Source organism: Microtus pennsylvanicus, chromosome 4 (assembly GCF_037038515.1).
Source record: "Microtus pennsylvanicus isolate mMicPen1 chromosome 4, mMicPen1.hap1, whole genome shotgun sequence".
Classification (NCBI taxonomy): Eukaryota; Metazoa; Chordata; class Mammalia; order Rodentia; family Cricetidae; genus Microtus; species Microtus pennsylvanicus.
In genome coordinates, this window is record NC_134582.1 from 130,273,119 (window position 1) to 130,554,182 (window position 281,064).

Below are 281,064 nucleotides of genomic sequence, written 5' to 3' on the forward strand. Positions count from 1 at the left end.
AAGAAAGTGCCTTGGCTTTTTGATAGGGCAGGATTTAGATAGGTGGAGTAGACTGAACAGAATGCTGGGAAGAAGGGAAGTTAGTTAATTGCCATGCCTCTCCTCTCTGGGGCAGATGCGATGAAGCTCCAGCCCAAGATGGACATACGCTAGAATCTTCCTGGTAAGATGGGTTAGTCAAGATTTGAGAGTTAGCCAGTAAAAGGCTAGAGCTAATGGGCCAAGCAGTGTTTAAATGAATACAATTTGTGTGTTGTTATTTTGGGGCATAAGCTAGCCAGGCGGCCAGGAGCCAGTTGGCAGGAATGCAGCCTGCAGCTCCTTCAACATACCCCAGACTTAATAAATCTAGTTACCATAAATGCAACTGTCATTTCTATCAATATTATGTATGAAGAAGAGCTGTAGTGTGGTAAGATTTCTTTTTTGTTGTTGTTTTAAATTTACTTCTATATCTGCCTTCTCTAACACATTCATTTCATTCTTCCTTCTGCATTTTGTTCAGAGTCCTACTGAAAAGAACAGATTCTCTCAGTTGTATTTGTCTGCTTAGTGGATGTTGACTGAGTTTTCTGTTCTGCCCAGTTCCCACAATTATTAAGCCCTAAAGAAATCACACAGAGGTCTACATTAACTCTAAACTGATTGGCCCATTAGCTCAGGCTTCGTATTAACTCTTATAACTTATATTAGCCCATTATTCTTGTCTGTGTTAGCCACATGGTTCAGTACCTTTTTCAGCGAGGCAGTCACATCTTGCTTCTTCTGTGGCTGGGCCAGGATTGCTGAATAAGCTTTCCTATTCCCACAATTCTCCTGTTCTCATTGACCAGCCTCTACTTTCTGTCTGGTTGTCCCACCTATACTTCCTGCCTGGCTACTGGCCAATCAGCATTTATTTAAAATATAATTGACAAAATACTCATCATTGTCCCACACCAGGTGGAGTTATCATGCTCACTTTGGAATGATTCTTACCCTGAAAATAGAACTTTTGATATATAATTCTATTTTTAAAATTTGAAGATGTTGGCTGCGGCACCCGGGAACAGCCCGTCTACACTTCCTGATCAACCTACAGGGCTACACTGCCCGGTACCTCCTCTCTCTTCCTATCCCATCCAGCTTACATCCAGATCCCCCCACCCTCTGTTTCTCTCCCCCCTCCCTTCCCTGGTGGCAGAGAGCCTCCCTGCTCTGCCTGCTTGGGCGCTGGGTCCTAACCCCAAGCGTAGGGTAAAGGGGAGCTCGGGGGCTTCTTTGTCCCCATAGCCCGCCTGCAGCAAGCAGGGTGGGCCCTTTGTCTGCGAGCGAACCAAGCAGCACGGAGTTTCGATCAGGGCACCTAGTGAGACATCATTGTGGTGAGTGAGTGCTGCGGCACCCGGGAACAGCCCGCCTACACTTCCTGATCAACCTACAGGGCTACACTGCCCGGTACCTCCTCTCTCTTCCTATCCCATCCAGCTTACATCCAGATCCCCCTACCCCCTGTCTCCCTCCATCCCTCCCTTCTTGGGGCAGAGTGCCTCCCTGTTCAGCCTGCCTGGGCGCTGGGACTGAACCCGAAGGTGAGTGCAAAGGGGAAGGTGGTAGCTCCTTTGTCTCCATAACCTGCCTGCAGCAAGCAGGGTGGGCCTTTGTTTGCAAGCTAACCAAGCAGCAAGGAGATCGGAACTGGACTCCAGGAGAAACATCACGGGGGTGTGACATCACTTGGAAGGTACATCAGTTGGCAAGAAGACCTGATCCTGTAAAAGAAGATCCATAGGAGAATATTGGGAGGAAGAGATGGGGAGACGCCAATGCAAGAATTCACCCAACAATCTGAAAAACAACACGAAACCACCAGAAGCCAGCGACCTCACAACAGGAGGACATGAACACCTTAATCATGAAGAAGGAGAAAAAACTGACTTCATGACAGTGATTGACACCCTTAAACAGCATATAAAAAACGCCCTTATAGAAATGGATGAGAAGTATAACAGAAAGTTCGAGGAATTGAGTAAATCAGTGAATGATACCCTAGGAAAGCAAGGAAAAACAATCAAGCAGATAATGGAAACAGTTCATGATTTGAAAAATGAAATGGAGGCAAAGAAGAAAACACAAACAGAGGGCCGGCTGGACATGGAAAATCTAGGTAAACGAATAGAGACTACAGAAACAAGCATAACCAGCAGAATACAAGAGATAGAAGAAAGAATCTCAGAGTCTGAGGATAACATAGAGAAAATAAACACACTGATCAAAGAAAACAGCAAGTCCAACAAACTCTCATCACAAAACATTCAGGAAATATGGGACACAATAAAAAGACCAAACCTAAGAATAATTGGAGTAGAAGAAGGAGAAGAAGTGCAGCTCAACGGTCCAGAAAATATACTTAACAAAATTATAGAAGAAAACTTTCCCAACCTGAAGAAGGATGTACCTATGAAGGTTCAAGAGGCATACAGAACCCCAAATAGGCTGGATCAAAAAAAAAATCCCCTCGCCATATAATAATCAAAACACAAAATATACAGAATAAAGAAAGAATATTAAGAGCCGCAAAGGAAAAAGGCCAACTTACTTATAAAGGTAAACCTATCAGACTTACACCTGACTTCTCTATGGAAACCATGAAAGCCAGAAGGTCCTGGATAGATGTACTGCAAAAACTAAGAGACCATGGATGCAAGCCCAGACTACTATATCCAGCCAAGCTTTCGTTCACCATAAATGGAGAAAACAAAATTTTCCAGGATAAAAACAAATTTAAGCAATACGTAGCCACAAATCCAGCCTTACAGAAAATAATAGAAGGAAAATCACTAACCAAGGAGTCCAACAAAGACCACAATAACTCAGACATCTAGAGACCCTTCACCAGCGCAACTCAAAGAAGGGAAACACACAAACCCTACTACTTAAAAAGTGACCGGAGTTAACAACCACTGGTCATTAATATCACTTAATGTCAATGGACTCAACTCACCTATAAAAAGGCACAGGCTAAGAGACTGGATACGAAAACAGGATCCAACATTCTGCTGTCTACAAGAAACACACCTCAACCACAAAGACAGGCACCTACTCAGAGTAAAGGGCTGGGAAAAGGCTTATCAAGCAAATGGACCTAAGAAACAAGCAGGTGTGGCCATACTAATTTCTAACAAAGTTGACTTCAAACTTAAATCAATCAAAAGAGATGGAGAGGGACATTTTATACTCATAACAGGAAAAATTCATCAGGAAGAAATCTCAATCCTGAATATCTATGCCCCTAATATAAAAGCACCCACGTATGTAAAAGAAACATTGCTAAAATTCAAGGCAGCCATCAAACCGCACACACTAATAGTAGGAGACTTCAACACTCCTCTTTCACCAATGGACAGGTCAATCAGACAGAAACCTAACAGAGAAATTAGAGAATTAATGGAGGTAATGAAGCAAATGGACTTAACAGACATCTATAGAATATTCCACCCAAATAGGAAAGAATATACCTTTTTCTCTGCAGCTCATGGAACCTTCTCGAAAATTGACCACATACTTGGTAACAAAGCTAACTTACACAGCTACAAAAAAATATTACTAACCACCTGTGTCTTATCAGACCACCATGGATTAAAGTTAGAATTCAACAACAATGCTACCCCCAGAAAGCCTACAAACTCATGGAAACTGAACAGTCAACTACTGAACCATACCTGGATTAAGGAGGAAATAAAGAAAGAAATTAAAGTCTTCCTTGAATTCAATGAAAATAAAGAAACAACATACTCGAACTTATGGGACACTATGAAAGCAGTCCTGAGAGGAAAGTTCATAGCACTAAGTGCCCACTTAAAGAAAACAGAGAAAGCACATATTGGAGACTTAACAGCCCACCTGAAAGCTCTAGAAAAAAAAGAAGCAGACTCACCTAGGAGGAGTAGAAGACTGGAAATAATCAAACTGAGGGCTGAAATCAACAAAATAGAAACACAAAAAACAATCCAAAGAATCAATGAATCAAGAAGCTGGTTCCTGGAAAAAATCAACAAGATTGACAAACCCCTATCCAAACTAATCAAACGGCAGAGAGAAAATTTGCAAATTAATAAGATCAGAAATGAAAAGGGGGACATAACCACAAACACAGAGGAAATTCAGAGAGTCATTAGATCTTACTACAAAAGCTTGTATGCCACTAAACTGGAAAATGTAAAAGAAATGGACACTTTCTTAGATAAATACGATTTACCAAAATTAAATCAGGACCAGGTGAACAAGCTAAACAGACCTGTCAGTCGCGAAGAACTAGAAGCTGTTATCAAAAACCTCCCTACCAAAAAAAGCCCAGGGCCAGATGGTTTCAATGCGGAATTCTACCAGAACTTCCAAGAAGACCTAATACCTATACTCCTCAATGTATTCCACAATATAGAAACAGAAGGGTCATTACCAAATTCCTTTTACGAAGCTACAGTTACTCTGATACCAAAACCACACAAAGACTCAACCAGGAAAGAGAATTACAGGCCGATCTCACTCATGAATATCGACGCAAAAATCCTCAACAAAATACTGGCAAAACGAATCCAAGAACACATCCGAAAAATTATCCATTATGATCAAGTAGGCTTCATTCCTGAGATGCAGGGCTGGTTCAACATACGAAAATCTATCAATGTAATCCATCATATAAATAAACTGAAAGAAAAAAACCATATGATCATTTCATTAGATGCTGAAAAAGCATTTGACAAAATTCAACATCCATTTATGTTAAAAGTCTTGGAGAGATTAGGGATACAAGGGTCATACCTAAATATAATAAAAGCTATATACAGCAAGCCGACAGCTAACATCAAATTAAATGGAGAGAAACTCAAAGCCATCCCGCTTAACTCAGGAACACGACAAGGCTGCCCACTTTCGCCATACCTCTTCAATATAGTGCTGGAAGTTCTAGCAATAGCAATAAGACAGCATAATGGGATCAAGGGGATTCAAATTGGAAATGAAGAAGTTAAACTTTCGTTATTCGCAGATGATATGATAGTGTACATAAGCGACCCCCAAAATTCCACCAAAGAACTTTTACAGCTGATAAACAGCTTTAGTAATGTGGCAGGATACAAGATCAACTCCAAAAAATCAGTCGCCCTCCTATACTCAAAGGATATGGAAGCAGAGAGGGAAATCAGAGAAGCTTCTCCATTCACGATAGCCACAAACAGCATAAAATATCTTGGGGTAAATCTAACCAAGGAAGTGAAAGATCTATTTGACAAGAACTTTAAGGCATTGAAGAAAGAAATTGAAGAGGATACCAAAAAATGGATGGACATCCCTTGCTCTTGGATTGGGAGGATCAACATAGTAAAAATGGCAATTCTACCAAAGGCAATTTATAGATTCAATGCAATCCCCATCAAGATCCCATCAAAATTCTTCACAGATCTGGAGAGGACAATAATCAACTTTATATGGAAAAACAAAAAACCCAGGATAGCCAAAACAATCCTATACAATAAAGGATCTTCTGGAGGCATTACCATCCCTGACTTCAAACTCTATTACCGAGCTACAGTAATGAAAACAGGGTGGTACTGGCATAAAAACAGAGAAGTCGACCAATGGAATCGTATAGAAGACCCGGACTTTATCCCACAAACCTATGAACACCTCATTTTCGATAAAGGAGCTAAAAGTTTACATTGGAAGAAAGAAAGCATCTTCAACAAATGGTGCTGGCACAACTGGATGTCAACCTGTAGAAGAATGAAAATAGACCCATATCTATCACCGTGCACAAAACTCAAGTCCAAATGGATTAAAGACCTCAATATCAGCCCGAAAACACTGAATCTGATAGAAGAGAAAGTGGGAAATACCCTACAACAGATGGGCACAGGTGATCGCTTCTTAGGTATAACCCCAGAAGCACAGACATTAAGGGCAACATTGAATATATGGGACCTACTAAAACTGAGAAGCTTCTGTAAAGCAAAGGACACTGTCACTAAGACACAAAGGCAACCTACTGACTGGGAGAAGATCTTCACCAACCCCGCAACAGACAAAGGTCTGATCTCCAAAATATATAGAGAACTCAAGAAACTAGACTTTAAAATGCTAATTAACCCAATTAAAAAATGGGGCGCTGAACTGAACAGAGAATTCTCAACAGAAGAAGTTCAAATGGCCAAAAGACACTTAAGGTCATGCTCAACCTCCTTAGCGATCAGGGAAATGCAAATCAAAACAACTTTGAGATATCATCTTACACCTGTCAGATTGGCTAAAGTCAAAAACACCAAGGATAGCCTTTGCTGGAGAGGCTGTGGAGAAAGGGGTACCCTCATCCATTGCTGGTGGGAATGCAATCTTGTGCAACCACTGTGGAAGTCAGTGTTTCGGTTTCTCAGGAAATTCGGGATCAACCTACCCCTGGACCCAACAATACCACTCTTGGGAATTTACCCAAGAGATGCTCTATCACATGTCAAAAGCATTTGTTCAACTATGTTCATAGCAGTATTATTTGTAATAGCCAGAACCTGGAAACAACCTAGATGCCCTTCAATGGAAGAATGGATGAAGAAAGTATGGAATATATACACACTAGAGTACTACGCTGCGGTAAAAAACAATGACTTCTCGAATTTTGCATGCAAATGGATGGAAATAGAAAACACTATCCTGAGTGAGGTATCCCAGACCCAAAAAGAAGAACATGGGATGTACTCACTCATAATTGGTTTCTAGCCATAAATAGGGTTCACGGAGTCTACAATAGGCGAATCTAAAGAAGCTAAGTAAGAAGGTGAACCCAAGGAAAAACATATAGTTATCCTCTTGGATAAGGGAAGTAGACAAAATTGCCGGGGAGAAAAGTGGGATCTTGGGGGTGGGGTGGGATGGGGGTTAGGGGAGATGGGGAGAGAAAAGGTAGAAGGGAAGGAGGGGGGACTTGGGGAAACAGGAGGATCGGGATAAAGGAAGGTTGGATAGGGGAGCACGGAACCACAATTCTTAGTTAAGGGACCCACTTTAGGGTGGGCAGGAGACTTGACCCTAGAGGGGCTCCCAGGTGCCCAAGCTGAGGTCCCCAGTTAGTTCCCTGGGCAGCTGAGGATAGGGAACCTGAAATGACCCTACCCTAGAGCAATACTGACGAATATCTTGCATATCATCCTAGAACTTGCATCTGGCGATGGATGGAGATAGAGACAGAGACCCACACTGGAGCACTGGACTGAGCTCCCAAGGTCCCAATGAGGAGCAGAAGGAGTGAGAACATGAGCAAAGATGTCGGGACCACGAGGAGTGCACCCACCCACTGAGACAGTGGAGATGATCTACTGGGAGCTCACCAAGGCCAGCTGGACTGTTACCAAAAAAAGCATGGGATAAAACTGGACTCTCGGAACATGGCGAACAATGAGGGCTGATGAGACGCCAAGGACAATGGCACGCGGTTTTGATCCTACGCAATGTGCTGGCTTGGTGGGAGCCTAGCCAGTCTGGATGTTCACCTTCCTAGATATGGACGGAGGGGGGGAGGACCTAGGACTTACCACAGGGCAGGGAACCCTGACAGCTCTTTGGACTGGAAAGGGAGGGGGAGAGGAGTGGGGGGAAGGGGAGAAGAGTGGGAGGAGGGGGAGGGAAATGGGAGGCTGGGAGGAGGCGGGAATTTGTTTTTTTTTCTTTTCTTTATTCTCCTTTTATCAATAAAAAAAATTTAAAAAAAAATTTGAAGATGTTACTTTTTCCCACAGACTGTCATTGGCCAATGTTTCATAGATCTTTTCATGTCTCCCCATGATCCACCCGGATTCTGTGAAAAATCTACCAAGCTTCCTGGGCTTTTTCATCTACTGGAACTCCTGTTACACCCCAGCTGGTTTGCCAATCTGCTGCAGTCCCTCAGTATAGTGCAGTTACTGGTCTTCTTTTCCCTTGCTGGTGAGATGACCCCTCTAACTGGTGATGCCATAGGTTAAATGAGCTTGTTTTTTTAAAAAGATTTATTTATTTATACAGTATCCTGCCTGTAGGTCATAAGAGAGCCCCAGATCTCATTATAGGTGGTTGTGAGCCACCATGTGGTTTCTGGGAATTAACTCAGGACCTCTGGAAGAGCAGTCAGTGCTCTTAACCACTGAGCCATTTCTCCAGCTCCAATGAGCTTGTTTTTCAGGCAGCAATAGAGTTCCCAGATCATCCTACTATAATTAAGGCACATAGAAAAATTGGGACAGCGTGGAGAGATATGAGAGCAGCCTCAGCAAGAACTCCATCTTTAGCTTGTGAAGTTGAAGAACATTTTAATAAATGCTTCTCAATGCGTTTTATGTTGTTGGTTATTCAGAATTCCAGGAATGGTTGTTTGGGAACAGTTTCATCCTTGCTTGTGGGGGCAAGATTTGTTGACCTTATTTTTTCATGTTGGAAGCCAGAAGCCTCTCTCTGGCTTCACTTTATATGTTCCCTGTGTTCTGCCCCAGTAATCTTATCATTTGTTAGATAAAAGGCTTTAGTTTCTCCTGTATGACCTTTGTTGTTAATTTTACATAACACTTGACATGAATGATAGATGCCCAGAAGTTGGTAAAACATTATTTGTGGGTACTTCTAGAGGGGTATTTTCTGGAAAAGATCAGCATTTGAGTTAGTGTACAGAACAAAAAGCCCCTCCCTCACCAGTTTTCATGGGCATAATTTACCTGATCCACTGAGGTTTCAACAGAAGAAAAAGGCAGAGAAAAGGTCCATTCTTACATTCTCTGTCTTTCATACACAAATAGATACATATAATGATACTTATCCCGGTGATAGGACTTTTGGTAGATAACTCTATTTTTGTAATTCTTACTTCTGCCTGTCACTGTCCGATATTTCATACATGTGTGTGTGTACATACACACACAGGCATGGATCCCCCCCAACATGTATGCATGTATATTTGTATGTATGTATGTCTCCCCCTCTCTCTCCTTTCCCTCATCCCTCCCTCCTTATTTAAATTAGGCTATTCATCTTGTTTGGCTTTGGAGTCAGATCTTGAGTTTCCAGACCTTACGACTCACCACAAGCCCACCCTGCTTGTTTTCAGACTAGGATTATGTCAACTGCAGTTCTCATTCTTAGATTTTCAGACACAGACCATATTGCTTGATTCTCCTAGTTCTCGAGCTTTCCGTTCCACTAAGAGTTCTCATCTCTCATATTCCTGACAAATCAATATGCGGATTAAAACTTCTCTTATATACAGAAATTTCCTTCTTATTCTTGGGGAATGGGATGACTGTTTTTGACGATCAACTTGACTACATCTGGAATGAACTAAAAACCCAAATGACTGGGCATACCCATAATGAACATGTTATTCTTAATTAAATCATTTGAAGTTGGAAGACCCACTTCTAATCTGAACTTTGAGGTTGAGTAGATAAAGCTTTAATTCAGGTGTCTTCAGGTTGGAAGGTCTGTCACATCTTCTGCTGGTAGCTTATATACAGGACATAGAAGAAGGAAGCTCTTGGTCTTTGCCTGCTTGCTCTCATTCTCATTAGCAAGTCCATCTCTCCATTGGCATTAGACGTCTTTGGGATTCCAGCATAGACTGAGGACCATCTGAGACATCCAGCCTTGTGGATTATACAAGTGCTGAATATTTTGGACCTTCTGTTCATAAGCAGTCATTATTGGATCAGCTGGGTCTCAGCTTAAAAGTCACTCTGATGAAACCCATACATCCTATTATCTATCTATCTATCTATCTATCTATCTATCTATCTATCTATCTATCTATCATCTATCTATCATCTATCTATCTATGATATACACATGTAAGCACACATACACATAAAATGAGAGAATAGAGAGACAAAGAGATAGAGAAAAAGATTCATTCTGTAAGTTCTGTTACTCTAGAGTACTTAGACTAATATGGGATGTGTTCTAAGACTCTGAGTGACCGTCTGAAACCAGTACTGAATTTTATAATACTATTTACTCCTATATATAATTACCATAATAACGTTTAATTTGTAATTTAGATACAGCAAGAAATTAGAAAAAAACTAATAAAACAGGATAGTTCTAACCATAAAAGCTCAATAAAATTATGTGAATACAGTCTCTTCCAGAAGAGTTAACAAATATGTGCTATTGTTTGCCTGTTGTTTTTGCCTTCTTATCATTCAAACTTCTCTACTCAGACTGTCTTTTCATTTTGCTTTATTTTCCTCCTAGTAATCATTATTACATTATAAATTACATTTAATTATGCTTTACTTCAAACTTCAAAGGAAGGGGTTTTGCCATGTGTTCCATCATGTCCTCAGGATAATTCAGCACGTATCACATCTTTGCAAGCATCTGCTGAGAGAATGAGTTGAAAATGAAATTGAACTTTGTCTCTTCTCTACGCATGCCTCAAATTCATTTTTCCTTTCCCTGCTGTAAAAATGTTTGCTTAGAGAGTGCACCCATAAAACTTAAAATATTTCTGGGGAATACAAGTGCCTTTCTAAGCAATGGGAGCCTTGTGCTCAAGCAGGAAGCAAGAGTGGAAGACTTGAACTACAAGACAGAGAACTCACACTAGATTAATGGGTTGTGATATAACTTGGGAGAGCATCAATCCACTAAGCATCTCTACATATAATATTCATTACAGAAGTGTTCCTCTCTAGGCTTACTGATTGCTTCTACTTTCCTTTCCCATCCCCCAACTCCTATATGTAAATGAGAATGCATTTTACCAATCCAGGTTGCAATGGAAGTTTATCATAAAGATAAACTAAATGATGTGGATATCTTAATAGGAGGATTAAAGAATATTCATGGGGAGAAAGGAGAAGTCAAAATCCCACAGTAAAGATGACCAGCACTTAGATGAAGGTCAGGGATTTACCTTTTATTGAACAAAGGAGGCAAAAACAGATAGGGCACCTAGGAAAAGCTGTGTAATAAGAGTGAACAGATGTGGGGCTGGAGAGATGGCTCAGAGGTTAAGAACAGTGGCTGCTCTTCCAGAGGTCTTGTGAAGGCATAAGTCACAAACAAACCCACAGCAGTTTGGAATTATGATTAATAAGGTAGTATTTATTTAAAGGGGAAAAAACTTACAGATCACCGTCCCAGACAACAGCCCTCTGCACAATCAGGAAGGAGCAGAAAGTAAGAGAGTGCTAGGAGGGAAGATGCCGCTTTTTTAAAGAGAGAGACCACACCCCAATGGGCTGGTATCTCAGCGGCTATTGGCTGGATGAGTGGAAGGACCTCCCGCAACAGTCTTGAGTTCAATTCCCAGCAACCACATAATAGCTCACAACCATCAGTAATGAGATCTAGTTCCCTCTTCTGGCATGTGGGCCTAAATGCTGGCAGAATACAGTATACATAATAAATCTTTAAAACAAAGAGTTAAGGACAGTTCTTGGCTGATCCACAGGGCCAAGAACTGCCATGCTCCTGGTGGAAAAGGTTGAGGCTGGGAGCATATGGAGACTACACAGGCATTTGCTGGGCTCTCTATGGAGCGTGAGGAGGAACCATGGCAGGGAGAAGGAGCTGATTGATGGTAGAATGAGCAGCTGGAGCAGAGGCAGTGGCATTATAAATATCAGTGAGGTGTCTGAATGAGCTGTCCCTCTTGGCTTGCCATAACTGGTTAAAGGTAGAAGAGACAGCACTCTCACTTATGTGTGAAAATAGGAAGTTACAGCCCTCAATAGATCTTTTTATAAGAAGGCTTAGGAGTGCAATGGATAGAGACTACTTGGGGCTGCCAAAGTCCCCATCCCGGAGCTTTTTGGGCATGGGGGGGGGGACTGGTTTGGGGAAGGGTAGTCATGGGATGGTGCCAGTCATGAATCTTTCTTCCATGAAGCTTGTCCTGCCTTTTAGGAAGCAGGAGATTGAAGGGCCGCATTTGTTTCAAGAGTCAGTGATGCTGCTAACAGCCAGCCAGACCTCGGTGTGGGAGCTGAGCGGCTTCAGTTTTACAGAGCAAGCCACATTTCACCTCATTTCATCTTCTCTCCAGTATGTGGTCTCCAGGTTCAACCCACAATTATTTTCTTCTTTGAAAGCTAGAATGTGGTCTTCCAACCAAATATTCAAGCATTGCCTTTTGAGTTACCAGGGCAAAGATTCTTCTCTACATCTGTCCCCTGCAAAGAGTATTTTAGGAAAATGAATCACACATGGCATTCTGCTCAGATGACGCCGGCGGGCTCTGATGGCAGGTCTCCAGGGAGATTCGGGTTAGATAGTTAGTCACCATGTCCTATGGACTGGGCCTTTGAAATGTCTCTCTCATCTTTCTTTGGAATGTTTCTGTTCTCTTTCCTGTTCCATGTTGCTTTGGCTGCCACTTTTTAATCTCTTTTCTGGTTCCTGATGCCGGGCTTTCAGCACTTTGTAGCTGGTCAGCCCGACTTCCTGCTTAGAAACTTGAAGTAGCTCCTATTTTCTTATTATGGGATGGACATAGCCCTGCCTGATATTAAAGCCTTTTCTCATCTGATCCCAAATGACTTATCCAAGAATGATTAGACCTTATCCAAGCCTCGAATCCTCTGTTCTGGTGGGGTCAGAGTCCTCCTAACTACTGCCCAAACTTGGCTCCTAAAGCCTTGTTTGCTGCCTAGTTTACTTTTTTTTATGAACAAAAGAATATCCCTGCCTAGTCCCATCCTTTTCTGCCTTCAGGACTCAGTCTTCCAGGGCCAATATTTCTGTTTTCATTCTTCCATAGATTTCTCTGGGGCTTCCTCCTCTACCAGAAACCCATGACTTTCACCCAGACTAGTATTTTTACTAATTGTTTTCAAAGTTTTAGGTCAATGAGAAGGCTCAGCAGACTTGGCAACTTGAATTCAATCCCTGGATTCCACAAGGTGGCAGAAGAGAACCAACCTCTGAGAGTTGTTCAATGAAGGAACACACACACACACAACACACACACACACACACACACACACACACACACACACACACACACACTTTTAATGATGTTAATTCTAGTACATCTTTGATGCAGTTAAAGTGTCTTCAACAATCCTAACCCACAGTAATTCTTAATAAATAATGCTGGATTAATTCTGCATTTTTTAGCATTGAGGGTAATTAGAATCAGTTCTTCAAAGTGTACCACAGTTACTGTAAGATAATTCAGAAAAACTGTGTGTGTGTGTGTGTGTGTGTGTGTGTAGGCCAGAGTTTAACATTCTGTGTCTTCCTCAATTGGTTTTCAATCAATTAATCAATCATCTATCTATCTATCTATCTATCTATCTATCTATCTATCTATCTATCTATCTATCTAATGTATCCATTCTCTCTCTCTCTCTTTCTTTTGTTGTGGTTTCCCATGAAAGCCCAGATCAAAGAATGCTGACTTTTAATTTCCCTCTTAGACTGCAAGAGTTAAACAATTTCTTATACCTACCGTAGGATGTTCTCCCAGTGTTCCAGAGTAATTTCAGGGGTTTTCCTTGTGGACATTCTTCCACAGGGTGTATACTGTTCCTGGGTTAAGAACATCACATTTTGAATTCCATTTCATCTTTCTCTTGGTTTTCCTTAAGGTCTGTTTGTTTTCTCCATGTTTTCCAATAATGTACTTTGTCCATTATCAAAGATGATAAGCTAGGCAACTCCAATGTTTTCCACAGAGGAGTTTGCCTTTAGTTCATCACCAGCCTGGCTTCTCAAGAACATACACATATTCTTTTAATGATTGTTCCAGGGTGAAAGCAGCCTCAAAGACATGGCTAGACCACTTTACCTCAAGATTATAAAGATTACATTGCTGAAAGTGACATTCTGGGAGGAGGAGCTCCTAAAGGGGACCAGTGACCCCAGAATCGCCTCTGGGTCTCTGACATGAGCTTTGGGTTTAACTAGAGAAGAACTTGGGACAAGAAAGTGTATGGATAGCTGTGTTCATAGTCAATGTATGCTTTTGTTGGTTGTTATTCCAGCTCTAGCCTTGAAGGTAATCCAAGTCCTAACTGTTTAAGAGAACCACTTTTTGACAGGAGACGATCACTTCCGCTTTAGGATACAGTCTCACTACCATGGATGCTTTCTATTTCCAATATGCAAGATGACTACTTTCATGCCTTTAGTCTTGAGAAGGGCTGAGTGAGGTTGGGTAGATAGACGGTCCTTGAGTGACTACCATGCCTGTGCCGAGTGAGGCCGAACTCCGACTCACAGTAAAGACGGCAGACACACACAAGGCAGGGATGCATGCCAGCTCTCATTTTGAGCATGGTTACTTCACAAGCCCCAGTGAGGAGTTAGTGTGTTGTGTAAAAGCAGCAGCTAAAGCCTGTGGTGACGTCTTCTCATCATTTTAGTTTTATGTGAAGTGAAATACAAGTGCTTAGGTTATTGTGGCAATAGCTTCACTCTAACCTGAATGTATGTCACTGGGCCTCTTGGGTTTACTGTCTTCTTCAGGTTAGAGAATTTAATTTGATTGATTTCCCAGGGATGCAGGAGGCTTCATAAAAGGATCACCTGCAAAGTTGTCATTCCTTCCTGAGGTTGTCTCTGGAGAGATCAATGAATACGTTGAAATGTTTGAGGGTGTTGCTTTCAGAAGACATATCTACAGTGCAGAGTAAGAGATGTGCCCAAACCCTCAAATGCGGTGGGGGTACGTCTCATTTCTTCTTCTGCCATCCAGGGATTACTGTAGTCTTCAAAGTCTAGTCTGCTCCATCTTCATTTCGGTCACCAGCTCTATCTAGAACTGTTATATCTTCCATACTGACCCCTTGATGTCTTCCATTTGGGGACATTTGCAATGGAACTTAAATTTAGAAAGCATGTTTTGCATCTATACCAAGAAGGATAGAATTCCTAACTTCTTAGCAGGACTATTTGGAAGTCAAGATTAAACTTGGTGAACAAGTGTTGAAGTCTTAATCTCAGCATGCTGAGGAAAACCCAGAGCTTGCCTGAATGCTGCCTGCGTCATGTGGATAGTCACAGAGGCTTACTGTTTAGGGATGGGGATCAGCTGTCTCTCAACATGGCCACCTCTTAGCTGGAGCAGGAAGCTGGGGAATATGTGTGATTTTAGCCCTCCCGGGTGACTGGAGAAACTGAAGAGAGTTCAGCAGGCTAAGGGGATCATTCCCTCTCTCTATGCAGGCAGCTGGAGACCAGTCGCTTTACACTCTAGGCTTCTCCATCCATCCAAGCCTCTGTCTGGTTGTATGGTTGTTTGTTTTGGAAAGGTCACAATAAATAACTGGAGAGAGGATATTAGAGAGAGCCTTCTTGGGAAAGGCCAAAATTCTTTGGGGACATAAAGCCTCCTGCATGCAGTCACTAATAAGAGGAAATCGCTATAGATAATATTTGCTTTTTCTACATTCCCCAGGGATAGTAAAATAGAAACAGGAACAAGCAGCAGAAAAAAAGCTGTTATTTGTTTGGCTAGGAAAGCCTTCTATTTCAGTCATTTTAGCTAAACCAGGGAATAAGGCCCTGGACTCTGAGCTGACACAGTGCCCTGATTGTCACTGTTCAGATCTGCTGGGGAGCTTGGGAGTTAATAAGAGGAAGAGTGAGGTTTACTCTCACGCTGTCAGAACTGGGCCAATGCTTGGTGGGGTGTGACATTAGGCTTCTGGTTCTTCCTGTTGACTACAACCTGAAGGTTTTTGGTATAGAGTTTATCTTTGCTGCTTTAGGTCCAGATTGGGAGGAAGAGCAAAAACCAAACGGCACAGAACAGGCAGATCCTGTTTGCACACATTCAGGTACTGTCTTAACCATGCTGAACATCTCTCTGCAAGGGTCTTGGCTCAGTCACAAAAACCTCCACAAGAACCCATGAATCAAAGCCAAAGCTTATGTCACCAGGAAGATAATGCATTCTTGGTACCAGACCTGAGTTCACTGTGTGTATAGCTCAGGGGACAAAAGGAGGTGCCTGCCACATCCGGGGCAATGACCATTCCCAGGACTCCTACCCTTTGTCCAGAGGTGGAAATGTCCCCCAAGGAATTCCTGAATTAGCAAAGGTCATCAAAGAAAGGAATCTCTTTCTAGGGGGAGTTGTTTATTTTTCTTCCTGATTACAAAGCATCATGGTATCTTTTCTGAAATTTTGACTTTGAGATCCTGAATTTTCATTTATGGGGTCACCTTCATGTACCTTACTAGGGAATGGATCCTCCACAGACCAGCAGGGGGGCATTTGGATTTCACACATCCTTAACAAGGAAGAGCTAGAGAGGAGAGTCAGCGATCATCTGACCTACTCAGCCTTTCAAAGGGGCTATTGAGGTGGACAAAGACGAACAAATCTCCATGAAGAGGGACAGAAGCCTGGACGAGACTTGAAAACAGAGGACTTCAGCAAGAAAACGTCCCCTAGCCATTGGGAAGGAGGGTCACACTGAGATGAAAGGGATTAATTCCACTTTAAGTCTCACAGGAAGCTTTCTCTTTCATAGAGGACAGACATGAAGAATGAAGCTAATGATCTATAGCCAAGTGGGTGCTTGGGCGGGGGTGTGGCATAAGATGCACACATGGCTGAGGGAAGGGGAGAAACTGGGACACGTGAACACAGATTTAGACAAGGACTCTCTATCTCTCAATGTGTGTGTGTACTGTAAAACAACAGCGACAAGAAGAAAGCACAGGCCAGGTGTCCAGGCCAGTGGAGATGTCCAGGGAGTCTCCGGCATCTTCTCAGCCAAAGCTGTGTTTCACAGAGCTGCCACCAGGCGAGGAGAGTCTGAGTCCTTGAAAAAGTAGATGCTGAGATGAGATTGATTGACGGGTGAATGTTGGTGTAGAGGGACACCTCGGTGGGAGACAATGGTCTGGGGACAAGGGCAGGATGAGAATCATATTACCATAAGCTGACCAAGAGAGGGCCACAGGGAGAGAGGGTGAGTGAGATGACCATGCCTTCAAGGAAGCTTCAGCAAGGTCACTGAGGAGAACCTGGGTCCCACAGCTCAGAGAGGCATCAGGTCTCCTGAATGGGCCCTGGATGCTTAGTCATTGACTGAGCAGTCAGTGGTGACAGAGACAGACAGGCTTTACCGGACTGAGTGTGAGGGACTTTCATTTCCTCCTGCAGCTCATAATTTTCCTTTTTTTTTTCATTATGTCTCAAGTTCAGCTCATACAGGGTAAGTTTGATGTTGATGTGATTAACAATAGATTTCAGGACACACAACCTCATGGGTTGTCATAATTTGCTCTATCCTGAGCTCTAATGACTATAGGATATGTATAATGAGCCATGGTTAAATTACTGCCTGAACCGAACTATCAGCGATCTGGTCTAAATCCTTTAACTCGAGAGAATATGGTGGAGAGATAGCTCAGTGCTTACGGGCATATAGTGCTCCTGCAGAGGACCTGAGTTCACTCCTCAGCACCCACACTGAGTGGCTCTCACCCACCTCTAACTCCAATTCCGGGTGGCTCCAAACACTTCTGATCCACACACGCACACATGCAATAGAAAAACTATAATGTATCTGGAGAACAAAGACTGAGCTGGTTGTCCATAGGAAGATGAGCAAAACTCAAGTTCAGATGTTTTATTCTCAATACAAATAAAAAATAAATAAACCAGAGAAACCAAAGAATGAGGGAGATGGAAAAGGAGAAGAAAGAAAAGGCGAGAGAAGACAGAATGGCCACTGGAGGCTTTGTTGTAGGGTACTTGAAAAGTCTGGAGAATAGACTGTTCTGCATACAGTCTGCCCCATTTGACCATTCAGGTGCCATATCCCATCGATGCAGGAAATGCAGGCCAACTGCCTCCTCTTGCATTCACAGGTGGCTGTGGCAATGCGAGGCCTGTTAGAGAAAGGGAAGGAGCTGGCTATCTTTTCCCTGATGGAGGCTATTTAGTCTGGCTCAAGAATGAGAGTGGCCAACTTGGAGCCATGACTAGAAGTGGCCAAAGTTCCTAAAGCTTCATGTGTGGCATTCTGGTCATAGCAACAGAAGCTAGGGCTGAGGACGCAACAACTGGGCAAAGAATGCAGAGCGAGACGACTGTGGAGATTTCAAATGGTGTCTTTTTCTAAATCTTGTCCCCTTCCTTGCTCGGTGACACTGAGAGGTAACTTAACTGTGGAACATTAGTGGTAGAGACGGAAAGGCTAGTGGCTTCTACTGGCAAATCAGTAAATGTTGAAAAGGAACCAGATCTGAGTAAACCTTGTCCAGCTTCTTGTGTTCTTCACAAAGGTAAATAGAAATGTCACTTGGGATGGCCTCCTCAGGGACGTGGAAGCCGAGGGATCACTTCTGTCACACTGCAGCTAATTTGAGGATACAGAGAAACAAGGGCTCCTTGTGTACCCTGTTATTTTCTGGGGGGAGTTAATTAAGTGACCCTATAGGAGGGAGCACCTCTGAAAGTCGCCAGGGGCCAGCGCTCAGCAGGGGTCTTTTGGTTGACTTGAAAAGCACCAGATATTAAACTGTGGTCTTTGTTGGTATATTTCATGGCTACGTGGAAGTGTCAAAACCTCTTCAAAAGAATAACTTAAATAATTGTAAATAGAATCTAAGACAGAAGAAAATGGTAGACTTTGGAGGATATTTCCAATCACTGAGAGACAAAAGAAGGGAGCTGTCCATATAGTTATTAGCTTTTTTCCCCCCAAAATTTATCTCATAGACTATCAGGAGTTCCAAAATCTTGATTATCGTTAACCCTTTATCTTAAATGTCGGCGTATTTCTGGGAGAAGCCTGAAAAGCCATCAGAGTTAAAGATTAAGACCATTCTTTGTGGATGAAGAGTTAGAGATGCTGCCTGGACCTCTCACTAGGGAATTATGTCTTTAAATTGTGCTTGCGGATGAGGGAACTACTTGGTTAAGCTCCAGTTTGGCTGGTTGTTCATGTGGTGCATGGGCTTTTTAAATTATCTGTACCTCACTAGTTTCTGGTCCAGCCATAGGAACTCCACAAGAAGACACTGTTTCCTTGAGAGGATTAGGATCAATGAGTGAGGGTAGAAGTCACTACAATTTCAATGGCACAGTTGTGTTTCTACCCAAGTTGGGTCAAATAGTTTCACCCCACATTGCTTCAAGTATTGCTTAAGACTAAAATTAGAATAAGGTCATTTCCAGAAAGAAAGATCAGATCTGAGAAAATCAAGATATTCTTAGTTATTTAAGTCTGTTTACCACTTTATTTTCTTTCTTTTTGCATTTTGGTATGTGTGTGTGTGTGAGTGTGTGTGTGTATGCACAGGGGTGTGGAAGCATGTGCATGTGTGTGTGTGAGTGTGTGTGTGTATGCACAAGGGTGTGGAAGCATGTGCATGTGTGTGTGAGTGTGTGTATGCACAGGTGTGTGGAAGCATGTGCATGTGTGTGTATGCACAGGTGTGTGGAAGCATGTTCGTGTAAGTGTGTGTGTGTGTGTATGCACAGGTGTGTGGAAGTATGTGCATGTGTGTGTGTGAGTGTGTGTGTGTATGCACAGGTGTGGGGAAGCACGTGCATGTGTGTGTGTATGCACAGGGGTGTGGAAGCATGTGCATGTGTGTGTGAGTGTGTGTGTGTATGCACAGGTATGGGGAAGCATGTGCATGTGTGTGTGTATGCATAGGGGTGAGGAAGCATGTGCATGTGTGTGTGAGTGTGTGTGTGTATGCACAGGGGTGTGGAAGCATGTGCATGTGTGTGTGAGTGTGTATGCACAGGTGTGGGGAAGCATGTGCATGTGTGTGTGAGTGTGTGTGTGTATGCACAGGGGTGTGGAAGCATGTGCATGTGTGTGTGAGTGTGTGTATGCACAGGGGTGTGGAAGCATGTGCATGTGTGTGTGTATGCACAGGTGTGGAAGCATGTGCATGTGTGTGTGTATGCATAGGGGTGAGGAAGCATGTGCATGTGTGTGTGTATGCACAGGGGTGTGGAAGCATGTGCATGTGCACGTGAGTGTGTGTATGCACAGGTGTGGGGAAGCCTGTGCATGTGTGTGTGAGTGTGTGTATGCACAGGGGTGAGGAAGCATGTGCATGTGTGTGTGAGTGTGTGTATGCACAGGGGTGAGGAAGCATGTGCATGTGCGTGTGAGTGTGTGTATGCACAGGGGTGAGGAAGCATGTGCATGTGTGTGTGTATGCACAGGTGTGGGGAAGCATGTGCATGTTGTGTGTATGCACAGGGGTGAGGAAGCATGTGCATGTGTGTGTGTATGCATAGGGGTGAGGAAGCATGTGCATGTGTGTGTGCATGCACGTGTGTAGAGGCCGAAGATGGCTGCTGAGTTTTCTGCTGGATTGTTCTCGTTTTTTTTCCCCCCAAGACAGAGTATTTTACTGAACCTGAAGGTTGGCAAAGCTGGCTAGCAACCATTGTGCTCCAGGAATCCTCCAGTCTTTGCACTCCCTCCGCACCAATCCTGAGGTTACAGGCACATATTACATGATTCCATAACCGGCTTATACATGTGTGCTAGGAATCTAAGCTCAGGTCCTTGTGCTTATAGGGTAGGCACTTAAGTAACCGAGCTTTCTTCCTGGCCTAAACTGCTGTGTCTTGAAGTTAAGTGAATGAAATGGAAATTCAGATTATAGCACAAAGCATGAGAAGATATAGCATTAGGTATGTGTTTCAGTCACTTAAAAATTTATGTACATATTATCTACGTTAAAAAAAAACAACAAAGAAAAATGTCGACACTCTGGGGTCCCTGATGATGGGTCCATATATAATCATTGTTCTATGCTGTATGCTCGAGAATTTTCACAAAACTTTGACAAGAGTGACACAGCATATGTTTCCAATCCTGGGGACCAGTCTGACCCTAAAGGATTGGCTTGGACAGGCTTGCTGCCTGCCATATCACACGTGGATGCAGAGCATCTGAGAGCAATCTTTGCTTCAAGGGAGCATGCTTCCAGTCCGCTGGCAGTGCGCTCTGGGCTGTCACAATCTTCTCTGTCAGGACATTCTTTATTTTGTCTGTCTCCTTGATAGCTGGACTATTTCAGGCTCTTGGATATTTTGGCCTCTTCTGATTCCTGAACTTAAGTGGTAGCTTGGAGAAGTTAGTAGATTTTCACATTTTTGGTGGGGGGGTTAAATTACAATTGGCATTCTGGAATGACTGGTAGATTTCTCTCCAGTGTGGTCTGATAGTTATCTAGAGACTCTGAAAGGAAACAGAATGCAGGGCAGCGATGCTGAGCCAGACAGCCGTGCCCCACCCCCACACTTTGTCCATTACCCTGCCCTGGTATCGGCTTCCTAAGTGAGGGTTTTCCTTCCCTGGTGGCCTTATCTGAAGTAGCACCCCATTATTCTCTCCCTGTTTCCTCAAGTTAGTTTTTTCCCTTCTTCCAAAAGCATCAATCATTGCCGGATATATTGCACACATTTTTATAGATTCATTGCCCATTTCTTCCCTTAGATTCTTCTCTCAGAGGGTGGAAGGAGGCGTATCGATGGCAACAGTTCTCCAATTTTATTTTGGTTTTGGTGGGTACATTGATATATTGCCCATTCTGGTTTTGAACTCTTGATTTGAACTTCACATAGTGTGGAGACAGAGGGGTTATTTCTTTAACAAAGCATCCAGGGTTCAAGTGATCCTCCTGCCTAAGCCTTCCGAGTAATTGGGATTGTAGGCACATGCCAACTACTTGGCATGATTCTCTAACTTTATCACAGTGTTGAAATCTCCAATGGGGGTAATTAAAGACAGACTCTGTAGAGCTCAGTCTAGCCTCAAACGCATAAGCCTCCTGCCTCATCTTCCCAAGTGCTGAAATTACAGGCATATGTTATCATATTCTGCTTGTGGATGTTTCTTCTTTTAATCCTGTTGCCTTCATAGAAGGCTCATCCTTCAGTTAGAGCATTTCCTTCTTGTTAGTGGTACCCAAAGTAAACGCCGCTGTGAGAGACACTCCTCCTAGACTTGGAGACTTCTAGGTATCAGAACGAGCACCAGGAAGCCATTTTTCCATTGTGTGTGATTTCTAGAAACAGAATGTTAGCAAAGGGCCTCGGATTCTTTCCCTCAGGCCATGGTTGATTGTTTCCTACTGATATAAACATAACAGGCTGTCTGCCATGGAGAGAATGGGTTATTGAACTGAATGCCAAAGGAGAAGAACAGAACAATCTTAGGTATTATTAGTAATGTGTTATATTTTTGTAAAGCCATAGTTTCCAAATGACACAGATGATCTCATTTTTCTCGGAATTATTCTGGAGTGGACAGTTGGGTGTTTAAGAACACTGGGTAAGTTCAACAATTTGTGTTTCCAGATGTATAGCAAAATATTGGTCCAGACTGAGTGTACATACTCCCCATGGCTAAGATGACTTCTAGTCTGAACACGTGTCTATGATTATACCTGCACACATATGCACACACGAGTACATGCATATAGAAGCACTGAACAGACAAGCCTATGTACTGAAATTTATCTGAAAGAAGCCACGTCGTCCTGGTGTACTCACATGACTGGGGGAGTTAGGGTCTGGGATGTTTTCAAGGCTCTGTTTTGGTGTCAGATTGAGGGGAGATAAAGCAACCATTAATTTAACAGTGCATCTGGAATCTTTAAAGCCAGAAACAGCTAGACAATTTATCAATCTTAATTTGCTTGCAGTGCAGTTAGACAGAGAGGATCTCTGGGAAGCACTGACAGGGGCCAGATGCTCTCCACTCGGCTGCTATCACACACACACCAGCAGCGGCTGTACAGCTCCCACCCCCGACTTCCTCAGCCCCCCTCATGCCTGAGCTCTTGACCTTGGGCCTGGTGTTAGTGCCTGCACAGGGAGGAGGCACTAAAGCACACTTACTCAGCCTTCTCCAGGCAACCTTCCTTGCAACAGAAAATTAGCCTCTTGTATGCCATTGTCACTGAGGGCCAAGGTAAAACTTTTAAGTAAACGTTGGGGCATCCAACGTTTGGGTTAAGAAGCAGTTCGCTAGCCCTTTTAGTATTTGGGATATACTCAGATCTCCAAATTGGTCAGCCATATTTGTGATCAGTAGAAGGGTGATTAAAGACAGGAATTGAATCTTACATGTCTTGTTTTCCTACAGCTTCTTATAGATTGCCATATATAGTGATGTTCAGTTAATGTGAATGACTAAATGAAACCACCGGGCTTGTACCAACTAAGCTACTTTGATGTCATTCCTGTTTTCCTTGAAAAGGAGGTTAATAGCTTCATAGAATTCATAACACAGACACACAGATGCACACAGACACACCCAGAAACACAGAAATACAGAGATACACACACAAACACAGGCACAGACAAACACGCACACACCACACAGAGCCATACATTTTCTGTTCAAGCTGCTTATTTCCTATTCCATGCCCCTTCCGAGTTAAGAGTCTGGGCATGCAGGAGGAGTTAAGACAGACAATATTTTTGACTCAGCACACTTTATCATGTGGTCCAGATGAAGTCGAGAAAGACATTTGTACACAGTCGTAAATGCTGCAGAGGCAGGGAGGAGAATCACTGGGCTTTGTGAAAGTGGATAGCTCAAGTTTTATTCTAGCCTGGGGCTTAGGGAGGAAGAAGCAACATTTGTTTTGATTTCTAATGAGAAGAAGGGGGTCAGCTTGGGGAGGCACCCCCTCCAATGTCCAGACTTTATAGAGCGTCTGAGTCAGGAGGGGTGGTTGTTGCTGAGGACACTCATATGGCACACACACACACACACACACACACACACACACACACAGATAGACACACACACACACATACACACATACACACACACACAGATAGACACACACACACACACACACACACAGATAGACACACACACACACACACACACAGATAGACAGACAGACACACACAGATAGACACACACACACACATACACACATACACACACACACAGATAGACAGACACACACACACACACACATACACACACACACAGATAGACAGACAGACACACACACACACAGATAGACAGACACACACACACACACACAGATAGACAGACAGACAGACACACACACACAGATAGACAGACACACACACATACACACACACACACACAGATAGACACACACACACAGATAGACACACACACACACATACACACACACACACACACAGATAGACAGACACACACACACACAGATAGACAGACACACACACACACAGATAGACAGACAGAGAAAGAGAGAGACAAAGTCATATTTAGAATTTTTTCCCTTTATTTTATTTAATTATTTTCAGTGGAGACCAGAGGCATGGCAGAAGTGAGGTTGTTTGTGCTATGTGTGGCCTGAGGCTCATGACATTTGGACTCTTGTTTTGAACTAAATCATTTTACTTTAAAGGCCTCAGTAAATGACTAAAATCTCCCAGTGAGAGGTAAAACAAAGATAATTACTTATTAGGAATTTTAAATGAAGTCAATGGTTTCTTCAATGGCCTTTGCAGAAATGCGCCCTCAGGCTGTCGAATTTCGAAGAGAAGAGGTGAAGTGAAGACAAAGGCAGAAGGACTAGAACTGAGGCTAAGGTCTCAAGGTTTTCAAAGTGTCTTGTGGGGAACACTATTCTGATTTGGTATCACTCGGTCTTACAGGCCCATTTCCAGGGAGTTGCTAGAACAGCACATTTACAAATAGTGCAAGTTCACAGACAACAGGCCGTTTGGAGCCACCATGCCAATGCACGCACTGACTCTCCAGGGGATCCAGCACTAAACATTTCCTAAACATATTTGGTGATGGAAACCCCCTTTTGACAGGACAATTTTGGGAATTGGTGCACTGAGAAACTGAGGATTAGTTCGTGGTTGTGTTGAAAGTAAGGACTCTTTCAACAGGGGCATCATTGTGTCTTTACAATGATGGAAGCATGTGGCGGAGTATGTTGGATTGAGTAATTTTTATCAAGGACCTACTTATGTTTTGCATAAATATATGCTTGCCTCTGACCTACAGTAGCATTAAGAAAATTTTAGTTGTGTAAACAATCATTCTCCAATTAAAATATTTTTCTAGTTAAAATATTATTGGGGCTGGAGAGATGGATCAGTGATAAAGAACACTGGGGACTCTTTTAGAGGTTCCAGTACCTAGATACTGGCTCTGAATTGTCTGTTACTCCAGTTCCAGGGGATCCAATGCCCTCATCTAACCTCCTCAGGCACCAGATGCTCACACGGTGCACATGTAGGTGAAACACCTATATACATTAAATAATGGCTATTGTTGTTAGTGTGTGTGTGTACTTGCCACTGTGTGCATGTGACAGTAAGAGAATGTTTGTGGAATTGATTTTCCCCTTCTACACTTCCACGAGTCTAGGGGATTGAGTTCGGGTCATCAAGTTTATAGTATCTTTTCCACCAAGTTATCTTGCTGGCCTTCTTTCTAACTTTTACTCTAGATTGAAGTTCTTTGTTGCAGTCTCTAAAATGAAATAGACCCACAGAATGCCTGAGCTCTTGTGCAATTGCTTCCAATGATACGTGCAAGCTCTGACTATAAAAGTGCGAGGCCATTCATCTCGCCCATTTGACCCCTTTATCTCGCCTAGTTTATCAGTCCATCTTGGAAACACTTTCACCAAGTGACCTGACTATTTATATATACTTGGAAAACATTCCACTGAAAATTACCCTCACAGCGTTCTGTGCAGTATAAAAAAGGAAGTGGTAATCCGACCCGGTTGTTTCATCACCGTGTTTTCTTTAAGATAGCTTCCCGAAGTGTTATTGGCCAGTTAAGGATTAAGAAAATCTCCTGCGGGCATTCCAAAACTTCCTCCCAATTCTCTTAGGTTCTTTTAGGGCAAGAAACACGACTTTTCTATTTTTAAAGCTGAAAAGACAAAAGTCTACAAAAAGGAGAGGTTAGAGATGTGTATTTTCTGCATTGCTACTATTTAGATGTCTATCATGCCCAAGCAATCCTGTTGGGTATTGAGAAATCTGAAAGGACACATGGCATTTCCTATAAGGAGACTGACGTGGGAGAAAGAGGAACTATCTGCCTGATTGATCTCAGACAGATAAAGGCAAATTCCAGGTAACAACATCTGAGACTTTCTGATGAAGACTTCAGGAGTCCTGGCATTTGTTGGGCATCTGAGAATGAACGGAACTTTATTCTGAAGTCCATGAAGTTGGCCATGAAGGTTCATGGAGGAGGAAACATAAAATCAAAGAATGTTCCCTGGAACTGGGCACGAGGCAATTTTGGTGGCTATTGGCATGCCCTTACCTCTTGCTGCCAATTAGAAATCAGGAGGCATTGGAACACCTCTGTTTCTGCCCCTCTTTGTGTGACAGGTCACTCAGGCCTATGCATCTCAACTCTCAAGTGTCTTTTAATTCCACCACTGATTGCTTCCCAGGTCCCTTTTCCCGTCTTGTCCTGCTGTCGCCATGGCCTGTTATCCCCTTTGCTGCTCGGGTGGTCTGTGATGTGCTCTCCATACTGTGCCAAGGAAGCCATCCTGACTGCAAACCTAGCAAAGTGGAAGGAAGCCTTCCGTGGTGGCCCCTGGCCATTGGGATAGAATCCATAGGTCCCCCCTCCCCCGCCTATGCCCTGGTTCCATTTGCGATATTGTTCTTACAAGTCACATGAGCAGCTGTGCTGACTCATGTGATCCAACTTCAGCTGCCTCACCCAAGAAGTGGGCATTGGCAGCTGCCATCATTAACATGCCTGCCGCTGTTACTTCTCTAGGTTTCTTTCTGCCCTGCTCTCTTGAGATTCTTGGTCCAGCTCTTGTTTGTAATTGAATAGTGTTATCTGCCGGCCTTACATCCATTTGTATATTCTTTTCCGTTCCTCCTTCCATCTCTACAGCTAGGCACACTGACAGCAGAATTTGCCAGAATTCCCTGTTCTGTTTGGTCTCCAGGGATTAATGGCAGAGCCCATGATGCTGCCGGTTTTCTCAGCTCCAGACTGGTTATGTCCCTAGCAGAAATTCCCAGAAGTGGAATTGCTGCTCAGACAGAAGCTCACTGCCGTTTTGCCCTCTAGACATAGGCTCTCGTGTTCCATTCCCACAAATGGTGGACAAAGAACCTTCTTTTCCTCCACCTTTCTATGCCTGGGCAGATCACTCCTTTTAGGTTGCCAATCAGATAGGTGAATATGATATATCATTGTTGTTTAATTTGAGTTTCTATGATATAACAGGGTTTTACAATGTCTGCCATTCCTCTTGTGAATTGCCTCTTTGTCTTTTGGCCGTTCTCCAGTGGGAGTTTCTGTTTCCTTTGCTTATTTACAACATGCCCTTCTCTACAGGCCTTCAGAAAGACCTGCTGCAAATACTTTCTCCGCCGTGTTTAGTAACCTTCAAACTTACTAGGTATGGCCTATGTCCTTTCCTTTGCCATAGGGGTTTAAAATTTTTATGGTATTGCGTCTATCAACCTTTCCTTTCCGTCACAGAATCTGAGTAAGTTTTCATACTTAGGGTGTGTGTGTGTGTGTGTGTGTGTGTGTGTGTGTGCGCACGGGCAAATCTGTGGAGGCCAGAGGAGAGCATCAGCTCTCCCAGAGCTGAAGTTACAGGTGGTTGTGAGCTGCCTGCATTGGTTTCTGGGAACTGAACCCCTTTATCATCAAGTGCAGCAAGGGCTTTTAACTGCTGAGCTGTCTCTCCAGCCCCCGCTTTGCATACTCAAGCAGATATCATAGCACAAAGCGTGGTACCTATCTGTCATCTCAGTGCCCAGAGGTTGACACAGGGGAGAATGGGTTCATGGCTAGCCAGGGCTACAAAGTGAGACACTGTCTCCAAAATCCGAACAAACAGCCCTGCACACAACACACACGCTCACACACACACACGCTCACACACACACACACACGCTCACACACACACTCACACACACACACGCTCACACACACACACACACACGCTCACACACACACACACTGAAGGAAAAGAAGGAAAAAAGGAAGGAAGGTGGGTAAGAGTGAGACTCTTCATTTATCTTTCATGGTGGAATTAGTTTTTTAAATTCTCAATAATCTTTCAATATTTTCATGAGATTATCATTGTTTTCTTATATTTAAGCCTCTTTCAGAGTTGATTTGGCTTACAAGATATGAAATAAGGCTCCATCTTCATATTGTCTTAAATGAATGTTCCACTGTTTGAATGGTGTCTGGTAGCCTTATTTCCTCCATGAAATGTCAATTAAAAATACTTACTCTATACAGTGAATCTGTGTGTGTGCCTGTGAGTGTCTGCCTGTGTGTGTGAGTGCATGTAGCTTTATCTTTTGTGCATGAGACACCAATTTAAAATATCTGCATTATACAACAAATCCAGGTATGTGTGTGTGTGTGTGTGTGTGTGTGTGTGTGTGTGTGTGTGTTCTTGTGATCTTTACTGCTTTCCCCTGGTCTATTTTTCCAGACTTCCCCACTATTTTAGTTAATGTGGAAGGACAGTACCTTTTGAAAACCTTCAATTTCATTTCTTATAATTTTCCTATAGCCCTGCCCTTATATTATAAACTGATGATAGGATTTATAGACCTCTGAGGTCCCATGAGAGACTTCTGAATCTGGAGTGTGTGGATGACTTGAGCAGACCTGAGTGTCTCTTGTGTTGGGGTGTTCCTTTAGAAACCCCCAATACGAAGAATGGCTTAAGATCTGAGGATACTTCAGAGCTCCTGGGTCATGGGACCTGCAGGATTGGGAGTATCTATGTGTGCTTGGACCAGTTTGGAATTGGGTTTGGAGATTAGGCACGCATCTTCTAAAGACTGACCAAGGATAGAGATGACGGTACAACAGGAAAAGAATGATGAAAAGATAAACAGAATCGGTTAATTTTGTTGTCATTTGAGTTGTACCATGTCCCCTACAGAGGGAAAGTTTCCACATTCATAAAATGTTGATACCTAAGCTGTTTTAGTTCTTTTAAACGAGAATGTGGGGAATGACGGATAGCAAAGAGAAACGCTAGCGACAGGAACACTGTGTGAACTATTCTTGTACAGAACAAGTTGCTACTTACTCATACTGTGACATTCTTCTAATATTTCTTGGGCAAGAGGAGAAGGATTTTACCCCAGGACCTTATATGGGCCCCATTCCTACCCTTTCTGGGACGAGGGCACGTGAGTCCACCCTGCCTTCGCTCACCCATTCATGTTTCTAACCGCCGAGACCGTCCAGTTATCTTAACTCAGTCCAGCTTCGTGAAATACCATCTGCCAGGCCAGATGAGGCAAAAGCAGCAAATGAGGTTTGGATTAAGGCTCTGAGGAAGCCCTGCTACAGAACTGATCTGTGAAGAGAGGCTGGTGTATGGTTACACAGGTCAAATTCCAGCCGGGGAAGACTTGGGTTAAATCTTCCAAGGCCCATGCTTTCCTGGTGATCAATGGATTTCCTCTAAGCAGGTTATTCCCGTGGGGCACAGTCATCTTTTGTTATTGCACATTTTTGTGGTGACCAGATTTAACCTATAAATAGAACTCACATGACCATTTCCCTCTGGGAACTAGGAACAAATCAACCCTGGACTGGCCTTCATAGGTGATGTCTCAGATTCGCCTTCATCGGCAAAGACACATTTTTGAATGTGTGTGTGTGTGTGTGTGTGTGTGTGTGTGTGTGTGTGTGTGTGTGTGTGGCAGGGCGTGGGGTGTTCACCAGAAACTGTGCACTCATGGAATTTTCCTAAAATGCTGTCACAGTGTCAGGATGTCTCCAGGCAGCTGGTTTCTGCTATGAGTTTACAAAAACGAACCCCAGATTTTCCCTGTAGAGATATAAACAAAATTACTTGCAAGTAGAGGCACAGCCAGGGCAAGTAATGAGGAGTACTTCATTAGCTCCCAATTGTGTCGGGTTACTTTTTGGGGCTTGCATTCTTGAATTCACTCAGTCCTCAGGGAAGGGAAAACATGGCTCTCACAGGTTATCTCTTGTTGTATGTGAGCATGGCTGGCTTGACCATGGTTAGTCTGAATCAGGCCCGTCTTTCCATAGCAGAATGTGGTTGAGTCTGCAAGGAACGAATCATGCGTACCTTCCTTGTTTCGCTTTGCTCTTTTGACTAGCAGATTGTTCTAATTATGCATCCCAGGGAGAGAGGATACTCTCTTAGTTGTGAACTCACTGACTACTCAGATGTCGGACTGAGTACTGAACTCCAGCAACACAGAAACAAACCTGGAGTCCCTTCCTTAACCAGTGGGTGATGGGAAAGGTGGAAAAATAAATGCAGGATGAGAATCTGGGCGGTTATGAGAACACAGAGAAGAGACAAGCAATAGCGTAGGGGGCAGGGGGGGAGGAGAGGGAGAGAGAAGGGGAAGGAGGGAGGGAAGGGGAGAGAGAGGGAGGGAGGGAGAAAGAGAGAGGAGAGAAAGAGAAGGGGAGGGAGGGAGAAAAGGCGAGAGAGAGAGAGAGTGAGGTAGATAGAGAGAGAGAGAGGGAGGAAGGAAGGGAGAGAGAGAGAGAGAGAGAGAGCGCGCGCCTAAGGGACTGCTTCAGATGTTTTTCCTCAGGAGCTGAGCCCCTTGTCTTTGAGAGCAAATTGCTCACTGGTCTAGTGCTCTCCCAGTAGCCTGGGCTGGCTGCCAGTGAGCCCCCAGTGCTGCAGTTGGAAGCTTGTGCTAGCATGGCTGTCTTGTTTTCATGGGTTCTGGGGATCAAACACAGGTCCTGATGCTTTTTCCTCAGTCTCATAATTTTGCTTTTTGTTTTTTTAAATGTTTGTGGCTGTAGTTCAGGTATAAGTGCGAGCCTAGAGATATCCCTCCCTCCTTTTTAGTCTTTGGAAACCTCTGTTCCACACTCTATAACTCTGATGTCTGTTTTATATTATTGGGACCATATACTATCTATCCTCACACATATGCGTTTGTTCACTTACCTTCATGTCTTCAGGCTTCTGTGGTGCCTGGACTATTCTATGCAAGACTGGAATATCTTTCCTTATGACTGAGAGATAATCCATTGTCTCCGTAGGGCATTTTCTGCTTGTTTCTAGTCCTGTTAATGGGCATTTGGTTGTTTCTATCCCCTTCAGCATTGGCAGGGATCTGTGAGAGTCCTCTGTTTTTCATTCTTGCAGGGTACATACCTGGAAGTAGGATTCCTCTGCATATCCTTCAACTATCCCTGTTGATTCCGGGGACTTTAGTTAATAAAGGAACAGAAATGCAATGAATGAAAAAAGTGTACAGAATTTTAGAAAGCATGCATACATGATACATATGTTAGACTTCATCAGCTGTCTCGTTCTCAATCTATGTGCTCTGAGGGAATATATTAAATAAAGTCTATAGTTACTGGTACTTGTGCTTTCATGGGGGGGAATTAATTAATTAAGGCTGAAGGGCTTAGTTGAAAGATAAATATTATGGTCATGTATTGTAGCACAACATTATCTTGCAGGATAAATAGAAATGTTGCTTCTGAAGAGGGAGGACAGGCTAGGAAGGAGGGAGGAGACAGTCTCCTGTCAGCACCTCATTAAGAGGATTTTTCCAAGGTCACGTCTTTCAGGGGCATGCGAGCCTTGTCAGAGGGCAAAGACAACATGTGGTTTGAGCTACAGAGGCATTGAAAGAATTTTAGTGATTGTATACAAAACCCTTTGACCTGTGTCCTAAGACATGTCCCAAGCCTCAAATGCCTTTAAAAAAAACCTCATCATGGCCAGATGAAGGGTTCATGCTTTTCTCCTCACCTCCCCTAAGCGGAGACATCATGGCATAGATGTGGTCAGGATAACACGGCTAAGAGATTAAACTGTAATCAGAAACTCTACTGTGATGATATAGTCATGACAGACAGGTCATAATTAGGGTGGGAATTTTATCACTTAATCGTGGTCTTACCTCTCCATCTCTGATTTAGGTGGCTTCCGGAAACTGTTCCCTTCCGCCCCTCTAATTTATTCCTACTAATTCAACCATCCTGATGCTAAAGCTAACGTTACTAGAATGTGAATGATTGCCCTGCTGCCCTGGCAGGGTGTGGGGAGTAGGGGAAGGAACAGGTGTTGTGTGTGAGGAGTCCGGGCCACCTCCTTTTATGCCATGCTTGCGTGTTTCAGGCGGAACTCGAGGTAGGAAGTTCTGCCATGCTTTTCCACATGCGTAGTGAAGCCGTCTCTTTCCCACAGTGTCCCAACCACACAGAGACAGTGTAAACACAGTGCTAAGGGAAAGAGCTAGGGGGTGTTTATGCACAATCAATACTTTTTTTAAAAATTTCTTTATTGATTGATTTTGTTTATTGTGAATGTGTGTGTGCGTGTATGTATGTGTGTGTCTGTACAGACACGTGCATGTTGTATCACATGTGGAGAGGTCAGGACACAGCTCTGAGGAGTAGGTTCTCTCATATCACACGGTAGGACCTAGGGATGGGATTCACATGGTTGTTGGGACTATTGAGTCCTGGCCTTCAGCTGGATGTTGGGATTAACGAGTTCTGGCCTTCAGCTGCTCTACCCTCCTAGAACCTTCTAGTTAAAGTTACTAGAAGCTGTGCCTAGCTTAGAGGATGGAATTTTCACCTGTTGGCCATTGACTGCAGTGTATTTAAGTCTACATGGTGCTAATAAAGAGGGACTTTGGTATCAGTGTTGGAGGGTCTGCGTGTCGGTCTGTCTCTGCGTCTGTGTTCTCAATCTCCAGCCCCTTGCCCGAAGCTCGCAAACTGGGGTCTAGGGCACAGGTACCTCTAACTTTCTGAGCCATCTTGCTGGCCCCACAATCAATATTTTTTCTAACCAATTGGAGAATAATAAAACTGCTATGGAAATAGATTGATGATTATTTGTTAGTGGTTCACCACCAAGACTGCAGGTTTTGTGAGGGAAAGGAACATCTTGCTAACCGCTCTATATTCAGTGTCTAGACGGTGCTTGCTGTGTTGTCCTCGGCAGCCACTGAATGGATGAGTGAATGAGTTATTGTGCCAGAACTTGGCAAAAGCAGCAACAACAAAACTCTCTATGGAATGAGGAAATTCTAAACATAATATCAGGCCTTCTTGGAGACAAAATTGTAGATGATGATTATATTTTCACTTTGGGTAGGTAATGTAGTAGGTCTCTCAAAGTTACCCAAGATGGGATCCAAGGAACCTGTGATGGTGTCTTACTGCATATGGAAGAATTATGGTTGCAGATGGACCAAGACTCTGAGTTACTAATCTTAATTACGGTAAGGAGGGTATCCTGTTGGCTCCAATGTGATCATGGAAGCCCTTCAAAGTGAGAGACAGAAGACAGCACGAAATGAGAGGAGTCTCCTCTGTTGGCTTTGAGGGTGGGGTAAAGGCGGTGAGCTAAGGGAATGGAACAGACTCTGTGTACCAGAAAGGGAAGGAAGCAGATTCTTTCAGAACACAGTGCTGTTAACACCTTCACTTTAATTAAGTACGGCAGATTTCAGACTTCTCATCTGTAGGAGGGGAAGACAAATTAGTGTTGTTTTAAGACAATCACTTTTTAGTAATTAATTATAGCAGTAATAAAAATTTTCTATGTACTAGACATTTGTTCTCTCTTCTCTCTCTCTCTCTCTCTCTCTCTCTCTCTCTCTCTCTCTCTCTCTCTCTCTCTCTGTATGTGTGTGAGAGATATGTGCACACCTATGAACATGTGGAGACCCAAGGAGGGCACTGAGTGTCTGCCCTATTACTCCCTCACCCTCTGCTTTATTCCCTAGAACCCGAGTCTCAGCTGACTTTGGCTAGGCTGGCCAGTCCGCAAGCTCTGTCAATTCTCCTGTGTCCTCAGGGCTGGAGAAACAAGCTCGTGTCCACCTGTTGGCTTTTTCATGAATCCTGGTGATCCACACTCGGGTCCCCATGCTTTCCCAGGAAATGCTCTGATGCACAGAGTAACTCCCCGCCCTGTGTGTTGGTTTCTTACCTATCTCCTGCTGGCAGTGATGGTTAATTTTGGTTGTCAATTGGAGGATTAGTTAAACATGTCTCTTGTTGGGTCTGTGAAGGAGTTTCCAGAGACCATTAGCAAGGAATGGCTCTGTCCTAACCAGTGGATTAATCCCTTGATGGATTCATAAATAGTGACATTATTGGGAGCTGGTAAAAGGTAGAAGGGGAATTCTTGTTGGAGTAAGTTCACTGGGGACTGCATTTTGCCCTGGACTTTTTGTATTCTTTTCTTTGTTTCCTGTCCATCAAGAAGCAAACAGGTTCTGCTGCAGGCTCCTGCCACCGTGATATTCTCCCCAAATTCATGATGCTAAGGGATCATAGATTAAATCTTCTGAAACTATCAGCCAAAATAAAGCTTTCCATCCTTAAATCCCCCTTTTATAGACTCTTGTTGTATGTTCAGGCAGGACTGGAATAGCTGGGCTTAAGGCGTCTGTCTGATTCAGTTGGGGCTCTAAGTATGCGCCATTGTGTCCAACCAAAGTGCTAATTATTACCAGGAGGTTGGTTTTTCAATTGTAACAATTAAAAAAATGATTTGTCATCATTAAATAATTTCGTTTGGTTTTCTCCATATTTTACCAATTTGTTTCTTAAAAGCCCCTCAGCTTGTTGTCTTTTTTTTTTTAACATGTCAGGAGGCATATGTCGTCACTGGGTTATTCAGTGTCAAAGAATCAAAGAGCAAGTGTTCTTTCTCCCCCTCTCTCTCTGTCTTTCTCCATAGATAACCCTATTTAAACTCAGTAGGTCACAAAACAAAACTGAAAACAAACCAAAATTAAAGACATTTAAGTGGGAGGGGACTTTGGGGGGGGGTTGGTAGATATATATGTGAATAAGATATACATGTATGAAATCATCAAAGAATTATAGAAAAGAAATCTGCTCATCTAAATTTAAAAAGAACAAGAAAAGGCTTATTTTCTGTGTGTAAAGGTTTTTTGTATGAACTTCTTATACTCAAAACTTTCTTTTCAAGGTCAGTTGTCTCCCTTGATCACTTCGTAGTGAGTGAAGGGGGTTAGGTGTACACTGTGGTGGACCAGAAAGCCCAAAGGAGCCCTTTCACTCAGACAAGAGCCAGTTACTGCAGGAGAATTTGAGCCTATTGCTGATCTAGTGGTTCAAAGAGGCCAGAATTTTAAAATATTGATGTACAGATCCAAAGTTTTACATGTGGAGTTCAAATATATATCAACTTACTTCTGAACCAAGAGACAAACTTTTTCCCATTTGTAATATTAGGTATTGAACCCAGGGTCTTGTGCATGCCAGGTAAGTACTTATCATTGAGCTATAGTTCCTGTTTTTTTATTTTAAAATTCAATTTTATTGCAATTCAACTTCTTGTATCCTGGGATTATAGGCTTGTGCCTTCATGTTTAGACCCAGAAAGCATCTTTGATAATGAGTTTAGTTGGGTTCCCTTAAGCATGCGTTTCATTTTAGGCTGTTTGGGACATATTATTAACATGGAGATGTTCAATTTGGGCAGAAGGATTAAGTCCATAAAAACACTAATGAGGAAAGACGCACACCCACAGTGCAAGTACGTAAAAAGACAAAGATAAACACACAAACAGTGTTGCTCTCCCGGAATGGTGAGACAAGGCTAGAAATCACAAGACACACTGGCTGAATAATCTGGGGGTTGTCATGATGGTTCTGAAAGAGAGAGACAACAGAGCTGAAAGTGAAAAATTCATGCTCATGACATCTACAAGATGAGCAAGAAAAGACAAGGGACTGATAAATAGAAAACTGTGAACTGTTTGGTGAAGACAATAACATAGAGCAGCTTCCTCCTGGTAGGATATTAGTTTCAGAGTTCAAGTGGTTTGCAGAAAATATTTAAAGATGAAGCACCCTCTTTACACTGCTCAGGTAATGTTTGCGACACACTGCGGTGATGTCCATGGACCAAAGTCTGTTTAGATGTCTAAGGGGTGAAATTAGAAAGCAAGCTGCTCAGGAATTTGCTGTGACATTTGTAGATGTCACAAATGAAAAGGGGTGTGGCCTTCAACTGACCTTCCATATAGATGCTGTGGCTTCTTTTGTTTTAAAAATTCAAACAATATTATTAGATTCTAGCTTATATCTTGTCATATACAATGCCCTTTTTACACTGACCCACATTCCTGCTTTTGTTAACTTTTAATTTAGCACACAAAGTAATATGTTTAGCTATGGTGTTTTAGCTAGTGTGCATCCTTATGTTTTGTTCTATCTGTTCCTCTCCCCCTCTCTCCTCCATTCTCCCCGCTCCCTCTGACTGGTTCCTTCCTTGGCCCAAATACCTTTGCCTTCTGCTCTCATGTCAAATCGATTCTATTACTCTCTCTTCTGTCCCTCACTTAGGATCCCCTTTCTAGATCCATGACTTACTCCCCCACCCCCGGCACATACTTAGAATGCATGGTCCACATATGAAAGAAAACAGATAACTTTTGTCTTTCTGAATCTGGGTTATTTCACTTAACATAATGATTTACAGTTGTATCTATTTTTGTGCACGTCATGATTTCATTTTTCTTTATAGCTGAATAAAACTCCATACGTATCTGTACTGTATTTTCTTTATTCAGTCATCTGTTGGTGGAAAGCTAGACTGGTTCTATTTCCTGGCTATTGTGAACAGGGCAGCATCATCATGAGTATGAAAGTGATGATATACCATGTGAACTTTCAGACATCTGCCCGAGCAGTGTAGCTGGATCACACAGCACTGCTTTTTAGTTTTTGAGAAAATTCTGTTCTGATTTCCACTGTGGCTTGCACACATTTTCATCCCCACCAGCATTGGGTAAGAGTTTCTCTTTCTTTACTTCCTCCTCAATATTTGTTGACACTTGGTTTTATTGATGATAGCTGATCTGACTGGGTTGAGATGGAATCCAAATGTAGTTTAACTTTTAAGGATACAGGAACACTTTTCAGACATCATTTGACCATTTAAATGTCTTTGTTGTGTGTGTGGGGGGGGGTCTGTTTATTCAGTTAATTGTCCTACTTAGTTGATGTTTTTGTTGTTGTTTAATTTTTGTAGTTCTTCATAGAACTTAGATGTTAGTTCCTTGTATGATGTGTCGACTACAAAAATTTTTCCGAATGGTAGCAGTGGTGTGTGTATGTGTGTGTGTGTGTGGGTGTGTGTGTGCGTGTGCGTGACTTCATCTTAGTGGTTATTTCCTTTGCTGTGCAGAAACTTTTTCACTCACGTAATCCCATTTTGGGGAATATTTCCTGTGTTTTTGGAGTCCTTTCTAGAAAGCCTTTGCCTACGTTTCTGTCTTGAAGTGATTTACCAAGTTTCCTCTAGCAGTTTCAGATCTTAAAGTTTTGGTCTTTGATCAACTCTGAATTAATTGTCATTCAGGCTAAGAAATATGGATCTAGTTTCATTCTTCTACATGTAGAAATGCAGTTTGTTAAAGAGGCCATCTTTTCTCCACTCTATGTATGGGCAAGTTCCGTGTCTTTGCTCTATCACGCTCGATTCTTCCATGCTGGTTTGTCACTATGGCTTTGAGGAACAGTTTTAAGTCAGATGTTGTACCCTAAGCACTGCTCTTTCTGCTAAAGATTGCTTTGACTACCCAAGGTTTTAGTGCTTTCATGTGAATTTTAGAATTGTTTTACCTAGTTTTGTGAAAATGTCATTGGAAGTTTGATAGAAATTGTACTGAATATGTAGGTTGCTTTTGGAAATATGGCCATGGTTACAATACTAACTCTGCCAGTCTGTGAACACAGGTTGGCTTTCCATCTCCCAGTGTTTTTTTCAGTGCCCTAAAGTTTTTATTGTAAAGATATTTCACATCCATTATTCAGGTTATTTTTAGATATTTTATTTTGGAAGCTACTGTGAATGGGATTCTCTCCCCTGGTTGTTTCCTTGGTGTGTTTGCGACTGCTATATAGAAGAACAAATGATTTTTGTATTTTGATTTTGACCCTCATATTTTGTTTAAAGTACTTATCATTCTAAAATTTTCTGGGAGAATCTTTAGGGTCTAATAAGCATGCAATATAACATTATTTCACTGGCAAAATGAATGATTTCATTTCTTCCTTTCATATTTGAATTTATTTTTTCTTGTCTTGTTACTGTTGCTAAACCTTCAAGAATTTTGTTGAATAAGAATAGAGAGAATGGGTACTCTTGTCTCATTCCAGATTTTAGAAGTGTTCTAAGTTTTTCCCCTGTAGTAATAAGAGCTGCGGGGCTGCGTCCCTGGCACCCTGGCCACCTACGTGGCTATCTTATGCCCGAAATAACAACACACAAACTGTATTCATTTAAACAATGCTTGGCCCATTCTCTTCTAGGCTAATTCTCACATATTAATTTAGCCCATTTCTAATCATCTGTGTGTAGCACCCCAAGGTGCGCTTACCGGGAAGATTCTAGCCTACTACGTCCATCCTGGGTCGGAGCTTCATTGCATGCATCTTCCTGGGAGCGGGGAGCATGGTGTCTCTCTGAGGCGTCTGCCCCTGAGAGGAGAGCTGTCGAGTCTGAGCTCACTTCCTCTTCCTCCCAGCATTCTGTTCTGTTTTTTCCACCCACCTGTGTTCTAACCTATGAGGGCCAGCCAAGCAGTTTCTTTATTTTTTTAACCAATGAAATCAACAGATTGATATATGACACTCCCACATCATTCCCCATTTGATATAACATTATATATATATATATATATATATATATATATATATATATATCATATATAGCCTTTGTTATGTTGAAATATATTCCTTCTATTTTTAGTTTACTCAGGCTTTTGTCATGAAAGAATATTGAACTTACTCAAACCCCCTTCTGCATCTATCCAGATGTGCTGTAATCTCTGTCCTTAAGTGTGTTTGTGTTGTGTCTTACAGTTATTGATTCGTATATAGGAAAAATTTGCATGCCTGGAATAAACCAACTTGTCCGTGCTGTGTGATAATTTCGGTGTGTTTTTGAATCCAGGTTGCTAGAATTATATTGACAATTTTGTGCCTATGCCCACCAAGGACATTGGCCCGGTTCACTCTTTTTGGTTGTCCATATGCAGCTTTGGTTTCAGGGTAATTCTTGTTTCACAGGATGAGTTTGGTGCTGCTCATTCCCCTCCCATTTATTTTAGGACAGTTTTTAGAATATTAGTGTTAAAGAAGAACTGACTCTTCTTTAGAATTCTTCTTCAGTAGAATTTGGCAGTGAATCCTTTAAATCTTAGCCTTGTCTTTGTGGGGAGACTTTATTACTTCTTCAGTTTTGTGGGTTGTTATGGAACTGTTTAAGTTGTTTATATTCTTGATTTAATGTTGGCAGGCTATATATGTCTAAGAATTTACCCATTTCTTCTAGGCTTTCCAGCCTTTCTTGATATCATGTTTTCAAAGTATTCCCCAATGTTTCTCTGTATTACATTATATACTAACCTCTCCCTTTTTTCATGTCTAATTTTATTAATTTCAGTTTTCTTTCTTTTTTAGATAGTTCATCTATAGACTTATCAATTTTCTTTATTTTTTCCAAAGAATAAACTCTTTGATTGCTCATATGTAATGTACATTTAGTTTCCACCTCGCTACTTTATTCCCTGACTTTTATTGGTTCTTTTTGTTTACCAGTTTGGGGTTTAGATGGTTCTTCCTATCCTAAGAACAAGAAGTGCATTATTAGGCTATTTGTTTGAGATCTTTTGGTTTTTATTTATTTATTATTTTAAATGTAAGCATTCATTAGCCAGGAACTTTTTTTTTTTAGAATTATCATAGCTGTGTTCTTAAAATTCTGGTAAATTGTACTTTAATTTTCATCTGACTCTAGGAATTTAGATTTTCCTCCATGATTTCTTCAATGACTCACTTGTCATTCAAGACTTTATTGTTCAGTGTTTGTGTATTTGTTAATTTTCTTGTTATTGATTCTTTGTTTTATTATACTGGGATCTGGTAAAATATAAGAAATTATTTTGATTTTTTACTATTTGGCAATACTTGATTTGTGACCTAGAGTGTTATTTATTTTATAAAAGATCTATAGTCTGCTAAGAAGAACGTATATTTGGTATCTGTTAGATGGAATATATTTTTACATTTATTAAATCCATTTTATCTATGTGTCCTGAGGTTTCTTTGTTAATTTTTCATTTTGATAGCCTATTAAAATTATTTATTATCATTATATTAAGACCTAACTAACCTTTCATGTCTATTATTGTTTTTATGAAATTGGAAGCCCCAATAATATTTGGTATATATATTTATATATATATCCTTGATGAATTGTTCCCTTTATTGCTATGTAGTGGCCTTATTTATCTCTTTTGACTAAGTTTGGTTTGAAGTTGATTTATTGATTTGGCTTGTTTGGGGCTCCCATTTGCTGAATAGTTTCTCTCCCATCCTTTTGTTCTTTAGATTGCAAAAGTCTTCAGCAGTGAGGTCTGCTGTTTCTTTGAGACAAAGGGTATTTAGTACATAGTCAGTCTGGGTTTCTTTATTCACCAGAAAATTGAGTTGAGTTCATTTGCATTTAAAGTTACTCTTGGAAGGTATTTACTCATTCCTATAATTTTATTGGTCCTGTTCCTGATTGGGTTATTATTTTTCATTTCTCCCTTATTAGTATTAGAGGTTTACTAGTTGACTGTTGACTGTGATAGATTTTTTCTATCTCTTTCTTGTTCACCAATTCCCTTAATGCAATTTATTCTTGCTTAAGCTCTCATTATTGAGACCTTCTTCTTCTTCTTCTTCTTCTTCTTCTTCTTCTTCTTCTTCTTCTTCTTCTTCTTCTTCTTCTTCATCATCTTCTTCTTCTTCTTCTTCCTTCTTCTTCTTCTTCTTCTTCTTCTTCTTCTTCTTCTTCTTCTTCTTCTTCTTCTTCTTCTTCTTCTTCTTCTTTCTCCTCCTCCTTTCTCTCCTCCTCTTTGTATAAATATTTTTTGAGCAACTTCTGAGATGTTTGCTTGGTGGTTATGAATTGTATTAATTTGTTCTTATCTGGACTATCACTCTTTTTTAATTTTAAATGACAGCTTTGCTGAATATAGTGATCTTGTTGGTAGTTATTTGTTTTTAGGACTAAACTACATCATGTTTTTATTGTTTAAAGGTTATGGATGAGAGAACTGATATTTCTACCTTTGTGGGTTGGCATTTCTCCTTATAGCTTCAAATATTGTTTCTTTGCTTTGCATTTTTTTGAATTTCAAGTATGATATGTAATGAAGATGCTTTTCTCTCATGGTGTCTATTTGGAGCTTTAAATGCTTCTTATATTTGGATGTTTATTTTTCTAGATTTGGGAAAATTCCTTCTGCGATTTCATTGAAAATATTTTCTATTCTTTTTATGTTTTTCTCATCTCCTCTTCTTGTCTATGGATTTTTAGTTTTGGTCTCTTGACTGGATCTCAGAATTCTTATATGCTGTAGTCATATTAGTTTTTTTCCTAAAAATGTTTGATTGTAATATTTTATTTACTTTGTTCTCTATCCCTGATATTCTTTCTTCTGCTTAACAGTTTGTGATGCTTCCCACTGTGCTTTGTATTTGATCAATTTCCAACATTGTATTTTTCTTTAAAAAAATCTTAATTACCTTGTTCAAGTTTATCCATACAATTGACTATTCTGTTCATATTTCTGATTTTCTCATCCATTATGCTGACATTTTCTTCTGTGCTGCTGACATTCCTATCTAGGTTCTGGGTTGAACTAATCTGCTTTCCCGCCCCCACATTATTTACTTTTATTTTTTTACAAAAGAAAACAAACATTTTTTTTCATTTTACATACCAATGCCAGATCCCACTTCCTCCCTTCCTCCCATTCCCTCCACCTCCCCCCTTTACCCCCAAATTACTCCTCAAAGAGGGCAAGGCACATTGCTCTGCGGAAGGACCAAGGTCCACCCCACTATATCCAGGCTGAGCAAGGTGTCCCTCCTAAGAAAACAGATTTCAAAAAGCCAGTGCAAGCAGCAGGGACAAATCCTGGTGCCACTGCCAGTGGCCCCGCTGTCTGCCCCAGCCATGCAGCTGTCACTCGCTTGGCTGTGGATAGTAGCTGTAAAGCAAAAGATAACGAGCCTATAGCCCATGCATGACCCTAGAGAAGCTAAGTAACATGGTAAACCCTAAGAGTAGCATATATAAATCCCCCTGGGAAGGGGAAACAGACAATATGGCCTCAGAAAATTGGAAGCATGAGGGTGGGGGGAGAAGGCAGGACTGAAAGGGAGGAAGAGGTAAGAAGGGAAGGAGGGGGAGGGAGGGAGAACCTGAGGGAACAGGATATGGAGGAAAGACAGAGATGGAGAGTAAAGAAAGAGATATTTTGATTGGGGGAGCCATTATGGAGCTAGCAAGAAACCTGGCACTAGAGAAAGTCTTAGGAATTCACAAGGATGACCCCAGCTAAGACCCTAAGCAATAGTGAAAAGTGTGCCCTAACTGGCTTTGCCCTGAAGTCAGATTGATGACTATCTTAAATGTCACCATAGAACCTTCATCCAGCTTCTCCATCCTGATGGAGACAGGGTCAGAACCCCACAGCAGAGCACTGGGTTGAGCTCCCAAAGTCCAGTTGAGGAGTGGGAGAAGTGAGAATACGAGCAAAGAGGTCAAGACCATGATGGGGACAACCACTGAAACAGTTTACCTGAACTAATGGGAGCTCACCGACTCCAGCCGGACAGGGAAGGAAACAGCACAGGACTAACCTACTTGTTTTCTCCTCTTTTGGGCATTGTCTGTCTTTGCTAGTAAACTCTCAGAATGTGCATCTGGCATCTTTGGGTTCGGTAGCTGAGGAACTGTATGTTTTGAGAGGACTGATGTTGCTTTGCTTCCTCATGCATCATAAACAAATACAGAATGCTATGGAAGTGACTCTTGAGACAGCACATTTGACTGTGTCTGTGCGGTGTATCTATGCGCATCCCACAAAACATGGATCAAAAATATTAGACAAGATTGCATTTGTTTTAACAACCGTTCCATCATTCTCTACACAATATAATGTAATGACTCTTTGGGGTACATAGCGGGTCCTTTCACTATTTTGGGTATTGTAAGTCATCAAGAGATGACTCAGTGTATACGAGAGTCTATGCACAAGTTATTTGCAAATTCTGTGCTTCTTCGTATAGGAAATTTGAATCTGTAGATTTCAGTTTTAGGGATCCCGGAACAAACTCCTTCCTCAAGGACTTTCTGGAAAAGTGCACTGCTCAGCCTGTGGGAGGACTGTCTGCCCTGCCTTCCAAATTCAAAGGGCGTACTCAGACTCCATTTACTCCATTTAGAGGAAATGCCCCAGGCAATGCTGCCTTTGAATTTACTCAGGAACTCACTGGCGAACTGCTTCTTGGAACACAACTTATTTGTAAATAAAAGAGCTTTTCAAAAATACTCTCTCTCATCAAACTTACAGAAGGGTTTTTAAACATTTTCCTAATTTTTCTTCTTTGAACAACGTAGGGCAGCGCTATTTAATGTAGTTCCCATTTTAACACAGATGAGCCATTGTTTTCTACTCAAGTGGAAACTTTTCTAGGTTAACATGATCTTAAATGCCAGAATCATCCTTCCCTAACCAAAATGGTGCAGGTCGGCAGGCAAGAGACATTAGAGCAAGGGGGGCTCATTCTCTGATGACTTCAGCAGGTGTTTGGGGATGTCACTAGCCGCGTTTCTCAGGCCCAGCTAGTCTCGAGTCAACAGTGACTTTGATGAAGGGCGCAAAGCAGGAGCAGGTGTTAAGACTTTAGGTTTACAAAGCATCACAAAGAAGTGCTCTAGAGGACTTGGGAGATGCCTCCGTGGGTAAAGTGTTTGCTGGACAGGTACGAGGATCTGAGTCTGAGTCCTCAGAACTCATGCAGAAGTCGTGTGTGGAGGTGGACACACCAGCGATTCCAGTGTTCTTACAGTGAGATGGGAGGCAGGGGCAGGAGAAGCTCCAGAAACTTGGACCAGCTCATCTGGTGTATGTAGTGGTCAACAACAGATCCTTTGTCAAATAAGTTGGAAGATGAGGGACTACACCCAAATCACACTCTGATCTTCACAAACATCTTATGGTATGTGTGGTGTCTGCATTACACACAAGGATATGTGTGTACATGCACACACGTGCATACATGTTCACACACAACCGCACAGGACTTGACGTGTGTGACGCTTATCAAAAGCTCTAATTGTACCAAATTAATCACTAAACAAGATTTAAAGTCTCCCTAAGCCCTCCCAGTTTTATTTCATGACTTCTTCCTGGTCAGTGTATCCAGGGCAAAAGCAGGCTAACAGCATAAATAAACAACAGATTTTTACTCTATAAAAACACGCACTTTTTCCTTGCAGAAGCACACATATTTTCAAGCTAAAGCAAGATGGCTGCATAAGAGAGGCAGATGCATTGTTCGTTGCCAGCCACAAGGCTTAACTCTCCCCAGATGGAAACCTTCACCCCTTCTCCCTCCTCATAATTTTTGTCTGGAATGAAACTACTAAAGGAGACTGTTTTTCTCATGTGAACTTAAAAGTGAGACACAGATTTGCAACTTCAGTGGTAAGTACCCGGCTGACAGGGCTTCATCTCAAACCCCTTGTATATGCGCTGAAGGCAATGGCATGAAAAAGTACAATTCTTAACAGAGATAGGTCAATGGTAAGAACTTTTAAAATTTAATCAAAAGAAAACCTTGATTCTAACCTAACAAGGACAGTCCTCTGTGTAATGATTCACAGGCGGTTCATATTAAGAATGAAAGAGAGAAAGAAAAGTAGACACCCTAGTTTAACGACAGGACAAGACAATAATAGACTTCATTCTGGTGGCAATGGCTGGCTGCCTTCCAAAATAGAAGCCAAACAGCACATATATTATTGACTGTGAGAATCCCCATATCCCTGTAGATTAACGCATATGAAAAATGTTTAATACATATACCATAAAATATGTATGTTATTTATGGAAACGTGTGGAAGTTTGTTGTATTTAAATCATAGGGTAAATAACATGAAATTTTTTTTATTGTCTCAAAAGAAGCCCTTTTCTAGTATAGGGAGAATTTTGTGATTGTAAGACGACCCTGTGTATGAATGTGTGGAAGTGAGTATTGTGTCTTTAGTGCTTCTAGGTTTCCACAAACCCTTTCTGCCGCTGAGTGCTCCCTCATAACCACCTTAATGGAATGCCTGTCCCTCTAGATCAGTGATTCTCAGCCTCCTAATGCTGTGACCCTTTAATACAGCTCCTCATGTAGTGATGACCCCAACCATAAAATTATTTCATGGCTATTTCATAGTTGTAATTATGCTACTGCTATGAATTGTAATGTAAATATCTGATATGTAATCCTGAAAGGGTCATGCTTCACAGGCTGAAAACTGGTGCTCTAAGAAACATATAGAGGAGCCTTTTATTTATGCTGGGCATTTACCCTGCAGAGAGGTCACCTATATAATGGATAAGAGTGGGGTCTGAAATTGTATTCTTGATCAAGATGATATGTATATGCACATGTGTGTGCATATACATTTTGGGGTGTCTGTGGGTTGACAGAAGTTATCTGCTCTATTCTGGTTTTGGAGAGAGGTAGTTCTACTCCTGGGGTCTCTGATCCTCCTGATATTATACCCTGGCATGTTTATCATGTGTGGACGTCAGAGGTTAGGGAGATCTAGTCTTGCCACCCTTATGTGTTTTTGGCATCTTGCCTCCCCATTGCTCATATCCCACTGCCAGAGCATGTCACAGAGAAAAACAAGAGTCGAAGAAAGTTAGCCTTTTGATGAGGGGGAGCAGCAAAAGACACCATTATAGAGAACAAGTAACTGGTGCCATTAAGAGCCGGGGCTTCACAGCGAAATGCTGTCACGAGAAACTAATAATAATAACATAATAAAATAAAGTATTTCTCCTTAACATTAAAAAAAAAAGAGTCTGCCACTGAAAAGTACATTAAACTTGCCCCAAACAGGCTCACTGAAAGGCATTGCTATACAGAAGAGAAGTTACAAATGTCACAATGACTTTCCCATTTTTCATGGTGGAATCTCCAGAAAACGAAGCTCTTTAGCGATGTTTCCCTTCTCTATTGCTTTCTTTCCTGTAGGGAACTTAATCTTGTGAAATTCCTTACTGTTGCTTTGAAGGAAGCTGCCTTACCACTTAGCAGATTGTGCTGTAGGGTTGTCTGTTTCTAGAACATTTCTCACTGTCTAACAGCAAGGAGGATGCACTTGGGATGCTTTATGATATATTTAACTCATTTTGTGACGCTCCATGGAGTTTCTCCCTCAGAGTGACTATTAGTTTCCTTTTTTGTTGTCACAAACACCCGACAAGAGCAACTTAAAGGAGAAAGGGCATACTCTGGCTCACAGTTTGAGAGGATACAGTCCGCATGACCGAGTGCACAAGACTGCAGATGCAGTAGGCAGCTGATTATAACACACCCACAATCAGGAAGCAGAGGATGAATGAACATGAAGTGGGGTTGAGGCTATAGGACTTCAGAACCCACCCTAGTGATCTGCTTCCTCCCTCAAGGCTCCATCTCCTACAAGTTAAAGACCTTCCCAAAAGACTGCTGCCAGCTAAGGACCAAGCTCCTCTAGACACACTTTCCTTCCTTCTCTTTCTTAAACACATGTGTGCACATAACCACACACACTTCACATCTATAGTCCTCCAGCTCCCAAAGAGAAGCATAAATTCATAAAGACAGTGTAGCCCAAATGCATCAAGAGAAAGATACACATTTCTCACTGTGAAGTGGTGTTATTCCCAAGATTTTTTTATATTAGATTGCCAGAGAATAAAACATCATGACCTTTTCTTGACCCAAAGGATGCCTTTTCTGTTTCTCAGTTATATATGGTAAGTTAGAAATTCATTCTTTCTATTATTCATATAATATCTTAGTATATAATATTTAAACATCACATTGCCCTGAATTGCTTTTGAACAAATATTGATATTAACACAAACAGAAGAGCCTCCTAGGCTGAGGGTTAAGTTGGAATTCTATGGGTCATGGATAATCCTTCTTTACTTTTAGCTTGCAAAAGATGAAAATGAAATATCACAATCATCTCTCAGGCAATGGGATCATTAGACAACAATGCTTTGTAGATATGACAGCACATTTATGTGAATTCATCATTTTAAAAAATGAAATAGAAAATGTTTAGACATGTTTTCCTTGATGTATTTAATTATCATATCATTTAGGCTTTTAACAAGTAGATTTTTGATATCAGGAATATTGATGAACTATATAGTTCTCAAACCACCAAATCCCCGAGGAGTTTGTGGTCAGCTCCAGTTCTGACCAATGACTGGGAACATGAGAATTTCTATTTCCAGATATTTTGAAAATCAGGATAGCATCTGCTAAACTTTTTAGGTGTCAAAAGACATTGACAATGTTTAATGGTGTGTACGATTCTAAGTAGAAGGTTTCAGCTTTATATTTTCTATCTAGCAACCCTGCACACACTTTAGCCATTACGCTGTGCTCTTAGTGGGTGTTTTAGTTGGAGTTTTTATTGCAGTGGTAAAACACCATGACCCTAACAACTTGGAGAGGAAAGGGTTTTATTTCTGTTTACTACACTTAGGTCACACGCCATTAATGCTGAAAGTCGGGGCAGGAACTCATTCATATAGGGCAGGAACCTGGAGATAGGAGCTCATGCAGAGGCCACGGAGGAGTAAGGCTCTCTTTATTGCTTCTCTTAGCTTGCTCAGCCTGCGTTTTTATAGCACCCAGGACCACCAGCCTCGGGGTGGTGCCACCCATAGTGTCTTGGGCCTCTCATATCAAATCAATAATCAATCAAAAGCTTAGCCACAGGACAGTCTGGTAGGGACATTTTCTCAGTTGAGGTTCCTCTTCCAAAGCGACTTTAACTTGTGTCAAGGTGAATGAAAACTATCCAGGACAGTGGAAGGACTTAAGGGATTTTTTTTTTTTGAGAGCCTTCCAGCTCCATTGTTCTGAGACTTCTTTCTTTTCAACACAGAATGAGGTAGGAATGCTCAGCGTTTGTTGCCAATAGCACGGCACAGCTCCAGACTCTGGAACCTGGTAGATGTAGACTTGAAGTCCTGTTCTGCCATGTATTATGGTACAAGCTGACAAATTCTACCCCTAGACCTCTATTCATCTGTAAATAAGGATAGATGTAGTATTGACAAATATACGCTACTTCACAGACTTGGGCCAGGCCCTCTGAGACCTCTAGTTCACATAAGCTGAGCCTGGAGTTCAGTCTCTGTCTGTGAAGAGTTCGATTTAGCAAGATTCCTATTAAATCTGTTTAGAAAGATTCCCTGTTCTCCATGTCTGACCGAACCCCTTATGCCTCACCAGCCCTTTGTCCCCAGTTTGCTCAGAATAGCATGATTGGTCGGCTGCTGCCTACACTACTCTTAAGTGACAAGCCCCTCTCTTGCCTTGCTGTGTGTGAAGTTGAGCCCAGCACTTCTCTTCCCTACAGACAAACCCCACCCCAATGCTTGCTACCCACAGTGCAGTGCTCTTGAATACTCTGCCTTGTCTTTTAAACAAGGTCAGTAAGTTTTTTCTCATAGTATCTGCTGTACACGGTTGTGGTGACGACCGGAGCTGGAATGTAGGGAAAGCAGACAGTGAGGAATCTGGTACAGGGAGAGTGTGTGAGGCTTTGCCACATTTATTGTGGTCATTGCTGCTTTTGGTTCTGTTCTCAATTCCTTGGTACTTTGCCCTTCTCTTTCTTTAGATGCTTTTGGTCAATATTTTCCCCAAGGCAACGCCTACTCTAGTTTGAACACTCAGTTCCTTGACTCTCCTTCATGTGATGTATGAAAACTTCTCATCTTCACCCTGTTTCCTTCTCAGTGAGAACTAGCAAAAGGATGGAAATATTCGCAAATCCACTGCCAAGGCATATTTCCTGGATTAATGGAAACTAAAGAGTAATACATAGCAATTGTCTTTAAAGTCTTCCACTTTTCCTTAGTTTGCTTTTACTTTGTCAAGAGGAGGAGTGAGCTGATGTACTCCCCACAAAGCCATTTACAAAGGGGTGTGTTAAAGTCTTAGTATCCAGAATTTCAGAATGTGATTTCATTTGGAAAGAGTGCTTTGCTGAGGCAAACAAATCTAAGTGAGAACAGCAGGAGGGACCAATGGAACTGGTGTCCTTATGGACGGGGAACACTGTCACCACATACAGAAGGAGGATGCTGTGGGGATTGCACTGAGTGTATCAGGTTGAGAAGTCGTGTTGGTCAGTAGATCTACAAGGCCAGGAGTCCCCGAACGGGGCAGAGGCTGGGAGAATAGCATGGAAACAGGTGCTTCCCGGGCACGATGGAGCATGGCGGATACCTATTTTTTAGACTTTCAGACAATACATTTATGCTGTTTTAAGTGACCCAACTCAAAAACGCTTTGGCAGATCAGAACATAGGCTAGATACTGTGGTTTCAAATAAAAAGATAGAGTAATAAAAGTTTAGATCTGTATGTACCTTATAGTATACCAAGTGAATGGATGTTAAAAGCTCAGAGTTCACAACCAGGAAGGTACACTGTAATCATCTTTTATGAAAAGCCCACCTCACAGCTGGCTAGCATGGATGTTTCTGCAATGCAGTGACCATCAAAATAAGCAACATCACAGATGTTAAGTGCATTCTTACTGTGTTGTGTCTTGGCACAAAAAAATCTGAGACTTTTCATTGTCTAGAGGCCATGGTTATCAGGCTACATTTCCATATAGATTTTGACCAACAATCATAAACAACAGAGAACCTGCTCATAAACAACCTGAAGGCAGTGAGTCAGGCAGATGGGACTTTGGGGGTGGGATGGGGAGAGTTTAAAATGGCAGGTGAGTCCTACTTTATGCGCACACTCAATGCTAAATCCCAGTGAATGAAGCATCAGTGGGGAAGTTAGGGTTTTACTCAGATTCCAGATGAGTTTAAAGTCTGATGTTTTGATGCTTTAAATGTCTTGTGTAAAAGAAACCAACATTTAAAAAATAATTAGAGTCTTATAAGAGAAAAATCTTTTGTATTTGGGGAAAAACAAGAATATCAGATGCACTGGGGACACTGTCTGCATATTGGTGGCTAGAAGGTAAAGGTGTTTATGTCTTGGCTCTTCCTGATGGCACCAGAGGGATCTTTCTATGGAGTTCTTCTGTGGGGAAGGGTAAAAATCTTAGGAAGTAAGTGGGAAATGCACAAGGGACTTGAACCTTGTTGGTAAATTCTGCAAGGGTTTTATCTTATCCAATAGAGGAACCCAAAAGTTGGATCAGTATTTATAGAGTATTAGCATGGTCAGGTTATCCTCATATAGAATGGCTGGATGATGTAGAAGGGTCTTTTTCTATCTGTTGTTTCATTGGTTGGTTAATAAAGAAAACTGCTTGGCCTGATAGGTCAGAACATAGGTCGGTGGAGTAGACAGAACACAATGCTGGAAAGAAGGGAAGTGAGGGCAGACTCGATGGAGCCAGCTGCCAGGTCAGACATGCTGAATCTTTCTCGGTAAGCCACCACCTCATGATGCTACACAGATTATTAGAAATGGGTTAAGCAAGATATGAGAGTTAGCCAAGAAGAGGATAGATATAATGGGCCAGACAGTGTTTAAAAGAATACAGTTTGTGTGTTGTTATTTCAGGGCATAAGCTAGCCAGGCGGCTGGGAGCTGGGTGGCAGGACGTGGCCCTCAGTTCCTCTCTACAGCTAGAGGTGTTCAAGATATCAAAGGACTGGTTAGTAGACCAATCCTCACCTCCTACATGTAACCATACAGAAATTTCTACAAACACAAACCAGTAAGAGTCTTTGTCCTCACTAATAATACATACAGGCTTTGACCACTGGGGTTAGCCTAGGGCATAGCCATCTGTATGTACCTGATGAGTCCATCCCGCATACACAGGTTATGTTAGCCTAGTGATTCTTTCTTGACCTTCAGCACCAAGAATATTGAAACTTAGCATTGCTTGATTGTTGTAATAGGAGCGGCAGGGCTGCATCCCCAGCACCCTGACTGCCTGCTAGCTTATGCCCCAAAATAATTACACGGACACTGTATTTTTTTAAACACTGCTTGGCTCATTAGCTCTAGCCCTTACTGGCTAATTCTGATATCCCGATCAACCCATCTCTAATAAACTGTGTAGCACCGGTCTTACCGGGAAAGATTCAGCATGTCTGACCTGGCGGCTTGCTTCATTGCGTGCCTCTGCCTCAGAGAGCAGAGCTATTGCGTCTGCCTGGGAGAGGGGAGCATGGCGTCTCTGAGCTCACTTCCTCTTCCTCCCAGCATTCTGTTCTGTTTACTCCACCCACCTATGTTCTAACCAATAAAATGGGCCAAGGCAGTTTCTTTATTTTTTAACCAATGACCTTCCTCCATCACTTGATTTCCTCTCAGTGGCCATATACCATTTGTTATGTTTAGGTTTGAAAGTGCGATGTACAATCCAAAGCAGAAGGCTCATCCTTGTGTTCCAAGCTACAGGGACAGTAAACTGATGTGTGTTCTTCTCACTAGGATTCATGAATGCCATTAAGATGACAGGGTAGTCTGATGAGGGTATTAACAAATATCTTATGGGGTATTAACAAAATTGATGTGTGTTGAGTGAATGATGAAATATTAGAACTTAAACTCAAATGTGTTCATTACATTTATTTAATTTTAAAATGAACTTCAGATTAAGATAAAGTAAAACTTAGAATTAATCATGAAACTGTTAAATACCGATGACAGAATTATGAATGAAAATGTATGTTCAGGTCAGTGCAAATTTATTCACTTTTCTTAAGAGCAATATCTTGGTTATGGAGAGCTACAAAGATCTCCATTGCCTCTCAGTGAGCAATCTCCAGTCTTACAAAGTTCATTTAGTGAGAAAAAATTGCAGAGAGAACCTCTGCACACACATTCTGTTCTCAATGCTGTCTTAATGTCTGAAACTGTGAATAGCTATTTACAGGCAGAGAGACATGGTAGTGAGTGACAGCTCGTTGAGTAGAGCTTCAGAACCTGTCATGGGAAGCTAGTCATCCTTCTCAGACATACCTGATGGGGGCGTTCGCTACGTCCTACACTATGGTGACGGCACACATGACAAGAAACAGCATGAAAGAGGAAACAGTCTGGTTCATTGTTGTGAGGGGACAGTCTACTAGGGTGGATGGGTGAGGTGTGGTGAGCAGGTGGCTGGGAATCTTCATACTGCAAAGAACAAAGAAGCAGAGAGTAGACTGGGAGTGGGGTGGCTACTGGCTTTTAACTCTCAATGTCTATCCCACCTATGTCAGTGACCCGATTCCTCAGCTTGAGGGTTTTCCCCTAAATAGTGTCTCCAGATGGAGCTCAAGTGTTCAAATGCATAAGCTTTTGGAAGACAGTTCACATTCACACCACCTTGAGATGATTAGGGATTAAATCCATATATAGCCATAAAATATATTTCTGTTTCACATATACCTTGTACATATAACCTGGAGATAACTTTTTTTCAAAATATTGCTCATGTACTTCTTCATTTTTTAAATTGTGTATATGTCTATGTGTGTATGGGTACTCGAGGAGGTCAAAAGAGGGATTATGGTCTCCAGAACTGGAGATACAGGTGGTTGTGTGTCCCCTGCTCTGGTGTGGGTGCTAGGAACTGGACGTTAGTTCTCTCTCTGCCAAAGCAATTAAGCCCTTGTTTTAGCCAGGATTTCTATTGCTATGACAAAGCACCATGACCAAACAGCAAGCTGGAGAGGAAAGGCTCGGCTTATACTTCCATATTGTTGTTCATCATCAAAGAAAGTCAGAAAAGGAAACTAAGCAGGACAGGTACCTGGAGGCAGGAGCTGATGCAGTGGCCGTGAATGGGTGCTGCTTACTGGCTTGCTCCCCGTGGCTTGCTCAGCCTGATTTCTTATAGAACCCAGGATTACCATCCCAGGGATGGCTCTACCCACAATGGGCTGAGTCCTCCCCATCAATACTACAGCTGGATCTTAGGGTGGTCTTTGCTCAGTTGTGGTTTCCTCCCTTCAGATAACTCTAGCTTGTGTAAAGCTGACATTGAACTAGGCAGCGCAGCATCCTCATCCATTAATTCATCTCTCCAGTGTCAGTGCATGTGTTTTCATTGGGACCGATTGCATCAGATCCAATACGGCCCATGTTGACATTCAAAAGTTTCAGATTTCTGAAGCCAGAATTTTTAAATTGGAAGTAATCAATTAACTTCTAATAATATTGTACAGACATTATAAATAGAAATGTGGACTGCTCTGGTATTTAATATTTGAAGTGGTTTATAAAAGTACATGTCCACCATGAATATTTAGTAGGCAAATGTATATCTACTTGTGCCTCAGTTTCTGGAGCCTCCACTATATACTAGGCCTTATGGCTAGGTGTAGGAAGCACATAGTTGAAAAGATGTGGTGATTGTTCTCCCTGAAAGGCAATCAGGTTGCGATCTAATCATAAGCACAGGTGGGAAGTGAGTCAGATGGAGGATGGGGGCACAGAAGAACCTTGAAGTTGGCTAAAGATGGAAGGAAGAGCTTTATAAAAGAGCTGGATGTGCAAATTAAAAAAACAACAGACAGCTCAGTTGCACGAGTGTGGAACTATTAGGAATTATGCAAACATTTGATCCTCCTTTCCGATGTCATCCATGACTATACATGTACCCACCCATGTATGTCTTAAGGGCTCAATTACTCAGAGTCGAACAGCCAACATCCCAAGCCAAGTGTAGAGCAGTTTTACTACAGAAAGGTAACTTCTTCCAATGTTCCATGTTCTTATAAAAAAGGAATCAAGGCAGAAAGGAATAAAGACCTCTTTGTTGCTGGTCCATTATAAATGGAAAAGCTTCATGTAGTACATGAAATAAGCCATACACATGCTCTTGTGTCTTTAATTTTTAATTTTATTGGTGACAATGCAAACAGGTACATGAACATCTCCACTGTCTCTACACACGTATTTAAATAAGACAAGAGTTCTAAGATTTGGATTTCAGTGATGACTAGAACATTATTACTTTACTGTATAAAATTCTCCAAGTTTACAAAATCTGCTCATTTCCCCATGTCTTAGATATAAAAGAAAACAGCTGCAAGAACTAGAAAAAAGAGCTTAATGAAGAGAAACACCGATAAGCTCCTGGTGAAGCCCAGCACACGAGTTATGAAGGACTCAGCAATGTTGTGAGCATTGTTGTATACTAGTGTTCTCTGTGAGGTTGGCATGTTTCAGAACATCCCACCGGAGGCTTCCCCTGACCTCAGTTTTCTGTGTGCAAGTGGATGACAACCCGCTGTGTACTTCTACAGTGGAGACAATGGGAAGCCATGTTTTCCCTTTGATATCCCCATATCTTTTCCTGTGTTGGTCCCATCTTCCCCCTGACATGTCTAGTTTCTCCCATTAGGCTGTATAAACTGTCTCCCCCAAATCCGATGTTTAGCTCTAAGAGTTCTCTGAGTTCCTTCATTGGTCCCACATCAGGAATGACAAAAGTTAAGTCATTATGTAGTGTAGAGAGAGCTGTTTGTCATCCCTCAAATTATATCATATATATGGCTGTCTGCCTATGAAACTGGTTCTACCAAAAAGACGAACAGTGACGACAACTGCAGAGGCTGGTATGGAACTCTCAAAACTCGTTGAGGTAAGTGCAATGCTGCCCGTACACTAATCACACAGACTGGGAGCTAGATGTGGGCTCCTGACAGACAGGAACCAGCTACCGGGACAGATTTAATTGACAAGCAGGGGATGATGAACAGCAATGATATTTGTCTCTGTGTCTTCCACTTGCTTTCCAAGGAACTTTGGCAATTGAAGCCAAGTGGCTCCTTGCCAGGTAAAGATACCACATAAAATTTACTGTCTGTGAGTTTGGCTCATCTTTCAAACAAAGTGTCATTGCTGAAATTGAGACACAGATTTTCAAGACTGCTCTGTATAGGTTAGGATTTTGGTCAGCTTGTTGTATCAGACTTCGTATTCAGGATATTAATTTAAAAAAAACTAATGCCAGTGTAAACATTCCTCAGATACATAGGTCTTTTATATATTGCACATAAAATTTTGTTCAGCATTTCTCCCTAGCAATTTTTCATTAGTATATAAAGGATATAAAATTGTGCAGATCATCATATGCATTTGGCTGGTCAATAGTACTTCAAAATGGTGACATTACAAATGATTATGGACTGTTTACAAGAGATTTAAGCAACATTTTCTGGATGACTAAAGATGATGGTAAAATAGCTTAAGTATAGAAGATTATTTTCAAAGATTATATTCTAGGAAAGATTAGTAGTAAGGAGTGGGTAATGAAGCTTTAAAAATATTGTTAGGTCCTTAGAAGTGAGTTTCCGTTTGCCTCACACCTGTATAACTACATATATCTCCATCTGATTTATACTCAACACATTTTCTCTTTTTTATAAGCATGAGATATTACAACAAAAGCAGGTGTGTAGATCCCAAGCTAAATAATGGTGTGTAAACTATTAAAATAAGATTCACCCATATTGCTAAATTGCTTTTTAAATGGACCCTACAACTTGTGCCCGTACTTTCAAACACCATCAGGGTAGTGAGTACCTTGAAATGAATTCTTTAAAGAAATCAGTGGAAATAGTTTCTTACATGTACAAAAAGAACTATAAATACAAAATTTTGTGTTGAATTATGCAGATGTGAGTTCCTCTAGAACACAAAGAAAGGTAACTCCAGGTAGCAGGCAGCAAGATATTAGCAAAACTGACCCCTAATACCAATGTGTGTGTAACACCGTCTAACACACTAAGAAGCCCAATTAAACATGTTATCTTCACGGAGTAGTTGTCTCAAGAAGAAATAAGTGGAATGATGTTGAAATCTAGCCAACTAAATCTTAATTTCAATATCCTCTAGATGGCCTGATTCTCTACCTAGAGAAATGGAAAATAAATAAATACATTTTTTTTTGTTCTCACTTCACTAAATGATCTCTGTTGTTCCACAAGTACTTTCACAGTCCTGACAACACATTGCTTGTCTCCCTGAGCCATCGCATCCTTAGAAAGGCTGCTCTTCTGTAGGGAGGTGTCAGAGAGTCCATTGGGTTACAGTAGTGTTTAACCTTAGTTCATCTTATCTCTGTAGGAATCAGTTTTGAAAGTCACATTGGGCTGATCTGACAGCCGTCTGAGTACCCACAGCCATTCCAAACTCTCAGCCAGATGTGAAATGGTGAAAGCAACAGGAATTGTCACAACTGCTGGTTGTTTCTACAGTGTTGGGGGTTTCTTTTCCCACAGGGTTCTCTGTGTTCCGTGCCCATGTGTGGAGCAGACAAGGTGATCCTTAGGCACCTTCCGTTCCCTAGGTCACTGGCACGTATGGAAGGCTCTGATCATTTTGCAGTCATGTCCCTTCTTTCTTTGAACAGGACCAGTGTTTGAATTTTAGGGCTTCGTGTTTCCGAGTCATGCCTCCGGTGTCTTGTCGCTGGTCAGTTGTTCCCTGTCTGTCATTTCATCCTGAGGCGGTCTTGCTCTATCAAAGAAGCCACACTAGGAGAAAGAAAAATCAAGTCATCTGGAGAGTGTGTGAAATACCTTATTTAAGGAATTTGCATTCTAGACATTTTATTAGAAACCTGGGATATGTGAACTATCTGTCTAATTGTCCAAATTAAGAGGGAAAATCGGAGTGTTGGTTACTGGTGGAGAAAATTCACTGCCCGGACAAGGTTGGCAGTGCATCTGTTGCCTTCCTCCCGCCACACAGGAAGTAGTGGCAGGATGTCTACATTTTACAGATGCCACTCACAGACCTTAGCTATAGCCCATCCTGTCACTAGTGCACTAAGGATCCTTCTGTCTTTCTGCATGCTTCCCTCATGGTGCCCCACAGTTGACCTGACACATGTCGTTCCCTGTGGTGTTCTGTAGCGTACTTAGGACACATCATAGGGAGACATTGTTGCCTGTTCTTCTGGACTTGGTGGGACATAAGGTGTTTAGAGGAAGGTCCAATTTGTGATTTATGTCAATAACAGCACCAGGCAGGATCGGACATTCTTGTGACTTTCTACAGATTTACCAGTACTCTGGTAAAGATGGCTCCAGAACCATCTTTCTATTGAATTTCAAATTAATATTTAACCCCAGAGGATGCTTATTTTCCCAGAACCCTAGAATTATTATTTATTGTTTCTCATGTGGGAAGCACAGAAAGAGTTTCTTTGCAAGACTAGTAGGGTACTCTCTCATTTGGCATGTAGAGTGATATCCAGTTACCATAAAGAGCAGAACAATGCTGAAGTTATCTCTACATGTGGGACAGTGACTAGATGGGCTCAGGACAGTACAGACAGCTGTTAATGATTAGAAAAGCTATTCTTCAACTCAAAGTTCTCTAAGTTCTGTAAAGCAGACTGCTGCCTATTGTTTCAAAATTTATAATTGCCATTTTCTCAGAGGGCCACACAATAGTGGTTGACCGAGACGTGTAATGTCACTATGACACCGCTTTTTATTTAGAGCGAGAGACTTCTTGTAGCTTGGCAGATGGACAAGACACTTGGCTGTAGATCTGATGCTCTTATGGACTTTCAGAACAAGCCTCAGTAGGACATCCCTAACGATTCGTTAAGATTTTCTACTAGAGACAAACTAGTTGGTAAGATGGAAAACTCACTCCACATACCTTATGCACGGCCTATTTGGCCTAATAGTTGAAATGGAAACAAATGAGAATCAATCTATATTAGCTGCAGAGTTGCATTGCTTTTAAAGAGAAATTCACAGGACTGATGATAGGTTCATGTCAACAAAACACACAACTTCTTGGTTATTGAAAAGAAAAAGGAGTCTTGATAATGATGAAATTACTCTGAGCCCATTGAAAAGAAGACCACGGGTCTTAAGACAATTATTCAATATATTTATTTATAAGAAATCTCAAGATAAGGTCTGGGAATGTCTCTCAGAAGAGAAAGCCTGTGCAAAACCCCAGGCTCTATTCCTATCCCTCAAATAAAATCACCTCCCCCAAAAACTTCAGAGTGGAAGCAGTTTACCCCTCATCTTTCACAATATTATCTTCACACACATTAAATTCCAAAACAAAATAGACACAATCTTCTTCTGTCCTTAAGATTATCAAAATCAGCAATTTACAACTTTATCGTTATATTTAATACTTTCCAACAATATCCTTTCACCCCCTCAATGGCTTCTGAACCCCAAAGGAAAAGCAAAGGAAGCTCGCTTACCTTCCATAAAGCTAGAGTTAAGATGGCCAGAACCAGCAAGCCAAGAAGGATTGCTAGTATTATGACCCACAGTGGAATTGAGAAGGACACATTCGGAGTGGCCCAGATGACTGACGTCTTAATCTGAAAAGAAAGCAAAGCAACTATCTGATGAGACAAGCAAGAACTGCCAGTTTGCTACTGAAGATCATTGCGAAGTGATGCTCATAACAGCTGAAGGAATTTGAGGCGATATTAGGAGGTCATAGTGACTGAACGCGGGCTCTCTAAAACAGACACACACCCATGCCTAGGAGGCTACATGAAAATCTAATAACATATACTTGTTGGGTGGTGACCTTTAATCATGGAACCCTAGACTGAAATCCAGGTAAATGTGGACCTCTACGCAAACAAAGGGCTACGAGCGTTGACTTCATCTTCATGTAAGTCAGCTAATCTCACCGAAAGGTGAATTTGTGAACAATCATGAAATATTAGATATTCAAGAGTTCATGTCACTAGTTAATGTCAGTACTGGATCTCTTCCTCTGTAGACTTTGTGATCTGGTACTAAATGACAGCTGAGAACTTGAGGCTAGCCACCATGCATCCATCCTTCTTTCTCTCCTTCCTTCCTTCCTTCCTTCCTTCCTTCCTTCCTTCCTTCCTTCCTTCCTTCCTTCCTTCCTTCCTTCCTTCCTTTCTTTCGGCAGTTGTCTCCATAGAACCTTGTGAATTCATTGACTAGAACTTCGGTTGTCAGGATTGGCAGCATGCACTCTTACCCAGTGAGCTATCTTGCAAGCCCTTAGCTTGCATTTTTATGGAATTACTTAATGTAAAAATAGTCAGAATGAGAGTGAAGCCACTAATGTAAGTTCTAACAAACAGGAATAGAGAAAGGCAGTATGAAGGAGGGATTTTATGAATAACTGCTTGGTGGTAATCAGTAACAAAGATTCTGCTGGTGGGGGAGAGGAGGCTAGAGAGATTGTTCAATAGCTAAGAGCACTTTCTGCTCTTGCAGAGGATAGGAGTTTGACTCCCAGCATTTGAAACTGCCCATAAATCCAGCTCCAGGAGATGTGACTTTCTCTTTTGACCACTGCAGTCACCTGCACACAAATGTTCACATACCCATACACATAAATAAAAAGAAAATCTTAAAAAGAAGATTCTGTTGAGATCAAAAAACCACTTCAACGCACACACACACACACACACACACACACACACACACACACGCCATACCATACAATACCCACACACTACAGTTCTGTAAAGTTATCTGCCCATCAACTATCTGATAAATTTAAAATAACATTAGTTACTCTCATTAATCCCTAGACTCATGATTACTGTTTCAAAATATCTTCATCCTTCTCATTTTTGCATAGGGTCTAGCAAGAGGGAAGACAAGGACCTACAACTAATATACTCCTTGTGTATTAACTTGTATGCCTACACACATACACACACATTTACAAACTATTTTCCTTCCCTCAGCTTCTCCAATTACCTTCAGTTTGCTATAGCAAATGTATCCCCATTGCAGTGCTGTTCTACTCCCTACTAAACATCATTATTTGTAGGAGACACTCTGATGGTTGTTTAGATCGATGCTGTACTGTGTAAAGTGGTGTGGTATTATTCTCTTGGGTTTGGGCTGCCTTCAAGCCCAAGTCCAATTTTCATGGACAGAGCTGGAGACGATAGGAACCCATGTCATTCCCCCCTGTTGGAAAGATTCCTGGAGGAAAATGAGGCCAACACGGTCAGAAGAAGGAACTCTCTTGCTCCAGAGCTGGGAGTCTGGGCAAGGAAGCTACAGACCCCTATGTAAAGTGGAGAAGACTAATCCATGCCACTGAGAACTTTGCTCATAGAAAATAAAAATACAGAATATCTTGGAACTGACTATTATCTACCATGCTTGATATAGGTGTCTGGCTCTACAGTAATAGACATTGCTTCCTTTAAATTGGTCTATATGCTCTTCATTTTAAATACATTCATTGAACGTATTTAACATAGAAACTACCTGAGAACTCTAGACCACAATCCTAAAGGGAATTGTGAGGGAGACTCATGGCTAATTGGTAGCTGTGAACTGGTATGGCAGGAAATAACTGGGCATTTTCATCACTGGAACCTAATATTGGGCCCTAACCAGACCCATGCATGTATGTATGTATGTTTGTATGTATGTATTGTGAGTTTGTTCTGCCTTCTCAACTAGCTATGACCCCTGCCAATGTTCTGCTCAGTTCTTCCTGGTTCTATTGTTCCTCCCATCTTAATCCATGCCCCAATCTAGCAGACAAATAAATGGATTGTGTGTCCTTCACCAGGTGACCTCCCCACCTGGTCATTGTAAGCTTTAATGGACTGTGTCAAAAGTCAGTCTGTCTGTTGAAAGAAGCATGAAAGACCCCCACAAAGATCAAAGAAAGATACCTGAAGGACTTTCTCTCTTACAACAGTAGTGAGAAAGTACAATTCAAGCATGGGATGGACACGTGTTCTCAGCAGGGGCGTCTAAACCAGGGAGCAACTCTCGTGGTTCTTGGCTTATATTTGTTTCCAGAGATTCTGGCACTGCCTTAGGCAGTGCGTGGGAGATGATCACCATGTGGTAATCCAAAACTCTGAAATCCTCTTTTGGTTCCAGAATTCTGAATTTCTCATTATCAAAACTGTGGCCAGCCTGCTTCCAGGAAGAGTAGGTTTATTTTAAAGCTATCACTTCCTCCCATCCCTCCGAGTCCCCTAAAGTGTATATTTCTTGCTTAGCCCCATTCAGTTCACGAAGGGGAAGGGATGGAAGGCCTCGAGGGACTCTGAGGGCTTCCCTCTGCCTCTGATACGATGGCACAGTCTAAGGTTGGTGCAGCTGAGGACCCCTGTCCACCCTGGTGTCTTCCTAAGATGACCTGGTATTTATGCTTCACAGTTAGAAGCCGTGACAACAGTGTCAGTGGACAGGCAGGCAATGCAGAGTTAACAGAGAGTGACCGCAAAGAGCCGAACACCATGCCCCACTGGGAGAGTTCTATGCCTTGGAATGAAGGGAACCTGGTAACATTCCGACCTGTGACTCCACCATAATGGTGGACCACTAGCAAAGCACAGCTCTTCCTGAGACTCACTGCTCTGCGGAGATAAATGAGAGACTTAAATTGTATGCGGCTTAAAAGGAAACAGCTTAACTGGTCACTTTGGTAGGACCTATGTTTGTTTATATTCATGGTGGTGGGGAAGTGGAAGATAATTTTGGAGATATTTGAGTAAAAATAAAGTACTGACAAACACCAAAACTTGGTCATTTCCAGTGCTTATACATTTTGACAAGCCCTCAGGAAGCTTAGCTTGGAGTATCCACAGGCTCAAAACTGATGAGAAAGTGCACCACAGATGAGGTTTCTTATGACTGCGATTTATGCTGAGAAATGTGTGTTTATATCAAATAATATAAAACACCCATATTCTCTGACCCTCTGTAGGACTCATCGGCTGTGACCTTGGTCTTTCTCAATGCTGCCCAATAGAAATATTAGACATCTGTGAATTCAAAATTTGTATCAGTCACATTTAAAAAATGAGAATAGGAGACATTAACAACACGCTGTTAAAACCCAAATATCAAGTACTACCTGTTAATACAAATTTAATATCATTTAAACGTGCTATTAATATTTTAACAAGTAAATTATTTCTTACATTCTTTTTGATTGTTTCCAAAGTTCAGTTGCTCTGAACACAGGCCGCATGCAGCAGCCGCAAAGGTTTCAAGCTCTAGAGTGAGATGCAGCCTTGCAACACTAACTGTGCTTAATGGAAAGACATTTGTATGACACCAGATCTTCCCGTTCCCGTTTTAGAGAACGAAGATGCAATCAAGTTATGAGCGTGTTCCGCAGCCCCACATTTATGGAACTCGGGCTCTACACGCCTGGCATTGTCCATGTGACACAATGGTGTGGTCAGCTGATCCATCCAAACCCTCACTGCAGGATTATTCTGGCTCACAGCAGAGTACACAGCACACAGTGCGCAAGAGCTTACTTTAGTCTTGCTCTGGAAAGAAGCCCTTGTGCCTGATGACCAGAGTGCAATCCCTGGATTCCACAAGGTGGCAGGAGAGAACCAGCTCCTGGGTTGTCCTCTGACCTCCATTAGGTTCCATTAGGTTCATGCCTGCATGCATGACTGTGTGTGTGTGTTTGCGTGTGCACTCGTACATTCTCTCTCTCTCTCTCTCTCTCTCTCTCTCTCTCTCTCTCTCTGTCTTCCCCCTCAAAAAACTGAACGATTTATTTCTAGACACCAGGCTTCTGATACAACGGTTAATATTGAGTAACTAGAGAACTTAAGATATAGTGGGGAATCCAGTTGCCAGCCCACAAATCAACTATCTGCTTTTATGTATTTTTGCTTATCAGGAACTTGAAGCTATTTAAAGAAATAGTACAAAAACTTAGCAACTCACTTATTATCTTTATCTGTGGCTTTAGGAAGTGAAATCTATAAATTATAAGCAGTTGGATTTTCTCAAAGGGATCCTGAGAAGGGACCGTTTAATCTTACCTCCATCAAATCATAAATCTTGCTGTTCTTTATTATGGTTGAAAGACTATAAATAAACTTCAATATGTCTACATTCCATCATTGATATTTATGGTATATTTTTGGGTATTTTGATGAGAAAACACCAAGGTGGAAGGAAACAGTTTGCAACTGTAATTAACATTAACATGTATGCTTACATATCACAACATCTTATGCAAACACACTGCAATGGGGGCAGGCGAATGTTTCAATAAATGTACAAAGACGCTTTACCTACAACGCCATTTAGAGCAAAATAGAAATAGGGGAAGAGCTGAGCACACAGTTAACAGCCCTCGGCATCATTCCACCCATCAGATGTCTGTACTCCAAAAATACCATCTCATTCAAGAATTCTGTTCATAAATGTTGAAGTTTTGTGAAAAAAAATCTGAAAATGAAGTGTATTTGCAACTTCCAGGAGAGATTTTTTTACATAAGTATTTTCACAAAATAGTTTATAATAATAATCATTTTTACATTTATACTAGACAACAATCCTTTCTCATAGGTGTAAATTGTGGAAGTGGGTGTTTGTTGAATAACATGGAAATGCCTATGTCTCAATAGTCCGTCAAAAAAAAAAAAAGGATTCATGTAATTGAATAATCTCTTTCTTTTTTCCCCTGTGCTGTGATGACTTAAGATGCATTGGTGTGCCTCTAAGCCCCTGCCTCACCTCTGAGAGGAGTTCGTGTGTTACCAATTCAGATGCTGCATGAATGGCAGGCGGGGACTATTTCCTACACAAGCAGAGCTTACTTATAAGATACGGCTGACTTATGACCACGTTGAAAAGGAAGTACAAACCAACCAACCATCCCACACAAGAGTCTAGGAAAACAATCATATATCAACTTCTCACTACAAAGTCTTCCCAGTGTCCCGATGGACATTGGCTGCTTCTCAAGTGACTGATTAAACTACCGTACAGCAGTTCTCTCTGGTGGGGCTCTTTCTGAGAGGAAGAATAGAGAGACCTTTAGAACTTTCTCAACAAGATGTCTGCCCCCTCCAGCCAGAGTTCTCTCTAAGCCACAGGGAGACCAGACCGGTTCCCTACACTGAACAGCTAACTATGTATTGGCAAGGTCTTCCCCTGTGAGTCAGATACTGGGAGACTTGAAAGCAGTTCCCTTGCTAAATGTTTATCCAATAACCTGTACCTAAACGATGCGGTAAATCTTCGTCATCAGATAACGGATCTTTCTTTCGTTTTTAATATGGTAACGGATGGTGCCGTGGGAGGAAGCATGCATTTGATCATTTCATGCATCTTTTGAGATGAGTTGAGAACAGCAGGCTGTCACCTGTAGCCAGCCCTGAAGGATGCGATCCTGTTGATGGAATCGACTGGAACATGTGTTTTTGTTATGAAACACGTGCTCCAAGAAAACAAAAGGGGTCTGGATTTATCTCCCTGAGAGCTGCAAGTCTTTGAACCTCCTTGGATGAACACTCTGTATTAAAAGCCCTAAGCCTCTGTATGCTGGGTTGAACATAAATCCAGGCTGTAGCAGACAACTTGTGAGAGAAAGAGAAGTGACCTAAATGAAGAAAGATGTGGCCACGCTGACTTTAAAACCCGTTGCTCAAATCTTTATTGTCATTTCCAGTGCGGGTTTACCAGACTTAGAGACGAGAAGACATTTGGGGATGATATTAACATTTATTGAGACTGGAGACTTAATTATCTCTGAAATTATCACTGAAAGTTTGATTATGTAATTTTATTAATTATCTTAACAGTTTCATATGATAGCTATGGTTACAAATTAGATTGAAGGGCTTCAAAGCCTTTGCTTTTTCTCTTAGTGCTCTGTGGCGTTAAATCTCTCAGCCTTGGCTCCCCCTGAGGAGCCTCCTGTAAGGGCTGTAAATCAATCGCAGGGCCCTGCCCCAGCCTATTTAGTCCAGATGCATGGAGAGAGCGCTCGGGATGTACACGTTTCTGCATGCATTTAAAGTTGCATGAGTAAATATTCTAACTGTATACTCAAAGTTGAGACTGGAAGAATAATCAGTAGATAATCTGTTTCATTTATTTTTGTAGTGTGTGTCTATGTGTGTGTTTGTGAGCAGATGCATGTGCATGTGTGTGGAGACAACTTTGGGTGTTACTCCACCTTTGCTTTTATTTTTCTTTTGCGACAGGGTTTCTCACGGGCCTAGAACTGGTAAGGTAAGTGAGACAGGCTGTCCAGGGAGCCTGAGGCCTGGTGAGGCTGTCTCTACCGCCTCAGTGCTGGGAGAACAGGTGTGCACCGTCAAGCCCACCGCCTTTTATTTTATTTTGTACTCGGTGTATGGGCGTTTTGCCTGCATATATGACTGGTGCCCACAGAGGCCAGAAGAGAACATGGAGTTCCCTGGAATGGGAGTTACAAATGGATGGTGTGAGCTACCATGTGGTGAGACTCGGTCCCCTGGAAAAGCAACTAGCACTCTTAACCACTGAGACATCTCTCCAGTCGCCTTCTCCTTTTAAAGGGTGCGGCTCCAGATCCTGGCCTCATGCTCGCAAGGCAAGCAATTTACTGACTGAACTATTTCTTCAACCCCTAATTTCTATAGTCAAAGGTTAATTAGGCTGCAAAGATGAACCATTACAGTGAAATGGAAGACCAGGGCTGGAAATGGATGGATGACAAAGGATTCAACTACGTAGATTCTAAAGGCGTGCTTCCCAAACCTGCCCGTGTGGATGTCCTGGTAATTTTGATTCAATACACGCTTAGAGTGAAGCTTGCGTCTATATTTCTAACCAGCTCTCAGAAGATGTCTGGGATCCTGGTTTACAAGTCACATTTTGAATAACAAAGGCCTAGGGATTCAGAGTTCAAACTGGAGACTGGAAATACCCACTGATAACTAAGTAATGAGGCTTGAAACTTTAATATAAGTTTGTTTCAAGACAGGATCTCACTACATCTCCCTGGTTGTCCTGGTAACATTAGGCAAACCAGGCTGAACTTGGACTCACAGAGATCTACCTGCCTCTTCCTCCTGAGTGCTGGGATTAAAGGTGTGTGCACCATGCCTGGCTTTAATATTGCTATTAGGAGAACTGAGTTTTTCAGGGTTAGATGGTCTTTGTAAGGAACCATAAAGGCGAAGTTTTATTACCCATACTACTGGTGCTCTCAATGATGTTCTTCCCATCTTTGCATGGGTTTGCCACATTCCTGAAGATGTCAAAAACTGTTCTGTGGCTTCTATGATGTTTAATAGTCTCGATTTTAGAAAGCAATATTTGGTCAACTGAAGCTCATATTTCCCCCACCTCTCATCTCAGAATTGCTCTTGGCACAAAAAGGACAGAGAGCTCTAAAAGTTTGCACTGGTCTGGGGAAGTTTCCTCTCTCCCTACCAGACTCCCCATGCCGTTATCAAAATCAAAAACTCAGTATGATTTTGCTATGAGCACTATTTCCATTGGAATGTGTTTCTCTGAAACAGAACAACTGACTTAGAAAGTGCTGTAGAGTGTGAGTCTTTTACCTGTAGTTTTTAATGTAGAAATAAATGTATGTGAAAAATTAATAACTGGATCAAAGGCACTGGGGAATTTCTAGAATGAAAGAAAAAATGGTGGTATAAGGAGGAGAACAATATTCACTAATTCATGTAAATGTTTTAACCAAGCCCAAGCTGAACAGTGCTCTAGAAGTAACTTTATCATTTGTGTCTCTTAAAGAGATACTCACTGCTATACTCCCGGTGGGGAGTGTCGCTGGCTGGTCTTTATAGGGCATCTTCCTCACTGCAAAGGACACCAGGGATGCAAGAGCATAGGGATCGTTCTTTCTCTGAAAGGAAAAGCATTTATTTAAATGTATGTCCTTGAAAACTCTTTAAAATACTATTACATAATCAGTTGTTTTCAGAGTTTCTATGTCCAGTACAATTTTTTCTTCTTTTTTCTGTCCTTCTTTTATGTCATCCATCCATCCATCCATCCATCCATGCATCTCTCCATCCAACTATGATGCATTTATCCATCCTTCCAAATGTGTCTGTAAATTTATCTTTCCTCTAAATATCCATCCCATCCACTCAAATATTCAAACATTCGACTAACCTGTTTTTAGTTATATATATTTAATAACCATTTTAAACTTCTATTTTACATACATGTACATGCACACAGATACACACACACACACACACACACACACACACACACACACATATATATATATATATACACATATATTTGATTTTTTTTAAAGATAGAATCTCACTATGTAGCCTGCCTCTGCCTCCTGAGTGCTTGGGATTTAAGGCGTGTGCCACCATGTCCAGTTAAGATATATTTTGTTAGTATAATATTTGTGCCTACGTTTAAGAGGAACCCTGCTCTAAGGAAATTCTGGTTCTAAAAAAGAGTAAGTACAAGGATTTTCTGGAGTTACTGCTGGTGAAGGTCACAGGGACCCACGGGGATTACAGGTGCTTGTTCCCCGAAAGAGGAAAGTCCTGGTGACAGCTTGTAGAGAAATGTTTCCCATCTCGTGTCACACAGAAGATCCCAAGTAGGGATGCTCAGTCTCCGTGCTACCGAGGCTGTGGGCGTGTCTGGAGTTGCCCTGTGCACTTGAAGGTGTTTACCACAGCCTCCGCCTTCTCCCTGTTAGGTGTTCCAGTTGTGGGGATTGGAATGCTCCTGGGGGCTAAGGAAACTCTGAAATCCTGAGGTCAGTTGTTAAATCACAGCGTAATAGATAAATAAACAGGACACAGGGTGGGAGGGAGATACATTGGGAAGGATTCTGGGGGGGGGGTTAGAGGGAGAAGTACGGAGTCAATATGATCAAGATACATTATGTACATGTACAAAAATTTCAACACAAGTAAAGTATTAAAAATTAAATTATATAAATTAACTTACGTTTATAAAAATTTAACAGTTAAAAGTCAATTCTGTTTAACTATATTTTAAATTGCCAATGTTACTAATATTACATGTGTCTACTTCATTCCTAAAGGAAAACATCATACAGTAATGTCTGCTTGGGCATCTCTTCCCAGCACCTGTATTTTCTAACATGGCGCTGGCATGCTAAAACAACGGTAGGACCATTTTTATCATGGAAAGTGGCAAGTGTTATATCACAGAGCCCTTTGACTCCTCCCAGACATCAATATTCAGTACATCAAACAGTTACCAGCACATCCCCACCTATAACACAGTTTTGGGCCTCTTGGAACCAATTCTACTATTTGGATTGTAGAAATTTTGCTCAAATCTTTTTACAGGTTAAATTTTTCCTATGAATGAATTTTTCTGCCCTAGTAAACCCTACTTTTTATACACAATAGGCACAGACCATGTAAGGAAACTTTTATGTATTTAAAATAACTGTATCTTTTTGCTTTCTTTCTAATTGTCTAATTTCTAATAGAATACTTCCATTCATTTGAAACAAATTATGTTCAAGGTGTCATTCTTTGATGGTCTATTCTTGGCTGTCTTTTCTATTTTAGCTAAAAGTTGTATTTTTTAATTTAAGAGTTAAAACTTCATAAAATGTGGAGATATTTGCTAGCACTTGATGGTTTTCATCTAAGTTCCTCACACAGGAAGCACTCACTCCAGTAATGAGATACCATGATTTTACACTCTCTAGCCAAAGCTCACCTGGATCTCTTGCTGTAGCCTAGGCTAGCCTCAAACTGAGGGTAATCCCCCTAATTCAGCCTCAGGCATGTCTATGGGTAAGAATTGTAAACCCATACTCCATAGTGTCCAGGCCTCTAAACTTGCTTCAGTTAGGGTTTCTATTGCCACAATAAGACACCAAGGACAAAAACAACCCAGAAAATAAAGGATTTATTTCATCTTATAGGTCACACTCCATCTTGCAGAGAAGTCAGGGCAGAACTTTAAAGTTGGAACCCAGAAGCAGGAACTGAAGAAAAGCCATGGAGGAACACTGCTTACCGACTGACACCCCATCACTTGCTCAGCTTGCTTTCTCACATAACTCAGGACCTCCTGCGTGGGGAGGAAGCACCCACAGTAACCTGGTCCCACGCACATTATCATAAATCAAGGAAATGCTCCACAGACTTACCTATGGGCAGTGTCATGGAGGCATTTTCTCAATTGAGAGTCCTTTTCCTAGATAATTCCAGCAGTTTTCAGACTGACTAAAACCTAACCAGGACAGCATCAATGAAGAAGCTTTCAGAGCTGGGGATGGAGGTGCATGCCTGTGATCTCAGTCTGGGCCATTGAAGAGTTTGAAGCTAGTCTATCAGTCAAGGCTGCAAGGACTTGTCTTAAAACGAAACGGTACAGAATTTGGAGAGGCATAGCAAAGGAGCTCTAACTTCTGTGAAAGACCCTTGCCTAGCATGCTTAAAGCTCTGGGTTCAATCCCTGCACTGCAAAAACCCAACCAAAGAAACAAAGCCAAAAAAACCAAACCAAACCAAAACGAAACTAAAAAAACAAACAAAAAAACCTCAGATAGCAGTTTTCACTGGTTATGTTTGTTCATACCTATAATTAAAGGTAAGAGGATGAGGCAGGAGGATTGCTGTGATTAGAAGTCATCCTGGACTACATAGTAAGTGTGATTTTAAAAAAAGTCTCAAAAAAGCCAAAATGTTTTCATTAATCTTCAAGTTCAATAAAAACTTGGTAGAAAATTAAATTATAGTACTAGAAGCCATATCTTCAGTAAACAAGTTTAGCAAGAGTTGCATCTCTGCATGGATCGTAGACAGAGAGGTTTTCTTTTACTGCTTGTAGATTTAGGAACAGGAGCTTTTTGATGCATTAAAGATGTGGTTTAATAGTGTCTTCCAGACAAAATGGGACTGCTGCATATATGAATTCACAGAGGCTAGTGCACAAGACCAGCTCAGGTTCAAGTTAGATGGGATCCCAGCACTGAGGGGGAAAGTGGACACAGGGTCGGTCTCAGTAGATGGGATCCCAGCACTGAGGGGGAAAGTGGACACAGGGTCCCACTCCAGCCGAGAAGCAATCTGCTATTGACACCTGCCAGCAAATGGAAAATCAGTTCTCTCCAATGGAGTCTCACTGGGTAGATAGTCTGCATCTCCTCCTTTTGTTAATCCCACTCTTTGTCAAAGCTGGACCCCTCAGATTGTTCATTTATTTCCATTCGTTACTCCTGTCTCACTGGTCCACAAACCACTGGAATTTTCTGGGTCTTTGAGAATGCCTGAGATCTATGTCAGCAGTTCCAAATCTGTCTTCAATGAAACTGTATTTGAAATGTAGTATTATATTATTATATCATAGCAAATATATTTATATTTTAAGTTTTATATTGTGGTTCATAATTTTCTATTTTCCTGTTTTATAGTCATGATCCACAGAATGATATCTGGACCACATGTACAGTGGCGACTCTCCAAGTTATATTGCCTCATAGTACCACTGCTGCCTTAATCTCACTGAGTCTGCTTTATGATGTGTGCTCAGTAACAATGCTGCTCATGAACCTCTTAGAGGTATTAGCCATTAACAAACGTTCAGTAATAACATCACCGCTCTGTCTTCCCCAACTTGATGACACAAACTGGAAGGCATACCCTACAGAAATGTAGTGAACCACAAACTAACCACCGCATGAAATGATGTACAAGTTATCTGATGGCCTTTGAGATCTTCATAGGACGACTTTGTTGGCCTCTCACAATGATAGGGTGAGGTTTCCCAGTGACTGATTACACTTGGCGCTGTTCTAGGTTTCCCAGTGATTGATTACACTTGGCGCTGTTCTAGGTTTCCCAGTGACTGATTACACTTGGCGCTGTTCTAGGTTTCCCAGTGATTGATTACACCGGGCAGTGTTCTAGGTTTCCCAGTGACTGATTACACTTGGCGCTGTTCTAGGTTTCCCAGTGACTGATTACACTTGGCGCTGTTCTAGGTTTCCCAGTGATTGATTACACCGGGCAGTGTTCTAGTACCCTCCCTGCTGCTGTGATACAACACTGACTGAAAGTAATTTCTGGGAGGAAAGGGTTGAGTTACACTTCTAGGGCACAGTCAATCACTGTGGACAATGTGAAGTCAGATAGGAACTCAGACAGGAGGTGTGATTGTAGGACTGCAAATCCAGTACGCCGAGTCAGAGGCAGCAGATCAGAGGTTCAAGGTTCTTCTCTGCTATACAGGGAGTTTGAGATCTGCCTTACTATCCGAGGTACTGTCTCCAACAAAAAACGACAAGAGACAAATCTCTTCTGCACATACTGCTGCACTACAGAGTGTCGGCTGAAAAACTTCACATAACTTCAGACTGCTGTTACTCCTTAGAAGTACACTGCTTCTTTTCCACACCACATCATTTAAGCTGTTGTTAGCAGTTCATTGGCTGGCTCTAGCATACAGTGTGTGTGTGCGTGCATGCATGAGTTTGTGTATGGTGTGTGTGTGTGTGTGTGTGTGTGTGTAAGACAAAGATCCACTTTGCTTGTTTTTTCTTAGGGTCTGTCTACTTTGGTTTTTGAGTCAGGGTCTCCTGGGACCTGGGATTCAGCAGTTAGGCTAGGATGGCTGGCCAGTGTGCCTCAGAGATACACTTGAATACGAGGGGTGGGGTTATCTGAGCAAACCACCATGTCCTGTTTTTCACTTGGGTTTTGGGGGATGGGAATTAGGTCCTTGTACTGATGTGTCAGGCACTGTACTGGCTGAGCTGTCTTCCCAGTCAGTTGGTATATACTTTTTCACTATGGTTTCCTTATGGTGCTAATCAAAGTTACGGGGTTGGCAAACTACTGGGAAAGGAGGCTTCTGGGCTTGATAAATACCAATATTGAGAGCTTTCTCTCTCCTATCTTTGAACTGCTTAAACCTCTCAAAACTGATAATAATGGTGGTGAAGATGATGGTTTTATTTGAGAAAGGATGTTTTTGGGTAGCTCAAGTTGACCTTGAACTCACCCTCTTCCTGTCCCCATTGCCTGATGTTGGAATTGCAGATGTTGGCCTCCATGTTCTGCCCAGTAATTATTTTTAAGCCCACACTAATTTTATCTTTAAATACTCACTAGCTGCCAGAATCCATGTTTCTGAGCTTTCTGAGCAACTATTGTTGAAACTCTCAATAGTGAAGAAGGTTTCACTGCAAGCAACAATCAGGGAAGAAGGTGCCACTTGGTATCAAGCTAAGTAGAACCTTTTTCTGACCAGTTTGCAAGTCTACCACGGAAGAGAAAAAAGCATAATACATTAAGTCCCACCTGCCTGCTAACTTTAAATCCTGGGTAGGGGAATCAAAAAGTAGTAGTTTATTGTGGATTATGTGATGAAACTACTTTTAAAGCAAATGTGTAAACATAAGTATATATATATACACATACATACATACAAAGGTATATGCATATATTTGAATATATTTATATAAATGAGTTACTGTCTACATGTATACCTCTAACTCCATGTTTATGTGGGGGACAGGGAGTTTCTAATACTGCATTCCTTCTTGGCATCAGGCCTCCAAGAGGGTACTACGTAGAAACCGTAGGAAATAAAGGCATTGTGGCTGCAGGTGTGGGCACACTTAGGGTACACAGGCAGTGATTGTTCTACCCGTGGAGTTCCCTCCTTTTTGTGGAAGGAATCGGAGTGTTGATGTATGTTCTAGTCTGACTCCTCTGGTAACTATGTTTAAACAGTTCCTCAGTCACTAGTGATGTCCTTTAGACACACTGACTCTTTTTCTTTAAGATTAACTTTCAGTTTATGTGTATGAGTCTTTGCCTACACATACTCACACACGAATGCTTGCAAGCATGCATGCACACACGTATGCACAAATGCATGAATAGGCATGCCTGGTGCCTGCAGAGGCCAGAGGAGGTCATTGGATCCCCTGGACTGGAATTATAGACCATAGTGAGCTCTGGGGACTGAATCCAGATTCTCTGCAAGAGCCGCCAGTGCTCCTAATCACTGAGCCATCTCTCCAGCTTCTATACTGGATCTTCTTAATAGGAGAAGGAAGATCTGATGTCTCTATGGAGATGGAATCCCAGGTACCAAGCAGAAGAAGGCAGTTTAACCCCATCGCTCCCTGACTCAATTGCAGTGCTGCAATGACAGGTACTGCTTCATGGAACAGGTCCTTCTCTCTTGTTTCAGAAGGATGGGATGCTTAGAGCGACAGGAAGAATACACAGTCTTTCCTTTAGACTGCGTGGGCTTGGGAGTTTCCTAAAACACTTCTCTTCCATCTCTCAGATAAACACTAATAACCCACAGGCAGAGTAACCCACACAGACCTATGCTATGCAGCGGCAGAGTCATCTTCTGGTTTTTCAGTTGACAGTTTCACTGTACAGTTAGAGAAGCTGCGACTCCAAGGACAATCGTGTTATTATCTATTAAAGGTGGAATCTGATTTGAAAAAGCCAATTATAATTTTCAAATTTATGCCATTGGAAAGTATTAAAAATGGCCTAATTTTTGTTGTGGCTCAGTCTTTGGAGAAATTAGTATTTATATATGCATGTCAGAAAAGCAATTAAATGATAAAAGTCTACCGTGGCAATTCATCACGAAGAGACAATCACATTTTTTGAATTATATATGGAAAATAAAATTATTATTGAACTTATCTTTTGAAATTCTGTCATGGTTCTTTCTTATCTAATGTTCTTATTTTCTGAAAAAACTTTTCAAGAAACCATCTGACATTTTAATGCAAAATTTTGTTTTTGAAATTTTCCTCACAAGGCAAGGAAATGAATACACTGAGTTAATTATAAGAAGACCTCTGTGTGGCATTATCTGAAATAAACTGTACTTGTGTAGAAAGTTCTGTAAAGTCCTTTGGTGTGCATGCTGGCTTTTTTTTGTATTTCAAGTATAAAATGGAAAGAAATTTGCCTATATATCCTCAAGGAGAGAGAAAACACGTGACAGGATTTGACCAGCGCTATCTGTCTCAAACAAGATATGACTGATGTCATGTGGGGCCCCAGGAGTCTATTCTGGCTGAGGAAATGAAAAGGAACCAAATGCTTGGCAGTTCTGATGCAATCTTTATTACCACTGCTGCTCTGCTAAGCAGGACAACTGAAGAATTTCCTTCTGTTAGTCATAGGTGTGGTGGTGCATGCCTGTAATACCAGCTCTCAGGAGCACAGGGGGAAGGACTATGAGCTGGTAATCCCAGCTCTGAGGAGGAGAGGCAGGGGGATTGTGAATTGGTATTCTCAGCTCTCAGGAGGCAGAAGCAGAAGGATTATGAGTTGCTAATCCTATCTCTCAGTAACAGAGGCAAGAGGATTGTGAGTTGGTAATCCCAGCTCTCAGTAACAGAGGCAAAAGGATTGTGAGTTGGTAATCCCAGCTCTCAGTAACAGAGGCAAGGGGATTGTGAGTTGGTAATCCTAGCTCTCAGTAACAGAGGCAGGGGGATTGTGAGTTGGTAATCCCAGAACTCAGGAGCAGAGGTAGGTGGATTGTGAGTTAGAGGCCAGCCTGGGCTGTGAGCTATTATCTCAAATCAACCAATGTCTTCCTTCCTGGATTTTGAAATAACTTGCTATGCAATATATAGATCAATTAATACAGTAGTAAGGCTATATATTCTATATTCTCTCTATATATATTCTATATATTCTAGAAAATCTCCGTATGTGGTTACCATAGACTAACTTATACTATCAGGGTTACAGGCCAGCAGTCTGTGCCACGCGGCCATGACATGATATCTCAAGTGGGCGAGCATCATGTGGTACTCTCTGGTTCAGCACTCTAACCTAGCAATGCATGCAGGACTCAAACTCCCAGACTCCTCCTCTTACCAGCTATGTGACCCTGGAAAGGCCACTTAACCTTCATGTCTCTGTTTGCTCCCTTGTAAAATGTAGTTGATAATAACCGTATGTATCCCACAGGTTTGCTTTAAAGATTAAGTAATTCACACACGAGCATTTGTCCCGGTGCCTCACGGCCTGGTCATCATTCAGCAGAAAGCTGGCTCTTTGCAGACAGGCAGAACTCTCTGGAAGGTTTGGCTGTCTGTTCCTTAATGTTTAGAGAGAGCCATTTTGACATAGTCTGTTCTGAGTCAACCCAAGTGTCAGCACAATACAAAAGGGGGCCATTAATAAAGCACACAGAATTATTGCTGACTTTAGCTAAGTAGAATAAACATCATAAATAACTTATTAGGAGAGGTTCCATATGAGCTGCCCATACATCACTGAGATTTTCAGGAAAGAAAGGAGACTTTCGTCCAGTCCTTTCATCTCACACAGGAGGTAACTCAGAGCCATCAAAGTTCAGTTTGAACACAGCCAGTTCAGAAAAGAATTGAGCTCAAGGCCTCCTGACCCCAAAGTCTTTGAGATAGTGAGGACATATTGTAGATTAATTCAGGGACATCAATCTTAGAACTTGTTTTTAATGTGTGGATTTTGTTTCTTACAGAGCATTTGGCTCATAGACAGTTTTCAGACATGAATCTGTCTATGAAATTCATAAACATGCGTCCCCACACGTTCTCATACATGCTTTGGCCAATGTTTATCAGGAATGCAAAAGAAATCTACATTGGCTTGCCTCTAATCACAACTTTTGCCCAAGGTTAGTAATGATATATCTGAGAATTGATGGAAAAAATGCAGAGTGAACTGAAAGAAAGAAAAAAATCAAAATAAATGTCTTAAATTGTAATTAATAAGTTCTTCTGAACACTAAGTCTAACGAAGTATTTTAGAGAGTGTATTAACTAGATTACTACACAGTAGCAAAATGTTGCTCAGAGGGAAGTAACTCGGCTGATGGTAGTGGACTGAGAATCCTCTCAGCACACCCATGGCTACATGGAATCTCATAACATGATTTTACTTAGAGTAGAGATTTTCATGAGCTTAAGGTCAAGTCTGAGATGACATTATACTAATTTGGGTGGGCTGTAAATCTAAGGACAGTGTCCTTAAAGAGTCAGAGAAGATGGCTGAGGAGATGGTTCAGTTGGCATAATGCCTACCTTGTGAGCATGAGGACCTGGGCTCAGGAAAAGGTAGGTGTGCTTGTGGATGTCTATAATCTTGGCACTGCGGGGTGGGTTGGGGGCAGAAGCAGGCAGATTTTCTGCTGTCTGAGCCTGCTGGTGAGTGCTGGGTTCAACAGGAGACTATCTCAAAAGGTAACAAAAAAAAGACATAATGAAAGACCCTGCCTTCTATCTCTGGTCTACATACGTGTGTGCATACATGTACATGTATACATGCAGACCCTTATACACACTACTGTATCATTCACAAAAAGACAGAAAGAAAACACAAAACATGAATATAGCAACCGAGGTTAGAGTGATGTTCACAAACTCATGGAGGCCAAGAATAAGGGGAAGGCAGAGAATAACTTCTCTTCCTGCACCCTCAGAAGGACATACATCTCCACCTCATTGGCTTAGGGCTTCTGATGGTGTGTGTTTGTGTTGTTGTTGGTGGTGTTGGTGGTGTATGTGTGGTGGTGGTGTGTGTGTGTGTGTGTGTGTGAGTTGCTAGGGATTGAACCTTGTCCTCATATATATTAGGCAAGTCTTCTATCACTAAGCTATATACCTTTAGGCTTTGATTTTTTTGAGATAGGATTTTAAAGAACATTTTTTTTAAACACACAGGGTCTTTGTGATTTGGTTCAGGCAATTCTCCAACTCAGCATTGGCCTCAAAATACCATCTCTTTTCCTTAGCCCTTGTAGTGTTGGGTAGCATTGAAGAACACTGGCTTAAAACTGGACAACTGAAAACCCAAAGTGATTTTGTCTCTCTGAACTATAGTTGGCACATTTATAATGTACTGTTTATAATGGTGGGGTCTTTCAAAGCTGTTAGGGTTAAATAAGGTGCTTGGCAAGTGGTAAAATAAAACAAAACATAACAAAAAAAACCTATTTTCTTCCTCTTGTTTGTTTGTTTCAAAAGAAAACTTGGAGATTTGTGGGATTGTCAAAGTAGTTTCATTTTCTTTTTTCTTTTCTTTTTTTTCTTTGGTTTTTTGAGACAGGGTTTCTCTGTGTAACAGCCCTTACTTTCCTGGGACTCGTTCTTTAGACCAGGCTGGCCTCAAACTCTGCCTGCCTCTGTCTCCCGAGTGCTGGGATTACAGGCGTGTGCCACCACCGCCTGGTTATCAAAATATTTTCAGTAATAGAGAAGATGAGGATCTAGAGACACAAAGTCCATATTAATAGATAGACAACAGTTGATTTTTATTGTCACACGAGGCAGATGAATCTGTCTAGTTTGGGAGGTAGAATATGAGCAAAATTAGACTGACTTACAGCTTCCCCAAATAAAGGTCAGATCACAGCAGTATCATTTAATTGATGATCATTTCTCAGCGTGAGGAGACTTAAATCTTCAATGTATTTAAGGTCAGGCTGGGGAGCCGGGTGGATAAAGTGCTTGCTGGCAAGTATGAGAGTCCACATTCATCCCATACATAAAAGCCAGGCAGCTGCGGTGGCCATCTCTAACTCCAGCACTTGAGAGGCAGGGACAGGGGATCCCCATAGTAAGCTGGGTAGCTAGACTTAGCTGGAATTTGAGAGGTCTAGGTTCAGCAACAGATCCTGCTTCAAGAAATAAAGAGGAACTCAAATGGGGAAGACACTGGACCTCAGCTTGCATGTGCACACACAGATACACACGCATACACACACAGGCACACACGCATGCACTTACACACACATGCACACCTTTCTCTCTTCCCACTGCAAAACTCAATGAACTTCCCCGCTGCACAGATAGATAAAGCATCAGGCGATCTTCAGATTCAAAAGATCCAACCTCGGCTGATTGCCTGACTATAGCCTGTGCTGTCCTGATTCTGTGTGAGAACTTTTAGAACAATCTATTGCCTTCTTTGTTGGTTCTGTTTGTTCAGATTTTGGGTTGGCTGGATCTCCACACTGATTCTACGCTGTTCCCCACCTGACCCTTTAGCAGACTTTCACCAGACTCTCAGGGACTTGGGGTAGTTCAACTGTTCTTATCTTCTGGGGGAGGTGACCAGGAAGTGAAATGGGAAGATTGTTCTAGAAAATTTTTCTCAGACAACATCAGCACAGCACAGGCAGTAGCCAGGCAAGCATCTCAAGAGACTTTGAACCTTTGGAATCTGAAGATCACCTGCTGCTTTATCTATCTGTGCAGTGGAGGAGTTCATGGAGTTTTGAGATGGGGAGACAGTAATGTGTGTACATCCCCCCCTCTGTGTGTGTGTGTGTGCATGTGTATCTGTGTGTGGTTGAGGTCCAATGTCTTCCTCAGTTGATCTTGGCTCACCTCTCCTACAGAAATTTCCTTTGAAATATTTAAATATTTGAAACTTAAAAATGAAAACCTTTACATTTAAAACTTTAAAAAATTCAATGTTTATGGCTAGAGTCCACTAATGAGTGAGTACATTCTATATTTGTCTTTTTGGGTCTGGGCTATCTCACTCAGAATAGTGTTTTTTATTTCCATACATTTGCATGCAAATTTCAAGATGTCATTTTTTTTAACCACTAAGTAGTACTCTAATGTGTATATGTTCCATACTTTCTTTCTTTATTCTTCCACTGAGGAGAATCAAGATGAATATGGTATGTACTTACTCATTAGTGGACTCTAAGCCATAAACAAAGGACAATGAGCCTATTGTTTGTGATTCTAGAGAAGCTAAATAATAAGGTGAACCCAAAGAAAAACATATATAAATCCTCCTGGAAATTGGAAACAGACAACATATCCAGGAAAAAGTTGGGAGCATGGGGGTAAAGATGAAGGTAGGGTATGGGGAGGGGAAGGGGGGAGAGAGAAGGGAGAAGAGGAGGATTGGGGAGAGCTTGGGGGAGTTGGATGCTTGAGATGGAGGAAAAGTGGATATGGGAGCAGGGAAGAAGATATCTTAATTAAGAGAGCCATTTTAGGGTTGGAAAGAGACTTGGTTCTAGAGGGGATTCCAGGTGTCCACGGGGATGTTCCCAGCTAGGTCCTTGGGCAGTAGAGAAAAGGGTGCCTGAACTGGCCTTGTCATGTAGTCAGACTCATGACTATCTTCATAGAACCTTTGTCCAGTGACGGATGGAGATAGAGACAAAGACCCACATTGGAGCACTGGACTGAGCTCCTAAGGTCCGTATGAAGAGCAGAAGGAGGGAGAAGATGAGCAAGGAAGTCAGGACTGCGAGGGGTTGGTTGGTCCACCCACTGAGACAATGTGCCTGATCTAATGGGAGCTCACCAAAGCCAGCTGGGCTGGAACTGAATGAGGATGTGATAAAACCAGACTCTCTGAATGTGGCTGACAATGGGGGCTGGCTGAGGAGCCAATAATAATGGCTCTCGGATTTGTTTCTACTGCATGTACTGGCCTTTTGGGATCCTAGTCTGTTTGGATGCACACCTTCCTAGGCCTGGATGGACGGGAGAGGGCCTTGGACTTCCCACAGGGGAGGGTAACCTGACTTCTCTTAGGACTAGAGGGGGAGGGAGGAAGGGAAGTGGGAGAACAGGAGGGAAATGGGAGGAAGTGGAACTTTTGAATGGTATTATTTATAAAGCAATAAAAATTTTAAAAAATCAAAACAGAAAATGAAAAACCAGGGCTGGAGAGATGCCTCAGTCAATAACCTACTTCCTGTATAAGCATGAGGAACTGAGTCTGGATCCCCAGGACCCTTGTAAAAAACCATATATAACAGTGCATGTCTGCCTCGCTGATGTTCACAGAGGTGAAGGAGTGTGGGGTTGAGGTGACAGCCAGCTTAGGTGTATTGGCGAGCTCCAGGTTCAGTGACAGACTGACTCAGAAACGAAGGTGGAGGAGGATGGAAGAAGACACTCAACTTTGACCTCTGGCCACTAGCATGTGGCCAATACACAATAATAACACACACACATGCACATGTGCAAATGAAAAATTCTTGCAGAGGGGTTAATGCTGATCTCTGAGAAAGAGGTTCTAGGTGAGCGACATGGTTACCTGGAGGAACGTGTGGGCCCACAGTCTCGACCTGACTTTCAGGACTGCACTCTCTCCTCCTCCCAGTCGTCCCACTGCACAAGAGATTTGCAAGCACTCAATGTTTGTACAGTTCTGCAAAATGCAAAGACAGAGACGGACTATCAGTGCCTTGAATGGCAGCGAAGAATCAACACTGATGCGGCTTTCTTTCCTCAGAAGACGCTGGCTTGCCTGCAAATCTAATGTATTCCATTTAATTTAGAGATAGGACAAATTTATTAAAGCAACTGAGACAAAGAACAGTTAGCAATGATGCGAAGTTGTTTCCTGGTCAGAGAAAGGTAAAAGTGGATCATAAAATCCCATTAGAAACAAGCTTCTCTCTAAGGGCTCCATTGCCTTGTGACAACAAGTGAGTTTTGTTTCATTTTCTCGGAACTCGGGAAGATGTTTCTTAGAGATGAAAGATAAACTGGGAAAACCTGGAAGCCTTTGTAGAGAAAGCCTTTGAGTCCCTGTCACCTCAAAGATTCAAAGTTAATGACTCATTGATAAGCAATTGCTTCACAACATTCTCTCCTCTGTCCAAACCACTTCCTGATCGCTGAGCAGGCGCTTGTACAACTCCTATGCATTACACGGTTGTTAAACCAGCTATTTTCCCATCTTATACGGGATCCCCCTTTAAATACGAGATACACAATGTGGAAAAAGGTTCCGGATGAGGACATTCTACCTATCAAATGTATCTTCATTGGATCCCGGTTTCCAGAGGCTCATTTGTTTGAACACTTGCTATCCAGCAGGTGGCGCTGTCTGGGGAGGCTGTGGAGTCTAGCAGGAAGGACCTGGTTGGGAGGAGGTCACTCACTGATGGTGTACTTTTAAGCTTATACCTGCTTCTGGTTCTAACCTGCACTGTCTACTAACTGACTGGTTATGTATATGGTCTTGCTTCTATGCACCCCCAAGGCCCAGACAGAACTTCTCCTGGTACTATGCCTTTCCTAGGACAAGCAGAAACCTCTCAGAAACTGTGCTCAAATAAACCTTCCCCCTTTCACTTGCTTTGTAAGGTGCTTTGATCACAGTGATGGCAAAGATGACTAATAACCGAGTGTGGGAATACATGGATACCGCAATGTTTTTCACGTGCCCTTGCAGACTGATACTTCCTTAATTGGACTGGAGATAAGATCAAAGAAGTAGCCCTGAAAGAGTGGAGGCTATTGCAGAGGAGAGCAGGAGGTTGGATATGGAATCTGCAGGTACTGAGTGGGAAGAAGAGTGGTCCATAAAAATCCTCAGGAGGGGTCAGCGAGGATAGGAAGACAGCCGGAAGAGTACATATAGCGAGAGGCAAGGAAAGGGCTATAGTTGTTTCACCAGCTGGTCAATAGCATCAAATGCAGAAATGAAAAGAAGAAAGACACGGGTGTTGTAAGTTGAGTCTGTAAAGAGAACAGAGAAAAGTTTGGAGAGGGAGGTAAATCCTGGCCGAAGCAAGGGGCGACTGAGATGAGGGAGGCGAGGATGGCTGCAGGTGGGAGAAGAATTAAGTTTCCGTGTTGGAGATGCACATTTTAAAAAATGCAAACTGGAAACTGTGATGCCAGCACAGGACGTTGGCATGCTACACTTACAAATTCCTAATCAGGAATGGGATTCCGTACTTGGTTTTAACCAAACAAAAACTGTAGGAGGTCTTCTTTAGCTTTTGATTTTAGAGTAAACTTTGCATAATCATCCTCCCCTCGGAGTCGTCTTGATTCAAGGACATGGGTGGCTGTTGCATGGCTTGTAGCGTTTGAGCCAATAAGAGAAAAAGAGAAGGTAATGGGAGTTTGAAATCAGATGCAGAGACCAATGACTGTCTTGGCAACCATTTGCAAGTAAAAGGCTCCTATGATATTTAGAGGTTGAAATTTATGTTAAAATATTTAATGAGAAATAGTAGAAGAAATTGGACCTACAGCACAAGTGCATAAAATTTCAAGAGAATGCCATTTACCTAGCTCCCCTGCTCTTCTGCTCAAGATTCATGTGCAAAGTAGCATGTATAAGAGGAATCTGAATCCTGTTTTTGCAAATGTGTAGTTCTGCAGAAGTTGGGATATTGGTTTTTCAATAGGTTCTTCTCATTTTTACAGTACACAATAGGATTCTATAGATGTCAACTTTTATTGACAACATACAGTTTTATTTTTCTAAAATAAATTTATTCTAAAAAGGATAGCATGAATCACCTACTCTAATATTTTGAAGCCATTGTACAATCTTACAAATGTATAGGCCCTTGACTCATAATCTGCTGATTATTGTAGCTTTATCTCTTCTTAAGAATGATATTGGAGATAAATTCCCTTGTATTTTTCATTTCCATGTTTTAATTTTCCTGTTAAGAAGAAACAAGTGGATGGATATTAGGAATTAAGACACAATTGTGTGTGTTCCTATGTGTGCTGCTGTGTGTGTATAAGCACACATACACATGTGTACATATTCTTGTGCAGGCCAGAGGTCACCTCAGATATTATTCCTCAGGCACTGCCCACCTTCTATGCTGAGACAGTGTCTTTCACTGTCCTGAAACTTGCCAAAGATGCTATAGTGACCAGTGAGCCCTGGGCACCCAGCCTGTCTGTCTGCTCAGTACTGGGATCAAATGCACATCACCACACTCAACTATTTTACGTAGGTTCTATGGAACAAACAAACAGGTACTTACGTTTGCTAGGAATCCATTTTCAGAATGAGCCGTCTCCCCAGCCCTAAGATACAGTTACAAAAGCCTCTTTCGTCATTTTAGGAGCCCAGGCCAGTTGTGCAATCATTGCCTCTGGACTTATCACCTCAAATTGGAACTCTATTTCCTTAAGCCTTTGCCTCATTAATACACAACCGTAATTAGTACCTGTGTCACCCAATCATCCTGTTATGAAGCTCTTGACTACTACTATGAATATGTTCTGGAATATTAGTGCTGTCATTGGGAATGACATTGTTCTACTTTATTGGACTGAAATAAGTAGTTAGGATTATCAGGCTTTTATATATATTTTCTTCTGCCTTAAAAATTATAGTCAACTCATGTAGTGGCATTTCATTCGTATCTTAATAAATAAAGCTTGCCTGAAGATCAGAAAAGTAAAACAGCCAGACTGGCCAGTCTTATAGACCAGGCATCAATGACACACACCTTTAATTCCAGTAGCCACAATGACACACACTACCATTATGTGTGCCCCAGCACGTGGGGCCAAGGGACCGTATGATGAAATAAATCACTGACTGTGAGCTAAAATGAAACCTCCACTAAGTCGCTGTCTTGTATTTGTCACGGCAGAGAGAAAAGCCACATTTGCCATTGCTTCCCTTTCAACTACGCAAATGCTAAACTCAGAGGTTCAGGACCTTGGACATCCTTGCTCCTTGAATTATGTCACTTTTATGACTGTCTGGGACAGTGGGGCTCACTGAAATATTGCCAGAATGGGCATTGTATTTTGAATTCAGTGAGGGTGGTAGCTGGTGAATTTGATCAGCGCTAAGTAAGCTATCTTTTAATATGTGCAGTGGATTTTTTTTTGTAGTTGGATAGAGAGTTAAGAGGTCTAGGGCCATAGAGGAGGAACAGGAGTTAGTGGACTGGCATTCTAGGGCATTTGAGATATAACTCCAAAAGCTAGCGCCATTAGTTCAGTGAATTCATCCCTGAGTCATTTGTTCACAGGGTCACTAAGCCCATAAGCCAGGGAAGCAGTGCAGGGAACACGGTGCATATTCTCATCTGAGGGATTTTTGATAGGGTAAGCTGGTAAGGAAGCAGGCCTGAGAGTCGGAGCACCATAGTGCCCAGAGGAGTCTCAGAGCTGCTCTGCGTTTCTGGGAGAGGGCCAACAGCCTGGGCTTGGGAGTTTTCCAGCTCCCCACCTAGCCAGGGCAATGACCGCTGCTCCCGTGGGAACAGCTGTAGAGCTGCCCTCGGCTCAGAGTTCTAGCTTTCTCATCCTTCAACCATCCTTTACTTGGTCCTGAAGCTTCCTGATGAAGGCTCCTCTCTTTTCTGTTTGTGATTTTGGATTGGTAACTTGAGGCTGTACCTTCGGTTTAGATAATGAGTATCAGGAAGGGCTTCTTCAGTGCAAGTATGGAGCAAGAAGCATCTTTCCGGGCAGCCTTTGCTCTATGTGAGGCACAGTGTTCTCAGCCTGTTCCCACCCCCAGTCCCTGGGGATGCTTGGAAAGAGGATGGGGCGTCTGGCGGTCTCTGACTTCTGATAGAATTTGAGGCTGTACCTATAACTGAGTCCTTATGGCTGTAGTCTATGAAATGCTGATGGATTGAAAGTTGACCCTTGCTTTGTGCCTTTGCTACATGGTCAGAAAAGGGTGAACATGTGAGGAGAGACAGAGGAGATAAGATCCTGATCAGCATTGGGATGAGTAAGGGCCTTGCATAAGAATACCAATTCATGCTGATGGTTCTGCAAAGTCCCGCCAAGATCAGACTAGATCCTCCAGAGGCCCTCAGTGCCAAGACCCCCATATTTCAGCCCAGAAAACCTGAACACATTAGTTTTTCTATAAGGTTTTATTTTATGCTAACGAATACACAGTAATACAATGGAACAGAGTTCCTAATAAATACGCTGCTGTTTTTTTTCTCCACACCCTTTTGCTGTCCGTGCTTTCCTAAAGCTGATGTGTACTCACTGCGCATGCTAATGATTGCCCTGTGACTTTTTGTACATGCAGACATCACACTTAGCTCTCAGCTGTCTATCAGCTACCCTCTCTTACTCTCCTCCCCATCCCCTCCCTTATTTCATCACCCTTTTCCAGGAGTCTCTCTATTACTTTAATTCCCAGACTTTTGATTGGCCCTCATGTAGCCTAGGCTGGCCTTGGGCTTGCTGTGTAGACAAATCTGCCTCTACCTCCCAAGTGCTGGGTCATAGCCATGTATCATCCAAGTCCCTGGATGTGTTTGCTGCCTTGCTAAGATGATCATCGGATTTCTGATGATCTTTTATTTTTATATTCTGCATTCCAGATATTGAAAAGCTATGTGATTCTTATTTTCTGTATGACTTATTTTACTTAATGTGATGTCCTTTAGCTCCATTAATTTTCCCGCAGATGGCTCCGCTCGTTTTCCTTCTTCCTCGAGGTGTTTCAGCGCTCCATTGCCCATGTCTGTCGCATTTCTTCCATCTGTTCATGCGTTGACAGCACCTAGGCTAAATCGTGCTCCTTGGTTCTTGTACGTTCTGCCTCTGTACACATGGAGGTGTGCACGAATCTCAAGCCGACTTGGTTTCCCTGAGCACACGGTGCTTACCTCTTTCAGACAAGCCACGCCCCGTAAGATTCAAGGAGAGGTGTGACACCGTAGGGACTTACTGGGTGGAAGGGGCTCTCAGCGCTCATCTCAACTGTGCCGCTCAGGGCCTCTGAGTGGGCTAATAACTGAAACTTGATGTTTGTAAATTGATTTTCAAAAGTTAATCTCCAAAGAGTGGGATTCAGTACGCCATTGTCTTATATGGATATTACGGTTCCTGCCCTTCTTCCTGTCCTATTCTTTCTGTTCTCGGAATAGATTCACAGTCACACTTAATGTTCACCTCTGTTTCTCTGAAGTGGTCGTTGTGGTGGATTTAGAAGAATATAAAGGTCATATTGCAAATACTCCTTTTTTTTTTTTTTTTTTTTTTTTTTTGCTTTTTCGAGACAGGGTTTCTCTGTGGCTTTGGAGCCTGTCCTGGAACTAGTTCTATAGACCAGGCTAGTCTCGAACTCACAGAGATCCACCTGCCTCTGCCTCCCGAGTGCTGGGATTAAAGGCGTGCGCCACCATCGCCCGGCCTGCAAATACTCCTTAATCTTTACAAAAGAATCACTTTCATTTTTCACAATACAAGCTGCCCAAAGGTGTCGGGCGTGTCTGAGCATTGAAGAAAACTGAAAACAGGAGTTAAAGTTAAAACCACCTGTGTCTGCGAATTCTGTATAATTCAATATTTTCGCTCAGTCCTGTGCACAGGGCGACTCACCAGTATTTTTGCAGGGCTCTGTCTGTGGAGCTGGACCACTGGCACATCCCTCTTCCTGACAAGATGAGGAATTGTAGCGTTTCTCAAGAAGGCGCTGAGCTCAGGGGTGTCCTCTGGGGAGGCAGCCGGCTGCAGAGAGAAAGCAGGCATCAACACACATAGCTGCATTCACAGATTCTACCATTTTCCTTCACCTCAAAGCCCGGGCAATCGGATTCACAAAGACTGTGCTTTACACAATCAACACCAAAATGACTCATGATGACCAGGAACAAGACTGTCCTCTCTTTGGTTACAGGAATCCATGAAGCGCTGGAGAACACATTTTTGAGAAATTTATCTTGCAAGGATAAATTTGAAGAAGAAATAATTTCCCAGAAGGGCAGAAACCAAGAAGTTGACTGACGCTCCAGTTACCCTCACTGTTTTCCTCTCGTGAGGGAGGGGCCTGGCTAAACGGAGGCAAGTTCTGTGTGGAAAGATAAACCCTCAGGCGTCTACAAAGGGTTGGAGATAGCCTGATGTGGTCCACAGCCTGCTGTCTTTATGGCTGCGACCCTGTTCATGAGAAGCGCCCCTGAGAGGAGACCGGTGTCCTAGGGACAATGGCTTTCCCAATGCACGCACTGCTGTATGACAGCCTGCTTTCCAGTCTTAGTTTTTGTTCTAGAACAGGTGATTTTTATCTCAGTGTTCCTGCTGAGCACAACTTCTGGCTGAAAACACACTTTGGGATTTCAAATTGTGTGTGAACCCCCCACAATATCCTAGTGACGTCATTTGCTTGCAGATCTGCTTAACTTGTGGCTCACAGGGCAAAAGCATCAGAGGAAAACTATGAATGAGGTGCAATACAAAGTAGTGAACAAACTACTTTGTGTTAATAAATTAATAATCTAATCATAAACATGAGATTGTTCATTATTACTATTTTGATTGCTCAGTTCTCAAGTATAAACTTTGTGGAAACTCAGTGCTGTGTTGCGGTGACAAAGTTCAGACTACCTGTGACCAACTGAGTGCAGAAACCTGCCTCCCACTTCCACCCTGAGGCTTGAGCCTTCCTTTGCTTGATTTGTCTACACATAATGGGAGCAGCATGATTACACTTGTGTCCGGGGTGAAGAAAGAAATCCTGGCATCGCAGATGTGAAATGTACCACAGAAGGCAAAACAATCGTGATCAGTGTTTCTAAAGGCCTGAAAGAATCTACCAGATGGACAAAGGGATGGAACCCAGACACTTCGGGGTGACAAGGGTCATGCCATGCTGGATCTTGCTCTTGTTGGCTTCCCCAGATCCATCACGCCAAGAGGCCTTTGACTCCCACTCCACGGCAGCCTCTCTGGTTTTTCTTCCTGAGTTATCACAAGCTCTGGGCTTCCATTTCATGTGGCGCTTGATCTCTGTGGTCTGTGAGTAACTATCAGGCCCATCCACACTTGCCACCGACTGGTCTCGGTGAGGAAATATAAAGTAAGATACAGAGAGTCACATGGCCTTTCCCAGGAAACACCAGAAAACAAGCAGAGAAAAGAGATCTAACAAGGAAAACTTGGGGAGGTTGGGGTGTGGAGGAAGCCCATTAGGAATCAAAGGCAAATTTTCAAAAACAAAGGACTCTCGGTGTCACCCAGATCTTGCAGAGGAGGGAAACCTGGTGAGGGACCTAAGTATTGACTGGATATGTCCCTTGTGGACTTGTGCTCCTTTCCTGAGTGGGAGATTCTGTGGGTGAAAATTGAATCATGATCACTTAAGAGGGTTTGGATAAGTAACGATTGTTTAGAAGAGCATCAAATGAAGTCCCATGGTCATTCTCATGTTAAAGCAGTCTCTTTCCATGTCAAAGTCGGTATAGACCATTTCAGGTAGCCAGGGCTGTATTGTGAAGTCCTGCCCCCTACCCACCCCCCCCACACCCAAATGAAGCGACCAAGTAATCAAACAAAAACTAGTTTTTAGTGGGTTAGAGTTGGGATGAACCTTTCCTAAGTGGGTAGGCAAAGCCCACTCTTGAAAAGGATGCAGGTTAAATTATTTTGTTTACTTTTTATTTTAATGCAGAAGGAAATTCTGAGGCTTGTAAGGTTCAAGGGAGGGATAGTAGAGGAGAAGAAATTGAAGAATGGAAATGGGGACATTTGATGTAGAAAAATTAAGCCTGGAGCAGCAGAAGGAAATGGCTTTTCTCCGAAAGCGTTGGAGAGAGAAGTTGAAGATGAGAAAGAATATTAGATGTTGCATATTGTGGGCTGGATTTTGTGATGTGGAAATTGATCATTTGAAGACACGCTTGTCTTCAGGACAATAGCAATGTGATGGGAACTGGAGAGACAGAACAAAGAGTGCAGCAGAGGCTTGGAGTGATTAATATAGAGACTGGAGAGGACAGGACTTCCTTGTGACAAGGACGACCCCGTGGGTACTCCCAACCACTGGGATATAATGGGACCACCAGCTATGTAGGGCCCTGGTCTCCCTTATTCCTGTGGTGCATTTGCGGGGACAGTTTATGATCAACTAACTAAGCTTCCTGTGTGTTTCTGTGCTAATCCTGCCCCGCCTGGTGGTTAGCTGCAGGGCATTCACTCCATTGTTAATATGGTAATTTCCCACCTGCCTGGGCGGAGATCCTTGTGCTGCAGTCAGGTAGATAAGGACTCCCCCAATGCTGAATAAAGTGGCATTCGGCTGATCTCCTTTCGAATGACCCTGGTCTCTCTGTGTCTTCTTTTCAATCTCCAGGCCCTTGCCTGACTCGCATTCGGTACAGTGGTGCGCGAACTGTACCGAGGGTGTAACACCAAATCGGGTGTTACACAGCTAAAAGTAAAGAAGCTGACTATAAAAGGACGTCTCACTGGGACTTCCAGGGCAGTCACTTAGGAACTCTGGAAGTTTCTAAAAGAATGTCTAGGTAAATCATTTTGCATTCTCAGCATGACCGGAAAGAAAGTTTGGCCAAAGGTAGCTTTAAGAGTGGGCTGGGCTGAACTGGGCTGAATGCTTCAGGGAAAGCATGCATATTAAGAGAAGACGGTTCAATGGAGAGAGACGGTGGGAACATTATAGGAATAGAATGGATGAAGAATAAGATGCTGAGTGTGACGGAGGTAAGGTATCTAGAGGACAATGGCCAAAGTCCTAGGATTGTGAGCTGCTGGATGGAGTGGGGTGAGAATTCAGAGAAGTGTCAGCTCCAGGGATGCTGGGATTTCCCAGGACAATGACAGAGCCTGGTCTTGCCAAGAGGATAAACAAAGGAGTTGTTCACAAATGCTCAGAAATGGCGTATCTGGTAGAAAAGTGTTTACAGCCCAAGATTTAAAAAACTGAGCTTAGACAGACAGTTAAGAATTGTGTAAATCCCTAGATCCTCATATGTTTTCTATTACATTTCTGTATGTGTCTGCTGCCATGGACTTCAGATTTACTATGTGCAACTTCTCTTTCTTTTCTTATCCTTTGAGACAGGGTCTCATTATGAAGTATAGGCTAACTTTAAACTTGTTATCTCCTGCCTCGGCCTCTAGAAGTAAACTAATGTACAGAGTGGAAGTACTGGAAAAATTGGGTCATGTTTAGTGTGTGTGTGTGTGTGTGTGTGAGTCATATATGGGTGTGTGAACATACACACATTGCTAGAGCACTGTTTTGGCTATTGTTTCTCAAGTGGTATCCACTTTGGGGTTTCCTGGGTTTTTCTGTTTGCTTTGAGACCCAGTCTCTTATTGGCCTGGAACTTTCCCAGCAGGCTATGCTGGCAGTCCAGAAAACCCTGGGGATTTGCCTGGCTCTGGCTCTGAGTGATTTCTTTACATAGGTTCTTGGGGTTAAACTCATGTCTTTATGTTTGCACGGTGAGTATTTTGTCAACTGTGCCATTTCCCTAGTCACTAGTTGTGATTTTCTAGTCTCAAATTATAACTTATAATTATTATCAGTATTAATAAAACAGTGGTCCCAGACCAAGAACTCTTTGTGTGGTTTCATCAGATGCGGCTTATGTGGAAATAAAGAACATATGTGCTGGGCTCCATTATAATTTGTCAATATTAATACACGGTCTCTGGACAAGCATAGGTCCTCCAACTAGCCAGAAAACAGGGCCCCTGCAAGACAGGTGTCAACAGAACATGGTAACTGGTCAGAAGATAGAAAAAGTGTCTCCGTTGAGTGAGCACCGTAGTCAACGGGTCTTCAAACAGCTTACAAACCGAGTTCCTCAAATGGCATTCCAGAAATTATTTCACAAAACAAAACATAACAAAGGGGGAAAAGTTATCCAAGAAATGTAAACAACAATTCCCATCCATTTTCTTGATGGATGGTGGAGTCCCTTTCCCAGCTGGCCATGGTCGCACAGACCGAACGTTTCCTCCACTGGAGATGAGTGGAGGTAAGAGAGGCTGGACTCAGAGTCCCGGGGTGAGGCAGACAGACATGCTGTCAAGAGCAAATTGGTTCAGTGCTATGAGAAGCTGTAAATAAACACTCAAGTGGCTCCCCAAGAACAAACAACTTCCTTCTGCAACAAGGAAATAATTGTTAGTAAATACGTTTCTTTCTGCAGCTGCTACTCAGAATTTGACCTCAACAAGACTTTTTCATTTTCATAATTTCCACCCAAACTCCTCACTCTGGTGTAGCTTAAATTTATGGATTAAAGGAACAATATGTAACCAGAATGTGCAGTACAGTTGGGAAAGATGGTCTTTGAAGAAAGAAGTTGGGTGAAATGAAATTAGTGGCCCTGAGAATCCATAGTTAAGCCTTGTATCTCATCTTTTTCTTGTTTGTAGTGTCTTTGGAGCCCAGGTATTCCCAGTACACACGAAAGAACAGACTATACTCAGGGACTATAATTAAATCTAAGTGGAGGCAAGCCTAGAGGGCCAATGTACCCTGCAATTAAGACATACATGTTAAGGGTTTGTGGGCAGAGGGAAAACCCCGCTTTTTCCTTCCCGAATTATGCAGTCTAAATACAAGAATTAGTGTACCCCATTGATGGTGCTGAAGCTTCCTTAGCTTTTGGATGTGGTGTTTTTCCATTGTATAATATCTATGGGGTTGCACAGATCGATGTGATATGTGCATGTAGGTGGAAGTTGGTGGACTTCCTTAGCTGTCGTTCTTCAGGGTGAAGAAGATCAACAGCAAACACAGATGGTAACTACAGCATCGTAACTGGAAAAGAAAACCAGAGCCAGGTGGGCTGTCTTGCTCAGACCTTCTAAAACCATGGAGGGCTAGGATATTTTCTCAAAGGAGGAGGGGGAGCGTGTAGTTGACACCTGACCATGATAGGGGTAAATAACAGGCATCGTGAGTGCTTCAGCTATGATATAAACTGTGGCTGCGAACATTCCAGCCTTTTAAAACGATTTCAAATGGCATGAAAAGAAATTGGTATGTAATGACAAAGGCAGGTGAACTATTCTTCTTCTCCATGTCTTCATTTGAAAGGTGTATTTTAGGTGAGGGCCTCGGGGTGACTGAGCTAGGGCTGTTGTTTAGGAGCTGACAGGCATCCCCTGGTTTTGAATTGATGAGAAACAGTGGACAGAGGCAGCTAATGACAAGAAAGTACTCTTAGGGATAAGACAAACTATGCAAATTTGCCAAGCCACTGTCTGCTGGCCACTTGAGTCTAGAAAACTATTTGCAGGGCTATAATTTTTGACAGATGAACGGGTTCTGGGTTTTTGCCATTTCTGTTTGTATGATCTGGTTGCAATTTGGACTTCCTGTGAGATCAGCCTTGCTGAAACAAGGAGAGATTCAGAGGCGACCTCCTTACATCTCCAAGGACAATGCATACAACATGGGACTCTCGTGCTTCTTGGTCTCTGTACCTGAGGATCCTCCTTTTGTTGAAGTTATCCCTGGAGGGTGTTCTGGGTTCTACTGTAGATCGGCTCTGAGCTTCTTCACCTTTCTCGCTACTCACAGTCTCTGATTTTTCAGCCTTCTCCCTCACCAGCTCACATTGAAAAACTCAAAGTCCTTTAGTCTTCATGAAACTCGTGGTTCCTTGGTTGGGTTTACTGTTTCAACCTCATCTTATCTAAAGATCATAGCATGTTTGAAAGGCTATTCAAACCCCTGGATAAAGTCCACCAAAATAACAAAATTGGTAGTTTGGAAAAAAAAATCATTTTACCATCTTTAGTATAGCTGAGAAACACTTTATTCAACTCTAAAATCTTATTCCAAGAAGGATCTGGAACAAATTAGATTTAATGGATCGGTCTGAATGCTGCAGACAGTTGAATGTTTCAGAATGTTTTAGATGGTGGAGGGAGGAGAAACTGCTACATTAAATCCTTTCCTTCTGACCTAGACCATGAAGTGTGTAGGCAGAACTTCATGGATGTTCCTGGGATTTAAAAGACAGGTAACCAAACCCCAAGAGGTTGAGAGCATCGCTACGTAACACAGCCCCAACCTTTGGATTGGGAGGCCAATGTGCAAGTAGAACGAATGAGTCTAACCCACTTTGACTGCTCTCTGCTGACCTCAGCCGGGCATTGGCTTCCTTGAGTGACAAACAGGGGCTGTGTTGCTCTCTCTTTTTCTCTCCACATTTCTACTTTTCTTCAGACTCTGATGTTTCACAGGCCAAGCTGAATGAATCTCCATGAAGCTTAGGGTGATGTGGGAAAATTAAAAATAAAGAATTCCCCATTGTCTAGTGGCATCTATGTATGGCCACCCTTGTCCCATCCCATCTTGGATGCTGATGCTCTGTGGTTGAGCAGCAAGGGAGGTGAATCTGGGTGAGATCGTTTGGCCATTGCTGCCTAAAGCCACCATCGGTTAGAATCATTATGCCGGCGGCTTTATAAAGGCACTCGGTGTTCCCTCCTCAGACTTGGGAGGAGCATCGGAGTAACTTGATAGAATAACTAGTTCCTACTGTGCAAACTGAGCCCTGTTAAGGTCAGACTTACTGGACCTTGGTGTGCATGTGAGAAGACTTTCGGGCTTTTGTTGAAGTTGGAACACATCTTTGTTTGCACACAGGTCAAATTTCAGAGGGTTTGGGGAGATAGTTGGCAATAAGAAAGCATTTCTCTTGAAAAATCATGTTTTAAATGGTAACTCAGTTCTGAAGCCAGTCCACAAAAAAAAAAAGTCCCAGGGAAAAAACGCTACTTAATCTTCAATATGGTTTTTATGTCGTAAAACTGGATATTTGTAATAAAAATAGTAATATCCAGGACAATGGCCATATGAGTGATTATAAAAAATAGAAAAAAATTATTTGTTTACTCTGTGATAGTGAGTATTTGGGTAGAGAAATGGGCAAGTGTACCTATGTTTGGTAGACTCTAAGGAGATATCAACATCATTTCAAAGGCTTTAGAGTTGGTGGCTCTGGTTTCCTGAAGTGGGTGGCCTAGAAAATGCTTCTCCGGAAATCTGGATGGTTTCTTTTCCATGAGTATGTGAGAGGAGCAGGCATGGTGGGGCTCCCTATAATTCAAGAAGTCATTAGCCTGAGTCTGGAGATTGGAGAGTTTGAGGCCAACTTGGGCTGCACAGTGAGAACTTGTGTCAAAAGAGAACAGAAGAACAAAGCAAAGCAAAGTCGGTTAGGAGGTTGCACTGAGACAGCAAAGTCAGAAATTCTTTCTGTCAGAAGCGAGCATAGCCAAGAATTTACATGGGAGAACACGCTGACTAGGTCGTGTATCTGAGCCCAGAAAGGGGGTGGGGTGGGGTATTGACTAAGTCGTCTGAATGGTGGCACAAGATGGACTGTTCAGGAATACAGATGTTTCGAGAGACAGCGCCTGGCACCTTCCTTACTGAAGCACGACGGAGTAGGCTGCAGTTAATGCAGGGATTCTCAGCTCGTCAAAGTGTTCATAAGAAATGACCATTGAGTGCCCAGTCCCAAATGCGAATCTGTTTCATCAACTGACCCACTTCCGGTCACTTCCTGGCCCACTCCTAGCACCTCCAGGTTTCAGAGCTCCTGGAAGATTGCAGAAGAGGGGTGGGAAGGATGCAGGAGCTGCAGGATGGGAAGGGTGATGTGAAATGATGTCCCCTAGGTGTGACAAGGCACGTGTGCCCTCGTGGGCTCAGTGCAGCGATGGCTGCCATCATGGATGGGGGAGGGGATCATGAGGCTCCACCCTTAGAAGATGACGGATCGGCAGCTGATGGTTTTGGTTGGGCTGCCATTTCTCTCTGGATGTGTGGTTACCGGGAGACTGCCCCTGCTTGGATGGGACCCATGCTCATGCGCATAAGGGCAGCACCAATAGATTCAGCAGGTTTCTTTTCAGAAGGATGTGTGAAGGTACAACGGACAGAGGATCAGTGCATCGTTCTACACTCGTTAGAGAAGCTGCTTTGGCATGAGATGGTGTTGAGTACAGAGACCCACAACAGGACAATGTGCAGAGAGTGAGAGAATTTGGAGCAGTCAGCCCAAACAGGGATATATTTATCAAATCTCTTCCCGCAAGGCGACAGAAGAGCTGGCTGAAAGATTATGAAGGTCAGAGGTGGTGGATGGCTCCAAAGAAGCAATGTGATCTACACACAGTAGGGCTGATGAGAACTCACAGCCTGTGACAGTGTGTACACCACCTGCCCAAACTCAAGCCAGAAAAAAACCAGCATGAGAAGGGAAAATGGACACAAAGTTTCACCCCTAACCAAGGAACAGTTTGCATTCGATACCTGCTGCTGGGAGAATCAGTCCACTAGAGAAAACTGATTTTCTCTAATGAACACTGGGCATATCACCCACACTCCAGAGCAGGCCACATGCTCAGGAATAGCTGGCCAACATAAAACAGACCTTGTGGTATTACAGACATGTGCCCCTTGGCCTGGTGCTGTATGTAATACCAGCACTGGGGAGGCAGAGACTGGTCAGCTCCAGGTTTAGTGAACACCCGGGATATTAGAGGAAGACACCAGTGCTCTCTTTCTCTCCTTCTCTCTCTCTCTCTCTCTCTCTCTCTCTCTCTCTCTCTCTCTCTCTCTCTCTGTCTCTCTCTCTCTCTCTCTCTCTCTGTCTGTCTCTCTGTCTCTCTCTCTGTCTCTGTCTCCCTCTCTCTCTCTCTCTCCCCCCACACACACACTTTACACAAACATACATAAAAACAATACAGAAGAGTTATCAATTAGCCTTGCTATAACTATTTTAAGATTTTTAAACCTGTATGTTGAAAAAAAAATGTTGTCATCTGTTTTTCAGTAATTTCTACTCATACTTAATCCAGGACAAGTTGTTTATCTGTGCTGTCAGGGAAGGAATACTTGCTGAATAAGTTAATAGCAGTGCCACTAATTTGTTTAGTATCTTAGAGAAAACCAGTATTCAGGTACTCTAAATTATGAGTGCTACTGGCCTACAACTATCATTTTAATGTCTACTTAGTAATAAGAGGGTTTTTTTTGAAATTTCTCTGGGAACATATTAAATGTTGTTAAAGTATATTAAGGAGGCTGGGAAAATGGCTCAGGGGTTAAGAACCCTGGTTGCTCTTCCAAAACCAGTTGGGTTCTGTCCCCAACACCCATCTGGCAGCTCCCAATCATCCCCAGCTCCGATTCCAATGGACCCAATGTCCTCTTCCGACCCCCCCCCAAGCACCCAGCATGCATGTGATACACATATGTATATGCAGACAAAATACTCATATGCATAAAGCAAATCTTTATGTTAAGAACAACATTTCTACACCTTAGGAACTTGTACATTCCTCTAATTAAGCTGTGTTACGGGGCTGTTACTTCATATTGTCATAAAATCTTATATTTAGTTTTCACAGATTGAAAGCTTCTTTTTTTTTTTTAAAGAAGCATAGTTAAGTTGCATTAAAAGAATTTCCTAGCCTTGGGCAGCTTTTTAATGTAAAGCTATTAGCACGCTAAGGAATAAGTAGGGAGCAGAGAGTGCCAGGTGCTTAGTATACACCGCCACTCAGTTTGCACGAATCTGTCAACATTTAAAGCAAGTTATCTGCTAGTGCTGTCCCTGTCACTGAGAGTGATTGTTAAATTGCCACAGACGAAGAAGAAACCTTACAGTCAGCATAGTGCACATTAAACAAGTTACATAATATATACAAACATATATAAACACTGTCAGACGTAAGCCAAACATTGCACTCTGAGAGTTAGGAGCCTTCTGCTGGAGCATGTGATTCAAGACCGTGTGTGAGATATATTAAATACGGGGCGCACTGTGAGGAGATCTGAGTCACCTAAATAGTATACACTCACATTTGAAGACGGTATGTTTTAAAAAGCTGGTGTCCCTGAGGACAGAGATCATCGCAATAAAGGGAAAAGAAAGAGGAAATGAAACAAGAATTCCAGGAAGTATTTGAACTAATTTCATGTCCCACAACGGCTTTATTTACCACTGCTCCATAAAGAGGGTGGCTCACCAACCATTGGGTCCTTTACTGCAGAACCTCCTGTTTTCTTTCCTCTTGCCCCTACATACAGAACATGTGGGGGTGAAAAAGGAAGCCATTCAGAGTGTCAGTGACCCCCGGCCTATGGCTGGGCCCTGTGGATGGCTAAGACTGTGGTTCAGGAAGTCTGTCCCTTCATCAGAGACACTGGGCCCTTGTAGCTACTAGGAGAAGGTTCTCAAGAGAGGCTGTCTTCTGAGGACAACATCCGATTCTCAAAAGTTTTGTTTTTGTTTTATTGCAAATGTGACATTTTCAAGGGCTTGGGTTACTTCATTCCTTTACTTCCCAGAAGGAACCTGAGCCAGATTTGGACCTTAGTCTAGATGGGTTTGCCTTTGGGACAGTGGGGCACTTTGGTAATGAATGAGTGGCCAGCAGAGCAGCTGCCTGGACAGGGGGCAGAAACAAGCAGAGAGGGAGAATCTCAGGCCCAGCCCAGAACCTATTCTCGATGGACTCTCAGGCTCCTTCCAGAACTGGCTTTTGAATAAAGCTCTGGGCCCTGCTTTGACCCAGCCTCCTTACAGACCCTCAGGTCAGGCCCTATTAGCTTTTTCTAGACCCCCAGGTTTTACTTTGACCCTGCCTTCTAACACACCTCTAAGAACACTTTCTGCTTCTGCTTCTAATAGACTTCTCAGGCCCTGCCCTAACTCTGCATTCCAATAGGCCAAGGTCCTTCCTTGGCCCTGTAAGTGCCGTAGACACTATTCCTGCACTGGCCATACTTTTTCCTAGACCCCCAGAAGGTTTTCAAGTCTGCACTGAACTGCTTTGTGCTTCTCTATAAGCTTTCACTACCATGGGAGCCCTGAACATTCCAATCTAGGGGTTCTCAGCACATGGAGACAGCTTTTGGCAAATTCTCACATGTTACCACTTGCTGTTGACAACAGCTGCGAGAAGCCATCTTGGCAAAGATCCTCATGTCTTTGGGCAACATCCCAGAAAAGACTTTTAAAAATAGTATTTTATACTAACTCTCCCAAATGTGACATACCTAATTACAATTTCGGTTTGGTTGTGCTATTGATGAAACGGTCTATAAAAGGTGATCACTGAAAAAGGTTCAATAGTTGACAGGTTGCTAGGAGCAATATGTGTTTGCTCAGGTTGAGACTTTACACAAGGTTATGCTCAGCGATCACAGAAGCAAGCTAAGTTGAGCCACTGCTTAGACCACGCTCCTACCTTTATATCCTGTGGGTTGATTTCAGGATTTGTTTGACATCGCAGAGGCCCCAGAGTTTGAAGATGAAAAATGTAGAGGAGAAACTCATCTCGTGCCGAGAATGGCCAGCCCACTTCCAGGATGGTGTCACTGATGGTGCTGGGTCCGATATTGTGCAGCTGCAAGAAGGTGACACATTAGGAGATCTGGTCCAACTTTGTCTCTCACGGGTCTGTTTGGAAAAGCGTGTGTCGTTGGTGTTGACTATGGCGGTAGAACACAGAGTGCCCCCAGGCAGGGGGAGCTCTGAAATCACAGTACGTAGAAATTCAGGGAAGAGCATGAAGCAATTCTTATCAGAAAGGCTTGGGACCAGAAGTATTTTAAGCTTCAGAATACTCAGGGATGGGACCCAGTTGCAATCACAAAATTCCGTGATATTTCAGACACACCTTATTATGCGTAGCTTGAAGACAACTTTTTAGATCTTTTTTACTTATTTAAGTGTATTTGGGCGTGCACAGCCGCCTGTGCACACATGTGCCAGTGGAGGCCTGAGGTTGGCATCAGCTGTCTTCCTGAATTGCTTCACACCTATGTATTCAGATAGTGTCTCTTACTTGGACTCAGAGCTCACTGCTACAGGGCTGGACATAGCTGTTCAGCTCGCTCCAGGGATCTCCTGTCTTTGCTTCCTAAACCCTTGGATGACAAGCAGGCTGCCACACCCACATGGCAAGGGTCTTACCCATTGAGCCAACTGCCCAGCCCATTGTCTTTTTAATGTGCTTGCGCTTTGGCTACGGTCTGTCCCATGAGGCCAGGTATGGTATTTTCTTCTTGGAGCCTGGTATCAAAACAATTGGACTTTGTAGTACATTCCGATGTTTTTCAGATTAGAGAGGCCCCATCTGTACTCTGTGTGTGCAATCACTGCTATGCTTACCTTGAATTTATGTGAATTTAACGGTAGCACTAGAAATGCAATTTTAATTATAGGCTTCCAAAATGTAGTCATCCTTTCTTTACATTTGGAATTGGCCTCCTCCTGCCTGACTACTGGCTTGTCAATTGCAACCATATGGGATGCACTCTCTTTCACCCTCTGGAAAAAGGGCCATCCATCAAGCACCAAGGCCTGTCTGTGCGCCTTACAATTCTCTGCCAGTGAGTGTTTCAAAACTGATGTTGCTGTCATTAGCCATTCCCAGAGAAAGGAAGGCCACATCTCATGAAGACGAACATTTTAAACATGTGACTTCTGCTCAGAAGACACAGATGCCATCCCCTGCAAACACTTAGCACATTGGAAGGAATTATGAGTTTACACATTCTCTTTAAAATGAGTAGAGATCTTTGTGTCCCCCCCCCCGTTCTGACAATTACCATCAGAATCTATGAAGCAGTGTAGTTTCAGTTTTTATTTGATGGCCTGTGTAATTCACATCACTAAAGGAGCATGGCATCCACTGACACAGCATGTTATGAGACCTGAGATTAGTGTGTAAGAAATACTTGGTGACTGGGAGGAGGGATGGGGCATGATGTTTATGCTAATCCCAGAAGCAGAATTGCACATAAATGATTGAATCTGAGCATTTTTTCCAAGCTTTGAAGTTTTACCATTCTTAAGAGGAAATTGACTCCCACAGTTTCATAATGATTCAACAGCTTGCTATTGTCCCAGTGAAATTCTTGACCCGAGTGATGTTGGAAAAGGTGTCGGAGTCCATCCTCGACAGGGTTTGCACGGTCCAGGGTAGGGGGGTGTGGGGTAGAAATATTAGATAGGAAGAACAGAGATATGAAAGAAAAGGAACAAAGACATAGAATAGAATCTGGAGGGCAATCCAGTGAATACTGAATTTGCCTTCATTTATTTTCCATATGCTTATATACCCCAATCCAAAAGGGGGAAAGGCAAAATGACTACTTTAACATGATTCAACGAACAAGCAGAGCAATTACTTGCTTCAATATGTGAAACATCAAGTCACTATATTCTGAGTTAAGCATTTTGTTGTTAAGGCAGAACACGCAGTGACTACACCTTAGACCAAGCAACTGGTAGGCAGCCACTCCTTGGGTCAAACCATCTGTCCGTGAAAGAGCAGTAACAGGCTTGAATTCTCTGCCCTTTGGTCAGGGTGGAAGAGATTCATTTCTGTGGGCCAACTCAATATCCAAAACACCAAGTAAGCACACCCCAGATTAAGATATTTTTTGTTGCCACACCTTAAATTAGACCTCTTGTCAATAACCTTGAAAGAGCCAGAATAGGCTTAAATTCTCTGCTCTTCAGTCAAGGTAGAGAGGACCCTGTGGGCCCCTACAGACAGGCTGCCTTTTTGTTATCAGAAGAACCTAAGTTCAGGCCAGGGCTTCTGAAGGTGTAGATGAAGGAAGTTTATGCCAATACTGTTCTCCCCAAGGAGGAAAAGCTCAAGTTTGGGAGGGAGGGGGTCTTCATAGCTCTCTGTAATGGTTAATGTCAATTGTCACTTGACAGAAGCTAGAATCACCTGAGATACAGGGATTATCTTGATTTTGCATTGTTGTGGGAAGGGTTCTTATTCACTGAGTAGGTGGGACTTCCCCCCTGGTCTGTATAAATGGAGGAGGTGGCCAGAGCTTGCATTTCTCTCTGACTCCTGAGTGCAGATGCAGTGAGACTAGCCAGCCTCCTGCGCCTGCCACTGTGTCCTCCCTGCTCGCTGCCATGTCTTTGCTGCCATGACGAACTGCATTCCTCTCGGACTGTAAGCTAAAAGAAATCTTCTTCCCTTAAGTCACGGTTCTCAGTGTATTTTATCACAGCTAGGAAAAAGTACCTAAGGCACTCTTGTCACGAGATGAAAGCTATCTTCGGAAATAAAATGACTCCCACTGGCATTATGCTGTACCCATAGATCAATGCCTTGCTCATCCATCATCAGAGGAGCTTCCTCCTGCAGCAGATGGGAACAAATGCAGAAACCCACATCTGCACAATACGCAGAGAGTGAGAGACCTTGGAACACTCAATCCTAAATGGGATGTTTCTCTCCATCACACTCCCTCCCAAGACTAGGAGATACTGCAGAAGAAGAGGTAAAAAGATGACAAGAGCCAGAAATGGTGGAGGACCAAGAAAACAAGGGCTTCCAAACACAGCAGGATTGATCCACATATGAACTCACAGAGACTGGCAGCAAATAGTTCGTACATGGATCTTTGCCAGGTAGGATCCCAGCACTGAGAGAGGAAGTAGACACACGCTCCCATCCCAAACCCTGAAGCTAGATACTCCAATTGATAATCACAAATGAGAAATGAGTTTTTTCCAGTGGAGTCTCACTGGGTATGCACTCAGCAGTAGATGGGAAACACATAATGAATGCAATGGCATTTTGAAGTTCTTCGTCTCATAACGCTTTGTCAGGGCTTTTTTCCCCCCTTACAGGTCCTGTGTGTGTGTGTGTGTGTGTGTGTGTGTGTGTGTGTGTTTGTGTGTGTGTGTGTATGTTCTGGTTTTGTGTTTTTATGGGCTTTCTATGTGCAGATGCACATGTGTGTCTCTGCCTATATATGCTTCTGGAGTTTTTTCTTTGGATCTTATTTGTTCTGATTGTTTTATTGTATTATTATTTTTAAATGCCTGTTTGCATCCTAATGAGAAAGAGCAAGAAAGGGTATGGATCTGAGTGTGTGTGGAGACAAAGAGGAGCTAGGAGGAGTTGGAGGGAGGGAAACCATAATCAAAATATATTGTATTAAAACCTGCTTTCAATTTTTAAAAAAGAGAGTTGTGTTCAGAACAATTGGTTCAGAGGCACGGAGGAACAGAGGATGAATGGAGAAAGGATCTCAATTAGAGAGTCAATTGGAATTGTATTTTTCTGAAATTCCATGCTGGGTTCCCTGAAAACGAATTACTGCATGGCTGATAGCATTAACTTCAAAGAAAAACCTAAATAACTGCTAAATTAAGCTTCTGTCATACATTTATTGTTTATATTAAATTTAAATGTTTTAGGTAACATGTCAACAAGTGATCTCACTATTAACAGTTTAAGACTTTGTGTGGGAAAAGAACATCGGGCTCTTTTTGCAGGATGCTGTTTCCTCTGAAGACAGTTGACTAACCCATGGAGTATTTGGATCTCAGAATAAATCATTCACTTTCAACTTCAGTTATACAAATAAAAAAGTAAAAATCATTTTATCATGTTCTTGCCTCATAAATTATATCTATATTTTGGTCCAATAATGACTAATTAATGGAGTATTCTAATAGTACTTTATAGTTAATGACATTTAGTTTATATATAGGTAAGCTTAAGGACATCTGAAAGCATGAAAGAAATACAATCAAAGAAAATAGGCTTTTTTTTGATGCATAGGTTCTCCAAATATTAAGTGGAGAACAAATAAAAGTATTTTTAAAAGATCACTTAATAAGATAAAATGTTTCTTGCCCGGTAATAGATCTGACCACTGAGGACTGAGTGTCCATGTCTCTGGGTACTCAGCTGGGTGGCCATCAGCAGCCACTATAGCCATACTAGTGTATGGGTAGTTATTCAGCAGGGCACTCATGGACAGTCAATATAGCTATACCAGTCTATGGGTAGTTATTCAGCAGGGCACTCATGGACAGTCAATATAGCTATACCAGTCTATGGGTAGTTATTCAGCAGGGCACCATAGCCATAACAGCACAAGTTATAAAGTTTGGACCTTGAACTGGGACCTGAGGCTCTATGAATTTCTTATTAGTAAGGAGTACATGAATAAAACATCAAAAAATTAATACAGGAAATAACTTTCTTGGATTGAAGAGATGGCTCAGGAGTTAAGAGCGCTGGCTACTCTTCCAGTGGACCTGAGTTTAGTTTCTAGTGCCCACATGAGGTAGTTTACAACCACCTACGATTCCAGTTCCAGAGGATCAGATGCCACCTTCTAGCCTCCACAGGCACACATGCAGTGCATATATGTGTACACACACACACACACACACACACACACACACACACACACACACACGTAGGCAGAACCCACAATGCATAAACTTGATAAAATAATAATTAAAAAAGAAATAGATACCTCATAAATATGTTCCACCAAAGGACCGACTTCCTCCTCCTTGTGGGGCTCCTTTTCCGGTTCCCAGTTGTGGATGGGCAGAACAATCTGCGGAGGGTGGGACACTCTGGAATGTGCAATATTAGGTTGATTACTGATGAGCGCCTGCTAAGGATGTCTTCCTTGCATATTACTATATAGTTACACTGGTTCCAGAGGAAGCAAACTGCTCTCCAGTTACCTGGGACTATATCTGACACATGGCTAGACACTGTTAGTAAGGCGTGCCAAAATGACCGAGGGAATAGTGGAGACACAGAAGCACTGTGCGTTCTCATGCCCTGGCCTATAGTCCAGCCACATTTTACAGTCTTGTACATCTTAGACTAGGGAGCAGGGCAGAGCACATTATTGAGTGGACATGAACAATTCAACACATATATGGACATTTATAAAGCCTTCTATCCACTCTTTGTAAGTATGTGTATGTGTCTCCTGGCATAGAGGTTATGTAATCCCTGCTTTAACCCAGAGTAAGAAAGAGGATGTGTGTGTGTGTGTGTGTGTGTGTGTGTGTGTGTAAATATATCTAGGCTCCTGTGAAATGTATTCAATATCTAGATAAAAAAAATATACAGTTTCTGGTTAAAAATGTCTGCATAGACCAGTGGACACTCTGTATATATTCCTTCTTTGTAGAGTCTTTTGGTTCCTGTTCCTGAAGAGGGCAGAGCCAGACTCAGGACCAGGTAGAATCAAGTGTGATCACAGCCTAGAGTTGTCTTACAGACAGTTTGTAGGACAAGCGAGGCAGAACTAAGGATTGCCATCATCTACGTGCAAAATTAACTTAGCATTTCCAGTGTATACTTAGACAAACTTGATGAGTGAAATTTAGCTGTGGCATCCTGTGTACCTGCGTGTGTGCGGTGTGCGTGTGTGGGTACACATGTGCTTATAAGTACTCCCCTCTTCTGAAGTAGGTGGAGGCCAGAACTTGATGCTAAGATGTCTGCATCAATTGCTTCTGCACCTTATATTTGAGACAGGACAGCTCACTGAACTTTGCACTCACTGTTTTGGCTTTGCTGGCTGGCCCAGCAGCAAGCCCAAGGAGTCCCTCAATCTCTGCAGTTCTGTGTTGGGGTTGTGGGGTTTGCACAGCCACACACAGCCTTTTCCATGGGTTCTGAGGGTCCAAACTCAGATCCTCATTCTTACACAGCAAGGGCTTTTCCTTGAGCCACTCCCTGCCCCTGAAGTAGAATGTTAAAAGATACCACTTTCTAGAACTTTATTGAGAAAAGGTCTCTTTGAAAGAATATTCATTTTTTAGCTAAAGTTAATTTCAACAGAACAAATCCTTGCGTGGGTCTCAAATGCTGCTTTGGAAACATTCAGTAATTACTGCAACCTCTAGTAACCCCAGCATTTTTTTCTCTTCTAGGCTGTTCTATGTATTAAGTGTTTATTCCTCTTTCCTGTTGAATAATATTCTATGGTATGGTTTGTTTACCATTGACTCACTGGGAACCATCTGGGTTGTTTACAGTTTGAGGCTCTTACAAATAAATTTCTATAAACATTTATACAGAAATTTCTGTGTAAGCTTAAGTTTTCATTTTCTGAGAATATTTTTTTCTGGGATAAATAAAAATAGTTTTTCTATTGTTGAAGTTTGTTTGCTGTTGGGAACTTAAAAACTGAGGATTTGGTTATATGAAGTAAATTCTTTTAAAAATATAGTAGGACCTGTCTCCTATTTCTATTAATTCCAAATAGCAAAGAGCATCATTTATTGTCTTGAACAAGGTTGACTACCTGCTATGGATAGAATCCAACATAGGCTTTGGTTATTCATGGGTTTTTCTCTTATTAATTTTTTCTCTTATTATTTATGTATTCATTCATTCATTTTCTTGTGTGTGAGCATGTGTGTGTGTGTGTATGTATGTGTGTGTGTGTGTGTGTGTGTATTTTCCATGGCTCGTGTGTGTGTGTATTTGCCATTGCATGTATGTGTGTGTATTAGACATGGTGTGTACGTGCACATGCATGTGGGCATTTGCCATGGCTGTGTGTGTGCATGTGTGTTTGTGTATTTTCCATTACGTATGTGTGTGCGTGCATGCACGTGTGTATTTGCCATGGTGTGTGCATGTGTGTGTGGGTTTTTTTGTGTGTGTATGTGTGTGTATTTGCCATGATATTCCTGTGGAGGTCAGAGGATGTCTTGTATGATTCAGAACTTCTACCATTTTGGTTTTGATCCTGGGGAAAATGATTGGGTCCTTAGGCTGGGTAGCGAGTGCATTACCTGCTGCACCCTCTCGTGGGTGCTGCTGCTTCCTCTCTCGATACAGCCTACCCCACTGGATTAGTTTGAAAAGGCTGTGTATTCTGGGTAAATCTTCATGAACCTAATCTACATAGTGTTGCCACTGAAGGCTAAGCTTACTTAGTGCAGATCGGTGTTAAATCAACCCTTTGTCATGTGAATTGTTTGCCAACTGGCTCAAAGACCGGTTGATGCCATGTAGTAATGAGTCAAATGAAACAGTTCTAAGTACTTTTACCCCCTCCAAAAAAACCCTCTACTTAAGTTTATTTTTAAACTATTAAAACAACAACAAATAAAAATGGGCTTAACATAGAGCATGATAAAGCAGCTCAGAATAAACTCCAGTGACCGAAAGAAAATGAGGATTCCTGAAGGCTGACCGCAAAAGATCTTCCACATAGCAACTACTTGTTCCTTGAAGAATTAAATATTGGAACCAATGTTTTAAAAGCATAATCAGAGGACAGAGTTTTGTTATGCGATATGGCCAAAATGAACATTTACACTGTCAGAGAATAAACTCTGGTCAATTGTTGGACATTAACGCAACAACTAAAGCAGCTGCATCCACCCGAGAAACCCGGTTTTAATTAGCTGTTTGGATTATTGCCAATAAGGAATAGAAATTTCTTTTTTCACTGTACCCGATGGCAGAAATACGTGAGGAAACATTAATTCCCTAAGACGAATGTGTGAGAATGGAGTTACAGCCTTTCAATGCCTTGGAATTACTTATACATTATATGAAAAAAATTCCCCATTATATGAAAAAATTTTAATTTATTTACAAAACTTTAAACTTAGAATTACAAAGCAGTTAATATATGTGGTGTCATCATCATTATTGTTTTTATTATTATTGGTTTTGTAAGACAAAGTTTCTCTGTATAGCCCTGGTGCTCCTGGAACTTGCTCTATAGGTCAGGTTGGCCTCAAACTCAGATATCCATCTGCTCTGCCTCTCAAGTGCTGTGATTAAAGTATACACTACTATACCCAGCTTGGTTTCTATCATTTTGGGGTTGTAAAACTAAAATGAACTGCAGAGTATTGGGTGGCACAGATTTGCAATCCCAGATATCCACAGGCCTGTAATTCTAGCTACTCAAGAGTGGGCCAGCAGGACCAAAAGCTCCAAGGCTGCAGAGCAAGTTCAAGGCCCACTTTGAAAACTTGTGACTTCTGCCTTGAAAGAAAAAGTAGAAGGAAGCTCAAGGAGGTAGCTGTGTGGCTGGGCATTACTTAGCATACCCAAGGTCCGAGGTGCAGTGAACAACACACCCAACCCAAATAATAAACAATAAAAAAAAACTCTGAGATAACAGAGGAGGAAGCAAGGGTTCGTGAACACTAGTGACAATTCTGAAACCACAGGAGACAGCAGAAATGAATGCTATATTTTCTTCTCTGAGCTTTTAAAACAGTGGCTTTCTTTGAGAAAGAGAGAAGGGAATTAAATTAAAACTCAACAAAAATAAAACAATACTAACTCCTAACTCCATATCACTGTACTTCAAGTAAATCACTGCCCTTGAGTCAGATGAATAGGAAAAATTATAGAGCAAGTAAGAAAATAGATCTCTAAGGAAACCCACCATAGCAGCAATTTAGAATGTTGCTAAAGTCATTCTTTTGCCAAGCTTGTATGTGCATCTATGTGTATGTGTGTGTGTGCATGTGGGTATGAGTATGTATGTGTGTTTGTGCATGTGTGTGAGTGGTGTATGCTCGTGTATGTGTGCCTATGTATGTCCATGTATGTGGATGCCAGTGGTACTAGCAGGTGTCTTCATCTATCACTTTCCAGAACAGTTTTTGATATGGGTCTCTGACTGAATCTGGAACTTACTGACTGGAAAGGACTAACTACCCAGCATGCCCCACTGAGCCTCTTCTTTCTTCTCCTGCAGTGCTAAGATTGCAGCGATGCATGCCATACTTGGCTCCTTAGAGTAGGGACTGGGGATTGGGTCTTAGGTTGTCATACTTGCTTGCACTGCAAATGCTTTATTGACTGTGCCATCTCACTGGCCCTCGATTAAGTCACTCTTAAAGAAAAATATATAGTGCTAATATTTTTACAAGTAAAAAAAAAACCTCCAAAGATAGAATTTCGAGATGGAATTGGGGGCAGACACACACACACACACACACACACACACACACAGAGAGAGAGAGAGAGAGAGAGAGAGAGAGAGAGAGAGAGAGAGAGAGAGAGGAGAGAGAGACGGGGGTTGGGGAGGAGAGAGCAATATCAAATCCAGTAGAAAAAAACAATACAGAAAAGCACAAAATAGACGAGAAGGAGCAGAAGCAGAAAGAGATGTGTGGCCAGGTGCTGGAAGAATAGCCATCCTTCTCCTTGTTCCCCAGAACAAGGCAGTGATGGAAGAAGATAGGTCTAGCCCTGAGAGGCACAGTATCAAGAAGTCCGAGACTGTTTAAGTCTGAGTCAAGAGAGGGGAAAGAGAGCTACTTAGGCCCTTCTGAAATCAGTACTTTCTGCCCTGGGGGAGCAGAGAATTCCCAATGGGAGTTAAAAACCAAGAAACCCAGACTGTAAACCTCAGCTGGAGGTGGGCAAGAGAAGACAAGGGGCTGGGAGAGAGGATGACACTCAGGCACACATTCCAGAAGGAACACTCAGCCTTCTGAAGGGTGGGGTGTGTGCTCGTACTGAGCCTAAAGAGATGCTCAGAAGTTAGGAACACTTGGATGTAGGAATGCTTCCAGTACATTCAATGAATCTGGTATCCCTTGACACTCAAGAAAGAAAATGATACTATAAGAAAATGACAGATCAATACTTCTCATGAGCATAATAAAACATAAAAGTTACTAGCATAATTCTAGCCAATTCAAGTCTGGAGTATCTTCTCCAGAAACAAGCTTAGTTTAAACTTTCAAAACAAAAATTAAGCAGCTCACAATTTTCATGGACCCGTGGAGAGGGAGACAGAACCATTTAATCATCTTCATAGGCACAGGCAAAGCATTGGACAGAACTGAATAGGTATTCATTCCAGCGGTTCTCAAGCAAAAATGAACAAAACGTGAAAGGGAATGGCCAGAACGTGGTAAACAGCATCTATGGAAACCATAATGTTAGCATCCGGCTAAACATGAAAGACTGAACCACTGTAAGAACGAGAATAAAGCAAGGATGTCTCCTCGCACCACGTCTGTCCCATCATGAACAAGTGAGCCTAGTCTTTGCTGTAAGAGGAGAAAAACAAAAGAAGGACAGTCAACAAGTCCAAGAAGAGGTCTGGCCTTGGTCCTCATTTTCAGCACGATAATTTCTAAGATACAATATGGCTGCCAGAAGTGACAAGGTCTGAGACTTTGGACACACTAGATATTCCAGCAAGAGAAGTTGCTGTGATAGTGTCTAATCCAGAAACTTCAGCAGTGTAATTTATACGGGAGACTTGGTCGTATCATCTCAGTCAGCTTGGAGATGGATCACTTGGGTGGGTGGGCAATCCATCAATAACGCCTCTTTACAAGGACTAAGGAAACTTTGCCCCTGAGGCATAGGGCACGGCAGGCGGCACTCCCTGCATGCTGTTAAACACCAGTGTGGGGAAGTAGTAGGTCATACCCTCCAGACAAGGACAAAGAGAAGCCAGAGTTTGTCACTTGTCCAGGTCCTTCTTTATATCCTTCTTCCTTTGGTGAGCTCAATCTGATTTTCCCCCAGTTGTAACCTGTTTCTGTGAGCTTGATAGATTAGGACGGGATCTGTGAGCTGCTGTGTTAGACATGACAATGCTTGTGCTAACTTGCTCTCCATTGCTGTGATAGAACTTTCTGACCAAAGACAACTTTGGGAAGAAAGGGGTCTATTTCGGCCTATAGTTTCAGGTATTAGTCTATCACTGAGGGAAGTCAGGGACAGGAACACAATGAGAAACTGAAGTGGAAACCAGGAGGAGGGGGGCTGTTCCCGGCTGACTCACAGGGCTCACCATGGAGGAGGGCTGTTACTGGCTAGCTCACAGGGTTCTGCTCAGTCAGATTTCTTACACAGCCCAGACCACCTGCCTAGGGATGGATTGACATCCAAGAGGTCTAGGGAGGCTGGGCCCTCCCACATCAGTCATCAATCAGCCACTCACAGACATGGTCACAAGCTAATCTGATTGCGGCATTTCTTCAGTAGAGGATTCCTTTCCCCAGGTGACAGGTTGTGACAAGTTGACAATAAAAAACAAAACAAAACAAAACTAGGATCCGGTTCTTTTGGGGGATCCACAACTTTATAGCTGGCTAAATTTATGCATATACAGTTTGAAAAGTAAGAAGGAAAACAATTTTTGTTCACAGACAACATACATATGCAATAAAAAAATTCTAGGAAATCAACAAAATCCACTGCAACTTACATGCTTGTCAAAACATGAGGACATGTTCCCCCATTTCAAAACTTCCCATCCCTGTTATATGGCACAGCAAAATATCTAGGGCTAGACCCTTACATTTGAGCAAATGATTTGTTTTAAAAGTGTCACAGTAGAAAGATCTTCCTTGCTCTTGGATTGGGAGGATCAACATAGTAAAAATGGCAATTCTACCAAAAGCAATCTATAGATTCAATGCAATCCCCATCAAAATCCCATCAAAATTCTTCACAGATCTGGAGAAGACAATAACCAACTTTATATGGAAAAACAAAAAACCCAGGATAGCCAAAACAATCTTATACAACAAAGGAGCGTCTGGAGGCATTACCATCCCTGACTACAAACTCTATTACAGAGCTGCAGTATTGAAAACAGCTTGGTATTGGCATAAAAACAGAGAAGTCGACCAATGGAATCGTATAGAAGACCCTGACATTAACCCACAAACCTATGAACACCTGATTTTCGATAAAGGAGCTAAAACTATACAATGGAAAAAAGAGAGCATCTTCAACAAATTGTGCTGGCAAAACTGGATGTCAACCTGTAGAAGAATGAAAATAGATCCATATCTATCACCATGCACAAAACTCAAGTCCAAATGGATTAAAGACCTCAATATCAATCTGAACACACTGAACCTGATAGAAGAGAAAGTGGGAAGTACTCTACAACACATGGGCACAGGAGACCACTTCTTACGTATAATCCCAGCAGCACAGACATTAAGGACCTCATTGAATAAATGGGACCTCCTGAGACTGAGAAGCTTCTGTAAAGCAAAGGACACTGTCGCTAAGACACAAAGGCAACCCACTAACTGGGAGAAGATCTTCACCAACCCCGCAACTGACAAAGGTCTGATCTACAAAATATATAAAGAACTCAAGAAACTAGACCGTAAAAGGCTAATCAACCCAATTATAAAATGGGGCATTGAGCTGAACAAAGAATTCTCAACAGAAGAACTTCAAATGGCCAAAAGACACTTAAGGTCATGCTCAACTTCCTTAGCGATCAGGGAAATGCAAATCAAGACAACTTTAAGATACCATCTTACACCTGCCAGAATGGCTAAAATCAAAAACACCAATGATAACCTTTGTTGGAGAGGTTGTGGAGAAAGGGGTACACTCATCCATTGCTGGTGGGAATGCAAACTTGTGCAACCACTGTGGAAAGCAGTATGGCGGTTTCTCAGGAAATTCGGGATCAACTTACCCCTGGACCCAGCAATACCACTCTTGGGAATATACCCAAGAGAGGCCTTATCATACAACAAAAGTATATGCTCTACGATGTTCATAGCAGCATTGTTTGTGATAGCCAGAACCTGGAAACAACCTAGATGCCCTTCAAAGGAAGAATGGATGAAGAAAGTATGGAATTTATACATATTAGAGTACTACTCAGCAATAAAAAACAAGGACTTCTTGAATTTTGCATGCAAATGGATTGAAATAGAAAACACTATCCTGAGTGAGGTAAGCCAGACCCAAAAAGAGGAACATGGGATGTACTCACTCGTATTTGGTTTCTAGCCATAAACCAAGGACATTGAGCTTATAATTAGTGATCCTAGAGAAGCTAAATAAGGAGAACCCAAAGAAAAACATATAGGCATCCTCCTGAATATTAACCTTCAGCAAGCGATGAAAGGAGACAGAGACCCAAATTGGAGCACAGGACTGAAATCCCAAGGTCCAAATCAGGAGCAGAAGGAGAGAGAGCATGAGCAAGGAACTCAGGACCGCGAGGGATGCACCCACACACTGAGACAATGGGGATGTTCTACTGGGAACTCACCAAGACCAGCTGGCCTGGGTCTGGAAAAGCCTGGGATAAAACCGGACTCTCTGAACATAGCGGACAATGAGGACTACTGACAACTCAAGAACAATGGCAATGGGTTTCTGATCCTACTGCACGCACTGGCTTTGTGGGAACCTAAGCAGTTTGGATGCTCAACTTACTAGACCTGGATGGTGGTGGGGGTTCCTTGGACTTCCCATAGGACAGGGAACCCTGATGGCTTTTCGGGCTGGGGGGGGGGACTTAATTGGGGGAGGGGGAGGGAAATGGGAGGCGGTGGCGGGGAAGAGACAGAAATCTTTAATAAATAAATAAATTTAAAAAAGAAAAAAAAAGTGTCACAGTAATGAAAGGGGTGAAATGGTGGGCTCTCCAGCAAACAGGCCAAGAAGAAACAGATACTCAGGAGTGAAACACACCTCGGGCCTTACCTCACACTAGTCACAAAAGTTGCCCAGAAGGGAATTGTAAACCTAAACAGAAAGCTAAACATTGGAGAAGAGAAAGGACAAAGCTTGCTGTGAGCCCAGAGGGACAGTTATTACCCAGAGAGGACCCAACGGCACAAACCATGAAAAAACCTGTTGATAGATTTTCATTCTTTAAACAATGTTGTTAGGAAAATATAGAGTCAAATACATCACATGGGGATAAATTATTTTAAGGCCAGATACATGGCAAGTGATTTCCTACCCAGGACATGTAAGTGGTTCTTAACAAATCATTAACAAGACAAACAATTTCATAGTGAATGAATGGATGAAAGATCGAAGCAGATACTTCACGGAAAAAGGAGAGATTAGTGGCAAACAACCCTGGAAGAAATATACAGTACCATTAGTCCTTAAGCAAAGGGACTCTAAAATGCACACTTACTATACTAGAATGTATGTGTGTATGCGTGTGCATGTGTGTGCATGCATGCGTGCATGTGTGCGTGTGCGTGTGTGTGTGTGTGTGTGTGTGTATGAGTGTATTTTCTCACATGCTGGCATGGATGGGAGACTTGAGACTCTCTTGCATTACTAATGGGAATTCACAAAAGGCATGGCTCAGCCTTCAGCCCTTCCGCAAGGCAATTGGGCAAGCTCTTATAAACATGTATTTACCATATAACTCAGTAGTAGCTCCATTTGGGAAAACAAATATCCCAACAAAAACTTGTATGTGAATAGCCATAGCAGCTACATCTCAGTCAACCAACAGGCTCAGAGATTAAGGCTGGGCCACCCTGAAAGTGAACTTTCACCCAGTTCTTCCGGGAGTGAGGTTTGGTAAAAGTCATTTACAAGTGATTTGATGTCAGTCAGTAAAGTGAGTAGCACACTCTAGCTGGCCTTGAAATCCCACTTCTTAGCATATTTCTTCCATATTGTACCAGAAGATGCGCATGGAAAGTTCTAAAAATTAGGGGTGTGGGAGCTCCAAACGTTCATAGAATGAATGTGTGATGGTGGAATTTTACAACATAACACTCTTGTATCAATAAGCTGATGACTTACAAGCATAGGTGCTAAAATGGGCAAATCTCACAAGCATTTATGTGAATCAAAAAAAAACCCAACAAAACAACGCACAGTAGTGAGTATTAACAAGGTCATAGAATAAGCTTCAAAAGACTCTCTCATAGGGGGGATACAGTCGCTGTTACTGGGAGTGAGCTCCGGAGACAGATTGACTGTGGTTATAGTTTAGCTTCCAGTGTTTTCTAGTAGTGTTCACAACCCCCTGACTTATACATGGAGGGAATCAGCATAGTGAAATGGCTCTGCATGCAGAGATCCTGGAGGAGTGAGCACCAGCCAGGACCTGTGGAACGGAAGGCAAGCAGGATCCTGGAGCCCAAGGAGAATGTGGTTTAAAATACCAGTTAATGCTTTTAGCTGCTATTGGTCTGAAAAAAGCAGAATTACAGTAACAAAATCAATGAAAGCCGCTGCTACAACCCAATTTCCTTCTTCGCCAAGCAAGGTTTCCTAGCTGGGAGTCATTCAAAGACTTCCCTTGAGCTTCTCCCTCCTCACTCCTCTTCTCAAAGAATAGGACGGATGGACAGACCAGGATACAGAACGTGGAGTCATTGATGCTCGCATATATGCTAGCAGTTTTCCAAACTCACAATGAGATGGGCGAGGTTAAATGACCACCACGTTAAACAATTCTAGTGAAAGTGAGGATTTTCCTCCGGACAATCATACATCTATCTATCCAATTAGTTTCTCGTTAGTGGTATTCCTAGTTTGGTTACTAAAGTCTTGGTCTGGGCAATTTAAGTGACCTCTTGCTTTGATATCATTAGACGTAATTGTTTTACAAGGTTCATTTTGCTTGCTGATGGTCGAATGCTGAGCAGGAAGGATGAAAACCAGTAACTGAACTGAACATGAATGTCGTTTTGTCTAGCCCTTCATTGTAAGTCTTTACACACAAAAATTAAACGTAATGATGCACCACACTTACCCTCTTATTTCTACTTGAGCGACAGCGGTGATGTTGATTCGCAGACTCACAAAATTGCTGTCTGGATTGTCCTTGTTGGAGCTGAAACAGCGAAGACATGATTTCAGTGTACTTTCTCACAGTCACGAGAAACCTTCTGTACATCACAAGAGCAAACCACATTTCCAATTTCAGCACTTGGGAAAACCACAGCATTTATTCTACAAAATTATAACCACTTGTCCAGGGAGACGCTAAGGGCTTTGGGGATCTATAGAAAGCAATCAGCAGTCCCTAGGGTGACGCCTCATTTGAAAGCACAGTGGCGATGGGAGAAGCAAGTACCTTTTAGTTAGAATAAACCGAAGGGGCACTGAATGGCATTTGTTTTCCTGCTTCTACCTCAGACAAATTCTTTTGCTTCCCTACACATCATGCTCAGTGCCATTCAGATAGGAAATGACAGCTCAGTCAACTCTAGATTTTCCATGCTAATAAATGGAGACCTGGCATAAATAACTCAGAACATCTCATAACTGGGAAAACTTTTGGGCTTGGCTCTACAGTGCGTCACACCATATGCTGTTTTGTCGGCAATTTTTATCTTCCTTATGCTGTATTTCTTAAGTTAATGTTAATATTTAAATAAGTGTTTTATTATATTTATAAGTTAATACTACTATATAAAATAAGTGATTACAGTCATTTTACCCTCATGAGCTGTCCATGGCAAGGAACAAGAGGGATTAGAAGCCCGGCTACGGCATTGAGAGGCATGAGAAAACTGGGCATTGCATAAGCAAGTGGTTCAGAGGACATGGTGCTTGTGAAATGCTTCAAGAGTCTTGAGACAGTATGAGTTTCATAACTTCTCTTTGAATATGGCGGAATAATTTAAGTTTGCTGCTTTTCCCTCAAGCAAATAGGATTAATTATCAATTATGAAACTGAACTTTGCTTAAAAGGAAAATTAACTAGAACTCCCAAGAGGCTAAAGCAGCGCCTGGTCCTTGGATATAGCTGCCACCCACACTTCATGCCCCCTCTGTGCCTTCACTGAAGTCAGAGATGGAGCTATCACTTTGGGTGGTGGTTATAGCCAGGTTGGTAAGAAGGGAGAGCCTGCCCTGTGGTTCTCATGAGTGCTGCTTGGCTTCAGTGGGCAAGCTCTCTGTGTGAAGATGGCCACAGGGTAGATTTGCATGAGTGTTCTGATGCTCTCCCAGCCATGGCTTGGGAAAGGAATCGATAAAATCCTGCTTCCAACTAGAGAAAACAGGGTTGTTTCCAAAGTGCCTTTGAAAAGACCTTGTTGGTTCTATTTACTGAGGAGACAGCTTAAACTGCCAACACTGGTAAAGATGCAACTGGCAGATGTCAGGCTCATTCCCTGAAGGGAACATCCCCCTGCTAAGCTTGTGATGGAATCTACAGGAATTCCCCCCCCCCCCCAATTAAAGTTCCATCTCCAACCACTAATTTCGCTATTACCACATCTGGGGGGAAGGCTTCTTTATCCCTTTAAGAAGAAAGCATTCAAAAATTCAACTACTGGAAATTGTCTTTGAACTTGAATTTAAGATGAGTTGCAGAGGATGTTTTGATTTTTTAATCACATTTATTTATCTATGCACTTATATATGTGTATGTGAGTATATGTGTGTGCCACAGCACGAGACTGGAGGTTGGGGAAGAACTGTAGGAGTCAGTTCTCTCCTTTAAAACCAAGTAGGTCCTGGGGAATTGAACTTGGTCATCAGGCTTAACAATAAGTATCTTCATCTGGTGAGCCATCCTCCCTGACCGTCTCCTTTGAAATTCAGCGAGAGCAGAGGCTGACATAGCTCAGTCCTCGATTGTGTAGTGAGCATAGCTCTTTCACAGTATGCCAGTGTGGGTCACTTTGCACTGTGGCAATGCTGGCAAGGTTCCCGGCAAGGAAGGATCTGACTTGCTATATAACTCATACGCTTCCTTGACATCTTTCCTGGAAGGAAACTTCCCCCACTAATACCATAGCTACATGCCAACAAGCAACCCATCATCATAAGACCCTGAGTTATTTATACCATCCCCTTAGTTCCACAGAAGGAATGATGAATTTCCCTTCTGTAACTATAACCCATGTCACATAAAAAAGACATTGTTTTTCTCCTTATTAATACAATGCCATTTCCTATTGACTTCTGTTTTCCAATATTCCTTCTTTATACTCTGGCCTTTGGAATGCCAGTGAAGACATTATACGTCACTTAACCATGACTGAGAAAGCAACTTCCAGGATGCTCATGAAGGTGTATATGGAACTGTGTCCTGCACTTCAGGGTGGAGAGATCATTTTATGCAATTATTTGGTAACAGGAAATACTTTAAGTGAATTAGTGTATGAAACCAGCCTACTTTCTGACTTTAACTTGTGTAAAGGGGCATTCATTGTGGAGCACGGTAATCAATACATGGAAGAGTGCAGACTGTGTAGCATTTGACCTAATTTAGTTTTTGTTTGAACACATTTAACTTGAATGCAAAGCCACCTCTGTGAATCCTTACATCTTTGCAGTTAGCTAGCAAAGCATACAGATCAACACCTTCAAATACGTTAGTATTTGTTATGAAGGTGTCCTCAAACTCTTTTATTTCCCAAATAAATTGAAAATTTTGTCCCTGATCCACAACACAGTTTTTTTCTGAATTTTTATAATTTTCAAAATAATATTACAATTGTCTTGAGCAGAAGTGGAATATGATCATGACTTGATTTTAGAAGAAGGCACATACATGCTAACCATGTTGTTCTTTCTGATTCCGCCATATCTAACCCTTCATCAATGGATTCCGTTTTTATAAGAGGAGCGTCTTTCCACACATGACAAAAGGCCTCATACTTGTAGCGCAAGGCTTTAGACCTATGAAGGATCAATGACGTCAACAATGATGGGGAGACACAGAAACCTCAAGTGCTTTTGTCTAAGGTGACATCAGTGCCCACACTTTAAAATTTAAAACTTGGTAATATGCACTCACAAGATTTTAAAAATGAAAAATCTGGGGACCCAAGATTCACCAGAAAAAAACACTTAATTCAAGAAAGTGAGAAGCTAATTAAACTAATTACAATCAAGAAGCTAATTAAGGTGAGAAAGGAGCCTCTGAGCCAGCTAGAAGGCTTCCTTTCCCTGGAAAGCTGCATCAAAGCTTTGGGTGGGGGCAGGGAGAGGGGGTGGGTAACTCATTTAGATTTAAACAGTTAATTCTTATCCTAAGATTTTTCTCAAACCTTTAGTTGATGTAGGTATTAAGGAAGTATTCCACCATACAGAATAATTATCATAAAACTTATCATACTCTAATATCTGTCTTATAAGATATTAAGGTAAATTACATAGTGTTTGATAACCAACTAATAAACACCAACTTTACAGCCTTTTGCATGGTTTCAGCAAGGATTCCACATGGTAGGCAGAATATAAATAATAATTGGAAGTGCCCATGAGCCATCTATATTAGTGTTTTATTTTTTTAAGATTTTTAAATGCTTGACTGCAAAAGAAATCCATTTGGTAGGGTATCTTGTTAGATCTATATTTCTCAATAAGGAATCATTCATGTACAAGACTATTGTACTGCATTATATATTAGTTATATCATATTATATCTATTTCATTCCATTTTCTTTTCTTTTAATATGAGTCTAGAACCATTTAATTGATTCCATTACAATGCACTGAAGTTTGTATCTGAGAAAACCCAGTATGCATGCTTCATTTCTCTGGAAGTCTTCCTGCTCACGACATATTTCTAGTCATAAAGGAGCTAACAGAATAGAAAATGAAAGGGCAAGGCCATGGCCAGATCTCTAGGACAGGTGGGCAGCTGTTTGCATGACTACTAGTTACTAGTGAAGGACCTGGACCTCACACAGGATTAGGTCATGTTGACCTGCCACAGAATGCCACTCACACCATCCAGAGTCTGAGTCCTTCCTGAACATTTGGGAGATGACAAGATTTCACTTAGAAGATGTATTTTCTTCTCCCAGATTGCCCCCAGGAATGAGCTGACTGCCTGCTGAGTGCAGAGTGAGGTTAGGTTTAGTACTTTCCTCTCTGTAGTGTAGCCCAGAACAGTCCAGAACAGTCCAGTACAAGAGTGCTGTGTCCAGAAGGAGGAAACATGAAGGTGAATCAACAGACGCAGGGAGCTATTCAAGACACAATCTGACTATTTTGCATTCTGGCCTTAATCTCTTTCAAAATGCAAAACAACAACAACAACAACAAAAAGGTGAAATAATTGAGAACAATAAAGAAGAACGGGGTGGTGAGAGTCTAGATTCTTATTCTAGGAGAATTTTTAATGTGCAGGTACTTGGCAGCAGGGTGCATATTAACCACGCATCTCTTCATTCATGGGTGCTGTCAACAAAGTAAGCATTTAAAAGTCTAACCTTCTGACTTGGAGATCGAAGTTAATGCTCGTATTTGTTTTCTCAAGACGAGGAACAGCAAATCGGAGGCCCAGAGAAAGCTAAAAGCAAAACACAACACACATGGGACACAAAGGTGTTTGTAGGAGGACCTTATACACAGCGTGACAGTCCCACCTTAGCCATTCCGCCACTCCACTCCAACACCACCACAGCCTTCCATCCCCCACTCTGGATGACTGGGAGGTAAGAGGAAATCTGCTAGGAAACCAGAGGGCCTAGGAGACTCAGTTCAATACACACTTTGGCTCTCTCTACTTGGCCTTGTTGCCTGTCTTCTGCTACCGCTCTGATGTAGAACTTCTAACAACACAATATAGAAGATTTAGAGAACTGCGGTGCTTCTGTTTAATGGATGCAGTGTAGCTGTAGGGATCACAGCTGTGATGCCAATGCAATAATGCATGTGACAATTCTAATATAGTGATGCTCAACCAAGAATGATGGTTACAGAGTTCTGTGTGCCGTGTATGTTAGCTATGGTCTGGGAAGTCCACACAAGCAAAATTATTATATGTTTAAGAAGACTGGGAGTGTACTATAAGGAATATTGCAGGAGAGCATGTTGTAGTCAGGTTGTATTGTAAGGAATATTCCAGGAGAACATGTTGCAGTCAGGTTGGGGTTATGGTTGTGAGGATTCCTTTGTCCTTCTTCATTTTCCAAATTGTGAAAAGTGCTCCTGAAAATAGGTTTGCAAGTGGAGAACAGGGAGCCCATGGGGAATCGGGATGAGGAAGTGAAAATGGAAGCTATTGTATATAAGGAACACCCTCTGTAAACCATGGTGCTACATGGTTGCCCAAGCAAAGTTCTATGCCCTGTTTGCCTTATCTCAGGGACACTTATGTTGACGTATTCCAATCCAATAGCTGTCAGAGGATTAGAGCAACAAAGGCAGAGCTGGGATTTCAATCCCTGTAAGGCAGATTCCAGAAACAGCCCTTACAGCTATTGCATTGTGCAAATGAAACCAGCAACAGAAAACAATGTTATTTAATCAGCAGCAATGACCTGTGATAATTTGTCATAACTCCTCCACCCATGGTCCTTACCTTAATGCTGTATGCATTAGCATCATTTTGTGCATATATGTTTGTGTGTGTATTCTCATGTATGTGCATGTGTATATGGAAGCCAGAGAATGACAGAGACCTCTCTTTCTATAGCTCCCTACCTCATCACCTCATTTCTATTACTGTTTTAGTTTGACAGATCTCTCACTGAACCTGGGGCCCCAGAGATCTTTTTGTGTTACCTCCTAGAACTTGGTTTTAGGTTGTTCCGAAGCACCTGGCTGGGGAGAGTATACGAATCTTGATTATAAAACGTGTGCAATGCTTTAATGGCCCAGTGAGGAACTGCTTTACAATTTCAAATGTGTCTGTTTTTGTTGGACCTCTGCATATGCTCTTCTCTCTTCTTCAGGAGATTTTTATCTTTACTTTGTCTTGCATTTTCTACTTTAAGAGCTTCTGAAAACTTAGGCTTTGTAACTCAGGGTAAGAGAGGTAATGAATTGGATGTTGAATGGCCTAAGACAGGTAAGCGTTCCTTTCTTATCCTCTGTCTCCATTATTATTCTTTTCTTACACAGCCTATGATGTTGCTAATATCAGTGCCCTGTTTCATAGGAATACAGTGTTTCCATATTATCTTATCAGGTGTTTGCTAAGTAGCAGACTTATGGTGGTACACCAAGAAGGATGTGATAAAAAAAATGTTGAAAGAATGGGAGTGGGAGTGTATCCTTGTGCACACATGCAGTCATTGTGTTGAAGGCTGCCTAAAGTTAGTCCTCATACAGAACAGTCCATATAGTGCTATGGGATTCCCTTCTGTATGCCGTGAATACCACTGGTTAATACAGAACTGTCTTGGCCTGTGATAGGGCAAAAGAGTAGAGATAGGCAGGGAAAACTAAACTGAATGCTGGGAGAAAGGAGGCAGAGTCAGGGAGAAGCCATGGAGCACTGCCGGAGACAAATGTGCTGAAACTTTGTTGGTAAGCCATGACCTCATGGTGGTGCACAGATGAAGGAAAATGGGTTAAATTAAGATGTAAGAGTTATCCAATAAGAAACTAGAGCTAATGGGCCAAGCAGTGATTTAAGTAATATAGTTTCTGTGTGATTATTTTGGGGCTGAGCAGCTGGGAACCAACAAGCAGCCCCTCTCCCTACAACAATACAATATAGAGTGAAGACAGACAAGACCTGTCAATTTCCTATAGGTAAGCATCCAGCAGAGGCTGGAAAGATGATGACTCAGCAAGTAAGAGACCTTGCTGCTCATTCTTCTCTGGCCCCTGTGAACCATCCTACACATGTGGCATATACCCATACATATAAATAAAATAAAATTTAAAATAGTCATAGATCAAAATGTGTGTCACTTTTTTCCTTTGGAGAAATTTGCAAATTATGAACCTTATTAGCACATAAAAACTATTTTATAGCATCATGGCATCTTCTTGTTTACATGTACATGTTTTTTACATGTAAACAACTTTTCTCTTTAAAAATCAGAAGTCAGCGCCTTTAATCCCAGCACTCGGGAGGCAGAGGTAGGCGGATCTCTGTGAGTTCTAGACCAGCCTGGTCTACAGGAGCTAGTTCCAGGACAGGCTCCAAAGCCACAGAGAAACCCTGTCTTGAAAAAGCAAAAAAAAAAAAAAAAAAAAAATCAGAAGTCAGAATTGTAATTACTGAGTGAACAGATTTAAATTAATAGTAAAAGTCATTTGAAAATTTTTCTTTTAAATTTTGAGCCTGGGATAAATATTCCTGGGCATTTATTTATTGAATGGTTTTAAATAGTAGGACTGATTTTTCACCTGCAATTTGCTCCACTCCGTGGCCAGAGAGTGCTTTTTAACGTGCAGTCTGAAGAGTGAAGGAATCAACATGTTTTATACCAAACCAGAATGCAATAAAATCCGGTGTGTTTGAGGTCATTAGAGGGCAAGATAAGAAACCTATTAGCTTTCTTCTACAGGGACTTGGAGATAAATGAATCCAAACAATTTACTTCCCTGCCTTCTCCAGATTATTTGCTGGTAAAACGGATTGATAGCCTCTCACATAAACACTCCCATGGTGCAGACCACACTGCCATTTCCCTCCCTTTTCCACTATGGCACTGGTGGCCGCGTTGAGTTCAGTTTTTTACTCACAGTCATTGGTGCTTTGAGATCATCTGCCGTCTAGATTTAACAGTCTTGGTACTGAACGAGAATGAGTGACCCTATCTGAATGCTGATGTCGATACCCTCATGTCAAACTAGGTTCTTCTTGTCTTTCAGGTAAATACATATTGCATCAAGTGGTGGGATTTATTTCCTTGCAAACTAACAAAACCGAGGTTAGTTTCTAACTGAAAGGACTATCATGGGGAAATGTCTTATTCTGTCTTTCATATCTTCTTTTCAACATCCATCTGTTGTTCATTAGTTTCCATTTAAGTACTTTGCACAGTGTTGTAGGCCAGATAGAACCTGGGCTTTGTGGTTAGGCCTGGTTGGAATCCTGGTTCTGCCTTTCATCACCAGTGTGACTTCAGGCGATGCGTTTGTCTTTTCCAGGCCACAGTGTCCTTGTCTATTAAACAGGCGAGACACAGTGGGATAACACTGACACAGTTATTCTCTCGTGATGGTCTAGGGACACAGAGGGCATTCGGTACATGAGACCTAACAGGAACCTGTTAAGGGATTTCACTGGCGTTGAAATGTTTAAGTTAATGAATGAATTAATTTTTTTATACAAGAAGTAAGTTTACATGATTTCAGCTAGCCACATTTTTTAAATACCCAAGATCAGTGTACTAAAATAGTGTAAAGGAGTAAAATTATGATTGATTGTACACGCTCCTGGAGTACACATTGGGAAGAGGTATTATTTCCGAAAAGGTTGCTGATGCTCAGTTCAGGTTGTGAAACACTGGGATAAAAGATCTATTTGCCAGAAGACACATCAGCACCTTTGAAAGGCAATCGGGACTCTCCCCAGGGATACATAGGATAGGCAACAGGACCCTGAAGTCCCCTTGAAAGGATGGCCAAGCGGCATGGGTGTCTCTAGCCCACCAGGGAGGTATCCCCATGCAAAACGATGCTATCATAAACTTTCACCAAGGACATTCCGCTGATGACAGAAACACCTAAGTAAGGATTAAATAGAGGATTATGTACATTCTCTTTATTGTGATTTAGTTGTGTGACCTTTTCAGAGTCTCAGAATTTGTTCCATGGCTTCAAAATTGCTGCTGTTATATTTATTATGAGGCATTGCTGTTGAGCAGTTAAGCTGAGTTGAGCAAGTTATCCCGAGTCAGTGCCTACTCTTCTCTGTCAAGATCACTACTCAGCTTATTTTCCTTTCGCCGCTATGATCTTTGTATTATTTTTCAAATATATTTTATTTAAAATTGATTGATGTGTGTGTGTGTGTGTGTGTGTGTGTGTGTGTGTGTGTGAGAGAGAGAGAGAGAGAGAGAGAGAGAGAGAGAGAGAGAGAGAGGTGTGTTCAGGTGTTCATAGAGGCCAGAAGAGGATGTTGGGCCCTCTGGAACTACAGTTCTATTGTGGGGGTGCTGGAAACAGAACTCTAATGCCCTGGAAAACAAAGCACTCTTACTGTCGAGCAGCCTCTCTACCCCTATTTTTCAAACATAGACCTAACAAAACTCATTTACAAACCAGGTATGACTATTTCTAACATGAAAATACTATAATATTCACATGGGAGGCACATTGGAAAAGAGTTCTCTTTGCTTTGCTAATGTAGTTTAAAAATTATCTCCTCTCCCCCTTTAGACAAGGCTGGCCTTGAACCCACTGTAGCTTGGGGATGGGCTTGAATTTCTGGTCCTCTTTCTGCCAGCTCTTGAGTGCTGGCATTAAAGGCATGTGACTACACTCCTGGTTGGCTTACACAGTACCGGGGCTCGAACCCAGGACTTTGTGCGTGCTACGCAGGCATTCTACCAAGTAAGCTACATTCTTAGCCCTCTTAAGTAGCTTATTTTAAAGCTTTTTAACTTAATATTGTAGTTTAAAGATAAAATCTATATTAGAATTAAAAGAAAATAATCAAAGGCAAAAATCTGAGGTGCACGTGTGCTCACGGACTTTTTGTGACTACAAGATGTAATATATAAAGTCTACAGGAAAAGTGTGTGAAAGCATAGATCTGTCTGTGACTTTGACCCACCATTGTCACTTCATGTAGGTTAACACACTAAATCCCTGTCTGCTGGTAATTTCCTGGGCAATCCGTTTTAGCTGCTGTTTGCTGGGTGCTAATTGGGGGACTTTCCCACTAGTCCTCTGTAAAATTCAATCAGTCAGAGATCAGGAAGGACTGCTGGTGTTCTCTTACGTTTGTGCCAGCCACCATTGGGTTCCCAAGGTCACACACCACCATCCTGGTCACATTTTCCATCTTGTATTCACAGCTCAGCGGCCTCAGTCCCTACAACAGGAAAAGAGCACCGTTACGGAGTTCAGGGGCAGAATGAGTTACATCCTGTTGCATGCGATGTGGGAGGCCCAGAGCTCCCCTTGATTTCAAACACCTGTGTGGGTCACGCTGCACCAAGTTAATCCAATCTGATACCATCGACTCAAGAGCAAAATCCAGAGGAAAAAGAACAAGTTAAACTTTAGGAGAAGTTGTGTAAGCACGTGCTTTGCTGAGGAATCAGAGGCTCGGACAGTACTTATGTGGAAATTTTGTACTTTCACTGTCTTAATGTTAAACTCAGAACAGTAAGATCGAAAAGCGATCAAACATGAACAAAGAGATTTATTCCTGACGTTCCTATCACAAAAGCGAAACTATGAGGATGCACACACAGTTGCTGTGTCTCTATGGCCATTTGCAGAGGAATTGTCTTGAGCCCAGCTTCTGACACATCACAGAGGAACCCTTTGTTAGATCTTGTGTGTCAGATCCTTCAAATATTTAAGATGTAATTTTTAAAAATTGACTTTTTAGGTGAGCATACAAAGGAATGAGTATTTTCTTTCTTTTTTTAAAAAAGTATTTGTTTTCTTAGAGAGAGAGAGAGAGAGAGTAAGCACACAGAAGTTTGAGTGACTTTGAAGGCCAGAAGAGGGTGTTGGATCCCTGGGTTTGGAGTTACAGGCATGACACTGTTGTATTCTCTCTCAGCCCTCACGGAGGCATTTTCATACCTATGTGCTATATACACATTGCTTTCGATAGCCCCCACCTGTACTGTACCCCACATTCTCTGGTGAATGTTCACAGTTTGTGTTTAACTGGTTCTTCCTCTCTATGCCCCTCTCTCTACACCCAATCCTGATCAGAACTTCTGAATACTCCAGCTTGAGGAGGTTCCCATTTTTGCCTGAATAAGTCTCAGTTTTCCTGAAGAGAACAGGGTGCAGAGACCCTTCTTCGCAGCCTCTGCCCCTCCCAAGCCCACCCATGTCTTCATGGCTGGGCGGAAATCCACCCTTCACTTTCCACCCCAACTCCCTATCCATCTTTCCAAACCTGACGGTGTAGCTGACAATGTCTTACATTTCTCCATCATTTCATCCTAAGTCATTCTCTGCCATCAAATTGTGGCCTGCCCCCTTCATCCCCAAAGATAATTAATATATGAATGGCTGTCACAGTGGAGCACCGTTTGGGGAACATCCGGGAAGTCAGTAGATGAAGGTTTCTACTATGACAATCCCTTACTCATCTAGTACTGCTACTAGGATATTATATAAGGAAACAATACGAGGTATGTCAAGGAAAAGCTTTAGAAATGTTTCTCCATTCCTTTCTTGGGACACCCCCCCCTCCCCAACCCTCAGCCAAACCAAGAAAAACCAAACCAAAAATCTTCTAGTCTCTACACGAGGAACTCTACAGTCAACACATTGAGGCTGTAAGCATTAGCATGGCCGGACTTCTGGAAGCTGTCCCTGTCTCAGTGTCTGGAGCGGGGTTTGCACAAAGCATCTGAGCAGGGTAGAAGCAGTTCACACATTGTCCCCTAAAGAGGCAACTACAAGGAGGTGCCTAGTCTGGCACCACCCAGGTAAACATGCAGAGTCTGATGAGCGAGAAAGAGCCGAGTGGCTGCTACTCGGCGGAACTCGCTTTCACGCAAGGTTACAAATACCGTGCAGAGGGCATGGTAACTATCTCGCACAACTTTCCAGAGCCGGCAATCTCTTTACTCAAAGGGAGGTTTATTGGGTATTCATCTTTACAACTCGCAACCTAGAGTAACAATACCGAGATGTTTCATGCTGAGATTATTAATCATGGAAGCAAAACAAAATTAAAAAGCTTTCGAAAGAATCCATGTTTCCCCTGGCTATAACTCAGGGATTTAGTTTTTATAGTTAAAATGCTTGACTTGTTTGAAGGTGGAAGATCACATGTACTTTTAAAAATTTTATTTTTAAATTAAAAGTATTTATTTTATTTTATGTGTTATGAGTATCTTGCCTATATGTATGCATGTGTCCTGCATGCCTGACGCCCAAAGAGGCCAGAAGCAGGCACTGGATCCCCTAGAACTGGAGATATGGATTCAAGTTAACATGTGGGTGTTAGGAACCAAACCCAGTTCCTTAGCAATAAGTGCTCTTCACTACCCAGCCATATACCCTTCCCTCAGGCTTCCTACAAACAGTTCTTTGCCATCAGTTGAAACATTTCCCTCCCCCTCATGTCCCCTTCGCCCTCTTTCTTTTTCTTTTCTCTTTTTTTTGTAGTCTTAATTTTCTCTCTCTCTGATGAAAAAAGAAACCATTTTTTTCCTAGACATTGCTGGATTGTTTTTCTCACTGGTTCCAGGAACATTTTTGTTCTAATCCATTTCTGGCTCATAGAGCATTCTTTGCTCCCTTATTCAGTCACTGAAAATATTTATCTTGGGGCTGCTACTTTACCAGGTAAACAAGACCCCTCGCCCTAATTGAATCTCTAATCATGACAACAGTTCTATCAGGTGAATTATAATAAGCAATGGAGATACAATTACAGAAGAATTCACTGTTTTTTTCTTCGTTTGTTTGTTTTTTTAGTTAGAAAGCAAATAGAATTTAAGGAAGGTATGCATATGTGTTTAAACAATCAGAGAAGACATCCTGGAGGAGGTAGCATCTAACTAGGCTAATGAGGAAAGGGCTTATTGATAGTTCAAAACAGGAGAGATTTGACTGGTTTTGCAATACAATAGCCAAGTAACTTGAGAACACTGCACAAGTCTGCTTATGTACAAACTCTAGAACAAATTTGATTCTTCTCTATAAAGTCAGCATCAGGATCAGGCAAATTCAATGCTTGCAAGAGTTCAGAGCAGTATCCAAACCACAACAACTGTGTAGTGCATGTTGATAATCTTCATTATTAGCTGCCTGCAGTTATTAATAGATTGTAATTATTATGAAGACCCGAAGGATAAATATAAAGAGGTCACTGGAGAGGGTAAAGTTATAGTACTAGTGTGCCAGTGCACATTAGAGGGACGAACCAAACAGAAATTCACTAGAGCTAGAATTTAGGTCATGGGGCTGAATGAAGCAGCAACTACTAGGGAGGCTGAAGGCACAGGGACAAGGAAGAGCATGAAAGAAAAAAGAAATATATAAATAAAGAAGAGAAATAAAAAAGAGAAAGAAAGGAAGGAGAAAAAAGAGGGAGAAAGGAGGAGGGAAATATGGAGGGTAGGAGAGAGGGAGGGAGGGAGAAAGAAAGGAAGAAAGAGAGAGAGAAAGAGGGTAAGGAAGAAGAGAGGGAATGAAAATAAGGAAAGGAAAAAGAAAAAATTGGATACAAAAAATTATGTACATGTCTAGTCTCATGGATTCTTATTTTGTTATTTTCTCAATTTAAAACAATTGAACCAAACAGCAATCAAGTATCTTTGAAACTTAAAATCATTACGCATTTCTATTCAAGAAAGTGATTTAAAAGTACATACACTCATCAAATTGTGTACTGAGATTTTTCCTGTCAAATCCATCCTCACTGGCAGGCAGGACAGTTAGAAAGTCTCCCTGCTCTTCCCAAGAATATTTGCAGTTGTCATGTCATTTTTCCTCCCTCACTGCAACCGTCAGCATCCCTTGATATTCTAATTTCTCCAAGGAATGATCGAAAATGCTCCCATTTTGTCCTTCCTCTAGTTATGGTGCTTTTATGTTTGTGTCTCTGTTATTTCAGTAAGTAATAGACAGATGGTGAGTGCAGTGGCCATTTTAAATTGAAAATGCCATCTCATGATAAAACCTCTGCAGGCAAAGAGAACAAAAGAGAAGGAAAGGCAGAAGAGACGGCTCAGGGGCTAAGAGCACTAACTTCTCTTACAGAAGACCTGGGTTCAGATCCCACAAGCCCCACTAAGCAGCTCATAGACACTTGTAACTCCAGCTCCAGATGATCTGACAGCCTCTTCTGATTTCCACACACATATCTACACACACACACACACACACACACACACACACACACACACACTAAAAATAAGTCTTTTAAGAGGAGGAAAAAGCATGTCGCCTACAAATACTTACATGATATATAAACAAATAACAAACATTTAACTTAAGTGTATTTTTTTAAAAATATTTCTGGGTTCCCATCATATTTTTGTTTTTATTCCCTACGCATCATCCCAGAGACCCCTGACTTTGTTTTTAAAAAACCTCTGTTTTAGAATGTTCTTTTACCAGAACATCCATCCAGTTTGTTGTTCATTTTGCTGCAATGGAAAACACCAGCAAGCCCTTATCTGCATCTTTGGCTATGAACATTGTAGCAGGCATCATCCATAATCTCAACTGAGACCGATGTTTCTTCCTTCCTTCCTTCCTTCCTTCCTTCCTTCCTTCCTTCTTTCCTTCCTTTCTTTTCTCTTTCCCCTCTTTCTCTCCCTCCCTTCCTCCCTCCTTTCCTTCTTTCCTTCCTTTCTCTTTCTCACCTCTCTTCTCTATTTCTTTTGACAGTATCTCCCTATATGTACAGGCTGGCCTTGAACTTGTGATCCTTCTTTCTCTTCCTCCCAAGTGCTAGATTATAAGGATACACAATCACACCAGGCATTGTTTCTGTAACTTTTTAGATGCTCTTACAATGACCTCACATCAGACAGATTACTTTCCATGACATTGCTCAACCATTAGACTATGAAAGCCCCTTAGAGAATGTGGTCTTGAAAAAGTGGTGGACACATAATAAATTTTAGTTAAATAAATCCAACAGCAAGCATTTATGGGGTGCTCATGCTATTCCTATTCCTGAGAAAGAATGTGAAACTTAGTCTCTGCCCTTAATTGAATGTCTTGAACAGTTCTGAAACAGGGACCTGCCAATCTCTCAGACATTTATAACAACGTGTTTGGTTTGTTTGCTTGCTTATTTGTTTTGGTCTTTTTAGTTAGTTTGATATGTAGCTCATGTAGGTCATCAACTCATGGATTCATCTGCCCCAGCCTCCTGGCTGCTGGATTAGATATATGCCCCCACTGGTCTATTTAGAATGTTTTTCCAGACAAAGCAATTAAGAATACTACAGGTTCCCAGGACACACTGGATGGGAAGAGTCGTGTTCTGGTAAAGATCCAAAAGGCCATAAATAGCAATTGTACCTTTTCAATAAACAGTGACATTGAGGACTGGCACACCAGGAAGAAACAGGCCCTACTCTGGTCGCAGGCCCAAAAATGTGGACTAAGAAGAAAGAAAAACGAACTTGTTTCCTTTGCAATTTCTGTTCAGCCTGTTATCAGTGCTCAGCAGGACTGGTTGGCTCTTCTTCCATCACCAGTAATAAAAACCAGGCCTCCTGTGATCTGCTTGGAACTTAAAGGAACTCAAACCAAGGCTCACAAAGTCAGTGAGGAGAGGGGGTTAGCCTGGGAAATGAGTCATCTGCCTCTTTGGCTGGTCTTTGCTTTGCTTCAGCTCCTGGTCTTTGGCCGATTCATCTTCATACTGTGGCAAAGAGAGACTCTGATACTTCATAGCCCATCTCCCGGGCTCATTGCTAGTCTGAGCTGACAAAGGAAGGCACCATTCTGATCTCTTTTGAGAGGAGATTAAGCCTTGTTGATCAGACTTAGTGTTTATGTGGATTCAAGCCTTACCTTGCTATTGCGCTCAATCCCAACATAATCTGCTTCCTCGGGGATCATAATGAAGAGTTCAGCTTCATAGGCTCCTTCTCCTTCATTTCTTGCATTTATTATGAGCATAAGGTGATTTTCATCCCCGATAATTATCTGATGTTTATCTCTAAAAAAAACCCAGTTTAAAAAGAGTGATTATGTAGCTCAACATCACATGCTTCATGAATCTATTTTGGAAATTTAAATACTGTGTGCCTGTAATCTAAGCACTCAGGAAACTGGGGTGGGAGAATTGGATTTTGAGGTGATCCTGAACTATTGAGCTACATAGCAACAGTGTATCTTCAAACAAACAAACAAACAAACAAAGAAAAAATAATGATTTAGGAGGAAAAAAAGAAAAAGTCAAACACAAGGCTAGGACTGAGAAAGAAGGTACCTGGTCAAGAAGGGCTGGTAGGAAGATTTAAGGGAACAATTTCTGAATGGGGAGGGTGGGAAAATGTTCAGTGACGTGCAAGCAACTATTTAACTATTTGTTCTAAAAAAATAAAACCGATACATATCATTTGTGGATTCCAGTGCTGTGTCCTCCCACTTTGACCAATTTGAAGCTATCAACACACTGTTCAGTCGGCTAACAAAACTCCTGCAAACTTAACATTTGACTTCGGAGCCAGAATGAAGAGCTCCCAACTCCTCCATATCACTCAGAACACACATTAGGGAGAGAGCGAGCTGTAGGGAAAGAAAGAGGGCGGGTTTAGAGACAGCAATAGAGGGAGGACACACAGCAACACGGATGAGAAGAGGGAAAAAGAGGCAGGCGAAACAGGATTGCAAGTGGCTGATAGAGGGTTCTAAGGTATTTTAAGAAGCTTTACTTACTTTGAACTCCAAATGAAATCAATATTTAAAAATGCCTCTTCCACTCCCCTCACCCCCCCCCAAAGCTATTGCTTTTGACACTTACTAAATTATGAACATTGGGACAAGTCCCCTTGAGAGATTACCAAGCGGATTCCAAACACTAGCAGTGCAGGAGTTCCTGGGAGAGAGGTGTCCATCCCACTTTTCCACCCAAGGGTGTCTCAGCCCTACTCCGATTTCTTTCCACAACCCAACAGGGCAATTACCAGCTCTGGAGTCAGGCCTTGCCATCACAAGCAGCTGTGAAACCCTTTTATTCTCATTTGACTCTCTGACACTTTCTGCTTGACTCCCTGGTGTGTCTTTTAAGTCCTCCCCCAAGTAAATTAAAATTAATTTTGTTTTGACAGTTTTAAGGAGGCCTTTGAATCATGGGGTGCTGCAAAAACAAGTTTGGTTAAGGTGTGGACTGAACCGGCTTGTCTGAACCCTTTCTCACTTGACTGAGGTAGGTAAACAGAACCTGAGCCACACTGCACATGGGTTTACTTTCAACAAAACCGCTTTTGCTCCCCCCCCCCCCCACTCTTGCTGAAAGATGAAATGGCCCAGGCAAGATCTCAGGGTCTGTCACTTGACACCAGTGACAGAGGACTGACCAGATCAGAGGCCAGTCCAAAGTGTGGCCCCTCTCAAGAATTCCACGCCGCACTCCCCTACCCCCAGTTCTTGGGAGAATATACTTTCCCCAAAGCAGCTTTAAGTAAACACCCATAGACCACCAGGTGTGATGCACGCATTTATTTATTTAAACTTACGGTCTAGCTGACAGCTTCAAGTCGGGGACACAGAGATTGTCTTCTCCACAGTCCACCAGGATGTGAGCCTGTGTTGAGGAAGTGAGGCATCAGGAAGAAGCTGAGAAAACTCAAATCAGACCCTTCCCCTTGAAGATGCTAAGCGATTCTATCAGCTAAACCAGAACTTTGGTTTCACTGTGCAGAGGCCTCCCAACGCCATCTGCTGTGATGTTAAGTGATCTCTGGATAGAGGCACATTTCCTTGCCCGTTTCCAGTTTGCTCTGAAGTGTCTGTAGAGGACGCTATCTGCACCGTTCTTAGGATGACCGCCTGTCTTGCTTCCATTGCTACTACATTTGAACAAAGCAAACTGTGGTTGCATAAAGGGAAAGGCTTCCAAATTAACAATGAGGAAACATGCTCAGAGCAGGTCTCTACTGCTGTGTATCTCTGCACACAGATGGGAATGAGAGGGGCGCAGGAACAACCCTCTCCAGAGAATGGGAAACGCCTTCAAGGACTTACCTGCTCAGTAACTACGTTGTCCCTGTAGTGATTCAAAATGGGTTTCACTTCCAGGCCATCTGTAAAGGTGGAATCATCCAAACTGTAGTTCAGGCTAATGTTGATTGGAGATAATTTATCTCGGAATTCAGTTTCATCCTAGGAAAAAAAATCACCAAGTCAAGCCCATATCACTACAAGATATTAGTCTATGACAAGCAGGCAACACTAGACCCCCATCAGCGTTAGTGTAGGACAACGTTCACCACAACAAGCTGAACTGGGTGTTAATATATGTGGTCTGCAATAGATAAGATATGCTCAGTGATGACATCACCTACAGCCAAGGCTTCCCTGGGAGCTCCTAGAGCAATGGTTCTCAATCGGTGGGTCACAATACCTTTAGGGGTTTAATGACCCTTTAGCAGGGGGTCGTATATCAGATAACCTGCATATCAGATATTTACAATATGATTCATAAGAGTAGCAAAATTATAGTTATGAAGTAGCAACAAAAATAATTTTTGGTTGGGGATCATCACAACATGAGGAACTATGTTAAAGGGTCACAGCGTTAGGAAGGTTGAGAGCCCCCACACTGGAGGAAATCCTTAGGTACCACGGACCCCAACACCTGAGTCCGCATCAGTCATGTCACCGGTAAAACATGCACCACAAATGCCAGAGTACACCATGCATCAGGATGTTTGTTTTGGTGAAGTTGCCAGAAGCTTCTCGTGGGTTCAGTGGAAGAAAACATTTTACTCTTGTTCCTCTTTTTTTTTTTTATTTCTTTCAAGTTGTTTCAGTGAACTTTAAAACATCTTCAGCACATTTGAAGATGTCTTAGATAAAGGAACAAAAGTCCTGAGGTGAGGAGAGGGCAGCCAGTACTAAGCTCTGAGCATGCAACCAGCATCCCAGATGGGGGAAGGGGCTCATGACCTGGCTTTACATTCTCAAGGGTAGCTGTGGATCTTTGGTCCTCACTAGGATTCTCTGTTAACTAAGTCCCTAATGGGAAGAGAAGAAACGGGACTACTGGCCACCATAGGACAACTGGCAGCATGGCGGTGGATAATTGGGCCCCAAATATTTGAAATTTTAAATTTCATGAGAATTTGTAAAAGCACATCACCTTTAAAAACACAATTACAAATTATTTTTAATGAAAATTTGCTTGTCTTAATGTTTCCCCAAGCCAGCTCTAAGTACATCTTGATAAAGTCTAACAGGACATACTCACATAGGATTAAAAAAAAATCAAATAAATTGTGTTGAACTTTTATGTACGGGGGAGGGAAGGCAGTTAAAAATAAAAGTCACCTGAGTTAAATGTTATTATTAAGATTTTGTCAAAAACGAGAAAGAAGCCTTAGAAATGAATAGCAACAAATCATTGGGTTAGTTGAAGTCAGGGTCAGCAGGAAGTATTCAACCTTACGCTAGAGTTTCCTCCCAGGAAAATGAGACTAGACAGATGGGATGTCTGCGGCAAGTGAGATGGTTAACTAGATAGGAATGGTTGGAATCTAGATTCCAATGTGAGAAGCCCCAGAAGTGATTTCTAGAAAACTTACTCGAAGGTAAACGCTGAAATCCTGGCAGTGGAGGGATCTCTGTTGCCTTATCACGAAGGGGAACGTGAGATGGGGCTGGTGGTTATGGAGGAAGAGCGTCCGCTTGATGGCTCCTTTTTGCTTCAGGAAATCTAGCTGCACCTCAGCCACCAGCGCTAAAGGACAGAGAGAGAAGAACAAAGTCACAGGAGGGACAGCACTGGGCAACCACAGTGCTGTCAGGGGTAGGGACTTATTCAGGGAAACCTTTTCTTTCCATAGCTGGATCAAATAACACATAAGTTGAAGAAGTATTAAAAAAAATACTGTCCTGCATATAACTGTTTTGGGGCTCTGCATGCATGTGTATGTGTGTGCACATGTTCATGTGTTTATATGTGCACGTTTGTTTACGTGCATGTGGAAGTCAGAGGTTGACGCTGGGTGTCTTACTTGATTTCTCCCACCCACTTATTTTTTGAGGCAGGGTCTCTCACTGAGCCTGGAGTTCACCAGTGTGTTTAGAGCGCTGATCAGTGAGGGCTAGGCAGTGCCTGTCTCTACTTCTCCAGACTCGTATTACAGAGGCATCTGCCACATTTGGCCTTTATATAGTACTGATTCATATTTAGGTCCTCATGCTTGTACAGGAGAACTTTACAACTAAGCTTTCTCTCTTGCCCATATTTTGTAACTTAAATTATATATATCTATATAACATATCACTTTTCCAAAATTATGTTTTTAGTTGATAATGCCCTTGATTAAAGTAGTATTAATTAGAAAGTTTTAAATGTGCAATAGAAATTTGAATTTTAATAAAGGGTCCATTAGTTTTCTATTGTCTGGGCAGAGAAATATGTCATGTTTTCTTTGCATAGATACCATAAAAATGAAAATATGCTCACCTATTGTATCTGAAATGCTCTGGCCTGTTATAGACGCACAGACTCTTAGAGAAAAGCTGTGGGAAAACAGTAGTCAGTAATTTTCTGGTTAGTAAAGTTCTGATTCTGAGCTAGGAATCTTCCTTCCCCTCCATCCAGATAAAATGAACACAACATTTCCTTCTATATGCTTAATTATATACACATATGTATGTGCATGTACACACACACACACACACACACACTCCCATAGCTTGACACAATACTATTACAATTGGCATAGGTAGCTTTTCTTGAAAATAGTGATAGAGAGTTAATCAATTGATTAATACCCCAGTTCCTTTATGCAATGAATACATATGAAGATTTTCCTTGGGACTTGGGAAAGCTGGGCCACACAGTGGGGAAACGCCATGGAAAAGCATGGAGAACAGCAAAAACATGGATGCACGTGAGGGACTTGAAGAGTTTCAGTGTGGTTAGAACTCCCAGAAGATGAGGTTGGCTGGTTTGGTTGATGGGTGCTGAACAGGGCTTTGAAGTCATGGTAGGACCTGTGAATTTAATCCTAAGCATGGAAGAGCATGCTGGTCTTAATGCCAGTCAGTCACACTGCTGGGAGGAGCCTGAAACTTGGGAGGTGGAGGGAGAGAATAGGTGGGAGAGAGAGAGAGAGCTAAAGCAGCTTACTCAAGCCCAGTGTGCACAGTGATATGGGTATAAAGGCAGTGCCAGCTGAGTTGAAGACACTCATTGTGCCTTCAGTGTGCACTAATTGCCATCCAAGAACTCATGGGTGATTGTCCCACGACCTGAACACGTCCTGGTCTATGGCCACAGACTGAATGAGAAATCTCTACTTATTTTTGTCTGACTTTATCAAATATTCTCACCTCCCTCCTGAAATAGTCTAACCGCGAGCACTGCAGCCAGGGCCTGTGTGCATTGCTAAGAAAGTACAGACACGAGAGAATAGACGATTGAGTGGCAGTCTTAAAGATTTTACTGATAAAATTCTCGTATGATTGGAGTGTTTCTATGGAATTCAAAGGAAGTAAATACGTTCCACCTCCAATCATGCTTTAATTAGACGTCAGCTTCCTGTGTCAAATGTAACAAAAACGTGTCACAGCTGGGATTCATCTATCTCCATGACCTTAGTCAATGTCTCCCTTCAGGGTAAGTAATTCACCACACACCATTTAGCCAAGCGCTTCCTGAGATGTCTGTGCTATTCCAAGTGTTTACACCACTTCCCCAGAGAAATCACAAACTGCAGCCCACTTCTCCTTCAGTTAGAATTATTCATGGAAGGTGGGTAGGAAATTACATCTTTAAATTTTCTGGCATGGATTTTTTCCCCCATGCCCAGCTCTTCCGTAAGCTCTTGGTATGTGCCGCCATTGTCCACTAACCTATGTTTTATTCACCGTTCCTCAGCATAGACAAAGCTTCGGCAAAATAAGTCCACATTTATGGTGAAATTATCAACATACAAAATTAAAATGAATTTACATACAGTAATTGCTTTATCCAACATGAAGCAATAGAACTTTCACAAAGTAAGTTTCGGCTGTGGAAAAGGATGTTGAGTCTTTGGCAAGAAGGGATTTGGTAAATGATGCCAGCCGAAGTCTTTATCTTCGTTTATAAATTATGTCAGAGTACATTTATATTTCTTTCTTGGTTCTCCCTTTCTGTTACTTCAGTATCGTTAACAATTGGACGACTTTAACTTTTTCATTCAAATTTAACATAACTGCTACAGCCTGCTGAATTATTGAGGGTAGCATTTCAACTTCAACCCACCAGGCTAAAGATGGCTCGAGTTAAAGAATCTTTTCAGCGTGGTAGTTTTTCTATAGTTCTTCTCTAAACTAAAAAGAAAATTTCAAAATTCTACAGTAGTGGATGACAATATCCATTCTAAGTAGAGAAAACTATTTGCTATCTATATCTATAGATATATATTGAGGAACCAGGTCTATTCTCAAGCCAATACATAATTACAAATTGTGTCAGGCAAAACTGTGAAATACAGCTTAACTTGAAATATAATTTTAAGCTATGATTTATGTTCAAATTCAGCAAAGCCCAATAGTCTCGAAATTTATTTATTTATTATGTATACAATATTCTTTCTGCGTGTATGCCTGAAGCCCAGAAGAGGGCACCAGACCTCATTACAGACAGTTGTGTTCCACCATGTGGTTGCTGGGAATTGAACTCAGGACCTTTGGAAGAGCAGGCAATGCTCTTAACCGCTGAGCCATCTCTCCAGCTCCTAGTCTCAAAATTTTTGACTGAAAAAAAAATAAAACAAAGCCAAACAGAAACTACATGGAATCAACTGAGCGCTTTTATTGTGAATATCTAAAGGAAACTCTCGGCAGGCAGGCTGCTATACACAGAAGGCAGGATTACACAGCATGATCCTCACTCTATTTGCTACCCATGAACTGGTGGACAATGACTTCACGGTATAACTCTGCTTGTGGTTCTGTATGATGAGGAATGAGATAAATGTGAAATCTGATTTTTTTTTTTTTTTTTTGAAATCTGATTTTAAATACAAAGCCAGATGGAGGAGATGCTCATGGTCCTGTGCTTGCTGCACGATCCCCGGGACCTGGACTTGGATCTCCGGCATCCAGACGAAACCCCCAGGCCCAACGGCAGTCATCAGGGCTGGGATTGAGGGTGGGAAGAGTACAGAGACAGGGGACTTCGTTGGTCAAGACCCCGTTGGGGATTGAATGACCCTTTCAAATGGCTCTCATATCAGATATTTTGCATATTACATATTTATATTACGATTCACAGCAGTAACAAAATTATAGTTATAAAGTAGCAATAAAAATAATTTTATAATTTGGACCATTGCAACATGAGGATTAAGGGGTCTCAGCGTTAGGAAGGGTGAGGACCACTTCTCTAGGGTTTATGGCCAGCCAGGGTAGCCTAATTGATGAGAGCAAGGTTTAGTGACAGACCCTGTCTCAAAACTAAGATGGAGACTGATTAAGGAAGATACCCAATATCCACCTGTAGCCTCCACACACCTGTGGTCATGCATATGCGCACACATACATATCACATAAGCATTTCACACATGTACAAAATAACAATGTAAGTACAAAGCGAACAATCACTATTTCTAATTATCTATGTATTATTGTCCGCAGAAGTACTTGATGTGTGTTTGTTGGGGAGGACACACACCATGGAGCTTATGTGGAGATCAGAAGACTATTTTGTAGAATCGGTTTTCCTTCCACCTTTGCTCAGGTTCTGGGGATTGAACTCGGGGCCCAAGGCTTGTGTGGCAAGGGCCTTTACTAGTTGAGCCATCTCATTGGCCCAACTATTACCGAGTCAACTCTACTTTAAGGATAAAAAGTATAAGATTTTACATGATATCATTCATATCTGAAAAACCTCTTTTATTCAGATTGGAGAAGTAGTTTTTTATGTTTATAAAATAGAAAAAAACAGTTTTTTCACTAGTAACCAATTTCTTAATATTTATTATGTTGAATTTCACTTCTTTTTTTTCTAACTGAGCAATGCCAATAGCAGCTATTTTATAAAACCAGGCAGCTGACTGAAGAACACAAAAATCCACGTGGGCCGGGCGATGGTGGCGCACGCCTTTAATCCCAGCACTCGGGAGGCAGAGGCAGGCGGATCTCTGTGAGTTCGAGACCAGCCTGGTCTACAGAGCTAGTTCCAGGACAGGCTCCAAAGCCACCGAGAAACCCTGTCTCGAAAAACCAAAAAAAAAAAAATCCACGTGGAAGGAAGTGAGGAATGATTTGTGACTGGAATTTGCAGAAGGGTTTATCTGAAGTGCAAGTTCATGCCAAATCAGGACAGTGTTACAGCAAAGATGCTTTATAAGCACTCTGGATGAACTGCATGAACCATTCTACGTGAGTCAGCTGTTTGCTTCCTGTCTTCTGTCTGGTTGGTTGGGCTTCTGAGGACAGAACCCCGGGCACTCTACCATTGAGAAATACCCTCAACCCCCAACTTTGTCTTTCAATATTCTGAAACACACAAAAACTTTTACATTTGAAAATTAAGTATCAGCCAGGTGATGGTGGCGCACACCTTTAATCCCAGCACTCAGGGAAGCAGAGGCAGGCTAACCTCTGTGAGTTCAAGGCCAGCCTGGTCTACAGAGTAAGTTCCGGGACAGCCAGAAATACACAGAGAAACCCTGTCTCAGAGAAAAAAAATAAGTATCTTCAGAAAAGGATACAATAGAATTAAGCAACAGTTGTATAATTTATCCATAGAACAAATTACATTTTATCTTAGTAACATGACTCCAACAAGGAAATGACTGCCCAAAGGAGAGGGCTTAGCGGAGGGGCTATTCGCAGTTGGTGGCAGCCTGAACGACAGTAACTTTTCCTCAGCAGTGTGAGCCCTGTTGGATTTCCAGGGCCCTAGCGGAAGACACCATTCATGCCCACGCATTTATCAGCAGCACTAATTGGGCTCGGTGGGCTAAATAAATAACTTTAAAAGAAGTACATGGATTGTGAGGGAGGTGTGATGAGGGTCCTGGGGGCACTGGGAACGGAGCGAGCGGTGGATACGATCAAGATACATTCTATACATGTAGGAAAATTTTCAAAGATTAAAAAAAAATGTTTTCTTTTCCTGAGCAAAAGGAATTAGTCCTATATTGTTTTGAAAAAAGATCTCAGCCTCTTTCTTAAATTCATAAAACTAAAACTCTTTAGGAAAAAAAATCATTTATTTCAAAATAAACACATCTATACTAGAATGTTGCCATTGTGCTTGACAGAATGCAGTGTGGAAAGCCATGGTTTTGAAGGTGTGAGCAGAGGGCTCCTTGGAGAATATTAGAGTCTTAACGCTCACAGCCAAATAGCGCTCACAGTTCCTCTAGTGTTCGTTTAATCACACCAGGCAGCGGGGAAATGCTGGCTTCTTTCACGTATTCTCTAGGATCAGGTTTTCATTATACTATTTTATGGTTTAAACCATTTTAAAGTTTGCTCAGGGCATTTCCCAACCACTTTCAAAGGCAGTTAAAGGAGAGGACAGGCCTTCCCACACAGGGAACCCCTCACGACAGGATGTTTCCCAAAGAATTCTTCAGGAACCTAAAACTCTCTACCCATCCCCCATAGCCTGGACTCCCACAGGAACTCCTGTCAAAAGGCCATCAGCGACATGCTAGGATGTGCTGGAAACAGCTTCTCAGGGTCAAGACCAGCTGGTCTTTATTCTGGTATTTTCAAGAACCGAACAGTCACCCTGGAAAATGAGGGTGGCTCTTAAAGACCTTCATTGATTTTCCAGAGGAAGTGTCCTGGTACCATGGTCCAGCACAACATCTTCTGATGTCTGGGGCCCCCACACTAACAGACAAACTGGTGTTTTTTGGGGGGATGTGTTACAACCCAGTTTTATATGGTCATTTCGTGTGACAGGCAAAAGCTGAATACGCCGTGTTTCCTACCGTCCCTTTTATTCTTGCAATATCACAGTCACAAGAACAGGTCAATGTACGAAAATCCCCTTTTTTATAGCATTGACCTTCTGGCTAGTTGTCCATGCCAAGTTACAAAACTGCTATTTTTAGTACATGAAACTAAGTAATCCAGACTAGTTTATTTATTTAAAAAAGAGAGACATGATAGATTTCAAAAGTTGTATCCACAATCTTTGCAAATGTAAGAGTCTTTTGGTATGTTTTTTGGTTTGGTTAACATTTAGTGTGCCGAGAAGTTTGTTTAACTGGGAATTTCCCAACTGTTTTTAGTCTTTTTTTAAATCTTAGACCCGTAGGTTAGAGCACTGGCCTCTGTCTGAGCCCACAGTCAGAGCTCAGCATCGCATCAGCGCTCGTCTGCAAAGACCGGCTCTTTGCTGCTCAGTCTACGCAGTCCGGAGGTCTCAACATCCTCTGGAAGATTTTCCCAGATATGCAGAGTGCAGGACCCCAGGGTTCTACCCCGGACTTTCCTCATACAAATCCGCATTTTTAAATAAATCAGATCCAGGCGACTGGAGCCCATGTTAGAAAGTGTGTAGCACTGGGCTAACTTACCAGGCTACAGGTGTTGGGAATTCTGGAAGCTGGCAGGTTTTATTTTCAAGGTTGATAATCATCGGGTGTAGCAGGAGCCGGGCATCCACTGTTACAACTGGCCTTGCTCTGTAGGGAGAAAGCCGGGACATGAGAAACTCATGGATTGTGGAGGGAATCTTTTCCTCATGAGAGGAACCCTCCTAGAGGTCATTGCCAACATATCCCGCCTTGCACAATGAATTCTGCTCTTGGCATGAACAAGTGGGCACCCCGTTCAAGTTATCCCTCTAAACCACCTGAGAGCGGAGAGCTCTAACAAAGGATGCTGGAGGGCCAGTACAACAAACACATTACATCCATTGACCTAATTTCTTTATGGAGTGGACTCACTATACTGTGATAATACAGTGTGATTATTATATAGCTTCATGATTTTCATGGGACCCTGTGGCCATATTTGAGGAGATATATATTTTATTTAAAGATTTATTTAATTTTATTTATATCTATGTACACTTGCTGGTGACTGTGGATTCCAGAGAGGGCATCAGATGTCCTGGAGCTATGGGTTGTTGTTCCCATGTGGGATATGGGAACCAAACTCGGGTCTTCTGCAAGGACAGCAAACTCTGTTAACCACTAGGTCACTTCTTCAACCCCGAGACATTTCTACTCAGAGTTGAGCCTTTTGAATTTTTTTGGCTCATTGATAATTTTTCAACTTGATTGGTAATTTTCTAGCCAAGCCTTGCAGTTTAAGAACAAATGAAAGTGGGTTTATAGAACAATTCTGTATTTCACTCTGACAAGGGGTTCTCAGTCCTGTCTGCACAATGTAATTACTCGGGGAACTTTCAAACAAACACAACACCCAGACAACATCATGGGTCAATGGAATTAGAACCTCTGGGCTAAAGGTCTGGGTTGGAATTTTAAACACATTCTCAGGTGACTCTAATAGTCATAGTCATATCTGAGGCGGGGAATAGACGTGATTGCCATTAGAGCCACCCTAGAGAAGACAACAAGGAAAGAGAATAAATCATGAAATAGGAAAGTGGTGCAGCTTTTGAAGTTTCTTTATAAGAGACACGAACTGGGAGCCAAAGTTTCCAGAGTTACGTGTACTCCGATGCTATGTTGAGTAGGTTTCTTCTGACAGACAGAGGGTCAGGTCTAGGGGTAAATGTTGTACAAATACTTCAAGCAGTTTCACAATAACAGCATGGGCCACTGGGATATTTTACAAGGCTCTGGATGTTATCTGTATGGTATTATTTTCAAAACTGTATTATCTCCAGTTCTGGGGGTAAGGATTTGATAATGAAATGATATTAGGCATGCAAGAGATTTGCTGTGGCAATCACCTTTGAGAAGAAAGGGGGGTGAGTAGAAGAAGTGTGGCAGGGATGGAGGATGGAGAAGAAGATTCTGGCATGGGCATTGGGGTGTCCTTGGGCAGAGCTCCTGTGACAGGATTGTCTCCAAGGACCGGCGTGCATTTATGTCCTTGTGCCAACAATAGGCTGGGAGTAGCTCACGGAAAATATGAGTTTGGCACAGAGCTGTGGTGGATTTGGAGTATGGCAACAAATCAGGTTCTTGGTGGTGTAAATTTACAGCCTTAGGAAGCCAGGCCTCATACTTCAGAGGTGTGGGGAGTTTCAGCTCGCTGATGCTCTGTATCGTAAGTGAGAAGAGCTGTAACAAAACAGTCCCTGACACATTTGTATTGGGGCTGAGGAAGAAATGTTGGTGTGAGGAAAGCTAACCTTAGGGTCTGTCTGGGAGTTATAACCACCTTAGCATCACGTGGCTGGGACACTTGCACACACAGGTCTGGTGCATGTGCTCACCTATGACTTGGTCTTGAAATCCTGATCTAGTTCCTTGGATTCATTTTAAACATTTTAAGAAAGCTCAACCACCTAACCAGCTACTACTCAGTATAATTTGCATTCAGATTCTCACCGAGTCCTTTAAACAGAAGTAGCTGACAAAGTAAGTATGAATAGTCCACTTTATAGATGCAAACCAGAGGCTTAGAAGGTGATAAGATGGTGATTCTCAACCTGTGGGTCATGACCCCCTGGGTAAACCTCTGTCTCCAAATGATTCATAACGCTAACAAAATGAGTTATGAAGTAGCAACGAAAATAATTTTATGGTTGGGGTCACCATGAAGAATGGTATCAAAGGACCACAGCATTAGGAAGGCTGAGAACCATTGCTATGGTTTTCCCTAGAATTACAGAACAGTCTGGAAGGGTCAGGTTCTGAACCCAAGTCTGTTGCACTAATGCTGCAGAGGGCTTGCTTCTGGGAGGGATGATTCCTGGCATGGTCTAGTCCCACCTTCCTGTCCACACTTGGATGTGAATGTAAATAGCCACTTCTCCCTGCCACAGTTCTGTCCTGCATGATCCCCAAAGTACAGACAGCCCAAGTTCAGGTCCATCTAAAACATGGGCTGTTTTCTCATTCCAAGAGTTTAATAGTTGATTCCATGGCAGTTACATTAATAGGAGCTAGAGGTTTGCTTATAAAGCCTGAAAATAAAACTATGCATAAATGAGAGAAAGGTGGAAAACAGAGGGAAAAATACACCCAGAATTTTTAAAAGACATAGAAACATTCTTCAGGATAAACAGGGGAATGGGTCTTTGGAGTCTTTAAGGCAAAACTACCAAAATAGGAAAATGCATTTAAAAGCAGAAGAATATTTGCATACCAGCAACCACATACCTGTAGACAGCCACTTTCCCCTTTCCAAATGCTCCTACAAGTAAATCTTAAAAGAAAGAGAAAATCAAAATACATGCATAATTTTTTAAAAGTAATTGGGCATTCCTAATCTGAAAACCCCAGATCAGAAGTGTCCTCCCAACCTGAAACTTTTTGGGCATCAACATGATGCAATAAGTGGAAAATTCCACACCAGGAAACCTTGTTTGATGCACAAAATTATTAAAGAAATTTTATAAAATTACCACCATACATATAAAGTATGTAAAAAATGTAAACACATTTTGTGTTTGTGTTTGGGTCCCATCTCGAAGATCTCTCAGTGTGCACATGCAAAGATTTCACAACCGGAAAAGAAAACAAGCAGAACGTAAAGACTTCTGTTCCGAGGCTTTTCTAGCCAGGGCGGCTCAGCCTTGTCTGCGCTAAGCTCGAAATCTGAAGCGGTGCATGGACTGTCCTTGGTGCCGGCTACAGTGAGAACCATGAAAGCAGAGGAAGAATTCCCACTCAGTTAAGACGGTTTGGAAGAGTGTGGGGCTTCAGATGACAAACTGGCACCTGAATGAGTGGCTTCCAAATACCTTCCGTCTCAGATGTGCTTGCGAACTCACCATGGCGTCATTTCCCCATATGTCAAGGCAGACGACCCAAGAGAAGGCAAAGGGAAAAGTACACACTGAGTGCTGACTATAAGCCTGACTCGCTGTATGTGCTGTCTGATTTCTCCCTTTCCAAGGACAACCCTAGGAAGCAAGGATCATTGCTGCCAAGTAGCACATTCTGGGTGTCATTCTGAGACCAAAACCTCAGGAAAACCTTTTCTGTTTTTTAAATATAGCCTCTGGAATAAGAGACTCAGGATTTGACTCTGAGGCACTGAACATGCTATTGTTTGAGAAAGTCAAACACAAGCCATCTGACAAGAACTCTGGAATTAAAGAAACCACTGGAAACGGGGCTGCAGCTTAGCCAGCTTCTGCCCTAATCACTGACACAGGATATCTAGGTTCCTAAGTCTTCCAGATTTAAAAATCATCTCAATGATTTATATTACAATTTCAGCCTCTCCGACTATTAATGCATTTTTTTTACTGTTACCAGAACATGAAATCCTCTTTGTGGTACTCACAGGCTCTACCTCACCTGAGATGGGTACAACCTGGGCAGCCTCACTTGCATCTGCATCTGTTACCATGGCAGCAGATGAACAGTTCTGTCACACAAACCCATTCAAGAGGGATAGCGGGCTTTGTTCTTGGCACTAAGTACAGTAAAATATTCATCTATGAATATTGGACCGTCTACTAAGGAAAGATGAATTTTGAAATTTTATTTGAAAGGTTTCAATGGCTAAGATTCCTTACTCCACAAGCATGAGGACCTGAATGAATGCTTGAATCCTCAGCATCCATGTAAGACATCAGCCATTACTCTACATACCTGTAACCCCAGCACTGGGGGAACAGAGACAGGTGGATCCCAACAGCTCAGTGACCTGCCAGCTTAGCAGAAACTATGAACTGTGAGAAGGCCATTAGTTGGGCAGCACCAGGGGAAGGACATCCAGTGTCCTTCTCTGGCCTTCTCATGGTCATGTATGAGCGTGACCACCCATACACTCACATGCACCACACACATCCACATGGACATATCATTATGACACACACAAACACACACACACACACACACACACACACACACACACGACAGAGAGATGAGGGATAATTAATGTGATAAAAAGGGAAAGAACATGAGATGACACACCCTTACAGGGCAGGAAGCTGTGAGTTAGCATAACGACTTCCTCCCATAGTATGTGTTAAAATAAATGAGAAAGGAAATAAATTTTTGCTTTCGTGGCCTTAGGCACAGAGCCACCACACAATCAAGGCCCACAGCTTCCTGCTAAATAAGAGTAAGTGCAACTACTATTGTCTTCTAAGGATGTGCAACATGAAGAACTGCGCCCCTTACACAGGCAGGTTGTTGGAAACCAGAATGGAGTTCTGCTGTGATTTCGCATGTGCCCTTGGCTATACTGGACAAAGTGTACACACATTCCCCCAAGTCTAGAGAGTGACATGGAGGTTCGGTCACAGTTAGATTGTCATCAGAGCTAAGAAACCCAGAGACAAGCTCCTAGCAGTGACAAGGAAGAGGATCGTCCCTTTAGGCACTGTAAGTGCTCTGCTTCAGGAAGTGAATTTTTTAACTCTGGAAAAAGAAAACTAATGGACAAAATAGGCCCCAATTTTCTTCTTAAGGATATAGCCACAGTTGTTCGGAAGCCAAGGAAACAGTTATTTACCACAAAAGCATGCTTGTCTTTTGAGACCCCACCTTGGTATCATGCCTGCTGGCAAAGGCCAGAGGTGTTCATGCTCAGGATTTCCAGTTGGGCAGACTTTTCTAAGGGAGGAGGAGGATTTGCTGATTTCATTTCTAACTAATCTGTCTTTCTAAAGGATGGGACTGATTTTGATAAACAGCATGTAGGTTCTCCCTTTTTCTCTCTGTTTCTCTCTCTGTATTACATCTATGTTTGCATCCACCTACCTATCTACATATCCTTTATGTGCACAGAAATATGTGTTTGTGTGTGTATACATATATATATATATTTGCATGCACAAATATGTATGCACATCCAGAAACAATACTTTTTAAGCACTCCTACACAGTCCTGATTAGTGTGAGTCCGTTTTACCTTTCCATCACGTTATTCTTAGGAGTCTAACTCTTATCATCAAGCTTGATTGCAAGCACCCTTCCCCACTGAACCATCTCACTGGCCCCTTTGTCTAGGCATTGAAACGATAATCTGGAGAGAAAGTAATTTTGCTACTGATCTGTAGATCCGTAACCGTATAAACTTTCTCCTCATTCCCTCACTTCTAGACAACAGGTCTTATACTATGAGCTCGTGCTTACTTTCTCCCATTGGTAAATGTCTCAAAGGCAAGTCTGAAAACAAGCGGGGGGAAAATGTCGCCCTTCTCCATATATGCACATTAGCTGTTTTCGTTTTGTTTTGTTTTTCTGGAAGAAATAGCTGGCAACTGAAATCAGTTCTTTCCACTCAATCAGAAAATGTTCTCCAAATGCTTCAAGGCTTTGTCACGGCTTCTCTGGCCTTAGGAGCTGGGTTTATTTTCCTCTGGATGGAGGACAGAGGACTTTAAAGAAACAAAAGGGGGACTTAGCAGAAATGCAGGATCAGTTGTCAAGAACCAAAATAACCCTAAAATGTGAAGTCATCAGAGCTATGCTGTGCCTATCTTTGTAGTCTCCCCAAAATATTCTTTTAAAATAAGGAGGAAGGGAAGCACTCCACTTTCCGAAGGGCTGCTTGGACTGCAGGCTTTCTTCACACACAAGGAAGGGGAGCCTGTGCTGGAGGTTTGGGGCAGGTGGGGAGTATGCAGCGAGGAGGAGGGGAGACTTCTCAGAAGAAGGGCCACACAGGAGGGACAAAGAGAGGTGACAGTGTTGTGCTAAACTTTTATCAAGGGTCATTTCCTTGGTAAGTCTCTGTCATCCATACACCTATACTCTGAAGATCAGGCAGTCTTTCTGACCAGTAATCTCCATTCTGGAACCTTCTCCTTGTCCCATCATCCTGAGGAATACACACATCTGAAGTCAGCTACAACAAAGGTCATCAGACAGTTCTTTTTTTTTATTTTGGAACTCAAAAAAATTTACTAGGGCCTGGGAGTTTGTTAAGTGGACAAAGTGTTTGCGTTGTGTGAGCAAGAGAATCCAAGTTCAGACGCTGGGAAGGTTGTTTCTGAGGGTTGTTGATCAGGTAGGATAGCTGGACATCTGTACTCCAGGGCCAGTGAGAGACTCTATTGTAAAACTAAGGTGGAGAGTGACAGAAGAAACACCTATCTCTGGCTGCCAGGTGTGTGTGTGTGTGTGTGTGTGTGTGTGTGTATGTGTGTGTGTGTGTCTGTGTGTGTGTGTATGTGTGTGTGTGTATGTGTGTGTGTGTGTGTGTACTCTGTGTGCAGGAACTCACACACAGGACTTCTTAATTTAGTATACTTTGGGACAATGAAGGGTCCATAAGAACATCCAAAGAAATCTGAAAAGAGGGAGTCCAGTGGGTAAGAGCATGGACCTGCTTCATAACCCAGCACCCACATCCAAAGCCAGTCATGACTGTCTTTTCCATTACCTCCAGCATTTGGGGGCAAAATAAGCACCTAGACTAGCTGAAATGGCAAGCTTCTGGTTTAGTGGGATACCCTGTCCCAAAGTAATAAGACAGAGAGCAGTGACAGGATTCTTGATGTCCCACACCGGGCTTGAGTGGGCACACACATCCTCTATACAATAAATAAAAAAATGAATCCCCAAATATAACATATATGGAAAGATAGTAGTTGTAGAAAAAGGTTAACACAGCTGAAGAAGGGGCACCTTAAATATTGAGAAAGTGAAGAAATCATGCAGGCATTCCCAAATTATAATTTTAGCAAATACGCCCAAACATGTTTGAAAGAACGGAATAAGCAGGAAACTATTGCTACCATGTTGTCACCTGATCAAAGGTTAGCATTTTTTTAAGTTTACCAGAGTGTGTGTCACCTAGTAAAAGCTAAATGTTAGTGGTAATTGTTTATACCTAATCTGTAGCAAACACATACAGATGGACAAAACCATGAACACATTCATAAAAAAATTACAAGGGGAGAATTCATATAAAACATTTATTGCCAACAAACACACAGGAAGATATTTAACTTCCCTAGTCACAAAAGTATTGCAAATGAAGGCAACAAAGAGATACTATTTTTAGCTTTTTAAATCAGAAGGATGAAAGATTGGCATTGGGGAGGTAGTGGAGGGCTATGAGTTCATATGCCTGGTTTATGAGAGGGTAAATGATGGAATTTTTTTGCAAGGCAGTTTTTTGTTATTGCTGTCCTTTGTTTTTGAGATAGGTTCTCACACAGCCCAAGCTAGCCTTGAACTTGACACACAGCCAAGGATGACCTTGAATTCCAGATCTCACCTCCAACTCCCAAGTGCTGGGATGAGAGGTGTGTATCACCATGCCCAGTTAATGTCACACAGCCCAGAGTTGCATTGTCTGTCTGGCTAAGAGACTCCAGAGCAGTTTGCAAGTGTGGGAAATCACAACACATAGGTGTATATAGATGGTTATATGTGTAGAGAATTTCTCATTTACATTCTAAAACCTTTGAAGCCCTGCTTTATTTTGTTTTAATGTACATTTCTGCTTTGCCATGGGTCTCCTGGATGGAGTCACAGACAGTTGTGAGCGGCCATGTGTGTGCTAGAAATTGAACCCAGGTCCTCTGGAAGTGCAGTCAGTGTTCTTGACCACTGAGCCATCTCTCCAGCCCCCTGAAGCCCTGTTTTAAAGCAGTGTTGTCAAGTGGAAGTTTGCTGGATGAAAGGTGAAGAATTAAAAGTTCCAAATCCTGCTTCACTTTACTACTGACTGCTGCATGACCTAGGACAAGTCTCCATTCCCTAACACATCTCTAATGGAGCCTTTGAGGCTCCTAAAATGAGAAGGCAAAGTGCATAGTAAAATTTGTTGGGCTTAGATGAATGTTATTCTAGGTTCTCATGTCTAATCCAAGCCTTTCCTACTTTGTATTGCTGTCTTTCTCATGCAGAGGTGTGTGTGTGTGTGTGTGTGTGTGTGTGTGCGTGTATGAGAGAGAGGGAAAAAGAGAAAGAAAGAGAGTGTGTGAATGTTTGTGTGTATGTGTGTGTTTTCTTAGCTTTCCAATCTGTACATGGACATTGGTCAACTTCTGTGACTCAACCTATTGACTCTTATCCATATTTTGGGACTGTTGTTTCCCCTACATCATAGAGTCTCTTCCAGACCCTGCTCACCACTTTCCCAGGGTCCATTTCTGCCAGGCCTCTTCCTAAAGAATGCAAATAACACCAAAGCAGTTAAGTAAAATCTGGGGACCCATCATGATCTGTTCCTCTACACAGTGAGAACACTAAGAGAGATCCCAGCACTGGACACCTGTTACAGAATGCTAAGGTTAAAGATGGGAGTGTGTAAGTCTAGAAACAGAGAAACTGGTGGTTGTGGAGCAGAAAAACAGATCATGTTTGTGGGAAGCCAACGTTAGAGTCTCCTTAAGTTTGGCAAGTGTGTTAATCTAAAAATAGACAGAGGCTGCTTTTCTTGCTATTTTATCACAACATGCGAAATATTACTGAGAGGAAGGTTATGAGTTGAGGAAGAAATGTTTGAGGAAAAAACGCATGATTTTATCCCAGAAAACAATAATGCTAACAATCTGTCTGAAATGCTTCCAAATGAACTCTGAAGAAAAACATTTATGAGCTTGAACGTGGTATTAGGTTGCGGCATTGTAATTTACCAAGGGTTTATTTTCCCTTTAAAAAAAATCCCACAAAAAATCAGAGCAGAATATCAAACAAAGAGTGTGCCTTATGAAAATAGTTTTCTACATGCTATTAACATCCTGTGGTTGCAAGAACCACTCATCCCCCACTTTCTGCTCTCATTGTCACCCGACAAATCATCACACTATGTCCTTGTCACGGGTCACACTGATGCACAGTGTGTGCACGCGCTGTGTCCAGGCAGCTGCCGAAAGTCCTGGAGAAAAGTTTGCTTCTACAGGACTAGGGTCCTTTTTCAGCCTATAGGAAATGAGTTTTCAGTCCCCAGAAAAGTCGCAAGCTTCCAAGACACCCCTATTCAGCCTGAGGGAAAGCTCCTATGATTAGAACATTATGGTGTTTTATGTGCTTTCTAAGTATCACAAACTGAAGTGTATACTTTTAGAAAAGACATGAAAGAAAGATTGACATGTTGGGGAAGGAGAAGGGGTTCAGAAGGAGTTGGGGATAGGAAGGGGTAATGGGGGAGATTGAAATACAGTATATACATATCTACAAGTATTTTTAATTAAAAATCATAAAATAAAAAGATCTCATAATGTCAAAATTCTCACTTCCTTAGGAAGCACCTTGGAGTGTGTCTATATTAGTGAGTGGGTAGTTAATTTAAAGTGCTATCCCGTGGCAGGCTCTAGTCCCATATGCCTGGTGTTATAAGAGGAAACAAGCAATATACATAGTAGACCATGAACGTATCTGGGCAACTCTATGCTCAACACAAACCAAGGCAAGGGCTGTGGAAGGAATCAACTCCACTACTATCTTGCTTTTGGATTTCTTGTCCATAAGATTGGGAGGAAACAAATGGGGTTTTGTTACTTTTTGTACTTTTCCTTGGCCCAACCCATCTGTGGTTTGTAAAATTACAAATTCCAGACTGAAGAGGAGTAGAGGAGACAGGCACGACATTTATACCATCGGCTCCATGCCCCGGGCACCTCATTCTTCTGCATCAGCTACAAGTCATGGTGTGCTGACCTCCCAGGCCCATCAGTGGGCAGGACATAGGTCCCTCTAGTCTCTGGACATGCAGAGGCCAGTGTACAACTCACCAAACTGAGGCCAAGGCTGATAGAGTACTAAGTGGTACAGTGCTTACTTAGCACGAATACACCCCTTGCTTCCATCCCCAACATGAGAAAAGCAAAACAGAGATAGTGAGCCACATAGGCCAGGACCTGTAGCATCAAAGTTTCTAGGTGTCACTTGGCTTTCCTAATCGTTCCTAAATCGATGACAATGACACTATTCGGTCCTTCTTTAGCGCATGCTTGGGGGATGTAAAACATGGCATTTCTGTGGCTTTCATGGCTGGAAAGGAAAACAAGCAGAAGAGAGACTCTGAGCATCTTCAGATGAGGCCTGCCTGCCTCACCATGCCTTCCAAGGCTTGGCCACATCCTGGTCTTTCCCTTGTTCCTTCACATGGCTTAAGACTAATGGCTTTTAGACAAAGATCCCTAACATCACAGGGATATCGACAAATTATACAGGATGAATAGCATATGGAAAAATGTCTCATTAACAATGCAAACAGAAAGGGTTCAAGAGGACTTTACTGATTATTTTTTAAATGGACCATTTCGGGGATAGGGATTAGCTCAGCAACGTGCTTGCCACACAAAGATGAGGACCCGATACCCAGCACCAGTGTAAAAGTCCAAGGTAGTGATGTGTACCACCTAGCCCAACTGAATCAGTAAGTCTCAAAAAATAAGTGAGAATGAACAAGACATCAGCATCAAACTCTGGTCTTTACATATGTATATGCATGAGCGTGTATGTGCGCACGCGCACACACATACGGATCCTCTTATAGGAAACTTTAGACTTTAACTATTTGAGTCATCATCTTAGGACACAGGACTGAAGCTGAAGCGGAGAGCTCAGACCTCAGCCTTGAAGCCGAACACCATCCTGCCACCTCCACGGGAAGCATTGAGAAATGGGGATAATTAACTGAGCAGTCAGGATAATTCTAGAGTTTTCAGATTGCCTCCAGAACAAGCTTGAATGGTGAGGGTTAGTCTGGTTAACTTTTTCTATGGTTAGATAAGCAGAGGTTCACACATGCCAAGGCAGTAAATCTGGTCCATGCTGATGAAGAAGGGAGAACATGGACTCCTGGCTTCAGCTGTGGTACTCTTTACATTACCTGGTATGATGGATAATCTCGATCTTGAGCTTGGTCAGAGAGAAAAGTAGCTAGCTAATTAGTAAAGCATACTTGTGTGTGTTTATGAGGTCATTTCCAGAGATGACTGACTCTGGGGTTTTGATCCTATCAATACTCGATCCATTGAAGGATTACAATTTTGATCAGAAATTGAAAAGAAGTGATACCGTGAGAGGTATCCTTGGAGGAAGCAGATTCCCGGGGCTTTAGATCTGAGGAATCCCAAGTAGCATTCTTGGACACTGACCTGTCACCGCACTGCTCTGCTTTCTGCCCACTCCGGTAGAGACTGCTTTTCCATCTCTCTCACCGTATGGACCAAGACCAAGAGAGTCAAACAATTATATCCTACTCTAAGTTATTTTGTATTTTGTCATCGATGTTAAAAATCTAACCTAGCCCTGAAGCATCTTGAGCAGGTAATGAGTCTGTCTGATAGAAAGCCAGGAATAAAGGCCAAAGCTGCCAAGAACAAACTGGCACATTAAGTGGAATCCCCAGGAGAGAAGTACTGAAGCTCATTCTCTTTATCTCTACTTAGAACCCCAAGCTCATTCTACACAGAGATAAAATAACTCGCTAAGTTTCAGTAGAGTTAGAAGCCAGTGGTGAGTTAAAGAGAGAAAGGGACAGTGGTTCATAGGCAAAGACATGTGCCTGTGAGGTGGTTAGCATATTGATTTGTGTATTTATATCATTCATTCAGGCAACCATAGACTTATTCAGTTAATTTTCACCTGGTGTTTTTTTTTGTATCAGCCAATGGTTTGAGCACCAAGACTCCGAAGTAACCAAAACCATATGGTTTCAAGAAGGACATTTATCAAATAATCACACACTTATGTAGTTTCCATCTGTGATGTGTGTTTCTAGGAGGTTTCAACAGTCAGGGAAGGCTTCGTGAAGAAGTGACATGTGACCTGAGTTTCTACGTGGAAAGAGAAAATACGGGCAATTTTCTGGCCAGGGTGTGCCAAGACTTTGAAACAGAAGGGCTGGAAAGAAAGAAAGAAAGAAAGAAAGAAAGAAAGAAAGAAAGAAAGAAAGAAAGAAAAAGAAAGACACTAAAATAGTATTCATTTTCATATTAAAAATTTAAATCACTTATAGAAAGAATGGACAATAAGAGGGAAGAATTAAAGAGAGATCCTAAAAACTGCTCTGTTCAGGTTTATTCTAGTTCTTCCACATGCCACTCTGGCCCCTAACAGGCTTCAAATAAGTTGTGGCAAGGAATCAGGATTTTACCAGTTATGTCTTTACAAGCAAGAGCAAGTGTAAGTAATATCGCATTTTACTCAGTGATACCATGGCGTTCAGAAAGAAGCCAGTATACACTATGGATATTTAGAAGGAAATTAGTTCAGATTTAGACTGAGAGATGACACCTTGCGCACAAATGCAGTAGCCATACAGTCAGACTCCTTTTATCTGGGGTGGGAAATGCCACAGTTTTGCTACTTTCAAGTTGGATATAATTTAAATATATTATAGAATAGACTTTGGAGTGAATTGTTTACCAAGTACTTATGGAAGTTTTAGCTTAGACCCAGAGTCAGATGTGAAGAAGTTACAGATCATTTAAAGACTAGTGATATCGCTTTGGATGGTGGGCACATTATTTCAACATGGCCTCCTCCTCAGGGGCAAACCAGGACAGCACCCTATTTCAACATGGCCCCCTCCTCAGGGGCAAACCGGGAAGGCACACTATTTCAACATGGCCCCCTCCTCAGGGGCAAACCAGAGACACTGTTGGGAAAGGTGACCACAGCTCCTGTTCCTTGGGAGCCATGCCCCTTGATTTTTGAGAATGGCTAAGGTGTCCTGTCAGTATATCCCAGGAATCATCCTACCTCTGCCTACTCAGAGCTGGAATTGTGTGCCTACCACTGTGCAGGTACCATACTGTACCACTATGCCTGTTTGGTTGGTTGGTTTTATTTTTGTTTTTCACATGGGATCTGGGATCAAACTCAGGTACTCACACTTGCAGGGCAAAAATCTTTTAAAGTGAGTCATTACCCCAACTTTGATATATGCATGCCGTAATAAGAATAAAACTGTGATATCTGTTAAGGGTTATGCACATTGGTTCCTATACTGTCTTCTGAAGGATGGAGAGTCTTGTCAATATATCACAAAAAGTAGGGAGTTAAAATATTTATAAGTGTCTGGACTGGAGAAGAATGCTATGCTGGGTTCATCTCAGCTGTGCCTCAGGCAATTGTAAAACTCTCATCACCTGAGCATAACTGAAAGTCAGAATCAGTCACTGTAGATAACTTTACAATGCGGAAATAGGCACATGTTATAAATACGGGCTTTTCTTTTGCCCCCGATAGCAGTAGCTAAACATTTGCGAACACACTTGCAAATGTAAGAGCATATTTGAAGGTTGAAGAGGTAGAAAGTAGATAAATAAACATCTTACTCTGTTTATGCAAAGACTGCGGTTATTTTCAAGTATTAAACACACTATACCTCTCATTACATTCCGAAGGCAGTATCAATTATTTAACATATTCTTCACAGCTTTTACATATCTATCTTATCTTAACTTCCCTTTTCTCTATTTCTGTTCCTATCAGACTGGGCAAAATTGCTTTAAAAGTAAAAAGAAGATAGTTTTCCCTTTTGTTTTTATTGAGTTTCTTTCTTACACACAAGAGGGTGTGTATCTAAGTTATTTTCTCATGCACTAATAGTGACAAATTAGACAGTGTTTTATGTAAAACAGAAACCATTAATATTCACTATTTATGCCAAGTTCCTTTTTAAAAAATATCTGTGCCTTTTAGACCTAGAAATGCGTGAGTCTTTCATCCTCACTCAAGCACTCCTCAAACAATTAATTCACAGTCCTCTGTTCTCTGATACAATGAAGGCTTCTTGAAAGTAAGAAATGATTTTTTTCAGATGATGTTCATAACATATTGAAGACATATGACCCTCTGCTGGAGTCTCATCTGTGTCCTCTTCCATTCACTGTTCCAATCTGTCTACACCAGGAAGTCATCTTTATTGTTATCACGGTAAGAACTCTTGACATGTCATCTCTGAGTATTTACTCCTGCTGTGCTGGATTCTTCTGGGTTACTTCTTCATATAACTGCATATATATATATATATATATATATATATATATATGCAGATATATCCTATATCTTAGAACCTTGTTCCTTGTTAACTTAATTCTCCCACAGAAAGTATTTGATTATCTTAGTAACACTGTGGGTGTTGTGTGTGTATGTCTCTGTGTGTATGTTTGTGGATGTGTGCACAGGTGTATACACAACCTCAGTGGTAATCCTTCAGCAGCTGTTCACCTTGTCTTCTCTCTCATTGGTATTGGACTGGTTAATCAGGATAGTCTGACTGACATACAGCTCCAGGTACCTGCTTTTTCCCCCATCCCCACGGCTGGGATCACAGACATTTGCCACTAGGTCTTTTTGATCAGGATGTAGAAAATCAAATTCAGCTTCTTTTGCTTATAAAGCAAGTTCTTATGACTGAGCTTTCGCCCAAGTTGCCCTCCTCCCAATTCACCCACATTTAACTTTCTTAAAAGTTTTCTCCTATTCTGCCTTGTATCAAAGGCAACTATTGGAAGCTTTGTCTCTGTGATTACAGTGATCCTTAAGGGCATATATTATGTCCACAGAGTGTTACTATTCCACTTGTGACTAATAATAACAAATGTACTAGGTGCTTTGTGCATATTACCTAGCTTAACCTCAAAGGTTCTACTTTTAAGGAAAGTACTATTAGGTAATATACCTGTTTTCATAATGAACTGGGGTTCCAGAGTACGGTCACTTGTCAAGGTCCTATTGCAGCATTGTTACCTCCGGGCTTAGAACTCAGGCCCAAAGAGGTGAATCACTATTTAATTCAATGCTGTATCCTCTTTATTTAGAATGGTGCTAGGTACTTAGAAGATACTTATTATTTATTTGTTGAATAAATGAATAACTGCCCTCCTAAAAACATGATCTCTTCATGTCACATGATCAATATTCTTCTATCATTTTTAATAGTAAAGAAAATTAGTGGCTGTTCTAGACATTAGCTGAGCCTGAGTATCTGTTATTCACAATTGAAGTGAAGAAATTCTGACTCACCAAGTTAAGCTATGTGTTAAAACATATAATTTGTTGATTTTAAATAGTATAGATAGTTTGGGGTGGATAGAGTTTGTGGGACGGGATTACAATAGGCAGATGATGTGGGTTGAGGTAGCCCAAATTCAGCACATTGTAAGTTTTGTCTTTGGCATTCTAGTGGCCATGGGAACACTTGGTGTCCAGATCTTGATTGACAAATAACACTCTTTAAGGAAAAAAAGGAAAGAATGGTGGCTTCTTAAAGAATGGTTGGGTACAAGGTCTGCAAAGAAAAACCACACACACACACACACACACATGCACACACAGAGACTATCCTAGAATATCATGAGGTATTTCAGGGTATGGAAATATTCATAGAAAGATGAACAATTTTAAAAAGTCAGTGAAACCCATGAGAAAGTTCCCCTTGTCACTCAAGGTGGAACAAATTCAGCAACATAAATGGGCATAGGAATGAAATATGACAAAATAATAACTATCTATTAGTGAATATTAGATAAATCAATGCATATAAATAAATGGTTATATATATTTCTATATTAGAATTACAGAATAAATTTAAATACAGCTTAGTTTGTCAGTAATAACTCTGCAGGCAGGACTTATTTATGGATGCTGAGATTAGTGAAGAAACATAGGAGAAGGAAACAAGATATTTCCATAGTCTAATAGTATTTTCCTAAATATACTCACTGTGACAGAAAACAAGCAACTTTCTAGAAGGAGAACCTGGATGACAACCCCTTATGCAAGCGAAAGAGGTCCAAGAAGACAATGGCATCACGCTCCCTTGACAGAGTGCACCCAGAATAGCACAGCCCCACTGGGTGCTATGCTTGTCAAAGAGATGGCCTCAGTCTAATTCTAGGTGAACATCTGACAAAGCTAAGCTCAGTCCTCTTCAAATGTCTGGTCAATACTCTTCAAAAGTGCCAAGGTTGTCACAGTAAATAAAAGATAAAAGGAGGGTCAGAGACTGAAATAAGAAGACCTGACCAAGTTCAATGCGGGATCCTTCAGTGGATCTGAAGTGGACAAAAGGATATAAGAACTAAAAACAATCAAGTCTTACTGAATTTCTAATGGATCTGTTTATAGTTGATGGCTGTTGAACTAGTTATGTAGGCGTTGCTCGTAGGGACTCTGAGTAGGACACATCTATAGTAAGAGCTGTGGGCCTCTTCCCACAGCCCGGCTCCGGCCGCCTGGCTATCTTATGCCCCAAAATAACAACACACAAATTGTATTCATTTAAACACTGCCTGGCCCATTTGCTCTAGCTTCTTACTGGCTAATTCTTACATCTTGATTACCCATTTCTATTAATGTGATTGTGTTCCTAACTTTTCTGTGGATCTAAAACTTTCCCAAAAGTACTTAAAAACGTTTTATAATTTCACTAAATCCTTCCCCCCCCCAAAGTCAAATCCTTAGAGACACAGTATTATAGAGGCACCTGGGTGGGGGACAAGTGTGTCTTGATGTGGTTATAGAACCAAATCGCTGAGGGTCAGACTTTGGAGTAGCAACTTAAATACCTATTTTACTCCTAGACAGAGCAAGGCTCAGAGACAGGGAGCTGCCAGGGGAGATGGGGAGACACAGCTCATAAACGGAGGCCTGTTACCTCTCTATTCCTTTTGGCTTGATTCAAACTCCAGAACATGTTCAATTGAATTAATTCAACTCCATTTAAACTATAGGCTATGTTTACAAGAATTGCATTATTCTAATTTCTAATGTATTATAATGGGTTTATGAGCATCGTGCCGCAGTAAGAATGTCACATTTGCCTTGGATGCGTGCTTGGCACTGTGAGAAGTGAACATAAACTTTCACCACAAGACTTGAATGCAGTTCAAATCAGCTTCAAATCAAGGGTCTCAAGGTCCTTAAAGTTTACTGAAGATACTCTATTCCCTTTGGTCAAGTGTCACTTTAGTTCCCCTTATGTGGAGGTTGTTCTAGCTTACTTATTTGCTTACATTGCCCTCTCTGTGTGTCTCTCTCTCTTGCTGCCCTATGCCTCTCCGTCTTTCTGCCTGTTTCCCTATCCCTTTATCCCCTCCCTCCCTGCTCCCCTTCCTTCCTCCTACTCCCTCTCTCCCCAGCCCTCATTAAAACAGATGGGCCATTTTATTTCATTGAGTGTAATTGTCTGAAATGGCTTCATGATAAAATCACCGTATATTAGGAGCCTGAACAAGACAAAGATAGTCTTGGCCCTCGGCCCATGTTTTCTCTGGTTTTTATTGCTTGTGAGATTTGTGTTCCTCAGAAGAGTCTGCACTTCCCTCCTCCATCCTGTGCTGCCTGGCCTATGTGTTTGGCAGGCTGTGTTGCTATGCAGTCGTGGCTAACAGGATTAGGCGAGATCATTGGATTTTAGGATTCCCAACTGTCACAGCTGTTTCTTCTCTGACATGTTTTCACTCAATTAATGTACACAAGATCCTCTGGTCAGCCCTTGGCTTCCAGGGAGGACCAAACAGAAACTTAAACACGTCCCTGATTTACTTTTTAAATGAAAATATCTGTGATTCCTATTTATATGTATGTGCCAGTGGCAACACTTAGTATATACAGAGCAACTAAGAAATGGGATATGGCTATTATAAATGTAAGAGAAAAATAAACACATTATTTTTATAATCAAGTCTCTATACTTCCGCATCTCAATCTCCCCTCCCATGGTCTGGACTTTTCCCCACTATCCTGTGTCAGTATTCGAGTTATCTTTACTCTCACTTCTTCCTTACTCTCTTCTACTCCTCTGTATTAATCAGAGCATGTCATTCCTGTGTTTCGTCTACTGTTCACTGACACAATTTAGAAGTTCGTTCATCTCGATTTCCATAGATGTTCAGGTCTAACTGGGATGTAATTACGTATTTAAATGACTAAGGAACTGGAAAATAGGTGAATTTTCCCTTTCTCTGCCACCCAGCAAAGCACAGGCATCCTGAAAGAAGTCCTTAACCCCTCATCTCCCCACCCAGGGCTGGCAGTGACAGGTGGATTGTATCATCACAGGGGATAGCGACCCACAGGTTATAGAGGAAATTTCTGCTGAGAGCTTGCTACCTAGGGAGCTCACAGTAGCTGCAACTTGACTCATCTTCCTATTCGAGGGGAAGGAAGCAAACATGTCCCTATAAGTTAAATGAGGGAACCAGAAAGTTTGTTTATTCAAGCCAAAGAAAAGAATGTGCCCGAGCATTGCAAAGGAAAAAGTGGATCCATAGTTTTAAAAGAGGAGAGTTACCATTCCTTAATTTTTCTATGTAACCGCGATTTAATTTCATGTGATCTCAATTTGTGTCATACAATTTAACTGACTTGTGTTATGTGCACCTGCATATACGTAGGTGTGCATGCTCACAGACTAGACAAGGACAATGGATGCCTTGTTCTGTCATTGTATAACCTACTGCTTTGAGACAAGGTCTTTCTAGAGCTAAGCCGGCAGCCAGCAACCCCTGGCAATCCTTCTGTCTTTATCCCTATAGCCCTTGGGCTGCCTGTGTATGAGTAGACACTGCCAGGTTTTAAGTGGGTGCTGGAAACTTGAACTCAGGTCTTCCCACTCGTTCAGTGAGTTCTCTTGGTCACTGAGCCATCTGTCCAGTCCTACGCCATTTGAGTTTTACATCCACACATTTGTGTCTAATTTTATATGTGAGGAAGCTAAGATTAAGACATTTTCTCACTTGTACACAGCTGAAAAGTAGAAGAGTCACATTTTCAACCTGGACAGTCTGCCTTCAGCCTAGTAGAATACAGTTTTTCAAAATCCTCTATCGCCGAACACACCTGTGACAAAGTAGTTTTGGCTCTGCCCCATGACAACCAGATTCCATTCCTATTTTAAGAGACACCCAGTATTTTGTAAGAATCTTGTCCCAACTTAGAAGTACAAATGAATACACACAGCTCTACAAACACTCCTAGGAAGTAGAAGTTCACACAAGTCACATGGCCCCTTGAGTGTCAAGCCAATCAGTAGAAATCTGAACAGGGGTGTTCTGAACTCAAGTCCCCATTCAGATGTGCTCTGCCAACTTCACTCGGACAATACTGGTTTGACATTTTTCAAAATATAGTAGGGTGTCATTAAGTCTTACTGCACATACTTGTGCCCTACACACACACACACACACACACACACACACACACACACACACACACCACATATATCTATGTGAGAAAGATTTGAGAATAGTATTCAAATGAACACACACTACATCTTGTGTACAGTTTCTAGCATGCTTGGGACTTTTAATGATCAGTAATTACAGTTGTAGACTAGGATTGGTTTTATGGCCGCGAAGGTCAGTGCTGGGTGGGAGGGGGAGAGAGGCCTGCTGGCTGCCAGCCTAGCTCAGGGTCCAGTGAGAGATTCTGCTTCAGGGGAACAAGGCAGAGAGTAATAGCGCAGGTCACTCACTGCTCTCCGAGGATTTACAGGTCACTTGTATCAGCACACACATGTGCATACACATACATGCGCGCGCGAGCACACACACACACACACACACACACACACACACACACACACAGAGTTCATGATTATTATTGCAAAAATGTTAATAGCCCAATTGGCCCCATGCTTGCTCAATTCTCCCATCCCTTCTTCCAAAGATAGGAATGTCAATACAAGACATTGAATTCGAGCATATGACAAGCAGCCCTACCCTTTCTCTCTGAAGAAAGCAGTCAAGCTGTATCAAGAACATTAGTTTACAAATTGAGACAATCCGTGTGTCCTGCCCTGCCATAAGGAGGTCTAATAGCAGGCTGCCCAGAAAGGCTATGTAGCAGGCAATAAAGACAGTTGGAACAGTGCTATACTGCTGCGCCCAGTGGTGTTCAGTAAGGGGCAGTGTTCATTTCATTCAAACCAGAAAATCAACCCCCCTGTAACCCAATCAGTAACTTCAGTTGTCACCACTGTTGGTAAGCACCGTTTTTAGTTGTTTTCCAATTGGTAAGAACTTCAAGGATTGGCTTGTTCCAAATCTGGAATTCCGAATCTGTTTGTCTTTGTGTTTCTGTTTGGCTTGGAAGGGGAGGCAGGAAGAATGTGCCTGTGTGTGAATACTCAAGTGTGCCCCTGGCCTTCCCTAGGGGAGGAATTCCCTTCTGGATTCTGCCCTCACTTACTCCTTGACTGGGTGAAACCGGTATGTGTATCATGAGCATCCGTCTTGATTTTGGCACTAGTTCGTGTTCTGGAAGTAATCAGGGACTGACGGTGACTGTTTATGAAACTACAGGGCCTGCGCATTTTCTTCTGGCAATGCATATAATTAAGACCAAATGATTATAAAATTTCTAAAAGCTAGCACTATTTCTCTCATAAATATATATATACACATATATTTCTAAATGCACAAGCATATTACTCAACAGTTAAAAATTTTGTGAGTGTATTTTATTCTATTCTATTCCCCCAAATCTATACTTTCAAAACATAAGTTTTTCATGAAGTTGCAAAATTTTACATTCTATGAATTTCCTGAAGAAAGTCAAGAAAGCCAAGATATGTAGGCTGGGGAGATGACTGGGTGGGTAGAAACGTTTGCTTTCCCAGCCTTAGGATATGAGTTCAAATTCATCAAAAAGAACCTGAATATGAGTGTATATGTGTTTATAACCTTAGCATTGTGAACTGAAAACAGACGGATCCTATGAGCTCCCATCCTACTGAAAGCAGCCAGCTTCCAGCTCATTGAGACCGTGCGTTGAGGCAATAAGGCAGAGAGAGAGAAAGAGACAATGAAAACACATGACATTTTACTCTGGCCTCCACACATGTACACACACACACACACACACACACACACACACACACACACACCCCACAATATAGGAGGAGGAAGAGACAGAGATTGCTAAAATAGAAGATGGTTTTCTTCCTAGCGTGAAGGCTGCTTGTCATGCCTTGAGCATCTTATTTGGTAGAACTGAGCAATGGATGGTCAGCAGGTTAAAAAGGTTCTCATGGTCTTTAGCAGTGCTCCAAATGGCAGTTTACAGTTGTGGAATCTCACTGTGGCTGAATTGCCACTCGGACTGCAGCTCACAAAGCCCCTGCTTCAGTGCGCATGTCTTCTGGGCCTGCAGTTGGATAAGCTCCATGCTACCAACACACCACACCCCCACTCTGTATCGCCACTGGATGACCAAAGACATCCCAAGTCCACTGTGTTTACAAATCATCACCTCCGCCGTGGCTAGGGAACTCCTCAGTATTTACTCTTTGAATTAATGGAATGCTACTGCCACGTAGCTAGTTGCCAAGGTCTGTAAATTGGGAAAATCACCCTTTCCTGTGCATATAACAGTTACTCATCTGCTAAGATGCTTTTCATCTGTCTATGTCATTATGGTACACATTGTCACAACCAAGATCTAATCTTCCGCTGAACTTATATCATCCAGGCCTCTCACCCCATCCACCCAGTTCCCTCACTGAAGCTAGTGTAAACAGGTGTGGCCTTTTTCCCATCACTGCAGCAGACATGCCCACACGACTTCTCACGCCTTCTCTTCTGCCTCCTGCTCTGTAATTTGTCCATGACTTTGGATGCCTCTACTGTTTCAGGAAACCATATGTTCTCGTCTCAGTTTCCCTCCCTTCCTTCCCTACACGGTTGTTTCATACTCAGCCCCCTCATGAGGTCAACTCAGAGGTCCTCTACAAACAGCGAGGGGCAGTCCCCAAATGAGAACGAGCCTCACTTCACCTATCACAGAAATCTCTGTCCTTTGCTGGAAGCATTGCCTATAGTTTTAAGTTTGGGAAGGCAGCAACTAGTCCAGCCACAACGCAGTGTGTAGTCCCTATAGCAGAGCCAAACATATTGTTTGACAGAATGAAGTGTCTTGATTATCTTTATCCTAAGCCTCTCAACTAAAATAACCAACTTAGAAACAAAGCTGAGGAATTTAAAACCAGTGTTTCATTTCAAGTAATATTTTTCTTTAGATTGTTTTGCTCATTTCTTATTATCATTATTATTCTCTGGGAGTCATTTTGTTTTTATTGACTTAGGTAGGGTTGCCATACTGGATGCTTACTGGGATGCCTGCATAACCTACAAGCCAATTTTTGTCTATTTTGTCTGTCTCAGTGTCTGTCTAAGTTCCTCCCAGAGGACTAAGATGAGTTGCAGACTTTAAGTGGATTCAAGTAAAATATGTCATCCTTGGAGTTGAGAGCAGAAACAGCTCAGCCTGTGTACAGAGAAATTTGGTCTAGAGAGGACAGGGAGCAAGGAAAAGGGAGGAGAGGAACGGTCCAGAGAGGAGGATAAGGGAGAGGCAGTGATAAGGAGAGAGCGAAGGAGAGGAGAGAGAATACATGAGAGGAAGGGGGAAGAGAGAGGAGGGGGAAGAGAGAGGAGTCTGAGATTCAAAAGATGGGAGGGAGTATGGAGAGGAGAAGAAAGGAAAGAAGAGGGGACAGGGAGGGAGTGGAGGGGAGAGAGGGGAGGAGAGAATAGAGGGGAAAAGAGGAGCAAAGGGACAGGGGAAGGGGAAGAAAGAGGAAGAGAGAAGAGAAGTGGGAAGTTAGGAGAATGAGAGGAGGAAGAGATGCCAGTGGGGGAGGGAAAACAGAAGAAAGAAAGGGAGGAAGGAAGGAAGGAAAAGAAAATGGAAAAGAGGACAAAATGGTAAAGGAGGGAGGAGAAAAGGGGACAGGACAGAGAGGAAAGCAGGGGAGAAGAAAGAGGAGAAAACAGAGGAGAATAAAGAGAGAGGAGATGATAATACATTCTAGGGCTTGATGAATTCCTGCCTCTGTGTTGTCTTCAGATAGTTTTCACTTAAAAATTACCGTGTGTGTGTGTGTGTGTGTGTGTTAGCACACATGTAGATATCAGAGGACAACTTGAGAGAGTCCTTTAACTTTAATATAAATGTTCCTTTTCTTGCCTAAGCCAGATTAATACACTTTGACTTTTAACTGTGTTAGTGTATTTTAAATGATACTCTGGTGTGGGAAGTTCTTCTGTATATGTGTTGCTTTTATTAGTTAATAAAGAAGCTACTTTCAACCAATGACTTAACAGAATATCAGAATATAACCAGGCTGGAATATATATATATATATATATATATATATATATATATATATATATAGAGAGAGAGAGAGAGAGAGAGAGAGAGAGTAGGCAGAGTCAGAGAGACGCTATGGAGCTGTCAGAGGAGAGAGACATGAGCTGCCTACCTTGCCAGTAAGCCACAGCCACGTGGCAATAAACAGATTAATAGAAATGGGTTAAATAAAGATGCAAGAGCTAGCCAATAAGAAGCTAGAGCTAATAGACCAGGCAGTGATTTAAACAATACAGTTTCTGAGTGATTATTTTGGGGCTGAGCAGCTGGGAATGAACTAGCAGCCTCCTCCAACAACAATACTTGGTAAAACATTAATTTGAGTACACAGATAATTTCTAATAATTGTGGACTGGTACATGAAAAATAAGATGTGCCTTCCTCACTCAGTTCTTCTAGATGAGACTGTAGCCTGTGGTACATTCATCCCTTACACTGGTAGCAACAGCACAAGAATGATCTGGAAAACAGAGGTGCTGCTTAGCTTGCTGTCCTTGTGAGGAGAAATGAAGTATGGAAGACTGGATGAGGGTTCCTGCCAAGTGAGAAAACTACACCACTGCTTCAGTGAAGCAAAGACTCTGAAGTGTGCTTTGAAAAGTAGAGTGCTGACTTCAAGACGCGCATCCCTCAGCATCTCCCAGAGTTGGCCAATCAAAGCATCCAAAGGGTACCATGCCTTCAGCTTTTATAGGTAGGTTCAATAAGTACCTAGCATACCTGCTAAGTTCCAGAACCCCAATCCAAACCCCACTCCCTTACAACTCATCTGGGTGTATTATGAAGCCCAGTCTTGGCTGCTTGTTGAGAACTTGTGAAGAAAGACATGGGGAAGATTCTCAATTTACTCCACCCTCCTCCCCTGTCCTACTCATTTGGAAGGAATGAAATCTGATAGAAAAATTATTTTATGTTAGCCCCATTTGACCCTGGTTCAGCCTTCACAGGAAGCAGGACATTGACTGATTGACACATCCTCTACTTCCTTGCCCTGTAGAAGGCACAGCCATTCTGCCTGTCAAGTTCTCTGTTACTACCAGTGGGGGAAAAATGTTTATGGCAGATATTATAAAATAGCCATAACTTTCTCAATAAACTGAAATTGCTACGTAAGAGTTGGATTTAATTAATCACCTTGGCATAGTTGGAATAGAAGCGGCATGAAGAATCTTGAATTTTTAATTAGTCAAAACTAGAATACATTATGTAGGAAACCCTCACCCCATCAAACTATGAACCATCATTGATTAGTATTGTATAGCTTAAGGAAACAAATGCTTCTTTGGCATTTCCACAGGTAACATTAACACACAGTATAGTCCCAGTCCTCTCTCAGACCACCACTACAGCTCAGCCAGTCTTATGGAAGGTTTCTGGAAAACTTATAAGAAAATATAATCTTGTTTTGCTTAATCTCAGAGGAGAAACAAAAGCTAAATAATTAAAATCAAGGATCTATATTTGCCTAGTCAGCTTACTGAACTTCTTCCCCAAATCAGAAAACATCCTACAGATAGAAAACTCCCAATGAGAAGAAAGGATAGCTTTAATAAATAATCAAAGTTGTTCATCAAGTATTAATGATTTCTAAGATTTATTAAGACCATCATAAAAAAAAACCCAACATAGACATGACCAATGAGCCACGAAACCAAAATGTTCAATGCTCTCTGCCAAATGTTCTGATTGCCAAGCTGATCCTTTAGGACAAACCTGTATTTTTGTGGTGTCTGCAAAATATGAATTATCTGCTTGGGCTGTGTGGGTTGCCATGCACCCTCATTATGGAAAAGGCAACGAGGAAGAGCTTGTGTTTCCTATCATGAACCATTTTGTTCTTTCCCTACATTAAACTAGTCAACCTGTCTTTGGAAACGCCAAGAGTTGGTTGGAAAACACACTCTGAAAACATGCAACTTACAGAAAAAAAAATCGAGGTTATACACTGACTAATGGTAACTCTGAGCTTAAAAGGGAATAACAGGTTAAAATAAATCGCTTTAGTCAGGCGTCTGAAGCCAGCCGAATGTCAGTGGAGACCACATTACTTTGGGGTTTCTATGAAAACTTAGGTTGCGCAGTTGACAAGCTTTGTGTCCAAGGCAGCTTTTAAAGCCATCTTGCCTTTCCAACATTGTCTCCTGACTCTAAAGGGGCTGTTTGTTTTGTCTTAAATGCTTGTGAAAGTCCCTCTGGAATCATACCAAAAAACCTGTGCCATGTTAAACTTGACCTTCTTCTTTTATGAGAGAAATGCTTATGCATAATGTATTTTCCAGAGGATGGACTCTTGCCAGGAAGCAAGAACTCATGTGGGAAAAGACAGTGAACCTTACCTGGGTAATCATTCTTGTCTATGTCTGCATCTCCTCTTAGAGAAAAGCCAAAGCCAGAAGGGATGGTGTGTGAGTCCCACATTCCCTGCAGAACTTGGGAAGGCTTGGTGTGTAAGCCTTTGGGGTTGCCATTGTAAATGAGCACTTCACCTCTTTGGTCCTTGCCTGCAAAGGGCACGCCGATGGCGATGTCTACAGAGAACAAAGGAAATTTAAAGAATAATTAAATACAATCAAAAGGCAATGTCATAAGACCCACAGGGCTTTTTGCATTTTCTAAAGGTTTCTGGAGTACTGTAGCAACAGAGAGACCCCATTGCCTCCCGTCAGCATGATGAATGTCTGCTGAGAGGTCACTGGGTGCTGCAAGCAGCAGGTAGAAAGCCAGTGAGATTCTCAAAGGCCCTGTGTTTGCAAAGTCTGTGTTTCAGAGGAAGGTAATGGACACTTTGAATAGAGACACAATTAAGGAAATAGTAAAAGCAGTAAATAGTACAAAACATCTTTTTTAAAATTACTGATACAGTGGAGAGAGATGACATTGTTTTAGGCTGGAGTGGTCAGGCATTGTGTCACTGTGCCTAGCATAGATACTGAAATCTATGGTCACAAAGAAACCAAGCATGTGACTATTAAAAAGGAAAAGCACTTCCTCCCCTTCCAGCAGAAGTAGCCTGGAAGAGGTGGAAGGAGGGCGGCCCATCTGAGTAGCAGAGAAGGAAGAGAACTATTTATGTGGGGCCTCAATGTTGTACCTTGAAAGGTACAGCCAGGCACTACCATGTATCAGGGAAGGGGCAGACCAAGTTAGTTACTGGTAGTTTTAGAAATTTCTTCTTTCAAAGATCAAAAGCTCCATTCTCACAGAATGTTTTATTTAATAGTTCTCTAATCTAATGAACTAAAAAAAAAAGCCCATCTTATAATTAAGGGTACTAGAAAACCTAGATAGAAGCTATATCACCAACTCTCACCCTAATATGAAACATTTATCTCCTGCCATATGGGTCATCAGGAAAGTCCTGAATATTAAATAGAAACTATTGTAGTTTAAAAAGAAGTTTCCAAACAGTAACAAATGAGTTTGCCACATGAGGAACCTCATTTGTTGGTGTAATGACCCACTGTACATATGAGGAGGTCTATAAATCCACTGTACATATGAGGAGGTCTATAAATCCACTTCCACTGACCTGCTGAAGAGAAATGATCTAACAACGGCATTATAGAAAATATAGACATTGCCGTGCGTTTGGTGGGAAGGACCACTTTGTACACTTCCACTAAATCCATGACTTCCCAGCTGTCCCCAAGCTTAAGCCCAGCTAGCTTGGCATTAGTTTGCTTGTTTTGTGCTCCAGACCACCAAGGCTCAAAACCCAAGAGATGCTTCTCTTAGCTTTTAAGAGCATCAGAACTGGCTTAAGGGCAAAGACAGCAGAAAATAGGATGAAAAAGACAACTGACACAATTCGGCATCATGCCTTGCTGGGGATAGCTGTCTTAGGAAGCAGCAAGCCAAGCTACTTTAAGGAGAAATGTCTTTTTCATTCTCCCAGAACAGCATCTAACATGTACTTGGTTTTTTTCTCCATTCCAGAGCTTGAGTCAAGGGCCTCCCACATGCTAGGCAAGGGCTCTACTGTATCCATGACCCAAGCATGTGCATTTGTAGAACTCTCAACATCTACTCTTTACTGAGAAATTCTTTTTCAAAGAAATTCTGAAACACTTGCTACTGGTGCCTGTGACTATCCCTCTGATGGGAATCCTCCCTATGCTACTTAGGGACAGAAAATTCCTCTTATACCTTCTTCTTTGAATGATAAATACACTGTATCTTGGTTCTTCGCCTACATGTCCTAAAAATGTTCACAAATTTTTATGTGAGCATTCAGTATTTACTGAGACAGTATTTAAAAAGCATCTATGGATTCCTTACTTAAAGAACAATGTGCCCCAGATAAGAATTTAATACTATTATATCTCCAATATGGAAAGGGCCTTTGCAATGACATTTGCTGACCAAGAATTAGCCTGTATAACAGGCATAACCAATATAGTTTCTGGGTTTTTTTTGTTGTTGTTTATGTTTGGAGACAGGGTTTGTTTCTTTGTAGCTTTGGAGCCTGTCCTGGAACTAACCCTTGTAGATCAGGCTAACCTCAAACTCACATAGATCCGCCTGCCCCTTCTTCACGGATGCTGAGATGATAGGCATGTGCCACCACTGCCCGGCCATATAGCTTCATCAGAATACAGAACTATATCTGCTAAGCTACCAATGTGTATTTATCCCCACTCTATTCATAGATAAATCTCTATAGCTCTCAAGCCACCAGTGAGAAATCATACATGACAAAAATCTCTATGCAACATCTTAACTTTAATTAATCCAACCATACAAACTTAAATTTATCTTGAGATTTTTCAAAATTTATTCAGAGTCAATAATAATAAACCACCCCCACCATTAAGAATCTTTTAAGTGGCCATATTTTCTTCTTGCAACAGTAACACGGCCTTAAGATGCAAGCGAGCCCCATACATTGCTCTAATTACCGTTGTATCCATCTTGGTTCAGGTCCCCCAAGTGGGCCACAGCGCTACCGAATCTCCCAAAAGTCTCCGTGCCGGTGAGGACCTGTGGGCCTTGGAAGAGGAGGGCACTCACTTGTAGGTACAGGTAGACCTGCCCTACTTCTCTAGGGTTACTTTCAAATTCACGGTCCATAAAGAGAGGTGCCCCGATCAAAATGTCGTCCATTCTGCAGGGAACAGAGAGAGGGGACAGTCAGTAGACAAGTAGACAAGGTTCTCTGGTGTGCTTGTGATCAACCAGAGGAGTCCTCCTCCTCTGGTGTGGTTCCTCTCCCGAGGGCCATTTTACAACCATCGGATTTCCTTCATAGCTTTGTTATGTCTACAGAGCAGAATGCCGGAGAAAAGAAAGGTTGTTAAATTATCACATTGAACTTTCCAACTATGCGAAAAATGACTGAGAAGCCACAGACATTTCATCCTTTCTGGCTTGTTAGTGCATCTCCAGAAACTTCACACACATGGCAAACCTATCAAACAGACCTGAGCAGGTTTTCGTGTTTAAGGACCACGAGAGCTTGTCTGTAATTTATTGAACTGACCCCGACTTCTTGAAAGTCACAGATTTCAAATAATTTTTGTCCTGTCCTTCCCTTGGTTAAATAAAAGAAACCAGAGAAGTGATTAATGCTGGCTGGAACACAACTTTTTAATTCCTGATGAGATAGGCAGCCATTCTGTGTATGTCATAGCTAGAATCTAATAAAATATTTTTTTAAGGATTTAGGGGTGAGTTATAACTACTGTGTGTTTAAGAAACAAAAGTGGCTAGAGGCGTCTTCTTCACAGAGGCAGACATCACTGAAGGGACGGTACAGGGAATTTTCTATTTTGCCAGGAGACTTCTAAAGTATTTGATTTGATTTTTTAAAAAAAGTTAAGAAAATTCCTGCTAACCAAAATGCATACTTTGACCTCTCTGAATGAGCGCTGCTAAAGTGTGTCTGAAGACAAGTCTATCTTGGCAGACGCAATAGCATGAAGTTACAAGTTTACCTTTGACTCCTGTCTATGCAGCTCAATGTTGAGGTTTGCCAAGTTACCTAATAACCTGAATGCTCTCAGTCACATAATTTAAGGATGCATTGTTATGATAGTCCTACTAATAGTAAACTATTAATACAGCAAGTATATTAATATCATATATAGTGTGATAATAACAATGCTTTGGTATGTTAGTATAAATATATAAAAGTGATATTAATATATGACAAAATTATAATTTTTTAAAAAGTAAGGAATGGGGTGGGAAGCTGTTGAAAGCCACATACTTTATTCCTTCTCTTCCCCTTTTTATTGTTCCCTCCTCTTTTTCCCCCTCCCCTCTTCCCTCTTTCTCTTCTTTCCTTCCTTTATTTCTCCATTTCTCTCTCCTTACATTCTTGCCTCCTCTTCCTCTATATTTTCTTTTTTGACATAATCTCCTACGTAGCCCAGGCTGGCCTTGAACTTATGATCTTTCAATCTCAGCCTCCCAAACGCTAGAGTTATAGATGTGCGCCACCATGTCCAGCTTTAGAGCCAAAATCTTTCAGAAGCTCTAAGTAGTGTGACTGGCTCACTATACTGACTTCATCGTCCTGACCTCTCCCTGAATTCAGAGCTCACCTATAGTAGCAGTTCACCATCTATCTCTCAGGGCTCTTTTCCTACTGTTGGTTTATCTTGCCCAACTTCGATGTGATGGTTTTGTTTCACCTTATTATATCTTATGTATTTAAATGAATGAATGCAAGCCTTGCTGCTAGGGTAAAGGTTAAAAACTGAATTATATCTCCTGGAAGAGGGGGAATCAGTTTTCTTTAATAGAGTGGGTATATAAAGCACTTTAGGACAGGCCTCACGTAGTTGACCAACATACAGTGAATTTCATATTATGTGTGCGCTTTTTTATTTGGCTAAAGTTTGGTGGGGTTTTTTTGTTAGTTTGTTTTGTTTTTATTTTAAATGTGGTTTTATTTTGTTTTCTTGGCTGTGTTGTTTTTTTTGAGAAAGAACATAAAGTAGGGTCGGTCAGGAGGGGCAGAGGATCTGGAAGAGCTTAGGGAGGGGAAATAACATGATCAAATTATTTTTAAAATTAAACTGTTTTAAATAATAAAAACATAATAAAACAAAAAAGTGTATCGTGTACACCTGCTAGGTTTAAGACTATAGTGAATAATTTCAAAAGAATAGAGTGCTGAATATTGGGTGAAGTCAAAACTCAAAGAGGATATACTTTCAACTTATCACTCATATAATCACAAACAAAGCGACTTGAAAAAAATAAAATTAGGATCCAAAGTAGTGCTGAGGTTATGGACAGAGGAGAGGCTGGCGCTCAGAAGGAACAAAGGGACACTGACCACTGACACGTGGAAGTCTACAGGATCTGGGAGGAAGCGTTCCAATGGCCATGTTGAGAGTGAGGGAAAGCACCAATGAGCAGAGGCAGAGAACAGTGAGTGGTCGAGGTGAGCTCCGTGACTTGAGCATTCTAGCATATTCAGTTGGAAAGGTAAAACGTATAAGCATTCCTTTGAATTCAAAAATTGAAAGATAATCATGTATACCAATATTATATATTCTAGTGTTATTGTATGTAATATTATGTAACACCATAGGTTATTTTATGATCATGTTATATTTATATAACATACAATAAGAACTGTAAGCCAAACCTATTAAACTTGGGCAAAATGTCAGAATAGATACCTTCTCAAAGATGATACACACATATGAGAAAATGTTCAATATCATGTCATTAGGAATTAAAAATTTAAATAATGAGGCACTACTGTAAATTGCTTGGAACAGCTGAACTCCAGATGCTGCTTCTGCCAAAAGTTAGAGTGGCTCTGGCAATATGCAAATCAATACAGCTGCTCTGAATCAATCTAGCAGGTCCTTACAAAGCTACACATAGGGTGGTCACATATGATCTCACATATGATGATCTCACTTGATTTACAGTCCTCTTTAGCTTTCCAAATGAACTTGATATTTAACGCCCACATGAAAATCCACATGCAGATCATGGCAGCATCACTGCTAAAGCTTGGCAAACAACCGAGATGCCCTCAAAAGCCGTGTTACATCATCTAGCAGAATATTCATCAGCAAAGGAAAGGAATGGGTACAAAACCATGGGAAGATGAAGAAAACGACACTTACTACTGATTGAAAGAAGCCAATCTAGAAAGACTACACGTTTCAGGCAAATCCCAAACCATGGAAACTAGGAAGAGCAGTGATTGCAGTAGGGTAGGTGGAGGGGTTAGGAAGGGGTGGTGCCTGGAGTTTGTAAGGTAGTGACGCTGTAATGTCGCCTGCGGGTGACACGGGAATGATGGATACCTGTAGACACACACAGAAAGAGTCACAGGACCTTATAGTAGAGAGTGAATCTCCCTGCGAACTGTGCCCTTCTGCAGTCAGTATGAAACCCACACTACACAGGGACAAGATGCTAAAAGCAGGAGGAAAAGGAGGGGTGGGGAGGGATGTGTCAAAGCTGTACTTCCCCATCAGTTGAAGAGCTGGGCAGTGGGGGCGCACGCCTTTAATCCCAGCACTTGGGAGCCAGAGACAGGTGGAACTCTGAGTTTGAGGGCAACCTGGTCTACAAAGAGAGCTCCAGGTCAGCCGGGGCTACACAGAGAAGCCCTGTCTCTCTGTCTCAAAAAAAAAAAAAGAGCAATTGAAGAAAGTTGAATCCAGATGAAATGAGAAAAATGGGAATTTGGGAATAATATTGATGTCGATTTAGACCTAGGACTGTGGTAAGCATGTGTAGCACGGTGAGGAGCTGTATTTGTTAAATGTGCACAACACAGAAAGAGACTGCTTCACTGGATACCACTGCAGGCATCTCTCCCTGCTCCCTCTTGGCCACCCTAACTCCCTGCACAATAACATTTAACAAATGGCAGGTGTTATGGAGGGCTTGGGCTGTCTTGCAAGGAGAATACCCAATACTTTTACTTTATACCAATACAAATAGAAATCATTTGTGTCCAGAAAGCGAAGTTCATTTCCTTCTTTGTTGTGCAAGAGCCACAACCAAATAGAAGCAACTCTGGAATGGTTGAAGCCCAGAGATGCTTTTGGAGCAGGCTACCCACAGTAGCAGACACAACATACTGAAAAACACGCCTACGCGGTGAGGAGGTGGAGGCGAAGGGACTGTAATTCAGGACTGGCTGTTATTTTTGTTTTAGATTCTAAAACCTAAGAAGGAGTCCTAAACAAACTTTTCTCTCTCCCTCCCTACTTCCCTCCATCCCACCTTTCTCCTTCCATCCCTTTCATTCTTTCTTCTTTTAAGCAGCATCTAACTGTCTCGCCCAAATTGGCCTAAAACTCACAATCCTGCTGCTTAGCCTTCCAAGTGCTGGGATTACATGCTCACACCCAACTTAAGATGTTCCAAATATATGTCAACCCGCTCCCCACACAAACAAGACTAAAACCATCACATCAACTTATTGTGCCCCATTTGGAGAAGAGAACAGGGATCCTTACTTCCAGCCCCTGCTCTTGTACCAGGGTGCCCTGGCTGGCTGTGTTTCTGTGACTGTCACATAAATGTGAAGATGCATTTGTTAATCGTCTAACTGTGAGTGCGGAGCCTCAAAGTAGGACACACAAAGTTACTAGTTCTGCATCACAGAGACTAACAGAAGCAATTCCTCATTCCACAAAGAAGGAACAAAGCCATCTAATTGGTTCCTGTGGATGTGGCTCTGACATGGGTCGCCAAAATTGGCCCAATACTTTTGTTCTTGTAAACCCAGGATTCTAGAACTGGGAAATGATCACGAGGGACTGGAGCATTCGTGGAGCATTTGAATTACAAGGTAGCATGGTGAGAGCATTGGTTGATCTTCTTAGAAATATATTTCCCTAGATGCTTAATTATGTCTATTAAAATACTCTAAATATCTTTAGTTTACACATACATATGCTCTCATAGAATTAAGAGACAATTACCAGCTCAGATTCAGCTGCCACAATATGCTTCAAAGACTACTTTTCACTTGCTATATTATCTTACATGCTTATTTAATTACAGTTCATGTGATTGTTTAGGCTAATGCTTTAAAATCTTGATTTGCAACCCATTAGAAGATTATGAAATAGGAGTCTGCAGTCAGGATCCAGACACAGAGCAGGCAAGATGTAACTGCCTCGCCGAAAAAGGTACCGAGCCATGTGGCTAACATAGACAAGAATAAATGGGCTAATGTAAGTTATAAGAGTTAATAAGAAAAAAAAACAAAAACAAAAAGAGTTAATAAAAAGCCTGAGATAATGGGCAAATCAATTTATAACAAAAAAAAGATTATGAAATAGACTGAATGGGTTCCCAAAACAGTTTTTTGTTTTAAAAAAATGATTATAATAATAGAAAACAGAGTAAATGCATTATACAAAATGAGGATAAGGAGTGTCTGTGTGTGTGTGTGTGTGTGTGTGTGTGTGTGTGTGTGTGTGTGCTGGGGTATGATGCAAATGTATTTCCTTTCTAGGTAGGGTGCAAGCTGGTTTTGAATTTGTTATATAGCCAAGGATGACTTTAAACTTCTGATTTTTCTGTTTCCACTTCCCAGCTGCTAGGATTACAGGCATATGCTACCCTGCCTGATTTTTTGGGGCACTCTAACCCAGAGCGTCTGCACACTGGTCCAGCACGCTACCTGCTGGCAAATGCCTTTGATCTTGTGGATGATAGGTACTAAACTCTGTGCTTTTAATGATAAGGTCTTGCTTTGTAGCCAATACTGGCCTTGAACTCCTGATCCTCATGCCTCAGCTTTGGAGCACTGGAATTATAAGAGTAAGCCATCGTATGTGGACAAATCCTTTACTTGTGCGTTACAATTCAAGTTCAAAAATTTGAAGTACTTACTAGCAGAGATGACTTTTGATGACCATCTGATCAGTAACGGTGTATGGCAGGCTAGTGCATATTCCAAAAGAATATGTATAGAAAGATTTTTAAATATGTTCAAATGTTTTTAATAAGGTAGCTATGAATAAATGGTGTTAAATATGTGTTTTTACTTAAACTATTTCCTTTAGTGGTGGTATAAGTGAGATTTAACTTCCTTAGGAAAGGCATTTCATGGAGGTAGGATAGCGTATCAACTTCATTTTATCGGAAAGGCCTTACGTTTAAGTATGTTCTACTTAAACACCTCTGTGAAGCATGTAGGTTTCAATTTTCTCTCTTATTTATGTCTAAATCGACTCTGATGACCTAATATAATGAAAGGGTCAACATCTCTTCCTCAAGTGACATGTGAAACAGGACATTACAGTTACCATTTGTGATAAAGCATGAGAGAATGCACTGAGAACATCAAATATGAGGCATCAGAATATATATTTCCTGCACATGAGAGATATCATGCTAATTTAATATAGGAACCTCTTCTTTTTCTCCAGGAGTAAAATTTGTATGCTAATACCTAGCATTAATATTCATAGTGAATTTGCTTATTAAAGGAATTCAGAACAGTGGGCTGCAGAGTTGATATTAAGGCAACCTAACTGTGATAGGCACTAGGAAAGGCAAGTCAGCTAGTTACCCTAGTCAAATGAACCTAACTTATAACCTTTTTATGTTTTTTTAATTTTCTACCTAATTTACTCATAACAATTTCTCCTATGTGAATAAAAAATATTTGGACTGAATCCAGCTTAAAATTATAACTATGTAAAGCTACTTTCTTTCAAAAAGTTTCTATACAAAGTGTTGTCAATTTCACTGATGGCTAAAAGTCTGTTGAAAGGTGTCTCCTTTGGTCTTGTCCAAGCTACAAACAAGGAGTGTGGAAATATCCATGGCTTCAATTTTAATTCTCTGAGTTTCTGAAAAGGATAAGTAATGCTCCACAGTTCAATTACTACAATGAAAAATTAAAACAGATTCTCTTATCTACAAATAAAATGAAAATTACTATCTCCATTTTCCATTCTAGAAATTCATAAGAAAGTTTACATAGATAAATTCATGGCATGAGCTGCATCAAGGAACAAAAACTGAGGTTAGTTCTGTCAATCTTTATATATCATCATTCAAAAACCATGACAGACTTGATCATATTCCCCACCAGCCAGTGTGTGCACAACTATGTGGTCTAAATGTTTGGAATCCATTTTATTATAAATGGTAGACTTTTTTTTCTAAATAAAAATATTTAGCTGTGGTGATGAATATTTGTAAGCTCAGAACTAGGGAGCCTGAGATAGGAGGGCCATGAGTTTAAGGGCAGCCTGGTAACAAGGCAAAAATCTACCTAAAAATAAACACATGCCTTATATAAATGCTTATGGTAAAATCAGCATCGACCATTACCTTGTCATCTTGCATAACGTCACCTTGTTTTCTTTCCTGATGTTTAGATTTATTAAGAACCTTGGTTTTGTTGTATACCAGATGAACATGTGTGTTAGCAAGCAATCTTCATTATCAGTCTCACACACAATGCTACCTAGTAATCTTTTGGTGTGGAAAAAGTCTAGTTCCGTCCAGAGACAGAGAGACAGAGAAACAGACAGACAAACAGACAGACAGACAGACAGACAGACAGACACACAGAAAGAGAGAGAGAGAGACAGAGAGAGAGACAGAGAGACAGAAGACAGAGAGACACACAGAGTAAGAAAGTAACACTGAATATGTATGTGTTAAAGGGGTGTGGCCCTTCTAAACATGCATCACCTACCTAAGTAATTTTCTTGGCTCTCTGAGTAAACTATATAAACCACTACCATTGTGATCTTAGATATCACTTTTGTTGTCCAGCTCTATCATGGATCTGCCTTTGATCAATCCCATTTGCTTCGAGAATACATTTATTTGTGATGGGACCTTAAATTTCACAGTATCCAAGTAATTAAAAACAGCAAATTATTAGAACACTGAAAATCTCCGGGCCCTTCATCTGTGAGAAAAAAATCCCCAGTAGTTCACAGGAAAATGACTCCCGTGGAGGCAGATTCCTTTTCCCCTCCCTGCGATGTTATGTAGCCATGCCTATTAAGCATAGTGGGATCTATACCTTTCATAATCCAAGTTCTCATCATTCTTCAAGCCCCTTTATCATTTCTAAAATATTCCAGAAACTCCCACCTCTGGGAATTTATACTCCTGCCGTTTGGCAGGGAACTCCTTTCTACTTATGGCTTTCTTGGTTCTCAAGTTACAGCCCTGTCTTGGTGTTATCTTCTCATACAGACTTTTATCACGTGTTCACTTCGAAACAGCATCCTTCCCAATATGTCCTCTCTGTTTTCCTCTACAAATTAGAGTCGGTAGAATTCATTTTATAGATCAGGTTTAGATTCAATGTAAATTGGAGCAGAAAGTACTAAGGTCTGTGTTGCCCTCTGACAGGTCGCCTTCTCTACCCCCGTGTCTCCTGTTATAGAGGAACACTAATGAAACAATAAACCAACATTCAGGAATAATTATCCAAGTGCCTAGTTTACCTGGAACTCAGGGATATTGCCTTTAACTTTATGGGGTTTAGCGAATGGGCAACAAATGTATCTTATATGTTTAATTTGGTTGACAGTGCTCTGTGTTCTACTCGTTCTTCCTTTCCTACCTCCTAGGATCTTGAGCAAGAACTGATATTTTTACAGTTTTCAATTTGCAGATTAACCATTGCAATATACAGTACATATCTTTTCCAGCTTGGCTTCTTTCACTTAGTAATGTGAGTCTTTCTTTCTTTCTTTCTTTCTTTCTTTCTTTCTTTCTTTCTTTCTTTCTTTCTTTCTTTCTTTCTTTCTCTTCCTTCCTTCCTTTCTTTGTTTGAAAGCTCTCATCTTTTATAATGCAGACTAAAGCCTTATTTTCTAGATTTACTATATCTTGTTTATTCACTTGCCTACTGGAGACATCTTCGTTTCTAGTTCTTCTGAAGAAGATACCACCATCTGACAGGCTCTTCACTTGACTTATTAATTTGGAGTAGTGTCTCCTATCTCCCCAGCTCTAACATGATTTTCACGGTAGAGCAACACTCAGCCAATGCACAGTGGACAACAAAAGCATGTCCAACAAGAAGATAGCAGTAAAAGCATTTTCAAGAATGAACTGATTGTTCTCCATTCCATGTCACACCATGATATATAAAGTATATTTCTAGTGTTGCTAATGTGAGAGAGAAATAACCTATTAAAGATTTATCTAAAAGTGATTGGTTCTGATCCTGGAATACAATAAGGATCCTTCAGATACTTACTTTGTACAAAAACATGTCATCTCTGTGAGAGCAGAGAGTCATCTGTCTCACTTGTACGGCGCTTTGGGTGCCTGAGAATGATACCTTTTATACGAGATTCTCCAACCACATTTGTTACATGGATGAGCAATACATCTCAATTTAGAGGTTCTCCCTCCCCCCTCTCTTCTTCCTCCTCCTCCTGTACTCCCTCCTTCCCTTGCTATATACTCTTGTCCACCCTCTACACTTTAGTGTATACTTTGAACTCACGATTCCTGCTTCAGTTTCAAAATGGCTTATGTTACAGACCCGCACATTCACTGCCACCCTTGGCCAAGAGTTTTGTTTAATATTTTTGACAAATTATCTCTCAAGTGCTTTGATAAAACAAAGGGGTGTACAATCATTTACTTTTGATACAGTTACTTCTATGCAAGCACAGTTCAGTAGTGGAGTATAGTTCAAGCGCAACTGTAATTTGCTGCCACGATTTGAAAAATAAAAGTATTACATATTCTCTATGGACTTTACTGATAAGCTGGCTAGAGCAACATAAGGAGGAAAAATTCATCACTGTGAAAAATCTTTAGGATTATATCCCACGGAGGGAAAACCTCTAGACACGAAGAGAAATAGGTGAGCAAGCCCTTAACTGTGGCTGTGGTGTCTGAAGGACCAATGGCTATTTGTTTAATAATATCAGAGAAAAACCAAACAAAACTGTCCTCTTTTTAGAAGTGGCAGATGTGGAAGATCTCAGCAAGACATAAAATAAGATGACAGAGTTCTTTATTAGATGCATCCTCTTGTCCTGAACCAAAAGTTAAAACAAGAGGGCCTCTATCATGTTCAGGAAGCACAGAGGGATGTGTTCTGTGAAGGAAATATGTAACATCTTTTATGTATGCACATAACATACAGCAGAGAGGAAGTGCTTAGAAACTTACCCATCATTGTTAACATCTGATACCACCACTGTGTATCCAAAATAAGATGCCATCTGCAATACAATAATAAGTTTTGTGTTCAGGAAGCCATGTTTATAGTCACCTCTTAATTATTCATGAGAAATGACTTGCACTGTGGTACATTTTTGCATTTAAACACATAGACCCCTGAACTTGTTCCAAGTGTTCAAGTCATTTAGTCTAACCTCTGACCTAATGAATAATTCCTTCTACAATAACCCTGACATCCGCTTGCATGGCCTCTGGATACATTAGGCCCCTTTAATTGGTGGACACAGCTGTTAGGAAGGTCTTTGCCACTTGTAGTTTTTCTGGGATATCTATCTACTGCTTTGACTTAGTTTAGCCATCTTGAACTCTGTAGAATTAACTCAACTCCACCATCTGTGGAGGATTTCAGGGCATTTTCAGATGCTACACTGTCCGACACTGAGATTCCACACACAGACTCAAAGAACATATGGTACTTGTAAGTACAGTGGTAGAAGATCTAAGCAGGGATTGCACTATCTGGTTTGGCCTCTCTATTATTAAATCACAAAATGATTTTAGGGAAATTCACAATTCAAGAAATTATGGTGAGATCATACTTAATAAGACTCTTAAATCTTTTCAGTGAATGGAAATGCTATAGAATAATCTCTCAAAGTTTCCCTCAGAGCTGTTTTTAAATAGTTTTATAATTCATTTCAGTCTGGCTCATCATTTCATCCCACTAATGCTGTTCTTCATGTGTGTATGTGTTTGTCTCCATGCTCATGCATGGATGCAGGTCCATGTGTATGCACATGTGGGTGAGGTCAGAGGTCAACAGTTGGGTGTCTTCTCTAATTGTTCTTTACCATATTTTTCTGAGACAGACTCGTACCGAATCTGGAGTTTACTAATTAGGTTAGACTGTCTTGGCAGCATTTTCTTTCTTCTGGTTCCCCAGAAGTGGAGTTATAGGCTTTTACCATTGTGCCTTCCCCTCCCCCAGTGGGTACAGGAAACAGAAAATCAAATGCTTGTGTTTGCAGCACAAGCATCTTACCAAACACTCTAGCTTCATTCTTGTTTCTTTAGTCTACAATCTGATATTTTAGCTGATTTAATCTCCCACCCTCCACTAATTCACTGAAAATACAGCCCATAGAGACTATGTTCCAAGGAAGGCAGACTTCAGTTTGTATTGAGCTTTCTCCTTCCTGCAATGCCTGAGCAATGTGTGGACCAGAATATACTCCATTGTGATATAAAATCCCTCCAGAAGGACCACTGAAATTTACCAACCCACCCACCCACCTTCAATCTCACCCCAGCCTCATTTATCCTACCACCCAACAAGGTTTCAGGAGAGGAATGAAATTCCTTTTTGAAAATTTTATAGCAAGGGGTACCTGAGCCCTCAAATTTTGACAACATAGTATGAAAAGCTCTTTTTATCTATTTAAAACCCTTCCTAATTGATTCTCTGGACATGTCTCATCTACAAGGCAGGGTTACCTTCAGTGCTTAAAAAAAAGTGGAAAATTTCAGCAGGTCACAATACCTAAAGAAACATAGGAATCAGACCTTATTTGGTTGGGAAAGTGGTAGCATCCTATATTCAGACCATTGAACTGTTCACAAGAGGGTCTCAGTTAAGGACAGGGTATAGAGATAAATGCCTAGTTTCTTCAAGGAAGGGACACAAGACAGCAGTGTTTCAGGACTTATATAAAGTTGAGGCTCAGAGAAAGGCTTGGGTGTAGTGAGGAAGAGAAGCAGAAGCCAGAGTCATCCACTCTGGCCAATAAGCCAACAGGCCCTGGGAGCAGCAGGTCTCCTGTCACAGGGAAGTAGGTTCTGAGAGCTTGGGTACATTGAACACCACTTACAATAGAATGAGATTGTTCTGCCGTCTCATCATCTGGTGACTTTTTGCTTTTGAGCCTTACAGTCTGCTGTGCTGTAGAAACCTGGCTTATTGGCTAGCAATGAGGGAAGCTACGAATCCTAAATACTAAATGCATCCAGCGACTCTTTCCTTCCTGCCGTCCTTGACAATACACATGGAGAAGAAAGAAACCCAACTTAAATTTCTTCGCGTTTTAGTCTTTTTTTTCCAGGAATTTCTGGATTAAAAGGGAGGTTTTTGATTTGCTCTATTTAGCATCCCTCCAACACACACACACACACACACACACACACACACACACACACACACACGCATGCATACATATCTACCCAAACACACCATTGACAGGAACCTCTTTCCTTCTTTGAGTACTTTCAGGAATTGACATCAAATGGTCTTTTTGCCATTTCCAGCTAGTCCCAGCATTCAGAGCCAGCTATACCTGTGGTTGTCATTTATCACCAGTAATTACTTAGCCACCTCATTAAGACCCTAGTCTTAAAGGTTTTGTTTCGATTTTCTCTTTTTTTCTTTTCTTTTCTTTTTTTTTTTGAGAGACAGCGAGAGAGAGAGAGAATGAAGTTGGGTAGGTAAGGAGGTGAGGAGGACTAGGGAAAGAGGGAGGGGAAGGAATATGATAAAATATATGAAAAATTAAAATAGTAATAATAAACAAACAATTCTTTCTTTAAAAAAAGACCCTGGGCTATTCCTTCCATGACTTGAATTAAGTCTTAGTCTTAAATGAATTATATAGTGGTCAAGGGTTTATTCTGACAGAACATGGAGTCCTTTCTCTGCTCCCAAGAGGTTCCCTGTGGCTTGCCTTTATTATACCTTGAAAGACCAGAGCTCATGTTGGGCCTGGTGGTTCATGCTTATAGTCCAAGCATATGAGAGGCAGAGGAAATGGGAGTATGAGTTACATAGTGAGACTATCAAAAGAAATAAGAACTGGAGGTTGGGTTAGCTCAGATAGAGCGCATAGATAATGTGTTCAAGGACCTGTGTTTCATCCCCAGCACCACAAAAACATAAAAAGAGCTCAATTCAGGTAGCTAGTATTAGCTTCACAATGTGTGCTTAATTTTGTAAGTGGATATGGCAAAAAAGGAAACCCTTAAAACTAGAAGATTCTGGACTAGAGCTTGTAGTAGGTGTCATGTCTTTTACCAGAACCCTTAGTTCTGACTTATATCTTGCTTGCTTATAGCCCCTGTAGCCCTGAGAAACGTCAGATTTACCCAACTAGTTCCTGTGTGAAAGCCTTCGCATTCTCTGCCACTGGCTTTGCTTAGGCATTTCTGTTGTAGAGGCCTCCAGCCTTTGTACTACCCCCACCATAGTGTATAATTCTATACTTATACATATTCTTCAAACCACTATCTGAAGCTGAGTCAATTGAGGTGCACCATTATATCCAGTGTTATTTCCTGAATGAATGACTACATGATATGAACATTAGTTGTTTTGCATTAAAATGTCTTTCCCTAAGACTGGATGTGGTTGTAAACATCCATAATCCCAGTGCTTGGGAGGGTGAGGCAGGAAAACTGCAGTGAGTTCAAGACCAACCTGGGCTCCACAGTGAATTCCAAGATAGTTTGAATGAGGCTCTGTCTCAAGACAACAACAACTGAAAAGTCTTTACCTGCTCACCAGTAAAATTCTGAATGAAGGTCATATCTGTGGAGTTAATGATGGAGACCTGAAATTGCAAAAGCAAGACAATACATCATCTCACAGAATCGGAGAAACTGTTTTTAAACAATTGAAACTTAAATCATTCAAATTTCTTATGAAGTGTAATAGTTGGTTAGCCATTTGTAGAAGTTGCAAAATTGTAGGCCTCCAAGAATAATTTTAGAAAAAGACAGTGGAACTTGCTTATGATTCTAAAAAGGGAAAATAGGTAAATGCAAGGATATGGGCAACAGTTAGCATGTTGAACAGCTAATTTGTCTGAGCTTGATTTTGTTCTAAATAAATATCTATGCTTATGCTATTATGAGGACTGATAAATGGCTCTTTGGGAAAATAACCTTTCTTAATGCTATTTACATAGAATAATGTCACCTTTAATTCTATTTAGCCAAAAAAAAACCCTACAAACTGTATATTGCCTAGATCGCTTTTATTTTAATTTATTTTTTGATACAGGGATTCACTTAGAACATAAACTGATCTGGAACTTCCTGTGTAAGACAGATTGACCTCAGATTCTGGATTCTTCTGACTTATCAACCTCTTGGGTGGTAGAATGATAGCACTGCCATGCCCACCTTAAATCCTCGTGTGACTGCATGCTTATGTTTGCATGGGTGAAAATGAACATGTATGCATGTGGAAGTCAGAGGTCACCCTCAAATGTCATTTTTTGGGGAGACATCAACCTAGTTCTTTTAGGCAGCATCTCTCTTTGGCCTGAGGCTTACCAGTTGAGCTAAGCAGACTAGCCAGCAAGTCCTAAAGGATTCGGCCTGTTTCTGCCTCCCTAATGCTGGGATTACCATGTCTGAGTCTTTTTACGTGGATTCTGAAGATCAAATTTAGGTCCTCTTGCTTCCACAGTGAACACTTTTCTAACTGAGCTATCATTCTCATCCTGTGAGCCATTTTTGTGTGACCTCGTTCTATGCATCTTTTTTTCTAACTTCATGGTAACCAGTTATGAGGGTCTTAAGTATTATCCTCTCAAACCCAACACTTCAGAATGTGCAATACCTTTGCAGAGGAATAAGTTAGGGACTTGGAGAAAAGTTCACCCTTTGGGTAGCTTTTGTGAAAGGAGGAAATACAAATGTAGAAGGAAGCTTTCTATGTTTTGGATAATGGTGATTATTTGCAAAAAGTGCACCCCACATTTTTGTTTCACATGGATCCCCAGAAACCATGCATCAATATAGTTGCATTTACCTCCTATTGGGATGAGCAGAGAAATAGCACACTTCTGTGGTCAGAACTCATTAGTAAGGAACATTTACAGTGGCTTACATGGGAAAAATATTTCAGTGCACAAAGAACATGTCTGGGCTATACATTGATACTCACGTATCCAAAGTTCTGCGCTCCTCTTGGAATCCCAGCAACCAATTCTGGGAATAAGAAGAGTCATTTAGAGGGGGAGCCACATTAATTGATTAATTAGTGTGCTTATATATGTGTATTCATGCATATGGGCTGCACATGTAAGCAGGCATCAAAAGGCCAGAGTAGAACCTTCGGTGTTTTTCCCTCAGAAGATATCCACCTTGCATTTTTGAGACAAGGCCTTTCACTGGGACATGGAGCTCATGAAATTATTTTGGCTATGTGGCTGGCTGGTGAGCCACAGAGATCTGCCCGCTTCTGCCTCCCCAGCTCTGGAATTAGAAGCACAAGCCATCACATTGTCTATGTTACATGGGTTCTGAGGCTCGAGCTCAGGTCCTTATGCTTGCATGAGCTGTTCTTTAACAACTGAGTCTTCTGTTCAGCTCCTAGTGTATTTAAAGCTGTTTAGTGGTCAAGGAGAAAGATGATGGGGCCATGGAGATGAGTGATGGAGAGGGTAAAGATGGGGCTGTGGAGATAGTGATGGAGAGGGTAAAGATGGGGCTGTGGAGATAGTGATGGAGAGGGTAAAGATGGGGCTGTGGAGATAGTGATGGAGAGGGTAAAGATGGGGCCATGAAGATGAGTGATGGAGAGGGTAAAGTTGGGGCTGTGGAGATAGTGATGGAGAGGGTAAAGTTGGGGCCATGGAGATGAGTGATGGAGAGGGTAAAGATGGAGCTGTGGAGATGAGTGATGGAGAGGGTAAAGATGGGGCTGTGGAGATAGTGATGGAGAGGGTAAAGATGGGGCTGTGGAGATAGTGATGGAGAGGGTAAAGATGGCCGTGGGGATGAGTGATGGAGAGGGTAAAGTTGGGGCTGTGGAGATAGTGATGGAGAGGGTAAAGATGGCCGTGGGGATGAGTGATGGAGAGGGTAAAGATGGGGCCATGGAGATGAGTGATGGAGAGGGTAAAGTTGGGGCTGTGGAGATAGTGATGGAGAGGGTAAAGTTGGGGCCATGGAGATGAGTGATGGAGAGGGTAAAGATGGCCGTGGAGATGAGTGATGGAGAGGGAAAGATGGCCGTGGAGATGAGTGATGGAGAGGGTTACAAGGGTTTGCACTTGCTTTCTTCCCGATATTTCTTTACAGATGAGAGAAAACAAACAAGTGGAAGTCACAGTTTGAGCTGCTGCAATTTGCGAACTAGACGGCATACTCCTCTGCCTTTTAGGATTTCCTCCCCTCTTTGCGGGTCAGTGTGTGATCTAAACGTCACAGAGGCTTTGCTAACTTCCACTTTGGGGACCTCTTTTATACTGCCACAAAGATACATCCTTAGAAGGTCAATTATGCTGAGGCCCACATGTGGACCAATTGCTGATTGACCTTGAACAATCCTGCTGACCAAGAATTCCAAGTTAAGAATTTACATTTAAAGTTCATAGAATTAGTTTTTTTCTCCTCATTCTTCTTTGTCTTGCTATTTATTTTGCATGTGTGTGTTTGTATGTGTGTGTGTGGTGGGTGTGTGCATATCCACAAGTACATGTAAGGAGGTGAAAGGTTGAAATCCAGTATCGTCCTCTATCGTTTTCCATTTTAGTTTTAGGAGACAGTGTTGCTCATGGAACCTAGAGCTTACCCTTTTACTAAGACTTTGGTCACTCAGCCTCAAGGAGTCCCATCTCTGCCCCAGTGCTGGCATCACAGGTGTTTGCAGCTGTACCTTGTTTTTTACATGGGAGCCAGGGATTCGAACTCAGGTCTTCACTCTGTGCATCAGGACCTTTGCTCACTGAATCATCTTCTAGTACCTCAAGTTCCCTTTCATAGAGCTCCCCCATTTGCTAACGAGCACAGACAGCCATGGATCCAGTGCCCTGATGAACGTGTGAGATGTCTTCAACAGTGCCTCTGGTTTACAAATCCTCAGCTCAAAGTCTGAGTGCATTCTCTAGATATTCCTAAAATCCAGTGGAAGCTACTGATAGTCACTAGAGTGGTTACATACCCTGCTGTTTCCTTGGGCGGGAACTGAGTGTTATTTTGGACAGTTATAGGAGCCCAGTGCCATGGAATTGAAGAAAATCATTCACACACTTTGCACTCCCCTTTGTTAAACCATGAAACCAGTAGTAAAACTTTTGTTTTTGTTTTGTTTTTGAGACAGGGTTTTGCTGTAGCTTTGGAACCTGTCCTAGAACTAGCTCTTGTAGACCAGGCTGGCCTCAAACTCACAGAGATCCACCTGCCTCTGTCTCCCGAGTGCTGGGATTAAAGGCGTGCACCACCACTGCCCAACTTTAAAGATTAGACTTCTTTAAAAAATCACTAGTTTTTCAGATCTGTCCCTGATGACCTCCAATCTACGGAATCTTTCCTATAGCTAATCACTGTACTGCTTTATTAATATATAGAAGTACATGATTTAATCTTTGCAAGCATCCTATGAAATAAACAATACTATTATTATTACCTATATTTGAGAAATAAGGAAGTGGAAGCCGGGGCGGTAGATAATTTGCCTCAGGTCTAAGAACTAGTAGCAATGAAGGGTAGAGAGCTAAAGGTCTGGAGCCAAAGTCTGTGCCTTTTGTTACCACAATATACTGTGTTTATTTGTTTATTTTTGAGGCAGGATCTCTCTGTATAACCCTAGCTACTATGGAACTCCCTGTGCAGATGAGGATGGCATTGAGCAAATAGAAAGCCACCTGCCTCTGCCTTCCAAGTTCTGGGATTGAAGGCGTGCTCCACCACACACAGATTAATATACTGCTTTTTCATGTCAGAATCTGAAATCGACTCAAATTCTTTCTATCAAGCTACTTATTTTATGAGTCTTCATGAACAAAGTATTGTCTAGTCTTTCAATGGAGACAAATAACAATAAGACATGGGTTTTACATTCAAGAAACCAGACATGAACATAGCTCGAAAAGAAAGGTAATGGAAAAGGAGGCTCATTAAGAATTAGCTTTTATTTAAAGAGGAGCATTCCTTTTTAGAAACCTGATTATTTTGAACTTTTACCAAACTGCAAAAACATTTATAGCGAATTTTGATTTGTGTCCATGTGAATATGAAACAATGAAAAGATCTGTTATGATTCATAAAGATAGCCATATTTTATTTGTGCTTGAACATCTGTGCTTTAGTCAAACTCATGTAGTAAGGAAAAGCAGTTATTGTTGGTAACAAACAAGATGGAAACTGGCAAATATTGATTGACAGTTGATTCGTTCAATACATATCACTAGTTCAGTAAAAGCTCCTGTTTCATCTTGAATGTAGCATGCATTTTAATACAATATTCAACATGGTCATTCAGGCCCCATACCATTAATATTATTCAGATTTAAAAGCAAACAAGAATCAGAGAGGTTGTACTATCCTAAAAAAAATACTGTTAATGAGGTCAGAATTTAAAACTAACTCAAATTCTTACTCTCAGGCTATTTTCTGAGTCTTTTATGAAAAGAATATTGTCTAGTCTTTAGAATCAAGACAAATAACAGTAAGACATAGGCCTTAGATTCGAGAAGACAGACATGAACATAAATATATTATATCATCAAACCATTCTTCCCAAGAAAATTTACATAAAATAACCAGTGTGATTTCCTTCCTTTTGTTTTTGTTTTGTTTTAGATGGTATTTCCTCCTCTGCTTAAATCTTCTGTGATTTCTCTTCCTATAATTTTAGAGCTTTATGATCCGTAAGACCCAGTGTGAGCTGATCCTACCTCCCTTTCTCTATTCCAATCCCTTAACCATCAAAGTATAAAAGTCTGGCTAGGCTAGTGCTAATCACAGTTTTTGGCAGGTGTTCTGTCTGTCAGATTCAGTATAGTATAATCTCTGAGACTAAAGACAATTTGTTTATACACACACACACACACACACACACACCTATGTGTATATGTATGTATTCCATCTATATAAATTCTTGTGTAGCAAAGAAAATCAATAACATTTACAATAAGACTTCTTATGCCATTTACCGTTACTCCACACTCTTAAAATGACAAGTTTAACAACGTCTCTTACCTTGCTGAGAGTCCCCAGTGAATTCTCCAGCAGCAACTGAATAGCCTAGATTGGATAAAAGAAACAAACAAATTGCATTCGGAAAGAACTGAGTTGTAATTTGAAAACAATGAAAGTTCTATCATGGTGCTATTTTATTTCAAAACCTCTACAAATATCTAAACAAATAAGGACTCGTTAAGCGGGAAAAAAATAATCACAGAAATATTAACACTTTCAGACTAATTCCCAGTTATAAAGAAGGTCTGCCACACAGATCTTAAATAAAAACACAACCAAAATAAGTAAGTCAGATTCTTAGATCAGCCTTCAAAGAATGGTCCATAACCCCCTTTAAGGGGGAGTGGCAGCTGTTGCATTTTAAAGAGCTGTAAGTTCATCACTATCAAGCACAATTCCTATGAGATATCCTTTGTGTTCGGGTCTTGCTGTTGATCATCATCATGAACTACTTTTTAATTGCTTTCATGATTGTGGCCCACAGATGTCATTGAGCTCAAAAGCAAGGTTCCATTTACATTGACAAAACAAAGCCATAATTTAACTTTTCAGTGCATAAAGCAATCAAAATTGGTTGTATACCAAGGCGGGTATCAGTAATGGTAGAAGGCTATTATATGGCTTACACATGATACAATTTGAGAACAATCTTGAAGCTCAATAAAAATCAATTTTAAAAGAGAAAAGAAAGATTCTTTTGGTTTTGTAGAAACTGGACAGGCCTGCTATCACATTGCCCATAGCACGAGCAGAAGCCCTGCTAATACAAATGTCTTCTTCCCGTGATCTTTTATGAGCATGTTAAAGCACCTACAAAATGGCAGCCCAAGTCATGTATGGGATATATGTTATCTGGGAAAAAAAAGTTGTGGTGAAAAAGAACATGTAAGGGTCTACTCAAAATAATAAGATAGAAAACTTTCAAAAGACGTCCACTAACATCGGATAAATCAGGACCAAACATTTCACTTATATTTAATTTGCTTGCCTTGTGAGAAAGTACCAATACCTGGAGCAATGTTTCTTACCAAGGTAGCTGTCATCGTAGGAAGCTGGAGCCACATCTGTTTGCTTTTCTCCTGTCAGCTTTCTTAGAATATCCTTAAATGAGTAATTTGCTATGATATCCGCTATGCTAGCAGTGATCACCTGACCTGTGTGTGAACAAAGTAATACGTCAACTGAATGGATGTAAGAGAGGGGCAGGCTCTTACTCAGCAATCCTGGAACCATACCACACACTCCTGAATGTCTGCCCCAAGAACTGTCAGGCAGAGGTCAGTTATAACCGAGTGGGTAGAACTTTCCAATCTAGTGGAGGCCAGAGATAAACGGCAGTGTTTTATCCATTCTTCCCCAACTTTTAATGTCTATCCCCTCTCTACCTTCAAATGATACAAGCATAAAAGAATAAGGACACTTGCAAGTGAAATTTATATTTAAATTTGCATTCTAGAGTTGAGGGTAGAGTCCTTTTCATCTACTGCCTACTTAGCACGCATTGGGTTCAATTCCCATTTCAGCATAAAACTGAGCAGGGAGATGCATGCCTCTAATCCCAGCACTTCAGTAGTAGAAGCAGAAGCATCAGAAGTTCAAGGTCATCCTGGGCTGTGCAATGGGTTTGGGCCCTGGCAGGGCTACATGAGACCTTGTCTCAAAAGCAAACAGCAAAACAAAACAATAATGTTCAAGCCAGAAGGAAATTTATCATCAACCAAGTCATACATAAATGTCTTATGCTCAAAGAACTTGATGCCATTCTGCAAAGTCACATAGTTTTGCTAGCGGTTCTAGAACTCAAATCTCTTTTGCATTGTAATAAAGAGTTTTGTTTCCTTGCAAAGAATCTATGTGGAACTCTCTTACTTGACAAATTGTAAAGATCTCAGCTAAGTTAAAGGAAGGATCTAATAAATCTTCAAGGCATTTACATTTGTTGCAAAACTATATAAAGGAAACATAAAATTATGATAATAGAAAGCAGCTGTGTTCAATGAGATCTAAAATTTTACACACAAAAAAGATATTCATGACCACCAACATTGATAAGAGCATTGGCTCCCAAAACCACTTTCAGGAGTCTTGAGATATGATTGTACTGGGACACATGAATATCTAAAATCCATCATTATATGGAAAAGTCTATGCATCAGAATATTTAGTGTGGACATCTAAGGCAAAAATGTTATCCCATGCCCTTTGAGGCAAGATGGAAAAAATGCTTTTTAAATCATGGTACTTAACATCCAATCTAAAGCTACGTTATTCTTTGGGAATTCCCAGTCTTTTCCCAAGAAAAGAATAAAATCCCATCAAACCAGGTTGTAAATATTTCTGAGTAATAGGGATGAATGAATGCTTTGATATCAAGACAATAAGATTTACACACGAATTTAGGAAGAATGTCAAACTTGCCAGTTTTCTCTGACTTTCAGCTCTGCATTCCCCTTCCTTCCTTCCACAGCCGGACAATTCCTTGTTTTTGTAAGCTAGGTCTGTAAACATCTCAAGCATCTATAAGATTTTAAATTCTGCATCTCAGATAAGTTTTTCTGTATTCTTACATGATTATTAATTCATGTGAGATATTTTTCTACTTTAAATGACAAAATTAATTAACCAATTAGTTAACCAACATGAAATTAATCAAGATTAGAGAAAAATATGTATATCCATAAAAATAATTTTCGGTTTACATCTATCTCTGACCCTGACTCAAGATCATAAGTCAGTGAGTGCTAGCACGGCTCCCACAAGCCTGCTGTCTGTGTTCTCAGCACCTAACGCAACGCCCGGCATAACCTCAGTAATTCTTGGCAGAGCAATAGGTAGCAGACTGAATGACACTTCAGAAGCATCATTTGGACAATGAAGGGCAAAGTGCAATGATGCTTCAGTCAAGAAAGTGTGAGCAGAGGTTTCCGTCGTCACTAGAGAAGGTCAGCGTTTGTGCTACGTCTGTTCCCCTGTGTTAGCAACAACACGGGTGCTCTTCTCTGATACGCAACATACCTTGCCAATAAAAGCTTCCGGGTCCTCCCACTATGAGGTCTCCATTCTGCAAAACAGAAGCATCCAGGGAACTTGTGGACAAGAATCCAAGTGTTTTAAAGAGCGTTGAGTCACTGCTGACAAGCAGTGCTCTAACAGTTTATTTTTCGCAAAACCACACTTTCTTGAAGAGGACTTTAAACCTCGTTCTTAAAGAGGACTTTAAACCACACTTTCATTATACCTGAGGCCTGGAGGTTGTTTTCTTCTCTTCCCCGCTTTCAATTATTTAGCTTGTTATGTTAAATAATTTTAGTTTGACTCAGTTAGGCATGTTCACCTTGCTCTCGAGAATATATAAATTTGGGGGAAAGGGCTGTCACTGCTGGAGCTGCAAGGCCTGCACATTGTTTGCAGCTGAATGGGCATAGTCTTTTGAAAACTTTAGTGATAAAAACCCAAAAACTTATTTCAGTTATTTTCAAGGCAACAATGATGCATATGTGTGTGTGTGTGTGTGTGTGTGTGTGTGTGTGTGTATTTCCAGCAAGATGGCTCTCTGCAGGCAAAGGTGTTTGTCATCAGCTCGACAATCTGAATTTGATTCTTAAAACTCACGTGGTAGAAGAGAAATAGTCACCAGGTTTGTTGTCTGAGCTCCTCCACACTCTAAAAATCCCTTCTCTCCAATAAGTAAAGAAATGTAAAATCATATTTTTAAAAAATCTGTAAACACGCCCTTTTTCAAAAGAAAAACAAAAACTCCAGATTAGCAAGTGCGAGCAGCCCTGTTCTCTAGCTTCGGTCTGTAACTTGCTGGGGAAAAATGTCAAAGCAAACAATCATAGAAAATGCAATGACCAATAGTGAAACAGAGAATGTTTATGGAATTTCTCTCTACTAATTTCAAAAGCATAGAATTATTTTCTTTCATATATTCATCAAACGATCTCTATTTTCTGAATGACTATATACATTTTAATATGAATATGAAAATAAAGGAGCCAATTACAGCTAAGTGATAAAGTGACCGAATTATAGATTCTTGTAATTTTGATTAATCCCAGCACTCGGGAGGCAGAGGCAGGTGGATCTCTGTGAGTTCGAGACCAGCCTGGTCTACAGAGCTAGTTCCAGGACATGCTCCAAAAACCACAGAGAAACCCTGTCTCGAAAGACCAAAAAAAAAAAAAGAAATGCATTTTTGAGATTTGCTTTCAAAATGATTAATGCTGGGAGTTGGAAGGAAGAGTCCCTTCATTGGATGCTTTTCCATACTATTATCATGTTCATAGATTTAAACAGAAATAAAAAGTGAGTAGGAAAAAAATAAAAAAATACTCAAGGAGAAGTTGCCAGACATGATATGCTCCCAAAGCTTCTCTGGATGTTATTGTTTGTATGGGAATGACAGACAGAAAATCAAACAGTAGCCACAATGACAGGAAAATTCATCCAACCACAGACACTGAGAGAGCAAAAGAGTTACCTTATAGAAGTCCAGACTAAAGCCTGCTTGGCAGTAACCTTGGCCCTCAGGATCAGCATTGCCTGGAATGATCAAAACAAATAGCCACTATAACATCATCATTTCGGAGAAGTATTTTAATAAGTAATACAGATTTTTTTGTTTTCCCCATATACCCCAAATCAAAGAGACCATTTTGTGTTTTATTTTTAAAATGCATTTCAGGCAATCTTAAGTATGTTTCCATCTATTTTCTGATCCTGACTCTCACATCCATGCAGCAGTGAGATCAACATGAGAGGTTATGACATTAGTTCTACTGAGCACAAGGCACAGAAGCCCTTCTCCAGGTAGGGAACATGTCAAAGTATGGGTTTGTATTGGGGTGCGTATGCAGATTCATTTCCAAAATAAAACCTCCATCTTCTGACTGCGTCCCCAAATGTCCATGTGGCAATAATGTCTCCTTTGTCCCCTCCTGTCTGCATTTCTCCAGTGACAGCGTGTGAAGATCCCCCGAGTGCCTGCCTTCTGCAGAGAAACTGCTAAAGATTTCCTTTGCCTTCTTCATGTACAGGCTGGCCTCATACTCTCTATGCCGCTGAAGATGAGCTTGCGCTTCTGAACCTCCTGTCTCTACCTCCCGAGTGCTGGAATCACAAGCGTCAAGTAGTCCATCCTATTGATGTAGCAGTAGGACCCAAGCCCGGGTTTCCCAACTGCTACCCAAGTTCTCCACCCACAGAGCTGCGTCTCCAGCTCTTACTGCCATCTCATTCTCTTTAAAAGGAACATGATTTTAAATTGTTATACTGTGACAGGTAGGATAATTTGAAAACTGTGTTGCTGATTCTCATGGTCTCACAGGGGCATTGCAATGCTAAAGTTCGCAGAAGCGAAACCCTCCTTCTAACATACTTGAATTATAGACAAAAATTAAGTAAGGGAGACCTTTTTGTCATCTCAGTTAGATGAGAGCATGTTAATTATTCCACATTTCTTACTAAGGATGTCATCTAAGTGCTACTTCAGTGAGAGAGAGAAAGGAGCCAGCATCACTGTAGGAAATTCCAATTGGCTGGGCATGCCCCGTCCCAGAGTATCTTTCAAACGCACCTGGTTCTTCTGGCTACCTAGAAACTTATCCATCTTCTTTCTTCCAACCAGTTCATAGCTATCTTTTTTCCTATTGTCTCTGTGCGTGAGACCCCTCCTGTTGTGTTTGTTAGTTGAAACAGTGTCTCATGCAGCCCAGGTTGCCCTGAAGGCTACCATGTAGCAGAGAATGGCCCTGAACTCCCATTCTTCCTGGCTCTACCTCCCAGTCAGAATTACAGGAATGAATCACTACACTTAATCTTACTCCGTTTTTGTTTAAAATACCTTACTACCCGATACAGTGTCTTTCACCAAATTCCTTCTTTCCTTTACACCTGTATGTCAATGTCTTTCACCAAAATCATTCTTTCTTTTACAAGTGTATGTTAGGATTGATGGTTATGAATTTTATAAGGTTCCCTAAAATCCCATCTATATAACCTCAGTTTATGGGGTTCCAATTTTCTAGAAGTTCCATGATATAAAATTTCTACCCATCCAGAAATATATGACTTATGATGTAGTCTATGTGAACCCATGTAGATTGCATTGGTTATATTTAAGGAATGATTTATAAAAACACAAACCTTCTTTAAAATCTACTTTTGAAATTGGTCCTTTATTTTTAATAACATAAATTATTCAGAAGAGAATAAACCTGACCAGTTTTTACTTTAAAACAGGACACCAAAATTTTTTTTTAAATCTCTAACTGAAAACGTCATTGAGAAAATAATCAACTCCCAGTGTTTGTTTTGAGTGGCAATTAGAGAAGAGTAGGGGTTCCTTGCTCAGCAAGTCTCTTTCCCTTTTCTCATTGAATTGTAATTTATGAGACCCAAAGGAGTCTTTTTTCCGGGAACCTCAGAGTGTCTCTAAACAGTATGCCCCAGTATAAACTCAGGGACCCAGGGACACGTTCATTCATTGCCAATGGCTAACTGCTAAAGTGAAACTGAAGGGCCGTGAGAACCACCCTCACCTGAATTATGAATGACCGTAAGAGCAGACGGCATGCCATTCAGATAAACGAGCAGGCTGCCGCCCGCACCACGCAGGGTACCCCCTGGATCTGTGTTACAGGAGGAAAGCAAGACACTTCCTTCAGTTCCCTTTTGAAAAGGATATTGCTGATATTCCCCATCTGTGATATTGACCGTAGGCTCATGACCAAGCAGGCTTTGTGTTTGTGTACTGTGAGCTTCTCAGCCATGACAGGAAGCCAGCTCTTTGGGCGATCTGGAGATGAGGAAGTGTGAGGGTATGTTTTAAAGGCCTTGGTGTGCTCTAGAGCTAAATGTTTCCTAATGAACTCTCCCACAACTCCGCCTAAGCTCCATTTCATATCGGCTCTGCATTATCTCTACCTGGGAAAATAAGAAATAAAGAAACAGGCATGGTGATGTGCCCACAGAGCTCAAAACTCTTGGACACTATAGATGATACGCTTAGAAAATAGTTTAAGCTCATGCTCAAACAGGCACCCAGCAGGTTGAGATTCTGTGGGCTATGACTTAGCCCCGGCTCTCAGGACACAAGGACATAAAATAGGAGGACAGAGTGAGACACGGTGACACTCCATGATAGCAGGAAGAGTCTAGGTCATCAGGGCCAATGGGTACATGAAGGACACCATCGTTTGCTGTTGTGAGGGAACCTCCAGCAAAGCCCAAGGAATAGGATGCACACAGATGGAAGCCTTGGTGAGAAGTCTAGCATTGACTCTCTTCAGGGCAATAATGCTGGCCACTTATCTGGTTTGGATCATGGCCACTTCCTGGCTGTTACCAGTGTTGATAATTCCTCCTTTCCCCAACTCTCAATGACCTCTATTGGAAAATCTTTCCTGTTACCCTTTCTGAAGATTTTTTCTTCTCTGTGTTCCTCCAGACTCCGGTCATTTCTTTACCTTTTCCGTTGATTATAGACCTAATTATTCACTTATATAACATTTTACTACTTGATATTGTGTTATGAATTTGTTTCTTCCCTCTCTTTCCTCCCAGAATGCCCATTCTTTGGACGCTGTTGGTTTGCTTTCTCTAACTCCTTGACACACTCACTCCCTGCATATAGAATAGCTGGTGCAATGAGTTCAGTAAGCACGTGTTAAATGAATAATGGAGTTTCATCCTCAACAAAGAACATTCATTTTAAATCTGTTTAAGACCATGTCTTTAATCTCGGGCCATTCTTCCAGCTCACACCTAGGAAATCATACTCCATTTCCTGCCAAAACCCTCACAAGAAACTCGGGTTTAGAAAGTTCAGGTTTGGATTGGAGCGATAAATACCAGTGGCTTCTTTATTAACCCTTTAAAGTCCCTTATCCAGTCTTTGTCTTCACTGTTTTATCCTAATATTTGCTTACTGCCTTCCCCAAATTGATCTTGAATCAAAAAATATATTAATAAGTATGTAAAAGAGGGAAATTTTACTTGTACTTTTTAGGATGATCTCTAATAACTTTAGACTGAGTCTTTAAAAAAGTAGTATTCTAAAATAAGTTACTCTATTATTCTTTGCAGTGATATTTTCTTCTCTACAGTGTGTTCCCATTAATTAGAAAAAGAAGAATAGAAAGTACCTTTGTTGTTTCTCCACATCTCACAATGATCTGTCAAAAACTTAGAGAAATAGAATTTACGAAAGAATTCTGAGCTGATAATTGGTAATCACACTATCAGTCAGGACTTCCTAGAATAATTCATTGCCAGAGCCCCTAAGGAAAATGTTTGCTTTGAAGGAAACATTGCAATTGTGTGGTGGTATATGCTTGCTTTCAGCGCTTGAGATGCTGAGGCAGGAGAATAAGTAACCTGAGGTCAGCCTGGTCTCCATTGCTAGTTCTAAGCCAACACAAGAGAAATAGAAAGGATACCATCCTGTAAGAAACCTAGGACTGCTGAATGAGATTTGGACTCTAAGTGGATGTAGTCTTTTGAGAATATAGAGGATTCAACATATTAAGCAAAAAGTATCCTGTGCATATAACAAGTACACAATTACCAAACAAAGCAACCACCATTAAGAATGAAGGCTACAGCAATGTTGTAGCCAAAAATGACTCCAGCCCGATCACCCTGATACTAACATGCTTTCATTAACAAGCAAGCTGGCCAGTCAGTGTCCTGTAGAACACAAAGTGGGGATTTTCCATAGAAATTGTCAGCTAAGGGTCACAGTTACTCTCCCAAATACTATCTAGAACTGACTTTTAAATACAGAAGAGTCAGCAACATAGCTCATGTGTGGATGCTTATTGCTAAGGCTGGTGATCCAAGACTCACATAGTGGAGAGAACCAACTCTTCATGGTCCAACTTCTATACATGTTCTATGGTGGGTATACAGCACATACACATAAAATAAATAAATTTAATAAAAAATAAATAAATTGTGGTTGTTTGAATGAGAATGGCTCCCATAGGCTTATATATTTGAATGTTTGGTCCTCTGTTAGTGGAACCGGGAAGGACTAGGAGGTGTGGCTTTATTGCAGGAGTTAAGTCATTGGGGGCAGGCTTTGAGGTTTCAAACCAAAGCATTCTGGGAGCTCTTGCTCTCTCTGCCTCCTTTGGGGATCAGCTGTAGTCTCTCAGCTACTGCTCCAGCACCATACCTTCCTGCTGGGTGCCGTGCTTTCCACCATGATGGTCATAGACTCATCACTGAAGCGCTAAGTCCCAATAAACTCTTTTGTCCTCTAGGTTAGTCATGGTGTCTTATTACAGCAATATAAAATATGACAGGCATAAACAAATATAGAATAGATGAGCAGACATCTGAATCGTAGATACCATCTACCACAGCTGTCAAGCCTGGAGGCTTTTGAGCTAAATTTTACTTTCAAGGAATAAAAACAACTTACTGTTGCGGCAAGGAGAGTGCTCAGCATAAGCACTGAAGTTCTGAATCGCTACATAGCATGTGCCAACAGGGTCCTTTGCTGGGTTAGGTTTCAGAGTTCTCCAGTGATACAAAGGGGCACAGGCCTGTGGACACCGAAGGCAAGAAACACAGTATTGATGCAGATTTCTCAGATAATGGCTTGATTTGAATTGCTGACTAGTGTAACTAAAGTTACAGGTAATTGTATTAAGTTGTTAAGTGAACTAACTGGCCTTCAACTAGTTTTTAATATTAGCTCATTGAAAAATTATAAAAAACTATATATAAACAAAGGGATGATCTTATTCTATGGCAGAATTTTTAATTAAATAAAAAAATGGTGGTGCACACCTTTAATCCTAGTACTTGGGAGGCAGAGGCAGGTGGATTTCTGTGAGTTCAAGGCCAGCCTGGTCTATAAAGTGAGTTCCAGGACAGCCAGGACTGTTATACAGAGAAACCCTGTCTCAAAAAACCAATAAGGAAAAAAAGAAGAAGAAAGAAAGAAAGAATGAAAGAAAGAAAGAAAGAAAGAAAAGGAAAATTATTTCCTAAAAGTCAAAACCTCACATTTCCTATTCATTCCTAAAAAAAAAAAAAAAAGGCCTTTGTGACAGCAAACAACATTCAAACACTGAATGGATTAACACTATGTCCTAAAATAACTCACTCCTTCCATTGTCTGGTCATTAGTTTTTTTAAAACGGCTTTCAAATCAACAGATTTTTGCAGGTTTATAAATCTCTGTTTTGTGGGCTGCCTTGGTTTATCCCTGAAGCTGATCTTATGACTTTTAAACAATAACTGTCATAAGTGGGCTACCACCTTATCATAGCATTTTACTAGTTCCGATGTCATGGTTTTTATTCATGAAAAAACTGCACGTCAAAGACCAGCGAGGAGCAGCAAGCATTCAAAGAGCACATGCTAATGGCAGACAACACATTTCTAAGGTATGTGACCAGTACTCTGATTCTACATGTTCTGATAAACTCCAGTGGCCACAGATAACCTTCTTGATGGAGATGAACTACCCAGTCATTCCATAAATATATGTTCAATTCTAAAATGGCAAAAACCCTGCAGGATATAAACTATTCCATGATTATTTCCAGGTAAAATACAAAGCAGGACCTTGGAGAAGAATGCACACGATGTAAACATGCGCTCACACATTAAGACCTTGCTCAGAATTTATTTAACTGCTAGCCACACTAAACGTGGAGCTTTGCATGTAAAAATCTCCCTAATAAATAAATGTGTGCTGAATGAAATTAAATCCACGCCCTCTAGATAGAAGCTGAAACACAGTTGTATAACAGGTTATTATGAATTAGTTCTTACATGTTGGGTCTTATGGTATGTAATTTCTTATATCAGATTCTTATTTGATGACTTACTTACATGTTCTAATTTTAGGACTCTGATGAAATCAAAAACATACTTGTTAAATTATGCCTTGCGATGCCATTTCAAGGACTATATGAGGGTGAAATGAACCGCCTTCAAATTAGCTAGCTAAATATCAGGGATTTTACTAGCAAAAGTTAATTTAAACAATGAGAAAAGTATGCTTCATTCATGGCATGATCTGGTTTCTTCTTCTTTTAGTTAATCTGTTTTATAAAATTTAGCACAAAAAACTGCAAATAAAATAAACATTACACCACAAAATTAACCAGAACCAACCTCTATACATCTCAATGAACAGCTAGAGTAGATATTCTGAAGCTGTGGAATTCACCTTGGGTTTTATACTTTGACTACTAAATGTATTTTTAGGCAGGTATCCACCACCACCAAAAAAAAATGTGTCAAAATTAGAACTAGACAAACAAATAGATTCTGTCATGACCTCTGTCCAACAACTGCATTGAGTCCTTTTACAAAAAAAACCCTCCAGATATATCAAAAAGTCATTCATTTCTCAATAATGTAAACACATAACTCTTAACAACAATAAGAAAATAAAATCAAAGTCATAGCTAGCATTTGAGAGCTGAGAGATCCAACCTAAAAGTGGGGTTGTTTGCTTTTAAAATCATTAATGAATTCAGAAACATTGGTCAGCTAGTATTTTTAAAGAAAAACTTGTCCCACAATAATAGATGAATATTTAAACAACCATAGAGTCATTTTTCTAGACCTATTTTCTCTGGCTAGCAGGGGAATCTGCATAGGACCAGTTTTAAATAGCCTTTTAAATTAATCTTGAACAATAAGGTGTTTACTCCTTCAGGGTGTCGCTTTTAATTTTCCATTTTTCCTAGTAATTTTTAAAGTGTTTGCAAATATCTGGAATTTTAGGGAAAAAAAGATTTCATTTCTTATAGCTTTGAGCACATTTTGTAAAAATGGATTCTTTAATTTCAGTCACCTCTATTCTTTAAGCAGCCAGCACATCAACCAGCTCACCCCTCTAGGAAAGTGTGTAGATCAAACATTAAACCGTGTGATGCAGAAGGCAGGCAGGTCCCCGAGCCGTTCATACTCACCACGACTTTTCCTTTGTGAGCTCTCACTGTTGCTCCAAACCATTGGTTTGATTTAAACTCTATAGGTTCCTTGGTTCCGTTAACTCTGATTTTCCTGTTGTCTAACAAGAAAAATGAATGATGGCTAGTTTATTAAGTATGACAGCCAGTTAAAATTACAGCAATCAATTGATACATTAAGACACCAGAAGAATGAATACCAATCTTTCTTAAACTTGTCTAAAAAGTTGGAAGAAGAACAAATATTTCCAAGGGGCAAAATTATCCTGATATCAAAGTTGAACAAAGACCCTACAAGAAAAGAAGCACATGCCTTCATTTTATCTGTGCAGACAAATCATTGCCAGTGGTCAGCATTCTGTCGTGTTCAAGACTCTCGATAATTAGGGATGTCAGAAAGAACACAACAGAGGCTATATATCACAAGTTAATACAATACTCTGTGGTGTAAAGTTAAAACCTTAAATCTAGGATCAGAGAGTTTATGTGTGTGTGTATGTGTGTGTGTGTGTGTGTGTGCGCGCGCGCCTGCTTTTCTGCATGTGCACATGTGAACAGTGCCTACCAGGGCTGAAGGAGGGCATCCGAAGGCTGGAACTGGAGTTAGAGGCAGTTGTGAGCTTCCCCATGTGGGTGCTATAAACTAAACCTGGATCCTCTGCTCTTAACTGCTGAGTTATCCCCCAAAGACCCCGCCCTGTCCACATATATCCAAACAAAATATTAGAAATGTATAGACTTATAAGACAAGAAAAAGAAAGGAAAGGCATCTAAATTGGAAAGGAAGAAAATAATTCTCTGTGAATATAATATGGTCTTATATGTACAAAACACAAAATGCTCCAGCAAAAAAAAAAAAATTAGAAATAAAGTTTTGAGCCAGGCAGTGGCAGCACAGACCTTTAATCCCAGTGTTCGGGAGGTAGAGGCTGACAGATCTCTGTGAGTTCGGGGCCAACCTGGTCTACAAAGCAAGTTCCGGGACAGCCAGGACAGTTACACAGAGAAACTCTGTTTGAAAAATCAAAAAGGATTTTTTTTTTTTGTAAAATTGCTACAAAATTAGCAAATCAAAATCAGAGGCCCGGGGATATAGCTAAATAATAGAGTTGTTGTTCTGAATATGTAAAGCCCTAGGGGTTATATTACAGCAACACATATACTTGTGTTCACGTGCATGCACACACACACACACACACACACACACACACACACATACACACTAGAAATCAGAATCGACTATAGTGTTACAAATTTATAATCAAGTTCTGAGGAAGCTGAAGAAGGAGAATTTGTGGCAACCTATGCTACATAGAGCTTTCAAAACCATCCTGGGCTGTGTGGGGAGACCCTTGGCATCTACAAAAATATCAGTACCATTATTATATACTAAAGAAGAATTATCTGTGAATGAATTAAAGAAAACAATAAAACACAATAGCATCAAATTTTCTGTACTAAATTTGTATCAAAAGCAAAACATTAGTATGTCAAAACGATAAAATATTGATGGAAGAAGCTGATGAAGACAAAATTCAGTGGAAATGATAGACTGCGTTCCTCTTGGGAAATTTTCTAACGTTAAAGTGACCATGACATTCAACATGATTACACACTTGATGTAATCTCTATAGAAACTCTAGTGATGTTTTTCACAGAAAGAAAAACTCATAATGAAAAGCAAAGATCCCACATAGCCAAAGCAATCATAAACAAAATGAACAAACCTGAAGACATCATTGTACTTAACTATAAAAGACTGAATAACCATAGAAATCAAAACACCATCACCCTGGCGTACCATGATGGAGCGGGCAGAGATAAACTCGCACATTTTCAGTTTATCTAGCTGACCTGCAACAAAGGTAGGAAGAACATACAACAGAATAGACAGCTACTAAATAAATGGTTGAAACAACTAGACAACTCACATGCAGAAGAAGGAAATTCAGCCCCTATCACACACAAACCCACATACAAACCCCACTCAAAAGATATTCCAGCTGTCAACTGCCAGAGGAGTGAAGAGAAAGAGTTCGTGGCGTGGGTCTCAGAAAAGATTTGTTTGCACGTGACCCCAACAGCACAAGCAACAGAGGAAAAATAGACAATGAAATTTTGTCAAATTAAGTGAAGAAACCATCTATGGTGTTGAAGGAAATATTTGCAAACCATACATCTGATAAGGGAATATCTCAACTGTATCAAAAATTCAAATGACTCAATGGTAAGACAAAAATAACACCAATTAAAACTGAACAAAGGACCTGAACAAGCATTTCTCAAAAGAAGATATAAAAATGGCAAACAGGTAAATGAAAATGTGTTCAATATACTAGTCACTGGGGAAATGGAAATTCATATCACAGTGAGATCATAGGGTCTCATATGATAGCAACTTGTGATATCAACTTACCTCAGGGGGAAAAGGGTATCATTAAGACTGGAGCAAATTCTGGTGCGATTGTGAGAAAAAAAAAACCTTTACACCGGGTGGGTATGAATATACATTGGTCTATCTGTCATGGAAAATAATATGCACATTCTTTTATTTTTTTCCGTTTATTTATTTATTAAAGATTTCTGTCTCTTCCCCGCCACTGCCTCGATTTCCCTCCCCCTCCCGCGATCAAGTCCCCCACCCTCGTCAGCCCAAAGAGTGATCAGGGTTCCCTGACCTGTGGGAAGTCCAAGGACCACCCACCTCCATCCAGGTCTAGTAAAGTGAGCATCCGAACTGCCTAGGCTCCCACAAAGCCAGTACGTGCAGTAGGATCAAAAACCCATTGCCATTGTTCTTGAGTTCTCAGTAGTCCTCATTGTTCGCTATGTTCAGCAAGTCCGGTTTTATCCCATGCTTTTTCAGACCCAGGCCAGCTGGCCTTGGTGAGTTCCCGATAGAACATCCCCATTGTCTCAGTGTGTGGGTGCACCCCTCGCGGTCCTGAGTTCCTTGCTCCTGCTCTCTCTCCTTCTGCTCCTGATTTGGACCTTGAGATTTCTGTCCGGTGCCCCAATGTGGGTCTCTCTCTGTATCCTTTCATCGCCTGATGAAGGTTAATATTCAGGAGGATGCATATATGTTTTTCTTTGGGTTCTCCTTATTTAGCTTCTCTCTAGGATCACGAATTATAGGCTCAATGTCCTTTGTTTATGCCTAGAAACCAAATATGAGTGAGTACATCCCATGTTCCTCTTTTTGGGTCTGGCTTACCTCACTCAGGATAGTGTTTTCTATTTCCATCCATTTGTATGCAAAATTCAAGAAGTCCTTGTTTTTTTACTGCTGAGTAGTACTCTACTATGTATATATTCCATACTTTCTTCATCCATTCTTCCATTGAAGGGCATCTAGGTTGTTTCCAGGTTCTGGCTATTACCAACAATGCTGCTATGAACATAGTAGAGCATATGCTTTTGTTGTATGATAAGGCCTCTCTTGGGTATATTCCCAAGAGTGGTATTGCTGGGTCCAGGGGTAGGTTGATCCCGAATGTCCTGAGAAACCGCCACACTGCTTTCCAAAGTGGTTGCACAAGTTTGCATTCCCACCATCAATGGATGAGTGTATCCCTTTCTCCACAACCTCTCCAGCAAAGGCTATCATTGGTGTTTTTTTTTAGCCATTCTGACAGGTGTAAGATGGTATCTTAAAGTTGTCTTGATTTGCATTTCCGTAATCGCTAAGGAAGTTGAGCATGACCTTAAGTGTCTTTTGGCCATTTGAACTTCTTCTGTTGAGAATTCTCTGTTCAGCTCAGTGCCCCATTTTATAATTGGGTTGATTAGCCTTTTATTTTCTAGTTTCTTGAGTTCTTTATATATTTTGGAGATCAGGCCTTTGTCAGTTGCGGGGTTGGTGAGGATCTTCTCCCAGTCAGTGGGTTGCCTTTGTGTCTTAGTGACAGTGTCCTTTGCTTTACAGAAGCTTCTCAGTCTCGGGAGGTCCCATTTATTCAATGAGGCTCTTAATGTCTGTGCTGCTGGGGTTATTCATAGGAAGTGGTTTCCTGTATGCACATTCTTTTAAAAGTTGAAAATGGAATGACCACATGATCCAGAAGCCCTTCTCCAATGTCTATATCTCCCTCAAAGGAGTGTGTCAATGAGCTAGTCTCACTCCATGCCCATGATAACGTAACTCACAGTAGCCAAGACACAGAGTCCTTGTTAGTGGGCACCAGTAGATGAATGAATAAGAAAAGTGGTTCAAAAACACAGTAGATCATTTGACCTGATAAAAGAAGAACGTTTGTAACCCAGACCCAAAAAGACAAATATCATACGTACTCACTCATAAGTGGCTTTTAGACATAAAGCAAAGAAAAACCAGCCTACAATTCCCAATCCCAGAGAACCTAGACAACAATGAAGACTCTAAGAGAGACATGCATGGATCTAATCTACATGGGAAGTAGAAAAAGACAAGATATCCTGAGTAAATTGGGAGCATGGGGACCATAAAAGAGGGTTGAAGGAGAAGGGAAAGGATGGGAGGGATGGGAGAAAAATATATAACTCAATAGAAACAATAAAAAAGAAGAAAATCCCATTATTTGTAACAATGGATTAATGATCTGTAGTATATTTTGTCGGACACACACACAGTGCATGAGCACACTGTGGCTGGGATACAAAGGAAGCAAACTTACAGAAACACGGTGCGGTGGTGTGGGGGAGGCGTGGTCAAAAGGGAACAAGATGCAGCTAGGAGGCAGACATTCTGAAGATTTATCAGACAGTATGGCGCCCAAAATTTTTAATGTTTTTTTATACACTGGAGATTCTAAGAGAATATATTTTGAATGTTATTATCAGTAGTAAAATGTTAATGATGCTAGGGGACTGTTGTTTGGATGACAAATGTCCCTCATAGGCTCATGTCACCTATGGTTCCAAAGGTGATGGCAATGCTTGGGGAGGTCGTTGTACAGCCTTGCTGGAGAAGGAAGGTCACTGGGGGAAGGCTTTGAGCAATAATAGCTACAGCCTACTTCCAGTCCCCACAGCCCTGCTCCCTGCGTGAAGATGAAACTCAGTCAACCCACTGCTCCTGCTCTTGTATGGACTCCATCATGATAGACTCTGCTTTACTGGAAGCAAGAACCAAATAAAACTATCTTTTCAAAGTTGTTTATGGTTAGAGTGTTTTATAATAGCAACACACAAGTAACAAAATCACTGATAGAAACATTAAGTAGTTTGATTTATGTTTTCTATAGTATATATACATCTATCAAAGTATCACATTATATACCATATATGTATATATGTATATATATATATAGTCGTACTACCTGTCAATCTAAATATATTTGAAAACTAATTTTGATACACTGGGAATGTCTCTTTAAGGGTAAGTTACAGGATGGTTTTAGGACTGAGGCTATGGCTCAGTTGTAGAGTGCCTGCTTAGCATGTGTCAGACCTAAGTTTGATCCCCATCTCTGCAAAACGATAGCATGCATGAGGGTGGCTTTCATTATACACAAACACCATGAAAATACACTAAGATACCTCACAACTTAAAGGATGCTTCCCCTCACCTTTCACACTGCAGAGATAATTCTACCTCCCTCACAGTGTGGGTTCTGAGCATCCTGAATGTACATACATACAAGTTACTGCTGATAGGACACCATGATCTTTGAAGAAAGCTGGCTAGTTTTCAATAGTAACAGAGGTAAAATCCTTCCCCTGAGGCTAGAATGAGTGCTCAGCCATTTAGAATACTTGCTACCCATCCAAAGCACAAGAAGCCAATTCCCAGCACCCACTTGGGCCACTCAAACCAATTACCCATAACCTCAGTTTCAGGGGATCCAGTATCTTCTCCCGGACTCCATGGGCACCCCATTCACACAGGTGGTACACACCCATGTAGAAACACACATACATCACATAAGAAAAATAAGTCTTAAAAACAAACACCCTTCTCCCTGGCCAGATGAGCACCAAATGTCTCAGCATGCATCAGAAGCCATCATGAAGGGACGCTCAGGACTTGACTTTTAACTGAGTAGCACGTGTCCATAATGCCACAGTTTTCCATCCCCTTTGCAGATCTCGACCTGACAGGCGCTAGATAAGGAGAAACTCAGCCCAAGTGTAACACACTTCAGGTCCTAATCCAAAGCAGCGATCAGTCCTTTCCCCCTGAGTCCTAGTTCATTGATGGGCCCCTTGGCTTCATCTTCCCCCCTCCACGATACTCTATAGTAATAGCTAAGGAATTCCTAAGGACATTTGTCCTCAGCCATCTTATCTGCATGTGTTTCCTCTCATACAGATTTTTATTTTTCTTTCTTGCCTCTCAAATAAATACATTACAAAATGAAGTTTTAAGCTCTATTAGGTAAGGCCAAAGTAAACACCTAATTAAGACTTCAGCCGAGTTTACTTATGACTACAGACATTTTTTAAAAGAATAATGTATTCAATCTGAATCTAAAACTTACTTACATTGTGACATGTTAGTAGAAAATCATGAATTTCCTTTTCAAAAATCTTAGCTTTGATGTTTCTAGTGTTTTTTTTTAAAGACAAGTTCTGGAAATTTTCACCCATATGCACACAACGAGCAAAGAACCGCAGCATCATGAAGCTTAAAGCCTGAAATGGAATTCATAAACACCGCCGTTGATGACTAGGCAGATGGGGGACCAAAAACTCAAGGCCAAGGAATCTTGCCTCCACTAACTGAGTGGTCTTGGCTGGTTGGCTCAACCTTTGGGAGTTCTCAGTCCTTCTGTTTGCAGGTGACCAAAAGTCACCAAGTTCATAATCAGGAGTTGGCATGAAAGATATTTATAAATTGACAGTCACATTAAGCAGAATCTTCTAGCAATCTGACCAAATGTACATAATCCTTAAAAAGTAACTAATTAGAAACTCAGAAAGTCAACCTCCAACTAAGAATTAGAAAGGAACTCACAGACACACAAGCATAATGGGTTATTACTAGTGATTTGTGGGGCTCAGGAGTAAAATAGGTGACACCTCACGAGATTGTCAATGTGGCTTTGATTAAGCGTGGGGAGAAAGTACTGGAGCGGCTTTGAAATTTCTAACCTAGTAGAAAGGAGACTGGCGACTCAAACACTCACAGTTAAAAGAGATCCCCAATGGAATTAAGAGACTTGGGCTTCTGTAAGGAAGGAAGAAAATTATGAGGAACATAATTCCAGTTCCAAGTCTGACTTTGTGTTGTGGGACTGAATTATGTGACTCTGTCTGGGTGTCTCTCAAGTATTTTTTGTTTGTTTGTTTTGTTTTGCTATTACACTTTGAGCTGAACGATAACTTTATTAAGAGAGAAAACTGTGGTTATTTGGAGAAAAAAATTTTCTAGTTGAAGAATACCAATGAATGAGTTTTGTTGACTCCATTTCTAGCTTAAGCACTGTAACAGAGAAGTTTCCTACTGCATCACTCTCAATTTTCCCTGATCTGTTCTCAGTATGTTATTCTTTCATCTATCCTGAACATCCACAAGCCGTCTTTTAAAAATTCTGTTTGGGTCCACAAACTGACAGCAAGGCCCCTTTACAGAAGGCAACATGAACATGGAGAGATTGAGCCTAAGCCTACATAGAACCTTCACCCCCATGTTCTGGTGTCTATGACATGGAAAGATCCCCTGTAGGCTACCAAAAGAGAAAATTAACACCAACCCAAATACAAAACCTTTGGTCTACAATCTGCCCTTGCAAAACATGCTAGGGCAATGGCAGCACAAACCTTGTGGAAGTAACAACTAAGGTCTGGTTTGACTTAAGCCCACTCCATGAGATGGAAGCTGCAACTGACAATGCTTGGGTGATCAAAAAACAGAGTCTAGCTAGCCTAGAGACCTAGGGTAAATCTAAATATTATTGACTTTTTTTTCAGAAAGGTAGCAATAATAATGACTCCTTATGATATTCTGCTACTCATTGCTCAGTGCCTTATTCAGCCATCACCAGAGAGGCTTCCTGCTGCAGTAGATACAGAGACCCACAGCCAAACATTATGAAGAGAGAGAGACCTTGGAACACAGTGCTCTAAATGAGATGTCTCCATCAAATCTCTCCCCCACCAGGGCTCAGAGTATCCCATGGAAGAGAAGGAAAAGGATTTGGGGAGACAGAGGATAGAGGATACCAGGAGAAGAAAAACCTCTAAATCTACTGAACAGAGCTCATATGAACTCACAGAAAACGAAGCAACAATCACAAGATCTACATGGCTCTGTACCAGTCCTCTGTGTGTGTTTGTGTGTGTGAGTGTGTGTGTATGTATGTGTATATATATATATATATATATATATATATATATATATATATATTACAACTTTCAGTTTAGTATGTTTACGGGGCTTCTGACCTATAAATGAGTGAGTCTCTGATTCTTGTGACTTCTCTTGGGTCTCTTTTATTTTTCTGTTGGCTTTTCTTATGCAGCTTTAATATGATTGCTTCAATTTTATCTTATCATATTTCATTTTTTTTATAAAACCATTGTTTGGGGCTGGTGATGTTGCTCAGTGGGAAAGGTACCAGTCACAGAAACCTGAGTTCTTTCACCCAAGTCCTGGAATCAACATAAAGGTGGGACAAAAGAGCTTGTTGCACAAGAGTTGTCCTCTTCTACTTGTGTGCCCACAAACACACACATCATATACACACACAATAAGAACACAATTTAAAGTAGTTAAACAAATAAAAATAAAAATTCTGTTTCACAAGGGAGAAACAAACTTGATCAACAAGTAACCTAATGAACTGAGCAGATAGCTCTTAGAAGACAAAATAAAGATGGTCAAAGATCATTTGAAAACAAATTCTACATTTTTACCCACAAGAAAAAGGCAAATGAAAATTGCAATGAGATTTCAGGTTGCATTAACCAGATGGCTGTAGTCAGGAAAACAGATAACAAATGCTGGCAAGACCGCAGGAGAAATGAAACTCACAAATACTCTTGGTTGTAGTGTAACATGGCGGGGCTCCTATGGAAACCAGAGGCCACGTGATCCAGTGACACCACTCCCGGTGTTTACCAGGATTCTAAATCAGCATTCACAGCGATGCTTGTACAGTCGTGTTTATAGCTGTTATTATCCACAAGAGCCAGGATAAGGGAAGTCTAGATGCCCATCCACAGGTGAGTGGATAAACAAAATGTGGAACAGCCACACAATGAGTTTTTATTCACTTGGAGTGTGAAATTATGTACTTTGTAGGAAAACAGGTGGAATTGGAGACTATCACACTAAATGGGAAAAAAAAGAGGCAAAGAAAGGTGAATATCTTTTTTTTTATTTGAGGAATCTAGACGTAAGAATAAGAATACATATGAAAGAAGAAATAGGATTGCAAAAAGGGGGAAAGAGATCTAAACAGAGTGGAGACGAGGACAGTCATGAGGAGGAAGAAAGGTAAAATATAACATATTGTTTCATTGTGAAATATCAAGGTAAATACACATGCATGCATTTATGACATGAAAACAGAAAGAATATTTGGGGAAGAGAAAGGGATCAGTGAGAATATTGAGGAGGGAGGATGATGATGGTTGGATGGTTTTAGTAAGGTACAATATTATAAGCATGGAAATGATGTAATGAAATCAACAAATTTATTCACTGAAATTTTTAAAGGTTATATATAGGAATATATACATATATAGAGAAATACACATATGCATTCAATAATAAATGATGGAAAGGGGACCATAAATTTCAAGGACAGTGGGGAGGGTACAGGGGAGGATTAGAGGGAGGAAAAGGAATGGAGAAATGTTTTGATTAAATGACAGTTTTAAAAAATTATAATTTTTCTCACTTTAGTTTGAGCCTGGTGAAACAGGCATCTAGTCCTCCTGCTTGGTAGGTTAAGGTGGGAGGCTCAAAAGTTTGAAGAGTTCCTGGACTTCAGAATGAGGTGAAGCCCAGACTGGGCACATTAGTGAGACTTTCTCAAAATAAAAAGTACAGAGAAAGTTGAGAACAGAATTCGTTGGTAGAGCCTTTGCCTACCTCATGCGATGCTCAACCTCCATTGCAACAGAAACACACATTCCAACCATTGTAATTTCACAATATTTCTGGTAAGTAATACATGTTCAGTTGGTGCTGAAAGTGATCTCTCCTAATTTCTCATTTTTTACTTCAGATCGAGATTCTTTCATGCCAATTGGCATGACCCAGGGTGCCAAATATCCATCTACCACATACTATCTACGTACCATACTATCACACCATCGACCACACGCTATCTACCCACCCTACGATCATACCATATCTATCGACCACATACTGGTGCTCAGTGAGCCTCCCATACATGGAAGATGGCTTTGATATAATGGACCCCCAGGCAAAAGCTCTCACTGCTCATCACCGTTTCTACCCATCTAGTCTCCTTTTATGGCACGAACCAAACCCTGGAAAACACATTTCTAGGACTTTCTTATGAGGAGGATTCCGGATGAACAAGAAGAGGGAAATGGGGAGGCTGTTCCTTTCTGATAGCACCTGCAGACAGACTCTTAGTGGTTGGTGGCAGATGTGATGCTTCATCACGTGTCCAAGCTACTCCCAGATGTCGTCCTGACATCCACGTCTTCGGTGTGCCTTGGCCAGCTGAGATCATGTTCTATGATCTCCACACTTTTAGATTCCGTAATCCATGGAAGCTGCTCTCTTTCCCGGGGTTTACACGTCTCTCAGCTGCTATATTAATTTTTTCCCCAATCATACCAGGCAAAATGGACTCTATTTTCCTACCCATATCCAAACCCAACCATAACTGATGCATTAATGACAAAACAGAGCATTTAGGGCAGGTTTCATGCCCTTTGAAGCAGAAGAGAGCATTGTCCGCCCCACAAACCTGAAAAAGACCTCTCAATCTTAGGAACTTTCTAACAGATTATAAATGGCAGGTGAAACAAAGTCCAAAGACAGGAAACATTAGCCAAGTAACTGTGCAGAATTTAAAGTTTTCTAAGTGATGGGAAGTATTTACAAAGTTAATAAATAATAAAATTTCATGTGATTTTTTTCCAAGAGAAGCAAAAATATAACTAATATATAAAGGAATTCTTAAGTCACTTCACAAAAAATAAAACTTCAATAGGAAAACCACTGTTGGTGAGAATATAAACTAATTCAGTAACCATGGAAATCAGTATAGGGATTCCTCCAAAATCTGAGAATACCTCTATCATATAACCCAGTTTGTACTGCTCCTAGGTATTTACTCAAAGAACTACAGGCCAATGCATCACAAAGATACCTGCACATCCCTGGAGCACGGTTCACAGTAGCTAAGTTATAGAACTAATCTAACTGTCCATCAACAGAAAAATTTGGATAAAGAAAATGTGGATATATACACGGGAGAGTTTTTCTGTCATAAAGAAGAACAGAGTTACGTAAACGCTGGCAGAACTGACAATATCCCAGATTTCTTACATTCATAAGTGTTACAAGTCCTTCTCTGCCCATACCAACTTCCTCCTCTAGCTGTGCCACCATCATGAATTGTGTGCGTGTTTAAAATAATACTGGAGTGAAGGAGACAGCTCAGGCAATGAAGTGCTAGATATGCAAGCAGAAAGAACTGGATCTGATACTCCTCAGCCACGTGAAAGACGTGTGATGTGGCATGCCACGTTATCCCAGCCCTGAGGAGGTAGGAACAAGAGGGTCCTTTGATTAGCTAGTCTAGCCAAATTGGCAAGCTTCAGGCTCAGTGAGAGATCCTGCCTCAAAAGCTCAGGTGAAGAACAAGTAAAGGAGACAGCTGACCTCTACCTCTGGCCTCTGCATGCACTCAACACACATGCCCCAAAACAAACAATCTCATGAAAAATATATGTCCAGGCTCTGCATGTGTCAAGGACCGGGTAATAAATGTCTTAGGCACTGCAGTCTTCCACAGTTCTTTATTACAACTGCCCAGTACTACATTCGGAGTCAAATCAAACCACAGCCAGAACAGAGGAAAGTGCTGGCAGAATTGCAAGAAAATTTTAATGTATGAGCACAGAAATTGAAAATCCATATTATTTTTATGTGCAATAAAATTTTCTTTAAAGTATTAGCCACTTAAAACTTTGATAGTACTCATAGTTTACAGACTGTGCAAAATAATAATAACAAAGAAAAGATAGAGCAAAATCTAGTTATAGTTTGTCAACATTTGATAGACTATTCTTTTAATTGATAAATGGCATTCTGTAATCTCTAGGTAGGTTAGTGTGTTTGTGTTTTGCATTTACTAAGTCTGTGAGAGACAGCCACAAATGGCTAGCTAGCTAGACCGATGTACATGTATGTAGAAACATAGGTACATGGGTGAAAAGGTGGATGGACAAACATAAATCTAATCCATTCCTTTAAATTCTAATATAGTAATATATCCCACTAGATAACCACGTATGTGTATCTATTTCACCTGCATACATGTGGACTCTAAACATCCTTGGAAAAATCTATTTCATCTGATAAAGTAACTGTAATTCCCAGGCCCACCAGCAGAGCAAGTGAAAGGGGCATCTGCTATTCAGGACAGCTAAGGTTTTCCTAGGGACCTGGAAAAGACATCTTTCTTATTTATTTATTTATTTATTTATTTATTTATTTATTTATTTAATTTATGTTCCTTCAATATAGTAACTTTGATTGCCTTTATATGTTTGTGGACCATTCATTCATCCATGTTAAGTTTGCTTATTGGCTTTACTGATGGATAATAATCAATCATAAGTTTGGGATATCGATAATTCCGTGTGTGTGTGTGTGTTTGTGTGTGTGTGTGTTGCATATGCCTTCTCTCATTTTTTTCTTTTTTTGTTTTTTGCCCTTTAACTTTATGAAGCTTAGGATTCATGTTGAATTTCTTCCTATACACTGTGCTTATTTCAACATGAAAAGCCATGGATGCCAACACCATTGTCTTAGTTACTTTTCTTCTCACTGTGGCAACAAAATAACTGACAGAAGCTACTGAAGGGGGAAAACATGGGTTTTGGTTCACTGTGTCAGAAGATTTTAATTCATCTGGTGAAGAAGCCATGCCAATAGGCAGGCTCTGCATGTCAGGGAGAGCATGGCTTGACTGGATACATCCTATCAACCAGGAAGCAGACAGAACTAGATAGAAACTAAGGCTGGGTTCTACTTTCAAAGGTCCCCACTCCCCACAGAAACCTACTTCAGCCAACAATGTCCCATCTCCTGAAACTTCTACAGCTTCCTATAACTGTGTTCTACTGGGAGCTAAGTGTCCAGACTCACGAGCCTGTAGAACACATTTCACGTTGAAACCATCACACAAACCAGAACAACCATTTATTGAAAATTTAATCTTTTTTGTTTGTTTGTTTGAGACAGGGTTTTTCTGTAGTGTTGGAGCCTGTCCTGGAACTCACTCTGTAGACCAGACTTGCCTTGAACTCACAGAAACCCGCCTATCTCTGCCTCCCAAGTGCTGGGATTAAAAGTTTGTGCCACCGGCAGAAATTCAATCTTTTTCCTCAGCAGTGGTTAGTATATCTCTGGGGCAGGGAGAAAGAGAGGAAGAAGAAAACACTCCTCATGTGGCCTAGGGGGCAACACAGATTCCATGCTGCTTCAAACTCCCTCAGTTATGATTTTTGATGGTCTGTCCTGTGAATATACCCAGCCTTTAAGACTCTCCCATTTCCATTGCTCCTCCTGATGTCTGGAATGTTCTTTGCATTGTGCTTGCCCATGGCTGATTCCTCCTCATTGCTCAGGTAAAAGTTACAACGGCCACTTCCCCGTGACACACATCTCCTAAACCACCTGACTCTTGGCAACTCTCCTGTCTTTTGCAACAGTTTTTTCTCACAGCACTGACCACTGTCTGAGATGATGGTATCTTAGTCTCCACATGTATTTACTCTCCCTTGACAACATGCATTAATTCCATGTGCAGAGACTATCCTGTCTTTCCTCTGGAGTTTCCACTTCTTGAATAAGTCATGGCACCCTGTAAGCCATCCACAAGTGCTTACTGAATGAATGGCCCAGTTCCCATGCATTCATTCAGAAGTTTTCCCAAGATAAATTATTCAGTACAATTTTACTTTTATTGAAAAGGTAAGTGTGCCTGAGTCGAGGATGGGGAGATTGACATTTCCCATTCATGTATGTCAGGAGATGAGGACAAACCTGAAGACACCCTGAAAAGACACATAGCCAAGCTGAGAAATACAGATGGCTGTCAGCAAACAGCAATTACTCTGTTTTCTGGGCTGTAAATGAGCTCCCCTAAAATTTGATATATGGGAAGTCTGGGTAGAGATCCCAGTGAGTAGCAAAGTCTACCAGCTTTAGGTCTTTTTATTTTGGGAAATACGTATTTCAGAGCAAGAGTGGGGTGCAAGGCTGCAGAATGCAGTACACAGTACACAAATGAGTAAAAGATTTCTCCAGTGCGTTCAGTGGAATGAGAAAAACTGAAGCAAGGGGAAGGGGCGGGAAAGCTGAAGCTACACAGGTGTGACCAAGCATTTTGCCAGATGGGACAATTTGGGGAAATTATAAAGTTCTCGATTTCAACTTGGAAAAACAATAAGTTTTTTTTTTGTTTTTTTTTTTTTGTTTTTCGAGACAGGGTTTCTCTGTGGTTTTGGAGACTGTCCTGGAACTAGCTCTTGTAGACCAGGCTGGTCTCGAACTCACAGAGATCCGCCTGCCTCTGCCTCCCGAGTGCTGGGATTAAAGGCGTGCGCCACCACCGCCCGGCGGAAAAACAATAAGTTTGACTCTAGCCTTCACTCATCACTTCCAAGTCTGTCACCTTAGGGACTTTTTTCAAGCTGTTGCAGGAGCTGTCCAGACAGTTTTGATTAAGAAAGGGGAAAGAAATCTTTAAACATTTGAATTTTGGTCATCATCAAATGTGTGCTGTAACGGTTGCATTCGAGTTGGAGCTGCATGTGAGAATGAAGAATACTCAATGCAAAGTTCAAGGTAAAAGGATGGCGACAGATAATCCCTTGTCTAAAAGAAACAAGCTCGAGAAAAGAGCACGAGCCGGGTTTTTATGTCACAGAAAATTAAGCTTCCAGATGAATTACTCTCAATCCCTCCATTAAAATGCTAAAGAAAGCTCTGGGGCTCCATTCTTGATTGTGGGGAGTTTTCAAGTGTTTAAATAAATTTCTGACTCTTTTCTGTCTCTGACGCTCAAGGGAGGTTTTATTCTGATTGAATGATATATGGTGTCAATCACTGGGATTGGTGATTTAATTCACATATGCATTCTCTATGTAAGTAGGTATATACATATTGTGCAAACATGCATGCGGTATGAATGAATGTCATACTTTTGCCTGCCAGATTGAATTTCCATGTCTTGCTCTCCACACCAGAGGACATAGACTTTATCTGATCTCCATGTCCGAGGCTTCCCTTACCTACATTCCTGTAGCTCTCTCCTACTTCCCTTTTAGTTCCATCCTGCTTTCTCTCTCTCTCTCTCTCTCTCTCTCTCTCTCTCTCTCTCTCTCTCTCTCTCTCTCTCTCTCTCTCCCTCTCTCTCTCTCTCTGCAATTCTCTCTTATCTCCAACTTCTAAATCATTTCCTTAAACCCGTTTGTACATGGCAGCTTCAACAGCACATCTTGCAGTCCCCTCACTTGGGTGGTAAAGGCAGGAATGTTATGATTTTGAGGCCAGCCTAGGCTAACTAGTAAGACCTTATCCCAAAACAAAATAACAAAAAACAAATGAGCAAACAAACAAGTGACAAAAGTCTTGCAGAGTGTTTGTTTACACTATGTAAAGATGTGTCACTGTGGTTAGCTTAATGCAGAACTGAATTTAATAAAGAGCTGGCAGGAGGGACTAGGTGGGGCTTCTGGGGAGAGAGGAAAGAAGAAAGGTGGGGACATCCGAGACAATAGGAACATATCAGATGAACAGAATGGGAGAAAGATAAAAGCCTTGTGGTAGAAAGTACATTTATTTTTTTTAAAAAAAAGTTAATTTAAGTTATAGGAGCTAGTTGTGAGCAAGCCTAAGCTAAAGCCTAAGCTTTCACACTTACTAAAAAGTCTCTGTGTTGCTATTTGTGAGATGATGGGAGAAAGAAAAATTTGGCTACACAAAAGGGCTGGTTACATAGCTCGCCCTCAGAATGTTTTTTAAGTTTGCACAAGATGGAGTTCTATGCCAATACCAACACCAAATAAATAAAGAAGGCTGTAAATTCTTTTTTCAAGTTGAAAAAATATTTGGTTATTTTAAATGTTTCAAGCAATATGTGTTTTGCATGAAGCATGGGTTTTAGTGGTGGGCACCAAGCAGTGTTGCTAACAGTGGTCCAAAGCATTTTCTCTGTTATTTACCAATAGGATTATTTCAAATTCTGGGGGACACGTAAGACCTCAGAAAATGATTGTACCTGGTTGAAAGACAGTTTGTCATCTTGGAGTTGTACCAGTGATGAAAGACTCTTTCTTGGGTTCTTCTGTGACAAGAATGGTTCCTTTTCTTGCCTGCCTTCTTTCTTTCCTTTCTGGTTAAGGTAACTGAATATAGAGTTCTATAAGAGGGCAACTGAAAGTACATTAGGCTTCAACTTCCTGGATACACTTTCTGTTCATGGTAAACTCATCCAGCCGTTCACAATTTAAGAACAGAAAAATAAATTATTCTGTTCTGAAAATTGTGACACTTAAATTCATTTGTCAAAACCACAATTTCAATGTTTTCCCCATATGTAATCAAATATTAAGATGCTTAAATAAAATAAATTTGTGCCTTTAGAGCTTAAATAATAATGTTAATATGTATGGGTTTGGGAAGGAAATAGTAATGATTATATTACAATATCCCTATTTTATATTTTCCTTCTCTGGATGAGAACCTAATTTTTCTATAATTATTTCCATATCTAAATCATCCTCCATAGAACAGAGAACCATTCCAAGCTTCTTGTTTTGAATAACCATAGTAGCTAGCCAGTGCTATTTAGAGTTTTGTTTAGCAATAAAAATGAATGAGTTTTCTACATCATGTAACGTTATTTGAAATGTTTTTCATATGTTACTTGACTAAAGTTTTATGTAAAGTTTGTTCTGAAATTACATATGGACTTTTGTTGGGACAATGTAAGCAATTTTGGAGGGCGGGAATTCTGCTGATTTATATGGTGCAGCGAGAAGAGCAAGAAATTAGAAATAAAGAAACAAACCAAAAAGCTCCCCAAGAGAAATTATAATCCATCTGTAGAAGACTAGCTTAGGAACCAAGACAGAAACAACTCCCAAGTGTGGCAGAGAGGCTGCGGGGCAAAGTTGACTGTGGTTGGACACCTCAATTCCTGCAACTCAGTTCGCTATATCCACATTGGCTGGAATGGTTTTCTCTCTTACCTAACAACCCCAGCTATAGACATGCGCGCGTGCACATGCGCACACACACGTACACACATGCACATACACGCATGCACACACATGGATGCACACACATGCACACACATGGATGCACACACATGCACATACACACATGCACATACATGGATGCACACACACACATGCACACACGTGCACACACGCACACACATGCACATACATGCATGCACACACATGGATGCACACACACATACACACATGCACATACACGCATGCACACACATGGATGCACACACATGGATGCACACACATGCACACACGTGCACACGTGCACACACATGGATGCACACACGTGCACACACATGCACATACACACATGCACACACATGGATGCACACACACATGCACACATGTGCACACTCACTCACGTACGCGCACACACTCACCACTCTTCAACTCTGTCTCTATATCATTTTCTCCAATTTCAGCTTTCCTTGACCTACAAAATGTACACATTTCAGTCAAATATGGAATCTTGCAGCACCCCTAAATTCTTTTTTATTTTCTGCTGCTAGCACACTTCTACTTGGAATAAAATTTCATGCACTTGTTTCCCATAGGACTTAAACATTTCATGGACAGACTGTCATGTCTGTCTTGTCCATTAGTTTTGTCTGATATAAAACAATCCTACTAAGCAAGTCGGGAGTCTGCTGGATTACTTCCTCGACACTCATCAACCCTGTGGTCCACAGTTCCATCCCATCATCACTTTCTGCTGATTGCTTTTCTCAATCTCTCTCAAATCTCAAGTCGCTGCATTTCTTCCTGTCTCTGTTGCCTCGTCCCTCACGGCAGCCACTGTGTCCTTCAGCTGCAGTTGCTGACATGGCTTGCTGGTGGGATGTTTTTTCTCAAGTGTGCCATCTTCAGCTCCACTCTCAACCCAGTGGCAGAGGTTTTTCTCACTGAAAAATCAGCCATACAGAACCTTTATCTTACCAGGGTGATTCTTGTCACTTCCAACTAAAGAGACTTTAATTTGGCTCCTTGAATTTTTCATGCTTATTCTCCCTCAAATCCCTCTTCTAGATATTTCTTTATTAGAATTCTCTTTCTCTCATGGAATCACCTGGGGTCACATGCCTTGACTGTGGGTTCAGCTCTAATACCAAGAGCTTCTAATATGGGTTGTGTATCACATTTAGTTGTCAAAGTTACAGCATGCTTCTATTTAATATCCCATCTTTCATTTGCATTGAGTAATGAAAATGTCTCAGTATGGTCCCAGGAAGGTCACTGGCTAATGAAAATGTCAATATGACCTCAGGGGAATGCTTTTAAATACAGTATCCGATTGGGTTTCAGAATAAGGGTTATGTAAACTGGCTTCTCTTGGTAGCATTTGGGAACGTACACAAACTAACTCCTGTTGCTTGGTTGAATATTCCTTAGAATTTCGTCTCCTTTGTAAGAAGATGATGCATTAAAAATGACCCCAGCCATTCATCTAGTGAAACAGTTCATGCAATTTAAATTTTGGAAATAGATTTGTTTGTGTGTGCCTGTACACTTGGGTGTGTATGTGCTACAATGCGTGTGGAGATGAGAGGACAGTCTTGTGGAGTTGATTCTCTCCTTCCAGCCTTTTGTAGGCCCCAGGGATCCTCCTCAGATTGCCAGGCTTGTACAGAAGGCATCTTAGCTGCTAAGCCATCCCATCCATGCCATAGTATGATTTTTTTAAAAAAAGGAACCATTCCTGGTGTTGTTAAAATAGACACTACAGAATCCCAGACTTCTGTGTCTGCACTTTATACTTTGGGAGATCAGTGTCCAAGATGGACTTGTCCTCTGGGAGATTTTCTTTAATTCTACCCTACCCAGATACACCCATGCTATGAGGTGAGCAGACACAAAAGTATATTCATTTAGCAAGTGCATGCAGAAACACTGGTCAGTCTATTGTCTAGATATTCTGTTACTTCAATATTCCGTGTGTTCTGACTGTTCATAATATCCACACTTCCTCCTCCTTCCACAGCTTTCTCGGTCTCTTCATTCTCAGCTGACTACTTTGCTTTTTATTGCATTGATAAAAATCTGAAGACAAAGTGAAGTAAAAGGTCATTTTTTTTTCCTGCAACCCATTAATGTATCAGCCACTTGCCACTATTTTTTGTTTTGTTTTGTTTCGTTTTTTTAAGTCCTCTTTTCCAGCTAGGACTGAGAAGGAGCAGTTTTCCTTCATGATCCTCCAAGGTTAGACTTTCTGTTTATTTTAGAACCCCACCTATTCCTATCTATGTGTATCACCCTCTCTTTCAGTCAGTATTGTTCTGGTACATTCCCTCTGGTAATTTTCCGTCATATTGCAACCATGCTATGGTAATCATGTTTGATTATTACATTTCCCTGGCCCCACTTCAAACTTCTCATGCTTGCTCTATTCTGTTATCTTCTCCCAATCATTTTTTGACATATTCCCTTGAAACTGCTTTTTTAAAGCAAATGCATAACTTTCAGTTAGCAAAGCCAATCTTTTCATTCCACATCACATTTGTTGTTGACATCTCGACTTTCACCTAACAGGACACTCAATACCTTATGCACTCCCCTTTATGCCTGAGTTAGTTAGGGTTTTTATTCCTGTGAAGAGACACCATGACCACAGCAACTCAGAATTACACTTCATTGGGGTGGCTCACTTACAGCTCAGAGGTTCAGTCTATTATCATCATGGTGGGACGTGGCAGCATGCACGCACTTGGTATTGGAGAAGAAGCTGAGAGTCCTACATCTTACAGGCAGCACGAAGTGGTCTGTCTCACTGGGCATGACTTGGGCATTTATGAGACCTGCCTCCACAGTGCAGCAACACACTTCCTCCAATAAGACCACGCCTACTCCAACAATGCCACATCTCCTAATAGTGTCACCTCCTTTGGGGGTCATTTTCTCACAAACCACCAAAACACCCAATACCTTTTCAGAGATTGCGGTGCTATGGGACTCAGTTTCAATCTATATATCATCTCTTTTCTGCCCTCTCTCTCTCTCTCTCTCTCTCTCTCTCTCTCTCTCTCTCTCTCTCTCTCTCTCCTTTTGGACTACACTTGCCCCAAAAGTAAGTTATTGTTTTAAAGCTCATCTACACGTGATTTCCACACTTAATCCCAGGCATCTTGCACAAGGACTGAGTCTGTTCAACAGCCTATTAAACATTCATTTGGAGGTCAAATAAGCTTCTCAAATTTCTCATATCTGGATTCAACCCTTGATAGTTCCACCAAGGCATGCTCCTTCTCCACTGTTCCCAGCTTCTGTCCAGTTGCCCTGGGAGCTAAGGTTAAACTTTTGTTTCTCTTTCACACTGCTCATTTGATCTAGAAGGAGACCCTGCTAACTGAAATGTAAAATCCAGTTCTGCCCATCTCTCACTCTTGACTGCTCCTATTCATGTCAAGCTGTTTTTCTTTCTTTGGACAGTAGTAAGAGGTCCCTGCCTTATCCTCTTGGCTCTGTTCTGGCTTGGTGATAGTCCATTTTTTATCCAAAAGCTCAACTTATCCTTTAAAAACACCATAATTCAAATAATCCTGCTTCCTACCCAAAACTTCCCCCCCTTTTTTTTAGTATAAAACCCAAATCTCAACTCTGACTATTAAAGTACCATATAATTTAATGCTGGTCAGCACAATGAAAGACACAATACCAGGTCATAATATTAAATGTTTACATTCTGAAAGATCAAAATCCATAAGGTTTGCAGTGCCAAAAATCTAAGATCTCTGAAATCACAATCCTGAAAGATTACAGTGCCAAATGTTAAAACCCCCAAACTCTCCAAACCACAATTCCCTCTAAAGGGGAAAAGCAGGAAGGAAAGTCAAGTTCTAGGAAAAGATTTGCATGGTTTGGCTGTACACAGAATGGCTGCATCATGTCAGGCAAAACAAATGCATGGAAGCCTGCTAAGGCATTATTTTGAGTGTGTTTCCAGAGAAGAGTACTGTATCCAAATGGCCTGAGGCTTTTAGAAAGACTTTAGAAGGTTCTGGTTCACTTTATGTATTTTTGCTCTTTTGACTCCATGAAATTGCATTAGCACAATGTTGACTTAGCTTTTATGCATTGTGAATGTACTTAAAAACGTCCCTGTTTCCTCAGTAGATGAAGAGATGTCCTTTCTACGTTTGCATTTGGGAAACATAAAATGTCTACAAATCTCAACTCTTTGGTAACTGTGCGTTCAGTGGTAACCCATTGAAGGGCTATTTTTAACTTTGAGAATTTAAGCTTGGACATGCATACAATGTACTTTGTTCAAATGCACTCCCCTGCACCTCCTCCCAGATCTACTGCCCACCAAAACTTTCTTCCAACTCCAGGTACTGTTTGTTTGTTTGCTTGCTTGCTTGCTTGTTTGTTTGAGCCAATGAGTTCAGTTGGCTCAGGAACAAACTGAAAAGGGAATAGCAAGACTGTAGGATCCCAAGGTGATGGAGAACTACTGGGAAACCATGGTTTCCATGAAGTCTTTGATAGTTCTTATGAAACACTTTGCTTTAGAACGTCCATCACAGTATCTCAGATGACCGCAGTTAAAAGGCTGGCTGTACACAGTACCAACCTTTGTAAGATACATTTATACTTTTCCTTTGTAGATCTATATCTTTTTTAAATGTGTGTGTGTGTGTGTGTGTGTGTGTGTGTGTGTGTGTGTGTGCTGTGTATATGTGACTAAATACACACAGAGGACATGGCCTTCAAAATCATGTGGCTTAGGGATCATAACTCAATCTTACCCCAGTGTCTCTCTGACCTAATTTTCTCCTCTTTCTCTGCACTCTCTTCTCTCCAAGTGCAGGCCTTTCTCTATTGCCCACATACATTCACCTCCAGATTTTACCCTGGACAACACTCTTAAACACATCTCTCTCACAGGCTTCACTAAGCTGAGACCTATTCTGGAGTATCATCCCTTCAATGAAGGCTTGTTGACCACTTGGGTTAAGCAAATTAATAGTCTCTATGTGTCTACAAACCTACAGATAAGTTATAAATAAACAACAATAAAGGAGAGGTGTGTCTGCAGTACAATTGAGATGTTAGTCACCTGAAGACAGGCAGGAACTCCTGCTTATTGATGTGCCCTGATGTAATAACAGGAGTTCTGCAAAGCAGAAAAGGAGACCCAGAAGAGAGCCATGGAGAAACATGTGGTCAACACTGTGAGCTTTAAAAATGGAAAGGGCCACCAGCCAGAGAATGGGGCAGTCTGCAGCCTGGGAAAGTCAAGGAAGCAGCATTTCCCAAGAGCTTCCAGAAGGACCAGGGCTGTGCCAAGATCTTGATTTTAGCTCAGGGAGACCAATTTTAGACTTGGATTTTGAGAGCAGCACAACAATCAATGCGTGTTGTTTAAAACCCCTCAGGTGCATGCTGATTTTCTGTAGCACTAAGGGAAAACTGATGATCCACACTGTCTGAAAGAAATGCTCGTGCACATATACACAGACGCTCCTCTCTCAGCTGAAATGGAACCACCTGGTGGATGGGGGATATAGCATGGGTTATATAGGGTCCTGGAGTAAACATATTACTGCATTAATGCTGTGTGTCCTTTTCTCTGGTCTCCATGTGTCCAGATTGTAGATCCATAAAGAAGCTTTGGCAGTATCATATAAGAGTCTGTGCCCATATATTAAATACAGAGATAAAGGAAAACCAGTCTGAAATTTGCTAGGTAAATGCTGAACAGTGCAATTGCACTTGTTTGATATAAAGTATTATGGCTGAAGTGAGAACTCAGCTTGGTGACTCTTGATGGGTGGGGAACTGCAGGTTAGGACACCTTGGTGAATAGAAGCAGTCTTACCCGACATGTTTTCATTCACATCTCTCCTAACTAGTACGTTCCTCATAGTAACCTGTGTTTAAAAAATGATGAACATCGTCCCCCGTGCTGATGTGGTTGTTCCCTCTCACTCGGGGGAAATGGCTCACACTCATCATTCAAAAGATCTGTCCTTACACTTTCCAGCTTCGTTAGCTCAGAAGTCACCATAGCTTAAAGACCTTAATGCTCATGTGCTCATGGCAATAGCTACAAACTTATCAGATTCAATATATAATTTTCTTGTTATATGTTGTTCTCCAAACAGGCTTTTTTGTCTTCATGTTTAAGTTTTGTTGTTACTACTTACAGTAGGAAAATTCACTCATATGTACCTCTATGGGTTTCAGCAGTTACATTTAGCAACTATTCCCAACAATCAGGAAGCTAGAAGTTCCAGCAAGCTGCCCCAGCCTCCTCCTGCTGCCCCTCCCAAGTCGGTTCCTCCCCTTTGAAATGTTCAGCAAGCATTTCAAGAGATACCCAGTTTTGTAATGGACATCTCATCTTTACAAAAATAATCTGAAGGGCAAAGGATCGCTTTCAGCGGTGTCGACAGACCTTTGCAGTGCTACACACAGCATCAGAGATCCCAGTTCTGGCCTTTCTGCATGGCTGAGATTGAAGTGCACTCCCCCCAGACTTGTCTGGTGACATTCATCTGCGATCTTCCCATCTGCATTTCATAACAGGGCGGGACTGCTGTGAGAGGCAGAGTGTGTTGAGTATAAACCACCTATCAGCGAATCGGCTTGCTTGCCTATCTCAGATCTTACAACATGGCCTACGACTGACATTACTTCTAATCTATTTTAGAATTCGTTATACAGATACACCTCATGTGTATACAGATACACATGTTTTTGGTAAGCATGCACTTAAATTGAATTTTGAAAAATGGGACATTTTCATTAAATGTACTAAACATGTTTCTTGCCTTATAGATGAATGGATGCTTCTGATGAAATCGTCACTAGCTTTCTATATATCTTCCACAAAGATCTGCATGTGTAGCCAGACAGTTCCAGGTGAGTGCACCTCGCAGACACCTCCACAGCGTTGGCCATGATCCTCATCCTCATCATGGATGCAGGAATCTGCACAGGGCTCCAAGTGCACATCTCAGCCAATCAGCTTGAATGTCAAAGTGCAGTTTTCTTCTTTCAGAATAATTTCAAGACGATTTTCAACGTTTCTCTTAGAATGCTGCATCTGTTGCCTGGAGTATTCTTGCCAAGATCCTGGAAGCCTGTCCCCTCACACAGACTTCCAGCTTCTTGAAAGAATTTTGCAGATTAAGCAACAGGCGCCTAGTGTTCATACTACCCAACTGGCGGTGCAGCAGATCTGTTTTCCATTTCTAGTTGGAGTTTCAAGGGCTTCCTCTTTCTAATTACTTCCTCCCTCTCCCTTGGTTGCTAAGCACCGTGGGGGCCGCTGCCTCCTCTCTTCTCCTATCAGGACTCAGTGGTGTTTGTTGTGGGGAAGTCTAACCCAATGGAGATTCTTTTAGGACTGGGTGGTAGGTGTCTTTATGAGGCCAGCATATTTGGACATGGTAGCCTCAGGGATTGTTCACAGAAAAAGCAGAGGATCAGCTGAATAAGTCTTGGTCAGTCAAGATGAGCATATGGTTAGTAATATTTCTGCATATGCATTCATATACCTCTTACCTTCCATATGTCAACATATATATTTCTGCATATATAAATTCATCTATGTATATTTGTGATTAGTACAACCTCTCTCATTTATTTATTTATTTGTTTGTTTATTTATTTATTTATTTAGTGATGGAACTCAAACTCAAGGTCTCATCCATACCCAGAAATCACTCTGCCAATCAGATTCAGCCCTCATCCCGTTATCATTCCTTATCCGCATCAGTTTTCAGTGCTGGGGATTGATTCTGACTTCCCACATACTAGGCAAGCATTCTACCACTACGTGATAGCTCCACTTAAAGATGAGTCTCAGTTGTCCAAACTGGAATTGGACTCACTCATTAGCCTATACAGGTCTTGAACTGTCAACATTCTGACCGCGGGTTTCCACGTAGCTTGGATCACAGGTCTGTATGGGCACTGCTAGCTCCCTTGTGGATGTTCAAGGGCGAAGGTTATCACTAAGTCCCCTCCCCCCTCCTTTCAGCTGAGCTCCCTGGAGTGCGGCTTTCGGCTCTTCCCGAATCCCATCACATCCATGTTCTTCCTTCTGTCATTAGCTTGGGTAGCTCTGACCTATATTTTCCTTTTCTTTTGTTGCTGAAGAAAACATGATCTTCTCCCGCCCCGGGGATGGGTGCCAGGAGCGGGAGAGGCTGGAAAAGCAAGGCTCCTGTCACCCACATGTTCCCACCTCACACATGAGGAAAGCAGCGGCGCAGCCCACGCTATCACAAAACAAGCCAGTCCCAGAGCCACAGCCAGATGCTGAGAGCGGCCGTGTTCTGGGCCCAGGCAACACAAACGAAAACAGATCCCACAAAACAAGGAATTTCATGTTCCAAGCCCAACCCTGGCAAAAAAACAAAAACAAAAAAACAAACAAACAAACAAAAAAAACCCCTCACAGTTCTGAAACTTTGAAATGCCCTAATTGAATTACCTAATATTTTGGTTTTTTTAAATTATTTTCCTCTCTTTTCCACAAAGACACTACATTGAGGCAAATTCTGGAAGTCTTTCTCAGTTGGCTTAAATCAGCAGCACCTCCTACCTCTTCCTGTTCTTTCTCTCACGTGGGTCTCCAACTCTGAGTGGATCCCAGCTGTCTAACTCTGCATTCAATACTGCTGTAACCATTGTGACCAAACATTCACACATGCTGTTAGCTTCCTCTTCCAAGTCTGTCACTCGAGAATCAAAAACTGTCAAATATTTTTGGGCTGGTGCTTGGTTACAGTGGTCAACCATTTACTCCATGGCTGAAAATGCCTAGTTCATTCATCCCATCCTTTACCAGAAGGACTGTATTCTACTGATCCTTATGTCATCCACACATTGCTGTGGAAAGTGGAGGGGAAAGAAGAAATGAGCCTTGGAGCGCCACATGCATGTGGCAGATGTGAGGTTTTATTTAAGCTTTGGATGACAGGGGCACAATTCAGAGGCAAAAGGGAAAGAAATTGATTCGGCAGCTAGGAGGAATTCCACCATATTGAAGTGTGAGGGTAAGAAGAGAGAAGTGCATCTTGGGAACTACTTGATTTAGTACAGAGCAGGAAAATTATCTGCTCTCTGCACCTCCCCCATCGCCATATGCTGCCTTTAAAATCCCCCCTTCTTGACTAGAAAGGACCAGAAGTTGACGGTATTCGTGCGTTTGAAGTCCTGGGATATCAGAAACTTCCTCTTGTTTTGTATTTGTCACTTGATGTAGCAAAAAATGAAATCCAAGATGATTGATAAGGTAAAAATAAATGAAAAGCACTAAGCTTACAGGTTACTTTTGAAAGGAGGCAGTTAGTTCGTCTCAAAGATATTAAGGTAAGTTCTAAGACTAGATGACATGGCTAGCTACTTCAGTGTCTAACCTGAGAACACTTGGTTACAGAAGCAAAACAGGAAATGCTGAACATCCCAAGGCTAGGACAAGTTGAAACAACTTCATTGAATAAGCAGATTTTCTTGGGTATTCTTGGCATACAATGAGGAAACAGGCAGAGTGAAAGACATGAATAGTGGGTAGTGCCACAGAGGAATACTGACAACGTAGTGCACATATATGCCTGACATTTTCTACACTGTTCCATGGATGCCACCTTGCTCGTGTCTCTAAGTCACAGCGCCAATTTTTGCAGGAAAAGGCATGTCTACCTTTTTCCTTTCCCTGAAAACTCTGGAGGTAACCCATTAAGGACTCTGAGCAAAGATTCAGTGGGAACTTAAATAAACCAGGGACATTACAACTCATAATTTACACCAAGAACATGCCTACTTCTAAGCCTTTGGTTTCTCCAAAACTCTTGCCAAAATTGCCACTTTGTTTAGCCTCTTGGAGGAAGAAGAAGACATTTCCATTGGGGTTTGCAGATCCACCTGTGTTGGGCAGATGAGGGTTGGGCAAGAGTAAAGGGAGGGAAGGTACACAGTGCTTCTTGGACTCAACAGATCAAGACATGACTCTGTACTTGCACACCAAGAAAACCAGCTTTCTCCCGTTTCTGGAACGAGTTCAGGAAACAGCCTACGGCTGCTACTGTGTCATCATATGGTCTCAGCCATAGTTTCGCGGTTGGTTTCTTGATTCACAGAATGAATTTTACATAGTTGTTTTGTGTGAGAGATTAGGAGCGATGAACAGGAGCACAAAGGAGCTGTTATATAGTAGTCACCACTTCAGTTCATGCATCTACAGTGTTGACTATGAGACCAGAGTTGACGATGCCTGTTGCCACCTTCATCAAGTTCATGCATCTACAATACTGACTGTGAGACCCAGAGTTGGTGAAGCCTGTGGCCACCTTTCAGCCGGATTCTAATATCTCCGTATGCTCACAAAGTCCACGCTCAGGTAGAAAGCAACTTTGAGGGTTTCTGCTGTCCCTTCTTTGCACCAACTTATAGCTACTGCCAATTCCACTCTCGTGGGCCATCTGAATAGAATCACTGGACAGATTGGGTATGAAGAGACAGCACCCACTCAGGAATACACACCCCATCTCTGGGCTCCCCTCACAGATCTCCTCCTTTCTAAAACAGCAATGACAAAAAATAAAACCAAACAAACATGCAAACAAACAAAAACCTGTTTCTGGACTCACAGTACCCCCTCTTGGCTGACACGGGGATTTTTTTTTCTTTCCCAGAGATTTCTACCTTATCTTTCAGTGAAACTTCTCTCTCTCATAGGTCACTGAAGCATTAATTCCAGTCTAATCCCTTCATTTCTCTCAAAGTCTGTGCAGCCTTTATTACTCCACTGCTTTTGAAAAAACAATCTTCTTGGAGCTGAGGAGATAACACACACACGCACATACACGCACACACACAAAATCTTGTGTAGTTATTTCAGGAATATCCATTTCTTTTCCCTTCCATCCTTCCCCTTTGTTCCATTTATGAGTTCTCAAATTACTGTGACTGTGGCTGAGAAGTGTAATAGATGCTCCTCTCTATGGGGAAAAACCTCTATCCATCTAGAGGTGGAGGGTATAGCTCAGTAGCAGAGCAGTTTCCTAGTATATGCATGGTACAGGGTTTGATTACTAACCCTCCACAAAAACACAAAACAGAAATCCTGTATACATTTTCAAAACATAACCCCAATGCCTGAGAGACACCCTACTATGTCTTCAGAACCACACAAAGAAGCTACGGACCACTTCAACAGTTTCCGAGTAGCAAAGGTCTTTCCTTGATAGCATTTTCCTATGTGTGTAACTGCCAAAATCGTCCTCACTTTCCCCCTTCTGCTCTGCTGCAATATAAATCGAGCTACACTATGGGCTAAGTGCATTCCTGTGGGCCATTCTGGAAACCCAAACACAAGCTTTCTGCACAAGGCTGCTAACGAAAAGTGAACTCAAAGCCCCAAACAATTGCTTTAGAGTGAATGTTGGAAAATATTAACTACTGAAGCTTAACATGGAAAGTTTTGGCTGGAGAGGTCAATTTAAAAGTCAGTTTGATGCCTGAATTCTGTGGCTTTTATCTATTAAATCATGACATTAGTTGAGATTAGCACTTACAAAGATACTCAGGTATAGCTTATCTGGGCAGACATCAATTTTTCTTCTAGAAAATGAAAAGAAAACACTAGCTACATCCTGATTTCATACATTATGGAATGTCCTAGAAAGTTATTAAATTCAGTTGTATTTAATAACTTTCTACTTTACTACTTGGAAAAAAAACCAACCATTTCAAAATTGAAATGCTTCTTTTCTTGAATGCAAATTCAAATAGCACAATGATATGTATCTTTATGTGTCAAGATTTGGATTTAAATTTCCTTTTAAAACTATAGATTAGTGGCTGGAGAAATGGCTGAATGGTTGGCTGCTTGCTATCCTTCCAGAGGACCTGAGTGAAATTCTCAGCACCCACATCATTTGCTTCACAACACCCATGAGTCCAGACACCTTCTTCTGGCCTGTATGGGCACCCATACACACGCAACATACACAAGAAGTTGCACACAGAGATAAGTAAAAATAAATCTTTAAAAATATAATTATTTTTGTGGGGGGGAGGAAAATGGGAGGCTCTAGGGAGGCAGAAATTTTTTTCAAAAAAATTATTTTTAATATAATCATATAATTAAAATGGCATTGATTTCATGCTCATATGATCAAGTCTTAGATGAACTCTCTGTGTATTCATGTGTGTATGGTATATGCCTGTGTGCATACGTGTGTGTGTTGATGTGTTTACCCAGGTTCCATGTGTGGAAACCAAAGTTTGAGGGTCTATCCTCCCCAGTCTCTCTCTGCCTTATTGCTTGAGGCAAGGACTGTCACGGAAGCTGGAACTCACAGTTTTAGCTAAGAACAGCTCATCAGGAAACACCTGACATCTTCCTGCCTGCCACCCACCCAAGCACTGAGGTCCCAGGCTCACCCTAGGTGTTCAGCTTTGACATGGTGCTGTGGATCGCAACTCGGGTCCTCATCCATGTGCAACAAGCGCCCTACCCACCGAGCCATCTCCCCAGCCCCAGAAGTTTGGTCTTAAACTAAAGATCAGGAAGGAACTCAAACTTTATTGCTTTATTTACAAGAGGTTTCAATTTTCCAGCTGCTAAACTTAAGTGTAAAAAAATAAAAGCTTATAAACCTGGCATCAAACTGCTGAATTATTTAATAGAATAACCAACAAGATATTGTGACCCTAGATGGGCATGGAAATACAATTTGAAAAATGCTTTTATAAAACATTTTTCTAATTGGGTCATAATTCAAGGTAAGGTTTGTATAATTTTTTCTTTAAAGTTGTTTCCATGGTCATAGCCCTGGAACTACTTCCCTGTCAGCCTAAATGATACAAATTAAAGTCACAAGTACATACCACCCAATCAACTTCATAAAAATTCTGTGAAAATGGACATTCTATATAAATTCTAGATGCACGACATCTAAATACCCCCCCAAAACCCACAAGAAAAGCAAGAATGATGTCATAAAATAGCTGTGCTATGTACAAGGTATATTAAACAACTGCCCATCAAACCTTGTCAAACCCTGTCATTTGACCTGACATATTTGCATTTTTGAAAAGAGATATTTATTCTCTAATAATACATATCATTTGAATGCTAAAGTTTGGGCGGTACAAGCTAAAACACTGATGATAATGTTTTCAAAACATTACTTTTAAATTATTTTCTTAGGACCCAAAGAGAAAACAGCAGACGAAACACAACCAGACTGAATTGTTTAAAATGTATTTTCCTTTTAATTAAATAAGAAACATCTGTCTAGGGATTTTGGAAATGAATGTAATCCATCCACACTCTGCCTGTAGTATTTTGCATTCAGTGACCAATATTTTGAAAGAAAATTCTCTCTGTAAAGAATTAGAATGGCAAGCACCCCAGGTTGCAGTCTGGATCTACTGCAGGGGAAGTTTTGCCTCTGGACTCGGTTACTAGAGAACTACAAATGCTCCGAAGCCAGCCTTTTTCCAAATCTGTATTTGAGGAACACACCGATTCTCTCTATAGTCAAGGTGAGGTGGTAATTCTGGCTGTCCTTGAACTCACAGAGACCCACCTGCCTCTGCCAACTAAGTGCTAGGATTAAAGGCGTGTACCACCACGTCCCCACAAGGTCGTGTATCTTCCTATTCCTCGCAAACGTCCACTCCCCGTTAATGCTCACCTCTGAACAGTAGGGAAACAGAAGTTATCAGATTATCCCAAACACTTGGATTTACGTTAGTAGGGCAAAAAGAATGCAAAGTTGCCATGGGAATGGCTCAGGTTCTCTTTTAACCAGGGGTCACAGCGCGGAATACTATCACTTACTGGTGGTGTCAAACGGTATCTGCTTGCATTGTGCAGATCCCTCTGCGGGCCAGGGACAGTAGTAGACAGCTCCCCCTTCCACGATATCCGGCTGGCTAGTGTTGGCTTTGGGCGCCCCCACCAAGACGCTGGCTCTACGAAAGGGTTTAAGAAAGTCACTTCTCAGGGACCTGTGCGCACAAAATGCAGTCCATAGCAGCATAGTCACTGGACTGCCATAGGGAGCACAAACAGATTTACGATGGAAAGACTGTCAAACTTGATTTTCATTTTGGAAGACTATGAGCATCAAAAACCTGGTTTTGGGAGAGGCTGCCAATGTTTCTGAATATCTAGGTGGATATTCTACTATCTAGGTGGAGGTAGGTGGAGATTGGTGGGGAAAAGCAGAGGTCAGATCCCAACTGCCTGCAACCTAAGGCACTGGCATCCTGACCTTAGCTGATATGAGCTCGGTAGAAACAGACTGTATCGTCGTCTTTATTTTTAAAATCAGTCTGTCCGTTCCCATTCTCTCCTTTGTATGATGCTCCTGTCTTTGAGTCCGGACTTCTACACAAGTGGTGTGTCTTCAAGGTTCCCAGGGCTCATCTATCTAGCATGAGTCATGAAAGAAAAGAAATTGGTAGGAAATCCGACCCCTAGTAGGCAGTTGGCTAGAATCTCAGACTCTCTTTCCTCTAGGCTGCGGGGTCAGGCGAGGAGGAACTGGTACAGGACCCGGGAGCAAGCGCGCCACTAACCCAATCCAGAAACTTACGTGCGCACATCAGGTATGTAGAAGTCCAGTGAATAGCCGAAGTAGCTGCCCTCGGGGCCAGTGTACACCGTTAGCTTGTCCACATCCAAGTTGAACGCCAGCGTCGTGGGGGACCACAGCATCCCCAGCGCGGCCGAGACGCAACAGAGACACGCGAACGTAGGCGCCCGGTTCCCCCAAGGACCGCGGTGGGTTCCCGCAGACATCGCCCTCCGCCCCGAATGCTGTTCACCCGGGATCGGGAGCCGTGGAGTCCGGAGGAAAAGGCCTGATGCTCCCCAGAGGCCGGTGTCCCCGGTTGGTGAGCTCGGCGCGTCCACAGTGACAGTCCGCGTCCTGTGCGGCCGGCGATCCCGTGGCTCTGGGCTTACAGCGTCGGATCCCGCGCTCGACCTACTCCAGTCTAGGGCCGGCGCGCTCTCGGCGCCCTCCAGTGGCTGGTTCCCAAGCTGCGGGCCGGAGCCTGGCTCCAGGACGGGGGCAATCACCAGATGCCTCCGTGGAGACTGCAATAATAGTTGCGATTTTAAAGGCCATCTAAATTTCAAGCCATTATTTTGGAGAAGTAGTGTTCTAAAAGGGACAAAAGTATACTGTTTTCCCACAGTTGTGCGGCTCCGATGCAAAAGTGTCTCCCACCTCCAGATAACAGTGATTATCTGGGCATCACCTCTACACTTGAGGGATTTTTAGGGACAGTGATTTTCTTCCTCTGTGAATGGAAGTTGAAATTTCAATGTAACGACCCTCTTCCTCTCCTACTCTGATGACACAGTAATAAAGAAATCTTGTAGGTTTTCTTCAATCTTTCTCAAAGACATCTAGGGTACATTGTATGATTTGGTAGCAAAGCCCGATCCTGTGAGGTTGTGATGAAGAACAGCAAGGTCAGAAATACCGCGGTTCACGGTTTACGAAAGCAGAGTTTGGGGGAAAGTTGGAATCAACAGGAACTCTACCCCACAAGTTATTAACTGTTGATCTTTTGCGGAACCTGAAGGTGGAGGAAGGAGAAGAGAAATGTGATATCAACAACTTCGAGGACATAGGTGGACGATAAAACAGCGTGGCGCTGAGGTATCAGAATTTCAGCGTAGGGAAAGAAGTGTAGGATGTGACACAAACCTGGAACTCCAACACTGAGATCTGGAGGCAGCTGCCGTGTGGGGATCTGGAGTTTGAGGACAGCCTGGGCTAATCTAACAAGCTCAAGGCCTGCTTGAGACGTTGTTAGAACAAACAGAAATCAAACATATATACACCAAAGAGGCGAGCAGTTTCTGTTGTTTTCAGGAGATCTGGAAACAAATGTAAATGTAGGGAGGAATTGAATAGGAGACTTAGGTTTGGACCTCATGGGACGGGAAGATGAGGAAAACTTTGAAGATACTAATCACTTAGTATAAGATTATCATGTACACCTTTGAAGTGAGAAGGAGTAGCTAGTGGGTGATCTGAAAGAGGAATGGATCCTGAGACCAGGGATCTAGGCAAAGGGAGCCAGAGCAAAAACAAGACAGGCAACGGAGATTCAAATGTTCAGGGGCTAAGTTATTGGACCGCAGAGAATGCAGAGATGCACCAGGAAGTTCCAACCAGGCTAAGAGAGCTGCAGGGAAGGGCCAAAGGACAAAGTTTAGGGGAGGATGAAAGACAAGATAAGGGTTCAAGCTGAGTCTAAAGATACCTACTTAGAAGGAAAGGATGCAGAGAGTGGATGAATAAGATGCTAATTTGTGCCTGGCCACTCAGGAGGCGGAGGCAGGTGAGTCTCTATGAGTTTGAGGCCAGCCTGTTCTATAGAGTGAATTCCAGGACAGCCAGGGCTATTATACAGAGAAATCCTGTCTTGAAAAACAAAACAAAAGATGACAACGTATGCAGAATTAGTACCACTCCCCCAGTGGGTTTGGTCATCAGTAGGTTGATACAACTTGGGGAGACTAGACAAAAATCTCAGCCTACTGAAGAAGTAGGCTTTTTCTTCCTTTTTCCATCACAGCCTGCTCAGTAGGATGATTTCAAGTTGGTGTTTCTTCTGTTTCTATTAAAAAATCAAAATAAGCAAGGTATCACAAGCTTCCTGGCAAAGGATCACATCACCCTTTCTTAACTCTATTGTCCTTTCCCAGATAGAAGGACTAAGGAGTAGATGGTAGACCAGTTGGTTGTTTTTCCTTCTCTATGCTGAAATCCATTTGCGTTATAGATAGAGTCTGCTACTTTGGTTAAGTTATTGCTAATAATAAAAGTGAGACGCCCCAGCATGAGTTTGAACAGTTCACATGCTGCACACATGTGGAACTCCTCAGAGCTGTGATTGTCACTGAGGCTGGGGAATAACCACAACTTGGTCATTTCCTGACACCAGTGCACTGCAGTTTTGAAGGCTGTCGTATTGCAGGCAAGTCTTAGTTTTATATGGAATGTCTAAGAGGGCAAAAAGTGACAGCATGACCCTAGATGTGTCCTTGACCAGGGACAGACTTTCTACACAGGACCAGTGCTGAACTGCCTGATGCAAATTGTTTGGTACTGACCAGCTCATCACCAGGGCTTTCTTATTTCTTTTGAATATCCCTCAGGGGTTTATTCTTCTTGTTTCACACAAGTAGGTAGTAAAAACAGGTACTGTGTATGTGCATGATTGCGCATGTGTACTTGTGTATGTGCAGGTCTGTATGCAATCATGTGTGTGTGTGTGTGTGTGTGTGTGTGTGTGTGTGTGTGTGTACTAGAAGCAGATCTCTTACTGGTGTCTTCCTCAATCACTCTTATATTTTGAGACAGGACATCACTAAACCTGAAACTCACCAATTCAGTTCACCTGAACTGCATGGCCAACCAACTCCAGGGATCTTCATGTCTCTGCCTCCCCAGTGAGGGGATTAAAGACTTCCCTGCCACGTCCAGGTTCTACATGGATGCTAAGAAATCAAACCTGCATCCTCATGCTTCCATAGCAATCATTGTACCCACTGAGCTGTCTTCTCAGGCCTCATTTCCTATCGCCACATACATGGATGAAAATTCACTCCTTTCTTTTAGTATAGACTCACTCTTGTTTATATATAAGAATATAACCTATTTAGTTATATTCTTAATATTGTCAATTTCTCCTTTACAGAGGAGAATTTGGCTTAAGTGTCCAGAAAACACAATACTTACATGCTCACAAAGCAAGAAAGTAGTATAATTCGAGCTCATGTCTAATCAGATGCAAAGAATTCCTTACCCTATTCCATTTCCAAGGAATAATTTCTCTTTCTTACCTGGGTGGACAGTGCTTCCTCCAAGAGCCAAAAACCCACCACCGGGCATGAGAAGGAGCAGTTGATCAGGTTTATCTAAGATGCTCCCTCATTGCAGATTACTGCTGTGGCCCTTGGTTGCCCCTTAGAGGCTGAAGGGAAGTCCCTATTGCTAGAGACACCATGCCCTTCAGAACAGATCAGAATGCCTCCTCCTTGGGGACTACCTTTCATGGTACCAGAAGAAGCCATGCAAGATTCCAAATCAATCATCCGTCTACCCAGCCATGACACCTATGGACCACAACAATGACGGGCTGTGCTTCCTAGTAATGTCAGAAGCTACACCCTTAAAGGCTCACCAACATGACTGCCTAAGTATGAGCTGGCCAAGGGCAACAATAGAGATGCCAATGTGAACGAGACAAAGACCTTGAGGCCTCAAACCTAAACAAAGAACTACAGATGACTAAGGAATGCTGAGTGGGAGAAATGGTCAGCTGATACTAAATAAGCAATCCTGAAAGTATACATATCAGCAACATTATAGTGAATGAGAAGGCTGTATTTAGGAATATATGTGTGTGTGTGTATGTATATATGTGTGTATATTTATGTATATTTATATATGTATTTGTGTGTATATATGTATATATACACATATGCATGCAGCAACAGTAGTTGGGGGGGAAAGGTCATGAATTTGAAAGAGAGCAGTGAGGGATACATGGATGGGTTTGGAGGCCGGAAAGAGAAGTAGAAAATGATGTAATTATAATCTCAAAAATAAAAGAAAAAAGAATACTGTCTTAAAGCCATGATAGGCATGAGAGATTACCTTCCTCCAGGCATAAGCTATTTGGGGCTGGCCTGAACAAGGCTGTGAGAGCTGCCTGTGGGGTGGCATACGGAGACAGCTGTGCACTTTTCCTGGCAAGTTCGGGAAACAGTTTGATGGTACCTTGTTATCTGGGAGTGGAGGGTGGAAGCTCTTTGACCTTTCTGAGAGGCCTGCAGCCTGGCACAGTAGTAAATCTTACAAGGATCCAGAGAAGGGGGATTCTGCTGACTGTGGGGAAGGCACAGGCCTGAAGAGGTGACTTGCACACTTCAGCCTTCCGGCACTTGGGAACCAGGCCAATCAGGTCTTGGGTCCTGTCACAGGCACACATGGACAGTGACAGGTCTTGTGCTCCATAAGAAGTTTGACATTTTAAAGATCTCCTGGTACTGATTTATTTGTCAGAAAAGCAAGTCTGGGAACTGTTTATCGTGCATGTGAGTATATGTGTATGTTTAATACCAAGAAAGGTATACAGAGCTGTTTCCCTAAAAAGAAATGAACCCAAAGGTCAAAGATGGAACAGATTTGGCTCAAACATTCCAAAAATAAACAAGTAAAGAGCAGCAGAGGGGAAAATGACCTTGGCTTTGCAGCCATGTACAAAATGCTTAAAATAGAGATGCTGTAACATTTAGCCAGCAAGTGCCAACTTTACAGTCAAACACACGTGTTAACTTAAGATCAATTATAATGTCTGATTGTGTTTAAGTCTGTTGGGTATTTTTTATATGATGGAGTGTAGTCAAGTCTTGGTGTCAAGAGGTCAGAGATTTCTGACACTATGATTTTCACTAACCCAGTCACACTTTCAACATGTTCACTAAACCACATGTGAAACAAGCCAGTGTCAAAGCAGTAGGCTCTTAAGTGACCCTCCTGATTTCAAACAGTTAAATTTATTTACTGTGTGTGTGTGTGTGTGTGTGTGTGTGTGTGTGTGTGTGTAAAGTCAGAGGACAATTTATGGACAACCTGTGGGACTTTCACCAACTGAGGTTCTGGGGATTGAACTCAGGACATAAGACTTGTCCACAAGTGCCCTTCCCACCAAGATATCTTCCCAGGCCCTCTATCAACTTTAAAAGTCAATGTAATAGGGAAATTTAGTTTTCCAATCTCTTCTTGTAATCTGGGCAGTTATAGCCAGCAATTACAGGCTTTGCTTTTGCTCAACTTATTTTTTTCAGTTCCCCCACAATAGTAAAGGAAATGATTAGTAGGAACTGGTTAGTTAAACAGTTAGTTAGTTTAACTTCAGTTAAACCTAAGCATCTCTGCTGATGTCGCTTATGTCTGCAGATTTTCTATTCTGGTCTCTGGAGGGTGAATTTCATCATAGTCAAATCATTTTTCCTCTTTTCGATGCTTTTGTTTGTCGTGCTCTGTTATGAATTCCCTTCATGATTTTATTAGCCACCTCTAAGTGACAAGCACTGGGGTGACAGCCTCATGCTGGCAGCCACCCAAGCACAGCCAAGAGCTGGTTCATCTGAAGGAAAATTCCCACCAGTCAAGTTGATCCTTTCGGAACACGCCTTTCCAAACAGCTGTGCTTTAGGAACAAAGATTCCTAAGGCAACTCTTCCCCTGCTGGCTAAGTGACTGAGGAAGAAGATGTAATTTCCTGAGATTTGAGATTTTGGGGCAAATCTTCCTGAGATCCTAGCCCCTGGGTGATTCCAACCTATAACTGGGGTCTTGAATGGGAACTGACAAGATTCAAAGAAAACTCCTTTTTGCTTCAGAATTCTGAATGCCATCCACAGGTCTGATGGGTGAATGGGATATGCCTTTTATAATCTGCTCAAGGAAGTAAATGGAAACTGTGTGTCCATGTGCATGCAAGCACACGGGAGCGTGCATGCATGTACACGAGGGTATACACTAGGATTAAGGCCCAACTAGGGTATGTAGTTTCCTTTTTTTAAAAAAAAATGATTGATGATTGATTGATTGATTATGTATAGAGTGTTCTGCCTGCATGTATGGTGCAGGCTAGTAGAGGCAACCAGATCTCATTACAGATGGTTGTGAGCCTCCATGTGGCTCCTTGGAATTGAACTCAGAACCTTTAGAAGAGCAGCCAGGGCTCTTAACCAATAAACTATATCTCCAGCCCGGGCATCTATTTTCTAGTCCTGGTGTGCAGGGTTTGGGAGAGCAATGTGCTTCCCATTTGAAGTGTCATTCCCAACCCTAGTGCCCTAGTTCAACCCCGAGACATAGGGAGACCCTTGAGTACATCCCTGTACTTGCCCATTGCACTGGACTCAAATATGAGCCCTGGGGAGTAGAGTGGGGGGAATTACTCTCTCCAATCTCCAGGCTTCACTTAGACAATAAGATGAGGCTTAGTGGTTTAGTTCAGTAGTAGAGGGCTTGCCTATCGAGCATGAGGTGCAGAATAACCAACGGCAACAAGAGTGGATGTAGCCCTTGGGACAGCAGTCGATGCTGACTGTTTCAGTTCTTGCTGGAGGTTACAGGACTCATAAGACACTGAAAATCTCCTATAAACAGGCAAGGAAGTCTTCCAACCACAAGAAGGATTGATGCCTGAAGCATTTGATATACTGATCAGAGTGTGCTGGAATCCCCAGGCCAGGAGGCTGTGTTTTTGTCTCACGGGTGTCTAGGGCTGTCTTCTGGTGTCTGTGCCCCTATTCAAGTGTGTGGGCTTTTCCATGAGCAGTAAGTCTTTCTTGTGAAATCTTACAATTTAGATAACCTTTGCAAATAGTCTTAAGATGTTTATAATTTTAAAGTTTCAAAATAATTGTGGTAATCCCTCATATACTTTCTTTTATTTATTTATTTGTATTGAGAAAAGGAAAAAAAAACAAGTTTCCACCTCCTCCCAGCCTCCCATTTCCCTCCCCCTCCTCCCACCCTTCTTCCCCTTCTCCCACCCTTCTCCCCCTCCTCCCACTCCTCTCCCCCTCCCTCTCCAGTCCAAAGAGCAGCCAGGGTTCCCTGCCCTGTGGTAAGTCCTAGGTCCTCCCCCCTCCGTCCATATCTAGGAAGGTGAACATTCAAACTGGCTAAGCTCCCACCAAGCCCGCAGATTGCGTAGGATCAAAACCACATGCCATTGTCCTTGGCTTCTCATCAGCCCTCATTGTTCGCCATGTTCAGAGAGTCCAGTTTTAACCCATGCTTTTTCAGTCACAGTCCAGCTGGCCTTGGTGAGCTCCCAGTAGATCAGCTCCACTGTCTCAGTGGGTGGGTGCACCCCTCGTGGTCCCGACTTCTTTGCTCATGTTCTCCCTCCTTCTGCTCCTCATTGGGACCTTGGGAACTCTAAGAGTTTTATTTCCTTGCTGTAGTTTTGTTCATCATTATGGTAAAAAAAAAAACCCACAAAGACAGAATAGAGGATAGGAAAGAAGTATGAGAAGGAAATTCATCTAAATACGCTAAATAGTATTTTCCTAATAATGGTAAATCTAAATCAGATTTCCTGGCAAGCCTTCATCATCTATGTCCCCTTCAATATCCTTTGTGTTCTTGCTTTATTTACTCTTTGTTTTTGTCTCAGCAAACACGAGCAGCCACTCCACCCTCGGCACTGTAACAGCGTGCACACAGCTAAAGAGAAACACAGCCATCCCACATGTCTACGGGTCCGACATTCGTGGCTTTACCTAAGCGTGGATGGAAATATCCAGAAAAAGATAGCAAGATCTGTATTAAACATTCACAGAGCTTTCTTTCTTTTGTCATATTATTCTACACAACACATTATAACAGCTGTTTACACAGCATGGGCATCTGTTATTATTATAAGTAATCTAGAGGTGATTTGAGTATATGGGAGGATGTGCACAGGCTATGTGGAAATCCTATACCATTTTATAAGAGGTTTGAGCATCCTTGGATTTTCCTCTACATAGGGGCTCTGGACCTAGCCCCATAGACACTGAGAGATAGGGACAGATCTTCTGGGACTTGCGATCTATTTAAGATATAAATGGAAAAGACGTAAGAAAGCAGAGGAGGACATGATTAAAGGGATGGATGACAGGATTAAAACTGAGGGACGACATCGGAAACTGACAAGGCTGGAGCTAAGGGAGGAGAACGTTCCTACATAGTTTTCATTAGCGAAGACAAAAACTATGTGTGTGCCACGTTAGCTCCTTTTTCATTGCCCTGACAAAATGTCTGACGAAAGGCACTTACGGGAGGGGGAATTTGCTGTGGTTTATGGCCAGAGAGGGAATCCAGTTTGTTACGACAGGGAAGGCATGGCTGTCAGAGTTAGCAGTCTTTGAAAGAATGGCTTGAACGTTGGAAGTGAATTTCTTGCCTTCTACTTATATGACCTAAAAATGGGACTAATTGACTTTAAATGATCTCTCTTGTTTTTATTGGTCTAACTTATTTAAAAATCTGTGCTGTTCCCAAAGGCCTCCGGGCACATACACAGAAAACTAGAAATACGACAAGTTAAATTAAAACCAGAAGATGAAAGTTAAAATCCTGCCATAAAGGAATCAAGATGCCAGGTAGCATTACTGGAAAGAAAAAGAAACATGTCAAATGGATTAAACTTAGCCTGTTTTCAACTGGTTTGCAAGTAGGATTTGTTCAAAGTAGATGTTGGAGTGACTCCCTACAAAATCCTCGAAACGATTTGCTGCTGCTTGCTCTCAGGCCAAACCAGCGAAGCAATGGCCATCCCGGGGAGTTCTAAATGACAGTTCTTTCTATCAGCCGTTTGCTTAGCATTTAATCACTGTGTGTTCTTACTTGTTTTCATCTCACTCTTGGGAGATGAGAGATTAAGTGTTAAAATATAAAGGCCAGCAAGGTGTATATGTACCTGGGACTCACATGGTGGGAGGAGAGAACTGAGTCTCACAAGCTGTCCTCTGGTCTCCTCGTGTGCACTGTGGTATGCGTATGGCCTCTTTAGCTGACACATGCGCACGCGCACACGCACACACACACACACACACACACACAATACACAAACAAATGCAATGGAATATTTAGGCATAGTTCAGCTTCTCTCTAGTCCCAACACGATCTGTTTAAAAGCCAGTGATCTTCAGAGCGGAGACAATGTAGAGCAGTGAGCGGGGTCTGGTCCAGACTTTAGCGTCTACAGTGTTGCCACCTGTAGGTGCCTAAGAAATTCCTTTTTCCTTCCCTCAATTTCTCTACTCATAAGATGTCCACGTCAACAGCAAATCACATGGACTAGTGAAGGCCTCTAAACTCACATGAGAATGCACATGGAAAACAGTGATATGCCCTCTCTTACACTTCTAGCTGAGTGTGCATTGTGAATGTAACAACATTATCTTTGTGTGCCGTTCTCACGCTTCTCTGCCTCTCACTGAGGACCTCGGGTGTTCACTCTTTTTTTGGAATCAGCCTGAAAATTGTCCCATTCTTGAGCAAAACAATATTTTTCTGTCTTGGTTGAGTGTCCTTGGTTAAAATTCTCCAATAAAGGCAATAAACAGCAGGACATAGAAACCTTACTTTTCTATGAATTATATTGAGATTTTGATGGAATAAATGGTGTGGAAAGTGGAGGAAGCCGTGAGTGAATGAAGTCCTGAGTGAATGTATACTGCTTGGCATGGGCATGGCCATGTCAGGGACCATAGCCTCAGACTCATGGGAAAATAGCAAAGCCTCTCCCTCCCTTACAAGGTGATGACAAAGGCTTCCCATGGTACAGATATTGATAATGTGTACAGAAAATGTCCACCATATTTTTTTCCCTGGATGTTTATTGCCCGAAGACTGCTCTCCTACAGAGCCTGCTTCCCAGGACAAGATAACCCTGCCTCCTTGTTCATCTGTATACAGTGACCCTACCTCCTTATTCAGCTGTAGCCCCACCTCTCTGTTCAATTGCACATAATCAACACTAAGTTCCTGGGGACCCAAGAATTCACCATCAGAATGAACACAACCCCCCAGAACCCAGCTTTTCTGTGTGTCTATGTGTTTGTCTTTTCTTCTTTCCCTTGTCACTCCATCAGGTTCATTCCTAGAGCCATGCAAGAACATGGCAAAATGATCTTTCAGAAATGTTACTCTAATAGGTGAAAGAAGGAAGATTGGAGAATAATTATTATGCATTTAGATTACTCTATATGGGAAAAATAAAGCATCAGAGTCAGAATAATGAGCTGGAGCAGGGATAGACAGACACAAAGCAAAAGCCTACAGAACTGTCTTGCTGGCTGGCACACAGGGAAACATTACCTGGAGGATACCCCCAGTGCTGGGGATAAAATTCAGAGCCCCCGTATGTTAAGCAAGTGCACTGTCCCCAGCATTAGCTTTTGGAACAGAGTCTCATTGTTGCAAATAATGATTCTACTGCTTCCATTCCCCCAAGTGTGTGATTATAGGCTTGCATCCGCATGTCTGACTTGAAGATTTTGAAAGTATTGAAGCTAAAAATTGAAATATAACAAGAATCACAAAATATAATTAAAATGTGTAATAGATTATAACAAAGCAAAACACCCCTCTAACTCTCATCCAAGTGAACAAGATGTTACCAATACCCCAAAAGCTCCTCTGGCCACTTCCAATCATTTTCTCAGATGTATCGATAGCACAAAAGCACTGGCTCAACTATGTTCATAGCAGCTTTATCTGTAATAGCCACAACCTAGATGCCCCTCAACCAAAGAATGGATAAAGAAAATGTGGTACATTTACACAATGGAGTATTACCTAACTGTCAAAAGCAATGCCATCAGGAAAATTGCAAGCAAATAGATGGAACTAGAAAAAAAATTATTCTGAGTAATGTAACCCAGGCCCAGAAAGACAAACATGGTGTGTACTCACTCATAAGTGGATATTAACTGTTAAGTAAAGGATAATGCTACAATCCACAGCTCCAAATAGGCTAAGTAACAAGAACGGCCCAAGGGGCCATGCACAGATCTCCCTGGGAAGGGGAGATAGAGGAGATCTCTTGGTTGGAGGGGACAGGTGGTCATGGGAACTTGAGGGATCAGATTGGGGGTGGGCAGAGGGGGCAGTGCTGAGAGAAGATGACTGACTGAAAAAGGGGGCTTTATGGAGTCAGGCAGAAGCCTGGTGCAAGGGAAACTCCCACAAGTCTACAAGGATAGCCCCAGCTAAGACTCCTGACAGTAGTGGATGCGCCACCCAAACTGCCCATCTCCTGTGACTGGATTGGTCCTTGGCTGTCATCAGAGACCTGCATCCAGTAACTGGTGGAGGAGAGTCAGAGACCTAAGGCCAAACATTGGTGGAGCCTGGGGAGTCCTGCTGAGGAGAGGGAGAGGGATTGTGGGAGCCAGGTGGGAGTGGGGTGTGGTCATGGACACTGGAGTAAAACCCATAGAAATGGCTAGCCTGGCTCATAGCAACTCACAGAGTCTGAACCAACAATCAGGGATCCTGCTTGGGACTGACCTAGGCCCTCTGTATATATATATATATATATATATATATATATATATATATATATATATATATATATATGACAGTTGGGTAGCTTGGTCTATTTGTGGGATTTCTGGCAACAGAGTAGGGATATCGCTGGTGCATTGATTGGATCTTGGGAGCCTATTCCTGGTGCTGGGTTACCTTGACCAGCCTGAATACAGGGCAGGGGGTGCTTGGTATCACGGCAGTTTAATAAGCCATGTTTTGCTGATGCCCCTGGGAGGCCTGCCCATTTCTGAGTGAGCACAGAGGAAAGGTGGATTGAGAGGGTGTGGAAGGGGGGGAAAGGAGTGGGAGGAGAGAAGGTAGGGGAGGCACTGGTCAGGATGTAAAATAAACAAAATTTTTTTAAAAAAAGAACTGTAATCCAAATTTAAAAAGCATATATTAGGGGTCTGAAGAGACGGATCCATAGTTAAGAGCACTTGCAGAGGACCCAGATTCTATTCCCAATAACCACATAGTGGCTCAAGTTTCAGAGTATCTGATGCCCTTTCATGTCTTCTGCAGGCATCAGGCATGCACACGGTGCAATACGTACATACATACATACGTACATACAAAGAGTCACACACATAAAATACAAATTGATAAATCCTTTTTAAAAGCATAGCTTACTGTATTGATTTAACTGTATACCAATGAATTCTTTTTTTTTTTAATTTTTTTATTGATAAAAGGAGGATAAAGAAAAGAAAAAAAAAAAAACAAATTTCCACCTCCTCCCACCAGCCTCCCATTTCCCTCCCCCTCCTCCCACTCTTCTCCCCCTCCTCCCACCCCTCTCCCCTTCCCCCCACTCCTCTCCCCCTCCCTTTCCAGTCCAAAGAGCTGTCAGGGTTCCCTGCCCTGTGGTAAGTCCTAGGTCCTCCCCCCTCCGTCCATATCTAGGAAGGTGAACATCCAAACTGGCTAGGCTCCCACCAAGCCAGCAGATTGCGTAGGATCAAAACCGCGTGCCATTGTCCTTGGCGTCTCATCAGCCCTCATTGTTCGCCATGTTCCGAGAGTCCAGTTTTATCCCATGCTTTTTCTGGTAACAGTCCAGCTGGCCTTGGTGAGCTCGCAGTAGATCATCTCCACTGTCTCAGTGGGTGGGTGCACTCCTCGTGGTCCCGACATCTTTGCTCATGTTCTCACTCCTTCTGCTCCTCATTGGGACCTTGGGAGCTCAGTCCAGTGCTCCAGTGTGGGTCTCTGCCTCTATCTCCATCCATCGCCAGATGCAAGTTCTAGGATGGTATGCAATATATTCGTCAGTATTGCTCTAGGGTAGGGTCATTTCAGGTTCCCTATCCTCAGCTGCCCAGGGAACTAACTGGGGACCTCAGCTTGGGCACCTGGGAGCCCCTCTAGGGTCAAGTCTCCTGCCCACCCTAAAGTGGGTCCCTTAACTAAGAATTGTGGTTCCGTGCTCCCCTATCCAACCTTCCTTTATCCCGATCCTCCTGTTTCCCCTAGTCCACCCTCCTTCCCTTCTACCTTTTCTCTCCCCATCTCCCCTAACCCCCATCCCACCCCACCCCCAAGATCCCACTTTTCCCCCCGGCAATTTTGTCTACTTCCCTTATCCAAGAGGATAACTATATGTTTTTCCTTGGGTTCACCTTCTTACTTAGCTTCTTTAGATTCGCCTATTGTAGATTCCGTGAACCCTATTTATGGCTAGAAACCAATTATGAGTGAGTACATCCCATGTTCGTCTTTTTGGGCCTGGGATACCTCACTCAGGATAGTGTTTTCTATTTCCATCCATTTGCATGCAAAATTCGAGAAGTCATTGTTTTTTACCGCAGCGTAGTACTCTAGTGTGTATATATTCCATACTTTCTTCATCCATTCTTCCATTGAAGGGCATCTAGGTTGTTTCCAGGTTCTAACCAATGAATTCTTATACTGTGTTGTTGTTTGTACCACTTACTTTGTCCAGCAGATATTTGTAGCCCATCTCTGTTATTGTTTGTATAAATTGTGTTAGTAAGTGGTACTCCATTGAATAAATAGAATAATGTTTATTCATTCCCTTGTTGATAAATCTGATTTTTATAAGCAATATTGTTATGTCATTTATGTACATATCTCTTTTTATTCTTCTGTAAGCATTTGGTTGGCATAGACTGAGGCATAGAATTCCTAGGGCATAAGATATTGTTGGTTGCTGTTAATCTTTGGTCCCTTCCATTTGGGTGTGACCATACTAAGCAGCACACAGGTGGATTCTGATATTTTACCCAATCTTTTAGTCTACGTCTTTGAATTGGAGCATTTAGTGAATTTGCATCTAATATTAATAGATTTGATTTTAAATATTTTCTTATTATTTACTTTCAATTTACCTTAATCATCTCATATTCTTTCTGCTCTGCTAATTTGTCTGCTTTTAAACATAGTATTTTTATTCTATTAGCTTTATAATTCCATACTTTATTACTATACATTCACCTATGCACTCTTTTCATTTGACCTCTAAAGTTGATTAACATTTTTACCTTTTCCTAGAAAATTTAGAGTCCATAGAGTGCTATAAACTCACTTATCCTGTCCTGGCTTTTATGCTGTCATCATGTTTTACTAAAAAATTTTTTAGTAAAACAAAAAAAAGAATAGCTGTAGACATTGTAATTATTCCTTCCACAAACAATATTCACTTGATATCACTGCATATTTGCCCTTTTGTTGCTCTTCACACTTTCCAAGACTTCTGCATATCTCTTTAAAGTGTTTCCCACTCTGTCTGAAGAATGTGTTTCTCCATGGTGACTCTCATGGCTTTTTGATTTTTCTAAAAATAATCCTGCTTTGTTTTTATCATTGGAAGATGTTTTCCCAGATATAGAATTTAGGGTTGACTGGTTTGATTTAATTTGTGTTTTTCTTTGAAGCTATCACTCTAGTGTCCTCTAGTTTTCATTTGTTTCTGATCTGAAATTCCCTTCAGTTTAATTATTGCTCTTCTAAAGGATAAACCATTTTACAGTGTTGTCTGCTTTCGACATTTCTCTTTGCCTTTAGTTTTTTGGCTTTAATATGACAGACGCAGTTGTGACCTAACTTATATAATTTGTGATATAAAGAACTTTTTGAAACTATGGTTTGGTATCCTTCATAGTTTAAAATGAATTTTCATCTACTAAAAGTGGATTATACCGTAATTCTCCCTACATTATCTCTGTCATCTTTACAGACTCCAATTCATATGTTACATCACAGTAGAGTACAGCTTTATTGTTGTTTGCATATAAATTGAAGGCTTGATTTCCAACTGGTGATGCTGTGGAGGTAGCTGGATCACAACAGTGCTGATTTCATTGATGGAGTTCACGGTTGAATAAGGTATTAATCAGCTAATTCATGGCGGAAGGGCATCACTGGGGCATGCCTTTGCATGACACATTTTGACCCTGGATCCTTATGGAACTGTCTCCTAACTGATGTGAGTACTACCACCATGCTTTTCTGCCATGATGTTTCTGCCTCGCCACAATCTAAAAACAACGGAGCAAGTAAAGCATGGACTGAAGCCAAGAGCCAAGATAACTCTGTCCTTGTCTTCTCAGACATTTTGTCACGGCATTGAAAAGCTAACATGGGCCCATCCATCTTTAATAGTATGTGGTTCAGATCATTGTCTTCTTCTGATTGATCTCTCAGCTGATTCCCTCTATAATTGTGACTAGCTTGCTACCGAATAAGAGTCTGGAGTTCTGAAATTTTGTCTGACATATCTCTGGGACATAGGTTTCCCATGTTTATTTTATTTGTATGGTTTCCAGTTTTCTACCAATTTTCTATTATTTAACCCACTGGATAGTTTTCATACAGGCAGAAATAAGCAATAGTGAAATAATCAATAACTCAGAATATAAAACAAACGCCGTGGCTCAGAGTCGCTGTGGCTGGGGATAGAGCCTGGTGGTAGACTGGCTGCCTCCTAAGCATGAAGTTCTAGGTTCAGCCCAGTACCACCCTGTCAGTAGATGGATAATTGAACACACAGAGGAGTAGGGAGATGAAACAAATTCGCACAAAGAAAAAGTTCTTTAAAATTATTGTGCTCTCTTCAGCAGCATGTATGCTATCATCAGGCTGTTCCCACGGAAGACACAGAGCGTGACTCTTCAGCTTTCAAATAAACAATATCCTAACAACTTCTTAAAATTTGTGTGTGTGTGTGTGCGCGTGCGCGCTCACCCGTGGGTGCATGCGTGTCCCCTGTGCCACATGTGTGTAGGTCAGATGACAAGCTCGGCTTAAGAAGGCCTAATGGCTGAGCCCCTGGTGACTTTCCTGCTAACAGTGTAGATGGGGATAAATGTGATAAAGCTTAAAGTCACCACTGATTGGTTATACAGCTATTGTCCTTTGGTGTGAGGTAATGAAGGTGACACTTTTATCTCTCTGTACTTTTCCTTCTCACACATCTAACCCAAGTCTGATAGAAAAGAACATCAGAAAAACTCATATTTGGTTTCTAGCCATAAATAAAGCACATTGAGCCTATAATTCGCGATCCTAGAGAAGCTAAATAAGAAGGTGAATCCAAAGACAAACATATAGGCATCCTCCTCATCAGGCAATGAAAAGAGACAGAGACAGAGACCCACATTGGAGCACCAGACTGAAATCTCAAGGTCCAAATCAGGAGCAGAAGGAGAGAGAGCATGAGCAAGGAACTCAGGACCGCGAGGGGTGCACCCACACACTGAGACAATGGGGATGTTCTATCGGGAACCCACTAAGGCCACCTGGCCTGGGTCTGAAAAAGCATGGGATAAAACTGGACTTGCTGAACATAGCAGACAATGAGGACTACTGAGAACTCAAGAACAATGGCAATGGGTTTTTGATCCTACTGCACGTACTGGCTTTGTGGGAGCCTAGGCAGTTTGGATGCTCACCTTACTAGACCTGGATGGAGGTGGGTGGTCCTTGGACTTTCCACAGGTCAGGGAACCCTGATTGCTCTTTGAGCTAATGAGGGAAGGGGACTTGATCGGGGGAGGGGGAGGGAAATGGGAGGCGGTGGCAGGGAGGAGGCAGAAATTTTTAATAAATAAATAAATTTAAAAAAAAAACACAAATTGAGAGAAACTCTGAAAAGCACCTGGTTTGTGTTTTCCAGAAGTGTCCTGGCCATAAAACAGAAGTGAATCTGCACAGATTAGTAGAGGCAGAGGAGAGATGGTGATTCAACATCATGGGGTTTCTAGGTTTCTAGATGGGATCTTCAAACAGAAAGAGTACTTAGTAATACATCAACACTGTGTAATCTCAACACATTAGCGAATATTAACTATGATAACAAGGACATCATAATAGCATACAGTCATTTTTGTTTTGTTTGTTTGTGACAGTGTTTCTCCACACAGCCCTGGCCATCCTGGAATTTTCTCTGTAGACAAGGCTGGCCTCAAACCCAGAGATTGATTTGTCTTGGCCTCCCTGGTGCTGAGATTAAAGGTATGTGCTACCACTGTCTGGCATAGTAGTATAATGCTTTAACAGATCATACTAGCTGAAAAATACATGTACATATTACATGCACAGTTGCCTGTCACTATCTGTGGCAGAATAGTTGCGGAATATCCCAGTGCAGGTACCAAAATCTGTGGATGCTCAAATCCTCATATGAATCGGCACTGTATTTATATTTGACTTATGCACATCTTTGATGTAGGATTCCCCTCTGAATGCTATGAATATCTTTTATTGCCATTGGTTAATAAAGAAGCTGCTTTTGGCCAATGGATTAACAGAATATAGCCAGGCTGGAAAAGATATATAGACACAGTAGGCAGAGTCAAAGAGATACCATGTAGCCTCCAGAGGAGAAGGATGCAAGCCTTCAGCCAGAAGAACCTTGCTGGTAAACTACAAGCCTCATGGTAATACACAGAATAATAGAAACGGGTTATTTTAAGATGTAAAAGCTAGCTAGAAATACACTTAAGCTATTGATCAAACAGTATTTTAATTAATATAGTTTCTGTGTAATTATTTTGGGTCTGGGAGACCGGGAACGAGTGAGCAGCTTCCACCTACACTTGTACTCCAAATCCACTTCACATTACCCATGATGCTTAATACAATGTTAATGCCACTTACAAGTATTATACTTTATTGTTGATGGGATAATTGCAAGCAAAATTCTGCATACATTTGGTACAGATTTTATTGTATTTGCTTATTCATTCTACAATGCTTCAAGACAAGATCTCACTTGTAATCTTCTTGCCGCAATTCTCCAAATGCTGGGATAGATTACAGGTGTGTGCTACCACACCTAACACAAGGTTAATTTTTAGAATATTTTCTGTCCTCAGGGTACTGAATGGATGGAATACAGAACCCAAGGACACAGAGGTGTGTGTGTGTGTATGTGTGTGTGTACACTGCAAATTTTCTATAAATCTAAAGCTGTTTTAGTGGGAAATGTTTACAAAAATATGTGAAACATATTTCTTATCACTTCTTCTTACATTGTTTTCTGCATATTCCAAAAACAATATTCATAGCCTTAGACTGGGACAGGATATGGGTTTCTGTTTGTTTTGTTTTTTTAATTGTTGGTTTGTTTACTTTGCTTACCCCTCCATCTTCATCTAGCTGGATGCATTCTTGTAGCCATTAGCCAATATTCTACCATATGCCGGCAGAAGTCCAGAGGTCAAGGGAAGCTTGGGGGAGGGCCTGCTCATCTTTACCAACCAGGAGGGTCTATGGTCCACCCTGACGCATCCACACAGTCCTCATATTTGAAGCTTCTTCACAACAGAGCCTGTCTCTCCATCAGTGGCCAGTTTCTCCCTCTATAGAGAATCTGAAAATTTCATGAAAACATTTGTTTGTTGCTGGTTTTGGATTAAGTCCTCTATTGTCTTTTTCTTTTGAGCCCTCTCCTTTTTTCCCCACAAAGAAATTCCCAGATTTTTTATTTTAAGATTATGGGACTGAACCAGATGATCCATCTTGGCTCTTTGCCTCTCAGGCTCAAAAACAAAAACAACAAAACATAAGAAGCAAGTGCCTTGCCGTGGGCTTTAAACAGCACTTCTACCTTTTTGTCTCAGCTGCTTGTTCCAGCAGCACTCAGGGTAGATGACTCCAAACCCATCCCTCCTGCACTTCAGCACTGGCTCTTGACCCAGACCTTGCTCCAGCTGTGCTGGCCTGGGTCCCTTAACTCTTTCCTCTCCTTGAAGTGGGCAATAGAGGGAAGGAGACTCACTTGCTCTTCACACCAACGCTCACTAGCTGTCTACAACAGCCAAGGCACTGAAGTGATGTCTCTCCATGAAAAGGTCACATTCCAATGGTGGAGATCCCTTTGTTTGTATATTTGTTTGTTTGTTTTGTATTTTGAGACGGGGTTTCTTTGTAAGTTTGGTGTTTTTTCCTGGAACTAGCTCTTGTAGAGCAGGTTAGTCTCAAACTCACAAAGATCCACCTGCCTCTGCCTCCCAAGTGCTGGGATTAAAGGCTTGTGCCACCACCACCCGGCTTGCTTACATGATTTAACATAGTCCTTATGATATAAGAACTGTTGTTTCCAGCATATGCTGTGACACTCAGTGCCACACAAATGCTCGGTGGTAGAGCACAAATCAGCTCTCACAATACCAGATCCTAGTAGCTATAATAGCAATCAAATTGCTCCTTTGGAGAAATACTATCTCGTTTTACCTTTGTTTGCCTCTGAAAACCATAGGAAGCTTCACAAACATATATCTATTGTAGCTCATTCCAACTCAAAAGATGGTTCTTTGTTAAGGGAAGTGGTGCCGTTGATATTTACAAGTTGTTTGCCAATCAGCATTCACCTGTCTTTCCGACTGTGCATTGAGGCTCACTCCTTCCCCTCATTCCTCCATTACTATCATGTGGGGTAGACTCACCAGCCAGTCCACGGATAGGCTCTGTTTGACAGATGCCAAACAGTTTATGCCACTCTGCGAACAATGATTGACAGGGATGTGGTATGTGTCTTAGGTATAAAGCAATCAATGTCTAACATTCAGTCAGTCACCTGATTGGTTCAGGCTCAATACACCACAGTGGGAAAAGGGGCTTTCTCTCTTCCTGGCCCTGAAAGAGAAAGGATATAATGCCAACTGCTGGCAGCAGCTGCTAGAGAGGAGAAATAAGCAAAGCAGAGAGAGATGGCATCAGGGTTCTCACAGGACAGACAGTGCTCCCTAGACCTTTCTGGTATGTGAGTTATATTCCCCTAGGTACGTCATTTTGAGTTGGAGTTTCATTTGTTTATTTCAAATCATACTGATCCAAAATAATCTGTTATTTTTTAGGCATATAAACTCTAAATGTTTAAATCGATTTTTAAAAATAAACTTCACAAGATATGTACAAATGTTTCCGACTGAGTGCTGTGGTGTGCGTATTTATTCCCAGCCCTGGAAGGCTGAGGCAGGAGAATTGAGAACTGGAGAATTGAGGCTAACCTGGGGAACATAGCCAGATCCTCTCAAGGTATTTTTTTAATTTTATATAGAGGGCTTCAGGTAGATATCCAAAGGTTATTCACAAACAAATTTGGGCCTCTAACTAATGGAGCAAAAGTGGGTGCAGAGCCTGCGTGAAGCTCTGCTTCCCACGTGAAGGTAACAGAGATGGTAAGTAACTGGGGTCCAGATGGAGTTTACTTAACTGGCCCACGTTATGCCGGTTGCAGATTGTAGCCCACAATTGTCTTGGATTTTGTTGCTAAAAACACTCCTGTTTTTGCCAAACACGCCTGCTTTGGACGCTTGCCATGGCAAACACAGGCCGCTCGCTGTGGTGGAGGTTTGCGCGTCGAGTGGGAGAGCCAGGGAGACGACTGGATGACGGCAACGTGGAGGGAAGACGCTGGGCCGAGTGCATAGATGAATTGCGTTCATTCGGAACTTTGAAAAGCACAGCTTCTTTCCTGATAGCCAGTGATTAAGACGGAAAGCGATGGCGGTACGGTTAGGACTTGAGAGTGTGTGGAATATTGCCCTCTAAGGCTGTGTGCGAAGCCAAGGACATTCCTTCTGAGTCCCAGCTAATGTTTTCTGCAGGTCGGAAGGCCAACAGCAATCAAGAATTCACTGGGTTGTTTCCAGGTTCTGGCTATTACAAATAATGCCGCTACGAACGGAGCTGAACAAATGCTTTTGTCATATGATAGGGCATCTCTTGGGCATATTCCCAAGAGTGGTATTACTAGATCTTGGGGTAGGTTGATCCCGAATTTCCTGAGAAATCACCACACTGATTTCCAAAGTGGTTGCACAAGTTTGCATTCCCACCAGCAATGGATGAGTGTGCCCCTTCCTCCACAGCCTCTCCAGCAAAGGCTATCATTGGAGTTTTTGATTTTAGCCATTCTGACAGGTGTAAGATGATATCTCAAAGTTGTTTAATTTGCATTTCCCTGATCACCAAGGAGGATGAGCATGACCTTAAGTGTCTTTTGGCCATTTGAACTTCTTCTGTTGAGAATTCTCTGTTCAGTTCAGTGCCCCGTTTTTTAATTGGGTTAATTAGCATTTTAAAGTCTAGTTTTTTGAGTTCTTTATATATTTTGGAAATCAGACCTTTGTCTGTTGCAGGGTTGGTGAAGATCTTCTCCCGATGCCCTTCAATGGAAGAATGGATGAAGAAAGTGTGGAATATATACATATTAGAGTACTACTCAGTGGTAAAAAACAATGACTTCACGAATTTTGCATGCAAATGGATGGAAATAGAAAACACTATCCTGAGTGAGGTCCCAAAAAGATGAACATGGGATGTACTCACTCATAATTGGTTTCTAGCCATAAATAAAGGACATTGAGCATATAAATTGTGATCCTAGAAAAGCTAAATAAGAAGGTGAACCCAAAGAAAAACATAGAGTCATCCGCCTGGATATGGGAAGTAGACAAGATTTCAGGGCAAAACCTTGGAACTTGGGGGTGAGGTGGCATGGGACTAAGGAGAAATGGGGTGAGAAACGTGAGAAGGGGAGAATGGGGGAGCTTGGGGGAATGGGATAGCTGGGATAAAGGAAGGGTGGACACGGGAGCAGAGAAATATATAGCCTAATTAAGGGAGCCATCTTAGGGTTGGCAAGAGACTGAACTCTAGAGGGGCTCGCAGGTGTCCAGGGAGATGTCCCCAGCTAGTACCTTGAGCAACTGAGGAAAGGGAACCTGAAACAACCCTATCCTATAGCCATACTGATGAATATCTTGCATATCATGTTAGAACCTTCATCTGGCGATGGATCGAGATAGAGACAGAGACCCAAACTGGAGCACCGAACTGAGCTCTTAAGATCCAAATGAGGAGCAGAAGGAGGGAGAACATGAGCAAGGAAGTCAGGACCACAAGGGGTGCACCCACCCACTGTGACAGTGGAACTGATCTATTGGGAGCTCACCAAGGCCAGCGGGACTGGGACTGAATAAGCATGGGATAAAACCGGACTTTCTGAACGTGGCGGACAATGAAGGCTGATGAGAAGCCAAGGATAATGGCACTAGGTTTAGATCCTAATACATGAACTGGCTTTGTGGGAGCCTAGCCTGTTTGGATGCTCACCTTCCTGGTCCTGGATAGAAGTGGGAGGACCTTGGACTTCCCACAGGGCAGGGACTCTGGACTGCTTTTCATTCTTGAGAGAGAGGGAGATTGGAGTGGGGGGGGAGGGGGAGAGGGAAAGGGGAGTGAGGGGAGGGGGCGATGTGTGCGAGGAGGGGGAGGGAAATGGGAAATTTTTTTTGCAACAACTAAAAAAAATAAAATAAACAAAAAAAAAGAATTTATTGGGATGTCACACACTAAGTTCAAGTTTCAAGTGCAGAAGCAACTATCTAATCCGAGCTAGCCCATTCTGTTTTCAGCTTCCCTGCTAACTTTATGGACCTAAGATGGCTCCAGGGATACAGTGAGCATGCCAACTTTCTGCTCTACTATTCGAGAAAAAAAACAAAATAAGAAAATCAGAGTTGGCTTGGCAGTGGCTGAAATGGAAGTGTCTAGAAGCCTTTGCTGCCTGCCTTTGTTTCTGACATTAACAGCTGTATTTGATGGTTAAAATGTGAACTGACATAAGCCCCACAGCAGTGGTTCTCAGTCTTCCCAGTGCTGTGGTCCTTTAACACAGTTCCTCATGTTGTGGTCAACCCTAACCATAAAATTATTTTCATTGCTACTTCCTAACTGTAATTTTGCTACTGTTATGAATCACGAAGCAAACATTTTTGGAGATAAAAGTTTGCCGAAGAGGTTGAGACCGACAGGCTGAGAAATGCTGTCACGCAGGGTTCTCTTGGGAACAAAGGACATCTGGACCTGTGTTCTGTTGTCTTAGAAAGTGATGGTGGCCTGGGTGTTGTCCGTGTGCATAACCTCACAGGTTCAGGACAGACTATGCTCTGAGACCCAGTTTGTATGGGCTAAGTGGTGCTTGGCTCACATTTTCTGATAGGAACCAACGTGATTGTCATGGTGATGGAGCAGGTAGGCATGAAACAAACAGTTATGTGCTCACATGTTTCTCTCTTCCTTTGCTGCCCCTCTGCCTGCCTGGCAGTCCCGTGAGAGAGTAGTAAAGCATGTGGGTCTGGAAGGAACTAGAAAAGACGGAGAGCATTGGCAAGTTGGAAGAAAGTCTGCTGCTCTTGTCCCAGTAAGGCTTAACGCCTCCTTGTGATTATGTCTTTTTAGATAATCCTTGTCATCTTTAAGGACAATGTCAAAGATGCAGGCTTTACCTACCATCTCTTTATTGGCCAACTAAATGATGGGCATTAACTCAACTCAAAGCACAGAGAGATTCTGTCACTGTAAGTCCTAGAACCCCAACATAATTGTGTACATTCATGGCTGTCTAAAAGGAAAGTCAAAACTGAGAGGATATTGGGGCTAAGGGTGTACTTCAGAGGTAGAGTACTTGCCTATTGTGGACTAGGCCCTGGGTTTTATCCCCACCACTGAAAGACAGCAGCAACAAAATACTAAAAGGATAGGTATCAAATGTCACACATTTCTGTCACTTGGACACATAAACCACAGTTACAATTTCATTTTCTTAGTTGAGCCAAAGCAAATTTGACTCTTTATTGACGTGTGATAAGAAATGATTTTTGTGACTTTTAATTAAACTTCTATCTTAGGAAGTACACTTTAATTCTCTAACATATTTTATTTATATTAATAACAAACCATTTTAAATGAAATAAAGACGACATTTTTCTTCTGAGAAGGGTTATGGCTTTCATCACCTGCTGAGAGCTTTCATGGCCCCCTGAAGGCACAAGATCCAGGGGCAGGGAAATGGCTCGGTGAGTAGAGGTACCTGCTGCCAACCTGACACCATAGCTCCCTCATATGGTGGAAAGAAGGGATGGGCCCACAGATTGTCCTGTAACTGTCACATCCACATGAGCGTGGTAACCACTCAGTAAATAAATGTAATAAAAACTATTTTAAAGAGCGCATATTTCACTGCTCCACAGTACATATTCATAGATATATGTTAGTATATTTAATATATAAATATATTATACTTAAGGAGTGGCAGGAGGTTTTTTAGAAGAGGTGGAAATTTCTTTTTAACTTTTTAAAGAATTCATCTGTGAATGCATCATTTGCACCCCTCCCTCTGCACCTCCTCCTTTGTCTCTTCCAGTTCCTCTCAAATTCATAAGCTCCTCTTCTTTATTCATTTATTATATCATATATTAAGCACATATAATATATATGTGCATATGCATATAAATAAGCCAACTAAGTCCATTTACTTTTGCTCTCATGTGTGTTTATTTAGAGCTGATCACATTGGATGGAATAATTTGCCAGGCCCTTGTCCATGGAGAACACTGATTCTCCCAATAGCAGCATCCATTAATAGTCTGTAGTTCTTTATGTAGGATAGGGACCTTGGGGGATTCCCCCATCACATTGGCATGGCAACGGGTGGTGAAGGTATTGTGCAGTATTTACTTAGGGAACTGTAATATGGGCTTAGCTTTCTTGTCTCATATAAAAAAGAAAGCAAAAAACAGAAAACAAACAAACAAACAAAAAACTCATTATCTTGCCCCTGGCATCATAGTCCTTTGGATTTTTCAATCTTTCGGGCCTCTCTCTTTTTTTAATTTTATTGATTTTTATTGAGCTCTACATTTTTATCTGTTCCCCTTCAACCCTCTCCCAAAGTGTTCATGCTCCCAATTTACTCAGAATATCTTGTCTTTTTCTACTTCCCATGTCCATGTATGTCTCTCTTAGCGTCCTTATTGTTGTCTAGGTTCTCTGGGATTGTAATTTGTAAGCTGGTTTTCTTTGATTTATGTTTAAAAACCACTTATGAGTGAGTATATGTGATAACTGTCTTTCTGGGTCTGGGTTACCTCACTCAAAATGATGTTTTCTATCTCCATCCATTTGTCTGACCTTAGGAATAGGGACTGCATTCTAGTTTCATTAATTGGGGATGGAGACCCCAGGGTCTGTTGTTTTATGCATTTTGTCCACTTGTGACTTTCTGAAATGGTTGCTGACTGCCACAAAAAGAAGTTTCTTTTTGATAAGGGGTGATAGCCACCTTATACTCTTACTTGTGGGTATAAAGATAAGTATTTAGGATGCAGTTAGAAATCATATTTCTTTAGAGAAGTGGCTCTCTAAAGAAGGTTCTCTTCCAGAGTCCATGACCTTATCGTCCACAGGAAGCTGGCTGGGTTTACAGTTCCAGACACAAGTTCCCTCCTACTGAGGGAACCATAAATTTAATTAGAAAACTGGTAGTTACTCCCAAGATATACATGCCACTATTGCATCCTTGGGGATGTCTTGTCTGGCCAGTCTTTCCTGGGCTTATCAGGCTTTGCAACTGGGTAGGGAGGGCTAATGATTGTGTGGCATCTCTGGTTACTATGACAGCTACTCAGAGAGGAGCCTTCCGGGTTAGTTTCAACCTGATCTCTCTATGTCCTGTGTCTGACATCTGTGCTGTTTTCAGTAATTGGGTCTTATCTTCAAATTCTGGGAATCACCCAAGAGAAACAACAATGCCTAGTTTGGGAGGGGGGGGTCTCTTTAACACCCTTGATCAGAAACTTGAAGGGGGGTTTTCCATGCCTGGCACTGGAGTTTTGCTGCATGATCTATGACTCTTGGGAGAAGTATTATGACTCCAAGTGATATAGTTTCATTAAACATTACATATATGTGTGTGTGTAGTGTTTATATATTCTATATATTATAAATACATATCTTATGTATTTTAAGTAAACATAGTATGCTTCCCTATGGTTTTTTCAAATAGTCTCAGCATTATTTTTCCCTCCCCTCCCTCTCTCTCTTCCTGCACTGCCCTTCACCCCCTTCTTCTGCACCTCCCCCACCTAGTTTTCCCCATTCTCCACTTCATAGCAGCATCTCCATTTCTGACTTTAGGAAATCTATCATCTGAAAGTACCAAAGGCTATGGTTCTTTTCTTGGGATGATAAAAGCAAAATCTAAATGCACCTCTGGGTTCCTACCTTCATGGTTTAGCATTTTTAAAGAAAATAAGTAGTTTTAAGTCTATGATGTATTTAGGTGTTATTTAAAAATACATGGTAATGCAGTCAGACGTGGTGATAAAACCTGATCATTATACTTACTAGGACTCTTGAACCAGGCTATAAAGAGTATAGGCTGCACATTCATTTGGATAGGAAGTTCTACCTTTTATATCCTTGGAATTCTCCTTCTGACCCAATCTCTTTTTTTCTATCTCCTTGCATATATCATAATCTGTACATGTTTATGTAAGATAAGTGCACACTCTAAGTCTAGATCTCTATATCATAATCTGTACATGTTCATGTAAGATAAGTGCACACTGTTAGTCTAGCTGTCTCCTGTGCCTCCCCCTTTGAGACAAGTTCTTACTATGTAATGCATACTCCAGGCCTTCTTGCCTTTGGTTTCCTGATTACAGGTGAGCACCACTAGATCTAGCTTCATGCACAGTGTTTGTACTTGATATTCTAGAAACTCTCTTCAAACGTTGTTCCTCTTGTCAATAGTCTCAACACTCCTTCCCATTCCCCCCTTAATTCTCTCTTTTATGCCATTGTAATCCTTGCCTGATGGCTTTCTAGTTATCAAAAACTCCTTCAAGTCTCGCTTATGGCAATATCTTTACTCAGCAAGCAAGAATGGTGATGTATTACTTTAAGTTTTTGTGATGAAACCCCCTTCAAAAACAATGTAAAGGAGGTCAGGCTTAGAGTCCAACAGGGATGCAGTTCATCATCGTGGGAAGACATGACGGCAGGCAGGGAAGGCATGGAAGCAGGAGCAGGAGGCTAGCTTGTCATATTGCATCATAGTCAGAAAGAAAAAAATGAAAAGGAAGTGAGTCTGGGCATTAAAACTGCAAGTCCCAGGGTGTATCAATATTTGGGGGAAGATGGCATTGGCTTTGATTTAGTCTCAAGGTGTTTGCTGAATGTAGGTGGATAAGAGGTGAGTACTGAGCACACAGCAGAGGAGAAATGAAGCCTTTGCCCCCAGGAACTGTGGTGCGCTGACCAGGAGTATGTGTGGGACCTGTTACTCTTCTCTCAACCAGTCATCCTGCATCTGCTCTAATTGCCTAAAGTCTCGCAAGTTCTACAAAAAGCTGGCTTGGACTGCTCAGTGGGAGAAATGTGGAATTCCTGACTTCAGGGGCTCCAGGACATGGTGTGGTCCCCTTAAAGGGGCCCCCTCAGTAGAAGCAGCAATGATGCTCACTTGCGACTAACACAGACTTTATCAGCTGTGTAGGATCAGTTTTCTATGGAGGAACAACTATAACCTGAACCACACCCGATGAAGTCACGATGATGTCGTTTGCCAGATTCTCCCACAAGACAGGCTGTCTCCCCTCCATGTCTACCTCTGGGAAAGCCATAAAGGGGGATGGAATCCACGTTATTACTAAGGGTTTTTCCAGGCTGTTGCTTCTGGTTTGGGGAAAAAGTAAAGAAGAATCTTTCAACTGCAAAAGCCTGTGGTGTAAGCTTCAAAATATTTCAAAGTAATTATGGCGCCAGAGTGAGAGTCTTTAAAAGAGACTCTATATGTGTGTAGTGTAGTGTATGTGTGCACACGTATGTACAGGAATGCACCCTGTGTACAGAGGCCAGAGGAAGATGTTGGGTGTCCTGCTCTATCAGTCTCTGCCTAGTCCCTTGAGGCAGGATCTCTCCCTGAACCTGAGGCCTAGTTTCAGCTAGGCTGGTTGGTTAGCAAACTCCTTGGGTACCTCCTTGTCGCTACCCTCGACACACCAGGGTTACAGGCACAAGCAGCTGTGACGATCTTTTTCATAGTTTCTTGGGATTTGAACTCAGGTCTTCATGATTACATAGCATGTGTTCTTACTCACTGCGCCATCTACCCAGTCCCAGAGTGTGGTTTTACCTCTCAGATTCCATTCTTCTCCTAACAGTCTAGCATTCTGTTCCAACATATAACATAGGTTTCTCTACGATCACTCAGGGGTCTATGCAAACACACTCTGGAAACTTTCTGCAAACTGGTCCTTCTATTTTCCCCATGCCTTAATTTTTGAAAGGAGTGAACTAACACCATCTTAGTCAGACCAACCAGGGTGTGTCTTAGAACATATTGGGCTGCTACGAAAGAGCTGCTGAGACCTGGTATTCCGAGGGAACAGAGGTTTCATGTTGTTCTGGAGAGTGTGCAGACTACGGTCAAGGGCAAGGGGCTAACGAAGGCCTTCTTGCTGCGTTGTCCCATGGCGGAAGATAGAAAAGCCAGGGGACATGCATGTGAGAGTGCAGGAATAGGGACCGAACTCAACCTTCGAGCAAGAGCCCACTCATGAGATGAATGACTCCTGTGGTAACTGCAACAGCCCATTCCAGTTGTCTCTAAAGTTCCCACTTTATGACACTGTTGCATGGGGGAGTAAGTTTCCAACACATGAATTCCTGAGGGACACTGAATAATAGCAACACTTTATATGGCTTGGGCTAGGAATATCTAGTTCATTCAGACACCATACTACGAGCTAGGTAAAGAACAATCATCTGAGGCTACTTATGCCTCCCAATTGCTCTTTGGTGCTTGAGGTGGTCTGCTAGATTGTCTAGGGTGATCACTGTCTAGGATGTGACTGATCACTTCATTGGGGCTACTAAGTAGTCTTCATAGGGAGGTTTAGCTTCCAAATAATGCGGTGGTGCTCTGCCTTACAGAGGGATAGCTTATAAGTAATGACCCAGACTTGAACTGAAGCAGCAGTTGTGATAGAGAGTGCAGAAGAATGGAAAGACAGTGACTATGTATTCTCCAAAGGGTCATACATAGTACATACTATGTACACAGTATAATAAGCCCATGTATTATGTCTATATGAAGGCACTGCCCCACTGACTACTGGGTCCCTCCATCACATTAAATGTGTTACAAAGAAACTGTTAATGGACTTGTATCTGCCCTAACATTCATTATGCTGCCAAGTAATGACCGTGTCTATGGAATGTTTAACTGATTAAGTTAGAGGAATTTGGAACATTGGAACCCACTGTCTTAATGAAATTAACATTATACATCAAGAACTTTAGATTGAAATGTGTCCTACTTCTAGGAAAATGTCAAAGAAAGAAGTGTTGAAGAATGGCCCACCTACCATATATTCTTCTACCCAAGCTTCTAGGGAATGTATTCGCATAAGTGGAGTGTATGGGCACATCATGGAGGACATTAGAAATTTTCTTCACCCTGACTTGCTTGCTGGTAAGATGGCATCCCTCCCCAGCTGTTTCTTTCTGGGAAAATGATGAAGAGAGCACATCTCTTTACCTACATGGCCCTTACAGTGGTCCCACTTCTCAAAGGGCTGTGTCCCTTCCAACTGATGCCAAAATAGAACCATGTCCCCATTAGTTCATCCTGTAACAAGAAAAAGTGAGTATTGTTTGATTTACTAAATCCCATGAGAAGAGCAGTGAGCAGCCCTACTATCAATGCAGTCCTTTTAAGTTGATAAGTTAAATGACAGTGCTCCACAAGTAACAGTGGGATTTGGTCCCAATAAACCTAATTAAGTTGACAATATTGCAAATTAAAAGTGCATTTAATATGCCTAACCTACTGAAATCATTGTTTACCTCAACTTGCCTTAAATGTGCATAAAATATTTATATTAGTGTACAGTTGGGCAAGACTGTCTAACACAAAGATGGTTCTAGTTGAAGTAATGACCATCTCATATACACACCTAGGGCTTTGACAGACATGATGGGACATGAAACAGGAATCAATATCCAAAATCTGTTGGCATTACAGTCCACTGAGAGCATGGGTGATAGATATACTCTAATAACTGTGGGACCAAGTGAAAACTGTATCTCTCTGCCACTACCCAGGACTACAAAGGAGAATGTATTCCAGGAAAAGATCAAAGTTAAAAATCTCCGAGTAGAGTCTGTACTCAAGAGGGATGCGGTGGTGGTGCACGCCTTTAATCCCAGAACTTGGGAGGCAGAGGCAGGCAGATCTCTGTAAGTTCGAGACCAGCCTGGTCTACAAGAGCTAGTTCCAGGACAGGCTCCAAAACCACAGAGAAACCCTGTCTCGAATCCCCCCCCCCCAAAAAAAAGAGGGATGCCACTTTCACATCATCATGAGATTAGGAAGTTGTAAGACAAATCCTTATTTATTTATTTTTTTCTGAGGCAAGGTTTCTTTGTGTAACAGCCATGGCTCTCCTGGAACTCACTTTGTAGACCAGGCTGGCCTTGAACTCACAGAGGTCTGCCTGCATAAGCCTCCCGCTTGCTGGGATTAAAGGTGTACATTAGCCAAATCCTTATTAATGGGGTCTGTTCTTAGGATAAGAATTGCATTACTGACTTTTCTCAATACCATGTCACAGTCCGTGAAAAAAAGCAACTTCGGTGAAAAAAAAGTGTATCTTGTCTCTTGCCAGGTGGTGGTGAAGTCAGGACAGAGCAATCTGGCAGACACAGTGGGAGGTGAGGCAGCTGCTTGCTCACAGGTTAGCAAACAGCATAGAGACCAAAACCAGATGGAAGCATAACCTCCAAAAGCCTGATCCTAATAACCTGTCTTACCAGTCAAGACCCATTCATAAGGCCTCCCAGCCTTCAAAAGATCATTCCGAATCATCAAAATACAGGTTTGTAGAGGACATTTCAGATTAGATCCAGATTACGAGTGTCTCTGGTTAGTCTGTGTTGTGAGGAAGACCGCTTGTTGGTTCCCAGCTGCTCAACCCCAAAATAATCACCCAGAAACAATATTATTTAAATCTCTGCTTGGCCTATTAGCTCTAGCTTCTTAGTGGATAACTCTTATATCTTAATTTAACCCATTTCCATTAACTTGTATATCACCATGAGGTTGCCTACCAGCAAAGTTTAAACACATCTTTCTCCAGTGGCAACTCCATGGCTTCTCCTCACTCTGCCTCCTTTCTCCCAGCATTCAGTTTAGTTTTCTCCACCTACTCTATTCTCCATACAGGCCCAAGACTGTTTCTTATTATCCAATGGTATTCACAGCATACATAGGGGAATCCCACATCAAGTCTGACCACAGCAGGTTATCACTGATCAATTATATGCTTTGTTTTTTTATTAATACTATTGTATGTATATTCATGATGCATGAGAATATTTGGGTGTGCACACGGCAAGCCTTGCTTGTGGAGGATCAAAGACAACATTCAGGCTCTGGAGATTCACATAGTCATGCTTGCATGGCAAGTGTCTTTACCTACTGAGTCATCTAGTTTAGAATATCAATATGTAACCTTAAAACCTTCAACATTTCACTTTAACTATGAATTCTTGTCCAAAAGAGATAGTCAAATCTTTGGAAAATATTTGGTCACAGGCTAAATTTGTCATTCTTCCCCTTTTACCTATTTATTTCACATGTGTATGTGTATGGAGTGGTAGGTGTGTAGCGTGTGTGTGTAGGTATAGATGTGAGTGTGTGGATGGATTGTACACTCATTTATAAGTATTCAGAGACCACAGCAGGATATCTGATGTCTTCTGTTGCTTTTTGCTTTGTTGCTTTGAGACAGGGTCTCTCACTGAATGAGAAGCTTGGTTTTTAGGCTAAGCTGGCTGCTCTGTACACTCTTAGAAAACAACTGTCTCTATCCCCCAGTACCAGGGCTATAGGCATGGGTGTTGGAGATTCAAACTCAGATCCTTGTATTTGCAGAACAAGTGTCCTTACCCATCATGCTATCTTCTCAGCCTTCCCTTGTACGCCCTAGGGTACAGCACCTCAAACATAGCTTGAGGCCTTTGCTTATTTGCACCATGGGGAAGGCACATTCATTTTTCACCATTTCCTGTGTCAGTAACTGCCTCCCTGTCTATCAAAAAGGCCTCCTGCTTCCACCGATATCCTAAAAATTAACCAAAACCCAACCGCCAGATAGATGCCTCAGCTCTAGAATATCCTTATTAATTGTCCAACTCTTCTGTTCTGGAACTATGTGGTATTAAAATTCAACCTTCATTTTGCATCTCAATTTCGGTAAAAGCAGTACTAAGGCAGAGATTCATATCTTTGGCTGTGCTTCTGAATCACTTTTTGGCATTTTAAAAATGTTTTTGAAGCAGCATTCCACCCATGAGTATTCTAGCTCGGGAGATCCGGGAGGCAGCAGGGGTCTGTAGTTCGGACTCCACAGATGACTACTGTCATAGCAAATAGGCTGCTCTTGACCTTCCAAGTCTGTGTCCATATGTTCTTTGCCTGCTGAATACAGACTATTAGCCATGTGGGTCACATCCATTCATGCTCAGATGATAACTCCAGAGTGACACCTCTTTCTCAAAAACAGGGCAAATGCTCTATGTATTCAACAGAATTCAGTTGTGGTGACTCATTGTCATTTCCTGGCCAGAACACTTCCTTTGGTATTAATCAGTGTTCTATTTCTACTGGTTCCCTGCCACCCCTGGCACCACTGTTACCATAACAGCTGGCGGGGATTAAGGAAGTTGTCACCATATACATATAAGGAGTTTAGTGAATAGTGCTGGGCCCTAGTAGGGTTAGGACATGGTCTGGGAAGGGCTGCAATCGTACATCTGGGCTTGCCTCCAGATACAATGTGCTGTTTACTCATGCCAGCTGCCAAAAGGCTACAACTTCAGACTTTGCAGGGGTACACAGGATGCTACCTTCTAAGTTTTCAGAGCCCAAGATCTTCCTAATGCTCCTACTGAGAATCCAAGACTCCTCCACCTTCTCTGTCCCTGCCTATGGTTTGGAGAAGGTTCTGAGAACCCCATGGCATCCACATTAGCCACTAGGAAGTATGTGGGTTAGAAAATGGTCTAAGAAATATTAGGATCTGGCCTGAATAGGCGAGGAACTGCCAGCCCGCCATGCCTGATGGGAAACGGTCTGACCTGGTAGTTGGCAGTATCTGAGTCCAGGGAGCCCTTTCCATTACTCACCCAATTGAAGTCAAGAGTAAAATTCTTTCTGGTAGAAGCTGCTGTAATTACTTTGTCTGGGGGAATGTCCCAGGGTTCTGTGTTGTGTGATGTTTTACTCTTTTGTCTTTTTTTTTGGGGGGGGGGGTCCGCCACCCAGCTCCCAAATAAGTCACACAGAGTCTTATTACTTTTGAATGCCTGACCTTAGCTTGGCTTGTTTCTTGTCAGCTTTTCTTTACTTAAATTATCCTAACTGCTTTTTGCCTCTGGGCTTTTTATCTTTCTCTATTTCTGTATATCTTTCTTTAATTCTTTATCCATGACTTTCTGTGTAGCTGGGTGACTGACCCCTGATGTCCTCCTCTCCTTGTTCTCTCGTTACTCCTCCCCTCAGATTTCTCCTTCTATTTATACTCTCTGCTTGCTATTCCTGCCTGTTCTTGCTCCTGCCCTGCTATTGGCTATTCATCTCTGTATTAGAACTATCAGGCATTTTAGACAGGCACAGTAACACAGTTTCACAGAGTTAAACAAATGCAACGTAAACAAAAGTCACACACCTGAAAATAATATTCTCCAACAGTTGTGCCTGCCCCCTGTTAAGCCTTTCATTCATTCAGGTTCCTTGCTTTTGACAGGTGACCTCTTTTCAAAATCTCTGTCTTCTGTCCATTTCTTTTTTTCCTTCTCTCCAGTCCTAGCCATGAGTACTGAATGGATTCCTGACTGGCCATTCTAGAGAAATCTGATTTGAATTTCTCTTGGAGATGATGACTGTGGGACTCTAGCAATGATGTAATGTCCTCCAACATCTTCCCCACTTTATCGTAGAGCACCATCCATAATTCAAGCCCAACACCCATCTCCCCATCAGTCATGCAGGTGAAAGGGTTAGGTCCCAAATAGTCTGCAAAATAATTCCTCCTCCTCTTCCTCTTCCTCCTCCTTTTTCTTCTGCATATATGAAAAACATCACAGAAGAATATTTAGTATCGCTGGAATTTTTCCTTTTGGCTCCTCCAAGCTTCTAGTACTTGCTCTGAGCTATTTCTTAATTGCCTTATTAATTTTTTGGCACTTTTACTTTACTAGAGTGTTAGCTCTTGGAGGTTAATATTGTGGTATATACTTTGCTTTCTTGGAGTATCTGATATGGTATTTTACTTGAGATAAGGAAAGAAATAAGCATCAAATGTATACACAGAAAGTAATATGAAGCTATGCATTTTAGTGCTTTCTCTGTGCACAAAGATATGCATAGATGTGATGGGCTCATAGTTATCACAGTTATTTCCACGGTTTTCAATGAGATATACTGGCTGAGAACTCGTAGGTCTCTAGAGGTCAGTGACAGGCAGGGTCTTCCAGCTGTCATGATGACGTAACACAGGATTGATTAAGAATGACTGTACTCCCACTGTGAAGTATGTTTACTATAAAACTTTCTGGATTTCTCCAGCAGAGCTGTGCAGAGCCACAGTGTGTTGTGACAGTCATCTTTGGTCACTACGGTAGAGTTTGTGAGATTTGCAGAGTAAACAGTGGGTTGGGATAGCAATCTTCAGTTTCCCTCATCCATGAACTCTGATATTTTTAGCCAGGGTGGACCAGACACTTGTCTTGAATCTTCTTTTTCCAGGCCCTGGGCTTTGTTCTGATGCAGATGTGCCAGAACATCCCTTTGAATGGTTTTTCCTCCTTTAAAGTCAGACTACCTCTGAAATCCACTATAGTCTTTGCTTATGTAATTGTCCCCAGCCCGTTCTTTTAGAGATGACTCTTTGTTAGGAGACTTCTAGGAAAGATTCTTTCGCTCAATATGTTTGGCACAATGCAGTAAGCTACTGTAAACTGGTGTTCATCTCAACCATGTTTCAATGTTCTTCGTAGGTTTTGCTTCCTGTGGGCAGGGAGGATATTGGAAATCAGCTGGCTAATTCTGAGCAGTCATTTGTTTGTTTGTTTAAAAAACAGTTTTGGTGGAAGCAATCACTTCCTGCTTGTAGTCTGAGTTGAAAGAGTCTCTCCTTTTGAGCAGTCATGCCCCTCCATGTGGCAGAGAATGAAAACAGGCATCCACCCACTTCGAGGTGAGTGGCAGACCTGAGGGAGGCATGGCTAGCTGGGAGGGGGGAGCAGGAGGAGGATGACTCTGCTCTGTAGCTGGAAATGAAGGTTGTTGGATGCTGGAAGAAGGATGCAAAGTACAGATCCCTGTTATGGGGGCTGAGGATGCAGCTCAGTTGGCAGAGCACCTGCCTAGCAGGCATGAAGCCCGGGGTCCATCCCTAGCCCCGTATCAATAGTGTGCACAGGTGTGTGCAAGCCTGTAGTCCCCTCACGAGGGAGGTCGAGACAGGAGGATTAGAAGTTCAAGGCTATTCTCAGTTATATAGTGTTTTTCAAACTACCTTAGGATGTATGAAACCCTATCTCCACTAAACAAAAATACAAGATTTGATGAAAACAATAAATACATTTGACTCTTAAGTCAGTCATGGCTTTTGAGGGCCAGGTGTGGGATGTGAATGACTGTGAATGACATTAGAGTAAAGTGACAGAGGAGGTGGCAGAGGAAGGGAGGTATGGAAGAGCTCATGACTGGAGGCAGTTAGGTCTGACGTGGCGGAATGTCAAACCTGAGCTTGCAGAGTGGACTGGAAGGAAGGAGGGAAGATAGAAGAGGGAAAACCCTGAAGAATACTGGTTCCACTTTCGACACTCAGGGAGATCTAAGCATCTAGAAGGTGGCTCCAAATTAATGACTTGTATTGGTAATAGTCTTTTTAGCAGTAGGGGGACTGCCCGCATTCATTGGCCCATGAGTGACCTGGTCTTGGGTTTCTAAGGTAGTGTAACCCCCACACTTTGCTGTGGTGCAGGCAGGACAGATTCACTGGTTCCCTAAGTCTGGTGATTCCCTTTCAGACTGCCCCCACCCACCACCAGCCACCTCCACCACTTGGTAGAACTCTACTTTGCCTCTGAGGAGCTTCGAGGATGAGCATCAGTTCTTCCAGGCGTGATACTGATGCTACAAGATTGCAGCTTCTGTACGGTGACACTCCATCATAGTAGATGAAAAGTAAGCTTAACTAGATTCTTTAAAACATGGACCGACTGACCTGTGGCATTCTCTTTCAGCGCGCAGATGTGGGGGAAGGGATGGAAACACTGAATAAGGGAATGAGGAGGAAGGCAACCTGATAGAGGCACTAGTAGAAACGGGAGACTGTTCCCCGGAGTGCTGCTGGCCTTTGTTTTGTTTTTGAAAGCAGCTGAGCCCAAAGCTCAATTTGCTTTTGATTAGCTGCGATTGCTGAAGAGACCCTTTGTCTCCGGCAAAGGCAGGGAGGGGTTTACATAGGAGTAAAGCAATCCCTGCTGTGTGATTGGGGCTCTCTAATGAAACTCTAACAGTGATACTCTAGGGCTGATAGCAGGCGATTCTCTAGGGCTGATGTGATAATGTGTAAAGGGCAGAACAGGACCCTCCATTCAGATGCCTTGGAATCTGGGGCCTCATGGCTGTTTGTTCTTCCAATTTAGGTGAGCTCTTTAAGTCAGAAGGTCTGGATTTCTGGGTAGCACTGACCATCTTAGTTCTCATGAGGTCCTGGCCAGCTGTTCTGGTATGTCTGTGTGTGTGTGTGTATGGAGAAAGAGAGAGAGAGAGGGCGGGGGTTGGAATCTAAGAAGCAGTATTTGAGACATTGTCATAGTCTTTTGGTATTTATTTGAAAGAAAGTCCATTTTTCTCTGTTCAACTCAGTCTCATATGGAAGCATTCAAACACACAATAACTGGAAAGACCTTAGTGAATCCAGTGACGGCTTGCCAACAAAGAATACTGAGGCAGGCGGATCCAGCTGGTGCTGATGGACCTTTGTGTGGATGGACACAGAAAAGCTTTTCCTCGTCACAAGGCGAGGCTGCCTGCAGCCATTTGTCCTCTTCCGTCACATCTGTGACCCATGCAGCTGGCAACCCCCATGAGACTTGGGTATTGAAAGAACCATAAAATAATTCGTTTTGTTCTCACCAAAGTTTTTAGATACATACACACGCACACCCACACCCACCCCACACACTCCTACATACATGTTTAAATTAGGGCTACTTTAAATGTTAAGTAAAGTTAAAATTTGCTGGAGAGTGAACATGACCAAAATTCATTATATATAAGCATGAAACTGTCAAAACATTAAAACTTAAATTCATTAGAAAAACACATGATCTGTGAATGATTGAGTAGATGTTAAGGAAATTGAATATTTTCATCACAAATGTAAAAGGAAAGTCTTACTTTAATAAACTCACAAGAGTTAACATTTTGTTGCCAACTTCAGCACCCAGTCTTGCCGTCAACGGACAAGGTCTGAAAGCCTAACTCGCAGCTTGATGCCATGGCATTGTGGTGGTGATATTTTGTTTGTGCTCTAACAAATAAGGCTCGCCTGAAGACCAGAGGGTGGAGCTAGCCACTATTGTTAAGCATAGAGGCCAGGCAGTGGTACTAAATACCTTTGATCTCAACACTTAAAATCTCATGCCTTTGACCGCAGTACTTGGGAGGCACACGCCTTTAATCCCAGCCCTAGAGAGGTGGAGACAGGAAGTGATATGACTGGGCAGAGAGAGAAATTGGGGTTCAACTTGAAGAGCCACTGGCCAGCCACTGGCTTTTACCCTGACATCAATCTGAAATGGCCCTCGTGCCTCCAGGAATCTCAGAATGAAAGAGTGTTTGAGAGCTGTCTCCTCCCGTTTTATAATCTTCTCTTCTCTAGGGCTGGGATTAAAAGTGTGCACCACTGTGACTGAAAGCGTGCATCACCCAGTTTCCATGGCAACTAGTGTGGCTACTGGGATTAAAGGTGTGTGTTACCACTGCCTGATCTGTAAGGCTCTCCAGTGGGACCGTTTTACTCTTAGATCTTCAGGTAGGCTTTATTTATTAAAATACAATTGAAATGCCTCTACAAGAGGAATATAAGGAGGGAGGAGACAGGAGCTCAGCTTTTCAGTCTGAGGATTTTGTAAATGTAAGAACTTTAGTGGCTGACTGTTTTACTTCTCTGATCTTTCAGCTTTCACCCCTCATATCTGACTCCAGGTTCTTATTGTTAACACTAATTAGATTCACGGCACACACTGTGAATGTGATTATTAAGTGAACCAGATACACAGAGGGACTTCAGGTTTTCTTGAAAGCACTAAAAAATTTGCATGTCAATATAATTATATGATGTACCTTTTATTAAACCACTTGCGTTTCTTAGACTAATTATCAAATCATAGAGAATAGGCCCAGGCAGCATTTTTTTTTTAAAAAAAATTGGCAACTTCTACCACCACATCACATATATTATATGAATTTCTAATATTTGACTCATTCTATATTTTGGAAAATCTTACACATAGAATAATATACTAGGCCATTATGCATTTAAGAAATTCAAAGTGGAATAAATAAATGTGTTCTCATAAAAGAAACACATCTGTTGATGGACTACTTAGAATATACAACTAAGAATAAAGAAAGACAATAAAGGAATTGAGAACCTTCTTTACCAGAATTTATTACTGGTAAGGAATTGACACTCAATCATTAAGTCTGGTACTATAGGTGCAAGCATATTAAACTGACCAAATGTCCCAGTTTGCCCAGGTCAGGGCATTTCCTGGTATATTGAGCTTTAGTTCTACACTGGAGCATCCTTAGCAAACTAAGAGTTGGCTTGCACCAATGTCCTCATGGAAATTTGCATATTCAATCATTTCTTAACCCCTTATCTATATGTTTTTGTATGTGTGGCTTACATGTGTGTGGCCCATACATGCACACACGGAGTCTAGAGCAAGACAGCTGCCTTTCTCTCTCACTCTGCATCTCATTGCCTTGAGACAGGGTCTCTTGGTGAACCTGACAACCTCACCCTTTTGGCTGGCCTGGTTGGTTGGCCAGCATGTTCTCAGGATCTGCGTGTCTGTCTCTCGGTGCTGTAGTTACAGGCTCACACAGTACTGGGGTGAGGACCTGAACTCAGTCTTCATGCTTGGAGAGCAAGCTTCCTTTCCCACTGAGTCATCTCTTCCCTAGCCCTGGTCAGTACCAAGGGCTTCAAGTGAGGGGCTGACACCTCTTCTTCCAATGCACCGCCATTGGAGTGGGTCTTTCAACAATAACTGCACATTGTGTGTAAGTCCATTTTCTTGCCTGAGTAGTGATGTGAAAACTTTGCTAGCCACTGTTACATATTTTTTTCCTAGTTTGTCATTTCCTTTTAAATGTTTATAATTTTCTCTACATAGCAATTATGAAAGATTTCATATAACAGTCTCATCATTTCTTTAATTATGTAATGCTTAGAAATTCATTTTTCCCTCCTAAAGCCATATACAAAGTGACTTAGAACTTTTAGCAGTATCCTTATGGTGCCTGGTTCATTTGGCAGGGTGTTAGGTGGGGATCTAGTGGTATATTTTTCTTCTGTGGATATACTGGAAAAGCAAATCATCCTTCCATCTTTGACATGAAACTCACATGAATGAAAGACAGCTGGATACCCATTTCTAGAACCCATTCTGCCCTATTGGTCCCTCTGCTTCTGGGACTGTACCGTACTACAATAATTGTTGAGCTCCAGGATCTGGAGAGAATGGAAAGGCAAAGTGCTAATTAGTTTTAGTACTGATTAGGTAATAGTAGAGTAAAGATGGTCCTGTGCGTGCCATTGTAGACAAGAGTGACTTCCTCCACATGGCTGGCTTGCTCCAGCATAGCTGGGGAGATGTCTGTGTTAGTGTTTTCTAGTTCCCATAGAAACAAGCGGTGAAGCTATAATGAGATTCAACCTTGTGAAGTTTTTAATAGCAGTAGCAGACACTACTACTGCACTAAGACACTGAAGACAGAGCTTCCCCCTCTGTCTGTTCTATACAGCACAACACAGAAGCCAAACTTTCATCGATCCTTTAGGTTGAAGGTTCTGAGTGCTTTTTTTAGAGTGGGGAGAGTGGGGGAAGAAGTTCTTTCTGTTGTCTGGACAAACACTGGAGTTTGAAGGAATACTGTGACAGCAATAATGAAATTCCAGAAAAGGATGGCTATATGTAATCAGAGACTGTTCTTTTGTCTCCTGGCCACCCAGACCTAAATAATCACACAGAAGCTATACTAATTACAACACTGTTTGGCCAATAGCTTAGGCATATTCCTAACTAGCTCTTTCATCATAAATTAACCTATTTCTATTAATCTGTGTATTGTCACTAGGCTGTGGCCTACCGGTAAGGTTCCAGCATCCTTCTACTTCAGCAGCTAGCTACATGGCATCTCTTTGGCTCTGCCTGCTCTCACTATATGTCTTTGTTTGGTTTTCCCACCTAGCTCTATTCTGCCCTGCCATAGGCCAAAGTAGCTCATTTATTAACCAATGGTAATAAAACATAGTCACAGCACACAGAAGGGAATCCCACATCCGCTGCCCTTTAAAATGTATCCTAAAATCTGGAATTCTGCTGACACCACCTACTGAAATAGTCCATGATGTTTTGAAAATATGTCTAGTGGCTAAAGCTAAGAATGAAAAGGTGTCAGAGATGTTTTATCGCAACAGTACATGCTCTTTGTCCTTGCTTAGAGATTCTGCTAAAGCCTTTAGGTGGTTAATCTGTTTGCTCAGTGAATAGAGCCTAAGCGATTCCATATTTTTCCTAAAGCACTGAGAAAAAAGACAGCCAGCCAGGCTCTCATTTTGCCGCTGTTGTCTTAGTGGTAGCAAACTGGTGTCTTACTAAAAGCATGCTTGGCCTGTTTGCAATTTGCTTTGGCTGTAAACTGCTGATAGTAGTTTGAAGAGTTTATTGAGCTCTGATAGACACAGCTATTGTTTTGCCATCAGGTCCTTGAGTGCACAGAGTTTGTGTTTCTCCTTTCAGATGCCGTGTCTTAGTGAACAAGCGAAGGCACCCGAAATAGCCCACGGAAAGGCAAAGCACTTGTGCGATTCAGGCTTTGCTGGGCTTTGTAATCAGCTCCATGCATGCTAACAACTTAATTTGATTCATAAAGATTGCATTAAGCAAGTGAGCTTTAAAAGTCAAATAAAAATCAAAGATACGGAGCACACATCAAGTTGGTCACGCAGCGCACAGTAATCAGAAGAGGCAGGGACTTCCGCAATCAGTAAAATGGTGGAATGTGCCATTCATTCTCAAGGTTCGTGGCACAAATGGACTAGGAAAAATGCCAGCAGCCTCCATGTCTCACACTCCAGTTTCTTTTGCAAGCTCACCTTCACAAGTTTGGAAATTTCTGCCATGAGGACATTTTGTAATTTGTTGGCTAAATGTCAAATGTTCTAACTATGACAGATAACAGGTACTCAGGGTTTCAGCGAGTAGCATACCCTTCCTCATGAGGTTTACCTTCTAGAGCTTTGAGACTGTCAATAAAGCAGTAAGTCAGCATGAGCACCAAACAGAAAACCTTATGAAGTTCTGTGGAGAAAATGGCATACGGCGAAGGACCGCAAACGCTGGCCTGACAGGTGGCGGTAAGGGTTCTTTTTCTTTACTTTTTATGTTAGTCAAGCTTTGGTTGATATGACAAACTCCTGAGAAATGCAGAGTCAGAGGGGAGAGGGTTCATTCTGACTCAAGTTGCAGAAATTTCAGGCCCTGTCTGGCGGGGCCCATTGTCTCCGGCCTAAGTGAGACAAAGTGTCATGGCAGCAGGAATGTGGGGTTGCGGCTGCTTCCGTCAGCAGCCAGGAAGCCAAGAGTGCGCTAATCTTTGTTCTGTCTCCATAGTTTTGTCTTCTCAAGAATATCTAGTAGTTGGGATTATAGAGTCTGGCTTCTTTCTCTTGTTGATATTCACTAAAGTTCCAGAAGGAAAGTCCGGGGTGGTAGAGGAGGCAGATGCTGGAACAGGAAGCCTAGAGATCAGATTCAATCACACACAGGACAAGGGGAGAGTGAACAGGAAGTGGGGCTGGATAGTAACTCTCAAAAGACGCCCCAGTGATGTTTTTCCTCCATCAAGTCCAGACCAGTTTTACAAACAGGGCCACCAGTTGGGGATCAAGTACTCAAATACCTGAACCTCTAGAGGACATTTCTCATTTAAACTAACCAATGCAATCCCATCTTAACCTTCCTGGCTGTAGATTTCTGGGTGCTTAAGGTGCACTCCTGTCTTGACAAGCTAGCTGTTGTTTCTTGGCCTTTGTCAGATTCTGGCTGTATGTCTCCTCCCTAAGTGTCTCTTAACTTTCTCTCTGGAATTGCCAGGTTCCAGTGCTCATGGGTATGATCTTCCTCACGTTACTCCTTAAATCTATTCAATGGTGCTGTGGTCTCTTTCATTGAAGTATGCTCATGAAATGGACAGTTCTCAATGCCACTGCTTCTGGAGCCCAGTCCATAGCCATCTCTCCTTGCCTGAACTCCCAAGAGAGCCCCCTGATTTTCTCTCACTACCAATCTGCTCTTTCATGGTCTAGATCACATGGAGAAGTTACTGTGGTTTTATCATCAGACTCTAACATATTCTTGTTCAACATTCCCAATGGTATGTTATCACAACAAGAAAGAAGCATAAACCATGGCTTAAAGCACCTGCAATATTCTGATCTCCCTATAATCCTCAAATGAGCCCCTGCCTCTGTGTATCTCATTTCCAGCTCCCAAGCATGCTAAACTGATCCATACTAAACTTGTTTTTAACACCTGCTTTGCCTTCTCTTAAAACACCATTTAACTAGCTCATCCTTTAATAATTTTCTTTGTAATTTTTATGTATTTATTTTCCCATGTGCTCACATCTGTTGGAGCATGTACATGCCACAGGGAGTGTGTGGAGGTTTTAGGACAACTCGTGGGAGTCAATTCTGTCTACCTTGTGGGATCTGGGGCTTGAACTCTGGTATTCATGCTTGGCAGTAAGAGCCTTTACTCACTAAGTTATCTCGCCAGCCCTAAGCTAGTTCATTCTTATTGTTCCGGTCTCAGGGACTTCTCTGATACCTACCCCAGAAAGGTAATGTGCTGATCAGCCTCCCTGTTGGTTCTGTTCATTCTGTATCTAATATCTCATTGTTCTCCTCAAATAGTACTTACACTTTCTTGTTTCCAATGTTGTAGTTTTCGCTTCTGAACAGAGTATAACATCCTAGAGGTCTTATTCGTATCTGGCTCCTTGAGCTCAGTACAGTGCCTACCACATAGGAAGAGCTTGAGTTCTCCCACTGAATCAATATTTTGAAACTGAGCATGTCCTTCCAATAATGCAAACCTTCCATTTCGTTCTAGATGGTTTTCTTTCTTGAGCTCCATATTTTTTTTCAGCAATCTGACGTAAAGCTTTGCTATCATTTTATCTTTTGCTGTGTATATCCAAAACTGCCCTCAGCCAAATCCTTATAACCGTTCCTTCCTCTACGTTAGCCATTCTCTTCCCCTTCCCTAGCTGTGGCCTCCTCACTGAGTGTTCATCTTTGTACATTTTTTTAATATTATGGCAGGGTATGAGGCATTGGTTTGCGTTTCCCCCTCTTAGGGTACACTCCTTCTAAGAATTAGAGACACGCAAAGAAGCATCACTCTCTCTAGCTTATTCCAGGAGGCATCGGGAGGGGCCTGTGATTAGTTATTTGGGTAATGAACATGTTTTATGTAAATATTTTACTGCTAACACTGATATCCTTGAATTTCTTCCAGAAACCACAAATTTAAACTAGTGGAAAATCTGTCCTTGGTAAGTTGGTGGTATTTAATTCTGAAAGAATAATTGCACAGGCCTTTGTGAAGCACTTCCTCCACCCCAGGGGGTGGCTTTGAACTCTCAGCAGTCTACCTGGTCTCCTCAGCAGACTGCTCCAGTGTAGAGAGGCAAGCTTGCTGTATTATAATGCCTGCAAAGCCACCAAGGACCCATAAGCACTCCCTTAAATTCTTCCAAGAGTGACAGACCGAAGATGTCATCACCATTTAGTAGGTTGCACATTTCAGGATCCTCTCCATCCCCCCCCCCCCACCATGCTTAGAAACAAGGTTTCAACACACAAACCCTTAGAGGAGAAGCCATATCCAAACCACAGCAGAAGGTGAGACAGGATATCTGGTCAAGTGCAAAGGCCCTGGGGTTCAAAAACCCATGGTGACTGGAAGAACTGCAAGGAGGCTAGCCCCAACCAGAAATGATGGGTGCTTTGCGGTTTGTTACCAATCATACGGTCAGAGAGATGTGGGTGGATTCCAGGGCCTCGTGCTTGCCAGACAAGAGCATCACATCTTAGCTATACCAGAGCTACACTCATTTTCTTATAAAAGCAGGAGAAGCAGGAAGCGGTGGGACCAGAGCCTGTGAGGCACAATTGAACTGGCAGAAGCAGCTGGAATATTTGGAGACAGGTATCTGAGGCCTGAATGCTGGGGGGGGGGGGGGGTGAGACCTTCCTGTTCTGCCCCTAAATATCATGGACTCTGTTGGTCTGGCCAAGGATCAAGAAGAAGTAGATCTAACAGGTTTGAATCGGAGTCCCTGCACCTGGGGCCTTAGCATCAGGTGCTACTCTTATGTAGGCAAAGGCTGCCCTAGGTGTAGGTGCCTTCCTGGGCGGTCCCTCCTGCTGATGGAAGGCTTCCATCTTATTGTTTCTCTTTGAGGATGTCTAGTTTTGCGCCCCAATCAACACTGCTCTTACATCTTGATTTTGATTTTCTGCTAACAATATCCAGAGGCTGTTTACACTTGCCCTCTCTCCTCCACTTTCTATAGTTTCCCAGAGGCAAGCAGGCCCTAGACAAGCTTATGCTATTCAAGTTCCTCATTGCTATAGCCCCCCTCCTGCACCAGGCATGCTGCTGCGGTAGAAAACTCCAGCCCATCACTAAAGCTGCGGTCCCTCAAAGTCGAAATTGGTGCTCAGACCGAGGCAGTAGCCCTCAACTCAGGGCCTTCTTTCCCATTTATTGCCAGGGCTTTTCCTTAATCTTGCAACCAGCCTTGCCTCAGATCTCACCACTGTTTCTCTGCCTTATTCAATAACGTCATTCGGGGGAGCGTGAGATGTTAATCAGCTTAGTCTCATTATGGTACCTCCTTCCACATTTAGCTCTTGTCCGGGGGTTACACTAGATACTACGTTCCTTAAGGACATCGGAGAAAAACTCTTAGAATGCCAGAATTTAAAGGAAAGAAAAATCAACGTACATACTTTGCCTTGCTCAGAGGGCGAAGACTGTAATGACTGACTAATGGGTTGTATGTTGAATAACAGTTCAACATAAAACATATCATGGGTGAGACCCCATAAACTGTCACCAGAACTATAGATGCAAGCAAGATATGACTTTTGCTTCTGATAAACTTCAAGAGTTATCACTTCTAGAGATGAGCTGGGGGCTTTACTATTTTAAATATTATGCTTTTGTCTACTGTGCAATAATATGCATATGATCTCCTTTATAGGAAGATACCCCCTCTACCCCCACCAATTTCCATGAGAATTATTGTTCAATTGGCTAGAATATTGTTACTGGTTTCCATAAAAAATGATACTTTAACTTAATATTTATTTTGAGCCAGAATAACTCATTTTGCGGGTGGAGCCAACAGGACAGAAAACACATAGACAGTATATGGGTATACACAGCTGAGGAACAGTGGTCCCTGGAGGGTCCTACCCAGGATGAGCTCCTCCAGCCTGACTCCCAGCTGTGATTGCATAAGAAATGCTGTGCTGTGGTGAGGATCTGGGGACTCAGCTATGTGGGAAGATACAGTGTGGGCAGTGAATGAGACCATATAAGAAGTGGAATGAGTACACTGTTTTCTTTCCCCAGAGCACAGTGGTTTTGACACAGTGTATTTCCCTCATTAAAATTGTATGTGCACTTAGAGACAAAATGCTTTAATTTCATGAGGCAGCTGGAAATTGCTCACATTTGCTTTACCACTCAGAGTATGTTTAGAATTAGTCAATGGTTGTACTTTGTAACATCGGTTTAGTGCAAACAAGACAGGAAGGGCATCGGCAGGGAAGAACATACTACTGCATAATGTAAAAACTACATTGACAGAATGAGTATTCCTCAGTCGGGATTTTAAGTATCAGTTCTGATTTGGGCATAGTATTTATTTAATGCTGAGATAAATTTCTGGTGGAAATCTTTTCCTGCTCAAATAATCGCTGTAAGTTACATTCGCTGGTAGGGTAAAGAATCACATTGCAATATGGGCCATATATATAAATTCCTTCAGTTATCTCCAATGTACATTATATTTTATGTAGCTATAGGCCAGGACATACCTAAGTGCCAGCAAATCACATTCAAATCAAACTACATTATGAACTTTACTGTGGAAACAATAGTTAAGAAAAAATAAGCAATTGAAGTCTTACTAGACTCTGAGTTGGTGTAACTAGTGTGTGGTTGGATACAGCGTACTGTCCCCCCCTCCCCCCCATGAAGAGGGGACCAGCAGCGGGCACAGGCATCCTCTAATGAGGCTAGGATGCTTCTTTTGGCACTTACCTAGTACAGCAAGTTGTGAGGTGAGACTTCCTTCTGTACGCTGTGAATGTGTTTTATTGCCAATGGTGAATAAAGAAAGTGCTTGGGCCTATGGCAGGGCAGAATATAGTCAGGCTGGAAGAGATATAGTGAGACAGTAGGCAGAGTCAGAGAGAAGCCATGTAGCTGCTGCAGGAGATAGATGCTGAATGCCAGACAGAACCTTACAGTAGGCCACAACCATGTGGCGATACACAGATTAATAGAAATGGGTTAATTTAAGATGTAAGATCTAGCCAGGAATACGTTAGAGTCATTGGCCAAGCAGTGTTGTGATTAATATAGTTCAATGTGATTATTTGGAGTCTGGGCAGCCAGGAAACAAAGGAACAGCCTCCAGCTATAAAGTTCCACCAATTCTTGGAACTATGTGGGATGTTATTTTCAACCACTTTACATATAAAGGAGACTTATATTAAGTAAATTATTTGTGCGCATACTGGGAGTAAGCAGTCAGTAGTGAGACAAGTCCTTGCATTCACGGAGCTAAATTGTGCAGTCCACATGTCTTAGACTGTGTCCTAGGGTTACTATTGCTGTGATAAAAAAAAAAAAAAAAAACAAAAAACCATGACCAGAAGCAACTTGAATAGGGAAGGGTTTATTTTCTTCACAGTTCTATATAAAAGTCCATCATCAAAAGCAGTGAGGGCAGGAACTCATGCAAGGCAGGAGCCTCCAGGTGTGTCCTTGTTTGGAATGTATTTGATTACTGACTAACCTTCTTTAGCCAACAGAGAATTTTTTTTTGCGTCAATTCTGTTATATTGCATTTTTCAAACAGGCATTTAACCTAAATTAAAAACTGTCTTTACAGAAGATAACTTGCAACCTCCCTTTAATAATTTTAACATGCATAGTATTTATTCTTTTATTTTTTCTCATTTTAAAAAATCATTCTTAGCTTTTATAACTCTATTTTGTTTTTAAAAGAAAACCATTGGATTTGCCCTCTTGCATATCTATCTGATTTCATTCCCTTTTCTTTTTAGCCTCACGGTTCATTGGTTATATGACTAACGACAATCTAATTTTAGGACATTTTATTACCCTCCAAATAAACCCTAGACCCAATCTGGCTACCCTGTTCATCTCCAAGCCAGCACCTAGTGCCTGCTAATCCCCTTTCTATGTGTTGCTCACTTGTTCTAGACATTGCAAATAAATGGAGTTATAAATGTCCCTTCTGACGGCTTCACGCAGCACAATGTCTTCAAGATTCACCTGTGTGTTAGCATGTACCACCATTCACTTACATTTACAAATAGAATTCCACTGTGTGCGTAGGCTACATTTGCTTACCCGTCATCAGCTGGGCACTGAGGCCGACTCCTTTTGCTCTCATGGTTGTGCTGGCGTGTAGATTCTTATAAAGCCTCTGTATGCACATTTCATCATTGTGTTTGGGAACATGCCTCGGAGATTTATGGGTCACATGCTGTCTCTGTATTTGGAATTTTGAGGAATGATAAAAGTTGTTCTCTAAGATAGCTTCATCATTTATATCCCCAGGGGACACATGAGGGTTCCTGCCTCTGTGATTTTGTCAAGTGTTGCTGTTATCTGGGTTTTTGATTTAGCTTGCTTATAGAGTGGTGAGTGTATCTTGGTTTTGATATGCACTTTTTTAATACCTACCTGGGCTGAGAATCTTACATGTTTACTGGCTGTTTGAACATCAACTTTGGAAGGAATAGCTCTTCAATTCATTTGAAAACACCGGAGTTGTGAATTCTACATGCATGCTATAAAAATTTTCTTTTGACTTATGATTTATAAATACTCTCTCTCATTCTATTGATCATTCTTCCACTACCTTGATGGTAGTGTCTTGGACATGTTTTAAATTTTGATGAATATTACCTTTTCATTTTTTGTCAAACCAAGGTCATTAAAATTTATCCTTATATCTTATTATTATTATTATTTTATAGCCTTAGCTTTGAGAAATGGACATATTACAGGGGAAAAGGGCCAGCCAAAGAAATCCACCCTGACCCTGAAACCAGAGCCAGTGAAAGAAACACACTCTGAGTCTGAAACCAGAGTCAAAGAAACACACTTTGGCTCTGGAACCAGAGCCAAGGGGGGTTGAGGTGGGGAACGACCTCAACAATAACAACAACAACAACAACAACAAAAAATCCAGGCACTGAAACTAGAGCCAAAAGGTTACCAAGGCCCAGGGAAAGAACACACCTTGGCCCTGAAACCAGAGCCAAAGAAACATATTCTGCCCCTGACCAACTGAGTACGAAACCAACCAATCCCTGTGCACAAAATCTAGCCAATCTCTGAGTTTGTCCAAGCTGAGGAGATTGAAATCTAAGGAATTCCCACACTGAAATTCTTCTGACTGGAAAACACTGCCCTTAAGAAGCCATGTGCCTATTCATTTGGCAGTTGCCATTTTTCATCCTGGCAGAGGCAGCCGCTCTCCTGGATTCTTCCCTCCCTATAAATCCCTTGAAGGAGTTTTGGGTGAAGACCTTCTTTCACTCGAGTAGAGCAGAATCTCTGCGGGGGACTCCTTAGTGGGGAGGACTGGAGAAGCAAAGTGCAACTACTCCTGCAGGGAAACTCCCTTAGGGGAGGGGAACAGAAGTAACAACTTTTCACTGGAGCTGGAGCAGGTTGCTACATTTTTGTAGGGGTTTCCCCCTTTAGAAAGCAGAGAGGTAACAATTTGGGCTGGAGGTGAGAAGAAACAGTCATCTCTGCTGGGAAACTCTTTGCAGAGTGGAGCAGAGCTGAGTTGTAAGGGCTGTCTAAGAGAGGAGCAGGATTCACATCCTGAGAGACCATCCCCCACCAGAACAGTTTTGGGTTCAGCCTACCTTCCCTTCACGGCTGTAGGTGTAGGCTGACATCCTACAGTCAGGATGCCGTTCCTTTTCAGAGCTGTACCACTTGCAGGTATAGCCTGACTTCTG

At 41.7% G+C, this 281,064-nt stretch overlaps 1 protein-coding gene across 1 annotated transcript; it reads right to left on the reverse strand.

The window, feature by feature from the left end:
* Positions 1 to 53,900: 53,900 nt before the first annotated feature.
* Itga8 (integrin subunit alpha 8) lies at positions 53,901 to 231,905 on the reverse strand. Its single transcript, XM_075970501.1, has 30 exons — positions 231,521 to 231,905; positions 230,761 to 230,894; positions 199,521 to 199,621; positions 197,006 to 197,129; positions 192,059 to 192,120; positions 190,591 to 190,636; positions 188,604 to 188,729; positions 187,576 to 187,620; positions 183,536 to 183,579; positions 182,136 to 182,192; positions 178,585 to 178,637; positions 168,375 to 168,580; positions 165,813 to 166,004; positions 142,606 to 142,651; positions 139,879 to 139,986; positions 133,809 to 133,864; positions 132,922 to 133,076; positions 131,363 to 131,500; positions 130,855 to 130,922; positions 129,185 to 129,332; positions 123,447 to 123,539; positions 118,027 to 118,106; positions 113,601 to 113,681; positions 102,603 to 102,708; positions 97,535 to 97,693; positions 85,883 to 86,011; positions 79,842 to 79,955; positions 66,566 to 66,667; positions 58,269 to 58,391; positions 53,901 to 56,562 (listed from the first exon to the last, which is right to left on the reverse strand). The coding sequence occupies exons 1-30, from the start codon at positions 231,724 to 231,726 to the stop codon at positions 56,476 to 56,478; spliced, it is 3,189 nt and encodes a 1,062-aa protein (XP_075826616.1). The 5' UTR covers positions 231,727 to 231,905; the 3' UTR covers positions 53,901 to 56,475.
* Positions 231,906 to 281,064: the final 49,159 nt, after the last annotated feature.

Excerpts from the sequence above, each read along its gene's own strand:
- Itga8 (XM_075970501.1), bottom strand. The coding sequence starts at position 231,726 with ATGTCTGCGGGAACCCACCGCGGTCCTTGGGGGAACCGGGCGCCTACG. Across the intron at positions 192,121-197,005 it reads GCACTCTCCTTGCCGCAACA|GCAATGCTGATCCTGAGGGC; the intron begins GTAAGTTGTTTT and ends TGATCATTCCAG. Across the intron at positions 123,540-129,184 it reads GGATTGAGCGCAATAGCAAG|GGACTGAGGCCGCTGAGCTG; the intron begins GTAAGGCTTGAA and ends TTCCTGTTGTAG.